Raw genomic sequence first — 260,604 nt, forward strand, 5'->3', positions numbered from 1 at the left:
CTGCTAATGGCCTACAATTAAAAGGAAACAAGATGAAATATCCTACTGCTGTTACTAGAAGATCTTGGAAAGGTGGTACCACAGAAATCATTAACACTAAGGAGACGTTGCTCTGGGCTGTGAGGGAGGAGAGGGCTGATGAAATAGTCACAAGTTGAGAAGAATGTATGTAGTGTTGTGGGTATTCCACAGGCTCTGTGCCCCATAGGTCTCAAAAACGGTGGTGGGGTAACTGAGGGACCCACACAGAATTTGTTAGATGTCCACTTAAACCTGAGAAGGACAGACTCAGAACCTCAGCAAAAAAGCAGCATGACTGAAAAGATACTCACTTCTTACTAAGGAAACACAAATTATACTGTGATACCATTTTCCCTGCCAAGTGGCAGATACCAATGCTGGTGAGTGTGGGGTGAGGGACACCCACATACTATTAGTGGAAGCATTAGTTGCTACAACCTTGAGGTGGCAAAATTAGATATTAATGATCAATTTTTTTTTTTTAATTTTGGCCATGCCACACAGCATGCGGAATCTTAGTTCCCCAATCAGGGCTCAAATCTGTGCCCCCTGCAGTAGAAGCGCAGAGTCCTAACCACGGGGACCATCAGGGACGTCCCAATGATCAATACTTAAAACGTACATGAACTCTTGACCCAGATGTTCCACTGTCGGGAGGAGAGCCTGAGCCACAAGCAGGCAATGAGATGTACAAGGACGTTCCATGCAGCCTACTTGTGAGCAAAGAAATGAAGGCAGGGGAGGTGTCTGTTCGTGATGGGCTGTGTTTTTGGAATTCTTCATCCAGACAGACGGACACCGCTGGTGTTGGATTCTCAGGAACAGAAGGAGTTGTCAGGCAGGGCCAGAAAAGAGAAGGCAGGGGCAGCTGCTGGCCATTTGCCCATTCATTCAACCAATATACTGAGCACCTACCATGTGCCCAGGTACTCCCCTAGGCACTGGGGCTGCAGAGTGGAGAAAACACACTTCCTGTCTTCAAGGTGATTGTGTCCTTGTGGGTGAGTCAGGTAAACATGAAGAATAAATGCTATGATAAGGAGAAAAATAGCTAGGAGAAGGGGGTGTCAGTGGGAGAGAGGCAAAATTTTAAATAGGGTGGTCAGGGAAGCCCACTTACCTGACATGTGAAAAAAACTCAAAGGAGATAAGGGAGTCAGCCCTGTGGAGACCTGCGGGACATGTATTCCAGGCAGAAGGAACAGTGAGTGCAAAGGTCCTGTGGCAGGAGCCTGTCTAGTGTATTTGAGGACCAGCAAGGAGGCCTTTGTAGCTGCCGCTGAGTGATGGGAGGGGCAAGTAAAGGCAATGAGGTCTGAGAGGTACCTGAGGTGGCAGTGGAGGAGGCAGGTGCTGTGGGGCCTTGCAGGGCAGCACAGGGGAACCCGGGGCATCCAGCCCAAGGCTCCCGAAAGCAACACACATGCAAATCTGAGTTTCCTTCACGTTCCCTCTCCAACCTGCTGCCGTGTTGTCCACCTCCATCAGTGGCACTTCTGTTCCACGCCTCCACCCACCACTGCTGCCGCTGGTTACCTAAGCTCAAAGGCTAGAAATCCTGGGCTTCTCTTTGCCCTCAACCACCAAGGCTGATGGTTCTCCTACCGTATTCTTCAAATGCATCCACCTCTCCCTCTGTCCCTCAGTCCCACAGGGAAAGTCCTCTCTTCACTGCTTCTGCTGTGGGGGCCAAAACGAAGCCTCAAATTGAGACATCTGTATACACAGAGCAGGTGGGGCTGTGCTGGAGAGGGGGAGGCGCCAGGTAGACTTGGGCAAGAGCCCCTCACCCAGGCCCCTCTCCAAAAATAATAAGAGCAAGCACACAGCACTGACGCTGTGCCAGCAACAGTTTTTTTAAGTAATTAATTAATTTATTGGCTGCATTGGGTCTTTGATGCTGCACACAGGCTTTCTCTAGTTGCGGCGAGTGAGGGGCGAGGGGGCCTAATCTTTATTGTGGTGCATGGGCTCCTCATTGCGGTGGCTTCTCTTGTTGCAGAGCACAGGCTGTAGGCGCTCGGGCTTCAGTAGTTGCAACACACAGACTCAATAGTTGTGGCTCACGGGGTCTAGAGCACAGGCTCAAAAGTTGTGGCACACAGGCTTAGTTGCTCTATGGCATGTGGGATCTTTCCTGGAGCAGGGATCGAACCCGTGTCCCCTGCACTGGCAGGCGATTCTTAACCACTGCGCCACTTAGGAAGCCCCCAGCAACAGTTTTAAACCTCTTTGATATTAAACTCACAGTAGCGCGGCACTTGCTTGGTGATCCCTGGTAAGGGAACTAAGATCCTGCATGCCACACAGCCACAAATAAACAAAACAAACAAAAAACAACAGCAACAAAACTTACAGTAGTGCTAGGAGGTATTATCCCTATTTAACAGATGAGGGAAACTGAGGCACTGAGCCATCAGGTATCTTGCCCAAGGTCACACACAGCTAGCAAGTGGCTGATCAGGCAGTGGAGCTCCCTGGTCTGTGCTCAGCTAATGAGGGTCCGCTCTGCCCATGCCCCATCTAAAGAGGCACCTACTGCCCTACACCAGCTGATTGCTGCAGCATAGGAAGGCAAGCCTAGAACTGCATGGTTGTTCCAATTAGAACCAGAATCCTAGAATTTGTATGTGAAATATCCCGACCTTCTGAAATGTTGACTCAAATTTGTTGAAACCAGGCAGAGGAAATAAAATACATCTGCGAGCCAGATTTGGCTCACAGTTTGCAACCTCCTGTGTTATAGAATTTCCCTTCTTTGCATAAACCATGGGAAAAGAGAGGGAGGGTATTTTTAACCAGCAGCACTGGCCTGAGACCTGCCATTGTTCCTCTGCTTTCTCACTGCTGTTCTTTTCATTTCTGAATTCATGATCCTAGAAGCCACTGCTATAACCTGAAGGAAAAAAACCCCAAAAAACCAACTTCCAATTCCTCCATTATACCAACTCCGATTTTTTTTCTTAGACTGAGCTCCACCTGCTCCTAGTTCTGAGTTGACTCCTCCCCAGGGAGGGCTGTCAAGACTCAGAAGCAGGCAATTCCCTGGTTGTCCAGTGGTTAGCGCTCTCATTGCTAAGGGCCCGGGTTCCATCCCTGATTGGGGAACTAAGATCCCACGCACACACAAAATAAATAAATTTAAAATAAAATAAAAGAAAAGAAAAAGCCAAAGAGATCCTATTTGCCCCCACCTCCTCGTCTCTGGTTTTGAAGAAAATTTTCCTTCTAAGCATTTTAGGACTAGTAGCTCCTTTCCCAACTGTGTCATTCTTTTGCAAGGGCCATTCACACTTGAGTATGAACCAGCCTTTTTCCCAATGGAGTCCACACAGGGGGCATGGCTGTGTGGGGGGCAGGGGGGGTGGCACTGGTGTCTGCCATGCTGAGGGTAGAGGGCAGAAGCTGAGGTACTCAGATCCCTTCTACCGGCTCTCATACCAGGAACCGTGTCCTGTGGCTGCTGAGCGAGGATGATGCCCCAAAGTCCCTTGGCTAACACCCACCCCTCTCCTATGTCCAGAAGTTTGGGCTCAGGGCAGCAAAGCTGGGGACAGCTCATCCTTAGAGATCATAGCGCCATCCGACAGGATGCTGCCAAGCTTTGTCCCACCTTAGGGCCTTCACCTTTGCTGTACCCTCTTCCTAGGATGTTCTTTCCTCAGATTTCCCCATGGCTGGCTCCCAAATGTCACCTCCCAGAGGGGCCCTCCCTCAATCGAAATTAGTTCCGCTTCCCACCTTCACCTCCGCATAAGCTCATCACCCGTTTATTTTCTTTTTTCTTTTCTTTTCTTTATTTTCTTTCTTTATTTATTCGGCAGCACCAGGTCTTAGTTGCGGCAGGCAGGCTTCTTAGTTGTGGCATGCAAACTCCTAGTTGAGGCATGCATGTGGGATCTAGTTTCCTGACCAGGGATGGAACCCAGGCCCCCTGCATGGGGAGCTGGGACTCTTAACCACTGCGCCACCACGGAAGTCCCTTTATTTTCTTAATAGCATTTACCACTCTACAAAACGCTGTCTTGTCTTCCGTTTTAGAGTGTAAGCCCTCTGAACCCCTTGGTTCCAGAACTACCCCCGACCTGCGCGGTTTTACTCAGCGCAGGGGTTGCACCTAGCGTCTCCTCTGCTCCCGCAGCCTCTGAACCCCTGACGCGGGCGCCTCCTACAGCGCTGCCTCCCTGAGCTCCCCCTGGCGGCCAAAGCACGTCACTGCTCCAGCCTGGCACAAACACCTGGACAACGCATTGGACCGCGGTCCGCTTTATTCCGGGGGGCTGGAGAGGGAGAGGCCCAACCGAGGGGGCGCAGTAGGAGGTGGGCGGAGTCAGGGGCGGGGCGGAGCCGACTGGCGGGCGGGGTCTAAAGGGAGCGGCCAGTAAGGAGGGCTCGCGGTTCAGGGCCTGTGGAGTGGGCGTGATCCAGGGCGGGTGGGCGTAGCCCACCGTGCGCCTGCAGGTGGGCGGAGCCTCGGTGGGTCAGGCGGGAGCCGAGGGGCCTACATGCCGGACACAGGGCCGTTGGTCTCCATGTCGGTGAGGTTGCCCCGCAGGTTCTGTTCCTCCTCGAAGGCCTTGAACAGTGAGTTGAAGTTGCCCGCTCCAAATCCCTGAAGTGGGAGAAAGGAGGTGAGTTGCGAGCCCAGAAAGCCAAGCGCTGGGGACAGGAGGGGGTCCTTAGGGCTACCTGGTGGTTGTGGCGCTGAATCACTTCCAGGAAGAGCGTGGGCCGGTCCTGCATGGGCTTGGTGAAAATCTGAAGGAGGTAGCCTTTCTCGTCGTAGTCCACCAGGATTTTCAGCTCCTAGGCGGGAGTCAGGGGACTGGGTAAGGGGGAGGCTGCCCGGCCCCTTTAGCTTGGAATGGTGGGATCCTTAGAAAGGCCATGGGGGCTCCTGCACCCCCAAAGCCAAGAAGAGACCCCTTTCTGCAGCAGTTCCAGACACTTCCAAATAGATCCCCGATTGTTCTACTACTGTCTGCCTGCCTCAGCCCCGCTGTAAGCCGCCCAAGGCTGGTGTGGACCACCCGAGTTGCACCCTCTTCCTGCTTCTGCTCTCGCCTCCTTACAATCCAAATTCCCCACAGACAGGGATCTTTCAAAAATCAGATCACCTCACTCCCCTGTTTAAAACCCTCCGGTGGAAACCAGAACCTTCATATGCGGCTGGTGGGAATGTAAAATGGTGCAGTCGCTGTGGAAAACAGTCTGGTGCTTCCTCAAAAGGTAAAAGTGGAGTTACCATATGACCGACCCAGCAGTTTTACTCCTAGGTATCTACCCAAGAGAATTAAAACATATGTCCACACAAAATCTTGTTACCCATATGATTACAGTGTTATTCATAATAGCCAAAAAGTGGAAACAAATGTCTATCAACTGATGAATGGATACGCAAAATGTGGTCTATTCACCCCATGAAATAGTATTCAGCTAGAAAAAGGAACAAAGTACTGACATAGGCTACAACGTGGATGAACCTTGAAAACAATATGCTGAGTGAAAGAATCCAGTCACAAAAGATTACATGTTGTATGATTCCATATTGTATGATTCCATTTGTATGACATGTTCAGAAAAAGCAACTCTATAGAGATGGTAGGTCAGTGGTTGCCTAGGGCTGGAGGTGAGGAGGTGGATGGAGAGATTGGGAGGTGGTGGCCAAGAGGTCTGAGGTCTCTTTTTAGAGTGATGAAAATGTTCCAAAATTGATTTTGATGCATAATATAGTGAATAGCTAAAAACCACTGAATTGTGTTTTTTTAAATGGCATGTTATGTGACTTATATATCAATAAAGCAGTTAAAAACAAAACCAGAAAAACCTCCAATGGTTTCTGGCCACAGAAGAACAATATCTGAACTCCTAAATAGCCGAACAGAGGAATTGGCTCCTTCCTACCTCCATGACCTGGGCCACCCCTCAAACACTTCCTTTCATCCACTGTGGCCCTCTTTCTGTTTCTCAGATACTCAGAGCTTGCTCCTGCCTCAGGACCTTTGCACTTGCTATTCCTTCTGCCAGCACTGCTCTTTGTCTAGACCTTCACACAGCCAACTCCCTCTCATCATCTAGATTTCACTGAAATGTCACCTCCTCAGAGAGGGCTTCCCTGATTGCCTCCTCTGTATCGATAGTAGTCCCAGGTCATTCTCTGTCATAGCCTGTTTTAAGTTTCTGCACAGCACCAACTCTCTCTCTCTCTGATGGTGTTTGCGTTACTTATTTGTCATCTGTCTCCTCACTAGAATGCAAGTTCCATGACGGCAGGGACCTGGTCTGCTTTCCCCCCTGCATCCCAGTGCCTGATGCAAGGTTTAGACAACATTTTGATGGAACTCCGGGCTCTTTCTTCTTGGCTGACCGAGGATCCTCTCTAGGCCTCACCTCCAGGACATCAATATTCTCCTTCACCCGGATCTTGGCCGATTTGAGCCTCTCCCGCAGTTGTTTGTAGTATGTGGACGGAACAGCCAAAAACTCCACGCCTCGCTCTCTCAAGTGGCGAATCTGTCTCAGAGCAGGGGTCAAGGTCAGTCCTTCTCTCTCCATACTCAACACCCCTAGCCAAGTGGAAGTACTGGGCCAGAAGGAGGCAGGGTCCCTATCCCAGCTCCCCCAACTGCCAGGATGTGGTGTGACCTCATCCCCTTCCTTCTCTGGACTTTGTGGGTCCCATTGGAAGAATAGCAATCACTAACATTTAGGAACCTCACTACGTGCCCATCTCAAGCACTTTCTATGTACCGTCTCATTATATCGAGGCAGTAATCTTTTGAGACATTCGAATGAGTATTCTCCCCATTTCACAGCTGGGAAAACTGAGGCATTGAGAGATTAAGTATCTATTCTCAAAACCATAGCCAGAGGGATTTTATTAAAATACAAGTCAAATCATGTCACTCCTCTTCTTACCCCATGGTGGTCTCAGAGTCAAATTCAAAGTCTGCACCATCTGCCCCACTCCTACCTTCTGACCTCATCTCTTACCCCTCTCTCCCTTGTTCATTCTGTTCCAGCTATTCCTTTAACCTTCCTCTGCCCTGGCTGTCCCTTCAGCCTGGGGCGCTTTCCCCAGATTACCACTGCTTCCTCTCCATCTTCTGCATTCTCAAGTGTCTCCTTCTTAGCCCGCAGGGCCTTTGGTGACCACTTAATTTAAATATACAAAGTCCTTCACCCTGCCTCACCCAGGGCCCTGCTTTCTTTTCCTCTAGAGCACTCACTGCCATCTAACAGGGATATTTTACTAATTTTGTTTTCTGCCTCCATAGGGATGGAAACTATTGTCTTGTTGGCTAATGTATCCCAAGTACCTGAAACAGTGCCTGGCACATAGTAGGTGCTTAATAAACTTTTTTTTTTTGGCCATGCTGTGCAGCTTGTGGGATTTTAGTTCCCCAACCAGGGATTGAACCTGGGCCCTCAGCAGTGAGAGTACAGAGTCCTAACCACTGGACCACCAGGGAATTCCCTCAATAAACATCTGTTGAGTGAATGAATGAGTGAAGTTGCCACGGTCATGCAATGAATTCTCGGTTGGGCCGGGACTGAATGGGACAGGCCAGGCTCTTGCCCACTTGGTCATACTGCCACATCAAGAACGGCTAGGACCCAGCCTCCCCTCGGGCTGGAGCCTTAGACGCAGGACATTTAATTTGACTGAAAGGACCTAATGGATCTTGTAGCATAATAGCCTCACTTTCAAGTTAAGGCAACTGAAGCCCAGAGAGGGGACTGCATCCCCCAGAGACACACAGCAAGTCACTGGCAGAACCGGGCCTAGAGCCCAGGCTTCCTGTTACTCTGGCACTTGCTACTTCTGTAGCAGAGAGGCCGCACTCTCTGGGGTGGGCATGTGCCTGCACGTGAGTGTCATGAGCCAGTAAGGGAGCCCTGTCAGCCGTCTGGGCTGGTAAAGGGGACCCAGGACTGCCACTCGCCACCCCTGGCCCCTGACTCCGTTTTGCAGAGTTTGGCTCTAGAGCTGAATGGGAGGTGAATTGGGACCAGGAATGGGCTTCTAACTGCTGTGGTGATGTCTTCCGTCTTGAGAGCGATGTGCTGGACCCCAGCGCCCCCATTATAGTCCACATATTCCTGCGGGAGGGAAGCAAGGAAACCACTGTTGGCGGCCCGGTCACCCATACCCCTGCCCCTGCAAGAGCTCTCAGACCTCTTCCCTGCTTCCTTCTTCCCCAGCCAAGCCCCCCGGGGCCCGAGGAAGGCCCCACCTGGATCTGGGACTTCTTCCTGCTGGGTGCTGGCTCGTTAATGGGCATCTTGATGGACTCCTCGTAATTGGCGACCACGATGGACCGCAGAGAGCTGTACTCCGTGTGCACCTGCGTGTCGTCCACGGACCAGAACCGGTGGAACTGCAGGTTCTTCAGGTACCTGTGGGGTGGCCGGAAGGGCACGATGGCTCTGAGTGCTGGCCTAGGACTGCCCCTCTGCTCCTACTCCACCTTCCAGAATTTTTTCCCTGAGCAGGCTCCAAAAGGGGAACCACCTTTCACATCACACATGTCATAGATTTGTACCTTTATTATGACAGTTTTCCTTCAGGTGGAAGTAAAGCATCTGGAAACAAGATCCGTATACATGGCAACCCTCCAGCAGATGGAGATGCTTTTGAGAAGGAGTACTTGTTTCTGATTTGCACAAGCATGCTCTTTGGGTGGTGACAGGCTTCTCCCGAGCCTTCCTGGACTGTGACACCCTTGCGCCGATTCCCCAAGATTCCTCAAAGGGAGGACTGGTAGGTCACTTTGGGCCTTAAGTCCTCTTGTCTCCATGGTGACAGTTTTACAGAGAACAGATGAATCGGTGACCTCAGGCTAACCTCCCTCAACCTCGTGCTCTATTTCCCAACAACACTGGGGAGAGGGCCTGTCACACATGTGGGAAGGGCTTGGACCAGGGACTCACCATTCGGAGGCAGACACCATCTCCTGGTCAGGCTGGTTTCCCACAATGTGATCGATTATCTCGAGACTGCAGTTGGGCCTGGGAGAGGGAAGAGGTTAGGGGGTAGGAGAAGGCGACTCCCTAAATCTCCTCCTTCCCGCTGGCCCCTCAGTAACAATAACTGCTCACTATTCCATAGCACTTACTATAGACGCTTTATTTGCATCAACTCACACACTGTTACTAGCCCCATTTTACAGATGAAGAAACTGAGGCTTAGAAAAATAACTTGCCAAGGTTAAATAGCTAGGAAGTGACAGAGCTGGGATTTGAACCAAAGTGGTTGGGTTCCAGAGCCTATGCTCTTAGCCCCTATGCTGCCTCTTCAGGCCATCCCAGGGGGCACTCAGGGACTCCCCAGCAGGTCCCGAGAGGCTCTGCCCCCTCTGCATGGAAGAGAGGGAATTGCTTTCCACTCCACCCTTGCCGCAGGGGGCACTCACAGCTTGGAAAGTAAGAGGTCAGTGAATGCTGGGGCCTCGAACCCAGGCAGGAACCGGCCGGTGTAGTTCATCTTCTCCACCAGGGTGTGTGTCGTGTCCCCGTACTGTGGGTGGCAGACAGCCTGAGGTCCCGTCCCCGCTGAGGCCAGGCCGCATTTCACGGTGCCAGCACAGCCCTGGGTTCCAACCTGGCCCTGGCCCTGACTCCAAGTGTGATCTGGGGCAAGTCACTTCCCCTTTCCAAAATGAATTGCAATCTGACATTTGAGAATTTGACAGTCCGTCTGCCCCATAGAACCAGAAGCTCTGTGGGGGCAGGGATGCTGTTTTGCTCATGATGCTGTCACACAGTAGGTGCTCAGTTAAAATGTGGTGCCTGGGACGTCCCTGGTGGTGCAGTGGTTGAGAATCTGCCTGCCAATGCAGGGGACACGGGTTTGAGCCCTGGGCTGGGAAGATCCCACATGCTGAGGAGCAACAAAGCCCGTGCGCCACTACCGCTGAGCCTGTGCCCTAGCGCCTATGAACCACAACTGTTGAGCCTACGTGCCACAACTACTGCGGCCCACATGTCTAGAGCTTGTGCTCTGCAACAAGAGAAGCCTCCGCACCGAGAAGCCTGCACACCACAACAAAGAGTAGATCCTGCTCCTCTCAACTAGAGAAAGCCTGTGCTCAGCAACAAAGATCCAATGCAACCAATAAATAAATTAGTTAATTAAAAAAAGAATTTATACTTCTGTAAGAATTTATTTTAAAAAATGTCGTGTCTGGGACTTCCTAGGTGGCGCAGTGGTTGAGAATCCGCCTGCCAATGCAGGGGACACAGGTTCGATCCCTGCTCCAGGAAGATCCCACATGCCACAGAGCAACTAAGCCTGTGCGCCACAACTATTGAGCCTGCGCTTTAGATCCCATGAGCCACAACTATTGAGCCCGTGTGCTGCAACTACTGAAGCCCACGCGCCTAGAGCCTGTGCTCTGCCACAAGAGAAGCCACGGCAATGAGGAGCCTGCACACCACAATGAAGAGTAGTCCCCACTCACTGCAACTAAAAAGAAAGCCCGCAAACAGCAAAAAAGACCCAACACAGTCAATAAAATAAATAAATAATAAATTAATTAATTAAAAGAAATGTGGTGTCTGAATGAAGAATGATGAGGGCATTGGATCTAACTATGTGGAAGGGCCTTTTCAATCACTCTAACAATCTCTAAGTTATATTGGACCTACGATTGTCTCAGGTGCTAAACAGACTGGGTAATCTTTGCTGCGTGTCTAATATATGCCAGGCACTGTTGTTCTAAGTGCTGTACATGAGTCATCTCATTTGATCCTTAAAATGACCATGGGAGAGGTTATAGCTGAAGAAACAGGCACGGAGTGATTAAGTAGTGTGTGGCAGGTCACACAGGTGGCCCATGCAGGTGGTAACTTGCTCATTTAGATGGAGTTGCAGAGAGGTGTAGTGATTTGCCCAAAGTCACACAGCTTGTGTGGGGGGTGGGGCTTCCCTCCCACCGCCTTCCCCAGACCCACCCATCTCCTTCCTTGCATCCCCAGGATGTCACCCACCCCTGCCCCCCACTGGGGAGGAAGGGCCACCCAGAGGGGTGACCGGTAGCCCTGCTCAGCCTCTGCATACTGGCCAAGTGTACAGGAAATCAGGGTCCAGGGGGAATGTCTGTGCTTTCAGGCACAAGGGTAGGATGGTGTAACAGAGTCAGGGGTTAGGGAGGGGTGTCCTGGCATTTCAGTGGGTGCTGACAGCAGGAGGGGTGGGGACACCAAAGTTAACTCACTGTCTGCAGCACAGCAAACTTCACTTTCCCAAACTTGTCTTGTTCTACCCAGGGCTCCCGCACAATCCTGGCGCCTCGTTCCTGGGCTTTCTGCAGAGGAGATGGGGTGGGGACGCGGTCAGTGCTGGACCCTCAGGGAGCCCTGTGGCCGCCCTGCTGGATCCCCGCTGCATGGTCCTGCTGCAGCCTCCTCCAGTTTCTCAGTCCCAGGTGGGAACTTCAGCCGACTTTAGCTGTTGCCCTTGACACTCCTGCATCACGCCCATTTGGCAGATAGGGAAACTGAGGTCCAGGCCCAGAGCTGGGGCTATGGGAGACAAATCAGGTGGGGGTGGGTGTCTGTCCTGCCTGTCCTGTGCTAACTCACTCTGTGGCCCTTCTCCCCGCTAGTCCTCAGTTTCTTCATCTGTAAAAAGGGTGGTTGGATAAGACAAATACAAGCTGGCATTTATTGAGCACCTACTGTGTGTCAGACCCTGTGCCAAGTGCCTTACGAGCATGAGTCATGTATTTATTTAGCAAAACCTCATTACTGCATGTCTATGCTTATCACATGTCAGGCACTGTTCTAAGTACTAACCTCTTTAATCCTCACAGCAGCATTACATGCAGGCACTAGTATTGTCTTTATTTTATAGATGAGGACATTGAGGCACAGAGAAGTTAACTCACTCACCTGAAGTCACACAGCTAATAAGATTCAGACCCAGCAGTCTGCCTCTGGAATCTACACTCTGAACCTCTAAACTGCCTCTTGAATACAGTGTCTGGTGTAGAATCGTGCTCAAGAAATGATGATCTTGTTTCCTTTTTGTAAAAAGTCAGTGAGGTAGGTGTTTATTCCCATTTTACAGATGCAGAAACTGAGGCTCAGAGAGAGGTTGCATGGCTACGAAGGGGCAGAGTGTCACTGGAACTCAGGTGTGTGTCAACCAACACCTAGGCGCATCACTCCAGCGTAGCAATGTCCTCCAGCCCTGACTGATGAGTGTCCCTGGGGCAGACAGCGGGCAGGCCGAGCCTCACCGCTTCGTCTACACTCCAGCCCACCTGCGGGCTCACCTGCACAATGTAGTCACAATCCTCCACCTCAAACGCGATGTCCTTCACTCCGTCGCCATGTTTCACCAGGTGATTGCCCATCTCTGTGGCCAGCAGGGGAGTCAGGGGGTGCTGGCGTCATGGCCCCTCCCCTGTACTCTCAGCCTTCTGGACTCCATCTCCTTCTAGGCTGAGGGTCCCTCCCTGAACCCTGACCCACCCCTGTGTCTCTGACCCCCACCCACAATATCACGTCTCCGCTCCCTGGCACCCCAAACCCTCCAGGGCCTCCTCACCTTTGTTCCAGGGGTTGAGGGCAGAGGAGAAGATAAACACAATCTAAGATGTGGAGGAGAAGGGAGGCATGGCTGGTGGCTCAGGCAAGCTTCTGGAGGTGCACCCCCAGCCCCTCTCCCTGTCCACCAGCGAGCTACACCTGGAGGGACATCAGGACAAGACCCAAGACCCCCCCCCCCCCGCAGCCAGGCAGGACCCCGTGTTCTTGTCCCTTCTCGGCCTTAGCTTCCCCCGGTCCTGAGGGATGGGGGCTTCTCCCGTGCCAGACCCGCCTGGGGTCCTGGGATGAGCTGCTGGTCAGACCTCCCCGTGGGGAGAGCCCCAGGGACCCATGAGCCAGGGCGCTGCTTAGACTTCCAGCTCTGATGTCTGAGGCCTTTGCCAACTTTTCCTGAACATCTGTGAGACCCGCGTTGGGCCAGGCCGAGAAGGAGCCCAAACCAAGGAGGTCTCTGTTGCAGGTTGTACAGAGGTGCCAGTGGAGTGCCCAGAGGGGGTGACCTCAGCGCACGCTCCCCTGACCACACAGGCAGCCTGGAAGAGAACTGGAGGACGAACCTCCTGGTCTCCTGCACCCACAGGTGCCAGAACCGTCAGGGAGCACAGAGTCCAGCAGGGAGAGAGCCGGGCCTCCTGGATGGGTGGGGTCCCGGGGTGGAGACTCACCTTCCCTTGCTTGATCACGTGGCTCACCACCTCCCGGGAACCCGTCTCCAGGCCTTTGTAGGCTAGGGGTTCAAAGCCCATCTTGCTGCAGTAGTAAGACGCAGCCTGAATCACAGAGTGGCAGACGGGCCCATGAGGGTCGAGGAGCCGGCCCCCAGCTCCCCCAGCCTATCTGCCCTGTTGTCCCAGGTGCAGAGATCCTCCTGGGAAAAAAGCCTGCTTCCTGGCCCATGCTGATCTCAGGTAAGTTTCCCACTGGGGTCTGTGGCCCTGATTGTGTAATTAGGATTCAAAAAATGAGTGTCTGTCCTGGGGCGCTCCCAGCACTGGCCCTGATCCTCCCCTCCCAGAGGCCAATCACAGACCTGGCTGGAGGTCTGCCTTGTCCCGGAGGCCCTCTGGCAGCCCTCTGCACACTCCCAACGCTTCGCCCCAGCTGTTACCTGCTTGGCATTGCCAACCCAGAAGGTCACGGAGTGGAAGTGGAGGAATCGGCCTCTCTCAGGCTGCGGAAGGAGAGAAGGGGCAAGACTGAGTCCCTAGAAGTGGCTCTAGAAAAGCTTAAAGAAAGAAGGGTCCCCTAGCCACCTCCCTTGTCTCACCCTCAATCAGAGAACCGAGGAGAAGCCAACCCACCCCTCCACCCCTTGCCCTGAAGGCTTGCCAAGCCTCGAAAGAAGTTTCTCATGTAGAAATTGAGTTCCTGTGAGCTCAGGATTGGTAAGCTCCCTGCCAGGAGGCCTCCCCAGGTTTCACAGGGGAAAACAGCCTTATGCTACAGAAACATGAATTTAAGTTAGACTTTAGAAAGAACTTCCAGACAGGATTAAGAGATTAGCAGGAATTTAAGAAGAGGGCAAGGTTGAGTCCAGCTCAGTCTAGAGGTGGCGGAGATGAACTTGAGTGTGTGTCTAGGACATCACATACCCACTGTAGCTATTATCCCTCTTCTGCTCTTTGCTGGTGTTCCAGTCCCCCAAGGCCCTGACCCCACATTTCCCCTCCTGCTTACCTTCTCTCCTTTGTCGCTGTAAGTCGTCTAAGGAGAAAGAAAAGGGCAGTGAGACATGGTGCTTCTGCAAATCTCACTGCAGATCCCTACCATCTCCCATCGGGAAAGGCTGCCATGGCCCTAGGCAGGCTCTTACCATGACTGATCTTGGTCACACTTCCTGCTGGGAAGACTGGGATGAGAGGCCAGCAGAGTGCTGGACAGAAATATTTAACACCCAGCAAGTCCCGCCCCTGGCCTCCTGGCCTTCCTGGGGGTGGGAGCTGACCCTTGAAGCTGCTAGGCCTGGAAGCCACGCCTCACTGGACAGGGTGATGTTGTCAGGCCTAGAAAGACCACTAGCTAGTATGGGGCAGAGCCAGGGCCACAAGCCAAGGGCACATTCTTTCTGGGACCCTGGGCTGGGACTGTGATCTTTGCCCTCCAGAATCCAAAGCTGAGATGCCAAGGCCAGCTTGGGTGCAGAGGTGGCTCTAGAATTCATAGCCAGGGAGAATTTGAGGGGGATTAGGGACTGGTCTTGAAGCCCTGTTTGCATAGTAAGCGTGTGGTTTATATTTAGGTAAAAAGGTTATATTCGGGGGCTCCTGGTGGCGCAGTGGTTAAGAATCAGTCTGCCAATGCAGGGGACAAGAGTTCGAGCCCTGCTCCGGGAAGATCCCACATGCCACAGAGCAACTAAGCCCGTGCCCCACAACTACTGAGCCTGCACGCTAGAGGCCGAGAGCCACAGCTACTGAGCCTGTGTGCCACAACTACTGAAGCCAACAGGCCTAGAAGCCCGTGCTCCACAAGAGACGCCACCGCAATGAGAAACCCGTGCTCGGCAATGAAGAGTAGCCCCCGCTCGCCACAGCTAGAGAAGGCCAGTGCGCAGCAGCAAAGACCCAATGCAGCTAATAAATAAATAAAGCCAGAAAGAAATTTAAAAAAAAAAAAAAAAGGTTGTATTCGATAGTTGTTAGAGGCATGGGTACGGGGGTTTGAATTCTGGAGCTGCTACGTGCTATGTGACTGGGGAAAGTTACTGAACTCCTCTAAGCCTCAGTCTCCCCATCTGTAAAATGGGAGCAATAGTAGTGTGGCAGGGCATTGAATGAGATAAGCATAAGTTTTTGGAATAGAACCTGGCACACAGTAAGATCTCTGTTAGTGCTGGTTATGACTAGTTATGTTTCTTAGGGGCTTTGAGGGGCTAATGGAGAATGGGGGGGCTTGGCATCGCCACGGCCTGGGTATTGGGAAAGAGGTGGGAAGGGGGAGCTAATGGCCCTGGGAGGAGGAAGGCCTGGGTTCCTCCCCAGCACCCCACACCCGAATCTTCAAGGCTTGCTTTCCTGGGAGACGGGGTGGTGACTGCTGGCCAGCTGTGGCATTTACCTGACGGCTCCAGGACAGCCCCCTGCCTCTAGCTCTGCATCAGTCCCCAGACACTCTGTTGCTGAGAGATCTTCCTGGGGAGCTGACTTTATCAACTATCCTCGCTGCCTGGAAACTGTTTCCAGACCCTGATGCTGGCAGTCTTGGCCCATGCCTGTGCCACCCCCCCACCCTCTTGCATTTTGGCTCCCTGAATATCTTGCATTAGCCTTTTTTGTTGTTGTTGTCTTTTTTTTTTTTGGCTGCATTGAGTCTTTGTTGCAGTGCGTGGGCTTCTCATTGCGATGGCTTCTCTTGCTGCAGAGCATGGGCTCTAGGCGCGAGGGCTTCAGTAGTTGCAGCACATGGGCTCAGTAGCTGTGGCTTGTGGGCTCTAGAGCTCAGGCTCAGTAGCTGTGGCGCATGGGCTTAGATGCTCCTCAGCATATGGGATCTTCCCAGACCAGGGCTTGAACCCATGTCCCCTGCATGGGCAGGTGGATTATTAACCACTGCGCCATCAGGAAGGTCCTGTCATCTTTTTGATGCTAGCCCTTCTAACAGGTGTGAGGTGATAGCTTATTGTGGGTTTGATTTGCATTTTCCTGATGAGTAGTGATGTTCTGCATCTTTTCAGGTACCTGTTTGCCAACTGTGTGTATATCTTCTTTGGAAATATGTCTAGATCTCTGCCCATTTCTCAATCCAATTATTTGTTTTTTTGCTAGTGAGTTGTGAGTTCTTTAGACATTTTAGGTGCTAGCCCCTCAACAGATATATGATTTGCAAATATTTCTTCCCACAGAGTAGATTGCCTTTTCATTTTGTTGACGATTTCCTTTGCTGTGCAGAAACTTTTAGTTTGATGTAGTCACACTTGTTTATTTTTGCTTTTGCTTTTGGTGTCTGAAGCCTTTTTTGTTTGTTTTTTGTTTTGTTTTGTTTAATACAGAAAAACAGATAATCTTGGCAAGTTAAGACCTCAAAGATCATCCAATCCAACATTCCCATTTCTCAGATGAGAAAAACTGACAAACAGCAAGAAGGTGCCTGACATTACTCCCCTCTTTTCTTCTTACTCTCCCTTTCCCTTCCTTCCTCCCTTCCATATCTTTCCCTGCCAGCCAGGGAGCAGAGAGGGGCGTGTACCAGGGAGGAGCCCCCTCCCCACTTTCCTCAGCAAAACCTGCTAGGTCCCCTGGGCTACTGTCAAGTTTCCACCTCCTCCAGGAAGCCCTCTCAGAACTCCCCAGCACCAGGTCAGAGGTTCAGCTGCTTAGCTGCCTTGGGTCAGCTTTAGTCAGCACCCCCTGAGGTAGGGTCCAGGACAATCAGAGAATTTTCCTAAGTCACCCAGTTAGCAAGTGACAGAGCAGAACTAGAATGTGAACCAGGTTATTCTAACTCCAGAGCCCACCCTTTTCATCTCTGTATTGCCTTCTAGACAAATGGGAGATATCAATTTCCCCCCCAGACAGATGGGGAAACCGAGGCTCAGAGAGGGAACATATGTTCTGAGGGTTGCGGAGTTCATAAGAATAGAGATCCAAGCTCTGGCCTATTTGCTTCTGAAGCTGGATCCCCTTCTACCAGTCCAGACACATTGTCCCTTTTCTCTGTTTTCTGGGCAAATCTGGAGGCAGGCGAGGTGGCCCCACCCACCTCCTTATTCTGCCCCTGCTGGGTCAGCCTGCCCTCAGTGTCCACATTGGTCCCCTGGGTCTGGGTTTCCAAGTGAGAAAACAGGAGGGGAGGTAGCCCAGGGTGGCGCTCACAGGCCAAAAGGTTCCATGGGGGGAGATGGCTCAGTGTGGCCCTCCCATCCCGCGTGAGGAGGAGCTCCTGTCCTCTTGCCCTCTGCAGCTGACTCAAACCCCCACTCCCGGAACCTGGCCTGGCCTGTGTCCTCGGCACACAGTCAATGTTTGCTGAATCAAGGAAGCATGTCAACGGTAGCAGCCTTGGATACCAAAGGCAAATGTCTGGACCAACTGGCGCCAGCGCTGGTGTCTTCGTCCCTCCTACCCTCTGGACTTTGCTTCCAGAAACACTGTGGGTCTCAGTCACAGTCTGGATACCCCTCTAGGTGCCTCTCCCATCTGCTGGCAGAGCAGAGGAAGAGGAACCTGCAGGACCCAGTCTTTGGAGCCTCTGGGTCTCCTCCCAGATGATCCCTCCCAGGCTGGGCCCAGTTGGAGAAGAGGTTAGCAGCGAATGTGCACGGCTGTCTCTGCTCTTTCTTCCCAACTGGCGGGTTTATGCCCATCCTGTGCTAGGAGGTGGGTTCCAGAGGCCTTGCTCAAGGAGCCCACTATTCAGATGGGCTCGTATGACTCATCCTCCACTGTGCCCTGGTGTGTAGAAAACAGTGAACACAGCAGGTTTTGAGGCTGCTGTTTGTAGGAATACTTGCTTGCAAAGTTGAGCCTTGGTTGACATCAAGGAACTTGGGTTTCAGGAAGGTTCCTAGCATCCCCAGAAATGATGAGTCACTCACTGGGCCTAAACTGTACAGTGTATCTTATTCCGAATACCTGCCTCTCTCCTGGGAGCCTGGTATTTTGGTACCTGCTGTGCAATGGGTGCCTTCCTGATCAGCTACCAGTAAAAGCCCTCGAGTTTTAGGCTCAGGCATGCTTCCTTGGTGGACACTTCATAAGCTCTCGCTGGAGGAAGTAAATGCATCCTGTGTGACCCCACTGGGAGAAGAACCTTAGCAGCTTGCCCCTGGTTTCCTCTGGACCTCACTCATATTCCTTTTCCCTGGGTTGAGTTTTCTCTGTGTCCTTTTGCTGTAATACATCTTAGCCATGTGTATGACTATATGTTGGGTCCTGTGATCCCTCCTTGTACATCATCAAACTTGGAGGTGGTATTGGGAACCCCTGACACAGTGGTGGCAGCAGTGGGCCTCACCTGATGGACCCTGACTCACTGAAAGATGGGGGCAGCATCGTTTGGGGAAAGGAAGGATGCAGTGGCAGGGGATATCCTTCCTAAGATGTGAAAGTGAGATTCCTAGCTGTGTAAACACTGGCTATCTTCTTCCTCGTGACCATGACCGAGGTGGCCTTGACCCTGAGCTCCTTTCTGAAGACCTTGATGAGCACTCGGTACCTGCCCAGGGGCCTTGGGGTGGCCTGCATGGCCTCCTGGAGTGGTCGACCAGCCTTCGATGCCTGGAGTGACTGGTGGGGTGAGACAGCAGCTTAGCTGGAGCCGAATCTGTTGTGAGAGGTAAAAATTACCTTTGGGACTTGACAACAGTGGACGGAGCCCTGGGAGAGCTGACTAGCTGCATCCCTGTGGTTCCTCTAGGCTGCACCGGCTAAAACGAGGGGGAAAACCCAGTGTGGGTGATTTCTTTAGTTTTTGTTTTTTGTTTCTTGGTTTTTTTGGCTGCATTTGGGTTTTTGTTGCTGTGAGCGGGCTTTCTCTAATTGTGGTAAGCAGGGGTTACTCTTAGTTGCAGAGTGTGGGCCTTTCAGTGTGATGGCTTTGCTTGTGGCGGAGCACAGGCTGTAGGCACGAGGGCTTCAGTAGTCGTGGCACAAGGGCTCAATAGTTATGTCTCGCAGGCTCAGTAGTTGTGACACACAGGCTTAGTTGCTCCATGGCATGTGGGATCTTCCCAGACCAGGGATTGAACCCGTGACCTTTGCATTGGCAGGAGGATTCCTAACCACTGCACCACCAGGGAAATCCCTCCAGCGTTTGTTTGTAGATTTTCTGATGACGGCCGTTCTGACTCATGTGAGGTGATACCACCTGCTACAGGTTTAAATAAATTTGCAATGAAAAAAAGGGGGAGGAATTTTTTAAGGGCTTTGTATTTCACAGCTATTACATATGGATATATGATTAAAGCAGATATAAAATGTTTTATAATTGTAATTTCATAAATACAAGAGGGATCATCACAATTCGGGAGAGCTGCAGGGGGAAAAAAAGCATCACTGGGACATAACTTTCTTGCATTTTGCCATATGGGCAGCTTGGAATTTGAGTTCTCTGAGTATCGAAAACAGAAAAATTCTTACTATGATTTTTGCCTATTGGATCCTTCTGAGAAAAAAAAAAAAAGACAACATGAGAAAGAGAAGCAGTGTCTAAATGGAGATACGCTTTTGAGGTTTGGAAACGCAGTTTCTAGTTGCTAATGAGCTCCTGTGAAATCACATCTGACTTTAGAGATGGTTTGCCATGGCTTGCATGTTTTGAAGGGACTCAACTTGTGTTCTAAGACCGACACAACAAAAAGGGTGTGGGAAAGCCTCGGTTGTCTCTTGAACTTGGGACACAGTTATCTGGTTTGGGGGCAGCAGAAGAGAAGCTGCTGTCCCCCCACCCCACCCCCCAGCTCTGTTGAGGAGTAATTGACAAATTACTTATAAGAGAAGTTCATCAGGTCTAAACTGGACAATGTGGCTTAGGCAGATCACCTGCTTGCCTCCAGGAGTCTGGAATTTTGGTACATCATACTAGGCAGAAGCTTTACCAGCCTTCCAAAGATGTCCATGGCAAAAAAAAAAAAAAAAAAGACATAACATCTTGTGCTATAGATAATACCCACATGGAAAGTTTATTTGTCTTGGTTCATCTACCAGGATAGAAAATACTGTAAACAATTTAAATGTTCATCAACAGGGGATTGGTTAGGGCTTCCTAGGTGGCACAGTGTTTGAGAATTTGCCTGCCAATGCAAGGGACACGAGTTCAATCCCTGCCCCAGAAAAATACCACATGCCCGTGGAGCAACTAAGTCTGTGCGCCATAACTATTGAACCTGAGCTTTAGAGCCCATGAGCCACAACTATTGAGCCCATGTGCTGCAACTACTGAAGCCCACGCGCCTAGAGCCCATGCTCTGCAACAAGAGAAGCCACGGCAGTGAGGAGCCCACGCATCACAATGAAGAGTAGCCCCCACTCACTGCAAGTAAAAAGAAAGCCTGAGGGAGGGAATATGGGGATATGTGTACAAAAACAGTTGATTGAACCTGGTGTACTCCCCAAAAAAAAAAAAATTAAAAAAAAAAAAAAAAGAGATATAGTCCACACAAACAAAAAAAAAAAAAAAAAAAGAAAGCCTGCGCACAGCAAAAAAGACCCAATACAGGCAATAAAATAAATAAATAAATTTATAAAACAAAACAAAACAAAAAAACCAGGGAATTTGTTAAATACAAGGAAACATTAAGTAACTATTAAAATGAATGAAGAGAAACTTTTTATCTAGTGGTGGGGAAAGCACTCCAAGATACATTGTTAAATTAAAAAACAGAAAGGAAGGCATAGAACAGTGCTTATAACTCACCAGTTGTATGAAAAAAATACTGTTTATGGGACTTCCCTGGTGGTGCAGTTTTTAATACCCTTAGCTCCCAATGCAGGGGGAGGGGGGTTCGATCCTTGGCCAGGAAAGTAGATCCCACATGCATGCTGCTACTAGGAGTTCACAGGCCACAACTAAGAAGCCTGCCTGCTGCAACTAAGGCCAGGTGCAACCAAATGAATAAATATTTATTTAAAAAACTGTTTATGATATATACGGAATCTAGAAAAATGGTACTGATGAACCTAGTGGCAGGGTAGGAATAGAGATGTAGACATAGAGAATGGACTTGAGGACACCGTGGGGAGGGGAAGATGGGACGTAGTGAGAGAGTAGCATCGACATATACACACTACCAAATGTAAAAAAGATGGCTAGTGGGAAGCTGCTGCAGAGCACAGGAAGACCAGCTTGATGCTTTGTGAAGACTTAAAGGGGTGGGATAGGGAGGTTGGGAGGGAGGCTCAAGAGGGAGGGGATATGGGAATATATGTATACATGTGACTCTTTCACTTTGTTTTACAGCAGAAACTGACACAATACTGTGAAGCAATTATACTCCAATAAAGATTAAAAAAAAAAAACCTGTTTATGGATCTTTTAAAATCTTATTCTTTCACTTTGTTTGAATTTTCCACAGCGCAAAACATGCTGTTGTCAGCCACTGAATGGAATTTATTTATTTTTAAGTTTTATAACTTTAAGTATGTTGATTTTAAGTATAGTTGATTTACAATGTTGCGTCAGTTTCAGGTGTACAGCAAAGTGACTCAGTTCCAAATGGAATTTTAATAAAGAGAACCAGTTCAGCCGTGACATTTGAAACCTTCTTCTTTTGGGAGCACCCCAGGCTATAGTTTATTTCCTTCTCTTCAAGTCTAATTTCCCTTCTGGTTTGGCAGCAAAAAAATATTTGCATGATTTACACGATTGCAAAAGTTTTAAAGCAGCTTTTTGAGGGTCATAGTTATTGAAGTGTAATTTATATAAAGTGAGATTCACCCTTTTCAGCGTGCAGTTCTATGAGTTTTGAAAACGTGTACAGTCACATAACTATCACCACTATCAAGATATAAAATAATTCCATTACCTGAAAACATACCCACCCGCCCATTTACCTGTGTACCTTTATAGTCAATCCCTCCCCAACCCCAATCCCTGACAATCATTGGTCTATCTTCCATATAGTTTTGCCTTTTCCAACATGTTCTATAAATGAATTGGACAATAAGCAGCCTTGTGAATCTGGCTTCTTTTACTCGACGTAATGCATTTGAGGGCCCTCCATGTTGGTGCCTCCATGAGAACTGTGTTGCTTTTCATTGCTGAGGGGAGATTCATTGCATTGGTGGTTCTACCAGAGTCTGTTAACACTTCTTATTAACTCTTTAAATTCAGCTGATTGACAAATCAAAGAAGACGAGTCTTGGTTATAAGGTGACATAAAAGTAGGGGCTAAGAGACATTCCTTCATTTTACAAAGAGGAGAGTTTATACTATGCTGTCTAAACATGATGCCTCAAGAAACAGAAGTTTCAGAAATTTACTTATTATTTATTTATTTATTTATTTTTGGCCATACTGCGAGGCATGTGGTATCTTAGTTGCCTGACCAGGGCTTGAACCCGTGACCCCTGCAGTGGAAGCGTGGAGTCTTAAGCACTGGACCACCAGGGAAGTCCCTATAATTTTATTTAAAGCAATAAAGAAAAGTAATTGAAACCCAACTAAAATAAGTTGTATGGAAGCAGGGAGTGTAAAGGGGCAAAGTTGGCATGAAAGAGTCCTTTTTCTTAAAAAAGAAAAAAATGTCTTCGTCCTTCATAATGAGATGTCAGTGAGTCAGTAAGTCCAGAAAACAAAACAAGAAACTCTCAAATGAGTGTGGCCTCCAAGAAGAGGAAGGAGGTGTGTGGGAGCAGGGAGGGAAGCCATTTCTATTTTTTAAAGTCCTTTCATTTACTTTACTTTTATTTAAAAAAAATATTTATTTGTTTATTTTGGCTGTGCCAGGTCTTAGTTGTGGCATGTGGGATCTAGTTCCCCAAACAGGGAGTGAACCTAGGACCCCTGATTGGGAGTGCAGAGTCTTATCCACTGGACCACCAGGGAAGTCCCTTAAAGTCCTTTTAGAGGACAGTGACCTCTGAACATTCACTGAGATGTGTGTGCCTAAGATTTATGTACTTTCAGAGTGGCTGTTATCTTTCAATTAAAAAATGATTAATTAATTTTCTTGTTTTTAAAAAATATTTATTTATTGGCTGCTTTGGGTCTTCGTTGCTGCACACAGGTTTCTCTAGTTGTGGCGAGCGGGGGCTACTCTTCCTTGTGGTGCACAGGCTTCTCATTGCAGTGGCTTCTCTTGCTGCAGAGTATGGGCTCTAGGTGTGAGGGCTTCAGTAGTTGTGGCTTGTGGGCTCTCGAGCACAGGCTGAGTAGTTGTGGCGCATGGGCTTATTTGCTCTGCAGCATGTGGGATCTTCCTGGACCAGGGATTGAACCTGTGTCCCCTGCGTTGGCAGGCGGATTCTCAATCACTGTGCCACCAGGGAAGTCCCCCCAAATGATTAATTTATTGTGGTGCGATACACATAATGTAAAATTTACTATTAGTGACATTTAGTAGATTCACAATGTTGTGCAAGCATCGATACTACCTACTTTCAGAACATTCTCGTTATCCCTCAAAACTAATCCTATACCCCTTAGCTGTCACTCTCCAGTTTCCCTGCCCACTAGCCCTAGACAACCACCAGTCTGCTTTCCGTCTGTACGGATTTGTCTGTTTTGGACATTTTATACTAATGGACTCATGCAATATGTAGTCCTATGTGACTGGCTTCTTTCACTCAGCATATTTTCAAGGTGAATCCATGTTGCTGCCTGTGTCAGTTCTTCACTCCTTTTTATGGCTGACTACTCCATCGTGTGCATGTACCACGTTTATAGTTATCCATTATCATCAGGTAGTGAGTTGTTTTCCACTTTGTGGCTATCATGAATAATGCTGCTAGGATTGTTAGCGTACGAGTTTTTGTGTGAACATGTGTTCTCATTTCTCTTGGGGATGTGCCTGGGAGTGGAGTTGTTGGGTCATAGAGTAAGTCTATATCGAACATTTTGAGGAACTGCCAGGCTGTCTTCTACAGTAGCTGCACCATATTACATTCCCTCCAGCAATGCACTAGAGTTCCCGTTTCTCCACATCCTCTGCTAACAGTTGTTCTCATCTATCGTTTTTATTTTAGCTGTTGCATCTCTTATTGAAGTGGTTCCCCCCACCCCCACCCCCAACGAGCTGCAGGTCTTGTGAGATCTTAGTTCCCCGACCAGGGATCGAATCCGTGCCTCCTCCAGTGGAAACTCGGAGTCCTAACCACTGGACCGCCAGGGAAGTCCCCTCATTGTGGTTTTGATTTGCATTTCCCTAGTGGCTAATGGTGTTTATTTTTACGTGCTTATTGTTAATTTGCATAACTTCTTTGGAGAAATATTTACTTATATCCTTTGCCTGCAATTTAATTGTATTATTTGTCTTTTCATTACTGAGTCGTAATGGTTCCTTACGTATTCCCTTACCAGAACTCAAGTCCCTTATCAAATATATGATTTGCAAATATTTTTTCCCATTCTGTGGGTTGTGTTTTCACTTTCTTGCTAGAATCATGGGCAGGACAAATTTTTTAAATTTTGATGAAGTCCGACTTACCTATGTCTTCTTTTGTCGTTTGTGCTTCTGGTGTGGTATCTAAGAAGGGGGGCTGATTTTTTAACTTAAAAGATCTTCAGCTGAAGGAGTGTGATCTGTCTCAAGTTATCACTTCTTTAAAAAAGATAATAATAGCAACAACAAAAACTCAGATTTTCTGGTTGCCTTGTTTTATGTGCCAGGCACTGCTAAGCACACTAAATGCTATGCCCTTTATTTTATTTTTTTATTGGAGTATAATTGCTTTACAGTGTTGTGTTAGTTTCTGCTGTACAACGAAGTGAATCAGGTATATGTGCCCTTTAATTATTCAGTCTTCTAACAACCCTGTGAGATAGGTGCTATCATCCCCATTTTACACATTTGGAAATAGAAGTCTAGAAACGTGTCCAAGGAACACAGCTAAAAAGTGGCAGAACTGAGGATTGAGCCCAGGCCTGACTCTCTCCAAAGTCTATATGCTAGCCATTTGCCACCATGCTGTCATCGTTTTGGAAAATGCTTTGGAAATGAGCCCTGAGCCTATTTTCAAGCAGCAGGAGAAAACCAATTTCCTGGACCTTGGAGAAGCTTCCTCTTCCTCTGGCGTGTGGCTGAGTGGGAAGGGCTGGCTTGGCAGGGGTGCAGGGAGAGGATATGAGGGAGGTAGGAGCACTGCAGGCCTGCAGAGGGGCTCTGTGGACAGGTTAGTGGGGAGCAAAGCCCTTGTGTAGGCAGAGGTGGGGCTCCTGCTGAGCAATCTTGGGCAAGTCACTTCACCTCTCTGAGCCTCAGTTTCATCATCTGTAAAATGGGAATTATAGTAGACCCTCCCTCATAGGGTTGTTATGAGAATCATCTGAGCGAATGTACGTAGAGTGCTTTCCTTGATGCCTGGCACATGATAGACTCAATTAATGGTTACCAGTTATGCTTATTATTATAAGGAATGTGGGAGGATCTTGAATGTCAGGTTAGGGGGTTTGGGCAATGGAGAGCTTTTTAATATATATATAAATTTATTTATTTATCGTCTGTGTTGGGTCTTAGTTCCTGAGGTCAGGCTTTCTCTAGTTGAGGCAAGTTGGGGCTACTCTTCATTGCCGTGCGAGGGCTTCTCATTGCCATGGCTTCTCTTGTTGTGGAACATGGACTCTAGGTGTGCGGGCTTCAGTAGTTGCAGCTCTCGGGCTCTAGAGCACAGGCTCAGTAATTGTGGTGCACGGGCTTAGCTGCTCTGCGGCATGTGGGATCTTCCCGGACCAGGGATCGAATATGTGTCCCCTCCATTGGCAGGCAGATTCTTTTTTTTTAATTAATTAATTAATTAATTAATTTTTTTGGGGGGCTACACCAGGTTCAATCATCTGTTTTTATGGCAGGCAGATTCTTAACCACTGTGCCACCAGGAAAGTCCCAAAGAGGAGCTTTTGAAGGTTTTGTAGCACAATTGCAACATCATCAGGACTTTAAAGGCTTCTCTGCTCAAGGTCAACATGGGGAAAAGCTGTGGATAGCTGCCGTGCTTGGACTGGAGTGGCCCAGTGGCCTATTTGTGATTCTTTATTGTGTTTGGGGAACATAAATAAGCCAAAAGCCTGTAGTTACTTTTAAAATTTGGACCCCCAGACAGTCGAACAGCCCTGTGCCCTGTTTCCTAGATTCTACAACTACAGACCCCCAAACAGGTAGAACTAATGAGGATTCAGTGGCACAAGCCCGTGGATAGACCCTCCCTATCCTCTGCCAGGCTCCCAGACTCCCCAGGAAGGGCTGAAATAGCAGTTGGGGAACAGAGGGTGTGAGGGCTGGCCAGGGTGCCCAGCTCTTATCAGGGCTAGGACGGCTGGGCAGGGCCAGTTGGGTGGGGCTGGTCTTTATCTCTTGGGGCACAGAGCCCACCTGCCTGAGCTTTGGGGTGACAGGCAGCTGTATCACCAGGCATCAGTGATGGCCTGGAGGGTCCAGCGCGTTGATGGCATGGGATACGGGATCCCTGGGCCATGAAGACAATGAGATCTTGGGCTACTTCCAGCTCTTCTCTGAGTGTCTCAAATGTGTAACCAATGGACATGTCCCAGGACCTGATGGGCCCAGGACAGAAGGCTGTCCTCCATGCTTGGCTTTGGGGTGTTGAGCCGTGACTTGGATTGTGTTGGTTTTCCCTTTCTAGCATGCATTCCTCCTCTAACCACAGCATCTCACTTTTCCTTTGGGGAACCAGCCCTTCCCCTTCTCTGTCCATGTGGTCCGAGGGCATGTGAGCCAGGACTGGCCAGTGAGAATCCCTGTGATTGGTTCAGGTTCGGATGCCTGACCAGAGCCAGCCAATGTGGATTTGCCCTGAGACTTTTGTTTGAGAAAGAGCCTCTCACTGAGCTCTGGGTTTGCTGAGGTAATTGAATGGTGCTGCAGTGCCCGTGTCTGACTCCGTGGAGGGCAAAGGTGCCTGTGTGTGGAGCCAGCACAGCACAAGCAGCGATGAGAGAAGGAGACAATTCCTGATATCTGAGTGACCTGTTCCAGGCATGCTTCTGGGTGGGACAAAATTTCCCCTCCTTGGGACTTCCCTGATGGCCCAGTGGTTAAGACTCCATGCTTCCACTGCAGGGGGCACAGGTTCCATCCCTGATCGGAGAACTAAGGTCCCATATGTTGTGTGGTGGGGCAGAAACAAAGGAAAAAGAAAGAAAATTCCCCTCCTTGTTTAAGCTACTTTGAGTTGGGTTTCTGCTGTTTACAACCACTAATCCTGACCAGCACAGAGTAAGATTAAGAATAGTAGCAGCAACAACACTGTCTACAAGCACTTCTTCAATATCAGGCACCAAGGTGGGGGGCAGTGGCAGTTGTTTGTTCAGCAACTGGCATTGATGTTGTTTAGATTTGCTGGCACAAAATGATAACAAAAAGTCAACAGACTTCTAGCAGTTTTTATGATTATTTTAAAATTCTCTACAGACAGTGCACCCCTGGGGTAGGCATGGAGATGTCCTGCTCCACCTCCGTTCAGGGAAGGATTTGCTGCCCAGATATGGGGGTGGGGATGGGGAGTTGGGGTGAGGATGGGGGGATGGGGTCGGGGGAGTGGCTGGCTGTCAGCTCCCATGGGATCTCCCACAGCTGCACAGACTTTGCCCGAGGCTTCCTCTTCCCAGAGCAGCCCCCACCTGGTGGCTGAATAAGGCAGGGGTAAAAGTGGCCATTTCAGCCCGGTGGGGGACAACTCTGACCAGCAAGTCTGTTCCCAGAGCCCCTGGTTGGGGTTGGCCAAGGCCTGGTGGGCCTCCACCACTGACTACTCCTTCTCCCCAGTCTGGCTCCCCCCCTTCATTTCACCAGTGTGGATCCTTAAAAACATCGTGTACCCCAAGCTCTGTCTCAGCCTCTGCTTCTGGAGAACCCATTCCATGACAAGCCTTGCTACCTGCACCTGGGGTGGGCAGCACCCCCTGCCTCTCCCCACTGGGTGTGCCACTCCCATGCACTGTGCCTGTCTTATCTTCTCAACTCACTATTATTTCTCCCATCTTACAGATGAGGAAACTGAGACTCAGGAAGGTGAAGACTCGCCCAAATAATAAGTTGTCCACTGTGATTGGAAAATGCTGAACCAGAGCTGGGATCCAGACCTCATTTATATCACTGTGTTTGTTGCTGTCCAAACATAAAACCAATCCCTTTTTCCCAGGTCTCAAGGAGCTTAGTGTCCACTGGGGGAACATGTAAAGGCCGTGATCCAAACTTTATCATTTTTGAAGTCTAAAGCAGGTCCTGGTCAGTATTTTCTGTAAAGAGCTAGACAATAAACATTTCAGGCTTTGAGGGCTATATGGCCTCTGCTGAAACTACTCAACTCTGCAACTGGAGCGTGAAAGCAGCCAGAGGCAGTATGGAAATAAATTGGTTATGTGCCAATAAAACTTTATGTATAAAAACTTTTTGAAAAACTGGCAGTGAGCACAAAAAAAAAAAAAAAAAAAAAAGGCAAGCATTCATATTTGCTTGGAGCCAACAGTTTACTCGCCCCTGCCCTAGGCAATCAATGAAACAATTAAGCCTCTGTTTGTAGCAGTTGCTGAATTCTGTGGTATAAGTACTCCCTATGGCCAGTTTCAAACTACCAACATAAGGTAGTTTGAACTTGGAGTTGAGAAGGGTGAGTGCCATAACACATAACACAAAAAAACAGACAAAAGCCTAAGTAGTACTAAGCTATAGTGAAATTATTAGGAATTGATGAGATTTGAGCATTTATTACCTTTGTTTTCATGATAGTTTATTGAGTTGTAAGTTTATATTAATTTTTTTCTGCTTCTTAATGTAATTTTTAATATACATAATTTAACTTTAAGTAATCTGGTGTTTAAAAAAGTTTCACCAACTTCCTGAAGAATTCACAACGAGCTCTCCTGAGCCTGTAGGAACTGCTCTGCTCTGGTTGCCTGAGGTTTAGGGGGCAGGAGGCCCCCATGACTGGGGAAAGGGAAGAGGGCATCAGCGGCCCTGGAAGAGGAGCAGCTGCTATGACGTCAAGGCGTAGGGCACATCAAAGGGGTTTTCTCTTTCCTCTCTGGCCAAACAACTATCGCATCAGTTGCTCCATTATTTGCATAAGCCCATAGTGAAGTTACTCAAGATCAGCCACTGACCCCTTCGGGACTGAACCTGCTTCTCCACCTTCCAAAGTCCCTAAACTTTTGAACATCTGCCACCCTTCAGTTTGCAGTGCTGACTTACATTTTTCACAAGGGCAATAGGGGAGTTAGCTTTGGCCTCCCATTTGCTGTGTTGCCTTCACTATATTTCTTAACCTCTCTGAATCTCCTTTTTCCATTTCTGAATATTAGGAAGAGCTGTTATGAGTCTCTTGTACCTACAGGGATAGGAGTGACTATGTGTCCAGTGCTTTGCATTTAATATAAGAGCCCTATGAGGTAGGTGTTATTATTATACCCATTTTACAGTTAAGGAAGCTAAGGCTTAGAGAAGCTAAGTGGTTCATGCTAGTCAGTGGTAGAGCTGGGATTCATTCCTCCTACTTCCAGTCCAAGTTTCTCATTTTTTTCTGATGTATCTCTCTCCCTGCATCTGGAGATCTTCAAGAGCTTTACAGATGACAGAGGTCTGAGAAGTCATTGTCCTGCAACTTGAAACCCAAATGCCCCAGAAACCAAGACAGTGACATAGAAGAGAGAAGAGCTGGGTGGGATGGTGGAGTTGTACGCTCACGCCTGGTCAACAAGGGCGATGAGTACTCAGCTCCAGCCAGTTATCCACTGTGGGGATGTGGGCCTAGTGTGGCCAGATTTTTTTCAAGAGAAGCTGGAGATTTGAATTTTTATGTGAAATCCATTGATTTTATATATATATATATATATATATATATTTTTTTTTTTTTTTTTTGGCTGCCTTGGGTCTTTATTGCTACACACGGGCTTTCTCTAGTTGCGGTGAGTGGAGGCTACCCTTCATTGCGGTGCACGGGCTTCTCATTGCCGTGGCTTCTCTTGTTACGGAGCACAGGCTCTAGGCATGCAGGCTTCAGTAGTTGTGGCTCATGGGCTCTACAGTTCAGGCTCAGTAGTTGTGGTGCACGGGCTTAGTTGCTCCACTGCATGTGGGATCTTCCCAGACCAGGGATCGAACATGTATCCCCTGCATTGGCAGGCAGATTCTTAACCACTGCGCCACCAGGGAAGTCCCAAAGGGGAGCTTTTGAAGGTTTTGTAGCACAATTGCAACATCATCAGGACTTTAAAGGCTTCTCTGCTCAAGGTCAACATGGGGAAAAGCTGTGGATAGCTGCCGTGCTTGGACTGGAGTGGCCCAGTGGCCTATTCGTTTTTAATTCCAGGAATAGGAAATAACCAGAATAGGTAAATCCATAGAGACAGAATGCAGATTGGTGGGTGCCAGGGGCTGGGGGGAGGGGGGAGTGGGGAGTGACTGCTAATGGGTATAGGTTTTCCTTTTGGGGTGATAAAAATGTTTTGGAACTAGATAGAGGTGGTGGTGACACAACACTGTGAATGTACGAATTGAATTGTTTACTTAATAATGGTTAATTTTATGTTATGTGACTCTCATCTCAGTGGAAGTAGACCGGGTAGCTCTCTGGTCTGCTTCCCAATTCCCTTTCTCCTGGGCTTCTTCTTGTTCTGAAATGAAAATGAGAAAGGCATGGATGTTTGGAAGAGGCAAACAATTTAAGTTCTCCTAGATCTTGTAGCTTGTAAAACAAAGTCTATGTTGCCTGCCTGTGGCCACTGTAGGTAAGATGAACCGGAATACACCCACCCCAGTGTTCACTGTAGCACTGTTTACAGTAGCCAGGACATGGAAGCAACCTAAATGTCCATCAACAGAGGAATGGATAAAGAAGATGTGGTGTATATGTACAATGGAATACTACTCAGCCAGAAGAAAGAACAAAATAATGCCATTTGCAGCAACATGGATGGACCTGGAGATTATTATACTAAGTGAAGTAAGTCAGACACTGAAAGACAAATATCATATGATATCGCTTATATGTGGAATCTTAAAACAAAAAGGGTACAAATGAACTTATTTACAAAATAGAAGTAGATTCACAGGAGATAAGCAGGGAAGGGGTAATTTGGGAGATTGGGATTGAAATATACACACTAATATAAAATAGATAACTAATAAGGACCTACTGTATAGCACAGGGAACTTTACTCTGTGGGAAAAGAATCTTAAAAAAAAAGAATGAATATATGTTTATGTATAACCAATTCACTTTGCTGTACAATTGAAACTAACACAATATTGTAAATCAATTACCCTCCAATAAAAATTAAAAAAAAAAAAGAAAGATGAACCAGAACAGTTGGAATGAGGAAGGAGCAGATGATTCTCCCTGTTTGTTCCCTTAGAATCCTTGATAAAACACTCATTCAAACATCTGAAGCTAAGCCTCAGTCCACAGCCTCTGAGTCCTCAGTGTGTGGGACACACAGGTAAACATGCATTCAGGACACCAGATGGAAAGTGCAGTAAACAGTCCAGTTTTGGGGCAGGTCAAAGATTGATTCCCCAGAGAGGTGATGTTTGAACTGGATGGATTTCGAAGGAGGAGCTGAAACCAGCCAGGCCTGAGAAGGGATGAAGAGCAGGTGCTAAGACGCGGTGCTGAGAGAGATTGAACATGTGTGCCAGAAACTGCTAGAAATTTGGTGTGGCTGGAAAAAAGTGGGCATGTGTGTGTGTGCGTGTGATGGTGGTGGGGGTGGGGGTCAAAAGGCAAGCAGGGATCAGAAGTGTCTTGAAGGATAAGAGAAGGTGCCGGAAAGCCATTGAAAGCTTTTAAGGCGCAGAATGACAGTGTTATTCTTTGGGTAGGTTATTCTGGCTGCTGTGTGGAGAACGGATAGAAGGGGCAGCTGGAAGCTGAGACAAATTGAGAGGCCTCAGAAATCTGGGGCGAGGTGGAGGTGATGGAATGGCTTTGAGAGCTATGAAAGCAGAAGGGATAGGATCTAGGTTCGTTATAATAATAACATTGACAATAACAACTGAATATAGTGACTTACACAATAGCTCTGGTTTCCAGCAGTATAGGTGAGAATCTTCTCCCCACTCTTTTTATTTGGAAAAATTTCAGACCTCAGAAGAGTTGCAAGATAGTTTCCATGAACACGCAGAGACCCTCACCAAGATTTACCTATTGTTACATTTTGCCTCTCTTTTTCTTGCGCTGTCTTTTTATACATAGGCATGCAAACCTGTGTGTATAGCTTTTTTTCCTGAATCACTTGCAAATTTGTTTCAGAAATTATGGCACTGCACCTCTAAACACTTCAGCATTCATCTCCTTTGAATAAAGAGATTTTTCTAATATAATCACAATACCATTATCTTACTGAGGAAATTTAATATCCGTACACTATAATATAAAGTCCATATTCAAATTTCACCAGTTGTCCCAATAATGTCTTTTAAAGCTGCTGTTTTTTGTTTAAAAAATTCAGTCAAGGATTATGTGTTGCATTTATTTTTGTTTTTCTTTTTTCTTTTTTTCCCTTTTTTTTTTTGCATCAATGTTAGAAATGTTTATTTAAAAGAGATAATTGAGGTGAGAGTTCCCTGGTGGTCTAGTGGTTAGGATTCTGTGCTTTCACTGTTGTGGCCCAGGGTCAATCCCTGGTTGGGGAACTGAGATCCTGCCACAAGTCACATGGTGCAGCAAAAAAGAAAAAAGATAATTGAACAAAATGTAGGAGGCCTGATGTAATCAGTTCTACTTTTTTCTGTAAAAAGATTATTTTAGCAACTTTTTATTTTGAAATTATTTCAAACTTACGGAAAAGTTGCAACGATAGTACAATGTTCCTATATGTTTCACCCAGAGTCACCAATTATTTACACTCTGTCACATTTACCTTTTCATTCTCTTGTCTATAAATATTTATACAGATTTTTTTTCTGAACCATTTGAAAGTAAGTTGCTTCTCTTGCCTCTAAATACTACAGGATACATTTTCTAAGGACCTTGTCGTAAGTAACCCCATACAAGGATCCAAATCATGAAATGTAACATTGCTATCATATGCTTCATATTCAGATTTCCTCAACTGCCCAAAAGATGTCCTTTCTAGTTTTTTGTTTTTGTTTTTTAAGGGAATCAGGATCCAATCGAAGATCACGTATTGCATTTAATTGTTGTCTTTAATTCTAGGTGATTGCCTAGCTTGTGTGTGGATATTTCACAACAATGACCTTTTTGAAGAGTGTAGGCCAGTTGTTTCGAAGAACGTCCCTCAATTTGGATTTATCTGCTTGTTTTTCATGACTGGATTCAGGGCAAACATGTTTGACTACTACATAGGTGAACATGTTTGACTACTACATAGGTGATGGTGTGTCCTTTTCAGTGCAGTATATTAAGGGGGACATGTTAAGATGTTAAGTGTCACCATTTGGTTAAGCTGGGTTCAAAGTTGGGCTGGTTATTTTGCTAGTTGGGCAAGTGGGTTATTGAGATGGTTTTCTCAGCTGTCGAGGGTAATAATAATCCTGGTTTATGACGTTGTTGAATTTATACACGTAGGGCCCTTAGAACAGTGCGATGAATTGTAAGTATTTGATAAATGATTAGTATTGCTATTATTATCATCAATACTATTTTTACTAAAATGTATAGAGGCCCTAATATGAGACAGGCACTGAGTCCAGTGCTCCATTCTTTCCCCTCCAGCACCTAGGACAGTGTATATCACAAAGGAGGCTTTCAATAAATATTTGTTTGCAAAATGTCAGTACTATGAGATAGATTGCTATCAACATCCAACCACTCACAGGTGAGGAAACTGAGGCCCAGAGACGTGAAGTAATTTACCTAGGTCACTGCTGGCAGTAAAAGGCAAGAGCCTGGATTTCAACCCAAGATTGTAGGCTTTGTAAACCCAGGGATAAGGAACCTGAATATTTTGTAAACCCTCAAGGGCTGTGCAGACGCAGAGCTGAAATGAAGTGCCACATACAGCGCGCTGGCACATACATACAGTAGGCGCTCAATGCACAGCTGAATGAATGAGGAAAGAAAATGAGTCAACTAGGGAGAGTTCACCATGCCTGGTTGGGGCCACCGCTTGGGCGGGACCGGGAACCCATCGGTCCTCATACCTCTCCTCCAGGAGTCACCACAGGACCACGTGTTCCAGCAGGGTGTGGCTTCCTGTGACCACGCCCCCGACACGCCCCCACCCCCCGACTTTTCCCGGCGCCCGCGAAAGGCCGTGGTGTTTTGGCCCGCGGGCGGAGCCGTAGCCACAGTTTCCTCGGGCGTCCGCGGCCGGCAAACCGGTTGTCTGGCATCTCCGGCGGAGGTCCACGATGTCGGAGAAGGAAGCTAGGCAGAGCGGAGGCTCCCCGGAGGCCAGCGGGGTGACTGTCAGCGACATTCAGGAACTGATAAGGCGCAAGGAGGAGATCGAGGCGCAGATCAAAGCCAATTATGACGTGCTGGAGAGCGTGAGTGTGGGCCCGGGGCTCCCGAGCGGGCGCGGGAGGCGCCCCAAGGCCTTCCGGCCCCGGCCCCCGGACCTGGGGCGGGGACTGAGAGACCCGGCGGCCTCCGCTTGCGCTCTCAGCTGTGGATCTCTCCCTCCCTGGGAGGCCCAAGGCGCCGCAAGTGCGGCCTCTGTCGGCAGCAGGCAGTGAGGCAAATAACGTGAATGACTAGGAACAATTCGAATTGATGTTCTAGCAAGCATTTATGGAGTCCTTGCTGGTGCTGGGCGCGGTGTTAAGCGCTTGACGTTGGTTAACGCATTTAATGCTCCCAACAAAGCTTTGAAGTGAATTCTGTTATTTCCCGCATTTTAGGGATGGGGAAACAGAGGCATTACTTAAACCTTCCTCAAGTCACAGGGCTAATAAGTTTGCAGAGACAGGGTGATAATCACCTCCATCATCAGTCCTTGTTGAACGGTTACCAGATGTCCTGTGCTTTACTAACCACTTTACCTTAGAGCTTCTTAAGCTTTAATATGTATACGAATCACCTGGCGATCTTGTTAAAATTCAGATTTTAATGGAGGACGGGTGTGTGGCAGCAGCTACTGCATTTCTAGCAAATTCCCAGCGATGCTGATGGCACTGGTCTAAGAACAGAGCTTTGAGTGACAGGAAAAGCTCATGATCCTTATTGTATAAGGAGGAAACTGAGGCCCAGAGTGGGGCAAACTCTTGCCAAGGGTCATGTAGGTCGGAAGTGGAAGCGATGGGCCTAGTTCTCAGGTCTCTGTGGCTCCAAAATGGATGTAGTTTTTCTTAAGCTACCTAGTGTAAAACCACAAATCAATTTGCAGAGGAAAAGTAAATGAATCACGTCCTATATAGGGCGGTTGGAATGCACTTTAGGTGATGGGAGTAAGATGAAGTATCATATGGAGGCCAGGCTGCCATTTTACTGGGTGCTGACTGTGTGCCTAAAGGGGGCTGGTTTATGTGTGTTATATTGTGAAATTCTCTCAACTATTCTGTGAAGTTGGTACATTACCCCGAGGCTCAGAAAGGGGAAGTCACTTCTTTGGAGTCACAAAGTGGAATTCGGATCTCATGCCTGTTGAATCCAGAATCTGTGCTTTCAAGTGTTGTGCCAGCAATTTCTCACACCTTAGTTATTTTTCTACTGCAGGCAGGATGCTGTATCCGTATACCTCCTATACTGTTACTCCCTTGATATTTTTCTTTAAGTTGACCCACTTTTTTACTTAGTCTTATTTTCAAGGGAAATTTTATAACTCCACAACGTATGAAAAAAATGAGAATCTCTTTCCTTAAATATAAGATAAATGTATGTATCAGGGTGACCCATCCAATTATCTGTCACCTGACGAATATATAAATGAAATGTGGTCTACCCATGCAGTGGAATATTAGTGAATAAAAAGGAATGAAGTGCTGACATGTGCTACAAAGGTGTGTGAGTGCAGAGACTTGGCAGCTGGTCTCTGTGCTGATAATTACAGCCATTATTTATTACTTTCCATGTGTATTAATTTCCTAGGGCTGCTGTAACGAATTACCACAGCTCAGTGGCTTAAAACAACAGAAATTTATTCTCTCACAGTTGTGGAGGCCAGAATTGTGAAATCAAGATGTTGGCAGGTTTGATTTTTTTCTGGAGGCTCTGAGGGAGAATCTTTTCCATGCCTCTCTCCTAGATCCTGGTGGCTACCGGCCTCCTTGGCTTGTGGCTGCATCCCTCCGGTCCCTGCCTCTGTCTTCACATGGCCTTCTCTCTGTGTCTCTGTGTCCCAAATCTCCCTCTCCTTTCTCTTATGAGGATACCTATCATTGCATTTAGGGTCCACCCTAAATCCAGGATGATCTCTTCTTGCCATCCTTCACTTAATTATATCTGCAAAGATCCTTTTTCCAAATAAGATCACGTTCACAGGTTCTGGGGGTTAGGACTTGGACATATCTTTTGGGGGCTGCTATTCACCACTCTGTGAATGTGCCTGGCACTGTGCTAGGCCCCTACATAGGTCAACTCGTTAATTCTCTGAACATGTGGGAAGGGAGGTGAGTGCCATTTTTCCCTTTTTATAATTGAGGAAGCTGAGGCCCAGAGAGGGGAACCTGTTAACCAAGGGCACCTGGATTGTCTGGGGCGACTTGAGCTTGAAATCGAAGTCTGACTGACTACAAAAATCCCTTCTGTGTGTCACACAACATGTTTCATTGCTTTTGTGCACCATGCTCTGACTTATGTAGGAAAGGACTTTAAAACATTAAAACAAATGTATTGTTTTGAATAGGGACTACACTGCTGTGGTCAAAATTCAGAGACTGCAAAAGGATATAAAATGGAAAGTCTCCCTCCTCTGTCCCCCAGCCACCCGTTCATCTCCCCAGATGGCAACTGGTGGTATCAGTGTATCTTTCCAGAGATGAAAAGCCTGTTTGAAGGCCCCTTTAGATCTCTTGTTATTTTCAGAAGAACCAAAGTCCTGCCTCAGCTGGATGCACTTTGGGGTTTTTACACCCCTCCAGCTTCCAAGGCCAGCAGCCAGGTGTCAGCTGCCCGTAGGAATGAGGGTTTGGAGGAGTCGAGGAAGAGGCTGGCCTTGGGGATGATGCTCAAAGGAGTCTTTAGTTTTATCTGCACTGCTCTAACTTCAAAACAGCAGAGCGGGTTCATGCATTACTGCTGTTATTAAAAGTCAATTAAAAAATGGCACCCACCTCAGAGGGCAGTGGTGCGAGGATTTGGGAAAGGACCCAGTCTGTGTGAAGTAATCAATGTCTGGTCGCTATCGTTGCTGTCACCTTTATTATGACCGCAGAGTAGGAGAGTCTGGGGAAAGAGGACTTCATATCTGTGAAATCTTTTTGCCCTCATCTCTTCCCTCCAGCAAAAAGGCGTCGGGATGAATGAGCCTCTGGTGGACTGTGAGGGCTACCCCCGGGCAGACGTGGACCTGTACCAAGTCCGAACTGCAAGGCACAACATCGTCTGTGAGTGACCCTCGCTGGGGACCTTCCCCCACCTTGCAGCAGGGGATGTTTAAGGCACACAGAGAAATCACCAGTATTCCATACAATCTGCTTCCCTTGCTTCTGCCTTGATGTCATCATGGAGGGACTGAGAACTGAGGGAATGGGTTAGACTCTAGGGGATCTGTATTTACGATTTCATTTTTCGTTTTGTTTTTAGGAACTTGGCTTCATCGCGGAAAATTTTATTGCAGTAACGACAGAAACCCAAGTCAGATACTGCTTACAATCCCAATCAAATTAATTACGTCTTAGGAAACATGTTTAGCTGTTAATGATAGTGACCTAGTTATGGACACTCAAACAGAAAATAGCTCAGTACCTCAATAAAGACATTTGGAGGTAGGCAGTGCAGGGCCAGTCATCAGAAACTCAGGCTCTGCCATCCTTAGGAAATTTGTCCATCTTCAGGGTCACCATTCCTTGAGCCAGGCGGGAGGAAAGGGAAGGAAGAAGGTAGGAAGGGCACAAGCTTCTATACCAGCTGGCAGCCCTGCGGTTAAAGATGTGTCCTGCAAGTCCCACCCCCCCGCCCCTGCATCCCTTTCTGCTTTCCTCTCATAGGCTTCTCTGCCTGTGAGAAATGTACCCCGTAATGGGCATGTTTTCCATCCTAAAGTCTCTTATGTGCGCGTATATATATTGTATGTGTGTATGTATGTATGTATTTATTGTCAAGGAACAGAGAGAGTAGAGGTTGGGTAGTTTATCAGTCTTCTCTTTCCGCTGTAACAAATCATCGCAGACTTAGTGTAAAACATTACAAATTTATTATCTTATAGTTCTGGAAATGAAATGTCCAAGTGGGTCTCACTGGACTAAAATCATGGTGTCAGCAGGGCTGTGTTCCTTCTGGAGGCTCCAGGGAGAATTCATTTCCTTGTCTCTTCCAGCTTCTGGAAGCTGCCCCCATCCTCGACTTGCAGCCCCTTGCATCTTCAAAGCCAGCAGCTACGTCTCTCCACCTTCTCAGTCTGGTGTCATGTCTCTTTCGCTCACTCTCCTGCCTCCCTCTTTCACTTATAAAGACCCTTGTGATTACATTGGGTCCACCACCTGAATAATCCAGGCCTCCCCATCTCAGGGCCCTTAACTTAGTCACACCTACAAAGCCCCCTAAATTTGCCATATAAAGTGGCAAATTCACAGGTTCTGGGGATTAGGATGTGAACATCTTTGGGGCCACTTTTCACTCTACCACAGGGAGGCAACCAGCAGTCTCTACCACAAAGTCATATTAGAAGGGAATTTATCATCCACACTTCCCCCTTAATGACTTCTCTTCTACCTGTGTGAATTTTGACTCCATTTGCAGCATGGTTTGGTATAAGACCAGGCTTCTCAATGGGGTTACAGGTAGCCCTGGCGTGGGGCACAGCTGAAGATGCCAGAGTTTCCTCACAGCCACAGTATGATCATAGAACTTCTTAGGGCCTCACTTTTCCTTGGAGATTTTGGGAAAAGAAGCATGCCATTTTGATATTAAAACAAATAGGAAGATACAGAGTAGGGATAAACCGTGTTAAGACAATCAGGCTGGAGGGAAATTTGGGGCTTTTGGCTAAACCCTTGGACTCCCCAGGGAAGTGCTCCCCAGTTAGGAGGCTTCTGGGGGAAGTCTGAGAAGCCGTAGCCCACAGTGTGAGGGCGGCCACTGACTTAGTTTTTTTTCCAAATGGTTGGCCTGGTGTTCCGACACCATTTGTTAAATAGTCTGTTCTTTCTCCATTGATTTGAAGCGCTGACAGTATTGTGTATTAAATCTTCAGACGTGCTTACGTCCCTTTCTGGGCTTTTTGCTCTGTTCATCTATCTTTTTGGGTGCTAATCATGCCATCTTAATGACTTTAATATACGTGAGAGTCTGGTTGAATGGTTCCTTCTTATTGGTTGTCTTTGAAAAACTAAAAAAACTTCTTGCAAGTTAATTTTATTTGAAAAAATAGACTTTTTTTTTAGAATAGCTTTAGATTTATAGAAAAATTGGGAAAATAACCCAGAAAGGTCCCATATGCTCTGTACCCAGTTTCCCCTATTATCTTACATTAGTATCTCACATTTGTTATAATTGCCAGTTTGTTTTTTAAATATTTATTTGGCTGCATCGGGTCTTCGTTGAGGCATGCAGGATCTTTCATTGCAGTGCACAGGCTTCTCTCTAGTTGTGGCTCTCAGGCTTAGTTGCCCTGCAGCATGTGGGATCTTAGTTCCCCAACCAGGGATCATACCTTTATCCCCTGCATCAGAAGGCGGATTCTTAACCATTGGACCAGCAGGGAAGTCCCACAAGTTTGTTTTTTGAACGGCCTTGGAAACTTTCTTTTTCTCTTGGAAACATTCTGTCCAAGGAGAAAAAAATTTTTGAATTCTGATTAGAATTGCATTATATGGTTAAAAAAAAGAAAAGTCATTCATTCCCTTAGCCAGCATCTGTAGCTCAAGACTTACTGTGCTGAAGGCCTGGGGTCCTCGTGGAGCTTAATGCCTGGGGGGGCCTTGTCTAGTCAGAGAGTGACTGTGTATTATACACTGACACCATTTTAAGTCTTCCTGCCCAGGTTTATGTCTCCAATTATTCAAGTCTGGGCCCTTTTCTCGTGTGTGCTCCTGAGGGTTGAGTGCCAGAGGCCTATAAAGCCCGAGGGCCACACCTCCAAAGTGACAGGAGCAGAGGAACCTGGCCAGGTAGCCGTGCGTGCCCACAGTCCCTCAGTCCAAGGCACCTGCAAAGTCTGGAAGTCTGTGGCCCACGGATGCTAGATGTGAGTTGGCAGGCAGTGCTGGTCTGCTCAGGGCTCTGGAGCTCCTCACAGGGAACTGGCTTGAATGAGGTGCGAGATCCAAGAGCATCAGAGGAAGTTATCTTTAGGTTAAAAAAAAAGTTACCCAAATCCCAGCCACTCTGCTGGACTGGCCTGCAGAGTTGACTTACCTGACCCACATGGTCATTCCTAACATTTTGAGTTAAATGTCAGTACTGGAAAAAAATCGGATTTCATCCCCAAACTCCTCATTTCCAGCTTTTCTCCCTGTTGCTTCTCCCAGACTGAACATCACCAGTCACGTGCTGGTAGACTTGGCATCATTTTTTCCTCTAGAGGCATTAAGAGAGAAGCGAAATCCTTCTCGGCCCCAGCCTGCTTCACTCGTGCTTGCCCCTTGTGTGCGTTTGAGTTTGTGGCCGTGGATTCAGCTGGAATCCCTCCTTGCCTCCTTCCGCTCACCTTTCAGGTCTCAGCGGAGACAGTGCTGCCTTTGGGAAGCCTCCCCTGATCTCTGAGACTAGCGAGTTCAGGGCCCCTGGCTGGGTCGGTGCTCATCGCACTCATCAGGTGTCGTTGTAATCGCTTGTTCCGCAGCTGCTTTCCTTGCGGGCCTGTAAGCTTCACGAGGGCAGCCCTTCTGTCGTGTCTGCAGATGGGTCCTCAGCCTCTAGCCCAAAGTCCGGCTTATAATAAGCGCTCGTTAAATAGTCAGTGACTGAATGTGGTGTGTGTGTGTGTGGGGGGGGGGGGGGGGTGTCTTGTGTCCTCAGCTGTCTTCTCGGCCCCTGACACGGTGCTCTCCTCCAGGCTTGCAGAATGATCACAAGGCGGTGATGAAGCAGGTGGAGGAGGCCCTGCACCAGCTGCACGCTCGCGACAAGGAGAAGCAGGCCCGGGACCTGGCTGAGGCCCGCAGGGAGGCCATGAGCCGCGGCCAGAGCCAGGGCCTCAGCCCCCCTCAGGCCTTCGCCAAAGTGAACAACATCAGCCCCGGCTCCCCTGCCAGCATCGCAGTAAGCCTGGCCCCCTAAATCCGCACCCTGAGGGCGCCTTGGGGAGGGCTTGGGGGGCTGTCTCCAGGGCGGCAGACACCGATGAAGGCCCGCTGCAGCCCAGCAGGAGTCAGCCCCTGCTGCCCACTAAACTGGCTGTGGAGAGACCCTGGGACACAGGTAGAAGGTGACAGATGTCCCAGGAGAGGGAAAGAGGTTCTCTCCTCGAGGCTGATTTTAGCTGGACGTTGAGTAATGGGCACAGGAATGACAACAATAGCTGCCTCTTGCTGAGCCCTTGCTTTGCACCAGTGTTCTGCCAAGAGAGCTATAGCTTACCTAGTGTGTTTAGAAAAGTTGTAATAGCTTCATTGGGATATAATTCACATACCATAACTTTTACCCATTTAAGGTTACATATACGATTCAGTGGCTTTTAGTGTATTAACAATCAATTTTAGAATATGTTCATTATCCTGAAAAGAAAGCCGGTACCAATTAGCTATTACACCTCAACCCACCGTCTCCCCCAGCCCCTGGCAACCAGCAGTCTGCTTTCTGTCTCTATGAATTTGCCTGTTTTGGACATTTCATATATGTGTAAATGGAATTGTACAATATGTGGTCTTCTCTGACTAACTTCTTCGTCTTAGTGTCATGTTTTCAGGGTCCAGCCGTGTTGGAGCATGTATCTCTGCTTCATTCCTTTTTAAATTTTTTTTTAATTTTTAAAAAATGTTTATTGGAGTATAGTTGATGTACAATGTTGTATTAGTTTCAGGTGCACAGCAAAGTGAATCAGTTACATATATACATGTATCCTCTTTTTTTTTTTTTTTTTTTTAGGATTCCTTTCCCGTGTAGGCCATTACAGAGTATTGAGTACAGTTCCCTGTGCTATGCAGCAGGTTATTATTACTTATTTTATATATAGTAGTGCGTATACGTCAGTACCCAGTCTCCCAATTTATCCCTCCCTCAACTTCATTCCGTTTTACCGCCGAGTATAATGTGCTGTCTGGATAGCCCACGCTGTTTCCCGCTCATCAGCTTCTTATTATGAATAACGCTACTGTGAACGTGACGTACAGATTTTTGTGTGGCCTGCGTTTAGTATTTAATCCCCCAGCCACCCTCTGGGGTAGGTACTAATCTGCCCCATTTCACCCATGAGGAAAAGCCTCGAAGCCCTGAAGTACCTTGTGCCAGGACACATAGCTTCTAGAGCGTGAAACTGGGTCCCGCCAGTCATGTTTAGTGATCACAAGCCTGCAGGTTACACGCAAGCTCCGCTGTATTCACTGCTGTGCACGGCTTCTGGCACCGAGCTGTCGTCAGCCCATGATGAGTATTTGATGAAGGGGTGGGTGAAATGTGGTCTGTGTTCTTACGACAACAGGGTCACTCTAATCCTGGGTCAGTGTCATGCCTGTGGCTGCTTGGTTGGAGATTTCTAGGGCAAATGGGTCTAAATTCTGGCCCCTGAACAAAATAGGCCAGACTGGCCTGTCTCTTCTTGCCTCTGAAGTTGGGTCAGGACCCCAAGAGAGCTTTTCCCCACGTTCCTCAAGGCCTCCACAACTGCCAGCTTTTATCAGACACTGGGCAGACCTGGTCACCTTTCACTAGATCTGCCCCTGGAGGAACCCCCGGAAGAGGTGGCCCATTTATCCACCACGCCTCCCTGCCTGAGGTGTCTAAATCCCTTGCTTTGTGTCTGCCATTCTTCCCTGTAGAAAACACACTCTTGACCTTGACATTAAATTGGAAACATAATGGAGGGTAAAGAACACCAGAAGCACATTTAACCTCTAGCCTGATTTTCTGTTTTCTCTTTTTAGGGTCTGCAAGTGGATGACGAGATTGTGGAGTTTGGCTCTGTGAACACCCAAAACTTCCAGACTCTGCAGAACATCGGCAGTGTGGTCCAGCACAGTGAGGGGGTGAGTTGGATGTTACGTGGCCTCTGGCCAGCAACCCTGGAATTTCTGGGGTCAGGAAACGTGGCCGGGGTATTTGCTGGCTGCTCTCAGAGCCCTGTACTCAGGCACAGACACCACTCAGGGCCTCTGCATTGGCTGTTCCCTCTGCCTAGAATGCTTGTCCCCCCTTGTTTCCTTCGTCTTCTTCCCTTGCCACCTCATCTTCCTTCCTTCCCTCCCTCCTCTTGTACAAATGCCACCTTCTCAGAGAGGCCTTTCCAGCCACCCTGGCTAAAGTACCCGTTTCCTGCTTCCTATCCCTGTTTTCATTTAACAAGGTTTCTTAGAGATCTTTTCACTCACCTTGCTCTTTTTCACTGCTGCACAGCACTCCGTGGTATGAACGGACAGCAGTTTGTCCATCTGCTGCCTTATCAGTGGACATCTTGGTCATTTCCAGTTTTATGCCAGTGTGAACAGTCGTGCGTACTTGTTCACAACTGTGCACACCTGGAAGTAGAATTACAGGCTCTCAGCGAATGCACACTTAAGAATTTAATGGTAATTTGAAAAAGTTTTATGAATTTGTACCCTGAATTTGTATGAGAGTCCAGTCGTCCCTCAGTGTCCACAGGGGATTGGTTCCAGGACAAGCTCAGATAGTAGCATCTGCGGATGCTCAGGTTCCATGGTTGGCTCTCTGTATCCTCGGTTCTGTGTTCACGGCTTCAGTGAACTGCGGATTGTGCAGTACTGTATATGTTGAAAAAAATTCATGTGTCAGTGAACCCAAGCAGTTCATACCCATGTTGTTCAAGGGTCAGCTGTTTATCATATCAGCAGTACTCTGTATTATTGATCTTTTCATAACTTTGCTAAAATGGCATCTTGTTTTAATGTGTATTTTCCTGATTACCAGCAAGGTTGAGTATCTTTTTTTTATATGTTCATTAATGTTCATATTTTCTTTTCTATGAATTGTCTGTTAATTTTTTTCCCATTTTTTTTCTACTGGGTTATTTTTCCTTTTTAAAAATTAATTTGTAGGAAGTCTATATTCTAGATATTAATATCTTTGCCTGTTTACACATTGCATGTTTCTCTGGATTAGCTCCTTTTTTTTCTTTTTTTTGTTTGCTGTGCCATGCAGCTTGTGGGATCTTAGTTCCCCGACCAGGGGTTGAACCCGTGCCCCGCAGTGAAAGTGCAGTGTCCTAACTACTGAAGGGAATTCTCTAGCTCCTTTTCTTTTAACTTTGCTCATGGTAACTTCGATTACTTTAAAGTTTTTTTTTTTTAACTCAGATATCTATTTTATTAAATTTATTAATATTAGAGGGCTCTTCACTATCAAAACCAAAGCTGAGAATTTAAAGAAATACGGTACAATGCATAGTAGCATAGTACTGTTCAAACCGTCATCTATTAGAACTTGGTTTGTGTGCCTTTTGATAATTTCGTTCCTTAAAGATATAATAAAAGTTGAAATTCAGAATTGGCTGCAGTCTTCTAGTTTCTGGCATAGCTTGCCATTAAAAAACACTTCCGCGTAATCACCTCAGCTTGTTTCTCAGTAATGTAACCTCAACAAAACTTTTTTTGGCAAAGATCTGTACGTTGCAAGAGAAATACAGGGCTCAGAGTCCAGAGAAAACTAAAGTTTTTGGTTCCCAAATGAAATCTTCAGTTCAGCCAACAATTCTTGCTTTGTCTAGGCCACTCAGCCCCCGCGTGGCCACGCTGCTCCTCCACGTGCAGCTCCTCAGAAGGCAGGCACTGGGCCAAGAAGCAGCGGGCCGGTGTTGGCACCCCTGCTGGAGGTCAGGCCCTCATTTCTGCACTGACTGACACCTTCATCAAGTCTGTACTTTTGTGCAAGTTTAAAATTTTGCTTTTGTCAAATTCATCAGTTTTTTGCTTTATGGCTTTGGCATTTTTGTCTGCTTAAAGACATTCTTCTAGTACTTTTATTGTTTTGTTTTCAGCTTTTCTTCAATCCATCTGGAATGTATCTTATTATTATTATTATTATTGTTATTATTTTTGGCTTTGTCGTGTGGCTAGCAGGATCTTAGTTCCCCAACCAGGGATCGAACCTGCAGGGCTGCCGGCAGTGGAAGCTTGGCGTCCTAACCACAGTTTAATTGAGGTACAGCTCACATACCTTACAGGTCACCCATTTAAAGTGCATAATCCAGTTGTTTTCGGTATATTCATAGAGTTGTGCATTCCTCACCTCAAAAAGGAGCCTTGTATCCATTAGCAGTTACTCCCCATTCCCCCTATATATACCAACCCTTGGCAACCACCAAACTACTTTCTGTCTCTGTGGACTTGCTTATTCTGGACATTTCATATAAGTGGGATCATGCAACATGTGATATCTTATGACTACTTTCACTTAGCATAGTGTTTTCAAGGTTCATCCATGTTGTAGCCTGTGTTAGGACTTCATTCCTTTTTACGACCGAATAATATCCCGTTGTATGGACAGGCCATATTTTATTTATCCCTTCATCAGTTGATGAATATTTAGGTTGTTTCCACTTTTTGGCTATTATTATAGGATAATACTTCTGCGAACATTCTATGAAAGCTTGTGTGTGGACATGTGTTTTCGTTTCTCTTGGGTTTATAACTTTTATAGCTCATCTGAAAATAAATTTTGAGAAACAGGGCACCAAACTTAATTTTTTTCCCCACATGCATAGTAGTTGTCCCCATACCATTGATTGAAAAGTTTGTACTTCACCCACTCATTTATATTGCCACCTGTAAGAATTATATAATTCTTATGTGTGGGATTCTTTATTTTGTTTCTTTGTTCTGTTTGTTTGCAGCCTTTCTGGTGTCCCCTGGAACAAATCCATTTGTTCCTGCTCTGTTTCCCTTTAACGCCTTGCCATAAGGGTGTATTATTTGTCTATTGGTGAATGAAAAATCACCCCAAAACCTTAGCAGCTTAAAGCAGCAAGAATTTATCATCTCATACAGTTTAGGGGTCAGGCAGTGTCCAGGAGTCGTGTAGCTGGGTGGTTTTGGCTCAGGGTTTCTCATGAGGTTGTGGTCAAGATGGAAACAGAGGCTGCAGTCATGTGAGGGCTTGACTGAGGTTGGAAAAACTGTTTCCAGGATGCCTCACTCACATGGCTGTTGGCAGGAGGCTTCAGTTCCTCATCACATGGGCCTCTCTGCAGTGCTGCTTGAGTGCCCTCACAGCATGGCAGCTGGCCTCCCCCAGAGCGGGCGGTCCAAGCGAGAGCAGAGAGGAGGCAGCAGCACCTGCTCTGACTCAGTTTCTGAAGATTCACACTGTCACTTACACTTTATTCTACTCGTTACAAGCGAGTAAGTCCAGCCCACACTCAAAGGGAGGGGAATTAGGCGTTAGAAGGAAGGAATTTCAAAGAATTTATTCCTCGTGGCAGTGTGCCTTTGTTACCTCTTTACTGTCCCATCATCATTTTACTGAGATTTCTAGAGATGATGCAGATGTAGGTTCATTCTGTTATGTTTACCCAAAGTCTTTGTTTTTCCCTCCTTCCTCCCACCCCACCCCCAGCTTGCTCGTGTATTATAGTTTACTCACATCTCTTGGGTACTTGGCTGCACATACTTTTAAGCTTTGTACTTGTCTGGGCTCTTTGTTACTGGTTTGTTTGGTAAATATGTCTTTTTTTTTTTTTTTTCCTGGTAGAGGTAATACATACACATGGTAGAAATAGAACCAAAGAACATATAATGAAAAACCTCCCTCTCCTCCAAAGGCAGCCACTTTCCAATCGTGTGTCCTTCCGAGGACCGTCTGTTCGTACATCAGCACACAGAGCTGCTGGTTGCTTTGATTAAGGTCTAGTTTACCCACAGCAGCATTCACCCTTTTCAGTGTCCAGTACTGTGGATTTTGACAGCCGTGTGTAGTTATGTAAATGTCACCAAATGAAGATACAGAGCAGTTCTACAACCCAAAATGACCTCATCCTTTTGTAGTTAATCCCTCCCTGCCCCCCCACCCCCAGGAAGTCACTGATCGGTGCTCCATCCTGGTAGCTTTACCTTTTCTAGAATGTCATATAAGTGGAACCGCAGAGTATAAAGCCCTTTACGTCTGGCCACTTTCACCCAGTGTCTGCATCTGTGGTTCTTGCATGTTGTCACGTGCATCTGTAGTTCATCCCTGTTGACTGCTGAGTAGTTCTCCACCGTGTAATGAGTGCCAGACTCTTCATCCATTTCCCAGTGTGGGGCATTTAGGTTGTTTCCAGTTTTTGGTGATTACTCATAATAGCTACTGGTTTTTAATGTGTCTTTTCTTGTTAAATATATTCTTAGGCTCTTTATAGGCCTATAAATCCTTTTTTAAAAAAATTGAAGTATAATTGACAAATAACATTATATTAGTTTTACGTGTACAACATAATTCAATATTTGTATATATTAGGAAACGATTGGCACAATAAATCTCGTTAACAGCTGTCACCACACATAGTTATACATTTTTTTTCTTGTGATGAGCACTTTTAGGATTTACTCTCTTAGCAACCTTCAAGTATGCAATAGAGTATTATTATAATTATTATTATTGTAATGCACAGCATGGTGACTCTAGTTAATACTGTACAAGTCCTTCTTTACAAAAGTAGTTATTGAACATTTTTTAACAACAGAACCTTTTCTTCAAATGAAATTTCCTGGGGAATTCCAATATATCAAACAGATAAAAGCTGAGCTGCTGGGATGGGCTGGAGGGAGTAGGGGGACCTCACACCCTCAGGGCCTGGGATCCTCCTGGAACCAGAGCACATCTTGAGAATCGGGGATCTGGGTTTCCATGGTCTGCTCTGTGAATTAAAAACATTTTTTGTAAACCCCACAGCATTCTGTTGTTAGACATTTAGGTAGTTTCCAATTTTATGGAAACTGGGAAATTAATACTCTTGTAGACAAATCTCAGTTTCTCTAGATAACTTTCTAAAGGTGAGTTTCTGGATCAAATGCATATATTTTCAAAGTTTTTCTTTATTATAAAAATAATGCTTATTTTATTCAGCCATAAAAAGGAATGGTGTACCAATATGCTGTAACATTAATGAACCTTGAAAGGATTTGTTGTAAGTGAAAGAAGCCGGACCAAAAGGGCCACATATTTTAGAATTCCCTTCACATGAAATGTCCAGAATAAGCAAATCCACAGAGATAGAAGGCAGATTGGTGGTTGCCAGGGGCTGGGGGAGGAGGGAATTGGGGAGTGATTGCTAATGGGTATGGGGTTTCTTTTCAGGTGATGGAAATGCTCTGAAATTAGATAGTGGTGATGGTTGGGCAAGTCTCTGAATATACTAGAACCTACTGAACTGTATACTTTAAAATGGTGAATTTATTGTGTGTGAATTATATTTCAATAATAACAATAATGTGTATTGTGAAAAAAAAATAATACAGTGCAAAAGTATTTAAAGTAAGAATAGAAGTCCTGGCTCTCCCTCCCTTGTAATACCTTCCCTGCTCTATTTGAGTCCTGGCTGAGGGGCAGGTGCTACAACAGGGAACAAAACAGGTAAACCGAGGGTCCTTGGAAACATTTTGGCAGGGGAGACGAGCATTAACCGGATGATCACAGATGTGTAATTGTACACCCCGATGAGTGCTATGAAGCAACAGTGCCAGGGGGCTAGGAGAGCAAATAGTGGGGTTCTGATGTAGTTCGGGGTTGAAGGAGAATGTTCCTGAAAACGTGGCCTGTAAGTGTACTGAGGTTTATCAAGACCAACAGGGAGAGGAGCCCTCCAGCAGGGTCAGGGCCCTGACAAGGGAGGATCAGAGAAGGCTGGCTGGAGCCCAGAGCAAGGCAGAGGGGGAGAGGGGAGGAGGCAGGGCCCTAGTGAAGGTTTTCTTCTTTTTTCCTGAGCAGCACTAGAGAGCCATGCACCCTTCCAAGCTGGAGAATGACAGATGTAAGCAGCTTTGTGTCTTGAAAAGATTTCTCCAGATGCTAGGTAGAGAGCTGATTGGAGGGCTACAGAGTTTTAGCAGCCAGGTGAAGAGATGATGGTGGCTTTGATGAATGGGCTGGAGGTGGTGGCTTTGATGAATGGGCTGGAGGTGGAAGGAAGTGGGCAAGTCAGACGTCTAGGATGTGAAATAGAAACCCTCTGGGTTTCTAGCTCACTTCCAGAACTGGAAGCACATCAGTGTAGCTGTCACACATTTTCTGGGTGTCAGTGTGTATGTCTTCAGTGATTGCTTTTTGAAAAAGAAGTCACAAACAAGACTTACTCTACATACTGCTCTGGATGTTTGCCCCTTTGAAGGGATTTCCACATTGGTACACATGTATCTTTACCATATTCCCTGGCTTGCTTTGTCATCTTTCATTTAACCGGCCCCGCATCCCTGGACATTTAGGCTGTTTCCAGTATTTGGCCAAACAGTGGTGTTGTGAATATTCTTGTGTGAGGGTTTCTGTCAGAGAGATTTCTAGAAGTGGAATTGCTGGGTTACAGGCAACTCACATTTACTGATTTGATAGATGTTGTCAAGATGTGCTCCCAGAAGCCTGCGTTCGTTCACATTCTCTCCAGCAGTGTAGGTGAGTGCTTATTTTTTCACCCCTCCCCAACTGTGTTATCGTCAGTCTTTTATTCCATGACAGTCTAGGTGAAAAATGGCATCTTTTTTGGTTTTTCATCGTGCTTTATTTTTTCAGATTCAGAGATCACATTGCTAGATCTGCCTTAATTTTTTAAAATTATGGTAAAATATACATAACATAAAATTTACCATTTTAACCATTTTTAAGTGCCATTAAGTACACTCACATTGTTCTGCAGCCATCTCCAACCATCCGTCTCCAGGACTTTTTCACTTCCCAAACTGAGACTCTACCCATTAAATACTAACTACTCATTCCCATCTCTCCAAACTCCTGGCAACCACTAAGCTACTTTCTGTCTCTATGAATGTGACGGCTCTATTTATACACCTCTAGCTGGAATCATACAATATTTGTCCTTTTGTGACTCATGTATTTCACGTAGCATAATGTCTTCATGGTCCACCCGGGTTGTTACATGTGTCAGAATTTCCTTTTTAAGGCTGAGTAATACTCTGTTATGTATTTATACTGCATTTTGTTTATCCTTTAATCTGTTGCCACTTGGGTTGCTTCTACCTTTTGGCTATAATGCTATTTACCATTTTGGCGAATAATGCTGCTATGAGCATGGGTGTACAACTGTCTTTTCAAGTCCCTGCTTTCAGTTTTTTGGGTATACACCCGATGTTTAATTGCAGGTCTATGTGGTAATTCTATTTTCAATTTTTTAAGGAATAGTCATGTTTTCCGCAGTGATTGCACCGTTTTACATTCCCACAAACAGTGTACAAGGGTTACAGTTTCTCCATATCCTCGCCAGCTCTTGGTATTTTCTGTGTTTTGTTTTCATTTTGTTTTTTTGATAATAGCCATCCTAATGAGTGTGAGGTGATATCTCATTGTGGTTTTAATTTGCATTTCTCTAATGATGAGTGACGTGGGCCATCTTTTCATGTGCTTGTTTGGCCATTTGTATATCTTTTTTTGGAAAAATGTCTATGTTCTTTGCTCATTTTTAAATCAGGTTTTTTTGTTGTTGAGTTGTAGGAGTTATTTATATATTCTGGATATTAATTCCTTATCAGATCTATGATTGGCAAATATTTTCTCCCATTCTGTGGGTTGCTTTTTCACTCTGTTGACAGTGTTCTTTGATGTACAGATTTTTAAATTTAATGAATCTTGTTTTAATTTGTAATTTTCTTTGGTATGTATTGTACCTACTTTGATTTTTTTTGTTGTTAAAGTAATACACATAGTAAAAAAAATTAATGGTACAGAAGGATATGAAAGTAAATGTCTTCTTCTTACTCTAAATTGCTAGTGCTTTTCCTGGAAGTGACCACTGTTAACAGTTTATCTTCCAGAAAACTTTGTATGCACCAAACAACACATATGTCTATTTACTTAATGAATTTTTAGAGCTTTTATTTATTTTTATTTATTTTACAATTATTATTAATTGAACAGTAGTTGATTTATAACACATATGACCTTTTAGGACATATATTCAAATGGATTCATACTTGGCTGGTTTTGTTTTGTTTTTTTACTAAAACTGTTTATTCACTATACTATATTTGAACAGTACCTTATTGAGGGATATTTTGGGTGTTTTCAGTTTTTGAAATTTATAAACAGTCCTGGGATGAATGCTTTGTTCATATATCATCTTGTACTTTTAAAAAAAATTTTTTTATCATCTTGTACTTCTGCAAAATATCTTGTATGAACCTTTTAAAGATTTTTTGTTGTTGTTTGGGGGGGAGGTGAGTTTCTCCAGGAAGATGGTACCAAATCTCTAACCCCACTGGCTGCCCCGAGAGTGCTGCGTCCCCCACATTCACGCCAATAGTAGGAATTAGGCTTAAAATAAGCATCCTTACCAATCTGGTTGCCAAAAAACAGTATCTCAGCATTCTAGCCTGAATCTCTTCAACTCCTAAGGAGGTTGAACATAAAATGAGCCTATTTTCTTTCAGAAGCCCCTGAATGTGACAGTGATCCGCAGAGGGGAGAAACACCAGCTTAGACTCGTGCCAACACGCTGGGCGGGAAAAGGCCTGCTAGGGTAAAGTATCCGTGTCCATTCATTCACGCTGCAGCGTCCACTGAATGTTTGTTAGACATGAAACTGCGGGCAGGAGGTGGGGTTGTTGGGAAATGAAGGGAATTTCCAGATTGCCTGTAGCAACTCAAGATAAATCCTTGTGGCAGAAATGAGATTGCAGGTATGGAGGTGGAGGGAGCCCTGGGCACTCTGCATGTTTCATTAACTGGGCATTAGCTTTGAAAGAATGAAAGCAGGTAGGTGAAAAGCTCAGAAGGGCTCACTTCTGATCTTCCTGAATGGAGCCACCAAACTTACACTGTTCCTTTTCTCTTTCTCTTCCAGCTGCAACATTATTCCTTTGCAAAGATGATTGTCCCTGGGGAACAGAAACAGGAAAGCATCTTTCCTTGCCCTGGACTTGGATCTAGTGGGCATTTCCTCCCTCTCTTCTCTCCCTGAAGCTCAAGGATCTGGAAGAGGTTGGAAGCCTGAACTTCCTGGTGGTGGAAACTCTGTGGCCTCCCAATGTAATCTGTCAGGATTAAGGCATTGTTAAAAACTTGATTTGTGTTCAGCATCTTTTGCGAATTGGGCCATGGCCCTAGTGGGAATCCTTTGGTTTGTGAGCAATTGGGTGGGAGTTATTCTGGCAGGTGCTGATATGACTTTATTCTTCTAGAAATTTTTTTTTTCCCAAATAAACACAGTTTTACAGTGTTGATATGACCATGTTATCACCCCAAATGAATTTGCTATGAACTTCTCAAACCAAAGCTCAGACAGGAGTTAGATCATCCTCACAGAAAGTTGGGCAAGACAAACCAGCAGTTGTGCTGAAGTCAAGATCTGACTGACAATATCTCTGGAACATCATCCTTTAGCGAATGGGGTTTCCAGACACTCAGGCTGCACCATCTGCGTTTGCATTGCAGCATTGCTGCCCTGGATACAGAAATTGCATCCTAAGCAGCTGGACCTCCAGGGCCACAACTGCTCCCTTTTAAGAACAGGGGAAGCCAGGAGGCACCCCTGGTAGCTCAGTATGGTGTCGGCTTCCTCTTCTGTAACCCACCAGAGGGCAGCAAGCTCCCTCCACTTCTGGAATAAAAGACCCTGCAAATTAGCTTCTAATATGACTTTTTATAATTGAACCTCCTGGCCCTGCCTTCAAATCCGCACTGTTTTGTAGATTGCTAAGGCGTGTTGACATTGCTGATGGGAACCAGCAGTGTGTGCAGACCTGTCTTCTTGAAAATGCTGATTCCTCCTTCTTTTATTTTCTCTCTGTAACATGGCAAAGTGAGTGTCAGTGATTCCTAGTGACTCTGTGTTTTATTTTCTTTCTCTCTTCACCATATCACAGCGTTTATTTCCACAGTTCTTTGCAGACCACTTTCTGTTTCAGAGGGTGTCTGGCACATTCTTCTGAGGCATGCGTGGGTTCCTGAGAATTGGATTTGCTTGGCTCGGATACAGATACCAGCTCCCCCTGAGAGAAGTCAGTCCTGGGTGTGCTTCCAGCCGCGGTGCTCATGCTCGACTGGAAAGCCTTCCTGTTGAGTGTCTGCCCCCAAACCGTGTCCTCTAGCCAACCATCCACACGGACTTCCCCTCATGTAGCCACAGATGTGCTGTGTTTAGTAGTGTTTCCTGTTTAAATTGTTTTTTTCTAATTGCACGTGTTTTCCAATCTCTTTTTAGAAGCCCTAGACAATAATAAACACAGCATGTCCCATTCATAACCCCTTTTATTTTTTGAGATGTACGCATATGCATCAGCCAGCACTGGGGTACAGGGTGGGGTGGGGGCGGAGGGAATCCTTCCCATCCTCCTGAAATGGTAGCAGCAGGGAGTCTTCTGCATCAGTGCCTTTGGCTGCGTTCCTGCAAGTCTCCCTTCAGGAACCTCACGATGGCCATGGCGGCAGGCTGTCTTTTTTGAGAGTCTAGTGGAGAGTCACTTTGAGGTGGAATCATCCTAATAGATTTAACCAAACTGGTTTGGTAGAAACATTTTTGTGATAAGAATCGCAAGATCATGTAGTCTATGTAATATTTAATCCCAGCCAGCTAAAATTTTCTGCACCACATGTAGTGCTCGGGCGAGGAGGTGTGGAGGACAGCTGTGTCAGCATCTACGAGACTGGGGATTTTCGTTTGCTTTTGACAAAGAGAATTTCATCAAACAATTCGTACTTCTTTAGTTAATTTTGTCAAGCCTTCAGAAAGTCTGAATTGCTAGGATTGGCCGCTGCAGCTTCTCAGAGGACGGTACCAAGGGGAAAAGGTGGGGCGAGTCGGAGGGGAGGAGAGGTGAGAGGAAAGCCAATTTCACCGCCCAAGTCGCGGCGGCGCCTCTCCCGGGGCACCGGCAGAGGGCGTGCTCGACCCGCGCCCGCTCCCACCGCTTTCTGGGCACGTGACCGAGGTCCAGCCTTCTCGCTTTACGGCCCGTCGCCTGCGGCGGCGGCAGCGGTTACCATGGAGACGGGGCTTGGGTGGCAACCGTAACTAGGGAGCCTGTGGAGAAGAAAGCGGCGGCAGCTGGAGGCCGGGAGGTGGACGAGGGGTTCACCCGGCGAGACCACCCCGGCCTTTGAGGACCAGGGTGGGCGCGCTCTGTGAGTCAGGGGCGGGGGCCTCTCGGGGGGCGCTTCCCCCACCTGGGCCCAACCTGGGGCAGCTCCAGGGAGACCTGAGCTGGAGGAAGAGGCTACGCCTAGGCTTTGTGCACCGCCCCCCCCCTCCCCAAAGCACACACCTGCTCCCCCCTCACCCACCATGAAGAGTTTGGCAAAGTTTGGCAGTCGGAAGAGGCTCTGTACTAAGAGCCCTAGACTTGAAATCTTAGCAATGATTTTTCAGGTGGCGAAACAGCATTGGTGAGATCTGCTTCTTACTCGCTGTTTGATCTTGAATAAGTCACTTTGCCTCTCAGAGCCTCAGACTCTTAAGTTTGCTGTAAGGAATAAACGAGTGAATAGGTTAGAAGGCTTTTAAACTTTCTAAACAATTGCTACCATTTCTCAAGCACTCTGTGCTGCAACTCGAGCATTCTACATGTCATCTCGTCTAATCGTCACAACACCCCCAGAATTTAGGGTTATCATTTTTATTTTTCCTGTGAGCAAATTTGGACTCTGAGGGATAAAGTGACTTGGCCAAGGTTACAGAGCAACTGAGTGGTGGAACCGGGATTCAGTGCCAGGAGAGGCTGGCTGGAAAGCCAACAGTTTTAACCACTAAGCTACCTGCTTCTTCCTTTATTCATATGATTAGAATTGTTGCTAATGCCTGGGCTGTCATTTTGCTGTCTGTGGGAATGTGATATATTTAAAGTGAGTTAGAGTGTTCTAAAATTATTCCTAGAAAGATGAGGCCCCAGGGGGTCAATATTTTTAAAGATTTGAAACAGGCTTTCCCAGGAGCAGGGCATTCTTTTTATTCCCACGGAAAGGAACAGAGCCAGTATTGCACATTTCATTGATAGGTTTGTGGACCAGGAAATCCAAATGGGAAACAGAGGGCCCTGCTGATGATTTTACTCAAAATTTCTCTAGAGAAAACTCCAGAGAGAAGAATGTCAGATGCAGAGGAAAACCCACTGGAAGAAACGGAAGAATATGGAGAAACAGACACGGAAGAAGGAGAAGAAGAAGAATATCCAGATGATGAAGGGCTAGAAAATATGCAACAGGAATTAAAAGAAGATAACACATTAGCATGGAGAGAGTCTCAGGAGGAGGGGGAGGAGGAAGGGGAAGAGGAGGAGGAGGTTGGGGGGGAGGAGAGGGAGGAAGGAGAGGAGGGAGAGGAAGGGGAGGGGGAGGAGGAAGGGGAAGAAGAGGAAGAAGGAGAAGGGAAGGGAGAGGAGGAGGGCGAAGAATTTGAGAAGGAGGAGGAGGCTGTCAGAGAAGTGGAGGAAAAGGCTGCAGAAGCACTGGAGGAGGCGGCTGCAGGAGCACAGGAAGAAACCACAGGGAAGCCCCAAGAAATCACCAAGTCCACCATGAGTCTGGAGAGAATTACACCGACTGATTCCCAATCAGCCTTGTCAGGAGCACGCCCGGTAAGTAGGAATTGACATTCATTCATTCGTTTGTTCATTCATTCATCCCTAATCATTGATTGAATGTTTGTTACCCACTTCCCTGCCAGGCTCTGGGGATATAAAGCCAAGACACAATCCATTCTCTTAAGGAGCTCTAGGGTATATAAGGAGGCAAACATTATAAAACTAAGTGCAGCGACTGAGACATGCATAGGAGATATGTATCTATATAAAGGCCGACTTAACTCAGCTTGGAGGATGGTCAGGGAAAGCTTCCTGGAGGAAGTGTGTACCAGAGCTGACTTAAAGGGCAGGGGTTAGCTGGAGTGTGCTTGTCTAAACAGAGTCAGCCTGTAGAACTCAGCTCTGGTCCAAGGAGAAGTGACTGTGTGACTCTGGTGGTTTTGGAGGCCACCAGTGCCACTTAGAAGAATAATTTTGCTGTTGTGGGTCTGCTAGTAGGCAGAGAATAAACCTGACACACCTACAATTCATGTTATTTGAGTACAAAATGTCCCAACCTCCTTTTTTTTTAAAAAGCACTTCATAATTCTGATGTGAGGCTAACATTAAGACTGGCTGATTAGGAAAAGAAAGGAAACTAAATGAGGGCATGTAACAGCTTGCACTGTATTTAGAATCACAATCTCCTTTTTATTTCTTTTTTAAGAAAACCTATAGTGGTAGCGAGTCAAAGCATTCATTACAATCAGAGCCTTTGGAAACACTCGAACTTCCAAAAAGTGTGGTCTCACAATTAGAGTTTCTTGATTTGGATAAAACCACTTCTGGGGAACAACAGTTTAGTTCCCCTGAAAGGCAGCCTTCCGGAGAGCTTGGGGAGAGAACCGACCAGAGGCCCCAGGATGACTTGGAACAAGAAAGGAGAGACCTGGAAACAGAAGGGAGAGACTTGGAGCTGGAAAAGAGAGAAAAGAGGAAAGAAAAAAGAGTATCATACATAAATGAGAAAAACGAAAAAGAATTCCAGCCCAAAGCAAGGATCCTGAAGGCCTCACTTGTCTCCACCACCACCGAGGACATTTTGTTCCAAAAGGATGACAGTGCCAACGTGTATCCCTTGGTAAGTATAACATGCTTTTAAATTTCCCCTGGTGCTTTTGAGAGTATTGTGAAATACGGGAATTTCATGCATATGGGAAAAAAATAGCACCAGAAAGATTCTTTTTAAGCTAATCATAGACTTGTATCTGTTTAAAGTTCAGTTCAGAGCTCTGGCTGGACATGTGTGACAGTACGTGGACATGAATGCTGCATCTGGGTTCAATAGTGTTGCTCTGCAGGCAGGAAATTCTGCATGTGGTTTATCTGTTGCATAGGGTGCTGTTTTTCTTGTGGGAGTCTCAACATTGATCTCTCCCCTTTCCCCTCTCTCTTCTCTCTTCATCTCTCTCTCTCTCTCTCCCCCTCCCTTCCCCCTCTCTCTCCCACATCATAACACTCCTCTTCCATTCCACCAATTCCTTCCTTTTTCCTCCTCTCCTCACCTCTTCTTCCCTAACTGGCTTGATCCATTTACCAGCTTCTAAATCCGCAGCAGGTTCCTAAAACTACCCATCCCAAGATAGATCGATAAGCGAAAGATCTGGAGAAAGTGAAAGCCACCGGGAAAAGCATCAGGCAGCCCAAAGGCATCTTTGCTGCCGCTGACAGTGTTCCAGGGACCTGCCAACTGCGAGGAATAAAAATATTATCATTTGCCAAGAGAAGGAAGAGGAGGGTTTTTTTTTACCCTTCTTCCTCCATCTGCTACTCTCTGAGAATTGTTTCCTAGGATTCATCTCCCCCCCACCAACCCCCCGCCCCCCACTGTAGATTCATGCCTTTGGAAGATTTGTAAGTGATAGTGTGTACTTAATGCAGTTCCTAACACAGAGTGAGCACTTGACAAGTGTTAACAACTAGGTGGTGGTGGTGGTGGTGGTGGTAGAAGGACGCCGAGGGGGAAGTGCTGAGAACCGACAGCTTCCTTTCTGTAGATCTGGCCAATTTTGAGCAATGGAGTTAGAGGTTCAAAGCTTGCAATTGCTCAGTCTAAAAGAAAGAATAATTGACTTTACTTATTTATTTATTTGGCTGCACTGCGAGGCATGTGGGATCTTAGTTCCCTGACGAGGGATTGAGCCCAAGCCCCCTGCAGTGGAAGCACGGAGTCCTAACCATTGGACCTCCAGGGAAGTCCCAAGAATAATTGAGTTTTAGAGCCCATGGAGACGTTTGTCTTGTTTAGCCAACTAACCAGAAATTGGGTAACATCACTAATGAGAGCAAGCGATCTTTGTGTCAGGGCCCCAGCTACCTCAGCTTGACAAAAGCAACTGCACAGATTTGGGTCCTCTGTTAGCCTTGGGCTCACTGCAGAACCAAACTTTCCTGGGCCGTCTCTCTTTGCAGGTTTGCCAGCTCTTTGGGTGGGCCTTCTTTCTTTTTCCTTTCCTTTCACCTTTATCATTTTTTCTTTTTGTTAAAATGGATAAGTGCTCTTTATTAAAAATATATATATATGCAAAGGCAAAGATTCCTTTCCTGGAACACACTCGTACCCCAATCCCATTTTCCTGAGGTGACTACTGTTGCAGTTTGGTATAACTGTGTATCTTTCCAGATGTTTCTTGATGCATATACAAACATGTATCTGCAGGCGCGCACACACACACACACACACACACACACACACACACACACACACACACACACACACACACATTTAGTTTGTGTTTTTAGTTTTGGGGTTTTTTTGTTGTTTGTTTTTTACCAGTGAGATATTCTGCGTTTCTGCAAAATGTTTTTGCATTTAATATGCTTTAGAGGATTTTTTATATCCGTGCATGTATATCCACTTCCTCATTTTAAATTCAGCTGTGCCCCATTGATGGGCATTTCTGCTGTTTCTGATTTCTTGCTGTCACCAAAGGTGCTTCAGTGAGTGTGCTTCTTCATCTCCGTGCCCACAGCATCCTCCTTTTCCTTTGGGGTCTCCTGCCTTATCCCAAAGGCCTGTGATAACTCTCAGCACTCATGGTAAATAGGCCTAACCATGGATGTCATCTCCAGCCAACAAACAAGGTATCATGTGTTTATGAGAAGGAATCATGTGATTATCAAATACGGTGAACTCTGGTTTTGACGATAAAGTTTTGTTTCCCAGATGACCGTGTTTTAGAAGGAGATTGATGTAAGAGGTGGCTGTCTCCATGATCATTTGCCATGAATGTTAAAACTAGTGCAAAAATGTGATGAGTGTTAGTACTGTGTGATTTCGGTTAATGTGAGGGCTGCTCGAGTAAGGAGGTTCTGTGACTACTGAGTGAAGTCGGCCTAGTGTTGACCTTGGAGGAGTTGTTTTACCTGGAGACTGGAATCTGGTTAAGACTGTTTTCTTTTCATAACTAATTTGTTAAATCTCAAATTAAATTTCCAGGATGACTATAATGCCTTTTAGAATTAGCAGTTTTTCAAAAGAACCATCTCACTTGAAGAAATTGGCTTTTAAGAACCAGCTAGATATTAAATAGTTCCATTCCTAGAAGTTTGCAGCTTGAGACAATTATGATTCCGTAATTCTACCACTCACACCCACGCAATAAAAGACCTAAATATAAATATAAATTACAGTGAATGAGCAGATGGAATGAGGAGAGAATGGGGAATGAAGTGTGTAGGAGAGAGAAATTGGCCACGTTGGCCACTCTGTCTGTCTCGGGAGAAATATATGGTACATCATTTAACCTTAAGTATTGTTCAAAGATCGGAAACTCACCATATTTCATTTCTTTTTTTTTTTTTTCCGGCCACGCAGCATGCAGGATCTTAGTTCCCCTACTAGGGATCGAACCTGAGCACCCTGCAGTGGCAGTGCAGAGTCATAACCACTGGACCACCAGGGAAGTCCCATCACTAGATTTCATTTCTGTGCTCCAATATAATTCACTGATTGTTGGTAACTAATCACTTAGCCTTCACTTTAAACACTCTACCACGTTGGCCTTGGTTAATCTATTTGTTTATTTATTTATTTATTATGTATTGGTTCTTCGTTGCTGTCTGTGGGCTTTCTCTAGTTGTGGAGACCAGGGGGCTACTCTTCGTTGTGGTGCAGTGGCTTCTCTTGTTGCAGAGCACGGGCTCTAGGCACGCGGGCTTCAGTAGTTGCAGCACACGGGCTCAGTAGTTGTGGCTCGCAGGCTTAGTTGCTCCCCGGCGTGTGGGATCTTCCCAGACCAGGGCTCGAACCCGTGTCCCCTGCATGGGCAAGTGGATTCTTAATCACTGCGCCACCAGGGAAGTCCCAGCCTTGGTTAATCTTTTAAATAGACTTTAATTTGGGGGGCCAGTTTTAGATTTATAGAAAAATTGAGTGAAAAACACAGAGAATTCCCACATACTCCCTTGTGCCTCCTCCACCCCTGGTCTCCTCTATTATTAACATCCTGCACGAGTGCAGCTCATTTGTCACAGTTGATGAACCAAGATGGATGCACTAGAATTACCTAAAGTCCATAACTTACCTTAGGGTTCACTCCATGTTGTACATTCTGTGGGGTTTGACAAATATATAATGACATGTATCTAGCATTCCTGTTTCACACAGAGTGGTTTCACTGCCCTAAACATCTCCTGTGCCATACCTGTTCATCTCTCCCTCCCTCTTACCGCCCCCCACCCCCAGCCCCTGGCAATCATTCATTTTTTATTGTCTCTGTAGTTCTGCCTTTTCCGGAATGTCATGTAGCTGGATTCATGCAGTATGTAGCCTTTTCAGGCTGGCTTCTTTCACTTAGCAACATGTATTTAAGGTTCCTCCATGTTTTTCCATGGCTTGCCAGCTCATTTCTTTTTATTACTGAATAATATTCCATTGCATGAATATACCACAGTCTATCTATAATTTTCGTAAGAGACATTGAATACAAAAATATGCATAAACAAGCTACTATCGAATTGAAAGCAGTAGTCAGATTTATAGTACCTATTATTTTTCATTTCATGAAATTTTTATTTTGGACTTGTTCCTGGCAATGTGGAATTTTTAATCCTCCTAAGGGAATTTCATCTCTTTATCCTTCCAGGGAAAATCTTGTATAAGGAACAAATTCCCAGGCTGAATAATTGCCTTTCTTATGAAGTTACTTAGTGACTTTATTATAACTTGTCCATTCTACATACTCTCAGTAAATTGAATTTCACAACATTAAGTGCTCACTGTGTGGTACTGAGCTGGGTCTAGGCTGCGGGGAGTAGATGAATAGGAAGTTGTTTCTATTTACTGTTGAGGACTTTCTTTTCTCTTCTTTCTTTCTTTCTTTCTTTTTTTTTTTTTAAAGAAAACGTCTTTATTGAAATATAACACACAACCAGAAAGCACACACACCAAGTGTAGAACTCATTGAATTCTTACACAGTAAACACACCTGTGTAAGCACCACCAGCTTTTCTTTTTTTTTTTAATCCTTCCAATTTCTTTTCTTTTTTAATTGAGATATAATTCACATACCATAAAATCCACCCTCCTAACTTTTTCTTAAAAGATTGTGGTAAAAGGCATATAGTGTAAAATTTACCATCTTAACGATTTTTACGTGTGAAAGTTCAGTGGTATTAAGTACCTTCACGTGGTTGTGCAACTGTCATCATCACCTGTCCCCATAACTCTCTTCACCTTGTGAAGCACACGTGGTACTACAAACACCAGCTGCCCTTCCCCCACCCGGTCCTGGCTATTGCCCTTCTACTTTCTGTCTCTGTGAATTTGACTGCTCTGGGCATCTCCTGTAAGTGCAGCCGTTCGGTTCATAGCTGTCTTTTGGTGACTGGTGTGTTTTCTTACATAATGTTCTTGAGGTGCATCCACGTCAGAGCATGTGTCAGAATCTCTGTCCCTTTGGAGGCTGAATCGTATTCACGTTTTGTTTTTCCATTCATCCATCGATGGAGGCTGGGGTTGCCTCCACCTTTTGGCTGCTGTGAAATAGGCTGCTGTGAACACGAGTGTGCATATATCTCTTTGAGACCCTGTTTTCTGTTCTTTTGGGTATATACCCAGAAGCGTAATTGCTGGATTATATGGTAATTGTATTTTCAGTTTTTGGAGGAACCGCCATAGTGTTTTCCGCAGCAGCTGCACCATTTCACACTCCTACCAGCAATGCACAAGAGTCCCAGTTTCTCCATGTCCTTGTAAAAGTCACCCTTTTAAAATTAAAAAAGAAATTTTAAATTTAGTTTTTATTGAAATACAGTTGATTTGCAGTGTTGTGTTAGTTTCAGGTGTACAGCAAAGTGATTCAGAGAGATATATATATATATACTTTTTCAGATTCTTTTCCCTTATAGGTTATTGGAGAATATTGAGTATAGTTCCCTGTGCTATATAGTAGTGCCTTGTTGGTTATCTATTTTATATATAGACTGTGTATACTTTAATCCCAAACTCCTAGTTTATCCCTTCCCCAGCTTATCCCACTTTCCCCTCTCGTAACCATAAGTATATTCTCTATGTCTGTGAGCATTTACCCTTTTAAAGTGTACGACTGATTGGTTTCTTAGCCCATTCACAAGGTTATGCAACCATTGCCAGTATCTTAATTGTAAAACATTCCCATCATCCCAGAAAGGAACCCATAGGCAGTAAGCAGTCACTTACTCCCCACTCCCCCTCCCCTCACCCCCTGGCAACCACTGATCTACTTTCTGTCTCTATGGATTTGCCTATTTTGTTTTGTTTCGTTTTTTTAATTTGATTTTTGGCAGCGTTAGGTCGGGTCTTAGTTGCCCGGGATCTTTTGTTACGGTGCGCGGGCTTAGTTGCCCGGCGGCATGTGGGATCTTAGTTCCCAGACCAGGGATGGAACCTGCGTCCCCTGCGTTGGAAGGCGGGTTCTTAACCACTGGACCACTAGGGAAGTCCAGATTTGCCTGTTCTGGACGTTTCATATAGATGGGGTTATATACTACGCGGTCCTTTGCATCTGGCTCCTTTCATTTAGCATCACGTTTTCAGGGGCCATCCACGCTGTGGCATGCTCTTGAGGACTTCTCAAGGTGATGTCTCCTTATTGGCCGATGACGGGAGTCCTTCTCCTTCAGGACTTGGGCCGTGAGCGCCCGGCATCACCGCTCTGGGCTCGCGCACCAAGAAGTCTTGGTGGTTTCACCTTTGTCTTCCAGACCATGACCTGGTCGTTTGGATGGAACAGTTCCCTTCCTGTTTACTACGTTCGAGATGGAAACCAGAGAGTTCTTCTGTACGCCAGTGCTCACACCGCGGTCATCTACAATGTCCTCAAGAATGACCAGCACCATCTTCAGGTTTGCAGGGTTTTCTTAGTTCAAGTGAGATAGGTTGTCTTTAATGTGAATACAGCACTTTGGTTTTTATTTCAGGGGCCAGCTTCATCCCATCTCAGTCATATTTTCCTTCCTCTCTGCTGAACCGTAGCAAATTCTGTCCTTAGAAACACATTTTATTGTGCATTGTCTCTCTCATTCTAATCAGAAGCAATTTACAAAGAGCAGGTGACTTTAATTGTATAGTAACTAGAGTCTAAAGCATCTGTATTTTTTACATTTCTATAAAAATGTGGTCAGGAGAGAGCATGTTGTTTCCACGGGACTACGGTGAGACTCAAAGGGCAGCTCTTCAGTGGGGATTCAGACCTAATTAACACTCAGACTCCTTTCCAGGGCTCAAAAGGCATTTTTTTTTTTTAGAGTAATGAGTTAAGTTTTATTTGGGGCAAAATGAGGACTGCAGCCTGGGAGACAGCATCCCAGATAGCTCTGAGAAACTGCTACCAAGGGGCAGGGGGGAAGGTCAGTATATATGTGACTTTGGGTGAAGGGGGAGGACATGCAATTGAGAGTGTACTTTTTAGCAGAAGGTTTCTGCTAGTCACGAGGTACAGTCGCCACCATGAAGAATTTTAGTGCTTTTCTAGATATGAGGAAATGCAAGAATTGAGCTCATAAAATCAGCTCCTGAAAATATCTGACTATCTGAAGACCCGTTCTGCCAGTTTTTCCCAGAGCACAGAGGGCCTCATGTCAGCTCTCCACCCTGAACTCCTTTCAGGGGGGTGTTGAAAGTCAGCAGCTGCAGCAGCACAGGATTTAATCCTTGTAGAGGCGGATGTCAGATGCCAGTGGTGAGTGCCAGTTGTCGTTGACAGGGCCCCTCAAAGGGCTTTGATCCTCCCACTCATGCTGAGAAGTGGGTGTTAATATCCCCATTTCACAGGAGAGGAAACTGAGGCTCAGGGGGATTTAGGTGACTTGCCCAAGGCTGTGCTAGCAGATGGTGAAGCCAGGTCTTACATCCAGGTCTCTTGACTTGAAAGTATTAAGTAGGTCAGTTGTCCTCCTGTCTCTCCTCCCTCCAGCACTTGGCTTTATTTACACCCCGCTCTGGGCCTCCCCGAGTGCCCCACATGCCTGCCTTCCCCACGCCACTCTGCTTCCTATGTTCCGGACGTTTTTGACCCCTTTTGTTGTCATCACTTACCTGTCCAAATGTCACGTTTTCCTGGTGTCCGACTTTGCGCTAGTTAACCTGGTAAACAGTTCCACGTTACCTTTTTTCAGTTGACGTGTATTTTAGTAGGGACCTTCCTTAGTCAACGCCTGGATGAGAAACTTCACAAAGTATCTTCCAAGAGCTCAGCCAGTACTCAGCGTCGTGCCAGAGATCCAGGGCATGGGGGTGCAACCTAAGGAATTTGCTTTCTAGAAGCCCTGAAATACACACACAGTCAGCAGGCAGCCCTACTCGGAGCTCAGCTGAGTGTGTAGCACAGAGGTGGCAGCAGGGGGAGAAGGGACAGGGTGGGGGGCGGGGGCGGAGGGGCTGAGACGTGGGGAGCGGCCAGGCCAGCGCGCAGCCTCCCCGGAGTCGGGGGGCTGGGAGCGGCCTTGGCCGTTCCTTCATTCACTCACTTGTTCCGTATGCATTTATCACGACCACTGTGTTTCAGGTGATGGGTCTGTGGTCAGGAGCAAAACAGATCTGGTCCCCCCTCGTGGAGAGACAGACGTTAAACAAGTAAACACACAAACACGTAACTAAAGATTGTAGCCGTTGCTAGAAAGGAAATGTGAAGACGCTCTAAGAGGGAACAGTCAGGGAGAGAGGAGACTTCCTCTGGATCGGACGGGCGGGGAATGGACGAGGGCTGCCGGCCCTGAGACCTCAGGCTGAGCGTGAGCCAGCCCGGGCCTTTCCCGGGGCAGAGCATCCCAGACAGAGAGAGCCCCGGGTTTCTGACCTCGTGTGCGGGGCCCAGAGAGGAGGCCACAGCGAGTGAGGGGTGAGGCGGACGGAGGGAAACAGGGGCTGTTTTCCTGGCTGCCGTCTCATTTGTGTTTCCAGAAGCTTCCTCTGTTTTGTGGGGAAGATTGTAGGCGGATATGAGTGACAGCAGAGGCCAGTGAGGAGGCTTCGGCTCCAGAGCTGCTCTGTGACCGGAGTGGGCAGCTGTGGGGAAATGAGGCCGGCAGGGAGGTTTGAGGGGGCTGGAGGTGGGGGGGACCCGGACATTCATTCTCAACCAGGGTTCGGAGCCGGGTGCACGCCTCAACCCCCAGGAAGCCACTGTTCTCGCAGGGAGTGTAGCTTATCCTGCTAGTGTTTTGAGGGAAAGCTTGAAAACCTCTGGCTGTAGAGAAGCACCAGGGAAGGTGGGCGGGAGTAAGATTATCAGTCAGTGGCATCTGGAAAGGGAGCTCAGGTCTGTCTCTGAGGCCCCCGCCTTTCCTGCAGGTGCCAGGGCTGGGCCGCACCCCCCGCGTCTCAGAGCATCTTCTCTCCACGTCTGTCTGCAGGGCCACCCCAATGTCATCTCCTGCCTCTGCATCAGCGAAGACAGGCGCTGGGTCGCCACGGCGGACAAAGGGCCTGACTGCCTGATAATCATATGGGACTCCTTCACAGGGTAGGCGCACCGCAGCCACTTCCCCCTCGTTTTTGTGCAGAATCTGCCACCGTGACCCGCAAAAGATGAGTCATGCTGGTCTGGGGATGCAGAAGCCGGTGCTGGGATGCAGGGCCAGGGGCGAGGTTCTCAGGGGAGGTTGTCTTCTTTGGTGGATTTCCTGTGGATGATTCCTGGCTCTTTTAGCCCAGAAACTTGGTTTGCTGGTGGCCCTGGGGCAGACTGGGCTGAGGGATGCTAACTCACCCTCACCCAGCTGCAGGCCCAGAGACGTTACCTGACTTTCACCATCTGCAAAAAAAAAAAAAAAAAAAGAGGAGAATCATACTGGCTTAGTTTCCCTGGGCTGCTGTAAGAAATTACCCCCACACTGGCTGGCTTAAAATCACAGAAATTAATATTCTCACAGTTCACAAGGCCAGAGGTCTGAAATTGGGGTGTCTGCGGGGAGCTCCTGGGGGCCTGAGAGAGAATCTGTCCTGTGCTCCCCTTCTGCTTTGGGTAGTTGCTGGCATCCTAGGTGGTCCTTCATCTGTAGATGAGCCACTCCAGCCTTTGCCTCCGTCTTCACGTGGGCTTTCCCCCTCTGTGTCTCTCTGTAAGGTCTCTTCTAAAAGGATACCAGTCATTGGCTTTAGGGTCCACCCTAAGCCAATATGACCTCATCGTAACTAATTACATTTGCAAAGACTCTCTTCCCATATAAGGTCACATTCTGAGGTTCTGGGTGGAATGAATGTCAAGGGGGACACTATTTGACCTACTCTACTTACCTTATGGGATTGTTATGAAGATCCAAAGCACAGCACCTGGCCCAGGATAGATGCTCACAAATGTGTGTCCTTTCATAATTCCGGTCCTGGAGACAGAGAGCAGTGTTCAATTCATTGACAAGATTGTAAGGCCTTGGTTGGGTATGTAGGAGGGGTGGGATGGGGTGAGGTGGGGGGTGGACAAGTCCAGGTGGAGAAGAAGGTTGGGAAGAAGTTATGTTGAATGTTCTAGGACACAGGTACTGCTCTCCCCCAGGTGACAGGTGACCTCCATAGGGCCATGCTACCTAATCTTTGTTTCCCTTGGCTCCTTTGACACCATGTCCCCTTGGTTCTCATCCTGTTTGCTGTCTGTTCCCTCTCAGACTCTTCCCTGCCTCATCCTCCTCTGGCCATTCCTCAGCTGTGGCCTGAGGGGATGAGGATGCTCTTGGTGATGTTCTCCAGCCAGGCAAGAGCGAGAAGCCCCAGGGTTTGAAACCACACCAGCTTACTCTCAATAACCGTCTCAGTGTTTCCTGTCTGCTGATGGGGAAGCTGCTGGAGGACAGTCCACCTGCATGTGCCACAGGCATCTCCTGCTAAAATGTCCAAAAGTCCTGCATCTCCACCTCCAGTAACTTCTGAACCCACACCCACTGCCTCTGCCCGCTTTCTCCTGCTTGGGCCATTGCAACAGCTTCCTGACCGATTCATGCTCCCCTCCCCGCTCCGCAGTTTTGCTCTTCAACCTGGTCTCCATGACACTGAACCACTTTTAAATGTATGTACAATTCGCTGGCATTAATTACATTCACAGTGCTGTGCAGCCATCATCACTATTTCCAGAGCACTTGCAGCACCCAACCAGAAACTCTGAACTAAGGAACTCCTCATTCTCTTTCCTCTCAACCTCTGGTAGCCTCTACTCTCCTTTCTGTCTGTGTAGATTTGCCTGTTCTGGACATCTCATGTCAATGGAATCATACAATATGTGGCTTTTGTGTGTGGCTTCTAATATTTTCCAAATTCTTCCATATTGTAGCATGAATCAGTACTCCATTCCTTTTTATAGCTTTTTTAAGATTCCATTGCATGGATATACCACATTTTATTTATCCATTCATCTGTTGCTTTTTAAAAAATCACTTTAATACATTTTAATTGGAGGCTAATGTCTCCTTTGGCCACCATCTCCAACCCTGGTCCTCTAGGTAGTCAATTTGGTGTGTTTCCTTCTGGAACATTTGTGAGTTGTTTTAAGTGCACATGTGTAAGGGGACTTCCCTGGTGGTCCAGTGGTTAAGACTCCACGCTTCCACTGCAGGGGACACGGGTTCGATCCCTGGTTGGGGAACTAAGATCCTGCATGCCTCGAGGCCAAAAAAAAAATACACATGTGTGGCCAACATCATATATCAATCATATGGCTTTTCTCCATGACATTTTGAGTGCCATCTTTTCCCAAGTGCAAAATCCCTGCTGCCTCTGTTGCCAACTCAGCCCTTGTTACAGGGAATACACAACTCGCATCCTAGCCATGCAGACACTTCCCCCACGAAGTGAAATTCCCTTCTGCGTGCCCAGCGGTCATCTGTAGCGATTACATGCTTTTCAGCGGCAAGGAATGGCACGTCCACCTGACACATGAGAGAAAGTCGTCTCCTGCATCAGAAAGTCCTGAGGCAGGAAGGGTGGGCCCGTCCGGCACCTCTCTTCGCTCAAGCCTTTGCTGACAGCTCTCCTGCCCCAGGCAGAGCTGGCTTCCTTTCAAACAGTGTTTATCCTTTGCTTTTTTCTTGTTTATTGAGCTGTCTCCCTCACTAGATGGGGGGTGACTCAGGCAGTAACTTTTTAAATAAATAAATAAATAAATAAATAAATAAATAAATAAATAAATAATTGGCTGCACTGGGTCTTTGTTGCTGCACGGGCTTTCTCCAGTTGTGGCGAGCGGGGGCTACTCTTTGTTGCAGTGCGTGGGCTTCTCATTGCTGTGGCTTCTCATTGCAGAGCACCGGCTCTAGGCTCATGGGCTTCAGTAGTTGCAGCATGTGGGCTCAGTAGTTGTGGCTCGCGGACCCTAGAGCGCAGGCTCAGTGGTTGTGGTAAATGGGCTTAGTTGCTCCTCGGCGTGTGGGATCTTCCCGGACTAGGAATCGAACCTGTGTCCCCTGCATTGGCAGGCGGATTCTTAACCTCTGAACCACCAGGGAAGTCCCTTAGGCAATAATTTTTTTGAATTACAAAGTAAAGTGTATCTGTGGTTAACAATTCAAATGATTGTCCAGATGAGTTTTATAATATTGCAAATGATGACTTTGGGAACCAAGAAAGGATTCTTTGGTTTTAGAATTAATATTCACTTTATTAAAGTGATAAACCATACTTCATCCTTGAGATATTAATTCAACTTAAATCTTATTCTGTAAATGTAGCATATTTTTGCAATTGCTTATAAGGGGGGCTTTGATTAATGTTTGGTCTCACAAATTTTATTAACTCCTTTTTAGCGTTTTAAACTGTTTAGAAACTGAATATATTCAGTTTCATCTTTAAGTTCTTTAGTAGTCTGATTAACAAATAAGTCCTTCACCAGTACTTAAGTAATTCTTGTAAATCTAATAAATTAGACATAAATATGGCAAGTCCTAAATTCTCTTAAGTGTTCTAATATTGTTTATAAACCTAATACAATTTGAATTTAAAATCACAAGTCTAAATCAACTACAGACTTTAAATTAGAATCACAAATTAATCTGTTAGAGACTCTAGTATGTTACATTCTCTTAAACATGACCCAATCTCAAAAAAAGGAACAAATTCTCTTATCACAAATAATGTTAATAGTACAGGTCCAACTGACTTCATCTTCTCTGCATTTTTAATTCTAAATATCCCCAGGGATGAGATACGTCTTCCCACGAAGGACATCATCATGTCGTTTCCAACTTTAGGACTCCCTTCCCACGGGAATTTTGGGGGCTACTTCTCAGTGGGACAAAATCTCTCAAGCGACAGAGAACCAGACAGGCCCTCAGCTAGGACACAGACTTGGTTCCAGCCAACTGGGACACTGATGTGACCTATTGAGGCCTGTTTATATCCTCTGTAGCAAGGTCTCCGTCATGAAAAACAAACCAGGGGTCCACATAGCCACGTTCCTGGATGAAGTCTTCCTACCGCCCACTCTTCCAGTGGAAGTCAGGGACCCCCCCAACATCACAGCTTACTTCCATCATCACTTCCAATCTTTCTTGCATTTCTTTAGCTCTCTCAGATATTCAGATGTCATCTAATTAATTTCTGCGTGTGTTAAGGCTTTGTGTGCATCTTGCCAGTGACACAATACAGACGTGCAGAAATTAAAAAAAAAAAAAAGGAAGTCCCCCTTCACCCAACCCTGTATCCAGAGTCACCATGTACTTTGGAGTCCATTCCTCCAGACTTTTTTCTGTACATATAAATATACATACACACACACACACTCAGGATGATGCTACATATATTGTTTTGCAACTTGCTTTATTCCGCAAAATTTTGGTCACTTTCCCAAATCCACCTCATTCTACTTGCAGGTGGTATACTTTTTCATTATATGGTTATACCATGATATTTTTAAAACAAATCCCATATTCATGGATATTCGTGTTGCTTCCAGATTTTTGCTGTTGAAGCAGTGCCACAGTGAACATGAATGGGCATTTATCTCTGTTTACTTTTGCTATTATTTCTCTAGAAAAAAAGAAAGTTGTAGAAGTGGAACTGGAGGGCCTTAGTGTCTGTGCATTGAGGATTTTGACAGATGCAGCGAAGGTGCTGTCGAGAAAGCCTGTGCTTGTTTACCCTCCCCCTTCTGAAGGAGGACCTGGCTTTCCCAAGAGCTAGGATGGCGTCCTAGGCCTCTTGTTTCATGTCCTCATCCTTCACACCTGGCACAGAATCGGCACCTGATAACGAAGGAGAGACTAGAGCTCCGGGAGAGAACAAATATCATGTTTACGTGCTGCCCTGAGTTAGTTTTTTTAAAATTGAGGTAAAATTCAGACTTGCCTGGTGGCACAGAGGTTAAGAATCCGCCTGCCAATGCAGGGGATGTGGATTCAAGCCCTGGTTGGGAAGATCCCACTTGCCGTGAAGGAGCTAAGCCTGTGTGCCACAACTACTGAGCCTGCGTTGTAGAGCCTGCGAGCCACAACTCTTGAGCCCATGTACCACAACTACTGAAGCCTGTGTGCCTAGGGCCCGTGCTCTGCAACAAGAGAAGCCACCGCAGTGAGGAACCTGTGCACCGCAACAAAGAGCAGCCCCCACTCACCACAACTGGAGAAAGCCTGCACACGGCCACAAAGACCCAACACAGCCAATAAATAAATAAATAAATAAATAAATTTAAAAAAATTGAAGTAAAATTCACATAATATAGCTTAAAGATAACCATTTTAAAGTGAACAACTCAATGGCATTTAGTATATTCACAGCGTGGTGCAACCACCACCTCTATCTGGTTCCAAAACATTTTCTGCACCCCAAAAGGAAACCCTGAAACCATTAGCAGTCACATCCCTCTCCCCCACCCCCACCCCCCTGGAAAACACGCATCTGCTTTCCGTCTCTGTGGATTTGCCTGTTGTGGAGATTTAATATAAATGGAATCATGCAGGACGTAACCTTTGGTGTCTGGCTTCTTTCACTCAGCACCGTGGTTTCAGTGTTCGTCTGTGTCATAGCCCGTGTCAGTGCTTCCCTCCTTCTTTGTGGCGGAGTGCCGTTTCCTCGTGTGGATGGACCATGTTAGTTTCTCCGCAGCTGTTCCTTTCCTGACGTGTTGTATCCCCTGCCGTGTTTTGCAGCATCCCCGTGCATACAATATTCGACAGCTGCCCAGAAGGCAATGGCATCAGGGCCATGGCCATCACCCGCGACGCCAAGTATCTGGCAACCATCTCGGATGCTGAAATCCAGGTACCAGGCCTGTCGCGGCAGCCTCAGCGGGCTGGCCAGCCCATCAGGCATGTCCCTGTGAGCTGCTCTGCTCAGGCTGTGTGGCATCTGTGGTTCTCTGGGTGGAGAGAGGTGACCAGACTCCGGTCAGGGGCTCCCTGCCTGTGGCTGAACTCACTGGGCTTGGCTTTGCTTAGTGAGCGGAAGTCACTGGGTTACCACAAGAGGTGTAGGTTCCTCCAGCAGCCTTCAGGAACCTTCTCACTCTCCTCTGTCTGCTCTCACTTGCAGAAAGTTTGCATCTGGAGGTGGACTTTAGCGGTGGAAACGCCGGCCTGCACTCTTGACCTCCCCAAAGAGTATGGTTTTCAGGTGAGTTCGAGGTGAGCCTGTAAGGATCCACCTAAAGTTATCACTGAAGCCAGGTCAAAACTACTTTTTGTTCTACTAGAGCCTTGTTACGGTGCATTAGAGCTTTTTCAAAACTCCTCTCCATGATCTCATTTTATTTTTGATGATGACAGTGAACCTTTTTTTCTTAAGAACTTTTACTGAGACGCCATTGACATACAGTAAACTGCATGTATTTAAAGTGTACAGTTTGATGTTTTTTTCCTTACTAGTAATGTAGATACGGCAATCCCAATCTCCCACTTCATCCCACCCCAGCCCTGCCTCCCCCACAGCATTCCCCCCTTGGTGTCCATACATTTGTTCTCTATATCTGTTGCTATTTCTTTTTTCGTTTTCTTTTTTTATATTTATTTATTTGTTTGTTTTATTGGCTATGTTGGGTCTTTTTTTACTGTGCGTGGGCTTTCTTTAGTTGCAGCGAATGGGGGCTACTCTTTGTTGTTGTGCGCGGGCTCCTCATTGCGATGGCTTCTCTTGTTGCGGAGCACGGGCTCTAGGCACGTGGACTTCAGTAGTTGCAGCACATGGGCTCAGTAGTTGTGGCTCACAGGCTCTAAAGCGCAGGCTCAATAGTTGTGACACACAGGCTTAGTTGCTCCACGGCATGTGGGATCTTCTTGGAGCAGGGATCGAACCCATGTCCCCTGCATTGGCAGGTGGATTCTTAACCGCTGCACCACCTAGGAAGCCCCATCTGTCTCTATTTCTGCCTTGCAACCGGTTGATCTGTACCATTTTTCTACATTCCGCATATATGTGTTAATATACGATATTTGTGTTTCTTTCTCACTTCACTCTGTACGACAGCCTCTGGGTCCATCTGTGACTCTACAAATGTCCCAATTTCGTTCCTTTTTAAGGCTGAGTAACATTCCATTGTGTACATGCACCACATCTTCTTCATCCATCCCTCTGTTGATGGGCGTTTAGGTTGCTAGTGAATTTTTTTGATTACTTCTTATGTGCCAGATTTCTGCTAAGTTCTTTGCATACAGCATCTCACATAATCCATGCAAACATGCTGCGAAGATGTCACTGTGGGATTAATGTTTCTACTATTGACTATCAGATAACTGGTCTAAAGTCACCCAGCTAGCAGCCTTTGGTATTTAAGAAGCATGCTCTGAACTGCTCTTCATTTGGGGAGTTGTTATTATTCTCGATTTTCATGAGGCGACTTGCCGAGGGCACCCGGAACCCTGACTCTGCCCCTCTGCATCACCTTATTCATCCTCACAGCCTTCGTTCACCTGCATTTATTGAATACCTATGGGCTGCCAGACACTGTAGTAAGGACACACGTGGCTTGTGTGAACTAAAACCCAAGCAGCGGCTCTGGGTGACCAGACTCAGCAAGGCACACGTCATTATCAGCTTTATGCACCATTTCTCTCCTTCTCTCCCTCCGCCAACATTCCTCCTGCTACCTGAAAAAAATTCCCATACTTCTTTTAAAAAAAAAATGTATTTATTTACTTATTGGCTGCATTGGGTCTTGGTTGCTGCACTCGGGCTTTCTCTAGTTGCCGCTAGCAGGGGCTACTCTGTCTCTTTGTCGTGGTGCTCAGGCTTCTCATTGCCGTGGCTTCTGTTGTTGTGGAGCACGGGCTCTAGGCACTCAGGCTTCAGTAGCTGTGGCACTTAAGCTCAGTAGTTGTGGCTCATGAGCTTAGTTGCTCCACGGCATGTGGGGTTTTCCCGGCCCAGGGATCGAACCCGAGTCCCCCTGCATTGGCAGGTGGATTCTTAACCACTGCACCACCAGGGAAGTTCCAGTTTCCTTACTTCTTAAAGCCACAAGCCATACCTGGGTATTTAGGATGGGTTTATCTATTGCTACCAAAAATGCTTTGGGGATTTTGATAGCGATTGCACTGAATCTAGAGATTGCTTTGGATAGTGTTGTCATCTCAACAGCATCGTCTTCCAATCCACACAAGCACGGGATGTCTTTCTATTTATTATGTCTTTAATTTCTTTCAGCAGTGTTTTGTAGTTTTCAGTGCACAAGTCTTTCACCTCCTTGGCTAAATTTATTCCTAAGTGTTTTTTTGATGCTATTATTAAGTGGAATTGTTTTCTTAATTTTTTTCGCAGAATGTTCATTGCTAGTGTATGGAGATTCAACTGATTTCTATATTGCAGCTTTGCTAAATACACATGGCTGTTGAAATTTCAGAAATTCCCTGGCGGTCCAGTGGTTAGGACTCCGCACTTCCACTGCAGGGGGCTCAGGTTCCATCCCTGGTCGGGGAACTAAGATCCCACAAGCCACATGGCATGGCCAAAACAAACAAACAAAAATTTAAATAGATGAAAATTAAAGTACAAATTCATTTCCTCAGTTTCGCTAGCTACATTTCAACTACTTACTATCCACGTGTGGCTGGTGGCTACCAACACAGATAATAGAACGTCTCCACCCCAAAGGGAAGTGCTGCTGCACAGCACCGCACAAACCCCCCGGCTCTGGGTGAGCCCCACCATCAGCCTCCTCCGGACTGGACCCCAGCAGGCTGCATGTGGCTGGTGAGAACCACCCAACCCAGCGGATTCATCTTACTTGGAATTCAGTCATGAATTTCAAGATGGCTCTCGGCACAGCCAGGCTGCTCTCTGGTCAGCTGTCCTTTTCATTTCTAGAGACAAGTTTCATACCTGCTCCTCCCCTGACGCCCAGGCTCAGCTGATGACCATCCCCTTGGTGTCTCATTGAGAAAATGGAAGCTGTCAGATACAAACACTGGCCTGTTCTCCCTCCCAAGCCTGCAACACACCTTCAACCTCACCATCTTCTCTCTTCCCCTCTGATTGCAGTGAAGGGCCAGCGCACTAGATCCCCCCGCTGGCCTCCTCAAGGTCCTTCTCCTGCAGCCGTCAACTCTCCCTCTACTGCAAATAAACATGCGTTAGGACCACCAATCCAGAGAGAACTCCTCTGACCCCACATCTCCTTCCAGCTACTCCCTCTGCTCCTCTTCACAAGGAAACTTCTTGAAAGTGCTGTCCACACTTGCTTTCTCTACTTCCTCATCTCATTAATTTTTTTTTCTTTTTTGCAAGAAATAGTTGACCTGTTTACATTTTATTGCTAAATAGGGCATACATGCAAAATGTATATGTTTTAAGGAAGAAAATAAAATGTACCTCTGTGCTCCCCACTGGGTCATGAAACAGACTGTCACCTAAACTTGGGAAGCCCCCTGTGTTCCCCTCCCTGCTCTCATCCCCAGCCTTCCTCCCTAAAAAGTTAACCACTATCCCACATTCTGTGTTATCCATGCCCGTGCTCTTCTTCATCCTTGCCCCCGGTGATGTACGTATCCTTCAATACTGTCTTCTTTCATTTTACCTGGTTTTGACCTTTCTATATTTGGAATCATACTAATTGTTCATCCGCTCAGCGTTGTTTCTGGGATTCATCCATGTTGATTCTTTTTTTTTTTTTTTAATTTTAGTTTATTTATTGGCTGTGTTGGGTCTTCATTGCAGCGTGCAGGCTTTCTCTAGTTGTGGCGAGCAGGGGCTACTCTTCGTTGTGGTGTGCAGGCTTATTGTGGCGGCTTCTCTTGTTGCAGAGCACGGGCTGTAGAGCACAGGCTCCATAGTTGTGGCACACAGGCTTAGTTGCTCCACGGCATGTGGGATCGTCCCAGACTATGGATCCAACCCGTGTGCCCTGCACTGGCAGACAGATTCTTAACCACTGCACCCCCAGGGAAGTCCCACCCATGTCGATTCTTGAGCTGTAATTTCTGCTCACTTTCACTGCTGTGTAGTTTTTTGTTCGAGTGTCACACAATTTACTTATCCATCCTCTGTTGACGAACATTTCCGTTCTTTTCATCTGTCCTCCACCCACCCACGGCTCTACCAGAACGATGCTTATCGCAGTCACTGGTGTTCCCAGATCAAACGGACATTGTCGAATCCTTGTCGCACCCTTCCCAGTGGGCTCACAAGACGCTTTTCCTTCTGTCTTCCCAGCCGTTCTTTCTCAGGTTCCTTTTATGCCTTCTTCTTTCATTTCACACCTTCTGAATCTTGGCGTTACTCAGGGTTTGGTTCTGGGAGCTCTTCTGTTTCCTTTTCATCTTCTTGCCACACTTGCTTCTTGGCTGTCTCATCCCAATGGCCATAAGTACCATTTACTTCCAAGGTAGATGCTGGACTCCTTCCTCTCCTCCCCATCTGCACTGGCACCGTCCAGCCCAGATCACAGGCAGCTCTGCCTACACGACCTCTGCATCCTCCCAACTGATCTCTGCTGCACTCTGCTGCACCCCTGCCAGTCTCCCCACAGCAGAGGCATATTTTTTAAATAAGCAACACAGATTATATCACTCCCTCACTCAGAATCCTTCAATGGCTTCCCTTGTCCTTAGAATAAAACCCAGACTCCATACTGTGGCCTTCAGCATACAATCTGTTCCCTCTATCCCTGACCCCAAGATCAGCTGTCCTGTTTATTAGTGTTAGTTTGCATATTTTTATGAATTTTATGAAATAGACTCTTTGTGGAGGGGTCTGGCTTCTTTCACCCAACTTAATTTTTGAGATTCATTTGTGTTGTTGCATGTGTCAAAAGTTTATTCCTTTTTTTTTTTTTATAAATTTATTTATTTATTGGCTGTGTTGGGTCTTCGTTGCTGCACATAGGCTTTCTCTGGTTGCTGTGAGCGGGAGCTACTCTTCATTATGGTGCATGGGCTCTTCATTGTAGTGGCTTCTCTTGTTGTGGAGCACGGGCTCTAGGCGCGTGGGCTTCAATAGTTGCGGCACATGGGCTCAATAGTTGCGGCACATGGGCTCAATAGTTGTGGCTCACGGGCTTAGTTGCTCCATGGCATGTGGAATCTTCCCAGAGCAAGGCTTAAACCTGTGTCCCCTGCATTGGCAGGCGGATTCTTAACCACTGCATCACCTAGGAAGTCCAAAAGTTTATTCCTTTTTGTTGCTGAATAGCAGCGCATTGAATTGCTATGTCATAATTTGTCTCTTCACCGAGTAGATGACTGAAGGATGTTTGGGTTGTTTCCTGTTTGTGGCTATTGAAAATAAAGCTGCATGAACATTCACGTACAAGTCTTTGTAGGGATATATGCTCTCATTTCTCTCTGTCCTTTGTTTTCGAAGGATATCTCACCTAAGTATACATTTCTAGGTTGGTGGTTATCTTCTTTCAGTACCTTGAAGATACAGGTATTATTCTATTGTCTTTAGACTCACATCATTTCTTTTGAGAAGTCAACCGTCAGTCTTACTGCTACCTTTTTGAAAGTTATGTGCCACCCACCCACCCCCACCCCCAACCAGGCTGCTTTAAGATTTTCTCTTGGTTTTCAGCAGTGTTTCAATGGTATGTCTATGTGTATATGGATCCATTGTTGATTTTTTTTAAAAAGAAACCTTATCCTTTGGGGTTTTTTGAACTTGAGATGTTATATTTCCTCTGTTTTGGAAAATTCTAGCCATTGTCTCTGTAAACATTATTTCTGCCACATTCTTTCTTTCCTTGCCTTCTGGGACTCTAATTAGATGTAAGTTAGACCTTTTCAGCTTGTCCCATAGGTCTTTTATTCTCTTTTCTATTCTTTTGTGTCTTTTCTCCTGTAATTTATCTTCCTTTTCTACTAACTGTTTCTTTGGATATATTAAATTTTCTGTTAAACGTATTTTGAATTTTTTAAACCTTTTTTTGGTCAGATCTAGAAGTTCCATTTGATTCTTTTTAAAAATAGAGTTATCTGATTACTAATCATCAGGGAAATGCAATCAAAACTGCAATGAAATATCACCTCACAGCTATTAGAATGGCCATGATCAAAAAGGCAACAAATATTGGTGAGGATATGGAGAAAAGGGAAGTGGGAGAGTAAATTGGTGCAGGCACTATGGAAAACAATATGGAGGTTTCTCAAAAATCTAAAAACAGAACTTCCATATGACCCAGCAATTCCACTCCTGAATATATATCTGAAAAACAAAAGCGCTAATTCAAAAACATACATGCACCCCAATGTTCATAGCAGCATTATTTATAATTACCAAGATATGGAAGCAACCTAAGTGTCCATCAACAGATGAATGGATAAAGAAGATGTGGTACATCTATACAGTGGGATACTACCCAGCCATTAAAACTACCTGGATCTCCTGGAGGTCTCTTTCTATAGACTACTTTGCTTCCCTGTTTTTCAGTCATTTAGATATGTCTCCTTCATATGCCTAGTTATTTTTTATTGAATGCCTGATGTTGTGCTTTAGAAAGAATAGGAATAATTTGAGGCTTAGGTTGACAGTAACTTCCTCCAGGGGAGCCTTACTTTTGCTTCTTACAGGCCTTTGGCAAAGTGGTCACCTGGATCTAATCAGAGATTAAGGTGACAGGAGGCTGATTTTCAGCCTTTGTGAGGCCTCATGCATGCACTTGCTTTCACTGGTGGTGCTTCACCCCACCCAGGCCTTCGCGCTGTCCTGAAATCGATCCTCCGACATTGGCATTGATAGTTTACATTCCTGAAGTGACGCTGTAAGCAAAGGGCAAGGAATGGGAGATGGGGTGGAAGGGGCAGGAGTGGAACTTAAAAAGCGTTTCTCGAACGCATCTCTCAAAGCTGCCTCCTGCAGCCCTACAAGTCAGACTGCAGCCGCCCACCTCCTGTACACATACCATTTCAAGACTTACATATTAAGTCTCCCCAGGGATTTTGCACTTGTTGTTGTTGTTGTTGTTGTTTAGTTTCTGCGTTTCAGGTTTCCTTCACTTCTGTAGTGTTTGCAGGGTTGATTTTTGGAAAGGGAGCCAGGCAACCCCTGCTATTCACCATCTGGGCAGGAATCAGAACCCCCTTCCAATAGTTTGCATTCGTTCCAAGTTACCCTGCGTCCCCGTCAAATTTAGAAATGACTACGCAGCAGTCTTCGTCCAAAGGGACACAGAGTAAAGGTTATCGGTGAATACTAGTTTACTTTTGCGTGTTCCAATTTATAGATGATGGATTATAATAAATAAGATTAAATGAGCAAGGAAACACTTTTGAGACCATTAATTTTAACACTCAGTATCTCAATTATATTCTTATTGCTTACAAAATGCCATGTCTTTTATGTTTTAACATTTTGTTATTATTTATTTTTGGCTGCGTCGGGTCTTAGTTGCGGCATGAGGGATCTTCAGTGAGGCATGTGGAATCTCTCCTCGCAGGCTCTCTAGGTGTGGCACGCGGGCTTCTCTCTAGCTGTGGTGTGTGGGTTCTAGAGTGTGTGAGCTCTGTAGTTTGCGCCACACAGGCTATCTAGATGATGTGCGAGAGCTCAGTAGTTGCAACGTGCAGGCTTAGTTGCCCTACGGCATGTGGGATCTTAGTTCCTTGACCAGGGATCAAACCCTCATCCCCTGTAGTGGAAGGTGGTTTCTTTACCACTGGACCACCAGGAAATCCCTCTTTTCTGTTTTATAGTCCTACTCAGTTATTTATTTTAATTAAAAATATTAATTTCATTTAATTTTATTTTTTGGCCACACCATGCAGTTTGGGGGATCTTAGTTCCCTGACCAGGGATTGAACTGTGCCCCTTGCAGTGGAGGTGTGGAACCCTAACCACTGGACAGCCAGGGAGTTCCCCAAAATATTATTTAATGTTAACATTCAGCTTAACCAGAGAGAAATGGAAAATTTATTATAATGTAATATAGTTTCATACTTTGTATTTCAGAACTACCTTACTTTTAACCCAACAAATAATAAAGAACTGGTGAGCAATAGTGAAACACAAGCAATATATTATATGTGGGTGAGTAGAAACGTTTTCATTTGTTTTAAATGTATGGACAAATGTGTTTATTCTTTGAGTACAGATGTTTTGGTAATGTAACAGAATAGTATCTACTTAGAAAGCAATAAACATATATTAAAATGTTTTGATTTAATTATAGCATTTATTTTAGTCCCACTGGAAATTAGCATATTAAATCAGAAGCAGATAGTTTAGATTTTATTTAATTTTTTAAAGTAATGAGGCAGATTTTTTTTGAATGTATATAAGGTCTAAAATATAATGTTTTTCTTTTCCTTTTAAAAAGGAATCAGCGAACAGATTGGCAATATGTATACTGACACAGGGCAGAATCGTGAGGTTAAAAAAACATCAGAAGTTAAACATAAAATTACCACATGACCCACCAGTTCCTAGGTATATACCCCAAACGAATTGAAAACAGGCGTTCAAACAAATACTTACACACAAACGTTCCTAGCAGCAGCCTTACTCATAATAACCAAAAGGGAGAAACAGATCAAGTGCCCATCAACTAATGGATGGAGAAACCAAATGTGGTCCATCCATATATGGGATATCGTTGAGCCATTGAAAGGAATGAAGCACTGGCCCCTGCTACACTGTGGACGAATCTTGAGAACATGATGCTGAATGAAAGAAGCCAGACACAAAAAGCCACACACTGTAGGATTCCATTGACATGAAATGTCCAGAATAGGAAAAGCCATCGAGACGGAGATCAGAACAGTGGTTATCGGGGGCTAGAGGAGGGGGATGGGGGGTGACTTCTTAATAGACAGGGGGGCTTCCTCTTGGGGTGGTGAAAGTGTCCTGGAACCAGACAGAGTGATGGTTGCACAGCATTGTTGATGTACCAAATGCCACTAAATTGTACACTTAAAAATGGTTAGTGGTTAATTTTATGTTATGTGAATTTTACCCCAATGAAAAAATACAAAACAAAAATCGCTGATTTACAGTGATACTCATTACTTCAGGTATTAAGTATAGCTTTAAAGCCTTATAAATGTAGAATTCAGATTTACATTAACTACCACGAAGTCAAAATCATTTGTGGCATTTTTAATTTATTTTCTTTCAGGATGTTTTTAGATGTTCCTGGAGACAGCAGGTTCTCCTACCTATAGAAATTGCAAAGCTCTGACCCTGTTTAGATGCATTTGTTTTGATTTTGCTGTTATGTAGCTCTTCTTTTGGAAACCAAGTCTTTTTTTTAGTAGTGATTATTTTTTCTGTGCTTATCAGCATGAAGAGGGAGATATACTTGTTCACAGTGCCCCACTTTTAACAGAAAAAGTGAGTACGCCTGTTGTGCTTTTATACATCTGACTTTGTGGAGAATAAATATGTGTGTGTCAGCTTAGTCACTTTGGCCTACTCTTTGTATGTCTTGATATTGGGAAATAATTTGAAATTTTTACTTAGGTCCTTTACCATACTGAATGGTCAGTTAAAAATAATGGGAAGATTGTTAAAAATAATATGGAAGAAAAATAAATGGCAAAGAAAGTTTACTATCATGAAAAAATACCCAAGAAACTGATGGCTTTTATAATGTACATGTGCACGTGACAAAGAATGAAAGTTAATTTGGGGCGACGTAAGTAAAGTAGTTGAACGTGAGTAGATCCCTTTACGCTGCTTAGTTTCCAGAGCCATAAAAAAATGATGTTGGGCACTCAGATGTTTAAGAGCCAGTAGGAATGTGGTGAGCCAGGTGTTGGCAGGAACGTCTTATCGTTCCTGCTTTCCTTGAGCGATTGCGCGGGAGGTGGAGCTCGAGTCCCGAGTCCCGCCGTCCCGTCTGCTGCGGCAGTTTCTGTGTTTGATACTCACGTAACCTGCTCTCAGTGTGCACCAGATGATGAATTTTCTGCTCCCTTTCTTCACTTTTGGTTTGATCTGTGAAACTGTTTTTTTCAAGCAGGCACACCGAAAGGAAAAAAAAAAAAGGACGATGGACACAAGCAAAATTATTCTGTCTCCAAACTCTGCTTTCTGTAAATCAAAGTATCAAAAAAATAAATAGTCACTTCTCATTATTCGCGGCAGTTATGTTCTGTAAGGTCGCTGCAGACCTGAATTAGCAGATGCGGAATCATTGCTCCTCGGAGAGATACAGGAACAGGCTCCTGCCAGCCTAGGGTCACAAGACTTTCATCGCCTGAAACGTGACCTTGTTTTACGCATGTTTCTGTTTAAAGACACCATATTTAATATATAATGTTGGTTCCTTAACCAAGTGCCTGAATGAGGCTTATGTACCTTCAGGTGTGTTCTCTGTAAGGCATGCCACAGCCTTCTTGTGCTCAGGAGCACTAGACAGGGTTTCAGACCCCTGTTCTGGAGCCAATTTAAATACCAAAATCACCAACAAAAAGCACCAAAAAAAAAAAAAAAAAAAAAAAGCGAACATCATGGCACTAAACAGACCAGGGAAGGGACACTTGTTTCCCATCTGAAAGCTCAAGCAAGAAGGGAGAGTTGCCTTGTTTGACCTCAGCTGGGAACGTCAAGTTTTTCACCACTCGGCACACGCACACATCTGCAAATGACTGTAAAAGTGCCACGAGGACTGATTTGGGGATTACAAATAAATTTCGGCGACTAGGTAAATTCACAAAAACCAAATCCACAAAGAATGAGGATCAGCTGCAGTTTGAAATGATAAAAATGCCTCGTGTTGAAACAGGGCTGCTCTTAGAAAGAACGTGATGGCCTTGCTTGTGTTCAAGTCAAAGAGGTCCACCCTAGGGTCTTCTCTGCCTAAGTAGAGTCAGATAGCAGACTTCCTGTGTCATATGACAGATCGCTGAGTTTCCTTCATGTATTCATTCACTGAACATTCACTGAGGGGTCACTCACTGCTCTGGGTTCTTTCCATACTTCATCTCTGAGACTTTGTCTAAGAAAGATGGCCTAGTGCCTTATCCTTTGTAGCACACATTTAATAAGAAGTCTTAGGGGCATTTCTATGTACAGCACTTAATTTCCACTGATGGGAAAATAATTTATGGTCAAAAGGAAACAGAGAGTATTGCTTTAAGATATTTTACAGCTGGAGCATGCTTTTGTTCACAACAGACATTAGTTTCTTTATCAGTCTCTGACACCTCAGTAAGAGAAGCTGAACGGGTATAAACGATGATTAACCACTCCTTCATTTTCTTTAAGCAAACAGGTTAATTAAGCCAGTACATAACCCTTCACTTGCTCTTAGCAAACCTTCAGAGGTTCAGAGCTGCCTGGATCACAGCAATCCATGGAGGAGGGTTTTTTTAAGTGACTTTTTTTTTAATTTATCTTTTTCCTACTATATTTAGGTAAAACATAAAATGTTGCATTGGTAAATGTTTTGTTTTATATTGACTACCAATGGTAACTCATAACCTGTCTCTTGAAATGCAGACATTCAATAAGCTCGTGGGAAAATTTAGCCAGTCCATCTTTCATTTGAATTTCACCCAAATACTGTCGGCGACAATGGAAGGGAAGCTGGTTGTCTGGGACATTTACCGCCCACCGCCATCTGCCTCCACCTCTTTGGGTTTTCCCCACATCAAACCTTGTAAACTGGTTCATTTGCAGAAGGAGGGTATCACTGTGCTTACTACAGTTGACAGGTACTTAATTAATTAAAAAGTATCTATAGATGATTTAAAATTATTTTTAAACCCTTTTGGAAGTATATACATATGTTGTACATGCATAGATTGTTTCTGGGGAGAGCCAGTTAACTGGGAACATTGGCTGCCTCAGAGGAAAATAACTAGCATCAAGGATGGGGGTGGATTTACTTATTATAGTCTCATTTGTACTAATTGGTTTGCTTTTTAAAAAAAAAATCATGGGCATGTATTACTTTTGAAAGTCCTTTTGTGTTGGTGAAACAAAAAGTAACTGATTTTTTTTCTTCTGCCCTAATTAGACTTACTTTTGCACCCTAAATTTTACATATTTTAAATTTAAGAAAATGACATAAATAGTTATATATTTCTTTCTGATTACAGAGTAACATTTACCCATCATGAAAAGATGAAATACAGCAGGACTTCATAAAGTTCCCTAACCCTTTGATTTTGAGAGGCTGTGGGGGCACCTAGATGATCTTAGCCTTATGCCTTAGCCTCAGACATAAAGGCGTTCACATGCCAGCTGCGTCCCTTCCTTGCCGAGTGACCTTGGACAAGGGACTTAAATGTGCTGAGCCTCCATTCCTCCACCTGTAAAGTGGGCATAATAATACTGTCCCTCTGAGAGTGATTTTGTGAGGATGGCTTGCAGGATCTTAGTTCCCCAGCCACGGATTGAACCCTGGCCCCCGCAGTGGAAGCGCCAAGTCCTAACCACTGGACCGCAAGGGAATTCCCAAGGCTTGTAAAAGTCTTAGCACGCCATCTGGTACAGAGGAGCTCTAGGTAAAACAGCCATTATCAGTGTGCTAGAGAAGTTCCGCAAAGTGCTGGAGACAATTGCCTCTCGACAAGGACCCTGCCCTGCCCTCATGGTTGGAGTCACTGTGCCGTCTGCTTTCCAAAAGCCCATTGCTTTCTTTGCCCTTTCTTTTAATGCAGAGGAACAGTGAGGTCCTGGCACGGCTTTGCAAAGAGAAATGCAGATCGTCGTCTCCACTCACTTGATGTGAAAAGACAGTAGTAGAATTGCAATTGATGATGCAATCAGCTTTTCATTGTTGGGGGTTAGGACCCAGGGAAGACCAGACCTAGGTTTCCCTTTCTCCATGTTAAATAAAACACAACAACAACAACAACAACAAAAAACACAGCCAGGACTCCCCGGAGCCCTTACGGGAAAAGGTCTCCGAAAACACTTGGCTTGTTTTGCCGATTCTGTCCAGCAGAGGGCAGTGAATGATGTTGCAGCCAATTACTCTGCCTACCTGCCTTGCTTATTAATCAGAAACCTCATTTAATCACTTTGCATATATAAGAGCAAATTCATCCCCACCCTCCCCCACCCCACCCCCACATCCCCTGTGATTAGAATTATGTCAGAAGCTTTAAAAAAACAAGCCCATTTGGGATGGCTCTGAGGACTGGAAATAAAAGCCGTTTTGTCACGCAGCAGTGCCTTTGGCTATGATGACTGGACAGGGTTTTACGATCACTCTCACAGCGGTGTCTTCCTGTATCCCCTTGCCAGCCTGTGTGATTTCAGAGGAATGGTAGATGGACTCTGTTGTCATCTGCAGTCTTAACGGCAGAGAATGTAAATCACTGCCCACCGCCATTGCTCGGGGCTGATCTTGGGGGGCAGGGAAGAGCAGAGCAGAGAGCATGGACTTTATGTTAGATACACCTGGACCCCTGCATAGTCCAGCCACGGGGCCCTGATAGAGTTGCCAGGTGTAAGTATGTCTCACGTATTGCATGGGGCAATCTCATCTGGGACCATGCAACCTACAGGACATGCCTATTCTAAGAGTTTACTCCTTGTTCATCTGAAATTCAGATGTAACTGGGCATCCTGCATTTTTAGGTGCTGAATCTGGCAGTCCCAGGCCTTGAGACTTAGTTTCCTAGATGTGAACTGGGACGGCAGCAAAATCAGCCACACAGGGCAGGATTAAGTGAAAGTTTTTACAACCCCCAGAGTCCAGGGGCTGACGTATAATTAGGTGTTCAGCAGATGGTACTCATTACCGTTATTTAACAAACCGACGTTACCCTCCATTTCAGCTATATTGTCACAGGTGACATTCGGGGTAACATCAAGTTCTATGATCACACCCTGTCCATTGTGAACTGGTACAGCCACTTCAAGCTGAGCTCCATAAGGAGCCTGTCCTTCTCAAAGACCCCGGCAACTCCTCCGACCGAAAATACAAACTATCCTCCAGACTGCACTATAAAAGGTGACCTTTTCATCGTAAGGTGAGTTGTTAACAGATCTCGTCATTTGAATGGTCAAAAAGTGACGTCTTCTTTTAGTTTGTGTACAGTGGGCTCTTCTTCCTGTTCCCAGGATATGACTGGCTGGCCTTCCTAGTCAGTCTTTTACCTGGCTTGCTGGTGGATCTCCCTGGCTGATTACAGTCCCTGTTTAATCATTGTTTGTTTATTTATTGGCTGCACTGGGTCTTCGTTGCTGCACGTGGGCTTTCTTATGGCAAGCAGGGGCTACTCTTCATAGCGATGTGAGGGCTCCTCACTGTGGTGGCTCCTCTTGTTGCGGAGCACAGGCTCTAGGTGCACAGGCTTCAGTAGTTGTGACGTGCAGGCTCAGTAGTTGTGGTGCACAGGCTCAGTTGCTCCATGGCATGTGGGGTCTTCCCAGCCCAGGGCTCGAACCCGCATCCCCTGCATTGGCAGGCGGATTCCTATCCACGGCACCACCGGCAAAGTCCCTAGCTAATCATTTTTTTAAGTGGAAACATCATTTTCTTGTTAAGAACGTTGAGGGCTGGGAAGCTGGCAAGAGCTGTAAGCTCTGCTGTCTCTGGAGTCCTTAGCTGTAGGTGGGTCTCCTTCCTGGAAGCCAAATTTGTCCTAGCACTCTGGTTAAAGGGATCTGGTAGTTAATAGCCGTAACATTTCGAGCCGGAATTATCTGTGAGTGGCTTAATTACCCTTGCAGTACTTGCAGGCACATCTGTATGTGTGCACCAAACTCCATATTTGCATACACAAATGAATATTTGCATGTGCAGATTAGCTAATTGTACCACTGACTGTCCATCTGCATACTTAATAACTCAATTTACATGTGGAAATGTGGGCTTTTTCACTTGCAAATGGAGGCTGTTGGGTATGGGTGGTATATTTTTGGAGACGTTGGGTTAATAATGTCACTAAATTACAGACGACAGAGGCGTTTCATGTGCAATTAGCAGCAGAATAGCTGGCGTGCCCCACTCCCTGTGAACACTGATGCTGTTGGGTCTCTCCTTGGCAAACAGGAATTTTATCATCGGGACAGCGGATGCGTCAGTGTACCACCTAACAGCAGATGGGACCAAACTTGAGAAGTTATTTGTCGAGCCCAAGGATGCCATTTGTGCCATCTCCTGCCACCCATACCAACCCCTCATCGCCATTGGGAGTTTCTGCGGGGTGATCAAAGTGTGGGATTATGAACAGAAAAAATACCTCTTCAGCAGGGTCTTTGCAAAGGGGCTTGGAGTCCAGAGCCTGACCTATAACCCCGAAGGTATTTTCATCTCATCAGCCCGTCTTAAGGTTCTAAACCGAAAACAGAACCAAATGGCCGTGCCCTTGGCCGTCACAGCTGCAGGAAGGCTGCCTTGACCCACTTCCTGCCCCAGGCCGGATGGGACACCTTCTCCCCCTGGACCCTGCAGAACTCCCTACTGCCTGGTCTCAGCCCGTGGTGCCATGCTTCCCAGTTTATTTCTCCTTCCCGGAACCTAGAATGAGGCCCGGCGCAGAGTCAGTGTTTCTCGAGTGAGTGAAATCCTTTTCGATGGTTGTTCTCTGGCTTGTGATTATTTCAGGTGCTCTCCTTGGAGCTGGCTTCACAGAAGGCACAGTTTACATTCTTGATGCAATGTCCTTAGAAAGTGAAGTCCCAGAGCCTTTCCGATATTCCAGAACCAGCGTAACTCACATCAGCTTCTCCCACAACTCCCAGTATATGGCGACCGCCGTGAGTATCTTCACTGAGCGCCGTCCAGGGGCTTTGCGGCAGAGGGGCTGGGAGATGGGGGGTGGGGAGATGGGGAGCGGCTGCTAGAGGGCACAGGTTTCTTTTGGGGGCTGATGAAAATGCTCTAAAACTGATGATGGAGGTGCAACTCTGTGAATATGCTAAAGCCCATTGAACTGTACACTTCCAGTGGGTGAACTGTGTGGGAGGTGAATTATATCCCAATAAGGCTGTTATAAAAAGAGAAAGGGGTGGGGGAAGGCGGGGGGCTTCTGCCTGAAAACAAGACTAGGGCCTCAGAACTTCCACACTTGGATTCTGCCACTCCGACAGCTCGTTTTGGTTTGTTAGTTTTTTGGAACCCTTTTGCTGCATCCAGGCTTTCATCTTTCCTTTTGATTTTTGACAAGATGACATTCTCATTTATCTCAGAGCAAAGTCTTCCACCGAGCATTTTGGATTATGTTCCTTCCCTCTGTGAATAGGGCTCTTAATCGCCGTAAATATTTTTCTAGGACCCCTAACCTCTCCCTTCCTGCCAGTTCTCTTGGGGGATGGGGTGGGGGCGCAGGGAAGCAGCTGGCTTCACTGGAACCTCTGTCCCTACACGCTTCCCATCAGCACACTGACTCAGGTGCCCCAGGTCCCTTCAGGCTGCTCCTGCCCACTCCCTGACCCTGTCACTCTCAACCATCATCTATATATTTTTTAATCATACCTTTTAAAATTCTGTGTAGCTAGTTAAAGAGAAAGGAGGACAAAGGCAGAAAGAGTCAGAGTTACAGTTTCCAACAGAGAATGAGGTAGGGACCAGCAAGGAGAGTAAGACCATAGTGTCAGACAAATACCGTCTCCCCCCACCCCACCCCCACCCACCACTACCTACTTTGAACCTTGATTTTCTCATCTGTGAAATGGGTGTGATTTTACTACTTGCTCCAATAGACGAAGATTTTCTTTTTAGATAAAATGTTCTACAAGCAAAGTGAGTATGAAAAACATAATGGTGATCCTTAAGTTACAAAATCTGAAAAGGAGTAACTTCTGCTCTTTTGCTCCTACTCAGGATGTAAGTTTCACTGTGGCCGTTTACATGGTGAGAGTCAAAAATGGACGAAGGGTCTGGGAATATTTGGCGAGACTTCGATCCCATCGCAAGAGCATTCGAAGTGTCCTGTTCGGGGTCCATCTGGACAGCAATGAGCCCAGACTGCTGAGCCTTGGGAGAGACCGGCTCTTGGTGAGCCGTTTCGTTTTCCTTTGCTTGGTCACTAGGAACGTGTCTCATTCTTGTCACCTCCCTGATGTCTGGCACAGAACCAGGCCCCCAGTATGTGTATTTGTTGGAGAAGATGAATGTACAGTGAAGTAGTGAAAACCTTTCCAGGTTGGCACGTGGCCTTTACATGGCTCTGACACCACACAGGGACTCGTATCCTGAGTGAGGATGCTTCTGGAAAGTGGCACATTGATGGCTGGGAGGTGGTACTCCCCACAGCACACATAGCTCAGCCACTCTCGCCTCTCAGTGTACATTTGGAAGCCAACACTCACACTTTCTGTGTGTCTAGGGGTCAGGGCCAGGCTGTTACCTCAAAGTGACAACTCAGGATCAGAGGGAAAGATAGTGACAGTGGCCAATGCAATATTACATGACTGAGCCAAAGGGTTCAAAATCAATCCACCTATCAGTGCATCCATCCTAACTTCCTTCCTTCCCTCCCCCTGCTAGCTTTACTCTGTTCTTTTATCCATCCATCATCTATCCATCCTTCCTTCCTTCCATCCATCCTGGTCTGGCCACCGAAATCTACCTACGTGTGAAATTCAGCAGGCTGCTAATTTATGACTGTCGAGTGCTGAGATTTAGATACGAATTAGTTCCTACCTTCAAAAAATTCCCAAGATAATGACAAGTGAAGTGTAGTGCAACATAAGTGTGAGAGTTCAAGTTTTGGAGTTCGTTGGACCTAGATTTGAATTCTCACCCTACCACTTCTTAGTTGTGTGACCTTGGGAAAGAAAACCCACTGAACTTCTCTGAACATCTGTTTTCTCATCTGCAAAATGGGCATGACAGTACTGCTTTGCCGGGGAGTCGTGAGTAGCAAGTGGCACCATCTTGCTCATGATGGCTAGTCCGTGTTGGTAGCTTATTCGCTGTAGAAGTTTAGGCAAGTCTCCTCTTAGAAGGCCTGGTACTGTCTCCCCCCCAGACAAGGACTGTTGACTGACTCCATTCGTCTCAGTCCTCATGTGTATTCATCTGGGCTTCTCTGTAGATCGAGTATAATCTACTCACGAGCTACAAAGATCACCTGGAAGTCCTGGACATTCACCGAACCGACCAGGGCAGCTACCCCACCTGTATGGTCTGGTACCCACCGCTCACCAAGGAGCTCTTCCTTCTCATTTGCAACAGTGGCTACAAAGTGAAGCTTTTTAATTCTACCACAAAAATGTGCAGGTAAGCATGGGAGCTTCCTACTCATGGAGCATAAATGAATTTCTCAGCCCCAGGCTTATTTCAAGTCCCACCTTAAGGGCCTGCAAGCAGCTTGGCTACCATCACAACCCTCCTCACTTTGCAGAGGGGGAGGCTGAGGCACAGATAAAGTAAGTCATTCTCACCCAAGGCCACATGGTTACGAAGTGCCAGAGGCAGGATTCAAACCTGGAGCCCTTGTTTCTGAGCCCAGCACTGCACAGGGGTAAGGTATCCAGAGCTTAGTGCCCCAAGACACAACGAAGGAACCAGGCCCTGGGGCCCCAGAAGAGTTGCTGATGTGCGATAAAATCTCCTATTCTTCGCTCGCTCATGGATGAAAACAGTTTCACCTGAATGCTACCAGTTGTTTGATTTTTCTTATTCTTGGTTCTTAGAGGAGTTTTAAGTTCAACAGATAGCATTCCTTTGTTCACTCAGTAAATATTTACTGAGTCCCGACCTGAGCCAGGTGCTGTTCTAGGTGTGAAGACTGGGATGAAAACAGAACAACGTTTCTGTCACCATGAAATTTGCATTTTACTGGGGAAGTGGAGTTAGAGGCTGGGCTGGAGACCCATGTTTGAGGTCAGCTCACCTGGTGGTTTACAGCCATGAGATGCGAGAAGATGCCAGAGGGGAAGTGTAGATAGAGAAGAGGTCAGAGGACCGAGCCCTGGGTATCCAAAGCTTAGCATCTTAGAGCAGCGGTTCCTCCATCCCGAAATAGGCCTGTATCTGTGGTTGGCCTGGTGCGCTGCCAGGCCTGTGGGTCCAGGGTTCGCTTCTCGTGATCAGCACCGATTGTGGTGCACAGTCCCTGCATTAGGGCCCTGTATTCGTCATCCCATTTCATCTCCAACAACCCTGCAAAGCATTGTGCCCCTGAGGATCAGCGAGGTGACAGAACTTGCCCCAGGTCACGTAGCTGGTCAGGGCAGGACCTGACCCTTGAACCGAGCTCTGACTCTGTCCTCTCCTCCGCATCACTGGGCCCTGATGCAGCCCTGGCTTTGGAATCCTAGCTAGTAGGCCCTGGCGGGCAGCCTCTTTCTACCTGTGGTTTGGCTGCCTCGTGGGTATGGCTGGGAAGAGCAGAGGCTGGAGAAGGTAGACGTGAGAATGCTTTAGTGACTCCACCCAGGAGGAGGAAGTCGGGAAACACTGACAGCAGCTGGCCCCATGCTTGAGGAAGACCTTTTTTTGGAAGTGTATCTCAGGTCAGATAGGTCCTCAAAAGACCAGGATCACCCAGGATCTTTTTTTTTTTTTCCTTCTTTTTTTCAGTAGCCCTTTTTAGAAGGGCACAAGGAAATGTGACTGAGAAATGCCATGTCATGTGGCAGGGACAAGAGAGAAATCCTGCACATTTTTTTTTAAACTATTAAAACATTGGGAAGGAGACGTTTGAGAGAAATATGTAAAAACGAGTTTTAGGAAGATTTCAGAATCTTTGTACGTCATCTTTAATGGACACAAACTTTTTGGACAAACCTCTGAGTTAGGTGAGCAGGTGGCTGAGGGATGGTGCGGCCCAGGCTTGGAGTTCCTGCCAGCAGTTAGTAACAGGGACTCAGGGCCGTGCGGTTAGGAGCTTCTGCCATCGAAGATCAATGGGAAATTAGCATAAAGCATCTTTTTTTTTTTTTTAATGTTGCCCTTATCGTTGCTGTTATTTTTTACTTCCAGTTTTATTGAGATATAACTGACCTACAGCACTGTACAAGCTTAAGGTATACAGCATAATGATCTAACTTACACACATCATGAAGTGATATCACAGTAAGTTTAGTGAACTTCCATCATCTCATGTGGATACAAAATTAAAGAAATAGAAGAAAATTTTTCCCCTTGTGATGAGAACTCTTAGGATTTGTTCTCTTAACAGTTTTCTTATATAACATAGAGCAGTGCTAATTATATTATCATGTTGTACATTACATCCCTAGGACTTATTTATCCTGTAACTGGAAGTTTGTCCCTTTTGCCTGCCTTCCTCCCATTCCCCCTCCCCTCAACCCCTCCCTTCTGGCAACCACAAATCTGATCCCTTTTTCTATGAGTTTCTTTGTTTTTGAAGTGTAATTGACCTATGACACTATATTAGTTCTTGTTACACATACATAGTGATTTCTATACATTTATAGGTTTTCATACATTTCAACATGATTGCTACAATATATCACCATACATATTTACATAGTTATTGACTGTATTCTCCTGTACATTTCATAACTGTGGCTCATTTATTTTATGACTGAAAGATTGTACCACTTAATTTCCCTGGCCTATTTCTTTTTTCCCCCAACCCTCCTCCCCTCTGGCAACCACCTGTTTGTTCTCTGTATCTATAACTCTGTTTATTTTCTTTTTTTGTCTTTTACTAGTAATAATGCAGCTATCATTTATTGAGAGCCTCCTGTGTGCCGGACACTGCACGAATACTTTCCATCTTGTTACATACCATTTTTACTAAAAACTTTACCAGGGGTTTAAATAAATTATCTAATACAAATGTTCAGATCTGCTTGCAGAGCAGGAAAGTGAATTATCATGTTTCCCTTAAGAGATACTGAACTACATCATAGTACTTCTCATAAAAGACATAGAGGACAAATACTCTTTCCTTGAAAGATCACAGGTCTTAAAAAGTGATGCTGATGTATAAATGGTATAACTCTGTTTCTATTTTGTTATATTTGTTCATTTGTTTTGTTTTTTAGATTCCACATTTAAGTGAAATTATGCAGTATTTGTCTTTCTCTGTTGACTTATTTCACTTAGCATAATACCCTCTAGGTCCATCCACGCTGTCACAAATGACAAGATTTATATTCCATTGTATGTATGTGCATATATCATATATATATCACATCTTCTTTATCCATTCATCTATTGATGGACATGTAGGTTGCTTCCATTTCTTAGCTATTGTAATTAATGCTGCAGTGAATATAGGGGTGCATATATCTTTTCAAATTAGTGTTTTCATTTAGAGCCATGAAATTAGGAGTCTCTGTCATTGAAGGGTAATTGGAAATTAATATAAACCATCTTTTTTAAAAAATAGTATATCGGGGTGAAATTCACATAACAAAACCAACTGTTTTAAAGGGAACAATTCACTGGTATTTAGTCCATTCACAATGTTGTGCAACCACCACCTCTATCTAGTTCCAAAACATTCTCATCGTTCCAAAGTAAAAACCCTTGTATAAAACATCTTTTAAGTTGTAGGAATAAGAAAGCACCGTAATCACAACTTAATTGGAAAGGAATTGCCTTTTGATGATAAATCCAAAAGAATTTTAAAATGCATTTAAAAATATTTGAAAGAACGTGAAGAGGCGGTTCACAAAAGAAGGCCAATAAACCAATGAGCAGATGCTCACCAGTACATCAAAGATGCAAATGAAAACAAGGCATCATTTTTCACAAATCAGATTAGCAAAGATAGAAATGATCGATAGCATCCAGCGTTGGCAAGGGCCTGAGGGAACCGGCACTCTCACAGGCTGCTGGCGGGCGGGCGCGGGGGGACGGGCAGGGTATAAATCCAGGTAACCTTTTGGGAGAGCTATTTGTTACCCTCTATTAAATTAGAGCCTATCTTCTGACTTCTAGGAGTGTAGCCCACAGAAGTACTCAGACAGGATGCCAAGACATAAGTAAAAGGATGTCTTGTTTGAAAATATTTTTAATAATGGAAACAGTCCAAATGTCCATTAATAGGGGGTGAGTTAAATGGTGGCTTGTCAGTATACTGAAACGTGATGCTGCTTTTAGAAAAGGCAACAAAGAAAGAAGATAGCTCTCTGCATAGTAACACGGAAATATCTCCAAGACATAATATGAGATAAAGCAAATTGCCAAATAAGCGTGAATATATTTTCATATAAAATTATATTTATGTAAGTTATGTATTTTCATCTAAAATTATAATTATATGGGTTAGAATATATGTAAAGGAAATTCTCGAGTGGTATGCACCAAACTATCACCCATGAGTATCTTGGAATAAAGGGTGTAGCCGTGTAGCGTTATAGGTAGATCTTTCTACTTTATGTCTAAATATTTAAAAATTTTCACAATGAATATGTAAAATGTTTTTAATCAGAAGAAAAAGATATTAATTTTATGAAATTGTTAGAAATGTTGGCAGTACTGGGTAGCAGTTATATAGCTCCTACTATGTGCTGGGAACTCTCCTGAGCGTTTTATACATATTAACTTATCTAATGCTCATCACAGTCTTATGGGGTAAATCTTGTCATTGTCCCCGTTTTACCATTGGGGAACCTGAGGCCCAGAGGGGTTGAATAGCTTGACTTTTTTTTTGCTTTTGCTTATTTATAATTTAAATTAAGATATAATTCATATACTCTAACATTTACCATTTTCAATGGTTTTTTACTGTATTCACAAAGTTGTGTAACCATCACCACTATTTAATTGAATAACATTTTCATTACCCCCCCAAAAGAAACCCCAAACCCGTTAGCAGTCACTCCTCATTGTCTTCCTTTCTTCCCTGACCTCCCCCCACCAAAACTGCCCCACCCCTGGCAACTACCTGTCTGCTTTCTGTCTCTAATGGATTTGTCTGTTCTGGATGTTTCATATAAATGGAATCATATAATATGTGACTTTTGGTGTCTGGCTTCTTAGCACCGTGTTTTCAAGGTTCATCCAAGTTGTAGCCCATGTCAGTGCTTCATTCCTTTTAACAGCTAAGTAATATTCCATTGTGTGGATAGACCCCGTTTTGTCCATCCATCCATCAGTTGTCAATCGGGTCATCTCTACTTTTTGGCTGTTGTGAACATTTGTGTAGAGGTTTCTGTGTACCTGTCTGTTTCATTTCTCTTGGATATAGACCTAGGAGTGGAATCACTGGATCATATGGTAACTATATTTAACCATTTGAGGAACCGCCAGATGGTTTACCAGAGTAGCTGCACCACTTTACATTCCTGCCAGCAATATATGAAGGTTCCAGTTTCTCCACAACTTGCCCCTAATTTTTAAGGGTCAGAGCTGGGATTCAAACCAGAGTCTGTGCTCCTAACCATCCTCTGCCCTGCCTCTACCCACTCAGTGATATTTGAGGAACATCCTTAAACATTTCTACTCAGGTGATTGGATAAGGGTGACTTATAGTTAGCTGATGCATTGTCTACCAACTGGTAATTTTAGTATTTTTAACATTTCACCTAATTCTCTGCCCGTGTAAACCTGATCGTGGATCACGCAGCCTGATACCCTCCTGCGTCCTGCAGGCCAGCGGTCATGGTCAAGTCTTCCTCCAGAGCTCGCCCCTGCTCACCTCCTCAGTTTTTACCTCCCTCCACCCTTCCCCCTCCCCTTTACTGTTTCTGCAGTTTTTAAGCAATAGTCCACATCCCAGGGCTTTCTTGGTAGCACAGTGGTTAAGAATCCGCCTGCCAATGCAGGGGACACGGGTTCGATCCCTGGCCTGGGAAGATCCCGCATGCCATGGAGTAACTAAGCCCACGAGCCACAACTACTGAGCCTGAGTGCCACAACTACTGAAGCCTGCGCACCTAGAGCCTGTGCTCCACAACAAGAGAAACCATTGCACTGAGAAGCCCGTGCACCACAACAAAGAGTAGCCCCAGCTCTCTGCAACTAGAGAAAGCCCACGCACAGCAACGAAGATCCAACGCAGCCAATAAATAAAAATAAATTAATAAAAAAAAATAGTCCACATACCTTTGACCTTCTATGCCACTGCCTGTTTTTCCGTTACCTCCATGTTTTCTCTGCTTGTCCAATTCAGCTTTCCAAACTCAGCTCAGATGTCTCCCGATAGATGTCCCATCACGCCTTCCTCAGCACATCACAGGTTCCACGCTGGGAATTTGCCTGTCACTTCACTTCTCCCCTCATGGTGCTTCCACGTCTGTTGTCCCTGCAAGGCTGTGAGCTCAGTGGCAGCAACCAAACCTCACTCATTCTGACTCCCGATCCCCCATCAGGGTGCCTGGCACAGACAGGTACTGAAGAAAGACATATAAGGAGCGTCTCCTGTCCCCACCAGACGCGGGCTGGGTTCAGGGGACACAGGGAGAAAACACATCCAAACAATGAGAGGCTTAAAATATAATAAGATGAAATAGCTACTGGTCTCACCCAGGGGCAGACGCTGGTTTTGGGGGGTGTGAAGAGTACTTGGCTTTGTAGGCCCTCTTTAAAGAAAAAAAAAAAAGATATGTATGAAAATGGCTAGGGCCCCTCCCAGGCCTCAGCAGATGCGTGTGCAAGGGAGGGGTCCTGATGCTGAGGTTTTGCCAGCTTCGGGGAGAATCCGGCTCCAGGCTTGAGGTCCTGTCCAGCAGCCTCACCTCAGATCAGATTCCTGATTACCGTAAGAGAGTCTGAATTCAGAAGTCTGACCCCTGCAGGGGTGTGATTCATTACAGTTTGACGCACGGGTGGTTTTTTGGGAATCAGCGCGTTGCCCTTAGACCTGCTGTCAGATGTCCACACACTGGGCTGAGGTCTTGGCCCGCTGTGGGGTTGGGGGTGTTACCTGGCATCCCGCCGACCCGCCTCTCGTCCTCGCAGCGTTTCTCCCATCCCTTGTTTGTGTACGTGTTCTCGAGGTATAATGTTCCCCTCACTCAGCTGTCAAGGAGGAAAGTCAGAGCCGCGGCCATGAAAGGCATTCTTCACGAGCAGTTTCCCCAGAGCATTCGCCATTTGGAGCTGCTGTCCCTTGTTCGGCAGAGAGAGGGGATCTCATGAGGGGCTTAGCTGAGCGACAAGACAGGAAGTTGAGAATTTAAAACGTATCGGGCACCATGAAAGGGAGTGAGTCATAAAACCTGCGTTCAGAGGTATGGAATTTAGAAAACGTTTGTTTTTTCTCTTGCAGAAAGACACTCCTCGGGCCAGTTTACGGATCTCCCATCGAGCAGATACAGATCCTCCCCGTGAAAACCCCCCTGGAGCTGCAGAAACGCTATCTGGTGTTTATTAACAGAGACAAGGTACCAGCCCTTTGCTCTCTGCCCCTGTAAGGTGACTGTGTATTTGGAGCCGGAGGCAGTCCCAGGTGTTACAAGACTCAAGAACGCTGGCTTTCACAGCCAAGCCCGCGGCTCCCCTCCTGCTCCACAGTGAAAATGGCCATAAATGAGCAGGAATGACTCTCAGGAGAGTTACCTTATTTCTTCCACTCCCAAAAGTACAAGACACATGATCCACCAAAGTATTTTTCCTTTCTAATTTCTTTACAAGGAAAAAAAAATCTTATAAAGACATACAAGTTAGTTACACTTGGTTGTGCATTTAATGACTAATCTATATGGAAAAGCATAAAATCGTAAGATGCCAGAATTATCCTGGAAAAGCCTGGACATCTCACCATGAAGACAGGAGGAAAGCTTTCTGTGTCCCTGGTGGAAGCTGGCATCTCTCTCCCAAGGGACCACCCTGCAGGGCACAGTGTGCGTGTGGCCCCAGCCACATGAAAGGCGGCTCTCGCACACTGAGATAGCTGTTCCCAACACACAGGTCCTTCCCGTAAACAGATCTGGAGGTGACAGGTGACCGTACCAGGCCCAGCCCAGGGCCCGGTTATCTGAGTCTGAGTATCTAGTTACATCTTCCTTTCTAGGTTGGGCTTCAGATCTTACCAGTTGATGGCAACCCTCATAAGACATCTGCTCTTATATGCCACCCAGGCGGGGTGGCCGGAATGGCCCTCTCCTGTGACGGCCACTACGCCTTCACAGCGGGAGGGCAGGACCGGTCGGTGGTGCAGTGGGAAATCAACCTAAGGTACGTGATGCGGCGAGAAGCTTGGCCCCATAAGGGGGGTGTCGAGTGGAGACCCCTTCTTTGCGCTCAGCCACAGCAGACAGGTATTAGCCCCCTACAACGTGCCGGGCGCTGTGCTAGGCCCGCGGGTACAAAGCCGGCCAAGACTCAGGTGTTGCCTTTGTGGTGCCCCTTGCTGCACCTGCTTATGTTAACGTGCAGACAGAAGGTTACCGTTCTGTCCCAGGGACCCACGGTACTTGCGGGTGAGGCCGTGTGATTCCACCTTGTGCACCCGCACCCCCCAAAATAACTTTCACTCTGTCACCGCCTGCAAATCCACACCAGCTAGAGAGATCTAGCCTGAATCTCCCAAGTGTGTGTTATAGAAGTAGTAAGAGAATACTCTTAGAAGTGTGTATTTTCAGTCTCCTCTTCTCACCCCTCCTGCCCTGAGCTGAGAACCTCTGCCTGGGGCGAGGCTGGAGAGTTCCATGGTTGAGCATCAAAGGGACACAGACTTTGAGGTCAGAGAGACATGGGTTCGAATGTGAAGCCTACTGTCTGCTGGCTGTTGGACCTAGGGCGGGTTTCTTGGCATCTCTGATCGTTAGACTCCTTGTCTGTGAAATGGGGGTACACGGGGATAAAAATAGGGACTTTTACAGGGTCCTTGTAAGGGTCAGGTAGGCTGATATATGTAAAGCACCCAGCACCGTGTGGACTCAGTAAATTAACCATTTCCTTTCGTCTCTTGGAGGGCAACCACTGTGGTGATCCTCTCATCTCCCCCAGCTCGGTGAGTAGCCCCAGGGCAGAGCCAGCTCCTTTTCTGACCACCTTCTCCAAGCCCCTGCCTCTCAGGTTGCCTCCACTGAGGGTAAAAACAGCTCGGAGGCACCTACCTTCCTAAAAGAACAAACCTGATTCATGGCTCCCAGTAGAAGCATGTCTGCCACGTGTACGTCTTTCTTCTGTGCAGACATCGAGGCTTCTCCCCTTAACCTGAGTAGGAGCAGGAAGAGCCAGGTTAATCCGCATTGGAACCGCGGGGGGTTTTCAGATTGCACCTGCAACTCTGACCTTCACTTCTGCCTTCACCTAAGAGGGCACATCTTGGGAATTTAGAAGCTGGAGGTGAGCTCTCCTCTTGAAAAGAACCTCCTGATCACGTCCCCAGAATGAGCCGCTTAATTCTTTGACACCTCGCCAGTTACCTAGACTGATGGGGCAATCGACACCCTGGTGGGAGAATAGAATCTTCTTTTTTTTCATTTTTGTCCGCTTCTGAATCATCTTGGGATCTGGAATGGTAGAGAGTTAAAAAAAAAAAAAAAAAAAAAAGCACCCGCTTTCCAGTAGCTTTCCTGTGCATGGCCAGAGTCCAGGCTTCCGAGAATTTCAATTTAATCTGTTTTGGGGACAAAGGATCATTATAAACTAATTAGCACTTCATCGCTGCTTCTGGTGTTTTAATATGTTCAGTGCTTCACTAATGGGAAGAAATGTAAAAACCCTAAACAAGTAAACAAAATTCCCTACCAGATCTACTGATGGTAAGTTGTAGGGTAAAACAAAGATGGTAAATCCTTTCATGTTCACGTTATGTTAACCAGCGCCCTCCTAGGCCCCCAAACTATCACTGCAGCATCTTGAACTACCCCTGGAGGACCCGTTCCCTCCTCTTTCCCCCAGAGTCCCTCGCCCACACTCTCCCTTCCCCCCATCTTGGCTGGCAGGCCACTTTTTTTCTCTCCTTGTCGGGCATCTCTTTTAAAATCCCCCATTTTTATGCTCAACCTCACACCCACCCTTAATCCTGCTGCCTTGCTCAGACAAGAGTAGAAGGACCTGGATTCAAACCCCGCCTTCCCTACTACTTGCTGTACTACCTGAGGCAAGTCCCTTCCCTCCCCTGGGTCTCAGTTTCTCCATCTGTTAAATGGGAATATTATCACCGTGTTCAGAGCTGTTTTGAGGGTAGTGATTTCTGTCATTGCTATTCCTCCCCCTCTTCCCCTTCCCCCTCCTCCTCCCCTTTCCCTCCTCCTCCTCCCCTCCCCCTCCCTAGGGAGTGTTTACTGAGCGCTTGCTATGTGCAGGTTGCAGTGCTCACTGCTTCTCCGGCTTTAGCTCGTTCCCAAAAGCACTGAACTTATTTCTGGACACACAGTAGGTTTTCAATAAACGTACCTTCTTCTTGTGCCCCAGGGACCTCTTTTTTTTGTGGCAAGTGTTAGAACCCAACTTAAGGCAGAAAGGGGAAGTTATGAGTGGTCGTGTCGTGGGATCTCAGGTCACCACCGCTGCAGGAGGAGCAGGGACGGCCCACCCTCAGCCTTCACTCTCTGCTCCTCTCTGCTGTCGCCTTCACTCTCTGCAGAGCTGGATTTCATCATTCAGCGGGAACTCAGCCATTGACGGTCCCCAGGTTTCACACCAGAGAGAGGGAGTCTCTTCTCCCAGCTCCGGTGGGACAAGCCCTGTCCTGTCCCTCTGGCTCTCAGGTCAGCTGATGGTGGCCAGGAAGCGGGGGACGTGGTATTGTCCTGACCTCCAGAGGGCTGTTCCCAGAGAATCCAGAGCTCTGTGAGCCTGTCCCCTGGGGTGTTCCTGGTGGTGACAGGCTCCTCTGTGTCACTTTGGGCCTTTACCTGGCTCTGCTTCAGAACCACATGGCTAACAGTGGCCTTACCTCCCGCAGAGCCTGTCAGGATTGGGTCTGCACCTGGCCTGGAGGCCACACAGCGGGAGCCCTCTCAGCTGGGCACCTGCCTCGATGGCTGATATCAGAGCCAAGAGCCAGGTGACGACTGGGCCCTGCTGGAGATGGGCCTCAGGCCCACCTGGAGAGTATGTCAGCTCCACAGACCTCACGTAGCCTGCTTAGGTGGGGCTTGTGCGGGGCCCTGACAAGAGGGTCGAGGATTGCTTTGCGGCTGGCTCCTGCAGGAGAGGTGCCGGTGCACCTCAGCACCCAGTTCGACAGTAATCATAGCCCTGGGCCAAGTGTTTTCCATGCATTGTCTGATGTGTCCTCACAGCCATCCTGTGATGTAGGCACTGTTGGTGTCCCCGTTGTACAGATCTGGAAACTAGCTCCAAGGGGTTCAGTGACCTCCCCACGCGGTGGAGTACGGTGGTGGGGCTGGGATTCACATCCAGGTCTTTCTGATTCAACGCCACACCTCCACAGAGATTCATCACAGGAGGAGAATAAAGGGCTTCATGTCGAGTCCTTTATGTGCATTCACTTATTTAATTTTCACAACAGTCCCATGCGGCGGACCCTGTAATTATTCCCATTTTACAGGATAAGAACCTGAGGCCCTGACTGGTTAAGTCACTTGCCCGTGATCACACTGCATGCAAGTGGCAGAGCTGGGGCTCACAGGCATGTCCCTTTGACTCCAGATTCTGTATACATAACCACTTCCCCACCATGGTCTGCACAAAGTGTGTCTTAATAACCCTGCAAAGAGGCTAGTGGTCTGATTAGCAGAAATCCAGTTAGTGGATTATTAAAATGATTTCATGTTATTAGCATTTTCTGTGAGGCAAAGTCAGCCTCATACAAAAAGTAGGTTTTCTTACCACTTAAAGGGCCTATTTTTGGAAAAATCTGACCCTGTGTTAGAGAGCAGAGGGTTATTTTTATCTGACCAGTCTGGGTCCCTCGCGGCCTCCCAAGTTTTTATGGAAGCAATTAGTGCCGGCTGTCCACCTGTGCCACGTCCCATCCTTCTGGCTCTGGTCACATGCAGATCTGAAGTTCCGGGAGGGCTGCTCTGCTGGGGGTAACTGTGGGCCCAGCACCCTCCCTCCCTCCCCCCGGAGAGACGCTTTCCCCAGACTGCAGACAGATTGCCAGCCACCTGCCCTGTCGTCCGTGAGAGAATATCACCATGATTAAGGTGGGTGCCCTGTACCACGGGGTTCCACACTTGAAATTGGATTTTCCATTTGCAGCTTCGTTTTAGAGGGAATTTGCTTAACAATTTACAGAGACCCTAATTGTGTCCGCGTTGTAATAACCTTCAGAGGTCTGCAGGCAGGTGGTACCCACGGCCCATCATGTTCCTGCCTGAGTGCTCTCTAATAGCCACGTTTCTCTTATTGTTCTAGTGCCCTGGAGGCAGCAGTTTCTCTTGGGGGCGAAGACCTGACCCCGTTCTACGGTCTGGTGGCTGGTGGCAGGGAAGGAAAATTCTACAGGGTAATTGTCCTCAGAGTAGACACTTCCTGGTAACATCCAGTTAAGTTTGTAAAACAGATGTGCCCAGGGTTAACCTTCTTGCTTTTTTCCAAAGCTCTTCTCCCCACTGAGCTAAAAATGTACTTTCTAGAAAACGTCCTTGAAGTCTTAATGGCTGCTTCAGACTTAAGCCAAAAATGCGTGTTGTGTTTCCACTTTATTTCCACGTAGGAGCTGGAAGACTATTTTTACTATTCTCAGCTCCGTAGTCAAGGTATTGATACAATGGAGACCAGAAGGGTGTCGGAACACATCTGTCTGTCGGAGCTTCCTTTTGTCATGAGAGCAATTGGCTTTTACCCATCGGAAGAGAAGGTAGGTAGAAGGAAAACAAGAACAGCAGTGGGATGTGTTATTTATAAAAACGACCTCAGGGAGCAGTCATTATAGGTCAAAGTAAAAATTTAACACTATTCTTACATAAATGGATCAGAAAGGAGGTTCCGGGCATAGCAGATGCACTGCTTAGAAACAGACTTACCGACCATAAAGATATTCCTGTAAGACAGATTCCTACCCAGAGTTTGATGTTGGTAAGAGCACGGGTTTTGGAATTAGAAGGCCCCTGGCTGCATGAGGACCGGCCTCATCCGGTTCAGAGGTGATGCCCGCACAGCACTTGGCACAGAGTAGGCTGCGTAGGAAGAGCTCAGTAAATGCTGGCTGCTGTGATCACTTCCCTGTGCAGTTGCCCTTCACCTGGCCTATGTGCATGGGCTGCCCCTGCGAGCTCAGGAGATGCAGCTTCTCGTCAGGACCTCGCAGCACACCCCCGGCTGCAAGGGGCTCCCAACAGGGACCAGAGGAAATGGTCCTCCTGGAAACTGTGGCTTCAAATGAAACTGATTGTGTTCTCTTTCTCAAAATGCTAACACAGCCTCGTAGAAAGTTTGGGAAAATACACAAGTGGAATGAAGAAAATAATTACTTAGAATCCCAGTACACAGAGACAACAGTTATTGGTATCTTCTTGGATTGATTTCTGTATAATACATGTATGTCATGTATATATAATTTAAAAAAACGAATGGGTACCATATTGAATATATATTTTATCCAGTAATTTCACTTGATACCATGTCATACGCATTTCCCATTTCATTAACAATTCTTTGAAAACTTGATTTATAAAGGATATAGCTTAATTTTATAATTTTGTCTGATTTAGAAAATAGACTTGTGAAGAAGAAAGTAGAAATGACTCAGAGGTAATCATTATTAACATTTTGGTGGGCTTCCTTCTATTGTTTTATATTTGGATATAGATATGTTTTAAACAAAGAATTGTTATATGGTGTATATAGGTACGTATCGGTATATGGCTCAGTATTTTATAGTATGTGTGTATGTATATATATATGTGTATCGCAACATTCTCAGTAACTGTTGTTCTGTGAGCATGTGGTGAAAATTCCTTGATAATATGCTCTTCACTGCTGGCTTTATTAAGATATAATTGACACATAACATTGTGTGCCTTTAAGGTATTCAATATGGTGATTGTATATACATACAGACGAGTGGCACAAAACGATGACCACGGTATGCTTAGTTAGCACAGCCATCCCCTTGCAGAGTTACAAGTTTTTGTGTGGTGAGAACTTTAAAAATCTGCTATGTTAGCAACTTTCAAATATACAGTACTGTATTGTTCACTTGAGTCCCCATGCTGTACCTTACCTCCCCAGGACTTGTTTAGCGTATAACTGGGAGTTTGTACCCTTTGACCACTTTTCACCCACTTCTCCCACTCCCCACTCCCTGCCTCTGGCAACCATGACTCTGTTTTCTGTTTCTATGAGTTAATTGTTAAAAAAATTTTTTTAAATGATCTTTTATTTGGTTACACCCCGTCTTAGTTGCAGTTCGAGGGCTCCTTAGTTGCAGTTCACTGACTTCTTTGTTGCAGCATGTAGGCTCCTTAGTTGCAGCTCGCCAGCTCCTTAGTTGTGGCGTGTGAACTCTTGGCTGCAGCATGCATGTGGGATCCAGTTCCCTGACCAGGGATGGAACCTGGGCCCCCTGCATTGGGAGCTCGGAGTCTTATCCACTGCACCACCAGAGAAGTTCAAATATTTTTAGATTCCACATACAAGTGAGATCATACAGTATTTGTCTTTCTCTGTGTGACTTATTTCACTTAGCATAGTGCCCTCAAAGTCCTTCCATGCTGTCATAAATGGCAGAATGTCCTTCTTTTTTATGGCTAATATTCCAATAATATTCCATCATGCACACAGATACAACCCACATTTTTTTTGTCTATTCCCACCAACAATGCACAGGCATTCTCTTTTCTCCACATCCTTGTGAGCACTTGTTTTCTCTTGTTTTTTGTTTGTTTGTTTGTTTTGTTTTTTTTTTGATAAAAGCCATTCTGACAGGTGTGAGGTGATAGCTCGTGGTTTGGATTTGCATTTCCCTGATGGTTAGTGATGTGAGCACCTTTTCGTGTACTTGTCAATCATTTGAATATCTTCTTTAGAAAAACATCTATTCAGGTCTTCTGCCCATTTTTAAGTGGGTTATTTGGCTTTTTGCTATTGCTTGTGGTTCCTTATGTAATTTGGATGTCAACCCCTTATCAGATGTGTGGTTTGCAAATATTTTCTCCCATTCCATAGGTTGCCTTTTCATTTTGTTCCTTCTGCTGTGCAGAAGCTTTTCAGTTTGCTATAGACAGCATGCTTTCTAAAGGCTGTATACTCAGTGGATCCATTCCCCAGCTGACAGTCGTCTGAAGTATTTCAGCTGTCAGAGACACGGCTGTGATGCGCATCTCTGCGTATGGTTTTTGTGTACTTTTCTGATTATTTTCCTGGGTCAGAGTCCTAGAAATAGAATTACTGGATCAGAGAATATGAACTTTAAGGATTTGTTGCCAAATAGTTTTCCAGAAATGTGGCATTTTCAGCTCACCATGAAGCATACGTAACTCCTGAGTCCCAGCTAAGACACAACGTTCACATTAGGCGTCTTGAGCACATTTGAGTGATGTGAGCTGTGGTCCCAGTCATTTCCCTTGGCTTCAGTGGCCTACCCAGAATCACCTTTTTTTTGGGTGCTCCAAGTATGACTCGAAGGTCACTTTTATTCTTCGAATAGCGTCTGAAGAAATGAGCTTTCAGAGCCCATAAACCCAGCCGAGTCTTGAAGGAGTACCTTAAAAATACCAGGGATTCTTTTAAGCTCCTCAAAAGGTCTTTTGATCAGGGTGTATTTTGTAAAAGTACATGGTCAGAAACAGAAGCAACTATCCAGAAAGTTTGCGCAACCCACATAAAAGTGTTCCCTAGAGCTGTGTTTCTAAAGCATGTTCCTTAGAACATTGTTTCCCAAACTGACAAGCTGCAACAGAATCACCTGGAGTATTTACTAAAAAAATCGGATTCCTGGGCCCTATCCCAGATCTAGCCAATCAGAATCTCCAAGCATGGGGCCTAGGGGTCTGCATTTTCCTTTCCACTTGGCCCCGTACCTGGTAGTCCAGCTGGAGAGTGGCCCTCCTCCACAAAGCCACACAGACTCAGTGGCGACCTGCAGTGTCTGAGGTTCATGTTCATGTGAAAGTCACCTAGATACCATCATGGGCCATACGTCTCATATTTCCTGTAAGCGCTCAGGAGCTCTCTGGTGGCCGCAGATCCAAGCCATCTTACTAGGGAGGCAGCACTGGGTAGCAGCTGCGAGCACAGGCTTCCGGGTCGGGTGGCCCTGAGTTTGAATCCTGACTGTAACCACTCGCCAGCTGTGGGACTTGATCAAGTTTCTGAACCTCTCCAAGCCTCAATTTCCTCATCTATAAGATGGGGCTAATTGTAGTACCCACCTCCTGGAATTACTGTGACGATTAAATGAGTATCTGTTTAGCACAGTACAAGGCACACGCTAAATGTTTGAAAAACACCATCCAGTGTTATTGTCTTCACCATCCTGTCCTCGTGTCTGGATGTGTGATTATAAAAGGCCTCTAGGTGAATGCTTCTCTGACCCCGTGGACCTTTGTTTACAGTACCCTTTCTAACGTTAGTTTTTTTATTTTCTTGATTGGTCCGGTAAAGAGGCTTTATGTAGGTGCCCGAAAGTCATCAAACTGATGGTAGCCTTCTCACTCAGGATTCTTTTTTTATTTTATTTTATTTTATTTTATTTTATTTTTATTTAATTTAATTAATTAATTTATTTATTTATTTAATTGGCTATGTTGGGTCTTTATTGCTGTGTGCGGGCTTTCTTTAGTTGTGGTGAGTGGAGGCTACTTTTTGTTGTGGTGCGCAGGCTCCTCATTGCCGTGGCTGCTCTAGGTGCGTGGGCTTCAGTAGTTGCAGCACATGGGCTCAATAGCTGTGGCGCATGGGCTTAGTTGCTCTGCGGCATGCGGTATCTTCCTGGAGCAGGGATCAAACCCGTGTCCCCTGCATTGGCAGGTGGATTCTTAACCACTGTGCCACCTAGGAAGCCCTTTTTTTAAATGTTAAACTCAACAAGTGACAGTTTATTTATTTATTATATATTTCGTGGCTGTGTTGGGTCTTCATTGCTGCACATGGGCTTTCTCTAGTTGTGGTGAGCGGGGGCCTCTCTTCATTGTGATGCACGGGCTCCTCATTGCAGTGGCTTCTCTTGTTGCAGAGCACGGGCTCTAGGCGTGGGCTTCAGTAGTTGCGGCACACAGACTCAGTAGTTGTGGCACACAGGCTTAGTTGCTCTGCGGCATGTGGAATCTTCCTGGAGCAGGGATCGAACCTGTGTCCCCTGCATTGGCAGGCAGATTCTTAACCACTGTGCCACCTAGGAAGTCCCTCACTCAGAATTCTTGATTGTAAACCCTGGGCTCATGTAAATGTGTCCTCTGCAGTCCTGCTTTGTTGATAAGGAGATTCTGGGTGTTTAGCTTTTCTGACCGTCACACACCTGCCACACGAAGCGCTGTAGGAGGAGGGTGGCACAGAGTGACTGTGGTTTTCCTGCTTCCTCTAGAAGTAAGAAGTGTAATCACCGAGGGCTCACTCTGTTGTCCTATCATTGGCCAAAAATAATAAAGCTTAACAACCTATTAGAATCTTGCTGACGAGTAAGAAGTACCCAAAGGGAATTCCCTGGCGGTCCAGTGGTTAGGACTCCGTGCTTTCACTGCCAAGGACCTGGGTTTAATCCCTGATTGGGGAACTAAGATCCCCCAAGCCATGCAGTGTCGCCAGAAAAAAAAAAAGTACCCAGAAAAAAAGGTTAGTCTGCAACAAATGTTATAAAATGACATTGAATATTATTTTACCCACATTAAAATGGTCATTGCAGGGTTTTCATTGACTGTTGCGTGTCTCCCTGCAGCTGCTGAAAAGGGGTTTCAGTGCCCCACTCAGTGTCTTCATAAATCCCCTGGACTCCAGGGTTTTTAATCCACTTAAAAAATATATTTACTCTTTGGAGATGTTTTCTGCAGGCCCCCGATCCAGATATGGCCACATCCGTGTGCAAACATTGTTCATTGATGAGTTAGTTTATATCTGAAGCTCCGTGGGGAGAACTTTTTGATCTCTTATTTCCATCAGATTTATAGCGATTTTAATAAAAATGTTTTCGAGGCTTTGAAACTTTTAAACCCAGGCTTTGTCGTGGTTAATGAAACGTTTCCTATTAAGATGCAGCTGTTCCCCCTCCCCTGAGAAGCTGCATGAAGAAGTATGCTCAGCTAATAGAGTATTTTAACACTTGGTTACTTGAAAGACTTAGAAACAGAGACTCAAGCCAGCCCCCACAAGACTATACATTATTTATATTTTTCTTACGTCATTTTAACTGCCTTGGGAATTTGACTCTAGTCAGTGTGGTAAATTGAAGCCAAATTATACAAGAATATAACCCTCCCCAAATAATTCCTCATGCCTCCCATCTTCTGCAGAACACAGCCAAAGTGGTGGGGTGGGCTGCTCTTACAAATCTGCGTGGTTTTTTTTGTTTTTGTTTTTTTTAAAGAAAGATCTGTAATGCTTAAATGTTGTAGAAGGAAATTAGGTTTGGGTTCCTACGTCAGGGTCCTTCACAGTTTGTATAGCTGATTGCACATATGAGAAAGTTTCATCTTCCATCTTTGTAGATATACTTTTCCCTCCAGGACTTTGGGATATCATGCTGGGGCCCGGCCCATGCATCACACACTCCCTGGTCACGTGGGCTACATCTCTGTTTAGCTTGCAGAGTGTTATAGATTCTTGATAGGTTTTTGCGGTGAATTAACAGCAGTGTGACCACTTAGTTCCATAAATTAAGGCTGATCCTGGCAGCAAGGTGTGTGCCCAGCGAGAGCTCACATCGTGGATGCTCAGCAGATCTTGGTCAGTTGAGTGAATGAACCAGTGAATGGATGATGCTCACCAGTCATGTTTGACCATAAAGACGATGAGGAAGATAGAATCCCTGACATAATTGTTTGATCTCAGAGTAATTAATAAAAGCTCTAAGTATTTGGTGTATTCAGCAGCTTTAGCCTTGTTTAGGAGGGTTTGGAGAGGAAGTAAAGAATCACTTCACTTTTAAAATGTGCTTATCTTTGGACCCAGCAATTCTGCTCTTAGGAGTGTATCCTACAGAAAAATTCAGGCAAGTGTAATAGTGACGTACAATTACTGCAGGATAGTTTATAATAGTGAAAAGTTAAAACCATCTTAATGTCCATTGATGGGAGATGTGATAAATCAAGTAAGGCACACCTGCACTTAGTAGTTACTAAACAGTGACATTGACCTATGATTCTATTTTTTAAATTTTTTAATTTAATTTAATTTATTTGGCTGCGTCAGGTCTTAGTCGCAGCCCATGGGATCTTTCATTGTGGCACTTGGGCTCTTCACTGAGGTGCTCAGGCTCCTCTCTCGCTGTGGCTTGCGGGCTCCAGAGCACACGAGCTCAGTAGTTGCAGCGCATGGGCTGAGTTGTTCCAAGGCACATGGGATCTTAGTTCCCCGACCAGGGATCGAACCTGCGTCCCCTGCATTGGAAGGTGGATTCTTAACCACTGGACTGCCAGGGAAGTCCCTGACCTGTGATTCTTGACTCAGAAAGAATGTGCTGGTTTTGTTGTTAAAGGACAAAAGGCAAGTTGTAAAACAGAATGTGAAGCATGGCCTCACTTCATTAACAGTAATATATAGGCCTTGTATATGCCTAGCAAAACTAAAAGAATGTCTCCCAAACCTTTAACAGCACTGACTTCTGAGGCATGGGATTCGGGAGAGCTTTCACTCTCCACTTTCTGTGCATCACCCCTGTCAGCTGGGGCCTCTGGTACCAGCTGGAACCCAGCCCTGGTCCCCGCCTATCAGAATTTGGGGCTCTCCTGGGGGCTCACGCTCTCTTGGCCTCAGGGCTCCCTCGTGTGCGTGTGCAGACTCCATCCACCTGTCATTCCAGACTCGAGGACATTCAGCTGCTTCTTCCGTTTCTGTAAAAACAGAAAGCCCATTCCTGAAAAACTGCAAATCACCAAAAAGGTTCATGTATAACCACATTTTTCACAGCAATTTACCTAAAACTGCTTATTAGACCTTCTTCCCAGTCCCAATGACCACCCCACGGGGCTTCCTTGCTGGCCTTGACCCCACGCAGCCCTCACTGCTCTGCTCCTCCCTCCCTCCCCCAGGAGCGCCTGCTCCTCTCCCTCTGCTGGCCATGCCAATTCAGCTCTTAGCTTCTATTTCCAAATCAGCAGTATGAGTCCATCCCAAGGGTCTACAAATGAAAAAACTTCCCTTTTAGTCGCAACCACCCTCCTTAGGAGACTATTCAGGTTGTAAACTGCTGGGGGGAGGGGAGGGGCGTACATACAGTTCTATAGAATTTAATTTTTCTTAACTACAAGCAGTAGCTTGCATTGCTTTTGTATTCAGAACAAAACCCAGAAAGATAAACGAACAAATCCTCCCGAAGCCTTGTGTGCTAATCTTTGTGGCTAAACCGTGGTCCCAGCTGGGATGGAGGGAGCGTAGCCAAGTGGTGCAGCCGCCCTCCTAGGAGGAGGAGGAATTTGAGCCAGTGGTCACAGGCACAGTTTCTGCTGTGATGAAGACCCCATGGGAATTTGGAAATTCGCACTTTGAAGAGAGGTCCTCAGTGTGTTGGATTTGCTCTGAAACATAAACGTCAAGAGGTGTTTCCATCCTGAAGGTGAGAGAAACGGCCCACTGCTGTCTGGAGGCCTTCCTGGCCACTGAGAGCCCTAGGCCAGGGAGCGCTGTGCCCCCTGCAGAGATCAGGGCAAGACGAAATGATTTCTGTTTGCCACACTTACAGCATCTAAAGAAAGAAATCCTAAAATGCTGTGCGGCCACTAAAAAAGAAGGCAGCTGATAACAGTATAACAACACCAACAGCAGCAATAGCCGCAATGGCAGACCGGCTCTTCTCACTGCGAGCCAAGTACCGTGCCAGCCTCCCTGGTGTTTAGTCCCCAGGCAGGGAGACGCTTTTATCGGCTCCATTTTACCAACAGGGAAAGTGAGGGGGGAAGAGGAAGCTTGCACGGCCACTCAGCGACTGAGGGCATGGCCGGGGTCTGCATCCCAGCTGGCTGGCCTCAGACCCCACGCCTGTCTTAGTGCCAACAAGGAGGAAACCTACAAGTCAGGACATGGAACGCTGAGGGATGGGGAGTGACAGGGCACTTTACTTCTATTCTTCACATCGCCAGTGTTTGAATTTTTTATAACAAGCATGTATTCATCTTTCCTGGTTTTATGATGCTAAAAGAATAGATCATAGTCCTGGTGAAAAATACACTTTTAAAAATACTGATGTTATTTGCTTCATTACTTGCCTTTGCCATGGCTTCACCTCCATGTTATTTTTCTCCCTTTTGAACAACTTTGTTGAGATATATCACATATTGTACAATTCACCCCTTTAAATTGTGTCAGTAGCTTATAGTATATTCACAGAGTTGTGCAACCATCACCACTCTCTAATCCTAGAACATGTTTATCCCCCTAAAAAGAAACCCTGTACCTATTAGGAGTCACCTCCCATCCCCTGCTCCTCAGCCCCTGGCAACCACTAGTCTACTTCCCGGTCTCTGTGGATTTGTCTCTTCTGGATGTTTCACATAGATGGAATCAGGTAGTGGTGAGATCTTTCACGTCTGGCTCCTTTCACTGTTTTCAAGGTTCAACCACATTGTAGCACAATCAGTACTTCATTCCTTTTTCTAAATAATTTTTTAAAAATAAATTTATTTATTTATTGGCTGCGTTGGGTCTTCATTGCTACGCACAGGCTTTCTCTAGTTGCGGCGAGTGGGGGCTACTCTTTGTTGTCGTGCGTGGGCTTCTCATTGTGGTGGCTTCCCTTGTTGCAGAGCACGGGCTTTAGGCGCTCAGGCTTCAGCAGTTGTGACACTTGGGCTCAGTAGTTGTGGCTTGCAGGCTCTAGAGCGCAGGCTCAATAGTTGTGGCACACGGGCTTAGTTGCTCTGCAGCATGTGGGATCCTCCTGGACCAGTGATCGAACCCGTGTCCCCTGCATTGGAAGGTGGATTCTCAACCACTGCACCACTAGGGAAGTCCTCATTCCTTTTTCTAGGTAATAGTCTATTCACTCATATTGATACCACATTTTATTTTTCCATTCATCAACTGATGGACTTTTGAGTTATTTCCACATTTTGGCTATTGTGAATAATGCTGCCGTCTGTGAATACTTGTGTACAAGATTTTGTGTAGCAGGGTGTGTGTGTGCGTGTGTGTCTTGTGTGTATACCCTGGAGTAGAATTGCTGTGTGAAATGCTAGCTCCATGTTTTACAGTTTGAGGAGCTGCCAGACTGTCTTCCATTCATACTGTGTCTTACCTGAACCAGGACCCGTATGATGCTTCTGGATGCAGCTACAAGGCAGGGTCAGAATTTCGGAGAGCTGCAGGCACTTAAGTTAACAAACCCTCGATTGTGGGTTTGGGACAAGGTGAAGGACTTGTCATGTCATTCAGGTTTTAAAACCTTGAAAAACATTCCTCCAGAGCAGGGAGGAATCCCTGGAGGTGCTTGCGGGCTGGGCCCTGTGAGGGGCTGGGCGGAGGTCACTGTAAAGGGTGCTGGGAATGGCAGTGTTGTTGTCTCCGAGTCTCCTCGCGGCTGGCAGACAGCAGGGAGAGAGCGCTGTGGCCCAGCACCCGAAGGCTGGCCTTCTCCTGTGGGCAGGACCTGACCGCGGAGACAGAGGCAGCTGTTGTCAGATACAGTTACTGGAGGAGGCAGGGGGCAGCTGTGAGTAACAGGGCAATGTGTCAATAGCAGAGGTGTCTGCAGCCCTGGAACCTGCCGCGCAGCCCCCTCCTTCCCTGCCCCAGGTCAGTGAGGAAACGCCGCTGCCGGGATGGGCCACAAGGAGGGCATGTGAGGCGAAGACAATGCTGTGATGAAAGACTGTCTCCTCATTTGCCAAGGACGGTTCAGAGAGCACTAGGTGGGTGTAAGGAGGAGAGAGAGTCCTCCCAGCCTGCGAGTCTATGAAACGATCACAAAAGAAACCGACCCGCGCCAGGAGCCCGTTTATAAAAACAAGGAATGGCCCCAGTTCAAATGTATCATGTTCCTCTCCGTTTGACAGGGAAGTTATAAAACTTAATTATAAAACATAATTCTAAGGCCATCAGTGGCTCCCTGCAGCTGACAGCAGGATCACAAACCCAAAGGCCTATGGGGAGAATGACAGAGGCAGGAGTAAAGCAGTCCTGGGCCAGGAGACTCTGGCCCTCCAAGGACAGGCCACCCTCATGTCTCGGGGCCTGGGCAGCGGTGCCAGCGCAGGCCCAGGGGCCGACTGTCTAAGAGTTTAAAAGTTATAAATCAGAATTTTCCTGGCAGTCCAGTGGTTAAGACTGCATGTTTTCACTGCCAGGGCCCGGGTTCAATCCCTGGTTGGGGAAGTAAGATCCCACAAGCTGTGCAGTGCAGCCAAAAAAACAAACAAACAAAAAAAAACCTCAAACGACAAGCAGTTGAATAGATACTCCACCTTGACAGTTCTTTTTTTTTAAAATATTTTATTTTTTATTATTATTATTTTTGGCTGCATTGGGTCTTTGTTGCTGCATGGGCTTTCTCTCGATGTGGAGAGCAGGGGCTACTCTTCATTTGCAGTGTGCAGGCTTCTCAGTGCGGTGGCTTCTCTTGTTGCAGAGCACAGGCTCTAGGCATGTGGGCTTCAATAGTTGTGGCACGAGGGCTCAGTAGTTGTGGCTCGTGAGCTTAGTTGCTCCGTGGCATGTGGGATCTTCCTGGCCCAGGAATAGAACCCTTGTCCCCTGCATTGTCAGGCGGATTCTTAACCACTGCTCTACCAGGGAAGCCCTTGACTTTGACAGTTCTACCTTTAGCACAAGCTGGTTCAAGCAGGGAATTCTGGGACTCCTCCGGGTTCCGCACCTGAATGGGCAGCATGGGGAGAGCCAGGCAGGCTGGCGGCCACCCACTGGTCTTCTCACCACTTTCTCCATCCTTGTCCGCCCTTCAGGCCTTGGGGGGCGGGGTGGGCAGTGCACTCCAGGACACAGGTCACTCTCAGGAGAGCAGCTTCAGGAAGAGACCCCCCACAGGCCCTAGGAATGGGCTTGGCTTATCTGGGAAGGGGATCCTGGGGTTGAGGACTCCTAGAGTGTGGCCTAGAATGGGGAGGGGGGGGTCGTGTAATCTGGGTTGGCGACTTCCCTTACTTGGCAAAAGGGATTTCACACGTATGATTGTATTAGGGTCTCAAGGTGAGATCATCCTGGATTACCCAGTGGACCCAGTGTGATCATGAGGGTCTTTATAAGAGGAAGGCAGGAGGTCTGGAGTCCAAGGAGGAGCCGTGGTGACAGAAGAAGAGGTCCGACTGAGTGATGAGACTGCTGGCTCTGAAGGTGGGAGGGGCCACGAGCCCAGGAATGCGGGTGGCCTCTAGAAGCTGGAAAAGGAAGGGAGGCCAGTTCTCCACTAGAGCTTCCAGAGGGGATGCAGCCCTACCAACACCTCGATTTGGGCTCTTCAAGCCCACTTCAGACTTGTGACCTTGAGAACTGTGAGATCAGTTTGTGTGCTTTAAGCCGCTAGGTGTGTAGTCGCTTGTCACAGCAGCGATGAGAGGCACGCAGAAACTGCTTTGGAGGAGTTTCGCTGGCACCCCTCACTCATGCCCCCCCTCCTCACACTTGTTTCCTCACCTGGAGGGTCTTCACCTCCCCTCCCACTGCCTGGATCCTCCCAAGCCCATCTCTTCCACGCAGGCTTCCAAGCCCACCTTGCTGAAAGCTCCTCCAGCCCTGGATGTCAGTCTCCCGCATCTTGGTGCTGAATCTTTTAGAGCCACAGTATCCAACCATGTTAAAATTACTTGGAGGTACTTACAAAAATGCTGATACCTGGGCCCACCCCCCAATCAGCGGAACCTAGGGGTGGCGCCTGGGCCTGGATAGGTTAGAAAAGCCCCTAGGTGTGGGCACAGGGCTAAGTACTCGGTGATGGAGACGTCTTGTTACCTCACTTCGTGTGTGTACGTGTACATGTGTGTGGTCTTCTGAGTGTCTCTTCACAGGGCCCAGACCAGCGTCTGGCACTTAGTAGGTGCTTAATATTTGCTGACTGACTGGCTGACTGTACACTCCTAGCATGCAGGGGTGTCCTAGTAATAACTGAGTGACTTGCTTTCCGTTCGCCCAACACCAAACCAAAATGCTCAGTAATTGAACTACATTAAATAGGGCAGTAAGTTGTTATTCTCAATAAGCCTTTTGTGAGTTGGTTTTTTTGTGTTTGTTTTGTTTTGTTTTGGCTGCACTGTGTGGCGTGCAGAACTTCCCCCAACAGCGATCGAGTCCGTGCCCCCTGCAGTGGAAAGGCAGAGTCAACCGCTGGGCCACCAGGGACGTCCCTTTTGTGAGTTTTAAGAGACCTTCTTCCATGGCCTCCATCATGCCGCTGGTGTTCCATCCATCCACCCATTCATTCATTCATTCATTCATTCATTCAGTAAACACTTCTCTGGGCCTCCACAATGTGCGAAGCTGCTGTGGAAATAGAGACGAACGCTATTGCTACAGCTTAATGGAGGAGACAGATGTGGGCCCAGAGAATTAGAACATGCATCACAGCTGCCACCCACCATTACTCTGATGAAAATCACATGCCCGGTGCTGATTCTTTTTGGCACAAGCATCACCTCCGCTAACTGCCTGTGGTGTAAGAGCTGGTTCTCAAAGCTGTGGCCCCCAGACCAACAGTATAGGCCTCACCTGGGGATTACAAGCAAAGCAGATTCTCGGCCCCTGGCCCAGACTCACAGAATCGGAAACTCTGGGGGTGGGGGGTGGACCAGCAGTCTGTGTTTTAACAGGCCCTCCTGATCGTTTTGATGCCTGATAAAGTTTGAGACCTCCTGCCTTAAAGCCATACTTCTCAGCCTTGGCCACACATTCATGTCCCCTGGGGAGCTTTTAAAAACTATGACTTCTCATACTCCACCCCAGACCAATTAAGTCAGGATCTCTGGGAATGGGGCCTGGGCCTCAGAACGTTTAAAGCTCCCCGGGGTGAATCAAATGAACCACTGCCTTAGTGGGTGACGGGCCATTGTGAGAATGCCAATAAAAGGCCTGGCTGAGGCCAGCCAGAGCGCTCTGGGCGGCCGTGTGGCCTCCCGCTCCTTCCGCCGGGCTCCTGGGAAGGCTCTCAGCCTTCCATTCCGACTCTGAGGTTCCTCTCCCAAGCTCGAACCTCGTTTACACATGTAGCAGAACCTGCCTCTTCAAGTAACACTTGCAAAGTAGGCTCGGGAAAGAAATGTCATGATGCCAAAGCTGCCAGCTCCCTGCTTGTTGAACAGTGATTTTTCATCAGTCATTTCGGGAAAGAGAGTAAGAGATGAATCACCTACGGAGTGGTTTGTGCCAAGAATGTTCCCTGAGATCTTTGGAACGCTCCGGGTATGAGTAACTCCAGGCACTTTTGGATTCCTTTGTGTCATCTTTGGCTTAGTCTCCTGTTTCTGAATTGAGTTTAAATCGTATATTGTGTTTATAATGTAACACATATCATTTACATTATAATTTATGTGTTTATAAGTTATAATTTATGTTGTAATTACACACATTGTAATTAGCAAGGGCATAGAAAGTATCGTAATCACAAGAACAGTTATTGCCTGTTGAGTGCTGACTGTGTGTCAGGCATTATGTCAGTGCTTTAGATACTGTCACAGTAAGCTGCAGATCAGCCCACAGCAAATGGTTTACCCTATTACCCCCTTTTTTGAGATTGAGGAAACTGGGGATAAGGGACGTTGTTACTCACCCAAAGTCATATAGGAAAGGGCAGAGGAACTTCCCTGGAGGTCCAGTGGTTAAGAACTAGCCTTCCAATGCAGGGGATTTGGGCTTGATCTCTGGTCAGGGAACTAAGATCCCAAATGCTGCAAGGCAACTAAGCCCTTGCGCTGCAACTAGAGAAAAGCCTGTGCTACGCAGTGAAGACCCAGTGCAGCCAAAAAAAAAAAAAGAAAAAGAGAAAAAGAAAATGGCAGAGCTGGGGCTTGAATCTAGGTCTGTCATCAGAGATCATAGTTTCAGCCCCAGTCTCCTCTAGCTCATAGTAAGTAGTAGCACATGCATATACTAATACTACTAAAATCCTATAGTAGAATCTATAAATAATATGCTACTGTATGGTTTTATTTATACACAAAATTATACATAATTTAACATGTGGTTGTATATAACTGTAAACTCAATAAATGCTGTATATGAAAATGTTACCTATTAGAGCTACTTAGTACCATTTATGGTTCGTTTGTATCCATAACCAATGATGTTACATCTGAAGACCATTCCTAGAATGTTGCATTGAGAATATATGGCCTCTTTGAAAATATTAGGTGATTACTAAGATACAGTGTAAAAAGGGAAAAAGCAGGATACAAAAGCAGGTTGCAAAAAAGGGTATATACTCATACGAGTTTTGCAAAAAAAAAAAAAAGACATATATATTTGATATGCATGGGAAAAAGCAGAAGCAAGGTACCCCAGATCTTTCACAGAAATTATGATCAGATGGTTGGACTGCAAGAGGTTTGTATGTTCTTCTTGATATCTGAGGCAAGACCAAGACACTAGGGTGCCCCAGACAAACTGATATTTGGCGTTGCTTCAAACTGGTGCTCTTTCAATTTTTGGTCTACGTTTATTTAGTGGACAGGGAGAAATTGGTTATCTATTGATAAATATTGTGTACAAATATAGATTCTCTTCCTGATTATTCCTGCAGAGCAAAGTAGAGTTCGTGCTCTGGGGAAAATTTTTATTTCCCTCTTTTCTGTGGCTCTTTTTCTCATTCATTCTCTCTCTCTCTCTCCCCTCCCCCATCCCTCCCCATAAAATTCAAAATCCCACAATTTGGAGGGATACATATTAGTTTACAATGTACACACCAAAATGAATTACTCACTTCTAGCCCTTTGTCAGGCACAGTTCAGATTTCTGAATTTTAGCCGACTGCAATGTACGTGGGACAAAAATACTGCACAGCGAAGGCTGATGGGAGTGAGGGGTGTTTTGTCTGTCTCTGTGTTCTGTTTCTCTCCTCCCTGCATTTCACCAGTTACACAAGGAGCCCTGCATTAACTGGCACCTCATTTCCACTGGAATCCACAGACATGTCAGCTCTCTTCTCATTCTAGAAAATTTGGAAAATACGCAAAGAATAACTTTCCAGATCAGAAAGCAGACCTCATAGAATTAGTTGGGAAGTTGTTCCCTTTTCTTCTGTTTTTGGAAGAGATCGTGGAGAATTGGTATGCTTCAAATATTTGGTAGAATTCACCAATGAAGCCATTTGGTCCTTGGGTTTTCATTGTGGAAGTTGTAAAGTTACCAGTTCAGTCTGTTTACTTGTTATAGGTCTGTTTACATTTTCCATTTCTTCTTGAGTCAGTTTTGGTCATTTGTAACTTTCTAGGAATTTGTCCATTTCACCTAAGTTATCTGATTTGTTGGCATATAGTTGCTCCTACTCCTTTTCATTTCTGTAAGATTGGAATTGGTATTCCCTCTTTCACTCCTGATTTTAATAATTTGAGTCTTTTTTTTTCTTGATTAGTCTCCCTTAAGATTTGTCAACTGTGTTGATATTTTTAATGATGGCTTTTTTAAAAATAAATTTATTTTTTAATTTTTAAATTTTTGGCTGCATTGGGTCTTCGTTGCTGTGAGCGGGCTTTCTCTAGTTGTGGCAAGCGGGGGCTACTCTTCATTGCAGTAGACGGGCTTCTCATTGCAGTGGCTTCTTTTGTTGCAGAGCACGGGCTCTAGGTGTGCGGGCTTCAGTAGTTGTGGCACAGGGACTCAATAGTTGTGGCTCGCAGGCTCTAGACTGCAGGCTCAGTAGTTGTGGCTCATGGACTTAGTTGCTCCACTAGGTATGTGGGATCTTCCCGGACCAGGGATCGAACCCGTGTCCCCTGCACTGGCAGACAGATTCTTAACCACTGCACCACCAGGGAAGTCCCAAATGATTGCTTCTTAGGTCTTCATTTTAAAAATTACATCACATAAGTTGCATGTATGTTACATATAATCTTTTGTGTATATAAAACATTGCAGGATAAAAATGGAAAAGAAAGGAAAAAAGGACCATGGTGCAGTTAGTTGTCTTAAGAACCTCAGCACAGCCATAGGTCCTGTATTTGAGCTTCACACTGAATTATTTGCTTATTCATATAAACTAATTTCTAAGTTCTTGCTGATTCTGTCTTTTTTTTTAATTTTTATTTATTTATTTATTTTTTTGGGGGTACACCAAGTTCAATCATCTGTTTTTATACACATATCCCCATATTCCCTCCATTCCTTGACTCCCCCCACCTCGAGTCCCCCCCACCCTCCCCGCCCCAGTCCTCTAAGGCATCTTCCATCCTCGAGTTGGACTCCCTTTGTTATACAACAACTTCCCACTGGCTATCTATTTTACAGTTGGTAGTATATATATGTCTGTGCTACTCTCTCGCTTCGTCTCAGCTTCCCCTTCACCCCCCGCCCCCTCCCAAACCTCGAGTTCTCCAGTCCATTCTCTGTATATGCGTCCTTGTTCTTGTCACTGAGTTCATCAGTACCATTTTTAGATTCTGTATATGTGAGTTAGCATACAATATTTGTCTTTCTCTTTCTGACTTACTTCACTCTGTATGACAGACTGTAGTTCTATCCACCTCATTACATATAGCTCCATCTCATCCCTTTCTGATCCTGTCTTTTAAATGAAACCAATATCTTCTTCACAGAGCAAGGACATCGTGGATGCACTGTGAGATACTTAGGCAAAAAGCGATAAAATGAAATACTGTCCATGCCAGTGCTAATCGTATTTGCCAGTTGGACGATGGATCGGGGCTGCTGTAAAAGTACCACTAACTGGGTAGCTTCCCACAGCAGGAGCTGATGTCTCTCATGGACATCTGAAATCAAGGTGTCAGCAGGGCCATGCTCCGTGAGATGCGGAGAGGATAATCCGTCCTTGCCTCTTCCAGCTCCTGCCGTTACCAGCGATCCTTGGTGTTCCTTGGCGTTCCTAAGCCATATCGCCCCAGCCTCTGCCTCGGGGCCATCACATCTTGGCCCTGAGTGTCCCTCTTCTCTTTCTATGAGGACACTGGTCATATTGCATGAAAGGCCCACCCTACTCCAGCATGACCTCATCTTAACTAACGACATCTGCCACGACCCTTTTCTAAATAAGGTCACCTTCTGAGAGACTGAGGGTTAGGGCTTCAATTTATCTTTCTTTTTTTAATTTAATTTTATTTATTTACTTATTTATTGGCTGTGTTGGGTCTTCATTGCTGCGCGCGGGCTTTCTCTAGTTGCAGCGAGCGGGGGCTGCTCTTCATGTGGTGTGCGGGCTTCTCATTGCTGTGGCTTCTCGTGTTGCGGAGCACAGGCTTTAGGCACTCAGGCTTCAGTATTTGTGGCACGTGGGCTCAATAGTTGTGGCTCACGGGCTCTAGAACGCAGGCTCAGTAGTTGTGGCTCACAGGCATAGTTTCTCCGCGGCATGTGGGATCTTCCTGGACTAGGGCTTGAACCTGTGTCCCCTGCATTGGCAGGTAGATTCTTAACCACTGCACCACCAGGGAAGCCCCAACTTGTCTTTCTTGCTGGGGATACAGTCAACCCATAACAGACGTGTTCTAAGCTAACGGCGAACATTTGGCTGTTACTCTCCAATTCTTAGAAGTCTATCAAAGTGTCTTTTCTGCTTACCATGGTCTTTTTTTTCTTTTTCTTTTTTTCTAAACCTCTTTCCTAGATTGAAGATATGTTTAACGAAATCAGATTTAGTGAGTATGTGGACACTGGAAAACTAATTGACAAAATCAACCTACCGGATTTCTTCAGAGTTTACCTCAATCACAGGCCACCCTTTGGTAACACTATGACTGGTATCCAGCAGAGCTTTGACATCCTCGGTTTCACCAACTCACAGGGAAAGAAAGCTATTCGAAGAGAGGATTTTCTGAAACTGCTTCAAACTAAAGGTAACTATATAAGTAGGTATATCTCATAACACCCTTGGGCCGTTCCCACTGGAGAGAACTGAGCTGGGGAGACAGACCTCGCACCCGCCTCTCTCTGGCGTCTCTGATTTGACAGGACTTCAGCCGTGAGGATGCCGCTTACCGACCCATGCGGCTGGCAAACATGGGGTAAAGGGAAGGATGTCAGGAACCAGAAGGATGCAGTTTATGTTCCAACTTCCTGGAACTGCGAAATTCAGGGCCCTCCCTCGTGAAGCAGGAATACAAGTGCCAGCCATCAACCTCATGGGGCTGCTACGGGATTGGGTTGCATTTGTGGAAAAAAACCACTCCAAAGTAAAAATTTTCATCTTTTTTCATATTGTTTTGATTACTATAACTTTGTAATATGTATATATATATATATATTTTTTTAAATTTTATTTATTTATTATTTTGGGGGGGTACAGCAAGTTCAATCATCTGTTTTTATACACATATCCCCGTATTCCTGCCCTCCCTCGACTCCCCCCCCACCCTCCCTCTAGTCCCCCCCACCCTCCCCGTCCCAGTCCTCTAAGGCATCTTCCATCCTGGAGCTGAACTCCCTTTGTTATACAACAACTTCCCACTAGCTATCTGTTTTACAGTTGGTAGTATATATATATGTCTGTGCTACTCTCTCGCTTGGTCTCAGCTTCCCCTTCACCCCCCGCGCCCCCAAACCTCAAGTTCTCCAGTCCATTCTCTGCATCTGCGTCCTTGTTCTTGTCACTGAGTTCATCAGTACCATTTTTAGAGTCCGTGTATGTGAGTTAGTATACAATATTTGTCTTTCTCTTTCTGACTTACTTCACTCTGTATGACAGACTCTAGATCTATCCACCTCATTACATATAGCTCTATCTCAATATGTATATATTTTTAAATATTTTATATTTTTTTAAATTGGAGTATAATTGCTTTGCAATGTTGTGTTCGTTTCTGCTGTAGATAGAACAAAGTGAATCAGCTATCTGTATACATATATGCCCTCCCCCTTGGGCCTCCCTCTCACCGCCCCCCATCAAAATTTTCATTTTCACCTACTATTTTCCACCTTCTTTTATGTGAGGAAGTCAAGCAGCCTTTTTCTCTGGCTGATCGTTTCATCTTAGCTGAACTGGTGCTTATAAGGTGAGGGAATTGGCAATGAAGCCAAGCACAGCCTTTATCAGAAAGCTGTCTTCTTTCTCTGCACAAGTCCCGACACAGTCCCCCTGGGTTGGCGTCCCATTTTTACAAACCATACAAGGAAGTCTATGCGACAGTAACACGGGACTCCCTAGATTGTTTTTGCATCTCAAGAAAAGGAAACAGTGGAATCATTCTGCTGAAGACCTCGAAACAATGATGCTAAGCTCTGACTGAGGCTCAGTCCCCCGAGCTGAACAGCCTCCTTTTCCCTTTGCGATTCCCAGGTGAGCACATGACAGAAGAGGAGGTGTCTGACTGCTTCACCACGCTGTTCGGACTGAATCCCGAGGGCTGGAAATCTGAGCCCGCAGCCGCCTCTGTCAAAGGTACCACAGCGGGCTCTGTCCGGGCATGTTGCTGGGGTGCACTTATTTGTTGGTGACCTGAGTGCTTTTATGTCTCCTGACTGGTGCAAGCCACTCTCCTTCATACCACGCACACAGCAGAGCAAGTCTGTTGGGAACCCAACATGAATAAGTTATGAAAAGGCCAGGGAGCGGTGGTCACGTCTGAAATGAAAGCTTTTGTTCCCATGTTCTGTCCGCGCTTTGTGTCTCCTGGCCTCGTTTTTTCCCTTTATTCCCCCACCCCAGTCCTCATCTTTCCAGCTTAGGTAGGCGAATCCTGGCCACTAGTAGAGGATAGAGTTCAGAAGCTGTTTCAGAAGAGGTATTAGCAGGAGAGCCTTTGACGAGGAGAGGGCAGCCCCTCAGTAGTCAGGCACTAGCGTGACTTCAAGCTGCCAGAACTTGAATGTCTTTAAAGATTATCCTGGGACTTCCCTGGTGGTCCAGTGGTTAAGACTCCGTGCTTCTACTGCAGGGGGCGTGGGTTCGATCCCTGGTCAGGGAACATGCCAGGTGGTGCACCCAAAAGAAAAAAAAAAAAGAAAAAAATTCTCCTCTCCTTTCCTTTCTGAGGATTTCCCACTTCCTTCTTTTAGTCCACGGGAGGGAGGAAAATGGACCTGACGTTAGGGTTGCGAATTTAAGCCTGGGAGGAACCAACCCCGTCAGCTCCCCTGGGCCCACGTGTGCTGATCCGTGTCCACAGACGACCCTGAGCGTGGCCCCGCTGCCCCCGCAGAGTCGGGAGCGAAGACTCCTCACCAGGCTTCCTTCTCCCTCTCCTTCCATTGTCTGTTCCCAATTTCAAATTGAACAGGGTTCCTAACTCAGACAATTCTAGACTCCAGTGTCTAATCGATCGTTTCCAACCTGCAAGCTCTCCTACCCCATTCCTTGTGGATTTGGGATCTCAGAATGTAACTTTCCCAGTTGTTTTATATATATGCACATGTATACAGTGTTCCTAAGTGTCTCAAAACAGTAAAATCAATGATGCCGTGTGGTCGAGGCTTTCCAGTGACATGTGCAGAGATTTGGGTAACAGTGCTCCAAACCCAAGCCACAAAGGAAAGATTTTCACCAATTCCCGCCCAGGGGTTTTCAAGGAATCAGAGCCAAGTCCCAGTACAAAGCACCTCTCACTTTTGTTTAGTGTCATTTCCTCATATTTTTGGAAAATGCTGCTAAGTTAGAAACTTAATCATTATGAAGGCATTTGCTTTCTTTTCTTGTTTGCTTAGGTTCAGAAATTTTCTCTGAAGAAGAACTTCCAGACGAAATCACTGCAGAAGTATTCACGACTGAAATTCTTGGCTTAACCATTTCCCAAGATTCTGGACAAGATCCTACGGTCAGTGAAGTCGAGAGGAGTGTCTGAAGCACAAAGGACTTTGTATGTGGTTTTTTTTTCCTAGAGGTACTGCTTTTGCCACATTTTGCTACCCCTACTCTAATCTTCAGAACGTTTAGACATTAAAAGCAAATTTCTGTTAAGCGATGGAATTCACAAAGTTGGACATTCCACTGTTTCTGAAACAGAAAACCGGGTGGAGGCAAGAGAAGCACTGGCAGCTGGATGGAAAGGGTGGCTGGAGACCCCAGCCGCCATTCTCCTGCCTAATCCACGGCAGTGCTGCCTGGAGGGGGTTTGGACAGGACCAGGAGGTGGCGTGGTCCCCCGGGGGCAGGGAGGGCCCCAGCCAGCAGCAGGCCTTCCTCGCCACACGCGTGGCCATATTTCCATCCCCTTGAGTGGCACCTGGACCCTCAGCCTGACGTGGCCTGATGTGGATCATCCCAGCCTCACAGGAGGGTGGGCGGGTGCTCTGGGCTCCCAAGAGCCCGGGCTTGTGGCTTCTTATCAGCAAAACCCCCGAGCAGTTGTGTGCGGCCGTTATGAAGCGCATCACTGGCCATGCTTAACCCCGGTGGCAACTGCCAGAGTCAATGCAAAGCTGTGTGCTGCACCTGAACCAGAAACCACACAGCCAGCCTCCCTGGGGCAGAACTCAGCAGATGTGAGCCACCCCCTCGCACAGCACATGCACCACACAGGCCAACGTGGTTGATTCGCAGCCTTGAACTCCACTGGGCTGCGGAACACGTAGCAGGCAAAAACAGTTCCCCGGCTCAGGGGATGTTTAGGGAACACTGACTAAGTTTTCAGCGGCGTTTTGACCTTGAAAATAGGGTACCCTCAGCATGTAAACAGATGGAAGTTATGGTCTGATTTGAAGAGTTTTGTCCTCAGTTATGAGGTCTCACTCAAGGTTATTCTCCACGTGTGCTCCGTCCGACACACCCTCCAATCTGAGCCAGCTCCTTCCCCGGAGAAACCAGCCTTGGAGATGACGTTTCTGACCCCCGCGAAGGTCGTTCCTTCCCCCCATGTGAGAGAAGCAGAGGGGCCGCAGCGTCCTCCTCTGGGCACAGGGCCCCCTGCGTGGCGGCCGCTTGGACACGTGGCTCTGTGAGTCCATGGACCAGCCCGGAATGCAGAACGGAGCCGTATCCCCCAACCAGGCTGTGTCATCGCGACCTCGGGACTGCCGGCGTGGGCCAGGGTTCCGCAGGCACCTGCTTGTCCGATCGTACGTACACCTCCGGGGCTTTGCAAGCTGGTTTACATTTTGTTCTTTTTGAAAAACACAAAAAAGAAAAACAAGCTTTATGAATCAGCTTTGCAGCTGCTAAGGGCTTAGGAGAGACAGATGACTTACCAAGCCGGTTAAAAAGTTCCTGGGGACGTTTTCGGGAACTGAAAACTCTCGAGTGACTTGTTCTCTTCAAAAAATAGTTGGGTGCACTCTGGACACCCACCAGGGGCTTCTTTCATCAGATCCGGCTCCTTCTGTTTTGGTTCTTATTGACAACACGTATTGGAGTTGTTGTCTGGAGCAGAACGGCCCGTGACCTGCTGGACCCGCTGTGGCTGGGCCGCTGAGCGGGAGCCACCGTCAGGCCCAGGCTGAGCCGCTCCCTCTGCACTGAGTCAGTACAGGGAGGCGGTGGTGCTGCTTACAGTGGCCGTTCATCCAGGAAGGGCTAGGGTTAGGGCAGCCATTGGTCCAGGAAGGCCCCAGTAGCAAGAGACAGCGGGACCCGTGTCATCGGCATTCCTGCCCTGCTTCCAGCCCAGCCTGGCCAGGGGGCCCCCTTCTCACCCTTTCTTCTGGCACTTTTCTTGGGGTGTCTCTCAGCTCCTCTGACCAGGACGAAAAGCAGCTTACGTGCACCTTCCAGCCCTGGGAGGGCCTCTTCACCTGCTGGCCAGGGAGGTAGTGGAGAGACAGGGCCTCAGTGCCCGGGTCCAGGGGAGGAGGTGGAGGGCAGCCTTCCTGCCGAGTGAGCAGAGAACTCAGGCTCGCCCAGCCATGTGGGTGGCAGAGCAGCGAAACCACAAAAAAAGGGGACACCGAAGATGGTATTGTTGGGCTCAAACATCAAGACATAGGGACACGACGCTGGACACCAAAAAGCACCATGTGATGCTCTTTTGAAAAAAATAATACTGTTTCAGATGCAGCCTCTGGCCGCCGAGCTCTGCATCCTGGCCTGGTGCTTCCAGAGTTCAGGAACCTGTGGAAAAAGCCATGGTCATCCAGGAACCACTCAAAGCCTCCCCCACTCTCCACTCTCTCCTCCAGACCCCCGGGCCCCTCTTGCACAGGGCGAGCGTCCAGCTTACACACCTCACTCTGCGCAGGCCGGGCTGGGCCGGGCCGGGCTCGCGTCCTGCCTCTTCGGGTTAGCAGCAACCTGTGTGCCCTTGGGTGTGGCTAATCCCTTAAACCTCAGTTTCCTCCTGGAACAGCTCCTGGGCTGGTGGTGAGGATTAAAAGAGATATTACAAATAAAGTGTTCCTGGCATAAGGTAGTGCTCAAAATAGGACAGCAGCTATTATTACTGCAGGCAGAAACTGTGCCTGAGACTCGGGAAGACGTCTGATGAGAATTAATCTCTCCCAACTGCAGGGTTTTAGCATCAGTTAACACTTGCTCAAATAGAGGTCTCTGCAATCTTTGACAAAGGGCCCTCGATAAACATTTGTGGAACGACTGACTGAATGAACGTGAAGCTTCAGTGCTCTTTTAATAGCTGATGTAGCTTTTGAATCCGAGTGAATCTGGCCCACACAGGCTGGCTGCGTCAGGGCCAGCAGACTCTCTGGAAAGGGCCAGAGGGTAAACAGTGGGGATCTGCAGCCGAGTGGGCCGTCGGACGCCTCAGCTCGGCTGCTGGAGCACAAGCGCAGCCATTCAGACTCTGGCCTGGAGAAGAACGAACGTGGCCCCGTTCCAATCAAACTTCATTTGTGGTCACTGAAGTTAATTTGGATTTCATGAGAATTTGCATGTGTCGTGAAACCTTCTTCTTTTGATATTTTTTTTCAACCACTTAAGAACGTGAAAACCATTCTTAGCTTGTGGACCACACAGGCACGGCGGCATCCTAGGTCTGTCCCGCAGGCTGGAGTTTGCTCCACGTCATAGGCTACGATGACTCTTTCCAACAGATTTTTACAGATTCGACGCAGCTGTACAGAACGCCTGACTAGTACTCTTCGAAAATGCCCAGGTTGTGACAAACAGGAAAACACTGAGAAACTGTCACAGGTTGGAGGAGACTAAGGGGACAGGATGACTAAATGTGAAGCAGGATCCTGGGTTTCTGGAATGAAAAAAGGACGTTAGGAAGAACCTGGTGAAACCCAGAGGAAGTCTGTGGTTCAGTTGATATTGTTGTGCCAAACTTAATAGTTTCGATCTATGTATCTTGGTTGCCTATATGTGCACACAAGGGAAGCTGGGGAAGGGTCTATGGGAACTCTGTACTACCTCTGGAAACCTAAAATATTTCAAAATCAAAACTATTTAGGGACTTCCTTGGTGGCACAGTGGTTAAGACTCCATGCTCCCAATGCAGGGGGCCCAGGTTCCATCCCTGGTCAGGGAACTAGATCCCACATGCCACAACTAAGAGTTCACATGCCGCAACTAAGGAGTCCACGTGCTGCAACCAAAAAACAAAAAAACAAAAAACAAAACCAGCCAAACTATATTTAACAAATGAGGGAATTCCCTGGACGGGGAACTAAGATCCCACAAACCACAAGGTATGGCCAAAGAAACAAAAAAGAAAAAGAAAAAAAGAAAGAAACCTGTACTACCTTTCTGCCTCAGCCACCCCTGAATCGTTCCCAGGAGCTGCCCTGCACCTCTCAGATCTCAAGCCAGTCCGGGCTGTGCTTCTGGGTTACTTCATGTGCCGCCCATCCTCCTAGAACCCAATGTGCTTCATGACAATGCAGACAAAAAGGGGCTTTTTTTTTTTTTTTTTTTTTTTTAAGCTCTGTGTCCTAAAACCATGGCTGCCCCAGACCCCAGGGTTTTTGGCCCGTGTTCTCAAGGTATCTGGATGGCAGAGGTTCCCTGGCAGAGGCTTCCCTGCAGGCAGCGGCTCAAAACTGACTGTGATAAACAGAGACAGGACACTGGGACTCAACAGTAAATTGCCCCCCTACTCATAGGGCATATACCTACCCTCCGCTAGCTTAGCTTAAAGGAATAGTGAACACACACAAACACACACGCATACTACCTGCACTGATGCAACATCCTTCCAGGACCGTGCAGTGCTGGGCGTAGGGACCAACCTTGCTGGACAGTGATTAGCAGGCTTCTTTATCATGCTTCGTGAGCTGCTGATGTCCGAGGCAGGCCTCTTGCCTCTCCCGATGGCAATGGGTATTTAGCAATGCCCAGGTGAGAGGCATCGGGCCCAGAGATCACTCTCCACTGTTGGCACCCTGCCTTTCTCTCCATAGCTTGAAATCACCGACTGTGAGCAGGGAAGTTAAATACCGAGGTCGCCTCCACGGAAGGGAACGAGCCATTGTGTTCGACCCCGCACTCGTCCTGTTTGCTCCTTTTTTGCTGATCGTAAGTCACAAAACACTTCAATGTAAACATGGTGCTTAGTTTTGTATATCTTACTCTTTAAAGCAAGTGGGTTTTTCCTTTGGGAGGGGGCAAGATTAGTTACAACAGTCACCACAAGCACTTCAGACAACACCACGGTGTGTGCTATGAAGGGTGCTACTGGCAGCGTGTCCCTCCTGGAGACGCGGGCAGCGGGTGGTACCCAGGACCCCGGGTCTGATGCAGAGAGGGCACGTCAGGTGTAGGTCCTGTCTAAGGCACTGGCCGGCTTCTCCTTTGTGTGAGTCTGATTGCTTCATAGATGGGCTTCCTTCATCCGTCCATTCACGAATTCAGCAAAGATTGTGGGCCAGCACTGTGGCAGGGCTGGGTGTGCAGTGGTGGACAAGAGGGGCACAGCCCTTGTCTTTGGGGATCTCGTGTTAAACAAACACATAACTATGTTATTGCAAACTCTGCTCAGTCATAGAGGAGGAGCCTGGGCCCTTTGAGATAGACCATTACGAGGGAAATGTGCTTTAGTTACGGTGATCAGGTCCAGTCTCTCCGAAGATGAGGCTTGGACGTTAAGAGACAGTCATGGAAAGAGTGGGAAGGACCTTCCAGACCGAGGGGATAGTATCACCAACGCCGGAAGCATTCAGTGAACCAGAGGTTTGTGGGTCAGACCCTAGAGAGGAATGTAGGCTCAAGGCGAGGTCCACAGGGGTCTAGAACAATGTCTAGTGTTCCTTCAGCACCACCGTTGCATGGTCCTTTCTCACGAGTCTGAATAGGAATGTTTTCACGTGGGCGATGGGTAGGAGGAATGGAGGGAGGCCAGGTCTTCAAGAGGATGATCTGGCCTTTCTCATTCATTCACTTTCAAAGAGTCTTGATATGGGGTAGGCTGCCACTCAGAGGATCCTAGGAAATAGATGTCTTGAGAGGAGGCAGCCCTGAAGCTGGTGTGTTCTTGCATGTGACATTGGACAAAGGTGGAAAAGCTCACAGTGGGTTTCAGCCCCATAAACCTTAAACCCTGAGTCGGCATCAATACATCCTTCTTAGTTTTCCAGGGATTTCAACATTTTAAAAAGATGTAACCGCAGTTTTCTCTGTGATCTTGTTGTCCCTTCGTGCACAACCACGTCTAAGTACACAGTCCCCTGAATCGCTGGTGGTGTCCCCGAAGGCAGCCGGGTGTACAGTGAAGCTTCAACAGATGCTCGACACTTACCCCTTCCTCAGTGTGCTGTCAGTCACCTCTGCCTTTTCACTGTTCTAGGGTAGATGACAGAATAGCAGTAACTTATGCCAGATCCTCTAATAGTGAGCTCAGTTCAACTGTGTGTGCCCTGCTGTTGTGCTAAACCTAAGATACAGTGTGGCAGAAAGCCTGGTTCTTCCCCTTTAGAGGGTTACATTGTAGCAAGGGAAACAGACATGTCAATAATAATTACAGTATTTTGTGATATGACATAGGGGAATCCAGAGCAGATGGGGTGGGAAGGAGGAGGCGATCAGGGCAGGTGGAGGAGAAATTACATAAATGAGGCACTCTAAGCCCATCTAAGAGGTGCCTGGGGGCAGTAGCAGGAAAGCAACCCAGAGAAGACAGTGGTCACATTATGGATGGCCTTGCTAAATCAAGGAGGTTAGACTTGAGGTTAAAGGAAAGAGGTAGGGATTTCCCTGGTGTCGCAGTGGTTAAGAATCCACCTGCCAATGCAGGGGACACAGATTCAATCTGTTGTCTGGGAAGATCCCACTTGCCGTGGAGTAACTAAGCCCGTGAGCCACAACTACTGAAGCCTGCGCGCCTAGAGCCCATGTTCTGCAGCAAGAGAAGCCACCGCAATGAGAAGCCTGCGAAACTCAACAAAGAGTAGTCCCTACTCGCCACAACTAGAGAAAGCCTGCATGCAACAACGAAGACCCAACACAGCCAAAAAAAAAAAAGAAAGAAAGAAAAACAAAAACAAAAAACAAAAACATATTTAAAGGGGAGGGGAAGAAGTGGATCATATTTGCATCTCAGAGGCATAGGGCTGGGTGATGGGCAAGAGGGGTTGGCTGGGAAAGGGACCACAGCGAGGAGACTATTGCAGTAGTTTGGGGAGAAGTGAAGGATTGCAACAAGAGAAAAGGCATTTAGGAAGGATGAATTTAAATAAGTATACAGACTAAGGGACTGCTTAAATAGGGTATCAGTCATGATCTTTGGCTTGTAGCAATAGAAATTGGTTCTGGTTGGCTTCAGTGGAAAGGGACTTTATTTGAAGACTATCAGGTAACTCATAGGCTCAATGGAGAGACTGGAGAAGCAAGCCCTGAACCAGGGACCAATGGCAGCCAGGATACCAGTGGCGCTGCCACCACTGGGAGCTCAGTGCCTCCAATACTCAGGCTCTCCAATGGCCCTACGTGCCCTCAAAAATCAAAGTCAAAATCAAAACCACAATGAGATACCCCTTCACCTGCAGAAGACTAAAATGAAAAAGACAGACAATAGCAAGTGTTGATGAGGATGTGGAGAAACTGGAACCCTCATATGTTTGCTGGTGGGAACGGAAAATGATGCAGCTGCTTTGGAAAACAGTCTGGCAGTTTCTCAGCATGTTAAACATAGAGCTACCATATGACCCAGCAGTTCCTCTCCAGGGTATGTAGCCAAGAGAAATGAGAATATACAGCTGCACAAAAACTTGTATACTTATCATCATAGCTACATTATTCATAATGGCCGAAAAGTGGAAACAACCCAATATCCATCAATGAATGATTGGACGAGCAAACTGCGGTAAATCCATATAACGGAATATTATTCAGCCATAAAAAAGAACGAAGTGTTAATACATGCTACAACGTGGGTGCACCTTAAAAATATGCTAAATAAAAAAAGCCAGGCACGAAAGGACACATATTGTATGATTCCGTTTATGTGAAATGTCCAGAATAGGCAAATCCGTAGAAACAGGAAATAGACTCTTGGTTGCCTAGGGGGAGAAAGAATGACAGCAAATGGGTAGAGGGTTTCTTTTTTGGAGGACGAGAATGTTCTAAATCGATTGTGGTGATGGTTTAACAACTCTGTGACTATACTAAAAAATACCTTAAAAGGGTGAATTTTATGGTATGTTAATTATAGCTCAATAAAGCTATTATTTTAAACAATCAGCTGGCACCCCGATTAAAAAATGGGCAGAAGACCTGACTAGACATTTTTCTAAAGAAGACGTACAGTTGGCCAGCAGGCAGATGAAAAGATGCTCAACGTCACTAATCATCAGGGACATGCAAATCAAAACCACAAAGAGATATCACCTCACATCTGTCAGAATGGCTACCATCAAAAAGACCACAAATAACAAATGTCGGCGAGGATGTGGAGAAAGGGGAACCAGTCACTCCTGAGAGTTATATAATATTGTAAATCAACTATACCTCAATAAAAAAGAAAGTAAACCCACTAGACCAACCACCAACTGGGTAAGGCTGGGACCTATGCCCAGGACCTAACTCCCTGAGAGAAAAGTAAGACAGCCCCCCCCCACCCCCGCAACTCTAGCTCCTGTAGTAGCGGGCAGCCTCCACCCCCAAAGCCTCACCCAGAACTAGGAAGGGCATTCAGATGCTGGGCGGCCAAAATGACTGCCTATGTGGGAGCGCGCGAGAAGACATTCGGGCAGCCTCCTGGATTCCTGACCTAAGAGCTCACCAAGTGCATTGGTAGACGCATTCCAGCTCTGTTCCAGGTTACTGGGTCATGACCGGACGTTCTGTGTTTAATCATTTCATTGTTAGAAGAGCGTCTGCATCACACTGTCTCACCTCTGAACACATTCGTCTTTTGAAGTACTTTATATCTACTATCTCTTTGTTTTCATATGGCCTCAAGTGACCCCCAAGTTTTAGGCAAGCCCATGGCTGCATGGATGGCTATACAACTTGCCAATCTGTTAGTATTTGAGCTGGTGACCATTTTAAGTCTTGTAATTATAGGCAAGAAAAAATAGGCAGAGAAGCAAATCAGAGTATTTGGTTTATCAAAAAAAAATTTTTTAAGGGCTCCCCAGTCTATCTGAAATTCATCATCAGGTCCACATTGTGGGGGAGGCCTTCCCTATGATAATGTGGGACCCCATTGGGCTACACCAGTGGCGTGCTGGTAACTGTTTACCAATCTCGTCTGGGTGGGGAAGGGACAGGTGGGTCCTGAGAGCACCCCCATGGGGCGGTTTTACAACTGTCCACATTCTCATGACTGTGGAGTGGGGAGCACTGGTCCAGAGACACAGGACAGCGGGGCTTTGGCCAGAACTCTGCTAACTGGCTGTGTGACTACTGGATGGTAGCATCATCTTCTGTGAAAGAAAGGAGGCTTCAGACTCTGTAGCTCATCCTTTCTGTTCCTGTCTCCGAGGAAGGGACTGTATCTCCTTCTGTGGTTGGAGTGTTCCCTTCAAAGTTTTCCCCCTTGGCTGGGCCTTGCTAATGACCTGCTCCCCAAACACCAAAGCACCTCTGTTTATGAAAACGATACTCGGCTGCAAGTTGCTAGGCAAAGACGGAGGCTGCCCAGAAGCGCCAGAGCCGGGCCTGCACTTTCCTCACAATCACGTCTCCATCTCTGTTCCAGAGTTATCCTTCCCCTCCACCCCCCACCCCTGGTGAATGAGCCTTCATCCCGGTGGAGGAGGAGTGATGTAAGGTTTAAATTTCCCAGCCCAGGAAGAGTAGCTTGACTTTAATCCCTAGTGTGGGGCATACTGATGCAAAGATCATACAGGTGTGTTATTTAACAGATGCTTTCTGGTATCTAGCACTTACTGTGTGCCGGCACTGCTCTAAATTCTTGACCAATACTGGCTTTTGGGGGTTTTTCTAATCAAAGTATAGTTGATTTACAATGTTGCGTTGTTTCAGGTGTACAGCAAAGTGATTCAGTTTGTGTGTGTGTGTGTATATATATCTTCTTTTTCAGATTCTTTTCCCTTATACGTTATTACAAAGTATTGAGTAAGTAGGTATAGTATATATAGTAGGTACTTGTTGGCTATCTATTTTATATATAGTAGTGTGTATATGTTAATCCCAAACTCGTAATTTATCCCTCCCCACCCCCTTCCCTGACAAATACTGTTTTTAATTCACATAACTCTGTGAGGCAGGTCTTATTTTCATCCCCATTTTACAGATGAGGCACAGAGAGGTCAAGACACGAGCCATAACTAAATAACTCATTTCTGCAACCCCACAATCACTCTTTTAACATGTCTAAAATAATCACAAACTTTCAGAGAGAACTTGACTTTCCAGTCCCTGGTAACTAGTTATTCAGACTAACCATCAAGCCGAAAGCAATTAAAAATGCTACAACAGGGCTTCCTAGGTGGCGCAGTGGTTAAGAATCCGCCTGCCAATGCAGAGGTCATGGGTTCGATCCCAGCTCCAGGAAGATCCCACATGCCACGGAGCAACTAAGCCTGTGTGCCAAAAAATAAAAAAAATAAAATGAAATGAAAAAAAAAAAATGCTACAACATATGCTAGAAAACATTTTAAAACATCCTAACAGCAACCACGTCCTGACAAGATAGTAGGAACAGGTGAAACTGAAGGAAAAAGAGAACCCTGAAAGCTAATCCGGCAAGGAAGCCACTTGAACCCTGTAGATATTTGCCAAGTCTGGAATATTTGAACTTTAGTGTGAATGCTTTTCTGAAGCAAGAGATCAGAAATCAAAGTCCAGGGTCCACACTAGGTGGGAGATGAGACCTTGCCCACAATAATGTGGGACCCCCACTGAGCTTTGCCAGTGCTGTGCTGGTAGATGTTTATCACCAGTTCTTGGTGGGGTTGGGAAAGGCTCCTGGTGTATTATAGCATTTGCCAATTTCCGTAGTGTAAATGCTCCGCGGTGGGTGATTTAGAACTGCTGACATGAGGTCACTGAACACAGAATTGAGAAGCGCGGGCCTGCCAGCCAGCTGCAGCACATCACTGACCCCACCTTGGGTACTATAAGCAAACAGTCTCACTCACTTAGGCAACCTATATGGGCATCACCTGGAAGTCCAGGGACCCACGAGCCCTGAACGTGGCTCATGGGCTTAGTTGCTCCGCGGTATGTGGGATCTTCCTGGAGCAGGGATGCAACCCGTGTCCCCTGCATTGGCAGGCGAATTCTTAACCACTGCACCATCTAGGAAGTCCCCTATAAACAAATTTAAAAATACAATGTCCAGCAAGGTCAAAGAGAACCAGGCAGATCACAAGGAAATTGGACACCATGAGTAAGAACCAGCAGAAACTGACTCTGACACTTCAAATATCAGAATGATCAGACACAGACTATAAAACAACTGTGCTTTGTTGAAAGAAAGAAGTGTAAAAATATCTGCAGGGGACAGGAAACTATAAAAAGTGCCACACTTGATGTATAAAGAACATTTGTAGAGAGCGTTACAGTTTAATCAGAGATCAAAAACACAAACACCTTCAGGGGCCATGTGGTAACACAAATGAGTACAGTGACTGGGTGACACACTTTGGTGACCTGAAGAGCTTTATCTGAGGGGCACAGGGCTACTCAGCTCCAGCTGATTGTTGCCATGTGGCACTTGGGGCCCAGTTTGCAGGTCTTTTATTTCTAGAGAAGCTGGATATGTGGATTTCTTTTTATCATGGTAAAATACACATAACGTAAAATTGATCACTGTAACAATTTTAAAGCGTACAATTCAGCGACATAAAGAACATTCACAATGTGGTACAACCATCACCACTATCTACTTTCAGAACTTTTTTTATCACTCCAAAAGGAAACCCTGTACGCATTTGAAGTCACTCCCCATTTCCCACCTCCCCGCAGTCCCTGGCAGCCACCAACCTGGTTTCTGTCTCTAGGGATTTGTCTATTCTAGATAACGCATATAAGTGAAATCATACAATATTTGTCCTTTTGTGACTGGCTTCTTTCACTTAGGATGTTTTCAAAGTTCATCCATGCTGTAGCATGTATCAGTACTTCATTCCTTTACAATGGCTAAATAATATTCCATTGTATAGATATGCCCATTTGTCCATTATTCAGTATTTGGATGTTTCAATCTCTCTTCCTATTTTTAATTTAAATTTATGCTTTAAAAAGTTCTGTGTACCCTTAAGCATGTATCTGCTGGCCAGGTAAGTCAGAGGGCCAATGATATGAGACCTCTGTTTTATGACCCCCGGTACATGTTTTCCCATGTAATCCTCAGGTTAGGAACTTGAGGTTCGAGAAGGTGAAAGGACATGCCTAGGAAGGTCTGCAGTGCAGCTTCCACTCCATGTAGCCAGAAGCTTTACTCCACCAAACTGAAACCTCAGGGGAAAAGGGCTTGGTTTTAGAATGAACAGGAGTCAAACATCAAGCTTATGGCTGTGACCTTGAACTTCCCGGGACTCAGTTTCCCCCCCCCCATGTAAAATGACTGATGTTGGGTTAGCTGATCTTCAAGGCACTGGGTTCGCTAACGAGGTCATTCTCTTTCTCCAGTCTCCATCTGGGCAAGAACTGGCTCTGGTCAAGACGGTTTAGCTGCAGCTGAACACAAGGATGGGGCACCTGGCTTATCTTGGAATTGTAGATTCGTGCAGAGCTGTCCTGAGGCACCATGGGGAAGAAACCAGCCCAGAAGTCCTTCTTGTTGCCGGCCAGTCCATTTTACCTGCCTGGGTCATTTGTGCCGTAGCAGCACCTGGGCTGAGCCTGGGGCTCACCTTAGACTTTAACTCAAATCGTGGATCTCGGACAGAAACCCCTGGGTGGGCCCCCTCACCTTATTTATGGCGAGGGCAACTTATCACTAGAGGGAGAAGGTCTAAGAGCCGCTGTTGAAATGGTGATAAATAATCATTGAGCTCTTCCTGCGCCAAAAGCTATTTCATAAGCAAGGTCGACTGTCTCTCGTGGTCACCCCAGGTACCTTTCTTCCCACTCCAGTTTTCCAAAAGGACGAAGGATAAGGAAGCGACGTCCTAGCTAGCGTATTTAAACCGGGCAGAGGGCCAGCAGAGGTCCGCGTTTCTCAACTCTTTCCAAGAGCTCCTCGCGTCCCGAATCGGCGCCTTCAACTCTGACAAGTCGGGAGCCCCGCAGGAAACTTGCATCACTGCAGCCGCCGCCACACACCCGGGGCAGCGGATGGGCTGCCGCGCTGGCTCCCCGGGAACGCGCCCCCTCCACGGCCGGCCGCCCCGCCGGCCCGCCCTCCGGGGGAGAGCCCCCCGGCACCTGCGGCCTCCGAGTAAGTGCCCGCGCGCACGTCCGCCCGCCCGCCTCCCCTCCGCGTGCCGGGAGCCGGGGGTCGCCGGGCGCCCCTCGCCGCCTCCGCGGGGAGCCGGCGGTCGCGGGCGCCTGCCCCGGGTGGGCGGAGAGGCTCGCGGCGCTGCCCCGCGGCGGCGGCGCCCGGAGGCCGCACTACCCGCGGCCGCGGCGGCGCTGCTCCCCCTGCTCGGTGCAGCTGCCGCCCGGCGCTTGCGCACTGGGCCCTGGGCGCGCGGCGGCACCAGGCTTTGTGTGTGTGTGTGTGTATGTGTGCGAGTGTGTGTGTGTCTGTGTGTGAGTGAGTGAGCGGGCGGGCGCGAGTGTGGCCGCCGCGGAGCGCGAGCAGGACCCGGCGGGCGCGCTCCCCCAGCCTCTCTCTCCCCGCCAGAACCATGTCGGGCAGGTCGGTTCGAGCCGAGACCAGGAGCCGGGCCAAAGATGATATCAAGAGGGTCATGGCGGCTATCGAGAAAGTGCGCAAATGGTAAGCGGAGGCGCCGGCTCGTTCGCTCGTTCGCTCGCCGGCTCGGCGCCGCGGCCGCCCCGAACCCCGAGACCAGATACAAAAAGCCGGCGGGGCGCAGCGCCCCGGGCCGCCCGCGGGCCCGGGAGTTGGAGAGGGCGGGCGGCGCGCGAGCCGGGTCACCTGCGCGCGGCGGGGGCCGCGGCCGCTGCCCAGGTGCGCTCGCGCCTCTCGCCCACCTGGCGCAGCGGCGGCGGCGGCAGCCTGGAGGCGGCGGGTTCCCGGGGCCGGGCGGTGGAGCGGCGGGCAGTCCCCGGCGCGGCGCGCGGCTCCCGGGAGGGGGGCTCGGGGCCGGCCCCAGAAGCCATTTCGTTTTGTGCAAGTCACATGAAAGCGGCTTCCCGCGCGCCGGGGCCGCGATGCCGGCGGCGGAGGGGAGAGCGCCGAGCTCCATTGTGCAGGCACCGAGCGGGCCGCCGCCGTCTCCGTCTCCTCCCCGCGCGCCCCGGGCGGCGCAGCGCCGGCCCCCGCGCCCTTGCCCGCGCCGGGCCTCCCTCTCTCTCTCCCTCCCTCCCTCCCTCCCTCCCTCCCGCCCCGGCTGGCTGCCTGGTTCGCTCCCCGCCTCCCAGGCCCGGCGCCCTCGAGTCTGCGGAGTTTGCAGAGCGCGAGCCGTTTAAATTTAGCGCTTTGGGCTGCCTGGAGCGAGGGCTCTTGGCGAGGAAGAAAGATGGGGGCGAGCGCGAGGAGGAAACGCCGGCGGCGGCCGCGGGGCGCGGGGCTCCGGGCGACCCCCCTCCCGCCCCGCTGTGCATGGACCCGGGCGTCGGGGCCCGGGCGAGCGGATGTTTGGGGCCAGACCCCGGTCCTGGGCCGCGTCTGCGGGTGCAAACCCGGCAGCTCGTGTTTGTTTTGCGGAGAGAGCCGTTGTTTTTGTTCTCTGCGCGGGGGGCGAGGGGCACTCGCTGTTGGCCGCGCGGGTTTCTCCAGCTCACGGTGGATTCCGTCCGGCGTGGCCTGGTTGTGATTAATGCGACTGAACATTTCCCCGGCCTCGTCCGGGTCTGTCTCGGAATCGGCCCGAGGGCCAGGCCCGAGGCGCGAGCCGGTCGCCAGGTTGGGGCAGACTTGTTGAAAACTCCCCGCTCCCGGATTTCAACTTTATTATTTTTTTCCCACGGCCTCACCAGGGTCAGGGAGGGAGAGGAGCCGCCGCGACGTTCGAGTGTCAGCGCCCGCGGGCTCGTCCTCACCCTTTACTTAAAGCTTGGAAACCCGGCAGGCCCCGTGGCGGGCTCTGTTTATGTTTAGGGGTGTCATTTCTCGAGTAACGCCTCGGTCTCTCAAAACCACTGGGGGCGAGCCTCCAGTCTAGCCGTGTCACAAGTTAGCTGTCCTTTCTGAGTCAAACCCAACAAAAAAGGCAAGAGGAAAATCAATAAAGTCCACGTGCTCCCGGGCCTCCTATGGAAAGGGCTGTCTGCAGATGGCCGGATGCCCGGCGGAGGGCTGGGTTTGGCTCCAATGGGACAAAGAATTTTCAGAACCGTGAGAAGGGGAGGCCTTCCAAAGTTGAGATCCAAGTCTTCCCTGCCGTGGGAGCTCCCCTGGTGCACGGGGCGCCCAGTGCCCGGACTGGAGCCTTTTAAAAACGGCAGAAACAGCTGCAAGCCAAAGCACACACAGGAAAACAAGCCCACCACCCCCTCTCCTGCGGGATTCCCAGAGCGAAGGCTGGAGTTGTCCCCTGCCTGAGCGCCTGTGCAAAGAAAGAGCCGTTGTCTGGGCCTGAGTCCCTTCTGTCACCAGCCTGGAGGTGAGAAAGGGGTGGGGGCAAGCTGCTTTTCTGTGCTTCGGGAGGCGTGGCGGGGCCTTCTGCCCCCAGGTTCCCAGCCTGGCAGAGGCTCCTGCACCCTGACAGCTGCTCCTGCAGGGCCCACCCGCCAGCTGCTCTGCTGGGAGGGCAGATGGAGCTGTGCGGTTTTCCACCCCGCCGGCCCCAGAGCAGCCGGCCTGGAGGCCCTCAGTGCTGCGGAGCTGCTGGCGCCCAGGCCTGTTTTGGGGGGGAGGGGAGGAGAAGGTGTCTCCCTCTCTTTTTGTGTTTTGGGAAACTAGGAGTCAAGCCCCCTAAAGACCTCAGGCTTTGGGATCTCGTGGCTGGGCTTCCAGTTCACTTCCTCGCTGTGACCTTGGGCCAACCACGGAACTTCTCTAACAGTGACAGCAAGGGGTTCCTGTGCTGCCTTCTCCCCTCCTGGAGTAATAGCACTTCTCCAGAAGCACTCATGCTGTACACAGGAGCGGTCGTTAAATGCTGTCCTTATTGTAAGGTAGAAACTTGTATTTTGCTGTTGTTTTTTTTTTTCCTTTTTTTTTTCTCATGCCCATTCCAAGCAAAAAAGACTTTGCCTTATTTCCCGGGTTTCCCCAGCCCTGAGAAGCCAAACCTCATCCTCACTGTGCCTTTAGAATGCGGCTCCCAGTCAGTCCTTGTGGTTTGGGGTTGTTTATTAACTGTGTGGCCACCAACCATGCATTTCACCACTGGCTGGGACACTGGGTTGCCAGATTTAGCAAATAAAATTACAGGACACCCAGTTAAATATGAATTTCAGAAAAACAATGAAATAATATTTTTTAAGTACTTTTTTTTTTTTTTTTTTTAGTCTAAGTATGTCCCATGCACTATTTGGGACATACTTATACTAAAAAAATTATTCATCGTTTTTCTGAAATTCAAATTTAACTCAGCATCCTGTTTTTTTGTTTGTTTGTTTTAAAATCCAGAATGAAGGTGCCTGGCACACCACTTAGCCTGTAAGCCTAGGGTAGAATTTCTCCTCAGCCCTGGGGCCCCTAAAAATCCCCCCTTCTGCCAGCCCTACCCTTCCCCTACCCTGGAAAAAAGCCAGCAGCCAGCCGTGGCCACCCTGCTGGCCGTTTCTCCTCTCCTTTCTGTCTGATATCCCAGCAAGGCAGGCTGGTGGAGTACAAGGCAGTCAGACATGGCTGAAGAAAGAACAAAATGGTGGGCTCCTTTGGGGGAAACTGGGGCAGGGTTAGGAGACCCGGTGTGGGTGGAGAAAAGCAGGGGAGGAGAATCGCTGGGCAGGAGGCAAAGGCTTGAGCCTCGAAGTAGGCTTCGGCCTGGGACCTGTGGGACCATGGTCTGAAGGGTCTCCCAGTGGCTTGTGAAGACAGAGAGAAGCCTGCTCCCTGAGACGTCCCACCTGTCCCTGGGAAAGGGGGAGCTTTGACTATGCCTAGACCCTCACTTTGCTACCTCCAGGGCACCCTCCTGCCAGGCACAGGGCAGGTCAAACACGCTGGGCCTAGTAGGATGAGGCCAGCCATAGCCAGGCCTCCTACGGCCTCAAGGACTAGCCCTGGGACATGGATCAGAAGTGAGAGGTTCAGAGCCCCCTTTGAGGGCTGGTTAGCCCTTGGACCTGACCCTGGGGGAACATTAGAAATTGGCCTCAGCCTAAAGAATCTGGACGTGTCTGCAGAGTGCCAGGTACTCACTCAGTGACTCACCCCTGAGCCCTGGGGCCTGTGTCTCCCTGGGCGGCTGCTGGGCAGACGCCAGGCTGAGGTCGGGTTCTCAAGGCTCTTCCCTCTGTTCCATGGCCCCTCAATGTCCACACCTAGAAATGCAACTGGAGAATGGTTTCTAATCCCTGGGGTGAGTTGGGAACTCAGTCCAGGGGAGGCACTAGAACCTGGCTGTGTCCAGCTCAGAACCCGCAAGCGCAAGGCCCGTAACCTCCCTGGGAAGCACCTGCGACTTGACACAGTAATCTTGGCTCACGTGTGGCCTTCGAAGCCCAGATCTGGTGCACTTTCTGCCCTGAGAGGTGTCCTGTGTGTTGCAAGTCAATTACTTTTTTTTTTTTTTTTTTTTTAACACCATCAACCCTTGCGTTTGCTGACTTACTGGGGCCCGGGCTGAGGAAGCCAGTTCAGGGGCTTCTGAGTAGTGAGTGCCTTTGGCCATTTGCATGGGATTTGGGCAATTTGTGCTTCTTTGTTGAGCTTCTGTCACCGATGTGCTCTGTGGAGTCATGTCTTAGTTTTTCATGGGAGACAGAATAGCAGGGATCGGAGCCCGTGGCCAGTCCTGGTTCTACCACTGATTAGCTGTGTGACCATGAACGAGTGGTATAACTTCTCTGGGCCTGCCGTTTCTCCATCTGTAAAGTGGGGTGACAGTAGTCCCCCTCTCAGAGGCCTGTTGGCAGCTGTCGGGAGACAGGGCCTGGCATGTGAATAGAGTGCTTGGCACGAAGTCAGCCCTCAGCACACAGTGGCTATTATGATGGTGGTTTTGTCACCCAGGCTGTTTCTTGGAATATCTGTGTCCCTTCCAGGCACCTTCTGATTTTGTTTTTTTTAATAAATTTATTTATTTATTTTATTGGCTGTGTTGGGTCTTTTTTGCTGTGCACGGGCTTTCTTTAGTTGCGGTGAGGGGGGGCTACTCTTCGTTGTGATGCGCGGGCTCCTCGTTGCCGTGGCTTCTCTTATTGCGGAGCACGTGCTCTAGGCGCGTGGGCTTCAGTAGTTGCAGCACATGGGCTCAATAGTTGTGGCTCCTGGGCTCTAAAGCACAGGCTCAGTAGTTGTGGTGCATGGGCTTAGTTGCTCCGCGGCATGTGGGATCTTCCTGGAGCAGGGATCGAACCCGTGTCCCCTGCATTGGCAGGCGGATTCTTAACCACTGTGCCACCTAGGAAGCCCCCAGCCACCTTCTGATTATTCAGCATGGAGGTGGGGAAAGACTGGGACTGGTGATAGTCCCTCCTGCCTCCAGGAGGCTGGGGACCGGTGGCTGGTGACTTAGGTACCTGCCTTTATTTAATTCTCTCAGGGCTGAAAGGGGCAGGGATGGGGCAGGGGAGGCTGCTCCAGAAAGCAGTGCGGCATGGAGGTTTGAACACTGGCTCTGGGGAGAATGCCCCCACGCCCCCCGCCTCAGTTTCTTTATCTGTCAAACAGGAAAGGTGACAGTTATTGGCACGAGAGGTTATGGGAAGATGAGAGCAAGTGCGTGCTGTGCCTAGCACACAGAAGGCACTAGAGACACTCATAGTAGAGTAAGTAAAAGCCAGGCCCTAGCTTCCTCCAGCAGGGGACTTTGGGACCCAGGCAGGCACAGTTTGGGGAGCGGAAGGGTCAGTCATTTTGGTTAGCTGGTTTTGAGTGTGCTTGGGCACCCGGAACCCCCAGAACCTGGTGAAGGGGTGCCAGGTGGCGGTAATGCGTTCCACCAGCTCCTGAGGGCTACTTTCCCATGGGGGAGAAGACCCAAGGCTAAGGTCTTGATGGGGAGGCTGGACAAGGCGCCCACAGCCACATGTAATTCTTGGCTCTGGTGGAACCCTGGTTCCTAAGGTTGCTGAGGGCTCCTGGCCGCTATGCTGCCTACACCAGGTGTGCATCTGGCCCTGACATCCCATCAAAGCATGGACTCCGGAGCCCCAGCTACCTCACTGGAACCCCAGCTTTCCTTCTGGGGGAACTCTCCCTGAGCCTCAGTGTCCTCAGGCATGTAGCCTCTGGCTGTCACTCCTAGTGTCAGGGGCAGGAGGCGACAGGACCTGACTTTAGGCTGCTGGAGGTCGAGGACCGAAATTGGGATGCTGAGGTGATAACTAGAGAAGAATGATGCTCAGAGCAGAGAGGTGGGAGGAGAGTGGTAATTACCGTCATTATCTTTATTGGAAACCAGTCACCCCCTTTCCTTCTCGTGGCTTGTAATTTGCTTCTCACCATCAACCTGCCTTTGGCAGCTGGGGGGCCCTGGGCACTGTGTCCCAGGAGTTTAGGATGCGGTAGCCAGGGGTGGTTCAGGGACAGCTGTGCAGACGTTAGGAGCCGAGACCCTGGAACTGAAGCCCATCTCTGAACCGAGGTGAAAGGTCTTGGAGCAACCTCCCAGCTGCTGCTGCCCACTGATGGGGCTGTGCTTCTCGGTCACAGCCCCTTGGTATCAACAGCTGGGGACCGCCTTGGGGTTGAGGCCGCTGGGCATCCAGGTTTGCCCCTGTTCTCCGTTGCCCGTGGCCGATCTAACTGGCATTTGCTTGGAAGAGACTGGGGTGGTTACTCGTGCTGTCTGCTCCTGCTTCCCTTCCATGACCTCGGAGGCATTGCCGGGGGTGGGGTGAGCCCCTGGGTGCCCTTGGCAAAGGCCCTCCCACCCCCACACCCCCAAAGGAGGAAATGCCCTGTTGGTCTGAAGCCCCCTCTGCTGCCCAGAGGGGCCAGGGTGGTCCAGTTTGCAGGCTCTGTGAGGTGGAAGCTGAAGGAACTGGGGGGCAATTCCTTTCATCCAGAGAAATCATCCCTGTGGCAGCTCTGCCCTCCCCTCCAGTCTCACCAGGCACTTCCTTCCAGGCACGAGGAAGCTGTCAACTGGCTTTGTCTCAGTAATCCTCGCAGCAGCCTGGGGAGATTGACAACCCCATGTGGTCGAGCAGATGGGGAAACTGAGGCTCAGGCTGGTGACGTGACCTGCCCAGGGGATCCCAGTCAGTGAGCAGCAGGGCTGGGATTCAAACCCTCATCTGTGTGATCCGGAGATGTTCTCTCAGCTCCACTCGGAGCTGTCGCCGTGTCACAGCTGCTCCAAGGGAGTGCGGCCTGTGCCGCTCACCAGCGTGAGCAGGGGCCTGCCCCCGAAGCCCCCTGGTAATGGGTTCTTCCTCATCCTCTGCAGGGAGAAGAAGTGGGTGACTGTGGGTGACACATCTCTGCGAATCTACAAGTGGGTCCCTGTGACGGAGCCAAAGGTTGACGATGTGAGTATGTGGGGCTGGTCCCCTGGGGTGAGGCTGTCCATCCACGCACCCTCCCCCAGCGGGACTGTCTCTCCCTACCCACCACGTGGGGACCCTGGGGCCGAGGCCACTTGGGAAGCAGGACCCAGCTTAGGGCTGGAGAGGCTGCCAGACCTGTGCCTGCCCCTCCCCCCTCAAAGTCCAGACCCAGAGTTTGGCCCTCAGAGAGGTGAGGAGTTTCCCCTGCAAGTCACGTCTTCAGGGCTGAGAGCCCCACTGTTTGCCAGTGGGGACACACCTTAGTGCAGAGGTATCCCCTCCCTGAGGCCCTGGGCACCGTGATTTTGGGGTGGGCACGGCAGTACCCGCAAGTGGGCAGACCCTTCTCCATCACGGTAGCGCCATCCTTGGCACCTGACCATCTGTCAGGCATTAGCTTATGGAGGTGAGCTCTTTATCCACGCTGTGCATGGGAGAACACAGGCTCAAAGAGGTGAAGTCATTTTCCCAGAGTCACACAGCAGGTATCGGGTCTGTCTGACTCCAAAGCACATACTCTCTCCGCTCTTGGAGAGCCTTCTGGTGGTTGGAGCTGCTGGTGAAGGGTGACCCCAGAGTGAAAGCTTGGTGCAGAGACGCATGGGCCATCGGCGGGGAGAGGGGTCCAGGAGGTGACTGCGACCACTAGGGGGAGCCCTGGTGGCCGTGCTTGATCTTAGGGGGGCATTGGTGACTGGCAGGTGCCCCACATCACAGATAGTTTTTCAGCTTGGTGGCTCCCAGGCCAGTTACCCTCAAAGACCCCCAGGTCAGCCACTATCATGTCTAGTCAAAATCCAGAATGGTCCCACCAGCAAGCCTTTGCGTGGGCTGTTCCTCCTGCCTGGGGTACCTGCCCTGCTCAGCTCACACGGATCCCTGTGCCTCCAGTCGTGACAGTGGGCGTGATTGGTAGGTTTCTAGAGCCCATAAGGCGGGGCGAGGACGTCCCTGGCCGTCCTGAAGTTAGAGCTCCACGCTACCAACACGGGGCCTGGGTTCGGTGCCTGGACGGGGAACTAAGATGCTGCATGCCAGGTGGTGTGCCCAAAAATAAATAAATAAATGAAAAGGCGGGGCAAAGCCTCCCGTCACTGTCTCCAGCAACCTGCCCCACGAGTCTTGGGTCTCCAGGTGGGGCTGAGGCTGCGTTCTTCACCCATTGATCACATGCTGGCCTGTGGGTGGGTCGCGCTGGGCTGAGAACGCGGGGGCTCGTCGTCCCTTCCTGTCCTGGCCTGGGCTGGCTCGTGGAGCCACCAGGGCTGCGTTCCCCAGAGGCACCGACATAGACTGTCATGGCCTTCGGTGCCGGCTGTTGGGAAGGGAGAGCAGAGTGCAGCCAGCCTCCTCGAAGGCAGCTCCTGGCTCTTGCCCGTGTCTGCGCCTTGCACATCATTAGGTGTTGCATAAACGCCGGTTGTATTTGAGAAGACGTGGTCCCCGCTCTCAAGGAATTTATAATCTTGTTGGGAGAAGATAATTATAGAATCGCATGAAACAGACATCAGGCAAGTGCCAAATGGATTGTGATCAAGGAGAAAATGTAATGTATGGGCTGTCGGGTAGGACAGGGCAGCCTGGGGCTGGGCAAAGACCTCTAGATTTGGAGTTGCACAGACTACCCCCGTTTAACCTGTGATGCCAGACAAGGTGACCCCACCTTGCTGGGTCTGAGGTCCCTCTTTTGTGCAGTGGAACAGTGATATCCCACGCCTGGGGTTTCTGCAGCAGAGCAAAGGCAATATCACATGGGAAGAACTTAACACGGCTGTGCAGACGGTGCTCCGATGCTAATTTGCTGTCGTCTCTGAGCCAAGTTGTATGATACTTCTCCCCCCTTTCCCCTGGGGCGGTGAGTCCCAGGCCCGGCAGAGCATTTGATCCCTTGGGAGTCGCGGCAAAATGCAGGTTCCTGGGCCCCACCCCGGATAGCTGAATATGAATCTCTCTCTGATGGTTGTGGCCGATGGTCTGCGTTGGGAAGGGATTACTTTTCATGTATTTTTTTTGGTTGTTCTTTTTTTTTTTGGCCACATGGCATGTGAGATCTTCGTCCCCTGACCAGGGATCAAACCTGTGTCCCCTGCATTGGAAGCATGGAGTCTTAACCACTGGACCGCCCGGGACGTCTGTCAGTTTCATGTTTTCAAACACCCAATAATGATGTGGTGGTTACACCATTTTTTTTCCTCCAGAACTCTTGAAAGTTGTATTCTCTTAAATAGGTAAAACATGTTACAGAATTCAAAGGTTACTTTAAAACTCTTTCTAAAAAATAAGACAATACACATGTCAAAAATTTCCCTCTTCTAAAGTGTGCTGGTCAGTGTTGGTATATTCGCAGCTGTGCAGCCATCACCGCTGTAATTCCAGGACGTTTTCATTACCCCAAAAAGAAAACGCACACCCTCCCCATGATCCCGGAAACCACCGGTCTACCTTCTGTCTCTATAGGTTTGCATATTCTTCAAATGTTACATTTGTTTCCAGTCTTATCTTTTTATACATCTGCTTCCCATCCCCTCACATACCTCCGACCCCACCCAGCTCTTTTCCTTGGAGACAGCCGGTTGTTTGTTTATCCTCCCACAGAGCATGTGCGCGCAAAAACACAAACACATGCTCGTTTAGGCTCTCCCTTTACCACCGACGGCAGCGTCCTGTTCACGTGTTCTGTGCCATTCTTTTAGACATCTCAGAGCTACTGAAATATCTTAATATATGGATATTTCTGCACATCATTCCACATTAGTACAGGAAGAGCTGCCTTGGTCTCTAATTGTTGCATCCCATCACATTGAACGAATGTCCTGTAATTTGTGTAACAACTCTTTTACCAATGGACAGTTAAGTTGTTTCTGACACAATTCCATTCCATCCATAAAAAATAGAACCACATACAAAAAGCATCCCCTTCACCCTTCCTTCCTCCCCTGGGCTTTCCTTCCTCACCTGGTCCCCAGTGTTGGGCCGGAAGTCAGTTGACTGTCTTTGAGGAAGGCAGTCCCAGGAGCCTGAAGATAGTGGAAACGTGTGAGCTGTCTTTTGCATCCGTCACCTGGCATCCCTGTACCTGCTCCAGGCAGGGTGACCATGGCCTTTTCCCCAGAGGAAATTCCCGCCAGCCAGGGTGTTTGCATGCCCGATGGGGCTGGCCCCACGAGCAAGGTGGCCTTACCCCAGCCCCCCAGCCTGGCTCCGGAAGCCTCCCCTCCATAGGGCTCCTTGATTCCAAAGCAGGTGAGGCTTCTCACAGGACATGTTCAAACTCAGGCCAGTGGAGCCTCCAGAGACTTGGGGGTTCCAAGAAAAATCAGCAGAATAAAATATCCCATTCCCCAGGGTCTCACTCATGCATGCACTCGTATACACAATTCGGTGACTCGGTCTCTGCATCATTTTTCTCCTCCAGAAAAACAAGAACAAGAAGAAGGGCAAAGATGAGAAGTGTGGCTCAGAGGTGACCACCCCAGAGAACAGCTCCTCCCCGGGGATGATGGACATGCACGGTGAGCTTCCTGTGGCCGGCCAGCCAGGCCCCTCTCCTGCCCGGAGCACTCGGTTGTGTTTTTGTTTTACCAGCAGGTTTGTTCACATTCCAGGCAAGGGATAGGAGGGCTGGGCAGGACCCGGAGGCCTCTGTGCCAAGGAGGAGGCTCAGCAGAGGAGAAGAAGCTTCTTCTTCTAGAGCAGCAAGCCAAGAATCGTAAAATGAGCTAGAGACATTAAATAAGACCTCCTTCTCACCCAGTGACACAAACATCACAGGATATGTTCTGTTAGTCCTGTGTGTCCGGGAAGTTTTTGGGGGGATATCTTATCTTTTTCCCTCCTGGGCCTGTCGTTATCATATCAGTGACTCTTATTTCCCATTTCCTATTTTGTTTTGGCTACTGGGAAGCTCTAACTGCATTTCTGACTTCGTGTAAATCAGTCTGGGACCTGTCCTTCTCCATCGACTGCCTACCTTCCTTTGCTGTCTTATTTCAAACATTGTAACCAGTGTCCCACTGATCAGTAGGCTGGAGACATGCTTTAGCCAGTCTGCAGTTGTTTTGACTCTGCTGGTGGTTTTTATTTTACCTTTTTATCTGAGAGGAAAGGCACACATGGTAAGTGTGTGACTTCATGAGATGTTCACAAACTGTGCACACCTTTGTAACCTGCCCAAATCCAGACACAGTGTTCCTGGCAGTCCCCGTGGTGTTCCCGCCTGGTGGTCCCCACCCCGCCAGAGAATACCACCACCTGACTTCTAACCTCAGAGATTCAAACAGGAAGTTTCTAAAAAATGGAGTTTCTGATATGTATAAACCAGGGAATCTGCATTTCTCCCACCCTTTGAGGAATCAGATCCGCCAGACCTGGGGAGAGTGTGGCCTTTGCAGGCCCACCAGGCTCACCTCCTGTTCTGTCCCCTGCCTGCCCTACTGGTCTAAGCGCTCCCAGCACTTGCCTTTCCCCGTCTTGATCCCAGTTTCAACGTCTTTGTGCTTCTGACCACCCAAGCCTTTTTTGCACAACAAGGTGGTATTAGATAAACAAGTAAATCAAGAGGGAATGTCGGTTGGATCTAGTTCCTAACCCTCCGGGTCCAGGGCTGTCTTATTCTAGGGGAAGAGAGGCCAGCAAACTTCCCCATTTGCCCAAACTGACTAGCTTGGAAAACAGTCATAAGCTCCGAGAGCAAGAAGTCTTGCTTGTTGCCGAATTGGCTTCAGAAAAGCACAGGGGGTGCTTTTAAAAGCATGTTAACCATTTGCTGATGGTTTGCTGACGGTTAACAGGTCAAGAAAGTGTCACCCCCCTCCCTCAACTGGTCGTACAATCGTAGTTGGAATGTGTTTCATTTTCAGAAACAGGTATTTGAGTTGGGATGTACCCTGTCCTCCCGCCACTGGTCAGCGTCCCCACTCTGGGGACCGAGGAGACCCCTGGCCTGGCTCAGTTTCAGTTAATTCATAGAATTACAGGTGAGAAGCTCTTAGAGCAGAGGGCAGGATCCCACCTGGAGTCTAATGTGACTCTCCTAGTGTCTCCCCGTCACGGCGTGATCCTGGAGTAGGTATTGAACACGTAGCCTCAGGTTTGCCTATTTTTAATCTGTCACACGGGGATGGTAATGCCTACTTCACAAGGTCATTATGAATATTAAATAAGATGATCCCATAAAGGCCTTGGTGTGTCAGTAGCTAACATTTAAGAAGCCGTCACAGTGTGCCAAGCATCTTGCTAAGCCCATGTCGGGCATTACCTCGTTTAATCCCGGTGACGAGCCCCCTTTGTACAGATGATGAAACTAAGCCTCAAGGAGGTGAAGTAACTTGCCCAGAGTTAGGAAGTTCGTAAATGCCAGCGCTGGCACCTGAGGTCCTTTGGAGGAGGCAGAATTGAAGTTCATGGCCACTAGCCCAGACTTAACACCCTAGCAACCCAGGTCACCTACTCAGGAACCACGCTCACCTTCCACCTTAGTCCATGTGCAGCCAAGAAAGACCAAGTCTGACCACAGGGCATGGAAGTGTGAAAGCTCAGGGCAGGCTGTGGGCCTGGAGAGAATTATCCAGAAGGCTACAGGCAGGAGGACAGGCACAGGAGGACGTGAAGGGACAAGTCATCTGCATCCAGCCGTTTAGTCTCCAGGATCCACCTGAGGTCAGCCCAGGCGTCAGGGTCACGCTGTTACCAGGTTACCAGGCTAGGCTCAGGGCAGCCGGCTTGTTAAACATTAGCGCTTATTGTCCTTAATTAGCATGACCTCATGCTGGGACCCACAGGTTGAGCCTCTGCCTTCGGTGCTTCTTTCACACACGCCGTATATCTTAGCATAGATTTTCTTGAGAGGTGAATCGGGGGAGTTTAAACCTTTTTTTTTTTTTTAAGTCCCAGAATTCACAAGAGGATGCTTTTGTGTAACGAGTGCCCCAGAGTACACTTAAAATAAGATGCAGTTTACCAGGTCCGGGCTGCAGGGCTGCCTGACACTTCCTCACCACGTTAGGGTAGAGGAAGGACTAGGGGTTTGGGGCTGGGCAGACCAGCCTGAGCCAGGGGCTCTGCTGCTAGGACTCAGTTTCCCTGTCTGGGAGGTTGTTGAGATTAAATGAGGTGACTGTAAATGCCCTGGCCTGGTGCCCGGCATGTAGTAGGTGCCCTGGACATGTTGATGTGCTTCTCCTTTTCTTTCCTCTTCTTCCTTCTCTGTCTCTGTCTCTGTCTGTCTGTCTGTCTGTCTCTCTCTCTCTCTCTCATTTTTACAAAAATGGCCTTAGTCCCAGGTGCACAGCATGGCCCAGAAAAGCAGGATCAGATTGTAGTGGTATTTTTGAAATCACCACGTGGTTATCTATAGTTTAAAATGACTCTTTGCTCGCTTCTCAGCCTTTTGGCTAAGATCAAGTGTAGTACCTGTTATTATCAGTTTAATATCTGATATGTCCTCTATCCGAGGACAATATAGTAAATGGATTTTTGGAGCAGGGAGTTGGAATAGGAGCTTGCCTGGTCCCTCCACGCATCGACCTGGTATTGCAGTACCTCCAGGAACGGTGCACCCCTTTGGGGAATAACTCAATATCAAAAGACAAACTGGGGGGAATTCCCTGGCGGTCCAGCAGTTGTGACCTGGCGCTCTCACTGCCGGGCGCCTGGGTTCCATCCTTGGTTGGGGAGCTAAGATCCCACAAGCGACACAGTGTGGCCGATAAGAAGAAGAAGAATAAAATAAAATTACTCTTTGCACCCAAGAAAGGGGGTCCAAGGCTGGGGGGGGGGACATGCCCCAGGATCCCCAGTTCGGCCCCCAGCTCAGCCCCTAATGCCCTTGCATAGTTAACGTTCTTCCTTTTTTCCTTTTTATTATGAAAAAATGTCATAATAGAGAACAGTGGAGAGAATAGTATGATGAAACCCCTATGCCTACACACCTAGGTTTTCATAACATTATGCCACATTTGCCTCATCTGTTTTTTTTAATATGTTAAGTTTTTTAATTGAAATGCAATTTACAAGTAAAAACATGCACAGCTCTCGAGTGTAAAATTCAGGAAATTCTGACAATTGTATGCAACCTGTGCTAGAAGATTTTAAAGTACATTTCCCCACATCATGATACTTAAGTCTGTACCTAAACACTTCAGCATGCGTCACTGATAAGTGACATTTCTATCTACCCACTGTACCATTATCGCTCCTAACAGAATTAATTCCTTACTTTTAAACTCCAGACTGTATTCAAATTCCCCAATTGTCCCAAAATGTCTCTCAGAGCTGGCACATTCAAAACAGGATCCAGATAAGTTCCGCACATCATGTGTAGTCGTTAGGTCTCTGAAATTTCTTTAATCTGTAATACAACAATAATCTTCCCTGCCTCTCCTCTTTTTTTTTTTTCTTTTTTTTTCTATGGCACTGACTTGGAGAGCCTGGGCCGGTTGTCATGTTGAATATCCACTTTCTGTGGTGAACTCCTTGCCCTTTCTCCCTTTTATTCTGTATCAAGTAGAATTGGTCCAGAGCTGGATCAGATCTGATGGAACAGTTTGGGAATGCTGCCTCAGGGGACCACGTTCTGGCCTTTGCGTTGCTTCAGAGCCAGGCCCACAAGATGTCTGGTTTCTTCACCCAGAATGAGACCCCATGTGACCCCCAAAGATTTTGTTTTATTTATTTATTTTTGGCCACACAGCATGCGGGATCTTAGTTCCCTGACCAGGGATTGAACCCGTGTCCCCTGCAGTGGAAGCTCAGATTCTTTTTTTCTTTTTTAAATAAATTTATTTATTTATTTATTGGTTGCCTTGGGTCTTTGTTGCTGTGCACGGGCTTTCTCTAGTCGCAGTGGGTGGGGGTGGGTACTCTTCGTTGTGGCACGTGGGCTTCTCATTGCGGTGGCTTCTCTTGATGCGGAGCACTGGCTCTAGGTGCATGGGCTTCAGTAGTTGTGGCATGCAGGGTCAGTAGTTGTGGCACACGGGCTTAGTTGCTCCACAGCATATGGGATCTTCCTGGACCAGGGATCGAACCCGTGTGCCCTGCATTGGCAGGCAGATTCTTAACCACTGCACCACCAGGAAAGTCTGAAGCTCGAATTCTTAACCACTGGACTGCCAGGGAAGTCCTTTTCTCCTTTTTTTGACCCAAAGATTTTACATGTGCTGGGCCACAGTCTGTGGTCGGCTGCCTCTAACACAGGAGTCCCCTAAGGGAGCGGGGGGTGTGGGGGGGTTGGGGGGTGGGCAGACGCGGCCCTCGGTGGGCAGCTCAGAGGCCTCAGGAGGAAAAGGGGTCTCCTCTCCTGGGAGAGCATCCTGCAGGGCTGTGGGCAGCGAGGCCTGGGGGACTGAGCCCCCCACCCGCCTTTCCTCAGCAGCCATGGCATTTCACTCTGTGGTCCTGTCCTCCCTCCCCCCCACCTTGCAGATGAGAACAGCAACCAGAGCTCCATCGCAGACGCCTCCCCCATCAAACAGGAGAACAGCAGCAACTCCAGCCCCGCTCCCGAGCCCAACTCGGCCGCACCCGGCGATGGCACAGACGCCAAGGCAGACGAAGCCCAGGCCGGTGGGAAGGAGCTCCCCGGGGCCGAAGGTACGTGCCCTCGGGGGCTGGGCTCAGCGGGGCCTCTCTCCAGCCAGCCTTCAGCCAGGCAGTTGAAAGGGTCTTTAAGGAGGCCCTGTCAGGTGCTGGCCCCCAGAAGGTGATGGTAGAAGGAAGGTAGTGCCTGGAGCTCATATTCTTAAGGGGCAATTTAAAAATCATGCCATCTAGTATTTGGAAAATTAGTGCTTTGGAGAATTCTAAAGTAAGAGAGGGGAGTGGGGTAAGGTTGCAATTTTAAATAGGATGACCAGGGAAGGCCTCACTGAGAAGGTGACATGAGAACAAATGAGGCTCAGGTTAGGGAAGGGAGCAAGCCAGGGGGTTACCTGGAAGAAGAGTGTTGTGGGCGGTGCAAAGGCCCTGCGGCAGGAGCGTGCTCAATGTGGCTGGAGAAGGGGACGTGAGGAGCTTAGTGAGCGAGATGAGGTCAGAGAGGAGGCAGGACCCCGAGGGTGGGGGCTCGTAGGCCACTTCACAGACCCAGGTCTTTACGCTGAGTGAGAGGGGAGCCTTTGGGAGTTTGAGTGCCCTGATCTGAAGGATCACATTGGTTGCCATGACTGAGATCAGATAACAGGGAGGTCAGGGTGGAGGCAGGGAGCCCAGTGAGGGGGCTACTGCAGTTGTCCAGATGGGAGAGGATGGTGGCAGATGAGGCAGTAAGAAGGGTCTGATTGTGGAGGACGTGTTTGTGTACATGTGTATATGTATCTATAGGTTTGTTTATTTTGAGGTTTCTAGGTTCTCTTTAAATGAAAAATTTCCAACATATCGAAAAATTGAAAGAATAGTATAATACTCTTCTGTATACCTACACCAGCTGCATTCGTCGATTGTTAACGTCCAGAGTTTTGGGGGTTTTGTTTTTTGTTGGAGGGGGTGGTTGTTTGGGGTGTTCTTTTGGTTTTTTTTCACTTTGCCTAAAGATATTTTTTTTCTGGGGCCTTTTGACATTAAATTGTAGACCTTACGATGTTTTGTCTCTAAACACTTCACCGTGCATCTTTTAACGGTAAGCACATTCTCTTACCTAATCACAATAACCATTGTTGCACCTAAGAAAAATGAACAGTAGCTCCTGATTGTCTAACGTCAAAGTGTGTTTCGGAGGCAGAGGTGAGAGTGTGTGGATGGGCGGTACGTGGGTTGTGAGAGAAGGGACTCGAGAGTGATTCTCGGCACCTAGAGGGACAGCCTTGCCGTCATCTGTGATGGGAGAGGTGGAGGGGTAGGACTGGCAGGGTCTGGAACGCCTGCAGATGCCCGGGTGCAGAGTTTGGGGTTCCAGGGAGAGGTCTGGGCTGATGTGCTCCTACCCAGTGGGGCAAGGTGGCTTGGGGAGTGCGTGCACCTCCTTGGGAGAAGGCTGTCCTGTGCTGCGGCGTTCATTCACATCCCATGCTGTTCCCTTCCACACACTTCACCCACGCCAGCCCCGTGCGAGGCTCCCGCCAGTACCAGGCGACCGTCAGCTGAGTCCCACTCCTGACTCCCGAGAACTCATGGGCAAGACAAGCACTGAAGCTGAGAATTACAGTCTACAGAGGTCGCAGACAGACTAGATCGAGCATGTGGTGTGCGGGTGTGACCAAGGAGCCCAGTGTTGTTTTTATTTTTAATTGGCACTTGATGCCGAAATTTAAAAATTGAGCAGTTTTACTTAAAATAAGATCAATTTCCAGCTTCTCTTGAAAAGCGGGAAGGTCTGGCAATACTGGACCTGCGTTTCTATTGAGCAGCAACCAGCTAGAGCAGAGATGTGGCCACCTCTCCAGGAAGGGCCCAGAGAACCTGCATTCACCAGTGACCACACTCCCCACCACTCCCTGTTGTCTTCCTGGCGCTGAAGCCAAAGACAGTTGCCATGTGTTAACCCATGGTCATTGTTGTTTTCCAGTTTGCGGGGTGGGTGTGTGTTTGTTTTTGGCTGGGCTGCGCGGCTTGCAGGATATGAGTTCCCCAGCTAGGGATTGAACCCGGGCCCTTGGCAGTGAAAGCATGGAGTCCTAACCACTGGACCGCCAGGGAATTCGCTGTTGTTTTTCTTATTGTTGATTTAAAAGGAAAGTTAATATGTTTCTTGCACCTTTTTTTCTACTAAAAGTGGGAAAGTAAGAGGCTGAGAGGCCAGGATAGTGCACATTTTTTTAAGGAAGAGGGGAATATTCCTTTAGATTTTCTTTGCAAAGGTTATTTGTGTCTGAATTAAATAGTTGACTCGTTCATGGCACTTCCTGGCCCCTAAGGGGGCTTTTCAGCTCATGGTCAGATGCAGTAAGGAAAGGAAGCCTGGAAGGCTTCCCAGAAGAGGTACTGACTTGGACTTAAAGGATGAGCAGAGATAGGCATGAACTGAGCAACCCAGGCAGAAGGGACCACAGGGCAGAGCCTGGGGAAGGTGCCCATGTGCCAGGAGGACCCCTGGGCTGGGGGTGGTGGTGCAGATGACCCTGCACAAGGGAACAACCATGAATCAGGATGCAGAGGGATGTGCCCCACCCCTCCCCCTCCAGTGTCCTCCCCCTCCTCAGGGAGGACCACGGCGGAGTCTGTCCTGTGGCCTTCCAGAGGTAGTCTGCGCCTAGAAGCATCTATATGAGATGATAACCTCCCTTTTTAGAACACTTTCACTTAACAGTCACCATGGAGACAGTTCCACGTTAGGACATACGGATTTGTCTTATTCTCTTTACCAGCGTATCATTCAGTGACATGAATGTGCCGTGATTTATTTAAATAGTCCCCGCGTTGGTGGTCACTTGGGTTGTTTCTGTCTTTTTCCTACACTGATCGTGCTGGAGGGAGTCTTGTATGCACGTTTCTTTGCATCTTTGCTCAGGTGTGAGTGGGTCTGTAGGACACGGCCCTGAAAGAGGGCTGTGGAGACAAGGGCGCCAGCGTTTAAAGTGCCCATAGTCCCTGCGGGGTCTTCCTCCAGCGAGCCGGTGGGAGGAATGGCTCCTCCCAGAGCAGGGCCTTGCACTGTAAGCATGGGGGTCCAGATGATTCTTTGCTGTGGGGGTGTCCTGTGCACGGTGGGGTATTAAGAAGCATCCCTGTCACTAGGTGCCAGCAGCACGCCCCACCCCCAGTCATGACACCACAAATGTTTTCAGATGGGGCCAAATGTCTTCTAGGGGAGCAGGGGACAAAATCGCCCCCAATTGAGAACTTTGTCCCAGGGACTTTGGCACAGCCTTCTCCCATGTGTTCACGCGGGCATCCTCTTTCGTCCCCACAGGACTCCCCCCACAGGCCTGGGTCGGGGGGCGGTGCTGGGACAGGGCCGTGGATGCAGGAGGAGCTGATCACACCTGGTCAGAGCCTTGCTGGCCCTGTGGCCTCGGGCAGGACTGGAAAGGAGGCGGAGCTAACGGGGGGTGGGGCTCAGAGTGAGGGCGGGGCGATGCTGGGGAGCTGGGGGCGGGGCCTCTGGGGCCGGGGCTTGGCTTCTTGCCGTGGGAGCTTATTTCCTTGACCAAGGATCCCACCCGCGCCTCCAGCATTGGGAGCCCAGGAGATGTAACCAATGGACTGCCAAGGGAAGTCCCAGTGGCTTCTTGCTTTCTGGCCGTGACCTCATTTCTCCCATGTTTGGGCTCTGTGTCTTCTTTGCCCTAAAGGGTCAGTTAAATCTCAGCTGCAGGAATGAGGTCTGGGGAGCGTTCTTCCGCAGCTGCAGTGTTTGGGCCCTACCACCGCCACCCCCTCCCACAGGTCCAGGTGGGAACCGCACCGGGGTCCCCTCCTGGCCAGGCCAGGCCTGTGGGCGGCACAGGTGCCCAGCTTTGCCCAGATGGGACCGCCCCAGGGACCAGGCCCACCTGGCCACGGCCGGGGGCTGCCCACTCGCGTGGGAAAGGCAAGAAGTAGAGCCCCCTGGACGTTTCCAGGTAGGGGCCCACTGCCTGCAGGACAGGGTGGGTTGGTCACCAGCTGTTGACCTTGCTTTGAACTTGTTTACTGCTGAGTGAGTTCAGCGAATGACATAATGTCCAAACTCCCTAGACTAAATTTAGGCCCTCGGAAAATAATTTCCCCTGGGCGAGTTCCAGTGCCTCTGGGCTAAGAGAACCAGGCTGCTGCAGCGAGGCCTGGAAGGCTCCGCCAGCTCCAAGGCCAGTTGCCACGGCGCTCTCGAGCCAGGCAAAGGGTCGGTGTGACTCTCTGGGCAACCCGCCACCTTCGTGATTTCTAAGCGTGCATCCGGGCCCCCACCTTCCTCTCCACTCTGCAGAGCCCATCCTGTAGGGCAGAAAGGGATGTGTAGTCAGACAGGAGGAGGAAAATAACAACTGCAGAGGTTTGTTAAAGCAAACGTATATTAAGAACTAGAATAGAAGATTAACATAGATTTTTTTTCTTTTTTTTAAATTGAGATGAAGTTCATGTAGCATAAAAGGAACCATTTTTAACTGAACAATTCAGTGCCGTTTAGCACATTCATAATGTTGTGTAATCATCACCTCTGTCTGGTTGCAAACTGTTCTCATCCCTCTAAAAGGAAACCCTGTGCCCTTTAGCTGTCACTCCCTGTTCCCCCAGTTCCTGGCAACCACCAATCTGTGGTTTCTGTCTCTATGGATTTGTCTTTTCTGGACATTTCATATCAATGGAGTCATGTAAGGTGACCTTTGGTGACTGACTTCTTCCACTCAGCATCATGTTTTCAAGGTCCACCCACGTTTTAGCCTGTGTCAGTGTCTCATTCCTTTTTATGGCTGAATAATATTCCATTGGGTGTATGGACCACATTTTGTTTAACCATTTATCTGTTCATTTGACATTTGGGCCATTTCCATCTTTTGGCCATCGCAAATAGTGCTGCTGTGAATATTTTGTGTAAGTTTGAGAACCTGTTTTCAATTCTTGTGGGTCTGTACCTAGAATTGGAATTGCTGAGTCGTACAGGAGTTCTGTGTTTAACTTTTTGAGGAACTGCCGTTACATGAATTTTAAAGGTAAAACTAAAAATATCAAAGAAATGTCAGGTTTATGGGGTGCTTGGTTTTCTGCCCTAGATAATCCATCATTTACCCCTACCTGGGATTATTTTGCTGTTTGGGTACTTCTGTCTTTCCATTTAATCCTCACAGTGACTCAAGAGGGTGGCCGTTGTCAACCTTGATTCTACAGAGGGTGAGGCATCTGAAACCCAGGAATGAGTGGTTGAGGCAGTGTTAGGGCCCGGGTCTGTTCCCCGCACCCCCAAACACACACCAGCTTGTAGACGGAGCCCAGGGGTCCCAAGTGAGGTGGACCCCTGATCCTCCCCTCCCCCTGGCAGCAAGAGAACCCAGCTCAGACCCTGGCGGGGTGTCAGGTTTTCTAGCACTGTGCAAGCCATCGGGACTGCTGGTTTAGGGGGAGTAAGAGTGTGTGTTAACTGCAGCTCCTCTGGGATGGATGGGCTGGGGGGGTCAGCCTCCTTGGGAGGAGGGTTGCAGCTCCTTGCTGCCCTGTCCCCAGCCCTCTGTGCCCCGCTGGCCTCAAGCCCTGGAGTGCTACCTACTGTCCCCCTTTCCCCATATTGCTTGCCTGCTTTAAAACTTAAGCCTGGGATTTTTTTTTTTTCCTTTTGTTATGCCTCTGCCTCAGAAACCTCAGAAAGTAAGGCATTCTTGAGTATTTTAGTGCGATTTTTACAAATCAGGGTGACATATGTTGGTGTCTTGAATGCAAGCAGAGCAGGGGCCCTGGGCGGGGTGTGGCTGCTACCTCTGGGCACTCTGAGCCCAAAATAAGCTTCAGGTACAATGGCTCCTCCCTCTTCTTCCAAAGCCACATCCCCTCGCACAGCCTACTAAGGCCTGCGCCTTCCTTCTGCTAAAGGAACATGATGGGGGGAACAGGGAGACCGATGCATGAGAAGGAGCCCAAATGACTGGCAAACAGGACTCATTAAATAAGTGATTGGTTGATAGAATGTGCAGCCATCTTGTAGGCTCTTGTATTTACAGCATTTTTAAGGACATGAGAAATTCTTCCAAAATACTGTGAGATCCCTCGTTGGGGAGAGTGCAGAACTAATATGCATGTAGGGAGAGAACATCTGGAAAGATGGGACTAAATCCTCTGAAATATTAGTGGCGTGGTAGCTGTGGATGGTGAGATAGTTGGTGATTTAATTTTTTTTCTGTATTTTCTGCTTCTTGCAATGACAATCAGAAAAATATCCGTATTATTAAGAGAAACGTTTACATAGGGGCAGTGACTTCTAAGGATTCCCTAGCTGGAGAGGCAGGCTCCCTAATGGAAGAGGGAGGAGTCAGCAGCCATGATGGTTGGAGCATGCTGTGTCCACCAGAGGGCGCCAGGTGCATGCAGCACAAAGCCCATAGCATCCTTTAGATGGCCTCTCAGGGCACTTGGCAGGTGATAGGTGTGCAAAGGAAAGGGTTGGAGGCCCCAGAGCCAGAGTGTGACTTGGCTGCTGAAAAATGACATCCCTAAAAAATAAGGAAGAGGCATGCCAAGCCCCCCAGCTCCTTGCAGTCCTGACAGACCGCCTGGCCACAAAAACTACCCAGTTCCAGGTATTTTTAGTAATTGGCCCATCTGGCTCCGCATCTCCCGTGTCTGAAAACAGCTTCTGTCGTCTTGCTTTTCCCTCAGATGCTTCTGACGAGCAGAATTCACAGTCTTCAATGGAAAACTCGATGAACAGTTCAGAGCAAGTAGAACGGCAGCCATCTGGAGATGCAGGTCTGGCTGCAGAGACATCCACAATCTCTCAGGTACCTCGATCGAGGTCTCAGAGGGGCAGCCAGATCGGCCAGGAGCCCGTTGGGGTGTCGGGGGTACGTTGAAAGGTGTTTTGTTGTCTCGTTTTGTTGTTTGCTCTTTGGGCGATTGGAGCTGCCTGACATTCATTGAGCAGGATGCGTGAGCATCCTTCTGTGTCCGAGCTGGGCCCTGGGGCCCAGGGTGAAAGAAGAGACATGCAGGTCTGGCTCTTGGGGTGGGTCCTGTATCTCAGCCTCAGCTGCATCAGTTTGTTTACTCGGGTCCACAGAAGCATCTCCTGGTCTCAGTGATCCAAAGTCAACTTCCCTTAGAGCTGGGAAGATAAGTCTTCAGAATCCTAAAGGCTGGAGGAATCATCCTTCGGAATTTTGCGACTAACCACACTCCCCCTGCTCGGACCTCTTTCTCGGTCATCGCTGTTTGCCAGACTCTGGTCTAAGTCAGACAGTGCAGGCGCCAGTGGCCTTGTGGACAGGGGCAAACATCCCGGGTTTGAATCCCGGATCCTTCACTTGACAGACATGAGCCTCAGTACCTCCAGCTGCCAAAATGGGATCCCGGAACTGTCTTGGGGCCAGGGTGCGGTCAAGAGGAGAGAATGTGGGTAACACGCTTAACATAGAGCTGGACACAGGAGATGCCCCAGTGTTGCCTCGGCTTCTGTTGTGACTTTTTTTTTTTTACTGTCAACCCTCTGTGCTCATTTAAGAGGTCTGGAGACTCACTCAAAGGTATCAAAACTTCAGCTAATAGAACTGTTTCCGCTTTGCTGAGTATTTTCATACCTGGGGAGAAATGGACAATAAGTAGCAGCAGAAAGAAAGGAAATGGCTTGGTCTGTGCTCTGGGGAGCCTTAACCCAGGCCTTCCCCAAGGGGAAGTGCCCCTTAGATTTTCACATCTCCATACCCTTGGATCTGCAGCCTCCTCTCAGCCTATAGAACACTCCTCCAAAGGCCCAAAGATGCAGTGGCAGCTTTGATGAAAGATGTATTTGCAGCTGCAGAAAATCGGCCATAACCTAAGTGTATCGAAGGGTTAGATAAATCTGGGGTCATGGATAAAACAGCCTGGTATGCAGCTGTTAAAAAGAGTGTGTTGGCCCATGTACAGCTAAAGAGAACAAAGAAATATTCTCACAATGTGAAATGAAAAACACAAGGCAGAGCCTTGAGCGTAGCATGAGCCCATTCTTTTAAAACTACAATACAAATCAAAGCCTCATGCAGAGTTGGTAAAAGCAAGATGGCAGACGGCGTCTCCTGGCCTCTTGAACTCAGTGGAGGAAAAGATCAGCTTGAAACTTCGATCCACACCCTGGGGGCATCTAATGCTCCCACCAACATCTGAACAGTCCAGGGGTCTTTCATTATAACACTCCCCCACCTCCACTCCCATTTCCAGGGACCCAGATCTGAAATGGGACCTCTTCCACTGTTTTCATGCTCACATGGACACGCTACTTGTCTCCAGAGCTGCTAGGTGTGTGAGCAAGACAAAGGGTGTGTTACACTAAAGCAAACAGCTCAACATTGACATTCAGCCATTCCTGTTTAAAGAAGAACAAAGGCTCCCGACCCCTTTCCCACCACCTCGCTCTGCCCCCTCCTCATGCAGGTCAGTTCTCCTCTCTCCAGCGTCCGCTCCCAAGCTCACATACTGACCCCCCCATGCAAGTGCTCTGTGGAGACGTCACCTGAACAGAATCCACCTTCCTCAGAAGGCACAGTGGCCCCACTTTCTCCTGTTACATTTAGACTAAGCTTTTATCACTTTCATGCAGAAAAGGGAGGGGAAAGACGGGCAGCTCCACCTGTCTCCCTGTAGCACCTGCTCTCAGGGTTTGCCTCAAGAAACTCACACGCATCCTACATCAAGGCCCGGGGGTCTCTGTTTACCATTTATCGGGCATCCCCTGTGTACCAGGCAGGAAGCCAGGTATGGAGCTCATGATGGGGTTGGGGTGGCAGAGACACAGCCGGGAGACAGCAGACACAAGCAGGTCACGATTCCTGCCACAGGAGGACAGGAACGGGACGATGCAAAGACGTTTAACAGGAGTGGAGCACCCTCCCAGATGACGTAGGCAGGGAGGGGTGGGATGGGAGCAGGAGTGGGAGGAGTGAGAAATGAGGGCCGGGAGGGCAGGCTTTCTGGGCAGAGGGAGCTGAGCTGCACAGGTCCAGAGACAGGAGCTGGCCTGAGGAGTGGAAGGGGAGGTCGTGGAGGCTGGAGCTAGACGCACAAGGAGGAGGATGGCAGGGCGAGAGGGGGGCCTTCTCGGCCTGGTGAGGAGTTGGGATTCTGTTCTGAGGTCAGTTGGGACGGTGCTCTACGTATGGTCTCTGTTTTGAGAAGATCTCGGGCTCTGCTCAAAGCCAGGTAGGGCGACCATGGAGCAGCTGCAGTGCCAGCCAGATGAGGGATGGAGGCTCAGGTGTGGATGAGGTGGCGGGCAGAGGGCAGAGGTGGGTGGGCCAAGGGCCTCTGGAGATGGAGCTGGGCGTGGAGACGCGGAGAGAAGGGAGGATTCCAGAGTGCCATCCAGCTGTACCCCAGGCACATGGTGGTGCCGTCAACAGCTGTGGGAGCACCGGTTAGGCCAGGCGAGGTCAGGAGCTCGACCTGGGTGGTCGGTTCGGGTGGGGCTGCCTAGGGTGATGACGGAGTGAGAAAGTCAAGGAAGAGGTCGGTGTGTGAGTGTTGAGCTTTTTTTTTTTTTTGAGTCCTGGGACTTCTTGGGAATTTGGTGGCAACCACAGACCCTTCCCCCAAAATAACAGACTTATGTACATTCCACAAATGTGGAGTGTCTGCCTGGGCCAGGCACGTGTGTGAGCCCTGGATGACCAGTTGTTAACGTGGCCAGGTTGGTCTAGCCTTCAAGCTTGGAGAGGTAAACCTGAAACCGTGCATATATAGTTACACTGTAGTTAATGAGAGATTGGAAGACATGGGTGACATGGGCTTGGTGGACATAGGAGCAGCTTGGGTGTGAGGCTTCCCGTGGGTCCATGAACCTTTCCAAGTCTGCGTGAGAGCCACGGGGTCTGAACCGAGGGTGGGCGTCCGCGGGTCCTTCCTGGGCTGACCTGCGACCTCCCAGCTGGCCTGAGTTGCTCTCCTGGGGTGTCAACCTGTGTTTCTTTTTTCTTCCTCTTCCCCCAAGGATCTGGAAGGAGTGCCACCCTCCAAAAAGATGAAACTGGAGGCCTCACAACAAAACTCCGAGGAAATGTAGACGCCGAGTTCAGTCCTCCAATCCATGTCTCACGGGAGATGCATCAGCAGGCTTAATTCTAGAACAACCTCACCCGAGCGGATCCCTGTCGGGTGCGAAGGGAACTACTAACTTTTCAAGTTTACCAAGTGCAAATCCAAGAAAACCTACAACGGCGTAACTTCTCAGACACTGAAGAACTTTCTGCTGTGAAGCAAAACACTCGAATCTTGAAGTGACTGTCCTGGGGAAGGCGGGGTCGACAGCTCAGGAGTGTCTGCACACTGTCTCTGAAGCCAAGATTACATTTGTGTTGCTGCTGTATTGTGTTTTTTTTTTTGTTTTTTTTTTTGTTTGTTTGTTTTTTTCCACTTCTCTATTTAACGATATAAGCTATTTGAGGGTGGTACCGATCAGGAATTCGCTTTTTCATCGGGGCTTTTCACTGTTCAATTGATTCCTTCCGCTTTATTTTTTTGTGCCTTGTGCCCTTGAGGTAACCTCTGGCATGTTTTCCTGGTTGTTTTGCAATTCTCCTTGCAAATGCCCTCTTGGTTCGGTGCAGGCTGCCATTGCCCTGGTCCTCACGTCTCTCTCCTCCCTGCCTCAGGACTTCAAGCTGGAGCGGACCGGGCAGGGAGAAGGAGAGCCTGAGGCCGCAAAAGAGCAGGACCTCCCCGGCTGCCTGATTTCCAGGTCCAGGGGGCAGGGGGACACACCCTGAGCCCTGGATTGGGGCAGTGCCAGCCTCCAGGGTCCGAGGAGTCTCCATGTCTGGGCTCTGTCCCCAAGGGCTTCCTTGGGGCATCTGAGGCTGGTGTTTCCAAGCCCACAGAGCCCTTCGATTGTTCTGGCACGTCACCCTCTGCCGTCACCATGCCGCTTTCTCCCGCATCTCCGAAGACAGATTGGCTTCTGCCGCTGACTGCAGGACTGTCTCCTTAAGACGATAAAGGGGCGGAGGAGGCTGGTAGCAGGCAGCAGGAGTAGCTGGTGCTGAACTTTCTCTCACAGGACATCGCTTGGATTTCAAATCCACAGTCACCTGCTGCCCTCTGTCCCCCCACCCCAGCCCCACCCACAGGGGAGGCCAGGTTGTACTCAGCCACAATCCAACACCTGCTTGCTTCTGCATACCGTTCTGACTCCCAGAGCCAACAGTTGGACCGCGTCTCATTGCCAGGATGCTCTGAGGCTCCCCAGTGGGGAACGGGCCTTGAGGGTTGGACCTCGAAAGCCAGAAACGAGGCACCGAGGAACTGGAGAGCTTTGCGCTCCTCCAGAAAGGGGCGATCGGTCCCTCCCCCGCCTCCATCCCCTTCCTGCACTGGGACAGCTTCCTCTCACGAAAATGGAGATGCCCCCACCCCTGGACGAACTGCCTAATTGTTTGGTTCTGAGGCCTGGTTTGCTCTGAATTGCTATACGGACGACTCAGACCTTAACCCTTTTCCTGAGCTTTCTTTACTGCACTGGAGTTCCAACTCCCTTTGAGTTGTATGGGGGGGTCAGGGTGGGGGGAGGGTTCCAGGTTTCGTTGGTTGTTTTATTTTCTTCCTGTTTGTTTGTTTTTGGTTTTGTTTTGGCTAAACTGGTGCATATTCAGGTACCACCTTCCACGTGTGGAACTCTCGCCCGACCACCATGGGGAGTGTCCGCCAGATTCCATTTTCTAAGAGTTTCTGAGGGTGAGGCTCTTATTTGTTTTTTAAGGGAGCCAATCTATTTCCTGCACTTCAAGAAGAATCAAAATGTTCCTGAATTTCAAATACCTCATGCAAAAATGTCTCCTGAAACAAGGGAAGGAAAAAAAACATGAACTTTGAAAATCTTAGTGTTGAAGTTAGCGATGCCGAAAGGTTTCTGTCTTAAAAAAAAAAAAAAAAAAAATCCTTGTCAATTTTGCCCCTCAGGCAGTCAGTTCTGCAGAGAACTGTGTCCTGCCGTTACCTCTCAGCGTATCTCAAGGCGGCTTTACCTCCAGATCCTATAGAGTTAAAGTTAACTTTTTCCTTTGCAGCAAAACTCCACTTGGATGAAAGATGAATTTGGCTCCTCTTCTTTTTTTGGAAACAAGAGGTTACAAGCAAGACAGCTGAAGGGAATCCCACACACACATCCGTGGAAACAGCAGGGTCCTCTCGACAACAAGGGGAGCGGACACAGTCAAGGATGAATGAAGAGGACACCCAGGATACGAAGCTGTCGTTAGTTTTTCTCTGAAGTGCCTGAAGGTAGGAATGGGCCCCCGCCACGGCCACGCCAGGCAGAGCGCCAGCGGCCCTGCAGTCCATCCACGCTGGCCAGGAAGGCCTTCCACACGGGATGATGGGACTGCAAAAATCCAGACGTGCTTCCTTCCCTGACGAGGCCCGCTCCTCAGAGCCGCCGTTCCCCACCGCATCCTGAGCCCCCTCGCCCCCCCCCCACCACAGAATCTAAGACCTTTCAGCTGGCCGAGCCAGAGGCGGGGGTCCTAAGCGAATGCCTTCCGCGGACACCAGGCCCTGCGGCCTAAAGGGCTCCCAGGGCAAACTTATTCCCCGAGAAACTTGAAGTTGGGGATGCTGCAGCTACACATTCCACAAAGTGCTGGCACTTACACCCATAACCCGAAGGCAGTAGACCGACTCACAGGGTGGTGACCTCCCATTACCAACGGCGTCATGGTTTGGAACGTTCATCATCAGCCAAGGACCTGGTTAGAGGCATAAAGACCTTTTTTCACTGTTACCTAATTTGTTTTTTCCCTTACGATTTTTTTTTTGGTGTGTTGTACAGCAGTATAATTTTTCACTTATTTATTCCATCAGTAGATATGGTTTGTACAATGTACAATGGTTCCATTTCAGAAAATAAAAAAAATTCAAATCATGAACACCATGTGATTTTTTTTTCTTTTAAGATGTATTATTTATTTTATTTTTGGCTGCATTGGGTCTTCGTTGCTGCGCACGGGCTTTCTCTAGTTGGGGCAAGCGGGGGCTACTCTTCGTTGAGGTGTGCAGGCTTCTTATTGCCGTGGCTTCTTTTGTTGCAGAGCACAGGCTCTAGGCATGGGGGCTTCAATAGTTGCAGCGCGTGGGCTCAGTAGTTGTGTCTCACGAGCTCTAGAGTGCAGGCTCAGTAGTTGTGGTGCACGGGCTTAGTTGCTCCGCGGCATGTGGGATTTTCCCAGACCAGGAATCGAACCCGCGTCCCCTGCGTTGACAGGCAGATTCTCAACCACTGCGCCACCAGGGAAGCCCAAACACCATGTGATTTTGTAACATTATGATAAAGAGTAAAACTGGTGGATGGTGGGAAGGTCCCCCACCGGCTGCTCTGGTGTCCCCTGCGTGGCTGCGTGGCCCTGACTTTGTACACAGCTTGTATGCAAAGACTGTGGCCTCCCGTGATCAGGATAGCCATCATTAAGCACCAGCTGGATGCTGTGGGCAGGGGTTGTCAGTCAGCTTATGCAGACAGCCCCTGGCCCCAGTCGGTAGTCAGTCAGAGCCCCAATGTAAATTACAGCCACACCCTGCCCCCCCAGCCTGGGTCTTGGCCGAGGACAAGAGTTTGCCAAGTCCCTGACTTTGGGAGGCTCTGGCTTGTGACAGGGACTCTGAGGTGTCAGTTCACTGGTGACTTGCAACTTTGTCTTGACTTGTCTCAACAGCTAGTGACTTGTGGTCCGGCTAGAGCCAGAACCACCCTAGGGCCCTTCCCCCCACCCAGCAACTCAGACTCTTTCTCTCTCTCAGCTCAGACTCCCTCCCCACCCACCCCACCACCGTGGACTTTTTCCTTTTTCCTCTGTCCGGTCTCTCTTCCAACTCTCGCACCTGAAACCCGGCCCTGGATGAACTGCCGATGGAGGCAGCAGAGCTGGGATGATTGTTCCAGCGAGGCCTGTGCTAAGTCACCCATGTTGACCGTTGACTGACCTGGAGGCAAATGTTCTCTCCTTTTTGTTTTGTCTGACTCTCCTCCCCACCCCGTTCCTTTTTAAAATGTTCCAGTGTTTTTACCAGGATTGGTTGCTCAGCGAAATAAACTCCTGATATGGAAAGTCCAGGCTGACAAAACACAAATCATAGAGGCCTTGTTTGCTTAACCAAAAAAAGGGGCCTTGTCAGGCACGCTTTCACTCTCTTCGGTGCTCGCTGTGGCCTGTTCCCTGGACCTCTGTCTCTGGATGAAGGTCCCTTCCTTCCAGACTCCTCTGCCTGGGTCTCCCCACTTCTCTCTACCACTATGATCTCCACTCCCGGGGTCTCTGTCCCAGGCATTCTGCTTTACCTTCTCTGTCTCAGCTCCCTGTCTGTCTCTGTGGAACTGTCTGACTTCCTCTCATGTCCCTTTATTGAGGAGCAGTCATGCTCAAAGGCTGGAAATTTTGGCTTTGCAGGCATTCGTTGAGCACCATCTGTGTACTGGGTCCTGGGCAGCACTGACTCAAACTTGACCCTTTCTCTCTAGGCAGATAAGCTGGTGCACTGGGGTACCCAGCACAGTTTGGAATTGGGGAGAGGTGCATGTTGATGGTAGGGGTCAGGGAAGCTCCTAGGATGGTGGAGGAAGCCCAGGCATGGGGCCAAGAAGCTCATTTTTCCTTTTGGACGCTAAGCAGTGGCTGGAGGTTTCTGAGCCAGGGCTCTGCCGGACTGGGCGCAGTGTTGCTAGTGAATGGCATGGACTGGAAAAAGCCAGACTGGAGGTGGGGTCAGGGCAGCTATGAAACTGGACAGTAGGTGAAGCAGAAGGGGGAGTTGGCAAGAGGGCCTGTGTGCCCCCAGGTGATGTGAAGGCCACCAGCACTGCAGCCAAGTGAGGTGGGGACAGGTTGGGGGGAAGGCAGGCAGAGAAAGTGCTAGTCCAGGTCCAAGTATGGACCAAGACAAGTGTCGTAGAAGTCCATGGTTGGGCTGAGAAGAGACTGCAGCCCCTAAAGGCCAAGTCTATCCCCCCACCCACCAGGTGAGGAATAGATATTTTCCTCCAGAGGCTCACAGTAGACACTGGCTATCTTTGCCAGTTGCATTCCTCTCTTCTTCCAGTAGGGGTCCCCCTCACCCAAGGTTGGCCATGTGACCCAGGCCCCTCCCCTTGGCAACAGCAATTGGCTCAAGGATAACCACATAACCTAAAGAGGCCCAATGAGAGTCAGCCCTGGGATTTTTATGGGAACTGTTGGGAAAGAGTTTTGCTAGAGTGTTTGGGGTTTTTTTTAATGAATTAATAAATTTTTGGCTGTTTTGGGTCTTAGTTGCTGCATGGGTTTTCTCTAGTTGTGGAGAACAGGGGCTACTCTTTGTGGCAGTGTGCAGGCTTCTCATTGTGGTGGCTTCTCTTGTTGTGGAGCACAGGCTCTAGGTGCACAGGCTTCAGTTTTAGGTCAGTTTTTAGGTCAGTTTTCACTGGGTCTTTCCCCACCTGAGCCCCCTCCCCTCCATTCAAGGGTTTGGAGTGTCTCTTGGACAAATCCAGAAGAAGGGATGGTTGCCGAGATGGTAGCTCTGACTCCTGACTGGGTGTCATTCTCTTGGAGTGTCTCTTTCCTCCAAACTTCACCCTTTCGATGCTCCCATGTGGCAAGGACTTGGAAGTTTCACAGCTGAGGACAAGGAAGTAAACAGAGGCCAACATGGACCCGTTTTGGACTTCTGAAACAGCCTCTTCCAGAATTCTCATAGCTCCAGCACTTCAGAGGTGTGTGACCTCAGGTAAGTATCTTAACCTTTCTGGGCCCCAGCTGCCTCATCTGTAAAATGGAAAGAATAATTGTGCCTACTCAGGTTGTTGTGAGGCTTCATACATGTAAATTAATTAATACATGTAAAGTGCTTGGGACAAGCCCTGGCACATAGTAAGTCTCAATAATATTAGCTGCTATTGTTATTACTAATGTAGTTACCACCCTCAAGCACGTCCAGACTCCAGAAGTTCAGCTGGAGCACAGGGAAAGTCAGAATCACCCATCTCCAGCTACTTTGGGCTTGCCCTCTGACTTACACTTTGCTTCCTGAAGACTCACCTCTCCCCCAAATGACTGACACTGGAGATATCCACCAAGCTTGCCCCACATGATCCAGAGCCTGAGTGGTGCCTTGTGGGATGACTGGAAGGTCACCAGGAAACAGGCAGAAGGGAAGACATTCCTAGCCGAGGGAAGGCCTTGAGCAAAGGGCCGAAGATTTGACGACACGTACCTGCCGCAGGCACAGGCTGGGAGCTTTGGGCCCAGGTTTCAGGAGAACAGCTCACTGGGGACTCTTTTCCAGCCTCCCTCCTTCATCATTGCTCTCTGTCCCCAGGCTCTGGGGGAAAAGGCCTCTGGGAGGCACAGACCAGGATGTGGTACCAGGCCTTTGGGTCCTGTCTCCCTCTGGGGTACATCTGGGACACCGGTACCCATGGATGCTCTGGGCGAGCTGGAGTCAACGCCTTTATCTCTTTAGACTTGGCCAGAGATAACAATCTGCTTGGCATCAAAGAATCTCAAGAGACACTTAAATCTTGCTTTTCTCCCTCAGGGCTCTCTCAGTTATGAGCTCATTTGACCTCCTTGTCAACCTGAATGGTGGTTTAGAGCAGGGATCAGCCTCCCCATTATACAGACAAGGAAACTGAGGCCAGGGAAGTGACCGAACAGGGATTCAGTGAAGGAGGCTTTGGAACCCAGACTGTCTTCCACTAGATCAGGGGTCAGCAGATCAGGCCTGCCAGCTGTTTTTGTAGATAAAGTTTTATTGGCACACAGCCTTGCTCATTCACTTACATATGGTCCCTGACTGCTTTCACGATACAGCAGCAGAGTTGAGTAGGTGCTACAGACACTGGTTTGCAAAGTCGAAACTATTTACCATCTGGCCCTTTACAGAAACAGCCTCTCTACTCCTGCACTTGACCACACTTTTCCTGTAGAAACACTACGGTTGAAAGAATGTGATAATAATAATAATAACCTACTGTGTGTGCCAGACGCCATGCAAGACTTTCCTGAATTTTTTATTGATATGAAAGGGTGTAGCTCAATGAATTTTCACTGAGTACACCTACAAAACAGCACCTGGATCAAGAAACAGAATATTACGGGCCCCCTGGATGTCCCCCTCCTACCCCTTCCAGTTGCCACCCCGCAAAGGATAATCACTACCCCGACATCTCTCTGCACGGATGTTGTCTTTTTTTTTTAATTAGTTAATTAATTGGCTGTGTTGGGTCTTTGTTGCTGCATGCGGTCTCTCTACTTGCAGAGAGTGGGGATTACTCTTCGTTGCGGTGCGCAGGCTTCTCATTGCGGCTTCTCTTGTTACAGAGCACGGGCTCTAGGCACACGGGCTCAGTAGTTGTGGTGCAAGGGCTCAGCTGCTCCGCGGCATGCGGGATCTTCCCGGACCAGGGGTCGAACCCCTATCCCCTGCATTGGCAGAAGATTCTTAACCACTGCGCCACCAGGGAAGTCTCTGCACACATGTTTTCTAAACTTTAACATTTTCTGAACTTTCTATTCATGGAATCATACAGAATGTGCTCTTTTGTGTCTGGCTTCTTTCACTCAATGAGACATTTGTGAGATTCAGCCATACTGTTGCATGTCATTGGCGTCATGACACTGCCCTGCTGATGGGTATTTGGTCTGTTTCCAGTCCCCATGGAGTATTATGAATGTAAAAGACATTGGACCTCATTTCACCCCGGCTTCAACCCTGAGAGGGGGACCAATTAGCCTCAATGTACAGATGTGAATACTGAGGTTAGAGACCATGGTGCCCGCGAGGTGACACAGCAGGTAGGAAAAGCCCTCGGCTCAGGTGTCCCTGCCGCTCTGGCTCTCTGGCTTCCTCATTCGATTCTGGCTTGAAATCCGCTGTGACTACAGACTGTTGTGATCCCATTTATATGAAATTTCTAGACAAAGCAAAACTATGGAGACAGAAGGTAGAGGCTGAGTTGCCTGGGGCTGGGAGCAAAAGACTGACCGCAAAAAAGGCAGGAGGCAATGATTCTGGGCCACTGGATTGTGGGGATAATTACACAACTGTATGAACTTCTTAAAGCTGATTGAACTGTGCACTTAAAATTGGTGAATTTTATTGGATGTAAATTACACCTCAGTAAAGCTCAAAGGGAAAAGAGAACCCCAAACCCACAGGCATCTATTTTTCACAACCTCCCCCCCACCCCCCTTCCCCTGAATTTCCCTTGGTGGTGTGAGGCTAACCATGCAAACTGTCCAGAGCTGTGGAGCCACGGAACTCTTGTCGCTCCCCACCAGCCTGGTCTCTCCCTGCAAAGGCTGGAAGGTGTGCGGGGCAGGGGTGGGGTGCGGGTCTCCCTGGCCAGAGGTCTCCTCTGAAGCAGTCGGGATGCTGTTTGGTTTTGCAGTATCTGACCTGCCACCCGGCGGGGGGCCAGACAGCCACGCGCAGCGGATGCACCGGCCCCAAACTATTTCTCCAAGTAGTCCCCAGAGATGGCAGCTGCCTTTCAGTTTGTGCACTTGTTTATTTTCAAAGGGATGTTGCCAGACCGCTAGGCCACCCCTGCCCTTTCATGGTTTGTTTTATGCAAGAGAGTTCAGGAAGAAAGAGAGGAGGTAAAGCGACCTGAAACCAATTATTCTGCTGGCAAAGAACGGCAAGAGGCCCCAGCGGTTCGGTTTGAGGGATGTGCAGGGCCAGGGTGCTCCCCTCTTGCCCCTCACCCCCAGAACAGGAGTCCTGAGAGTGTTAATGATCACTGCAGGGACTTCCCTGGCGGCCCAGTGGTTAGGGCTCCACTCTGCCACTGCAGGGGGCCTGGGTCCGAGCCCTGGTTGGGGAACTAAGATCCTGCATGCTGCATAGCCATAAAAATATTTAAAAAAATAAATCAAATCACATCATCATCACCATCACTGCAAATATTCAGCAACGGACACTGGAACAGTTGGACAGTCATGTGCAAAAGGAATGACCCTCAGCCCATACCTGACATCTTATTGCAAAATTCACTCCAAAATGGCTCATAGACCAAAATGTCACTCTAAAAATGCTGCAGGAAAATACAGGAAAAGATCTTTGTGACCTTGGGTTAGGCAAAGCTTTTTTAGGTGTGACATCGAAGCACTAACTTTAAAAGAAAAAATTGATAAATTGGATTTCATCAAAATTTGAAACATGCTCCGCTAAAGACACTGTTAAGAGAATGAAAAAAAACACAGACTGGCACATCATCTTTGCAAAACACTTATCTGACAAAGGACTTGTGTCTAGAATATATACAGAACTCTCAAAACTGAACAATAAGAAAGCAAAATCCCCCACCCCCCACCCCCTGCTAAAAAAATCTAGCAAACTATTTGCATAGACGTTTCATCAAAGAAAATACACGGAAGGCAAATGAGCACATGAAAGATGCTGAACATCATTAATTATTGGGGAAATGCAGGACTTCCCTGGTGGCACAGGGCTAAGACTCGGAGCTCCCAGTGCAGGGGGCCTGGGTTCGATCCCTGGTCAGGGAACTAGATCCCACATGTATGCTGCAACTAAGAGTTCACATGCCACAACTAAGGAGGCTGTGTGCCACAACCAAGGAGCCCTCGAGCCACAACAAAGGATCCTGCCTGCTGCAACTAAGACCTGGCACAACCAAATAAATTTTAAAAATTAAAAAAAAATGATTAGGGACCTGTAAATTAAAACCACAATAAGATACCATTATACTCCCACTAGAATGGCTGAAAAGACCAGAATAGCAAGTACTGGTGAAGATGCAGAGCAATGAGGACTCTCCTCCACTGCTGGTGGGACGGTAAAATGGTACAGGCATTTGGAAAACTGTTTGGTAGATCCTTATAAAGTTAAGCCTAAACTTACCCTACAACCTGGCCATCCCTCGCCTAGGTACTTACCTAAGAGAAATTAAAATGTACAAAAGCCCGTTGTGAATGTTTATAGTAGCCTCATTCGTAATCATCAAAACCTGGAAACAGCTAAATTGGCTTCCACGGGTGAGTGGATAAAACGAACTCTGGTACAGTCATAAGATGAACTCAGCAATAAAGAGGAATGAACTACAGACACCTTGGCAATAGGGAAGCATCTCAGATACATTATGCTAAGTGAAAGAAACTAGACTCAAGGCTGCTTACTGAACAATTCCATTTACATGACATCCTGGAAAGGGCAAAACCAAAGGGACAAGAAGCAGATCAGTGGTTGCCAGGGGCTGGGGTGGGGAGAGGGGTTGATTGCAAAGGGGTGAGATGGAATTTGTGTGTGAGACAGTGTTGGGAACTGTTCCACATCTTTTTTTTTTTTTTTGGTCATACCACATGGCATGCAAGAGCTTACTTCCCTGACCAGGGATTGAACCCATGCCAGCGAAGTCCTGTTATTACTATATTACTTTTATTTCACATCTTGATTTTGGTGGTGATTACACGACGGTATATGTTTGTCAAAATTCATGGAACTGTACACTAAACAAATAGAACTTCATGTGAATTACACCCCCAACAAAACAAAACAAAAATAATAATAGCCAACATAGCACCACATACTGTGTGCCAGGCACTCTTGAAGCACTTTACGTATATTAACTCACTCAATCCTCATGACAACCCAGAGAGGTAGGTATTAATTATCCCCAGATTGTGAAAGTTTTGTCCCCAGAGCTCTCTCACCTTCTTAATTTCCTCCCCTTCGGTCTGATCCCTAGTGCCCTCTTCCTTCCTAGTAAACTTCACCTTCTCCTGTGGCTGTTTTCTCTCTCCCACAGCCACAGCAGGAAAGGTTCCCACCTAACTTGTTCCACTGAGGGGCACGCAGCTAATAATAAGGTTTAGCAGAGATTTCAAACTCAAATGCCTACAGGAACCAGGCAGGTAATGTAAATAGCAAAACACACTGGGATGTTAGGGAGTAGTGGGGACTGTGGAAAACTGGAGAGCCATGCTGTGTCTAAAGGGGATTGCTCCTCCTTAGCTCCAGCTTCTACCATGTGAAAATAGTAAGAGCCCAGTGGTGTCAAATCTTCTGATAGTTCAAGAAAATCCTAACACTCTCACATTTATATGAAATGTCATGATATTTTAAATGTTAGCAAATAGGACTTCCTAGGTGGTGCAGTGGTAAAGAATCCGCCTGCCAGTGCAGGGGACGCGGGTTCGAGCCCTGCCCTGGGATGATTCCACATGCCACGGAGCAACTAAGCCCGTGCGCCACAGCTGTTGAGCCTGGACTCTAAAGCCCGTGAGCCCAACTACTGAGCCCATGTGCTGCAACTATTGAAGCCCACACACCTAGGGCCCATGCTCCACAACAAGAGAAGCCACTATAATGAGGAGTCTGCGCACTACAATGAAGAGTAGCCCCCGCTCTCAGCAACTAGAGAAAGCCCGTGTGCAGCAACGAAGACCTCAACGCAGCCAATAAATAAATAAAATAAATAAATTTATAAAAAAAAAAAATGTTAGCAAATAAGTCAAATTAAAAAAAAACCAACTTGTTTAGATATTAGTTTTTACTGTTGCAAAGGCATGTTCATCCCTTTCTTTTTGTTCAAAACCACCCACAAAGTATAAGAAACTAAGAATATGTGTATCAATACAGCTGATTCATTTTGGTGCACCTCAAAAATTGGCACAGCAGTGTAAAACAATTATATTCCAATAAAGAGCTTAAATAAAAAAGAAAAGAAAAGAAACCAAGATACAGAAGCAGAAAATCCATAGTTAGTGAAATAAGGCAACATTTGGAGCCCCAAACCACCATATACAAAAGTGGACAGGAGGGTGAAGAAGGCCAGATTCAAGTGCCGCAGAAGTAGATCTCAATGAGAAGCAGGCCAGTCCTCGCCCAGAGTCCCAGAAGTCTCAGGAATTGGAGGCATCAGATACTGCAGAAAGCCAGGGAATGAAAATGGGGTTTGGTTGAAAGTCTGTTTATGAGACAGTCAGACCTCTCCACCCCCCGCATCCTGCACACCCCCCATCCTGCACAGTCTCTGCTGACTGTCCCTCTCTCCCTTCTGCTGCAGACAGGAGGTTTAGCATCTGGAGAAATTAAATCAGAAATTAAATCAGAGAAGCTCCAGAATCAGAGGCAGTAGGCCTGGAGGCATGCAGGGAGTGAGAGGCCAGCACGGTTTTTTTAAAAATAAGTCTTCTAACACAATTTAATTTTTTAAAGCTTTATATTTTATTTTTAAAAAATCTTTAAAAATCATAATTAAAAAAATTCAATTTTAAGTTCTATTTTATTTTCTTGCTCTAAGCTGTTTTTTTGTGTCCCATATCTTTCTCTTACTTGAATTCAATTTTTGTTTTGCTGGAGAACAACCTCCAGTAATTCTTTCAAACATGGCCTACGCATGAAAAGGCCACTTAACCTGTATCCTCCAAGATTTACTGAGGTATAATTTATATAAAGTAAAATTCACCCTTTTTAGGCATACATTTCTATGAATTTTGAGAAACTTACAGTCATGTAACCACCACCATAATCAAGAGGTATTTGCATCACCCCAAACTGTTCCCTTGTTCCTCTTCGTAGTTAGTTCCCGCCCCTCCAACTTCTGGCAAACACTACTCTGGTTTCCGTTCCTATCATTTTGCCTTTTCCAGATGTGATATAAATCAAGTCAAACAATATATGGCTTTTTAAGTCTGGCTCCTTTTTAAAAATACATAATTAATTAATTAATTTCTGCCTGCGTTGGGTCTTCCTTGCTGTGTGCGGGCTTTCTCTAATTGCGGAGAGTGGGGGCTACTCTTTGCTGCGGTGCACTGGCTTCTCATTGTTGTGGAGCACGGGCTCTTGTTGTGGAGCACGGGCTCAGTAGCTGTGGCACATGGGCTTTGTTGCTCTGTGGCATGTGGAATCTTCCCAGACCAGGGCTTGAACCCATGTCCCCTTCATTGGTAGGCAGATTCTTAACCACTGCACCACCAGAGAAGTCCCAGTCTGGCTCCTTTTAGTTGGCATAATGCTTTTGAGAGTCATCTGAAATCCAAAGGTGTAGTCATCATTGGTCATCAGTGCTGTTTACCAAATATTTCTGGCTGTTTTCTGGTCTCATGATGGGATTGTACTTCCTGGCTCCCTTGTGCTTGGGTGGGGCCACGTGATTAGTTCTGACCCTTGAGTTGGAGTACACATCACTTCTGGGTCAGACTGTTCAACTGACCCTGTTGAGCTCTCTCTTCCCCCTGCCACAGTGATGGGCCACACTTGCCACGATGGCTGCTCTTGTAGCCTGCATCTGGGAGTGACTCTGACCAGCAGAGCACACTGCCCACCTGTGAGAGACACGTAGCCAATAGACGGGTAGCTTAAACCAGAAGCACACCTTTGTGGTTTTAAGCCTTTGAGAGTTGGGCGTGGTTTGTTATCACTGCACAATCAGCCTATGCTGACCCATGTGGAAAGTTTGCTTTTTCAGCACTGGGAAATTTTCTTTTATTGCTGCTTTAATTATTTCCTCTCTCCAATTTTCCCTCTCTCTTTTACTATCTTCTTCCTTTCTGGAACAGTTAGGCAGGTGCTGGAACTTTTGTTGGAAGAATCCTCCATGTCATTTAACTTCCCTTTGTCCTTTTGGCAGTTTTCTGGGAGAAATTCTCAGATTAATCTTTCAGTCTATGACTGTGTTTTCCAGACTTATTCATTTTGCTATTCAACTTGACTCTTTTGAAAAGTCATAATTTTATATTCATATTTCTTTTCCAGGACCTCTATTTGCTTCTCTTTCATAATAGGTCATTGCTTCATGTGTGCAGAATCTTCTGTATTCTTTCTAGGGCTATTAATTATTTTTAAAGTCTTCTGTTTGTTCTGTTAACATTTTCCTTTCACTTGTTAGTTCTCAGGTAGCTTTCTTCCAGAGTGCTAGCTTTCCTTAATTGTTTGCTGACTTTTGCTGGTCTGTAATACTTTGCATTTGGGAATTTTTTTTTTTTTTTAGCCGTGTTGCGTGGCTTGTGGCATCTTAGTTCCCCAGCAAGTGATTGAAACTGCGCCTTTGGCAGGGAAAGCTCTGAGCCTTAATCACTGGCCCACCAGGGAAGTCCTGCTTCTGATTTTTGTAGAGAAGATGGTTATTCTATGAGATTCTCTATTTTTGTGGTTTGTTGGGTGTGGAAGCTCTTTGTCCTTCACGGGAGTTGTTGGCGCCCCTGGGACACTGCCCTGCGTGTCACCGTGTGCACATGCCGTCGCTGCCCACTATTCAGTGGGGGGTCGGGGGGGGTAGTCAGCCTCCGCAAACTTTCCCACATTTTCCAGAAAACTGCCCTTGAGACCTCTTTCTAGCCATCGACTGTGAACCTGGAGCAGCCTCCAGATCTCATTCTTGGTGGTCCTCTGCTTCCAGCATTTTTAACTTCTTTTCCTCAAGTCTTGCTTCTCTTCTGATACAATCTTTAGTAATTTATGATGAGGATTAAACAAAGCATGTTTGTGCACCGAATATGGCCCATAGGTAGCCAGTTTGCAACTTCAGCCTTAAGAGTTTATCTCTTCCCAGGAAACTGATGTTTTCTTTTTTTTTTTTAAAGTATATATCCTTCCATATAGATGCCTTTTGTGTTTAGAAACCAAAGAGAAATAAAGAGTATACTGCAAAGAAAAAAGTATACAAGTAATAACTGTCACTTTTGGAAATTAGAAAATAATTACCCCACCCAGAGATAGCCAGTATTAACATTATGGTGCACTTCTGACATACACACATAAATTATGAATTTTCAAAAATTGATATCAAACTACTGATAATTTTTTTGTTGTTGGCTGTGCCGTGTGGCTTGTGGGATCCTAGTTCCCTGACCAGGGATTGAAACTGTGCCCCCTGCAGTGGAAGCACAGAGTTCTAACCACTGGACTGCCAGGGAATTCCCCCCTTTTTAAAAGTTGTTTTTCCACCCAACAATATATCATGGACATCTTTCCATGTCGATAAATATACATTTACATCATTTAAAGTATAGTGTTTTATTATATTGGGGACTATAATATATTCAATGAATGCCCTCTTGTTAGACATTACATTGTTCCTAATGTCCATTCTTTACAAATGTTGCTACTGTAATCGCTATCCTTGTACACATAGCCTTAGGATAAAATTATAGAAGTGGAATTGCTGTGTCAAAAGTGGCTGGGCATTTAAGCATGTACCAAGGAGAAAAGTCTTCAGATACAGGAAGGCAACTCAAAGGGTGGATTTTCAGACATTTGCAACCAGAGTTGGGAGTGCTGGTTTGGGCAAGGGAGGAGACCTCAAACTCATACCAGCTGCCAGTCTGTCTGTCCTATCCCTCCTTGGAGACACCTAGGGAAGGAGTTAGTGCAGCCACTTTGGTAAAAGCCATTTGTCCTTTTCACTCCCACCATGCTCCCCTTTAGGAGGTCCTTGTCAGGAGGAAGGTGGGGTAGGGAGCTGAGCCCCCACCCAAATCTGGAAGTGAAACACACTGGCTTCAAAGCAGAGCAGGGGAGCAGCCGTGGAGGACTCTGGAGACCCTGCTGAGACTAGGGTGGGAGCTCACTGGCCCCCTTGTTGCCCTGCCATCTCCCACCCTCCCTACATGGCCCCCACCCCAGGCTGGCTTTGAGCTCCTGACACCTTGACGGCTTTCTTAAAGTGTCAACTATCAGCTTGGACCATATGAAATTGCTGTTTTTATAGTCGAATTAGTTGAGTGTTGGCAATTTCTAGGTGCCTCTGGTCTGGCTGGTTCAATTCCTTCAGTCTGTAGTCCACTTATTTGGTAGGCACTGTGCTAAGCACTTTATAGTCATTTTTTAATTGTCACAATTTTCTGAGGCATAAGAATCATCTACTTGACAGAGAAGAAAACTATAGCTCAGAATCCCCCCTTTTGGAAGTGTTTAGGGGCTGGTTCGCCCTCCAAATTTAAGATCTTAACAATAACGACAGTATTTTGAGTTGTCGTTACGGGAGCTGGTGGCTGGTTCTGTGATGCTCTGGGAAAATGCCTTAACTAAACTTGACTAAAGAGCCAGTTTCCACCTCTGTGGAGGTGAGAAGTGTTAGTGATCTTGCTTTCGCGGTAGAAAAACCCCTTTGGTATTCAGCGACTCAGTCTTATCAATAAAATGGGGACGAAACCCACAGTGCCCAGCAACATCTAGGAACAGCCTTTAGAACACAGTTCCAGGCCCGGCAGGGGAATGCGGGGCCTGGGAGGGGGAAGGAGCGCCACCCCACCCACCATGTGGAGTGCCCGCCCGGCCCGCAGCGAGGCCGCAGAGCGATTCCCGGAGCGCGGGGCGCGATCGGCACGGCCCGCTCGGCCGACGCCTCTCCTAGGCCAAGACACTGGCGAGTGGCACCACCTGGCCACCGAGTCCCGCAACGCCCGGGAGGGAAGGAAGGGGGGGCGAGGGGCGGGGCCGGGAGGCGTGGCCTCCGAATACCCCTGCCCACCCCCCCCCTTTTTTGTCCGCCCAGATATGGAAAGGTTCCCCTGCGCCTTTAAGAGTCCGACGCGGGCACCCGATTGGCCGAGACGCGCCGGTGACGTCACGCCGGGGCCGGCGCCGAGGCGGCTCTGTCGGCCCGCGCCCTCCCCCTCCCGCCCCGCCGCGCGCTCGCGGACAGTCGGCGCGCGGGCCGGGCCGGGCAGGCGCCCCGTCAGCTTCGCTCGCCCGCGTCGCCCCGGGCCCCGGGGGATGCCCCCGGCCGGGTCCCCCCATGGCCGCCGACGTCTTCATGTGCTCCCTGCGTCGGCCCCGCAGCCGGGGCCGCGCGGTGCTGCTCAAGCCCCAGGTGCCTGAGGACGACGACGACTCGGACACGGATGAGCCGTCTCCGCCGCCCGCCTGCGGCGCGGCCACCCCGGCCCGGGGCCACGCGAGCGCCGCGCCACCGCCGCCCAAGGCCGGGTCGGGCCGCGAGGAGCCTCCGCGCCGCCAGCAGATCATCCACAGCGGCCACTTCATGGTGTCGTCGCCGCACCGCGAGCACCCGCCCAAGAAGGGCTACGATTTCGACACGGTCAACAAGCAGACGTGCCAGACGTACAGCTTCGGCAAGACCAGCTCCTGCCACCTGTCCATCGACGCCTCGCTCACCAAGCTCTTCGAGTGCATGACCCTGGCCTACAGGTAGGGACCCGGCCGGCCCCACCTCTGGAGCCGCGCTCTCTTTGACAAAACAAGCGTGGAGGAGGGCTGGGCCGCCTGGGAACCTCTTGGCTGAAGGCACTCCCTTTGGGTCTTCCCTCTTCGTGAGGGTTTATGGGTCTGGGGTCCCTAGTGGAAGCGAGAGGGGCGGGGGTCCTGGCCTCTTCCCTGTCTGCAGGGCTTGGGTTCTTCCGGCTTCACGTTCCTCATCCAGGCCCTTCCCTCCAGTGTCCCGAGGCCACCGATTTCGGAACTGGAAAAAGGTGTAAATACAGGCTGTACCTTGTGTTACTCGACTTTATCCACCCTTCCCCCAAAAGCTTTGTGTGTTTCCGGCAATTGCCAGTAGTGGTTAGGACCACCTGCCCAGGGTGGCTTAAAGCCGCGGGTTCCAGTGTTGAATGGTTGTGTAAAATCTCCGAGTCTGTTTTTCTCCTTTTTAAAGCGGGGATGACAGTAGTATCTGTCTCCATTGGCTGCTGTGGGGATGGAACGAGAGAGGTAAAGTGCTTATTCCAGTGCCTGGCACATAATTAGTTGCTCCAGAAGTGCGAGCTACTTTTCTTATTGCCCCAGCAGAGGGAGGCTGGGTTCTCTCACGTTCCCTTTATTGGGAAGCCCTCCCCCAACTTGGGAGGGGCCCTGGGTGCCTCCTAGGGAGACTTGGAGCCGCAGCTCTTGGAGATGCAGGCTCTCCTCCTGGCAAGTTGGAGGGTTCTCCGACTGGCCCTAGAAACATTATATGAAGATGTCAGTGTTTAGGGCAGGCATCCCAGGCACCATGCTGCCCTGTGGCTCCAGCTCTAGGCGGAGATCCCTTTTTCCTAGTCACAGAAACGCCTGGTCCTCACGGGTTAACATGTCCACTCTCCCTTTCAAGGTGTGTTTGTTAAGTATGTTTGTTAAGTATTTGTTTCAGATAACTTCTGCCTCAGCAGCAGGACTTCTGTGGGCTAGCTGCAGTGCAGAGCAGCCCAGCCCTGCACAAAGCTCATGACAGGATCTCCGCAGAGCGGAGGTTGCTGCAGTAGTAACTGGACTAGCTGGGGCCGTCTCAGGTCTACTCTGCAGGCAGCACAGGGAAAGTTTCCTTGGAGACTCCAGAAATAGTTGTAAGGAAGAGTAGGAACGTTTCCTCCCGCCCCTCTTTTTTTTTGGAGAGCAGGGAGCCCCGAATATATCCAAGTTACATGTTTACCTGAAGTTGAAATGCTAGATATACATGGCTCTGGGTGGCATTTTCCCCTCTGGAATAAATGATTAGTCAACTTGTTCCTTTGTTATGTCCCTGAAACGCACCCCCCACTCCTCCCGCCCCCATTTCCTCTCTTGAAGGCTTCCCTGATGGTTTGTTTGCCACATGGCTGCAGTACATGACCCAGAGCTCTCCTTCCACCCCCATGCGTGGCACATTGGTTAGGCTCTGCTCTGATTCTCTGGTCTTGCCAGTTTGAGCTGGCACAGAGGCTGTGAAGATGTTCTGTTTTTGTGTGTGTGTGTGTGTGTGTTTTAAACCAAATGGCATTGAGAGTGCAGCCCTCAGCCCTCTTTTAGCCCTGCTTACTCAGTCTCAAAATTTGAGCACTTCATTGGAATCAAACTCAACTAGATTGTAGCCTGTGCTACAGTGTGAGAGAGTTCTTTCAAACAAAACTGGAGGTGAAAGACAGGAATGTGTTTTATTAAGGGAACTTAATCCTCTTCTTTATTTTAATATAAACTTCACGTACAAAGAGAGAATGGTTGATTGAGTAGCAGGAGGCATGGGCTTGAAAGCGCTCACCTAAGCTTTGCTAAAGGGAAAACAAACCAGTCTCCCCTTTGCTCTCAGTTTGGATAACCTAAAGGCTTCTTATTAAATAACAGCAAACAATTTTAGTAATGGTATTTTTTTTTTTCACTTCTTTCAAAAATATTTTGGCAACTGGCAATTGTTCATTTAACTTTCTTGGCTGCAAAATGCACCCTTAGTTTGGTTTGAAGGTTACCTTGTTCTTTAAGACCTCCAGCCCCACTGGCTGTCCTGCTTAGCCGCTATTCCCCTTGCAGAGTCTGCCACTGCAGGCCCCTGATGTGTATCCACCTAGTAATTTTTCACGAAGTTGCTCTTTATGTCTCTGCGTGAGGCTCGTCTGGATGCCAGTGTGGAACTTGGGTACAGATTGACAGATGACTGACTCAAAACCAGTTGTCTGGGCTGTAGCCTCGGGCCCAGAAAGCAGCATGAGAACAGAAGTGAGTTTCTGACCCTAGCTGGCCTATCACTACCACTGCTAGCTGGCTTTCAGAGAAGGAGGGTTGAAATATGCAGAGCAGGGAGGAGAGAAGAGTTAACCCCAGAGGTGGCCTAACTTCACTTTCAGTGCAGTGTGAGCCTTCACCACTGTTTTCCAGGTTTTCTCCTTCTGGGGCTGAGAGGAAGGCCAGCTTGGGCTCCTCTTCAGCTGACTGTTTCTGGCCTAGGGTCTTTCTAACTTCAACTTCCTGTCTGTCCCTTGGCCTCTTCGTTCTAGCCGCCTACCTCTCCCTGGTACACTCTGTGCTTTTTTTTTGTTTGGTTTCCTGTTAACTGCTGCCTCCCAGCTGTTTCCAGATGAGGCTTAACAGCTCTTTGGGGGAGGAGCTAAGTGCAGGGGAAGTTGTGGTTGTTTTTTCCCCCAGTCGTTTGTGAAGTGGCCTAGGAACTCTGAATATGATCTGTTCCTGACCATGCAAAGTCTTGAACTCCTGAAGAGTCTTTGGCAAGACTGACTTCGCATGCGGGAATAGGGTGTTTGAAGAGTTGGGACTAGGTGTGAGTGTGCCCAGTAGTCCACCTGGACAAGTGACAGTGCGGATGGATTCCAGCTTCATGCAGCGGCCCTTAAAATCTGTGATGCTAAGAAGCCCTATAGTGAAATGTCTCTGTTTGGTCCTACAGTGTGTGCTTAATTACTGGGACGTTTGGAAGGGGAAGAAGTTGCCTCTCCCCAGGGAGAGGTTTACCTTCTCTAAAGCTTCCTGTCTGCCACTGTAAAAGGGGGAGGATAAAGCTTCCCTGCAGGATGGAAGTGAGGATTAACTGAGATAATGTCTGTGAATGTGTCTAGTACCTGGCAAGTAAGAGGCAAGAGGAGGTTTAATGGGCTGAATCCATTCTGCGTCCTCATTCATCTGACATTTATTAGGAGCCCAAGTTTCTCATCTATAAACTGAGAAAAATAATGTATCTAACTGGGGTTTTGAATGTGGCTTTCAAATGCCTGCTTAGCAAATGCGAAATGGACTCATTCTTGGTTTGGCCATACTTTCTAAGGCCCCTCAGTGGAGTTGTGTGCTCTAGAACGCAGTTCATGGTCCTTGCCCTACTAACATTGTGAGGAATGTCACACGTGTAAATCACCCACAGGATTCTGAACGCACATAATCAATAGCTTTTTTGTGGTTGGCTTTGGTTTCACTTCTCTACCTTTTTATGTAACTCTTTTTAGGGAGCCTTGGTGTGAATGTCTGGGGGGTGGGGGGAGAGATGATCCTTTTGTGTATTTAGAGAAAAGCAATAGCTTTCCAGACAGTGGATTTCTGCTCCAGTGTATATTTGAGGAGACCTTTTAATTTGGACCTGTAAGATAGCCTTGGGATACAAGTTTCTAGAATGTAGCCCTGTATTCGTGTGTATAGTAGCCCTCTGTTCTTGATCCCCAGCGATTAAAGGTTTAGAGCACTGTGTCCTCCAAATTTTAAGGTTTCCATAGAGGAACTGCCTAATCCTAGGCATGATAACTCGTAAATGGGAACCATTCACACAAATGACTAAATTCGTTTTATTCTTCTGCAGCCATGCCGAAGAGAAGCAGTTCTTTTCTCTTGTGCTTTCTCTGGTCTTGAGTCATTAAGTGTCCAATAAAGGGCTTTGCTGAGATGGGACTGTGGGCTGCAGAGATGAGAAAGACCATCTCTGTCCTCCAGGAGCTCATAAACTTGGGGCAGGGGACAGATAAACAGACAGTTGTAGAACAGTTAGCAAGGGCTGTGATAAACAACGTGAACCAGGTCTAACGGCAGCGCCGGCAGCACCGAGGAGGGTGCTGAAGCCAGACTGAGTGTGTGTGTGTTCGCATAAGCGAGATCACTGTGGACAGTTTCCCTGACATCGGGTTTCATACTTATCTCCCTTTCCCACTATTAACTGTCAAAAATTATGAATCACCTTCCCCAGCAGGAGGCCCCAGAGTTCCTGTCTTCTCCTCGTTTGTAGTCCAGGACCAAATTTCCTTTTTATGTAGAGGCTGATTGGCTGATTGCCATCCTGATGGAAGGGTAAGAAGGGTGATCAAATTGGGAAGATCCCAGGGAAAAGGGTTGGAGGAGAGGGTGGAGGGAGTTCATTCACTAGGGTGGGAGGAGGGAAGAAATTCACACTAACTGAGCAACTACCGCCTTCCTGGAGTCTCTTTACATTATCCTAAGTCACAATAACCCTCTCAGGCAGGTGATGGTGGAATTCTTATTTTTCAAAAAAAAAAAAAAAAAAAACCACAAAAGAAAGAAAACCTGAGCACAGGGACTTCCTTGGTGGTTCAGCGGCTAGGTGTCCACGCTGCCAATGCAGGGTGCCCGGGGTTCAATCCTTGGTCAAGGAACTAGATCCCACGTGCTGAAACTAAGAGTTCACATGCCACAACTACAGATTCCCGCATGCCGCAACTAAAGGATCCCACATGCCACAACGAAGATCCCGTGTGCCACAACTAAGACCCAGTGCAGCCAAATAAATGAATAAATAAATATTAAAAAAAAAAAAAAAAAAGGAAAGGAAAGAAAGAAAACCCGAGCATAGAAGTTAATTTGCGCTGTTGTGGGGAGGTGAGGCAACTAGTCCAAGGCGGTGTCTCTGGAGCTGAAAAGTCACCTCCCCCATCTGCTCACAGAAGCCTGTAAGAGAGGAGGTGAAAGTGCCACTTCCTCTAGGAATGTAAGGCAGGGGAAACCAAGATGGGGAAAATGAATGCCCTTAGGGTCGTGCCCTGTGCACGCTGCCTTCCCGCACTGGTGAAATCCTGCCCTTCCTTCAAGACCGTGGCCCTGCAGTCCTTCTCAAAGGGAGTGAACGCCACATCCTCTGCCAGTCCACGACCTTAGTGGTTCTGCCTGGCATCCTTACATAGAACTGTTCTTTTCACCTTTGACTTTCCCACAGAGCCTAACAGTGTCTGGCGCATACTGGGTGGCTAAGAAATATAGATGGAATTGAAAAGGGAAGCTCAGGGGCCTAGTGGCCAAGATCATAAACTTGCCTCTGGTGAACCTTATTTATCTTCAACTGCGCAAAGACAAATACATCCTCCATGGAACAGTGCTTTAGGGGGTGTTGGTGTGGAGTGGGATGGTGGGGTGGCATTTTGCTGGGTGGTGTTTATATTGTGGCCCCCGTGGCCTGGGGTTGTTGGCCGATGAATGGCCCCTCAAGCTGTCCACATCCTAATTCCCAGGACCTGTGACTAGGTTAGGTTACATGGCAAAGAGGAATTAGGGTTGCTAATCAGCTGCCTTTAAAATGGGGAGATTATTTTGGATTATGTGGGTGGGCTGAGTGTAATCAATCACAAGGATCCTTAAAAATAGAAGAGGAAAGCAGAAGAAGGAACCAGAGAGGGAGCTGCAGGAGAAGGACTTGGCCTGATGTTGCTGACTTTGAAGGTGGAGGAAAAGGCTGTGAGCTAAGGAATATGGGCAGCCTCTAGAAGCTGGCCAAGGCAAGGAAACAGATTCTCCCCTGGAGTCCTCAGAAGGAACCCAGTGCTGCTGACATCTTGATTTTAGCCCTGGAGACCCATTCAGACTTCTGACCACCAGAATTGTAAGACAGTAAATTTGTGTTTTTCTAAGCCACTAATTTTGTGGTCATTTGTTACGGCAGCAATAAGAAACTCATACAGACTGGTTTTAAAAGTTTCTTGAGGTGATGTTTTTAAGCACATAACCCACATATAAGAGTCTTTCTTAAGACTCCTTCCCCCACAGGAGAGCGTAGCAGCCCACCCTGCAGTTATGTCAAGCTGTGCTGAGTGTATTAGGCAGCACTTCAGGGGCTCTGGTGATAGGAGGCCCTTGTTATGAAAGGAAGTCTGTAAAGTGGTCTTATCCTGGTTCCCCAGCACAGTTGCTAGAATAGAGTATGGTAGAAAGTTAACAGTACTTATCTTTAAGGATTCTTATGTGGCTAATGAAAAATTCACAGTGTGAGCTCCTGTTCCCCAGAATTGAGTTACTTCTTGGGTATAATATGTGCAGTTCAGACAACAGATATCTTAGGTGATATTTTCTACCTTGTTAGAATTCTGTCTGTGGTTGGAATTCCAGGCCGCAGGGCTTGAGTTTTAGGCAGAGCTCTTTTGGCTGCGTGGATCAGGGACCCTCTCTTGCTAGCCCATGTGATGGGGGTTTATTGCAGGGATCAGGAAGGGTGCTGGTACTCCCATGAACCTCCAGGATTCCCAGGACTGCTGGACTTCAGTGGACACTAGAGTTGGATCCCAGGCCACTGTGGGCCCTCGGCAGGGGGAGCTTGCCCTTTCCTAAGGTTCACCCCCATCAAATGACTCAGCTCCTCTCTCAGGCTCTGCTTTCTTTGGGATCTTACTTATTCTGCTTCCAGCTGGCGCTCTCACCTGCTGCCCTGCTTTTCTCTGCTTCAAAGTTCTTGCTTACAGGAGCTTCTGCGTCTGCCTGTCTGGAGCTTATCTGTGGCTTGTTTCACACACAGACCTGCTTAGAGCTTCCTATTACCATTCGTGCTCTTTGCCAGTTGTCTAAATTAGCCCGTCGTCTCCAATTCAAGTATTTGAGGAGACCAGCAGGGCCCTCCCTCTCTGGGCAGAGCCTCAGGAACCCCAGAGCATGAGTCTAGCCATGGCCTTTGGATGGGATGCCCTTTCCTTCCAGAAGTATTAATCAGGCCTCTACTGTGTGTGAGGCACTGTTCTAACCCTTGGGGATACAGTAGTAAACAAGACAGATTAGTCATCTGCCTTCATGGCATTTATATTCTTTTTTCTTTCAGTTTTATTGAGATATAGGTGACACATAGCCCTGTACACAGTTAAGGTATACGGCACCTGATGTACAGGTGTTGTAAAATCACGGAGCTTATAGTCAGTCGGGGGAATCAGTGAGCAAAACAGACTGATTATCATTACTGCAGTGAAGAACATAAAACATGCTGGAAGATGGAAAGTGATAGGGGGTAGGGGAGGGTGGTGGACACTGTATCTTGGCGGGTCGGAGAAGTCTTCTGAGGAGGTGACATTTCAGGTTGAACTGAAACCTGAGTGGTGAGTGGGAACCAGACGTGGGTAGTCATTCCAGACGGTGGAAGAGCCCGAGGCAGAGGCCCAAGGTGGAATGAATTTGGCACATTCCGGGGCTGGAAAGAAGGTCAACGTGGCTAGAGCGTTGAGGGCAGGGTGAGTGGTAGGAGAAGAGGCGGGAAGGGGCCTTGTTGGGTGGTAAGAAGTCAGAATTATTCTGCTCATTGCTTTGGGGAGCCGGCTTGTTGAGGCTGCTCAGTGGGCACTAGGGGATAGGAGGGCAGGGGGAGAGCACATGGGTCCTAGAGTGGCAGCAGTGGAGGTGGCCGTGTGTGGGTTCAGGGCGGGTTTAGACTTGCCGGTGGAGTGGACATGGGGAATGTACGAAAAGAATCTACGGTTGGCCTGAGCCGTGGGGGACACAACTGAAATGAGGAAGCCAAGGGAGCCCGTCAGCCCCGTGGCTGGTGCGCGTTGCGCTGAGGACCCTGCTGTGTTGCGCTGTGCACGAGACTTGGCCAAATGGCTGTGGGTGGGGCAGCTCCCCGGGAAGGGGCTGTGAGGGGCTCTCCGGGGCGGGGGCAGGGGCACTGTGGTGTCCAGGGAGGTCCTCACTCTTGCTAGAGCAATTCTCCACTTAGCCCCTATCGGTCCAGGGTGGGGCCTCTTTCTTCTGTCCTGGCTGCTCCGCCTGGCCCCCCTAACCTCTGTTGTGCCTTGTGAAGGGTGGGTTGGCCATGGGAGGTTTTGGCGTTTTGAGCTTGCATTTGGAATGGCAGTGTTTGTTTTTTTTTTTTTCCTGTGAAATCTGTACTATCATAGTCCGAATGATATTTTTACTCACTTGGGTCTGGCTGTGGTAGAGGAGTACTGCCTGGTGTTGAATGCCCTACAAGGATACTTCTCCAAATCTAGCGTTCCTAATGTGTTTGGGGTTAAACTGCACTATGAGAAAAGCCTTCTAGAAGGAGGCAGTGTAGAAGGGGTTATTTGGTAGCTCCAGAAGGACATCCAAGATCTGGAAAAATAATTCCAGAAACGGAATTCCTTGTCGATAGCTTTTGAGTCTCAGAAGTGAACATAAAGAACCCAATTAAGGAACAGTGAAGAGTGAGGCCAGGGAGTAAAGAGCTCATAAAGGGACAGCAGGGAGAACCAGGCTGCTGGGAGGAGAGCACTGGAGAGGGGACCCCGTGGGGATTTTGTTAGCACAGCTTCACTGGTGAGGAACATTCTGTGCGTAGGAGGGTCTCTTTTGGAAGTTAGTCACCACTCCTTCCCTCTGTGGCTTGTGGGTCTAGGGAAGAAGGTGGCCTCTTTGGCTCTGGCACCATGAGACAAGCAGTCATCAAAACAAAAAACAGCTTCTTATGTAGAAAGTAGGAGAATTAACCTAGTTCCCAGATATTTACCCAATATTCTGGCTTTTTAGAAAACAACCTAAAGAACCCCTTCATATGCTTAGGTGTTAACTGGCCCATTTGCAAATGGCCTACCTCATCTTATGGGACCTGCCCAGATAGTTGGATACTGTGCTTTCTAGAGGAAGTGAATTTGTAAATCTTATTTATTTATTTATTTAAAATATTTATTTTTAGTTATTTGTCTGTGCCGGTTCTTAGTTGTGGTACGCAGGATCTTCCTTGCGGCGTGAGGGATCTTAGTTGTGGCTTGCAGGATCTAGTTTCCTGACCAGGAGTTGAACCTGGGCCCGCTGTGTTGGGAGCATGGAGTCTTAACCACTGGACCACCAGGGAAGTCCCCATGTGGGCTATTTTATTTATTTATTTATAAAAATTTGTTTGTTTATTTGGTTGCGCCAGATCTTAGTTGTGGCAGGTGGGCTCGTTAGTTGTGGTTCGTGGCCTCCTTAGTTGCAGCAGGTGGGCTCCTTAGTTGTGGCATGCGGTCTCTTAGTTGCAGCATGCATGTGGGATCTAGTTGCTGACCAGGGATCAAATCTGGGCCCCCTGCATTGGGAGCGCAGAGTCTTATCCACTGGACCACCAGGGAAGTCTCCCCTCTTATTTATTAAAATGAAACACTTTCAATGAATTCTTAAAACAGTGTATGATTATGTTAGCTTGCTGTTTTAAACAACTATTTTCCAGTATAGTAGTAGGGTCTTTTACACTGCCTTCTTTGTTCTTTAAATTATTAAACGGGTCTTTCTCTGCCTTGGAGCAAGACTCCTTCTTCCACTTGTACGGACAAGTTTGTTGTTGTTGTTGTTAACTTTATCAAGATATAATTCATAAACCATAACATGCCGTCATTTTAAGTGTGCAGTTCATTGATTTCTTTTTTTTGTTGTGCGGTCATTATCGCAATCGAGTTTGAGAGCATTCCATCACCCCACTGAGATCCCTCATGCCCTTTTACATTTAATCCCAGTTCCCACCTTAGCCCCAGACAACAGTTAATCTGCTTTCTGTGTCTATAATCTGCTTGTCTCTGCCTTTTCTGGACATTTCATATAAATGGGATCGTACTGTATGTGGTCTTTTGTGCCTCTCTTTTTTCACTTGGCATAGTATTTACAAGGTTCATCCATGTTTATAGTACATTTCCATATTTTGTTCCTTTTTATTCTTGGACGGTATTCCATTGTGTCAATATACCACATTTTGTTTATCCATTCATTAACAGGCAAGTTTTTGAGGGAAGCCTAGTAACTTCATTATTTGGGTGTTGATTTTCCATAGTAGGATGTAGACTTTCCTGTAGTAAAGTTCTCTTACAGATTCAGCTAGGAACTTCCTTACAAGGTGAGAACAGGAAGTGGCAGTGAATATGGTGGAACGATGATGGATTGGACACCACTGGACAGTGGTGCCCCTGGTTGGCAGCATACCTTAAGTGATATTCTGCCAACCCCGTAAGTCGGGGTGTCTTTAACCGTAAAGAAACAAAAAAAGTGAGAGGGAAAGAGGGGGTTAGACTAGAATCATGGTTACCAATCTTATTTTTCTTCCATGGACCTTATGTTTCTGAGAGATGCGGCCTTAGAAACAAATTGCATTCAGTGATAAAAAGTAACAAACTACTGGTATGTGCAGCAACACAGATGAATCTCAGAAACATTACATTGAATGACACAAGCCTTACCCAAAAGATTATATACTGATTTCATTTGTATGAAGTTCTAGAATAGATGAAGCTCATCTACGGTGAAAAAAAAAGACCACAGATCAGTACTTGCCTGTGAGGGAGGTTGAAAAGGGGACTGACTGGCAGGAGAGAACCTTCTAGGATGACGGTCAGGTTTTATATCATGAGGGGGGTTGTGTATACATTTGTCAGAACTCACTGAACGGTACACTCAAGATTTGTGCATTTTATTATGTGTAAATCTCACCAAAAACAAAAAGAACCGTTGATGAATATTGAACTCAGGGACAAAGTATACTGATGTCAACATCTTACTTTGAAATCCTTTAAAATAGTGGCTCCCAATCTTTCTGGTCTCAGGACCACTTTATGCTCTTAAATATTGAGAACTCCAAAGAGTTTTTTGTGTTTTTTTTTAGAATTTTTTAAAAATTTATTTTTGTCTGTTTTGGGTCTTATTTGCTGTGTGCAGGCTTTCTCTAGTTGCGGTGAGCCGGGGCTACTCTTCGTTTCGCTGTGTGGGCTTAGTGCAATGGATTCTCTTGTGGAGCACGGGCTCTAGGCGCATGGGCTTTAGTAGTTGCAGCATGTGGGCTGAATAGTTATGGCGCACGGGCTTAGTTGCTCTGCAGCATGAGGGATCTTCCTGGACCAGGGCTCGAACCTGTGTCTCCTGTATTGGCAGGCACATTCTTAACCATTGCACCACTAGGGAAGTCCCAAAGAGTTTTTGTTTGTGGATTATATTCATGTTTACTGTATTAGAAATGAAAATGAGAAAAAGTAAAAATATTTGTTAAAGTACTTAAAAAAATAATAAACCCCACTACATTTTTTTAAACTTTTTTATTTTATACTGGAGTATAGTTGATTAAGAATTTTTTTAACTTTTTATTTTATATTGGAGTATCCCATTTACATGTTAACATAAATAACGTATCTTTGTATAGAATAACTATTTTCAAAAAAAATTATGGGAAGAATGACACTGTTTTATGCATTTGCAAATCTTAGCTAATGCTTAGTTCAAAGACAGCTGGACACTCATATCTGCTTTTGCAATCGTCTGCTGCGATATTGAATGTCTGGAAAACCTCACCATATGATCCTAAGAGAATGAGACTGAAAAAGGCAAATAACCTCTTAGTATCATTTTGAAAATAGTTTTGATATCCTGGACCCAGAAAGGGTCTCAGGGGCCCTCACGGGTCTCCAGGTAACACTTTGAGAACCACTGCTTAGGCAAAATAAGATGGGTTGATGGGTGGTGATAAAGTAAATACATCAAAGTGGTAATTGCAGCATTCAGGTGGTGGGTGCATGGGTGTTCACCGTGCAGTTCTTTCAGTTTTTCTGTATGTGTGAAAATGTTCATAATGTTAGAAAAATGAGAAAAAAATCACATTATTTAAAGAGTAGCTGTCTGGCTTATCATGGGCAAATAAATGTTTAAAAATATTGAAAACAGCTTTTGGAATGCAGTACTGACATGTCATACAATATGGATGAACCTTGGAAACAGTTTGCTAAATAAAAGAAGCCAGTCACAAAGGACCACATGCTGTGATTCCATTTGTATGAAGTGTCCTGATTAGGCAAACCCATAAAACAGAAAGTAGAGGAGTGGTTGCTGGGGAGGGAAGGGTGGATAGTCACAGCTGATGGGTATGGGGTGTTTTGAGGGAGTGATGAAAATGTTCTAAATTAGGTAATGGTGGGACTTCCCTGGTGGTCCAGTGGTTAAGACTCCGTGCTTCCAATGCAGAGGTATGGGTTCAATCCCTGGTTGGGGAACTAAGATCCTACATGCTGCGAGGTGTGGCCAGAAATAAATAAATAAATAAAATTTTCTAGATAAATAAGGGAATGGTGATGGTTGCACAGCCTTGTGAGTATACTAGAAACCAGTGAACATTTTTAAAAGATGAATTTCATGGTGTGTAAATTATGTCTCAATAAATCTGTTATTTAAAAAAAATCCAAACAGTTTAGGTTTTCAGCATTATCTTTAGGGAGTCTTACTGGGAAGCACTAAATGATATGATCTTTTTTTTTTTTAAATAAATTTATTCATTCATTTATTTATTGGCTGTGTTGGGTCTTCGTTGCTGTGCGCAGGCTTCTCATTGCGGTGGCTTCTCTTGTTGCGGAGCACAGGCTCTAGGTGCATGGGCTTCAGTAGTTGTGGCATGTGGGCTCAATAGTTGTGGCTCGAGGGCTCTAGAGCGCAGGCTCAGTAGTTGTGGTGCACGGGCTTAGTTGCTCTGCGGCATGTGGGATCTTCCTGGGCCAGGGATCTAACCCGTGTCCCCTGCATTGGCAGGCGGTTTCTTGACCATTGTGCCACCAGGGAAGCCCTGGATGATATGATCTTAAAGATCCTAAATATGTCATTGTCTAGAAATTCCACGATTCTCTATCTTCCATCTCTTCTGTGTACAGTAAATGAGAGACTGGTTGGGAAGGTGACCTGCCCTGAGCATTTCCCCTAGATTAAAATCGACTCAGGAATTCAGCTCTTCAGGTTACCTCATAGCTTGGCAAATCACCCTAAGGTTATCCTGATAAGACCGTTTTTTTCTTTTTCTTTTAACATTGCCTGGGTCAGGGGTCACAAAGTCAAATGCCCACAAGGGCCAGGAAATAATGTGGTCATGGGTAAGGCAAAGAGGACATTTGCTGTCTTTCAGTTTCTGGCTTTTGATGAAGTCATGGTTACAGAGAAACATCTCTGTGTTATGAAAACCATGCAACCATAAACTGCAACTGACTGGGCCTCCGTGATGGAAGGGCAGCAGGAAGTGGAGGGGTCTGTGGTGAGCTGGAGGGCACTGGCCTGGTCTAAAGGGGGCAGCCATCACCCAGCTCCAGCTGACTCTTGCTGTTTGGGAATGTGAGCTCAGTGTTACGAGGTCTGGCATATTTGAAAATTGGAAGAAATCTCAGTTTGTGTGTGAACTCCACATTTCAGTTTCTACCTAATGTCTGAGTTCAGATACTAGGAATTATGGGGAAATGAGTTTAATCTAGGTTGCATCTAGTTTAGAAGTGAGTCTTAGCCTTAAGAGGTGAAGGGGTGTGTGGTGCTATTTGCCACAGGTCAGCCCTGGCACAAGGAAAGTCTTGTTAGGTGTTCTCACTCTTAGGTGTAGCTTCATGCTGTGTTTAGGTTAATATGGTCACAGGACCATCATCTTCCGAATTCAGAAACTAAGACTGTCCTGCTGGTAAACCCCAGAGGTATTCATGCTCCTGGTAGACAGTTACTCTGAGTTATGAGGAACGAGGGCAATTGTTTTAAATACTCTTGACTTAGAGGCGGAGGGTTGACTCTCCATTTTACGAGGTGCTTGGACGATAGGTTACTCATATCTTTACATTCCATTTCTGACTGTTACCCCTTAACTTCACAGCCACACCTGCCTGGGGTGGAGCTGTTTTCATAGGGTGATTCGAGGGTGGAGGGAAGGAGTAATCATTTGACTTAACTCCAGACAGCTGATTTGGTTGTAGTCGAAACAAAATTATAGTTTGAAGTTAGACTGAGGGGGCCTCTCACCTGGATCTTGTTTAAAGTTTCTAACCTGCACGTTTGACATTAGGTTACGTTCAACATTACCTTAAGTTACATGCCTCTGGCTTTGCTTCCCCAGTTAAGTGTGTGTGTGTGTTTGAGGTGGTTAAGAAAGGAATGGACGTGCTTACTTTGAAACCTCCCCCCAACACACACACTCACACATGTTCTCGTGCAGCTACCTTGCACACGTTCTTAGGCTTTCCAGCTCTTGGATTTTTCTGTCTATATTTGGTCTGATCTATAAAGGTGTTGGCAAATAGCTTTATGATTCTTAAAGCCCGTGACTTTGCCCCTAAGCCAGATTGAAATCGAATTTGTACTTCTCAGGGGTGCAGTGAGGCTGCTCACTGAGAAGTTGGGGAATTATTCTTCTAAGCTTAGGACCTTACTTTTTGGAATTTGACTGTATTTCTGGGCCTCCTTCTAGGAAAAAAAAAAATCCCAACACCCACAGATAACCCCTGTCAATTCCCTGGTGTTTATCCTTCCAGACCTTGTGGGGTTTTTGTTTTTTTGGCAGGGTTAGTCTATTTTGTTCTCTATTTAATAGATTATGAACACCTTTCCAAGTCCCCAAGTACTCATCTGCAGTATTTTTTAGTGGCTGAATAGTATTTCATTGTGTGGATGTACTATTATGTATTGAATTCCTCTCAGGTGGACGCTGAGAATATTTCATATTTTTGTGTTCTGAGCCCCTGTTCCATTTATCTTATCCTATCCATACTCTCTCTGAAAATGTCCTTCTGCCTCCTCTTTCTTCCTGACAGAGAGAACCCTTTACCTGAGAACCTTTTAGCAGGACTCTTGAAAAAAGGCCCCGGCCTGGCCTGTCCCACACTCCCGAGTGCTTGGATAAGGTGTGTGTGAAGGGAGATGGTGAGCATCCTGTGTTCTTTGCCTCGGGCCGCAGATAGGAAGGCTGGCTGCATTTTCAGCCTGCAGAGGGGCCTTCGGACACACCCCTCAGCAGCAGGCCTGGGCCCAGGCTGAGCTTGCAAGTCCACACCCCGAGGCCAGGGCTTCGCGCTCATGCTAGCAGGTGGATGCCACCCTTTGGATTTTTGTGGTTCCAGAGGCAGGGAGAGAGCATTGAGCTTCAGGAGAGGTAGTAATTCCAGCTGTGAGTCCGCCCAGCTGTGGCGAGCTCACCTGAGATGGGGAGCCACATGGATGCGTGTTCCTGTGAGTCGCAAAACAGACGCTGGTATGCCTTGGTACATGCAAGGAAAGGCTGACTCAACTCTCTGGAAAACAATTTAAATACTTTCTGTCACATTGAGCCTAGAGATGCTGATCTCTGGCTTTTTGGCAGCCTCACTTGTCAGCTGGATCACTTGCTGGGTTTCTGTGGTTCCATCTAGCTGATCACCCACACTGGTGACAGAGTGCGTGGCGGTGGGGGGAGGTGCTGATCCAAGAGGAGAGGACTTTGGTGACTTTTTTTTTTTTTTATAAATTTGTTTATTTATTTGTTGGCTGTGTTGGGTCTTTGTTGCTGCGCGTGGCGTTTCTTTAGTTGTGGTAAGCAGGGGCTGCTCTTCGTTGTGGTGTGTGGGCTCCTCATTGCCGTGGCTTCTCTTGTTGCAGAGCAGGGGCTCTAGGCGCATGGGCTTCAGTAGTTGCGGCACATGGGCTCAATAGTTGTGGCTCATGAGCTCTAGAGCCCAGGCTCAATAGTTGTGGCGCACGGGCTTCGTTGCTCTGTGGCATGTGGGATCTTCCTGGAGCAGGGATCGAACCCGTGTCCCCTGCGTTGGCAGGCAGATTCTTAACCACTGCACCACCTAGGAAGCCCCTTGGTGACATTTTAAACTCTGAATCAGATCATGATGACTCCCTAGGCCCAGTAGCAAGCTTAGGCTGCCCATGGTGGCTCCTGGTTCCTCCGGCTACATTCGAGCCCAGGACTCTTTATTGTGGCCTCCACCTCCTACCCCAGCAGAGCCTGGCTCAAGCCTCCTAGCTCTCTCCCAGGCTGATCCCCTATTTATTGAACCAGTCTCTATTTCCTTTTAGCTTTGAAATTTGTGATTCTTTTCCCCCACAAGAAACCTTGGCAGAAGACTTTGTTCCATGGGAAAAAAGCCTTTTCAGAAAAGCTAAGAACCCAGTTATCAGCTCAGCCTCTGGCTTGTCCTTGGCGATATCCTCGCACAGTACCTGAGAGCGAGCAGGCAGGTAGTGCTGGGGAAACTTACCTGTGGTGGGCACGGCCTCCTCCAGGTGCTTCTCAGAGCAGCCTACCAGAGACCTGCTGATTACAGTTGACTGGCTCAGCCTGTATGTAGCCAGCTGCTTTTTGCCCGATAATTTTGTTTGCTTATCTCTGTTTTTGTGCCAGTTGCTGGCTCCTTAGAGCGATGGGTGTGTTTGTGGTAGTGTTTGCGGTGATGGCTGCTGATTGGTAACGTGTGGATGAAGTGAGCAGGGCAGGGTGTGGTGTGAGAAATATTGTAGGGACATCCCTGGTGGTGCAGTGGTTAAGAATCCACCTGCCAATGCAGGCGACGTGAGTTCGATTCCCGGTCAGGGAAGATTCCACATGCCGCAGAGCAACTAAGCCCATGTGCCACAACTACTGAAGCCCATGCACCTAGAGCCCATGCTCCACAAGACAAGCCACCACAGTGAGAAGCCCGTGCATGGCAACAAAGAGGTAGCCCCCGTTCACCACAACTAGAGAAAGCCTGTGCACAGCAATGAGGTCCCAACACAGCCAATAAAAATAAAGAAATAAATTTATTAAAAAAAAATATTGTAATCTTCTGGTCCCTCTCATCCCCCAGTGCTTCCCTGCAGAGAGATTTTTTTCTGTTTCCTGTCCTAGAGGGTAGCAGCTTTCAGGCTCCCGTAAAGCTGGGAGCAGGCTCCCGTAAAGCTGGGAGCAGCCTCCTTGGCTCGGTAGCTCTAATTGAGACCTTGGCTGTGCTGCCCTCCTTAACTGACTGGAACAGTGACCCAGCAGCACTGTAGAAAAGCTCAACTTTTCAGCCCTGTGTTCTTTGTTGGCTGGGATCACTGGGAATGCATCAGTATGTGAGACTCAAATACGTCCCGAGAGCTGCCACTCCCGGGTAGGAGCTCAACGGCTGCAAAACAGCCAGCTCCGGTGATGTGTCATCGCTGAATGGCAGCTGGCCTGCCTCTGTTGCGTCACATGCATTGGCTGATGTTGGTTTATGTGTGGAACTTTTCCCCCACTTTTTAGTGTGGTGTCTCAAAGTCACGGGGACTGGGGTAGAAGCAAGGAGAGGAGTGCGGGATTTGATGGGCTGTTGCAGTCTTCTGACAAAGCCATCATTGTTTGGAATAAAGCACCAGTTGGTTTGGTTTGAGTCGCTCCATCGCTCCTGTTTTCCTTCCACCTCAGCAGTGTTCCTGGGGGAGGGGGATGCAGAGGGGAGAAACTGCCCTCCTTTGCCCTCTCTGTTCAGCAGCAGCTTAGGCCATCAGTGAACTATCCAGAGCAGACAATCCTCTCCTGGTCAGCAGGCGTCCCAGACCGTTCCTGGACCCTAGCTGGGTCGCAGCCGTCGTGGCCTCTTGGAGGAATGGAGCTTTTAGGAATCAGACTGCCTGCTCGTGGCCTCAACCTCCCTTGGCACTCACCTGTCCCAGCCAGGTTCCCTGCCCCCTGCGCTGCTGCCCAGCTGACCTCCCTGCAGACCTTTCAGCCTGCCGTCTGTCCCCGTCGTGTATGATGCCTTCAAGCTGCGGAGTTAATCTGAAGAGCGAATCATTCCTCTGGCTGGACTCCCAGACGCACTCCCTGGAGCCTGGGACAGACACTCAGTGTTTTGGTTCTTTCTGATGCTGATTAGGTTGCATTGTCTTACCTCTGCCCCTCCTTCAGTTTCATGTTTGTGTGGTCAGATTAATCAGATCCAGCTGTCTTTGTGGGAATCCCAGCCTCTCGCCTAAGGACTGCAGGAACTCCCCTGGGGCTGAGGAAGCTCACGTAGGAAGGGCTGAGGAAGCTCACGTAGGAAAGACTGAGCCTCCATTTGCTTCCAGAGCTGCATCTGAATTGATAGCTCTCCAAATGCAGTGTGGTCGCAAAATGACATTTGAAGAGCTGCGGAGAAATGCAGAGTATAAGAAACAATTTTTTTATGACCCTGGCCCCAGACAAGCAAGTTAAAATGCTTTTTCTCGAAGACGGAGATGCAAAGGCAAGGAGATTCTACGAGGTGGACAGAGCTGGATGGATGGGAGGGGTGACGTAAAATGACCTTATCCACAGCTTTAGTTCTTCCTCAGAGACAGTCTTGGGAACCACCTACATGGTATGGTTTGGGGAGCACAGAAGAATCTATCAATGGAGCTAAATTACGTCTTTAGTTCACTTCTTTGTGTTTTGTGGTATTAAAGTTGGGTGGGTAGCTATTAAATATGTTTGCAAAAATGACTCATTTATTTGCCTTTCTCTTAAGGATTAGAGCTTCCTTTGATATAAGCCAGTTTTCCAGATCACCGTTGTTTATTTTGTTAATCATCTTTCATAAAATTAGCCATTTTTAATGGGCAATGGAAATCCCTCTCAAATATGTAATAATCTTCACTGCTTTCTTGAACATACTGAGTCTAATATAACACTTGATTATTTAGAAACATATTTCTGAATGTTACTTATTGTAGTATTGGTACCAGTGTTACTTATTGTAATATTGGTACCATAGTGATTATTTAGAAACGTATTTCTGAATGTTACTTATTGTAATATTGGTACCATAGTGACTTGAAGTTGCACTGATCAGGTATGTTTGCTTCTCTACTCAACCATTTCAGCCTCTCTTGTGAGTTGAGTTTTCAGATCTTTAATGATTGTCTCCTCCAGGCCGTCGCCGGCTGCCACTCGTTCTGCAGTGAGTTTGCTGTTGACACTCCTTTTTGTCTGGTGCCTCCCATTTTCTCTTGGTTTGCATAACTTGTTAAATTGAGTGTAAAATGAGAGTAATGAACTTAGTGAGGGTTTAGAGACTCTCCTCGGAGTCAAGAGCATAGACCTTTACTGTCTATCTATTTTTACTTACTTTGGTATAACTAAATTAAGCTCCAGATAGTTGCAAGATAATGCTATACATATAAACTTCTACAGAGTAATTTGAAGCCATTATTATCCACTTACATCACTGAAATTTGTTGACGAGGTTAACTTGTTTGTATGAAGGAAATTGTCTGCAAATCTTAAGAATATTAAGTGCTTAAGAAAATTACAGTGTATTCTCATTTCTGAAATGTGGCAAATAAAAACAAATAACTCCAAATCACAATGGAAAACTGTGTCCCCTGGCTCATTAAGTATTATTTCTATTAATTATCAGAAGGAAGTTCACTTTTTCTCCTTTTCAAAATGGAAATAGTTCTATGGAGGTTCCTCTCCAGCCCTCCTCCTCATTCTATATAACTTGCATACTCATTGTCAAATGGAGAATCAGACATTTCAGAAAGAAAGAAAGAAAGAGCAGAACCCTCTGAAACATTCTTCTTGGATTTATTTACTTTATTTTGTCACTGTGCCCTTTTTACTTTTTTCTGTGCTTATATAGGTAAAAATAGACCTGTACCATCATTTTCAGTTGTCTTTTGAAGAGGCAAAAGTTTTTAATTTTGATGAAGTCCAATGCATGTTTCTTAAAGTAGTTCTTGCTTTTCGTGTCCTGTTTAATAAATCTTGCCAAACCCAGGGCCTCTAGGATTTTTTTCTCTATGTTTTCTTTAAGAAGTTTTATAGTTTTAGCTCTTACATTTAGGACTATGCTGCATTTTGAGTTAATTTTTGTGTATGGTGTGAGGTAAGGGTTGATATTCAATTTAAGAAGTCCTTTGATGAATATTCTTTAGAGCTTTTCTCATTCTACTTCTTTATTTTCTTAAGATAAACACTTAAAAGTAAAACTGTAAGATCAAAGATCATTCACAGTGAAATCTTTGATATATGTTGCCAGACTGGTTTTCCTAAGTTGTACCAATTAGAAAAGACAACCTCCAGAATGGGAAAAAGTACTTGCAAATCATGTATCTAATTAGGGATGTGTATCTGGAGTATATAAAGAATTCTACAACTCAAAATAAAAAGACAAACCGCCCAATTAAAAGCAGGCAAAGGACTTGAATAGATATTTCTTCAAAGATAAACAGAGGACGAATGAACACATGAAAAGATGTTCAACACTATTAATCAAAACCACACTGAGGAGGCTTCCCTGGTAGCGCAGTGGTTAAGAATCTGCCTGCCAATGCAGGGGATATGAGTTCAATCCCTGGTCTGGGAAGTTCCCACACACCGTGGAGCAGCTAAGCCCGTTCACCACAACTACTGAGCCAACATGCCGAAACTACTGCGAAGCCTGCTCACCTAGAGCCCGTGCTCCACAACAAGAGAAGCCACCCAAATGAGAAGCCCTCACACGGCAAGAAAGAGGTAGCCCCCATTTGCCACAACTAGAGAAAGCCTGTGCACAGCAGCGAAGACCCAATGCAGCCAATAAATTAAAAAAAAAAACAACCCCCCAAAAACACACTGATGGACTTGCCTGGCTGTCCCGTGGTCCAGTGGTTAAGACTTTACCTTCCAATGCAGGGGGTGCGGGTTTGATCCCTGGTCAGGGAGCTAGGATCCCATATGCCTCACAGCCAAAAAACCAAAACATAAAACAGAAACAATATTGTAACAAATTCAATAAAGACTTTAAAAAATGGTCCACATCAAAAAAAAAATCTTAAAAAAAACTCCAAAACACACTGAGATACTGCTTTATACCCACTAGGTTGTGATAAATGTTGGCAAGGATGTGGAGAGATTGGAACCTTCCTACACTGCTAGTAGGAATGTAAAACAGTGCAACCTCTGTGGAAAGCAGCCTAGTAGTTCCTAAAAAAATTAAACATAGAGGTGCCCTTTGCCCCAGCAATTGCACTCCTAGGTATATATCTGAGAGGAATGACAGTGTGTCTCCATATGAAAACTTGTGCACAGATGTTCTTAACAGCATTATTCACGGTAACCAAAAGATGGAAACAGTTCAAGTGCCCATCAACTAATGAATAAATAAACAGAATGTGATGGAGTATTAGTCAACCATGAAATGGAGTGAAATACTTGCTCCAACAGGGAAGAACCTTGAAAACATGCTAAGTGGAAGAAGCCAGTCGCAAAAAACCACACATTATATGATTCCAGTTTTTTGAACTGTGCAGATTGGGCACATACAGAAAAACAGAAAGTGGATTAGTAGTTGCTTAGGATTGGAAGGTGATGACTAAGGGGTACAGCATGTTTTTTTGAGGTGGTGAAGATGTTCTAAATTTGATTGTGGTGGATAGTTGCACAACTCTGTGAGTACACTAAAAACCATTGAATTGTACACTTTAAATGAATTATGTCCCAGTAAAGCTGTTACCCAAAAAAGAAAAAGTTGTACCAACTAATATTCCCAGTAGCAGTGTATAAGAGCCCATTCCCCACATCCTCCCCAGGTCTAGCTTGTCATTACTGTAATTTTAAATCAGCTCTATTGAGGTTTAATATGTAAACAATAAAATTCACCCTTTTGAATGTACAGTATATAATTTTGACAAATGTATACATGTGTAATCACAGTCCAGGCACAGGGCATTTCCATCACCCTAAAAGGTTCCCCAGGACCCTTTCCAGGCATTCCTCCCCATCTCTCACTCACTATAGATTAGATTTGTCCTGTGTTTTGTGTAAATGGAATAATACCGCATATACTCTTTTTGCCTGACTTCTTTTGTTCAGCATATTTTTAAGACTCACCTGTGTTGCCACATGTATCAGTATTATTGCATGGAGATAACACAGCCTGTTTTATCCAATCCATTCACCTGTTGGTAGACATTTGGCTTGTCTTCATTTCATTGTTTTTCAGCTTTATTATGAATAAAGCTGCTATGAATGTGTATGTACAAGCCTTGGTGTGGACATATATTTTTATTTCTCTTGGGTAAATGCTGGGTCGTATGTAAGTGTATGCTTAACTTCATGAGAAACTACAAGAGTGTTTTCCAGAATGGCTGTACCTTTACAAAAATTGCATGTACCATTATTACTGTGTGTTCAAAACTGTGTTAATCTGATAGGCCAAAAAATGTCATCTCTGGTGTTTTAATTTGCATCTCTTTGATCTCTAGTGTGTTTTTTTATTCCCTGAATTTGACCATTTATTTTACTTTATTTTTAAAAATAAATTTATTTATTTATTGGCTGCATTGGATCTTCGTTGCTGTGCAGGGTCTTTTCTCTAGTTGTGGTGAACAGGGGCTACTCTTCACTGTGGTGGCTTCTGTTGTTGTGGAGCACAGGCTCTAGGCGCGTGGGTTTCAGTAGTTGCTACACACGGGCTCAATTGTGGCGTGCGGACTTAGTTGCTTCACGGCATGTGGGATCTTCCCTACCCAGGGCTCGAACCCATGTCCCCTGCATTGGCAGGAGGATTCTTAACCACTGCGCCACCGAGGAAGTCCCAACCATTTATTTCATATTTGTGAATTTCCTTTTGGTTTTTCCGATTTGCTCTTTCTTTTTTTAGTTGGAATGTGGGTCTTTCCTTTCCCAGTTTTTTTTCAACTTTTTGTTATAAAAAATTGTAACAGAAAAGTTGAAATAATGGTGTAGCCATCCATCACCTTTACAACCACCACCTACACAGCCCACATTTGGTAGCTTTTGCCATAGTACTTGCTTTATGTATCTGTCTCTCTTACTTTCAAACGGTTCAGGAAAAAAAGTTGGAGACATCATGACATTTTATTCCTAAGAATAAAGGCATTCCCTTTCATAACCATTATGTCATTTTCATGCCAAAGAAAATATTAACTTATATAACATACAGTCTATATGAAAATTTCTCTAGTTTTCTTCAAAATGTCTTTTGTAACTGTTCTTTTGTGAATCAGGACAAAATCAAGGCTTATACTATGCATTTGGTTTTCACTTCTTTAGTCTCTTTTAACCTAGAAAAATCATTCTGCCTTTTCCCTCTTGGCACTGACTTTTGCAAGTGACCAGTCCAGTTCTCTTGAAAAACGTCCTACATTTCGTATTTGTTTTTCGTTGTGTTTAACGTGTTCCTCTGGGTCCTGTATTTCCTGTAAACCACATGGTAGGCCTCACAGGCTTGATTACATTTGGGTTCAGCATTTTTGATGAGTGTGCTTCACAGATAGTCCCAAAGAAGGTACACAGTGTCAGGGTATCCCACTCTTAGCGATCCCAGTCTGATCATTTGGTTACAGGTAACTGCCAGATCTCTTCGTTGTAAAGATATGTTTTTCTCTCCGCAATGACTGAGTACTTTAGGGAGCTTAACTGATTTTGTACAACTCCTTAGGCAGTAAATTTTTTTCACAGTCTCTCCCTCAGTTTTAGCACTTATTTTCTAACTTCTTGAGTTTTTGATTTAGAAGAGATTTTTCACTTCTATATATTTAAACCCCCAATAGTGTAAGAGATTTCTTTCCAAAACGTCCCTTTCCTAAACCCTACTCTCCCCTTTTTTCTTTTCTCCCTCCCTCTCTCTCTCTCTCTCCTCTTACTCTCCTGCTTTATTTAAATAACCGGTATGAGAAGCTAGCTCTTCCTCCTGTTTTATCATCTTTTGGGACTACAGATTCAGAAATATACACTGAGATACAGACGCACTGAATTTCCATAGCTCTCTCTTCTTTTCCCAAGAACATAACTGCTGTAGCTGATCCCAGCCCTCTGGCAAAGGGAAGGCAGCAATGAGATTGAGACTTTGGTCCTTAAGCCTCCAGACAATCAATGCTCTTATCTTAACTCCTCTCATCAAAGCTAAGGATGGAGGAGGGAAGGGACCAGAAGTCAAAACTGCTGATTTTTTGAGAAAGACCTCTGTTCCTCCTGCTTGAAGTACTTTTTTTCTACATTCCCTTTCCCTGGTTAACTCCTGCCCATCCTGAAGACTTGGCTCAGGCATCCTACTTGCAGAAGCCGTCCTGGACCCACCCTTGAGCACCCTGCCCGTGTGTTTCCATACACCGCACACACGCCTTCGCTCCCTCGAAGGAGGACATTTCTGTCTTTCCCATTAGCTTGTAAGGTCCGAGGCCCCGAGGCCGGGAACAGCTTTGTCGCCCAGTCCTCCGTGCAGAGACTGACACATCGCAGGCTCTTGGCAAATGTTGCTGGGAGGCTTCACTTCCTGGCCTGCAGATGATTTGTCCCGTACAGTTACGGGTGCATCTGCTTCCTGGTCGTGAAAGCAAGGTGGAATCGTAGGCTCTTCTTCATCAAAACATGTATTTCTCTGTACCTTATAATGAGCTGAGGGATGAAAACTCTGGCCTTTCCCATTTTAATTGTTCTAGCTGCCTTCTCATCATCCCAGGGTAATCGTTTCTCACTTGATACCTTTCATTATTCTTTAATTCTTCTAGATTCATAGATTTATGGGCTTTGAACTGAAAGAGGCTTAGCCATCAGCGACACGACCTAAAATATGAACCCAAAGACCTGTCCACTTTCTCCTGGAGTACCTGCAGGGTTTAGAACTGCATCCTCAGCATTCCCCCTTGGGTTTTTCCTCTCTCCCTCCCGCCCTCTCCCAGGTTACCCCTTGCTGGCCTGCCTGAGTGGTGCTTGATAAGGGACATTGCTGTGAAGGGTGCCTGAGAGCTGAGGTTAGGGGTGAGTGATCAGTCCCCGGCAGCGGCGTTTTCTTGCTCAGGAGGCTGGGAGTGCAGGGGATGGGAGGCATCAGTTCCTGTTGAAGAGCTGTTAGGCTTTTCTACTATGTAGATACTCATCTGTGGTGGAGAGTGAAATACTGCTAATAAAAAGACAGTTGTATCTGTGCCGCCGATACTGGTGGGATTTGATTGCATTTTCATTGAAGAACCGCGTATCTAATCTCTAAACGGTGGTTCCCTCTGGCTCTCAGGGACCTTTGCTCACCACCCACCCCTAACAGCCATTCTTTCTTTGTCCCCTGAGCCGAGTTGCTGGGAGGCTTGGCTGCTGTGGCGTAGAGGCCTTTAATTGTGCTTTATCACAGCCCAGGGTCAGAATAGTTCCGAACATCGTATCGTGGGGAATGTAAGCTGGGTGCATTAGTCCATTTTATTGAGAACCTCCTGTATTCCAGACTCTGTTAGTCCATTCTGAATACCTTCTTTATTCAGTTCTTACTACAGCTCTGTGAAATAGTTTGTTTTTCTTTTCCCCAAAGAAAGTGAAGTTCAGAAAGGTCAGATGTCTGCCTGAGGCCGCATGGCTGGCAGGTGGGGATACCGGTGGGCAGGTCACAGGGTGGTTAGGAAAGCATCCTTCTGAGTAAAAATCTTCACTGTACTTCAGAGTCAGCCCTAAGCAGGAGGCATGTGATGTTTCTACCCATGAAGGTGGCCTGGCCTAAGATTCTGCTGATAGATGAATTTTTACAACATCAGGACAGCGTAGTGGACAGAATCAGATTTCCTCAATAAAATCTGGAATTTTGACATCAGAGGAATCAGAAGATATTCTTCTTCCTTATGGCAAGAGATTGTAGCTGGCCCTTGGCAATAACATGAAGACTCTGAAACTTTACAGTTAAAAAATCCCTGTAAATGGTTGCCTTCAGGTTTTGTTCACAAGTACCTCTCCCCCTACTTCTCCTCCCCGCCAAATGCACACTGGTGCCCAAAGGATCTGTGGAATAAGAAACCCAAAATCTCCTTGCCATTAGGTTCAATCTGTCGATATCCCACAAGCTCCTGCCCGGCCCATTTGTTGATTTTGTGTGTAAATGTGGAGGAAAAACTCAGCATGTCAAGGACTTCCAATCTTGAGAAAATAAAATGTTCATCACTTTTTGAGTTGACTTTTCCCCCTGCTCTGTAGTTTGTTGAATTATTTTGCTTTAGATATTCTCATTTTATTTTTGTCTGTTTTCCCAGGAGGCCTTGAAGCAGGAAATGAAATAGATAAGTTACCCTGACCTTGATTTTTATAGCACTGTAGTAACTAAAGGTGTGTTTACCCTCTCAAGGACCCATAAAAAATACTTTTCTTTTTAAGCATTTGCAGCAGCAGTTAAGATGGGAAATAACTATGCAGCTGGGTTCATAACATGAAAGTCTGAGGTTCAACTGGGGAAATGATAATAAATCAAAACCTCTTTGCATCTTCCACCACTTTTATTTTTTTGCTGCGTTGGGTCTTAGCAGCAGCATGCAGGATCTTCACTGCAGTACGTGGGCTCTTCATGTGGTGCACGGACTTCTCTCTAGTTGCGGTGGCGGCGGGTTTTCTCTTCCCTAGTTGTGGCAAGCAGGCTCCAGGGGGCGTGGGTTCTGTAGTTTGCAGCACATGGGCTCTCCAGTTGCAGCACGTGGGCTCAGGAGTTGTGGTGCATGAGCTTAGTTGCCCTGTGGCATGTGGGATCTTAGTTCCCCAACCGGGGATGGGACCCGTGTCCCTTGCATTGAAGGACGGATTCTTTACCACTGGACCATCAGGGAAGTCCCTCACCACTTTTTAGGTTTGGTTTTATGAGTAACAAATTGTTGCTTCTGACAGAAAGGGCATAGTAAAAATGAGTATATCAGAAAGGAAAAATGTAGGTATTTTGAATGCAATAAAGATGTAACATGTACATATGTCTCAGGAGACAGTGTCAGCAGAGAGGTGTTTGTCTCGGCTGGGCAGTGTGGGGATGTTCAGTGTTTCTGAAGCAGAGACCGATCTGATGCGATTATCTAGCTTGCCTTTGATTTAGTGGGTTAGTCTCCAGCTCTCCTGCTCATCCCCAAAGCCTCTGCCACTTGGAAGGTTAACGAGTTGATTAGAAAGCTGGCATGGGAGGAGGATGAAAAAGAGGGAGAGATTTAGGGTGACAGCTGATTCTCTGCAGCAGACAGAAGAGAAATTCTCTTTAGCAGGCAAAGGTAGAACAGATTTTATTTTGGAATGTCTATTATGGGACATGCAGGGCTGTGCAGTTTTTTGTTTGTATGCTTTTTAAAATCCCCCTCCTGAGATAAGCCAGAAGTCTGGTTGTGGTGGGCGTGTTACAGACCTTTCTAGTCCCTCTTTTGCTTAATGGTAGGTGGTGTTACCCCAGCATCCGGCTACTGTGGGTGTCTCTCAATTGTATTCTTTAGGGTCAACCTCTCCCTTTCTGGGGAGGGCGTACAGTTCTAGACCCTATGAGTTGGGATAAACTAGTTCAGTTATCTCTCATCTAAAAAAGGGAAACTGAGGCCAGGGCGAAGATATGACTTGTGGAGAAGAGATGGTGTCACACTGCTATTTAGCGTCGGAACTGGGACGGCAGTGCTGAAGCCTGCCTCCTGGTTTCGTCTTGTTCGCTTTCTATTAAGACCCTTTTCATCTAGGTGTCTTCTCTAAAATGAAGCAAGGCTGGAAAAAGTAACAATCAGTTAATTTACAAAGCCTGGTGATCTGATTTTAAATGGGGGGCGGGGTAGAGAAGGGAGGTGGAATAGGGGGAACATAAACCGAGAACAAACGGACCATAACACATCCGTGTGAGAGTCTGGAGTTCAGGCCAAGGGGAACTTCAGTGTGGATGACGTGGGGAGGAGGCTGACGGGGGAGGGGCTGAGAGGGGAGGGGCTGAAGGGGGTGGGGGAGGAGGCTGACGGGGGAGGGGCTGACGGGGGTGGGAAGGAGGCTGACGGGGGAGGGGCTGACGGGGTGGGGGAGGAGGGGCTGAGGGGAGGGGCTGAAGGGGTGGGGGAGGAGGCTGACGAGGGGAGGGGCTGACGGGGGGTGGGGGAGGAGGCTGACGAGGGGAGGGGCTGAAGGGGTGGGGGAGGAGGCTGACGAGGGGAGGGGCTGACGGGGGGGTGGGGGAGGAGGCTGACGAGGGGAGGGCAGCCGGAAGGGTCCTGGAAGCGTTGGGAGGTGTGGGCCGGGCGGGGGCAGGAGTGGGGCTCAGGGGAGGGGCGGGGGGAAGGCGGTTTCGCTGTGGAGTTCACTCTGCACAGACTGTGTGGTGGCGCTTATTCTGGGCTGGGGGGAGGTACTAGTGAGCAAAACAGACGAAGTTATTACCCCTTTCGTGGAAAATGCAGTCGGTTGTGGAGACACACCGTCAGCAGACACACACAGGCAGTCGCAGATTGTGGTAGGTACAGGGTGTTGTGAGAGGTAGCCAACTAACTCATTTACATTGAGAGCCGTCCAGGAGGGAGACGAGGAAGGTGAATAAGGTTCTTGTTTAACCCAGAGTGGGCGGCTGGGGGGACTCCGTGGGTGAATATGTAGGGATTCTCTTCTCTCTAACAAGCAGGGCAACCCCCGAAGAAGTCTCAGCGGGGGAGAGATATGAACAGATAGGTGAGTGTGGTCCAGGTCATTCTGGCCTCCTGGGTGGCAGGGAGGCAGGCGGGGAGGAGCCCAGAGAGGAAGCCCTGTGTAAACCCTGCCTCCCAGCTCCCCCTCCCCTTTGCCGCACACCTCTGAGGACCTCCCAACACCACAGGCGTGTGGTCGTCTGCCTGTCTGTCATTCCCTGAAGAATTAAGCTCCACGAGGCTAGGGGCTTGGTTTTGTTCACTGCTCTGCACCTAGAACAGTCCTCAATAAGAGATTTGGGATGAATCAGGATAGTGTCATGAAGAAAGTGGTATTTCAGCCAGATTAATCTGGCTACAGTATTCACATTTTGTATAGCCACAGTGCAACCTGAAAAGATTCCATTTCTTACCATCAACCCGCTTCTGGTGTTAAGCACCGTTTTTTACACAGGATATTATGATAGGTACTACATAGAATTAACTACTGGCTCCAGCTTCTGACCCCAGGAAGGTTAGAATTTGATAGATGTACCCAGAAAAACTTCCGTTAACTTACTGTAATGTCACTGTGACCCTGGTTATATTGTCAAAGTTATTGTCAAAGGTTTGAAGTTTCCAATTCAATTGAGAACAGATTCCATGGTTTTTTTTAATAGTCAACGTTGACTTTTTAAAAAGGAGCCAATGCTTTTTAAAGCCTATTTATAGGTCTTGGCTACCTGGAGAGTGTTACCTTATCCTTTGAAATGCATCAGACAGCTTCAGATTTCTCTGGCTTTTAAGTAGGTTATGTAGCTGGCAGTGCCTCAAAAATGGCTAATAATGGTAATAATAACAAACTTGTTTCTTGCCAGTCTTCACAGAAACTCAGAAACATTTGCAAGTGTGATCTATTTCTATTACATCTCTGGCAGCCAGTTTCTTGACTCCAGGTGTGTACTCTGGCCAGAGACCTCTGTTAATTTACTTCCTCTTTACAGCAGGTGTCTGAGATGAGGTGGAGTTTTTCCATTCTTTACATAAAAATCTTAACCTTGGTGAATACTTGAACCTGTTAATTACCTTTTGTAGGTGGATGAAAATTCTAGGGAATGGCTGTATTCTTTGAGGGTAGTTATTTATTCCTGGTACTGAATATAATAGAAACTTCTCACTTGTATCTGTGGGTTGGCCACTTTGATCAGGGTGAGGGTGGCAGTTATCATATCAGCTAGGAGGGGCTGTGTCAAATACAATAAAATGTGAATAGTGCTTGTGTGTGGGTGTGTAACTATGTGATTTTGTTTTCTTTTGCTGGCTTCACTTTTTAAACTTTCTTTTGACACTATTTTAAGTATCATGATTAGAAATGTGAAGGGCATTTGTGAAGAAAATTACAGAAGGCAGCTTCAGATTTCTTGTTTTAAAATAGGTTAAGTTGTTCCAATAAGAAGAGAAACATATGCCAGTCTAGGATGGAGATGACCCAGCTGGAATGGTTACTACTGTTCACAGGAGTGGATTTGTTCAGTGCAACTCCAGTCAAAATGCCAACATAGTTTTCTTTTGATATTTGACAACATGATTGTGAAGTTGGGACATGGAGGAATAAATAGGGAAGGATTCTAGTTTGTTTTAAAAAATGATGGGGACTGGAACTTCCCTTGTGGTCCAGTGGGTAAGACTCCGAGCTCCCAATGCAGGGGGCTGGGGTTCGATCCCTGGTCAGGGAACTAGATCCCACATGCATGCCTCAACTAAGAAGTCCACATGCCGCAACTAAGAAGTCCACATGCCGCAACTAAGACCTGGAGCAGCCAAAATAAATAAATAAATATTTTTAAAAAAAATGATGGGGACTAATACTACCTAGATAGTAAAGTGTATCACAAATTTATAATTATTAAATCATTAATAGTAGGACAGGATTTGAGATGAATCAGTGATATGAGGCTCCAGAACAGACCCTAGTGTATATTATAATTTAATATATGTTAATGAAAGTGTCATAAATTAGTGAGGGAAGATGAAATAATCAGATAGCTAGTTGGAATTTATTTTGGTGAGTTGTGTAAAGAACTAAATTGATTTTTTTCTCCAGATAAGTCAGAGTTAAATGTAAAAAGTGAAACCATTTAAAACATATGCACAAAACACCAAAAGAACTGGGGCGTTCAGAAGTGGTCCCAGGTATTATATATGAGAATGTGGTGTATGATGACGATGGTATTTTAATCTAACAGGGGAAAGATGGATTTTTGAGTAAATTGGTAGGAACCATTGACTGAAGCAGGATCCCAGTATCTTCATGACAGCAGAACAACTTCCAGGTGGAGCAAAGAATTGCATGTAAAATGTGAAGCTGTGAAAGAACTAGAAGAAAACATAGATAAGTGTTTTCACAGTCTTGGGGTGGAAAAGCCCTTTTAATTATGACACAAAGATAGAAACATAAAAGAAAGGACTTTAAAATTTTGATTGCATTAATGAACAATTTCAACTAAAATGACAACAAAAACTCACCATACACTAAAAAGTTAGAGTAAAAAAGCAAAACAAAGCACATCAAAAATAGTCAGGGCAAAGATAAATAGTCAGGATGGATGTATTAACTCTGCCATATGTGTTGCAGACATTTTCACCAAATTAAGAGCTCTCAAACAATAGAAAACAAGCAGAAAACATGCAGACAGTTAACATTTAAAAATAAATCCAGTGGCCAATAAACAAAAAATACCGGTGAGTGGGAACTAAAAAATTAGTGATCTAAATTTTTGTTTGTAAGATTAGCAAACACTGGGACTTCCCTGGCTGTCCAGTGGTTGAGACTTCACCTTCTAATGCAGTGGGTGCAAGTTCGATCTCTGGTCTGGGAACTAAGATCCCACATGCTTCGTGGCCAAAAAACAAAACACGAAACAGAACCAATATTGTAACAAATTCAATAAAGACTTTAAAAATGGTCCACATAAAAAAAAAAAACTTAAAAAAAAAAAAAGATTAGCAAACATTAATAATAACTAATTTGAGTAATGGTTTGGGGAAATAGGTGCTGTTCCCTGCTATTAAACCTTGAAAGATTCTTTGACTATAACAAAATTATGAATGTATGCATTCCGTCTAATTCAGCTTCCCAATTTCTAGGAATTTATCTCATAGAAACAGTGGTGTGATTGCACAAAAATTTAAGTAGCAGTATGGTCATCCAGCACTGTTCATAATAGTGAGAAATAGAAACAATGTATGTCCATTAATGTAAACAAATGCCTATTTATAGAAAAGTGGTTAAGTAGATTGTGATAAATGTATATAATGGAATATTCTGTAACCAATAAAAGCTGTATACAACTATAATAAGATGTCCATGACCTGTAAGTGAAAAAATGGATTATAAAACAAAATAATTCCATATATTTAAATATTTTTTCATATGTTTTAATCTGAATATATACACATATATACATAATCAAATCAATATATATTGCAAGGACTTAGGCCCAACTACAAAGTTGGAGAGAATAGTCCCCAATTTTTTATTTTTTTTATTTTTATTTTTTGGCCATGTGTCGTGGCTTGTGGGATCTCAGTTCCCCACCCAGGGATTGAACCTGGGCCCACAGCAGTGAAAGCTTGGAATCCTAACCACTAGACTGCTGGGGAATTTCCAAAGACTTCCCTCACTTCTAACACCAATCGAAAGTTCCCAAAACCATCCTCAGGTTCAGTAATTGCTAGGACACATAGAACTCACTGAATGCTGTTATACTCGTGGTTATAGCTTATCACGGGGACAAGATTCAGATTAAATCAGCTAAGGGAAGCCGTGCATAGGGCAGAGTCCAAGAGGGGTCCAAATGTGGTGCTTCTGGTTGTCCTGTCCCAGTGGACAGCGTTACCTCCCTCGGGCCATGGTGGGTGACACTGCCAACCAGGGAGGTTCACCTGAGTCTTTGGTCTTCAGAGTTTCCGCAGGGCTGGATCACTGCCCGTGTGGCTGACCTCTAGTCTCCAGCCCCTCCCAGAGACAGCTGATACCTTTAGTCTTGGGTTCCTCTGGAGATTGGAGCTGATACCCCCTGCTCCAGGGTCCCCATCATAATTACATAGTGAGGTTGTCCTGTGGCCAAAGCCCCAGGCAAACGCAGATACTCCTGTTGGGCAGGACATTCCAGGGGCATAGAGGTCACCCCCCCAGGAGCTGAGGGCAAGGACTAGACTTCTCTTTGAATAAGGTTATTTCTTCACTACACAATGTTATCACCAAAATTTAAACAATGGTGATTTCTAGGTGGTAGAATTGCAGGTGACTTTGCTTTTGTTCTTTGTGCTGTTCTGTGTGTTGCTTGAATTTTCTTTCAATGTGAGTATATAATTTATTTAAAAATCAGTTAAGACTAAAAAGGCTAAAAAAGGGATTAAAATGAAAAGCAAGTCTCTGGATACGGTGGGTGGGTAGGCAGGCAGGCAGGCAGGAAGCAATAAAAGAAATTCTAAAGACCAGTAGATATGACTACACAAAAATATAAGCTACTTATTCAAAGACATGCTATAAAAAGAAGTAAAAGCCAAAACCTAGGGGAAACGTTGGCAGAAATATCACAAAACGTTAATATCATTAATATTATAGTATTACCAATATAAAATAGCAAGAAAAAAACAACTAACATTTCAGTGGATGGTGAAAACTGAATAGGATCTGTTCTCTAGGTAACAACAATGTCCCAAAGCCAGTTTCCTGGTTTTGAGGTTGCGCTACACCTGGAAAAGGTGCCACCTAGGCAAAGGGTCTATGGGACCCTTTGTACTTTTTTTTTTTAAATTTCCTGTGAGTGTATAATTATTTCAAAATAAAAAGTTTTTTAAAAGACAAAAGGCATGGACAGCTCATAAAGTAAAAAAGACACATATAGTTAATACGGAGATTTTTAAGAGTATTTTATTAACAAGTGATGCAATTGAAGTGAGACACCACTTTTTCCCGTTGTAAGTCTGGTCCTGTCCTCAGTCCAGAGGAGCCAGGAACACCCTGGGTTCTGGATTTAAGTTTACTCTCCCGCCGAATAGACATACTGTTATGGCTGTAACTGGTACCCTGCCCAGCATCCCTGCTCCACTTGTGGCTCAAATCGGACAGGAAACTCCAGGCTTTAACACTCAGGAACACGCGCAAGACTCAACTTCAGCGTTCAGCAACATGCCTCGGGTGTGGGCAGTACTTACTCCACACCAGGCCTGGTCCATTCACGCCTCCTATGGTCCCTGGCTCTCCTGTTGGGGAGGGGACATCAGCACCCTTTTTTACCAAAGGCGGGGCTCCGACAGCTCACGTCACTGGTTCAGAAGTGGAAACCACCCTCTTTCCTCATTTCCTCATTTGCTCGGGAAGGGTGTAAGCATGGTGGCGGTGTCTGTTGCCAGGTGGGAGGCTGGGACATGGGAGGGAGCACTCCCAGCAAGGACACGAGCCGCTGTCCTTCACGGTCAGGGCAGAGGGGGTCACCGCTGCAGCTAGCCTGATTTTGCCCGTTTCAACTTCATCAGGGTGTTCTAATTTTTTATGGTCGTGGAAATGATTACTCCTTGCTTTCTACACAAAACAGACAACTACAGTCCTCACAAACATGCTCACACACGTGAGCAGACACACCTAGACACACTACCACAACCACACAGGCAAGTACATGGTCACACACACATCACCCATATATATCCACATGCCCCCACACAGGCATACGCTACACACACCACACGCACACATGCATACTCCACGCACAGACCCTCCCACACCCACCCACACACACCCCCTGTCAGTAGGACAGACCTGGAATGAGGACCTCAGGAACCCATATTCATGCCTTGCTGCCGTCGCCCTTCAAGCCTGCTTCTCCAATAAGACTTTTCTTTGAATGTTAAAAAAAGAAAAAGAAAAAAAGATGCCAAGTGACCCAGGAGGAGGATGAATTTGGGATGCAGGAGAGAGGACCCACGCCTTGATGTGGGAGCAGGGCCAGAAAGGCTCACAGGCTTTCTCTGGGCGGAGGCTCTGCTTGGGCAGGTGGCCCAGGGTGGAGGGCTTGTGGCTCCAGGGCGATTCCACTGAACACCGTGCCCTCCTCCTGCCATGCCTCTCGCAGGGCCACTCCCCACGCCTTGGCTCCTCAATGAACCTTTGTCTGTCTGGAGCCTGTTAGTTTTGGCTCCTAGCAGCCTGTGGAACCAGGGCCAGATCCCAGGAAAAGCCCAATAGAGACCGCTCTTTTGAAGAAAAAGAATGAGAGTCCTGGAAGAGAGACCAGTCTGAGCGTTATTCATTCAGTCGCTCATTAAAGAAACCACTTATTAGCTATTATCCTCATATTTGGATCTGGTGCACAAAAGTGACTTGTGCACAAGTTTTATATCTGCTCATATGATTAATTGCCTTCCCCAATTAACTAGAAGCCCTGTAAGTTCTTGGACTGTATCTGGTCTTGTTCCCTTGTTTATTTTGAAAACATAATATATTCCTATGTTATATTTAAATAGTAGAAAATGGTAAACAGTGAAAACCAACTCTCTGACTGAGCGCACTTAATTCTGCGATTCAGCTCTCCAAAGGGAGATCACTGTTTCACTGTTACCTGTTTCTTGTGTGTCTTTCCTGAGATTGACTGATTGTCCTCCCTCCTCTTTCTTCCTCCCTTCCTGTGTGTCTGTGTCTGTGTGCATATCTCTCTGTTGAAAATACAAATGGTGGCCATCCCATGTGTCTCTCTCTCTCTTTTTTTTTTTTTTTTTTGGCCGTGCCCTGAGGCATGTTAGTTCCCCGACCAGGGATTGAACCTGCGCCTGCTGCATTGGAAGCGTAGTCTTAAGCACTGGACCGCCAAGGAAGTCCCCATCCTGTATGTCTTGCACCTTGTTTTTTTCCCACTCAGTACATCTTGCAGGTCTTGCCTGTACATCACATATAAACGTGCACTGTTCGCAGCCTTTTGCTCCCATAAGCAGCGTTGCAGTTTAATGTCTTCTGTTTATGTCTTTGTGCCCATGTGCAAATATGTCTATAGACTCAACTCCTAACAGTAGAAATGTGAGTCAGAGGGATGTGCATTTGAAATGTTGATATACAGTTGCCTGTTGCCCTCCAATAAAGGTAACAGTTGTTTTTGCCCATCTTCAGTCCCCAGTGCCAGTGTAATGATCAGACCCCTCTCCCTTACCAGAATTCTGAGCTGATTGGGAAATAAAACTGGAGTCAGTTCACAGCAGCACTATTCACGATGGCCCAAATGTGAAACAACCCAAGTGTCCATCAGCAGATGAAAGAATAAACAAAATGTGGTCTCTCCATCCAATGGAATATGATTCAGCCATATAAAGGAAGTACTGGTACATGCTACAGTGTGGATGAACCTTGAAACTATTGTGCTAAGTTAAAGAAGCCAGACATAAAAGGCCACATATTTTATCATTCTGTTTATGTGAAATGTCCAGAAGAAACAAATCTGTAGAAACAGAAAGTAGATTAGTAGTTGCCAGAGGTCAGGGGGTGGGGGGGTAGTAATGGGGAGTGACTGCTAGTGGGTACAGGGCTTCTTTCTGGGGCGATGAGAACAGCACTGAAACTAGGTAGCAGCAATGGTTGCACAGCATTGTGAACGTACTTAATGCCACTGAATTGTACATTTGTAAGTGGTCAAAATGGTAGCTTTTATGTTACTTGTATTTTACTACAACAAAAAAAGATTCAGCAGATGCTGGCTAAATTATTCCCTGTATTGTTGATCAAGCTGAGGATGTGACTTATAAGGGAAGACCAGCCTGTCTCTCCAAGTAGCCCCAGGCAGCTGGGTGCTAGGAGAGGCCTCCTTGACCCCAGGCTGTCTCTGTAGGAGCAGGAAAGGAGAAGGGCCTGGACCCCTCACGCCAGTCCTACCTTCTACACTCTACTGCACCTAGCTGGGAGAGAGTAACGGGGAGACAGGCCTAGGAATTTTTTTTTTTAATTTTTAAAAACATTTTATTGAAGTATAGTTGACTTACAATGTTGTGTTTAATTTCTGCTGTACAGCAAAGTGACTCAGTTTTATATATATATATTCTTTTGCATTCTTTTCCATTATGGTTTCTCACAGGGTATTGAATATATTTCCCTGTGCTTTACAGTAGGACCTTGTTGTTTGTCCACTCTATATATATTAGTTTGCATCTGCTAATCCAGAGCTCCCAGTCCTTCTCTCCCCCACCTCCTTGGCAACCACAAATCTGTTCTCTATGTCTGTAAGTCTGTGTCTGTTTTGTAGGTATGTTCATTTGTGTCGTATTTTAGATTCCACATGTAAGTGATAGCATATGGTATTTGTTTCTCTTTCTGACTTCACTTAGTATGATAATCTCTAGGTCCATCTGTGTTACTGCAAGTGGCATTATTTCATTTTTAATGGCTGAGTAGTATTCCATTGTATGTATGTACTACATCTTCTTTATCCATCTGTCAATGGACATTTAGGTTGTTTCCATATCTTGGCTATTGTAAATAGTGCTGCTGTGAACACAGGGGTGCATGTATCTTTTCGAATTATAGTTTTGTGTGGGTGTATGCCAAAGAGTTCGGATTGCAGGATCATATGATAGTTCTATTTTTAGTTTTTTTGAGGAACCTCCATACTGTTTTACATAGTGGCTGCACCAATTTACATTCCCACCAACAGTATAGGAGGGTTCCCTTTTCTGCACACCCTCTCCAGCATTTATTGTTTGTAGACTTTTTAATGATGACCATTCTGACTGGTATGAGGTGATACCTCATTGTAGTTTTGATTTGCATTTCTCTAATAATTAGCGAAGACGGGCATCCTTTCACATGCCTGTTAGCCCATCTGTATGTCTCCTTTGGAGAAATGTCTGTTTAGGTCTTCTGTCCATTTTTTAAAAGTTTTATTTTATTTATTTTTAAAATTTATTTATTTATTTTTTGGTTGCGTTGGGTCTTCGTTGCTTCGCATGGGCTTTCTCTAGTTGCGGTGAGGGGGGCTACTCTTTGTTGTGGTCCACGAGCTTCTCATTGTGGTGGCTTCTCTTGTTGAGGAGCACAGGCTCTAGGCGTGTGGGCTTCAGTGGTTGTGGTGCATGGGCTTAGTTGCTCCAAGGGATCTTCCTGGACCAGGGATCGAACCCGTGTCCCCTGCATTGGCAGGTGGATTCTTAACCACTGGGCCACCAGGGAAGTCCCTGTCCATTTTTTGATTGTGTTGTTTGTTTTTTTGTTACTGAATTGTAGGAGCTGTTTGTGTATTTTGGAAATTAAGCCCTTGTCAGTTACATCATTTGCAAATATTTTCTCTCAGTCTGTAAGATATCTTTTCGTTTTGTTTATGGTTTCCTTTGTTGTGCAAAAGCTTATAAGTGTGATTAGGTCCCATTTGTTTATTTTTGTTTTTATTTCTATTGCCTTGGGAGACTGACGTAAGAAAACATTGGTATGATTTATGTCAGAGGTTGTTTTGCCTATATGTTCTCTTCTAGGAGATTCATGGTGTCTTGTCTTATATTTAAGTCTTTAAACCATTTTGAGTTTATTTTTGTGTATGGTGTAAAGGTGTGTTATAGCTTCATTGATTTACATGCAGCTGTTCAGCTTCCCCAACAGCACTTGCTGAAGAGACTGTCTTTTCCCCACTGTGTATTCTTTCCTCTTTTGTCAAAGATTAATTGTCCATAGGTGTGTGGGTTTATTTCTGGGCTCTCTACTCTGTTCCATTGATTAGTGTGTCTGTTTTTGTGCCAGTACCACACCATTTTGATTACTGTTGCTTTGTGGTATTATCTGAAGTCTGGGAAGGTTATGCCTCCTTTGTTCTTTTTCCTCAGGACTGCTTTGGCAATTCTGGGTCTTTTATGCTTCCATATAAATTTTAGGATTGCTTGTTCTGGTTCTGTGAGAAATGTCATGGGTATTTTGATAGGTATTGCATTAAATCTGTAGATTGCTTTGGGTAGTATAGGCCTTGGAACATTTTGCTCGTGGGTTTCCAGGAAGCGTCAGGAATGGTGAAGAAATATTGCCTCACAAGCAAATATAGTTGCATGACCAAATGAATGGACTCCACCACTGTCTGGACCCCACAGTGGTAGACCCCAGAGCCCTTGTCTGCTTTCTTTTGCAGAGAATGGTCTGACCAGGAGTTAGGAGCTAATCCTACCTGGGACCAGCAGAACCCCAAGTCCCTGCCCCAGTCTCGCCCTTCCCCATTCTTCTTAATTCCAGCTCCTGTCTGTGCAAGGCTTGCATTTTAATTTTCATTCCAAAGCAGTGTCTGGCCAGACCTTTGAAGCATTCAGTTTGCTAGTTCCACCCATCGGCAGCTTTGAGAGAGACTTTTGTTGTGCTGTAGACTTCCTGCCTGCGTCATGAACCTGTCTTCTAGGAAGGGCTGCCGTGGCAGGGGGGCGTGAAGAGTTTTCTTTATGGAAAAGTTTAGCACTCAGTAATTCCATATTTAATCACACCTCCCACGTGCTAGGCACTGTGCTAGGATGAGTCAGACTCAGACCCTGGCCTTCCCAGAGTCAGATTGGGAGAGAAGGGGGTGAACTGGGGTCATTGTTCTGACCAGGAAGCCGGGGCAAGGGGTGGGGGGGAGGCGGGGGGGGGGGGAGCCTCCTAGGCTCTTAAGGAGGCGGGGTTGGGAGGTAAGGCCGGAGGAGGTCTTGCGTTTATTGCAGGGAAGCCAGTGGTCTCATAAATTTTGCTAATGTGTTTCTTAAGAAGGAATATGGCAGAACCCTGAGTTAGACGAAGAAGTATCCCAATCAGCCGAGTCTGGAAGCCAAGTGAAGCTGGGACGGGGTTGAGAGGAGCAGAAGTCCGACCATAGGTGCTTTGTGGGGACCCCCGCTCTAGGGAGCTCCGCTAAGGAGCTGCATGTCCCTGTTAGAACTCTTCAGAGCAGCCTTTCCTGTGTGTTCCGTGGAAAACTAGACTTGGGGAACCTCCATAGAAAGGGTCCCAGTCCTTGTCTGTGGATGTCTGCATAGCGAATGTCTCCTTTCCTCGCTGAAGACTGACAGTGACATCAGCACATCAAAGGCTTCAAGAAGCCCATCAGTAAGGAAACATCCAGAAATGTGTCCTGCATTTTCTAACAGTCTGTGTGTGCAGTTCTTTTCTTCTGTGTAATCCCTCGATACCAGAGGGCTACGCGTGTTGCTTCTTCAGACCTTGTCTTAACGTTGCTGTGGCGGAGGGGCATCCATCACCCTAAAGAGTCACCGACTCTCTACTTTCACCCTCTCCACCTCTTTGGGCGGTTAAGGTTTTGGTTTTGGTTTCAGACTTAATTCTTCGTGTTGGTTGAGCGCCGCCTGTTGACTGTTGAGATATTACAGAAGCCTGGGTGCATGGGTGATAGCAGTTGGAAATAAACATCAAAGAAGAGGGATACATCCCAGCGGTTGAGGAGGAAGATAAGACCCCAAACTGTACCCTATCAAATTTGGTTTCTAGCCTTTAGGGTTTGCTTTCTCTCCGAATCTTCCCACCCCGAATCTTCCCACCCCCTTCACGGTAAGTAATTGAAGCTGTTGGCATTATCTGACTTCTCTGAAAAGATGCTCTGTGCTCACGTCAGTCTCTGTCTTAAATAACAAAGCAGGAGTAAGGGTGGGTTTATATTTACGCCCGGTGGTCAGTTCTTAACAAAACTGGACTTCCCTGGTGGTCCTGTGGTCAGGACTCTGTGCTTCCACTGCAGGGGATATGGGTTCGATCCCTGGTCTGGAAACTAAATTCCCACATGCCATGTGGCGCGACCAAACAAACAGACAAAAACAGAATGTTGCAGGACACCAAAGATTCTCCCCCAGGAGTCCTCGTTTTTCATCCCATCTCTTTTCCTGCTTCTGTCCTCTGCAGCCATCTCTGCAGGTGGCAGATGCTGGATCAGGATTTTGGTACCGCTAGACACGCAGAGAAAGTGGTGTTTGAATCCTGGCCTTCAGTATGAGGAAGCTGTCAATTGTAGAAAAGTTTTTTTTTCCCTTAAGAAAATGAAAAAAATAGGGAGGATTTTCTGTTTTGTTTTGTGTTTTGTTTTGTTTTGTTTTTTCCTGGAACTGGCAGGAATGCCCAGCCTGGCTAGACATTGGGTTGCTGGAAGATCTTTTGGAGGAGGGGAAAAAGGGTTGGTTTTGCCCAGAGATGGGACTGATATATTCCAGTGTATACTCTGCTCTCCAGACTGGCCTAGAAGCATCCCCCCACCTCCCCCACCCCTCCAGGCTCCGGCCGTGCTGGGTGTTTTCCACTGCCTTGACCGGGCCTATCTTGCTCACCTAGGGACTGTCAAGCCAGGCAGAAGGACCAGCCTAGGCCTCTCCTGTTCTCCTTGGTTTAGCTGAAGTTTCCTCATCCTCTAGACCTCAGCTTAGACATTACCTCCTCCAGAAAGCTTCTTGTGACTGCTCAGACAGGGTTGGTTATGCCGTCTGTGTTCCCATGGCCCTTTGCTCTTGTTCGAGAGACTCAGTACACAGGCAGGACTTGTGCCTCCGCAGCTCCCATGCTCCACGAGGGCCGGGACCTCATCTGCCTCATCTGTCCTTTTCCTCCCCTCCTAGCACTGTGCACGACACATAGCAGGTCCTCAACGCTTGTCGAATGAGTAGATGGACCTAGGCCCTGCCTTCAAGGCACTGAGGCAGTGAATGGCTGTGCAGCTGAACGGGAGTCAGGGCTGACCTTTGCCCAGGTCTCTATTTGCTGGTGTCGAGGGTGGGCCTGTGGGTGTCACCCTTTTGTCCAGTGGAAGAGGAAGAGCCCCATGACAGTGGTGGCAGACAGAAAAGAGAAAGAGAGGACATCTCAAGTCAGGAGGTGTTAAAAACCAGGCCTTTCGGTAATAAATCCAGATCACTGAGATGGTTATTAATATCTTACATTTTTATTTTACTTTAGGATTTACCTGTCCTGTTTGAGAATATGTGTGCGTGTGTGTACATTTAATCCTTATTAAAGCACTCTGGAGCCAATGGTACTATTGTAATTTTACCTGGGAAACTAGTGTGTCTGAGAAGTTAAGTGACTGTGAAAGTTCACAGCTAGTATGCAGTTGTGCCACAGAGGCCTGGAAACATCACTCGGAAGGATGGGCAGGTGGCTGGGGCTGTTGAACGCAGGTGACAGCTGGGGTAGAAGTGCCTTTGGACCAGGGAGAGGTGGGAGGAGGAAGGTGTGTGACTGGCTTGAAGCCCCTGGCCCTTGGAGCTGAGGTGGCTGCTGTCTGTCTGTCCCTCAAATTCTCAGGGGATTTGCTGTGACTTTTTCTCTGTGAGGGTCGCAGCCTTCTGGCCTATCATCTGAAGCCTAGGCCAGTGCTGGGTTGACTGGTGGGGCGGGAATGAGGTTTGCCAGGGGCACAGCCAGGGTCTTCTGCTTTATAAACCAGGTGTTCTGGTTCAGGGAATGTGTATGGCTGAGGCACTGTCTTCGAAGACCTCAGCTGTTGTGACTGCGGGCACACCGCTGCTTGTCACATGGAATTTCTGAGTGGGTTTGGAGAAGGGGCAGGGCTGTGGCCTGCAGTGATGTAGAACCCACAGAACCCCGTTTGGTATGGACCAGTGATAGTGCCTTGCCCGTCTCGAGCCATCTGAAGAGCAGAAACTCTATGCCAGCTGCTCAGAGGTGGCTCTTGGCACAACCCTTGGAAAACTAAACCATCTGAGAAGGCTGTGCCACCAGGGAGCTTTCCTTGCCTGCCGTTAGCTTTGTTTGCAAGGGCCCTTTGACTCATTCAGTGCAGAATTATTACACGAGCCCCTGCTCTGTGCCAACTTCGGTGCTGGGATGCCGGAAGGGCCCTCCCCTCGAGGCGCTGCAGTCTGGTGGCAGGAGGTGTGAGGACACATCGCTATATGGGGAGTGGATGAGTTCTGTCCTTGAGGTGTGAACAGCGTTCAGAGTTCTGAAGGGATGGGCAGTAACCTGGGAGGGGCCGGTGCCGGCTCGGAGATGGTATTTGAACATCACTCTGAAGGATGGGCAGGTGGCCGGGGCGGAGGGAGTGCTGTGAAGAACGAGGACCGTGAGCGCGGGGGCCTGGAGGCAGGAGAGGCCCTGCGGGGTCTAAGGCCAGTGGGCCTGCTGTGTTCCTGGATTGTAAGTGCCTCGTGGGGACTGGTGGCAAAGGAGGTGGCCAAGACCAGCTTTACAGAGCCTGGCTTTTATTCAGTGGTCCTTCCCCCAACTTTATTGAGATAAAATTGACATATAACATGTTTAAGGTGTACAGCATGATGATTTGATACACGTATGAGGCAAAATCAGCAGATTTTTAACTTTTATTTATGGAAAAAGGTAAAGATATTCAAAAGTAGACAGAATAGGACAGTGAACCCCCGTACCATCACCTCACTCCAGCAGTTACCAGCCCATGGCGCATCCTGATTCCTCCATACGCAGCACCATCCCCACCACTCTGCCTCTCCCCATCCACATCACTTTGAAGAAATCCCAGAGTGCCTTGTGTATCCTGTCAAGCCTGGCCTGTGATTTGCATGGATTAATCCAGAATTTTGAGGCCTGGAGTGATCAGGTGGCACTTTGTGATTTCATTCCATCTTCAGAGAAACCACTGAGTTTCCCCTCTTCATTTTACCTTTCAGCGGGAAGTTGGTGTCTCCGAAGTGGAAGAATTTCAAGGGCCTGAAGCTCCAGTGGAGAGACAAGATCCGGCTCAACAACGCCATCTGGCGGGCGTGGTACATGCAGTGTAAGTGCCGCATGGCTGGGCCAGAACCCCTCCAGGTTCTACTACCCGGAGGCCTTTGCACCTCTGGGCCCCGGAGCCCACCCTTGGGACGTTGTGTGTCAAACAGAAGTTCTCTCTCTCGGGCGGTCTGGGGAGATGGGGGAACCAAGGCAAATCCGAGAGAACTGGACATTTGCCGCCATCAGCACTGGGGCCCAGCCAAGCGTCTGCAGGAGGCAGAAGTGTTAGCCGCTTACTCCCAATCTAGCATGCTCACTATGACAAAAGCCCAGCGTTGTAAAGGCAAAGGAGGAGGGACGGGTGTATACCTGAGAGGGAGCACTTGGAGAGTCGGGAAACAGTTCCCGTTTTCAGCAGGTCTAAGAAGATGCAGGCCCAGGCAGTGCTCTGTGTCCAGCTGGCTTGGGTGCTGGTGGATCGGGTGACTTCTGCAGGATGTCGGTGTGCTCAGGGTCCCCTGGGCTCAGGCTGCTGCTTCTCTTGATCAGCCAAACTCCCTTTCTCGCCCACAGATCACTGCCAGATTCCTTCCCTTTGACCTGGGCCCCCTTATTTCCCCCAAATCTCATTTTCCAAGGGAAGGAGAAGGAAAGAACACTTAAGGCTCCCCCCAGGGGGCGGGGCTCCTGCGAGGGTCCCAGCCACAGTGACGATGTCTCACCCTCTCCCCGCCCAGATTTGGAGAAGCGCAAGAACCCTGTGTGCCACTTTGTCACTCCGCTGGACGGCTCTGTGGAAGTGGATGAGCACCGACGGCCAGAGGTACTTGGCACATGATGGGCCCTCGCTCTGGAGGAGGTGACTCAGGAGGGTGGGACCAAGGGCTGGTTCCCACAGAGGGGCCTGCGGGGCAGGGCACTGGGGCTGCACTGTCCTGGCAGCTGTGGTGACCCTGAGAAGTGACGGGAATAAGCGGGCGCAGGTGGCTTCTGACACCCCGCAGAGGCTCCCCCTTCTTAGACTGGGCCGACCCAGGGACTGAGGGGTCCTCCGTCCGGGACTCACCCTCTGCTTTCCTCTAATTGTTGGTGTTTTTCTGGAAGTCAACGGGGAGAGATCTTGACTCCTTACAGGGCAGACATCTTGAACCTTCAAAGAATGACCTCAAGATCTTTCTATACGGAGAGGGAAAGATGTTGAAGAAATAGTAAATGAAAAAAGCAAGTTGCACAACCGTATTTTAGTACCTTTAGGTCAGTGTTTGAAAGCGTGCCTCTGCGTGATTGTGCACGCAGAGGAGATGCCTGGAAGGATGCATAGAAATCCTTCACTCGTGGGGTTAGCGTGAGGTGGAGGGAAGACTCTTCTTTCACTTTTTACTCTTCTGCATTGTTTTGGTTTTCTCCAAGCACGTCTTCCTGTTAAACGAAAAGGGGAAAACTTGGAAAGTAACCTACTGAAAGACAGCTTGGAGCTGTGGGACGTGATCTGGTGTTGGTTTTGAGGAATATCACTTTTTTAGGTCTGGTAATAATATTGCATTATTCACGGTGAAGATTCTTCACTGTCAGAGACACACAGTGAAGTATTTTTACTTGAAATTACATGGGATTTATGATAGGCTATCTGGGACTTGCTTTAATATTCTCCAGCCATTTAAAAAAAAAGGAATCTGGAAGTGAGATGGGCTCTCTGAGGCCGTCGTGAATTTCTCATCACCAGAATTCTTTAAGGACACTGTGAAAGGGACTCCCGCCTGCACAATGGGGAGGTTGAACTAGATCTTGGAGGTCACTTTCCACCCGAACCTTCTGTGACTGGCCATTGGTTTTCTTTTTTTTTTTTTTTTATTCTCTTTTTTAAATTTATTTTATTTATTTATTGGCTGCGTTGGGTCTTTGCTGCACACGGGCTTTCTCTTCTCTAGTTGCTGCGAGCGGGGGCTGCTCTTCGTTGTGGTGCGCAGGCTCCTCATTGCAGTGGCTTCTCTTGTTGCGGAGCACGGGCTCTAGGCGCCTGGGCTTCAATAGTTGCAACACATGGGCTCTATAGTTGTGGCTCATGGGCTCTAGAGCACAGGCTCAATAGTTGTGGCGCACGGGCTTAGTTGCTCCATGGCATGTGGAATCTTCCCAGAGCAGGGCTCGAACCCGTGTTCCCTGCATTGGCAGGCGGATTCTTTACCACTGCACCACCTAGGAAGTCCTGGCCATTGGTTTTCATCCTTGGGAAACGTGGCCGAGGCTAAGGGCGTTTGAGAGCCAGCCCAGGTCTCTAGAGGTTCCTCCGGCGCCAGAACTCTGTGCTTCTCCCCTGTCCAGCACTCTGTCTGACCCCTGCTTCAGTCCAACCTCCAGGACCCCGGCTCCTGAAGCCCCCTGGGTTATTGTGGGGCCTTGAAATGAATGCTCACCTTCACTCACAGGCCAGGTGTGGCCCAGCAGAGGCGGGACGCACTTTGTGGATGAAGCCGCAGGCAGGCGGCAGGGTTCTGGGAGCTGGGTTGCCCGGCCTGACTTGCGGAGCCAGACGCTTGTTTGTTGGCAGGGTGAGCTCTGCTAATGAACCCCGACGCCGCCGCTTCACTCTGCCCTGCGTCTCCCACAGGCCATCACCACGGAAGGGAAGTACTGGAAAAGCCGCATTGAGATCGTGATCCGGGAGTATCACAAGTGGAGAACCTACTTCAAGAAAAGGGTATCTGGCTTGAGCTCCAAAGAGAGCACGTTCAGGAAGCCTCTTGAGGGAGGGAAGAATCCAGCCTGGATTCAGAACAGTGGCCCCCGAGGCTGTGGCCCGGAGCTGTCCACCCCGCTCCCGGGCCCAGGGTTCTAGTCCAGCCCAAGTGGTGGCCTGCTTTGGTCATGTGACCTTTGCCCTCAGTTTCTCCAGCTAGGAGCCAGGGCTGTTTGTTCCCCAGGTGCCGGTTGGGCGTCTCTCCTGTGCCCAGCACCAGCCTGGGGCTGGCCGGGGCAGCAGCCCTCTCCTCGCCTGCCTCCCAGAGAGAGAAGGCCTAGATGCTTCTGGAGGCCACCCAGTTCCAGGGAGGAGAGGCTCAGGGCCTTGTCCCCTCTCTGGGCCCTAAGTGACTCCCTCGTCCCTCTCTCTCCTTTCTCCACAGCTCCAGCAGCACAAGGATGAGGACCTCTCTAGCCTGGCCCAGGTGAGTGAGCTTGGGGGCCTTGAGGTCCTTCATGGCACCCCCCCCTTTGATAAGAAACAGCAGTGACTTGGGTGGCTCAGCACTGCAGCGGAAGGTGATGGGGACGTGGACTCTCCCTGGGGCTAGAGGAGGGGACGCCCCCCTTCCCACGTGAAGGAAACAAGGCAGTTCTCTGCTTGGGGGGCTGGGGGGCTGGGGGGCAGTTTCCCCCTGAGGTTCCCCACCCCTTCGCTTCATCTCGTATACAGCAGCCCTTGCTGCTCTGTGAAACAGGGCAGTGTATTTCCTTGACGTGACATCATCAGGATCTCCCAAGTTACTGTTTCCTCTTTGGATTTTCCTTCCCCCTGTTGGTGTAGGATGATGACATGCTTTATTGGCACAAACATCGGGATGGCTGGAAGACCCCAGTCCCCATGGAGGAGGACACACTGCTGGACACAGACATGCTCATGTCGGAATTCAGCGACACCCTCTTCTCCACGCTTTCCTCCCACCCGCCGGTGGCCTGGCCCAACCCACGCGAAATAGGTAACCTGCCCCTAGACCCTAGACCCTTGACTCCTCCACCCAGCCTCCAGGGTAGGCTTTGCGTCAGGGCCGTCCCTGAGATACTGTCGCTTGATTTAGAGTGAGCGGTGAGAAGGGTTGGCCAACCTCCTTGCTATGTGAGGGCCCCATCAGACCCATGGTACCACTGCCAGGGAACCATCGGGATTTGGTCTGAACCAGTTTCACATTTCTGATACTGTCCCCTCAGCAGAGGACAGGGACCTGGGGCGAGTGACAGGGCCTGGGACTCACTCAAGAAAATCACTTGCACTTCTGGGCTGGGCTCTCCCCTGGCAGCATGCAGCCATCCAGTTGACCCCCCAGGGAAGAGCCCACAAACTGAAATTAGAACGGAGGGGTATCTGCATGGCTGTCCGCAGCTTCCAGGGAGTGTCTGTTCCCAGATACTCAATTTACCTTTCCTGTGAAAACTCACTTTCCTGCCCTCTGAGGGTGGACAATGTCCGTGAACCCACGAGAAATCTCAGCCAGTGGCCTGCGTTTCTCCTCGGAAGAATCTAGAATTTGAGCAGGGCCAGGAAGATCCATCCCAGGCCCTTTATAGGTTCCTACAACACAGTCTGAGAAGGCAAAATAATTCCTTTGTCTCCTTTCTGATTCTTACAGCACATCTGGGAAATGCAGACATGATTCAGCCGGGGCTGATTCCTTTGCAGCCTAACCTGGACTTCATGGACACTTTTGAGCCTTTCCAGGGTGAGGACTTGGGGTGGAGAGAGAGCATAGCTACCTACGTCTCCCTTTGCCCAGGACAAAGTGGCCATTGCTTCCCTTTCTTAGAGGGAACTGTTCGAATGGGCCAGGGAGAGGACTTAGAATTTTTTCAAACTTTTTTTTTTTTTTGGTAGTAGCTGCAAGGCCTGGAAAGTGTTTCTGGGACACTCTCTCTCACCTTCCACGTCTCAGAGCCTCAGGTTTGGCCTTGACTGAAACAGTTCTCCCTCTAGGCAGCAGAGGGCGCTGACGACACAGCTGCCTCCTCGCAGTTTCCTGCAGTTAGAGCTGGTCCTTGAGCTCCTGCCATTGTAAGAGCGGGTGCCACCCGGGCCTGGGAGTGTTTCAGAGCCCACACTGGTTGCCAGCCTGTGCAGCTCCAATCAGAGGGCCTCATTCTGCAGAGTTACCTCAGGGTGGGGGGATGCCCTCTGGCTATGGCATTCCCCTGGGTAAGGTGGGTTCAGTGCCCGATTTGTTTGGATCTTAGCTCAGTGAAGTGATGGGCACAGAGCTCACAAGCCCCTGATGTTCCCTTTCAGACCTCTTCTCTTCCAGCCGCTCCATTTTTGGCTCCATGCTGCCTGCACCCGCCTCAGGGCCTGCACCAGATCCCAGCAGCCCACCTGCTCAGGTAGAGGGAACTCGGGGGAAGGGGCACCGGGCTGGTCATCACACCTTTGCAGCCATAAGCAAAGTGCTAGGGGTTGCTAGATCCAGCACTGAACTCAGGTATAACGTGTAAAGCAGTTCTCCTAGCCCTCCTTGAAAGCATCCTTAGGTATCCATAAGGTGGGAGACTCTGAGTAAACGTATGCTCCAGCCCAAGGCCCCAGCTAACCGGTGTGTGGCGGGCTCTGTCTTGACCAGTTAAGACAGGGCCAGTGAGACAGCAAAGAAAAACTCCAATCGCTAATAAAAAGAAGTTCCGTGTATTTCTTTTACTTTTTACTCAGCACTCAACACAAGTAGGTTACCAGGTGCTGGGGCGGCTGAGCTGAGTGAGGAACGGCTCAAGAGACTCTCCGGCTGGTGCCCGTATCCAGTTAGGTGCCTGTGACCCGGCCCCCTCCCCTTCTATCTGGCTCTGGGAAGAGTTTCTTCTATAGAGACCAGATCCAAACAGTTGATTCCTTATAGCGTTTCCCTCTTAGGAAGAGGTGACCTCTCTAGAAGTTGATACGTGAAACTATCCTGGGGGAACCTGGTGAGCAGCTGCGATCCAGGCTGCCCCTGCTCTGTAACAGAAGATGGCAGGGACTTTGGGGGGACCCCGCTGAACTCCAGAAACACGATATCCCCAGGCCAAGAGCGAAGTGTGTGCAGACAGTCGCTGTGTCTGAGCACTGTGTTATCATTGCGTTCCTAATGGAAACAAGACCCTGCAGACGCTAGGGAGGCCCAGAACCATCCCCCTAGATCCGCAGTCCCGGGGCTGGGAGACGTCGCCTTGTCCCGTCTGCCCGGGGCTTCGTCCCAGGCGCCTGGGCACCATGTTGGATCTCGTGGTGTGTAGCGCTAGAGAGTGACAGCGAGCACTGTGACTCCGGCATTCCTCACTCTTCTCTTCCTTTCTCAGGAGAGCATCCTGCCAACCACCGCTCTCCCCACCACGGGCCTCCCTGACGGCTTCATCACGCCCCCCACAGCCACCGCCCTGGACCCCACAAGTGGGCAGGGCTGTGAACACACCTCCCAACCTGGGGACCCCTTTCTCCAGCCCACAGACCTGGGTCCCTCGGCACCGCCCCTGAGTGTCCCCCAGCCCTTCCTCCCCGTGTTCACCATGCCCTTGCTCTCGCCCGGCCCCGCTCCGGCACCTGCTTCCCCCATCGTGCCGTTAGGCCCTCCTCCTGCCACTGCCCTGAACCCCTCGATGCCCCCCGCCTTCCTGCAGCCACAGAAGTTTGCCGACGTCAGCAAGTCACCCCCCGTCATCACCCACACGGCCTCTGCCACCCTCACCCATGACGCCTCTGCCACCACCTTCAGCCAGAGCCAAGGCCTCATCATCACGACCCACTATCCTACCCCCTCTGGGTCCCCCTGTGGCCTGGCACTGTCTCCGGTCACCGGGCCGCCGGCTGTCGGGCCTCCCCAACCCCGTTTAGCTTTTGTGCACCCCAAGCCCGTACCCTTGCCTGGGGGGAGGCACAAGCAGCCCCCCAAAATAGTGCCTGCTCCCAAACCAGAGCCCGTGTCCTTGGTATTGAAGAGCGCTTGCCTCGCCCCAGGTGAGTCAAGGGGAGGGAAGCAAGTGTGATCCCCCCACCCCCGCTCGCCTGTCCACGAGGCTTGCAAACTCAGGACACACACACATTGTGATAGGAAACAGAAGGGTTATGAAAGACGATGTGCGTAGGTCTAGTCTATTTTTTCTATTCTGTGTTGTTCTCCTAGTTTAGTCTCAACCCAGTTTGAAAAAAACATGGTCCTGGTCATCTCCTTCCTGGGTCTGTAATCTGTCCGCTCCAGGGAGAAGTTGCAAAAAAGTAGCTTAGTCTCTCCGTGCCCTGCAGTGAGGAGGTGACGTCACAGTAGCAGCAGAGGGGTCGGGTGCTGCTCCTGGCCCCCCTCCCCCTTGCAGCCTGGCTGGCCCTGGCATCAGAACAGGCCCACAGCTGGGCCTCCACCCTCACCTTCCCCTTGTTCTGGCAGCTGCCTTTTCAGGACAGCCGCAAGCAGTGATCATGACGTCAGGCCCTCTGAAGAGAGAAGGGATGTTGGCTTCCACTGTGTCCCAGTCCAACATGGTCATCACGCCTGCTGCCATCGCCAGGGTGAGTGGCCTGGGCAGGCCCTCAGCATCCTTATAACCTTGGGTGGTCCTCACCCAGCATGACCGTGGTTGGGGGTGACCTCTCTCCCCTGTGTCCCCTCAGGCTCCTGGAGTCACAGAGTTCCACAGCGGCATCCTGGTGACAGACCTCGGCCATGGCACGGGCAGCCAGCCTGCTCCCGTCTCCCGGCTCTTCTCTCCCAGCACAGTGCCGGAGCCCCTGGTGAAGGGCGAGCAGGTCCTGCCGCATGGGGGTGTTGCCCAGCTCCCTGCTTCGGGCGCCAGTGAGTCTGCTCTTCGGTTGGAACGGTTGGGACCTTGTGAGTGGAGTGACGGGCCTGTTCCTGGACTGGGGAAGCCACTGAGGGTGCCCAGGATTGAACCTGGGCTTCCAGGCCAGGCGTTGAGGTCTCAGAACCTGCTGGTGGCTCAGGCTGGGAAACGCTTGGTGAAGGGCAGAGTAAACTGGGGAAAACAGCCAGTGCGTTGTGGTGCAGGCAGCTCCTGTGCTTGCTGAGACACGGCTCAGCCTCCTTCAGAAAGGCCTGGCTCTGATGCGGACTTCCTGGCAGTCCAGTGGTTGAGACACTGTGCCGCCAGTGCAGGGGGTGCAGGTTCGATCCCTGGTTACAGAACTAGGATCCCACATTGCCTAGGATGTGGCCAAAAAGAATTTAAAAAATTAAAAAACAAATTAAAAAAAAAAGACAGGCCTGGCTCTGAGCTGCCAGTTCCGATCTATAAGGGGGATTGAGGAGTCCTTATTGACAGTGTCCAGAGAGCCTGAGCCCGGGTTGCTGTAGCCGCGGGAGCCCCCTGGCCTGGCCTGGCATCTCCCGTCATCCCCTGCCGTGTGCTGGCCCCGCACCTCGGGAGCCCCCTTCCTTCGTGCCCGGCGTGGTCTTCCGTTGATGAAGTGGCCAGGGTAGGGCTGATCTCTCCCAGTGACATATGAAGAACTGAGAGCTCAGATAGATGATCTTTCAGAGGCTGTGTGGCTGGGGGTGGGGGTGTAGCCAGATGCCACTTAGGGAAGGGAGACCAGAGTGTCTTCCTGTCTCAGATACAACTGTGGCAGCTGCTCCCAGAACCCTGTGCAGAGGCGTCTTCCCGAGATGGAGGGCCGCACGCGAGGTGGAGAGCTTTCTACTTACAGGGGCCAGGTGGGGATTTGTCCCAGGACAGGTTTTGAAGAGTAAGGACCCTTACCTGGGACGATACAGATGCAGACTAGCTATGAGTCAGGCCCTGGAATACCGTACAGGGCTCAGGAAGACGACATCTTGTCTGAGACGGGTGCCTGAAGGTTAGAGCCGTGCAGGGAGGCCTGAGAACAGGCTGGGGAGAAGAGCTGAGCAGAAGGGACCAAGCCCGAGGTGTCCGTGCTGTGAAGAGGGACCCGGAGGGTCAGAGAGGGCTTCTCGGGGGTGGCCCCTGAGCCTGGGCCACAGGTTTCCTCCACCGTTTTTTTTGTGGGTAAAAGAACACTTTTGTTTTTTCAGTTAAAAAATGTCGAGGGTGGGTAAGATTGAAAAAGGTATAAGAAAACATATAGACAGAGTTTAAAGAACAACAAAAAAAGAACAAATAGCTGTGTACTCACCACCCAGGGTGAGAACTAGAGCCTTGCGGACGCCAAGGGGCCCCTGGTGCGGGCCTCCTCTCAGCCCCCCAGCCCTGTGACCACAGCGCCCAGCTGGCCTCCGTCAGGCCTGACAGAACCCGCTCCCCTGCCCTGGCCTGTTGGCAAGGATTCCTCTAGTTTTTGACCTGCCATGGGAGGTTCAGGGTGGGTTTCCCTGTGAGGCTGGTGCAGCCTGGTCCCTAAGGTGAGTATCTGCTCTTCTCAGGTCGAGACTGCCCGAACTCAGGGCAGGCCTCTCCGTGTGCTTCAGAACAGAGCCCCAGTCCTCAGTCTCCCCAGAACAACTGCTCAGGGAAATCTTCTGCAGACCCCAAAAATGTGGCTGCTTTAAAGGTACCTGTTGGGTCTTGATTCCCTTGGAAGGGTGGGAGGGCAAGGAGAAGTAAATCACGGGGCCTTTGGGACGGCTGCATCCCTACTAGAGACACACTGGAGGGGAACTTGGGCTTGCTGGGTGTCCCACACCAGGCTGGGGCAGCGTTGAAAACAAGAACATTTGCCGCTTTATCCTTGAGCGTGTTGGCTCCTCCCATCCCCTACCTACCCCCCAGCCCTGTGGTGACAGTGGCCCTGAGCCCAGGAGCCAGTGCTGAGCCCTGTGGAGTGAGGGGGCAGAGGGAGGGGTGGGCCTGGGGGTGTGGCAGCCGTCAGAACTGGGTCTGAGGGGTGAGGGTGGCTGGGGAGGGCCAGGTCAGCAGCCTCAGGCCCTTGCTGTGCTCTGTTCTGCAGGGATGGTTTCCTAGTCCCGTCCTGTCCCCCTCCTGGCTCTTGCTGGAGCCTTTTAGCTTCTTGTCACCCTTCCTTCCTCAGGGCTCTCTAGAAGCCGCAGGGTCCTCATCTGCCCCTAACCTGGGCAGCAGGTGGGGGTGGGGTGGGGGGAAGGACGTGGTCCCTGTGTCCCACTGACGGGTCGATTTCCCAACAGAACCGGCAGATGAAGCACATTTCAGCTGAGCAGAAAAGGCGCTTCAACATCAAGATGGGCTTTGACACCTTGAACAGCTTGATCTCTAATAACACCAAGCTGGTGAGTGGCCGGGGGGTTGGAGGGAGCCGACAGGTTGGGCAGACACTTGGGGTCACCGTGCATGCTGCCGCCCTGACCCGGCCGCCCCTTGCAGACCAGCCACGCCATCACGCTGCAGAAGACTGTGGAGTACATCACCAAGCTGCAGCAGGAGCGCAGCCAGATGCAGGAGGAGGCCCGGCGGCTGCGGGAGGAGATCGAGGAGCTCAATGCCACCATCCTGTGAGGCTGGGCCTGGGGGCGCAGGGCCGGGGAGGGGGCCCTGTGCTCCTGGCATGGCACGGGGCGGGGGGGGGGGGGGGGGGCGGTGCTTGTCGCTGGTGGAGGCCTCTCTGCTCAGCGCTGCAGCTTCTGCCCTCTTCCCCCCTCCTTCCCCCCTCCCCGCCTGGGCCTGCCTGCTCAGCCCCCAGCCCTGCAGAGCGTCCCTCGAGACTCTTCCTGTCCTGTCATTTCAGCTCCTGCCAGCAGCTGCTCCCTGCCACGGGCGTCCCCGTCACCCGGCGCCAGTTTGATCACATGCGAGACATGTTTGATGAATATGTGAAAAGCCGGACCCTGCAGAATTGGAAGTTCTGGATTGTATCTTTGGGTTATCTTGGCTCAGCCCCCCTTCCCCCACCAGTGCATTGAAACAGCAGACACTGACCCTTCAGTTCCTTTAGAAAGATGCTCTCTAGGTGGTTGTCATTGAGTTTGTCAAGACAGGTAATGCTAGATCCTGTCTCGAGAGAGAGAGAGGGTCCCAGCCAGGCCCACAGTGTGGGCTGACCTTGGTGACTCTCCAGGCTTGGGGCTGAGAAGTAAAGACGGGGCTGGAGCTGCTGGCAGAAGCAATGAAATGGGAAGGAGGTGAGATCTGGTCTGAGGCGTCCCGGTACCAGCTCTGTCCTGGAAGCAGCAGGGAGTGTGGTGCCCCCCGAACCCGCGGCTAACACAGCAACCGAGTGGTAGAGCCTGGATTTGAAGCCAGTTCCCTCCAGGCTGTTCTCTGAGTTTGTACTGCACGTGTGCCTTTGACTGCACAGATACCTGAGTGCTGGGCTCTGTCTCTGGGGCCAAGGCATCCCTGCACTTGGCCTTCCAGATGGCAGCAGGGCCCTTACGGGGGACGGCTCTGGCCTTGTCACTCCTCACCCGGCCACCGTGGTGCCTCAGAGTGGGCACCGTGCACATGTGCAGGGTCAGCTGCCGCACCCTGGCCTGGAGTCTGACGGGCCGAGGAGGGGGTCACGCGGGAGGAGAGATGCTCCAGCATCAGTTCTGATGGGGAGGGGGGTGGTGTCTGTGTGCGCAACAGGCGGGTTTAAGAGAAGAGATGACAGACACCAGCTCCAGGGCCCCTACTTTGCTCTGGTCCTGGTCCCTGTATGGAGCTGGCAAGGGTCGGAACCTCTGTGGTCAATGGCAGGTTCCTTGGCATCAGGCTGAGTGTGGGGACTGTGGTCACAACCTGAGCTCAGGAACAGTTAGAGACCTTTCTCTCCCCCACCCCACCCCCATCCTCCCCCACCCCGTGTCTCGACTGTGCACAGTTACTTGCCAGTCCCGAGAGGAGTCGGTCACGGGCAAGCCTGTGACTGGGCTTCGTTCTCTCCAAGCTCACTTGCCTTTTCTTTAACCCGCGTGCCGTGCAGTTCAGCGTCATCATCAAGCCGCTGTTTGAGTCCTTCAAGGGCGTGGTGTCCACCACCAGCCTGGAGGAGCTGCACCGGACGGCGCTGTCCTGGCTAGACGAGCACTGCTCCCTGCCCATCCTTAGGCCGAGTGAGTGGGGGTTGCGTGGGGGTCGTGGGCCATGGGGGGCTTGGCCACAGGAGGGGCTGCAGAAAACCCAGGCTCCACCGCAGACGGCCCGCAAACAACTGGGGCAAGAGGGCGAGGCTGAGCCGAAGGTGCCCCTGCAGGGCTGGGGGCATCTCCCAGAGCCTCTCCTCAACTTGCTGCCGTCTCTGTGTGTCCGTTTGATCAGAGCCAGCTCACATTTATTGAGCACCTACTATTTACCAGGCTTTGTATAGGGTGTTTTCAGATATATTTTCATGTTTAATTCTTGTAGTAAACAGATCTGTGCCTGTGTGTTAAGGCCACAGAAGTGTGACACTAAAGGGGACAAGCAGGAACAGCTCAGGGTTCCCTGGCTACCTGCAGGGTAGGAGATAGGCTTGGGGAGTCGTCCTAAAGGCAGAGATGTGAGTGTCCAGACCTCAGTGAGAGGCTCTCCTGGTGTCCGTGCCCCTCTTGCCTTGGGGGCCCCAAGAATCCCCACGTGGGGTGTACACATGTGACCACGTGTTCTGTCCCTTGGGGGCTCAGAGCTGGTGCCTGGGCCATATCTGCAGACGACCCCCCTGTCTTGCAGCCGTGCTGAGCACCCTCCGGCACCTGAGCACCACCACGTCCATCCTGACGGACCCGTCCCAGCTGCCAGAGCAGGCGGCAGAGGCCGTCACCAGGATCGGCCAGAGATCCGGGGAGTCTTAGCAGCGCGTAGTGGGCACGTGGAGACCCTTTCCGCCGGTGGAGAGGAGGCTGCGCCCCTCACCCCTCCAGACGCAGAGCCTCTGGGCCTCCCTCCGACTGCGGGCGCAGCCACAGAAGCCCGCGCTCAGGTCTGAAGCAGGTTCGGGTCCTGCCGACAGCAATAGCCCCAGCTTTGGGAACCCCTTGCTGTGAACTCTGACTCAGCGACCTCAGTCACCGACCGCCCCTCCTCTCATGGTAGCCCGGATGAAGGGGAGCGCCGCCTGTCCCTGTCCTGTCCTGTCCTGCTGGTGGGGTGTTGGGGCCGTGGTGCCAGTTCTGGGAGCAGATGGGGCAGGAGGGGGCATCGCCTCCTCCCAGAGTTAGGAAACCTGAGGGTCCTCCCCGGCTCCTGTCTGGAGATTTACACACGCTTCCTCCTTCCACCTCTCGGGCTCCTGTGGGGCGGTTGGAAGGCATCCTCCCTCTGCCCCTGACTCTGACCTTGTAGATAGAGTGGACGTCTGCTCAGGCCTCGCAGGGCCATTGCTGAGGAAACCCTGCAACATACGTGTGCAAAGCGGAGGGTGTGCGCGCCCGTGGATGGGAACGGAAGCACAAACGACGTGCAGCTGCTGCTGGCTTGGGGGTGGGGGGGCTCTCTGGCAGGGCTGCCATCGGTTCTGATCTGGTTCCGCTTGGGGTTGTGGCATCCACGGTGGGGGCACCGACCTGAGAGTCGCGTGGCGGGGGCTCAGCGGGGCCCTGCTCCCTCGTTCTCCACCTGCTTTCGAGCCCACCGAGCGCGCGGCCTTGCTGGGTGGATGCTGCTAGCCCTTTGGGTGCCGTGTTTGAAAGACCAGGCCCCACGGTGCTGCCATCGGCCTGGTCGCCTCGTCTGGATTGTCCGGCCGGGAGCCCCAAACCGTAACAGTTCCCGGACCAAAGATGCCACCGCACCCAGCGTCTGCCCTGTCTCGTGTTTAGAGGCAGAAGGTTAACGTCAACACGGAGCTCTGAGATGGCCGCATCGGAGCTGTGTCTAGGCGGCTCCCGATCAGACAGTAAAGAGCTGTACTTGGATTCGGTCCAGGTGGAGGAGCATCGGGGCAGCAGGCTGTTTCCGAATGTGGGAATTGCACTTGGAAGGGTTCGGAGGAGGGCGTGGCGGGAGGGGCGGGTCCCGGGCCCGTCCTCCTCTCGCTGTGTCTGCAAGAGTAGCTCCAGGTGGAAGGACGCTCTCTAACACTCAGGAAGCCCAGCCGGGGTACCTCCTTGTTGAAAGAATGTGCTTTTCACGTCCTGCTGTGAAGTTCAGAGGCCAGCAGGCTTCTATTTGACCTCTGTCAAAGACCGGGCAACGCTGGGCAGGCCAGGAGCCCTGCTGGACTCTGCAGAGCCCAGGAGTCCCAGCAGGGGCTGCTGTGGGCCACCCTCTGAAGTTTGGATCCTTTCGGAGACTCCCACTGGTTCCTGGAGCCCCGTGGAAGGGGCTCGGCGTGGGCAGCCAGCCTCACCTCAGCCTCAGGCTGATGGAGGCCGGAGGCGGGGTCTCCCTGCCGCCTGTGCCTCCGCCTCTGCCACAGGTCACGACTGGTCCTCTCTGCTCCCTCGTCCCTGCTCCAGCCCCGTCAAGAGCACCTTGGGGCACCCCTCCACCTCCCCAGGACCCGTGTTTACAGGCTTTCCAATGGCTCTCCTGAGAGGCAGCCCTCCACTTCCACTGGAAGGTGGGATGAGAACTCAGCCTTCCCCCAGGGCAGACACAAGGTCTCCATCACAAGGGAAAGAGGGCCGCGGTAAGAACTCCACGAGGCTCCAAAGGAAAAAAGGAAAACCCGAGAGGTTCTGGCCGTGAGGGTTTGTGGAGGGTCCTGCGCTCAGCCTTGCCCCAGTTCCTGTGCCTTTGTAAACTGCGTGGCGGCCGCGGAGCCCGGCCCAGCCATGACCTCTCCTCTCCGAGATCCATAGCTTTTCTCCCCACCCCTTGCTGGGAGTCTTGGGTTTTTTTTGTTTTTTTTGTTTTTTTAGCTCCTTGGGATATAACATTGGCCTTTTGCTTCTTTGGCCTACCTCTCCCTCCCTTTGGCTGATTTAATGTTCATGATTCTGTTTTTTTTAAATATTTAAGGCTGTTCGGTTGTACGAGGCGTTGAAGGGTGTGCGTGTGTGCGCATGTGCGTGTGTGTGTGCCCGTGTCCCAGCAGATGGTTACCTAGATGCATGTCTTGTTTTGAGATATTTACTTCAATCCATTTCTCTTGGTGCTCACCATTATCACGGCGTCGGGCCGCAAAGCTGTTATCTCTTACTATAGACACGTTTGATTCTTGCCCCAGAAGTTTTCTTGTTTTGGATTCTTGCCCGATGAGTCTGGCCAGATGGGGGCCTAGCTTTGACCTCTGTCCTGGGGTCCCAGGCCGGGGTGTGGGGACCCCGGGGCCACTCCGCCAACCGCCTCCAGTGGATGCTGTGCTTTGTTTACACTCACTTTCACCCCCACTCCTGTCCCTGCTCCCATAAAAGAGACGTAAAAATGCTGACACTTTGAAGGATAAGAAAATCAATCTGAAAAGGGAAAAAAAAAAAAGCCTGTCTGGCACATAATCTCTGAAAGTGTTTCTGTGAAATCTTTCTGTGCCATCAGTTCCCTTACCACTGCTGCTTGCTGTTTGACAACGAGTGGGAGATGCAGGGAGAGCGGGGCTTCCTGCAGTTGACTGGCCCTCCCTCCCTCCCTCCCTCCGTGTCTCAGGCAGGTTATATCCAGCTGTCACCCCTTCCCCCACCAGGCGCTTTCCCTGGGGTTTTCAGGGCACAAGGGAAGCAGTCCTGGCTCCCTCCACTCTCTGTCCTTGTGACCTGACCCCACCTCCCTTTCTAGAGCTCAGCCTTCCAGGGTTTTTTGCTCTGGCTGGTAGAAAAAGAAACTTAGATTCTTAGGGGACGTGGCACCCCAGGGTGGGGGCCAAACCCCTTGTCCCTCCCCAGGTGAAGGGGTGCGGCGTCCTGATCCCAGCAGAGCCGCCACCTGGAAGGTGCAGTCCCAGCCGGCTGCCCCAGCTTCCTCTCCGCCTGGGCCTCCCCTCCCCGTGAGGCTGGCTCTCCCCCTGGATGAGTGAATCCCAAGCTCGTTTTCAAGATCACACATTCTCACTGCCCAGGTGAATGAGGGCTCGTCAGGGTGGACCCAGGGCTGTCCGGGGGGCCCATCTGCCCGTGGCCTGCACACTCGCTCAGTGTGGACGCAGCCGGGCACTGGCTGACCTGCCCGACTTTGGTTCTTTTATCTCATCTGGGCTCCAGGTGGGCAGGCTTGGAACACCGCTTGTCAGAGCAGCTGTGCAAAGTGCTTCCTTGGTGGTGGGCTCACTGAGGAAGGGACCTGGGGGGCCCCCAGCGTGGGCGCACAGGCAGCAGTGGGCTGGGGTTTTTGACTCGATGCCTCTGATGCCGCATATGTTAAAGAGGATTGTCACCACGTCTGAACACAGATGACAGGAGAGGAGAGCGAGGGTGGAGGAGCTCGGACCTTCAACGCGTTGTATATTTCAGTGGTCACGTGGCCTCGACCGGCTTAGCAGGCAGGTTTGGGGATTGGAGGGGCTCCAGGAGCGGAGAGAAGCCTTAGGATCCCCCAGGTGCCTCCACACAGATCACCTGCCTGGATTTTCTTTTCCTTCTGAGGACTCAGCTTTCCCAGCTCACCACACTGGGGGCTGTTTCCTGTCGGGGCTGTTTCCTGTCTCGAGGCTGGTGAAAATCAGCCTTTGAGAAAGAAAAGGGAACTCTTCCTGTTGAACGTTGGCTTTGACTATGTGTGTGTGTGCGCGTGCGTGTGTGTGCTTGCACAAGCCTGCATGTGTGTTTGTGGGTGTTTACTTAATGGAATTTTATTTTTGTGAAATTCTTTTATAATTATGTAGCAAAATTCACCTCCATCTCCCAGTCAAACTTTTGGTTTTGGAGTCAACCCTGGGCGTTGCTACTTTGAAGACTTCTCTCCTGGGTTTCTGAGCAGAGATGTGCCACTGGAGTTGAGGTTGTGGAGAGGGTTGGGAGAAACTGAAGTTGGATGCATTTCTGTAGAGTTTACATCCTGCAGTTAAAAGGTAGGAAGGGCTTGAGCAGGGAGTCATGAAGCTCGTGGCACCCTGCTGCTGTTATATCTGAATCTGTTCACACTGCTTGTTTTGCTTATTTTGTAACTCCACAGCTGAAACAGGAGGTTCTTTTCCTTTTTCGGGTTTCAGTTCATTGTATAAATGGTTCAGTTTTTCTGTTGTGAGCTCCGGTGACTGTGTCAGGGCTCCCATTGGAGACAGTCACCCCTCGTGGGCAGAAAAACAAAACCCAAGAAGAGTCTTGTTAATCAGAGGCTCCCTCAGGCCTGCGCCATCCAGAGCACGGCCCTTCACGCTCCACTGTCAAGAAGCACGTTTCCACCAGCTGTATTCAACACTACAATGCAGTTCAAAAACTATATTTGCATCCAAGACAATAAAAAGCCGTATTTTTTGAAAAGCCTCTGGCCTGTGGTCTTTGCTACCCTGATGAGCAGTGGAAGAGGTGATAAAATGAGATCAGAGCAGAGTGATGCCCACGTCTGGCCCACTCGTGCTGGCCTTGTGGGGAGTGGGTGCAGCCTGGAGCCGAGGGGCTGGGGGTGAGGAGACAGGCCCGAGTCAGGGCTCCAGAGGTGGTCCTGGCTCTGGAGGTGGTCCCGGAAGACAGTGGTCCTGAAGAGAGGCCTCTGCCGAAAGGCCCAACAGAACAGATTCTTCCTGTGAACTCACCAGGGGCTGGTGCTCCAAGCCTTTCCCCGGTGGACAGCGGCCAGGAGCGCTTGTACAAATTGCCCTGTACCTCGTGTGTAACCTGGGCAAACAGCAGGGTGGTCGTGAGGGTCACACGAGGTCAGGAAAGCACAGGTTATCACCCGCACAGCCAGCACTTACTTGCCCCAGCACAGAGTGGGCTCTGCGTCGCGGGGATGCCCCCCGGGGGGGAGGGGCTGTGGGCCCCTTGCTGACTGTTGACCCAATACCATAGACAGAAAACGCTGGGAAATAGACCAGCAGAGACGCCCCTTTGTTGTGCTGGGAGTTTGATGATTTCTGTTTAATCTAAAAGCCTTTCTTTTAGCTCCACCATCTTCTTTTGCCCCCCAGCTCCTTGTGGCTGGGCAAGGTGACTGTGTACAATGAGCCGCGCCATCCCCTCTCAGGCCGCCGGCCCCTCTACAGAGTCGCTGGCTCGTTTCACTGAACAACTGCCCAGATCCGTATCTCTTGAGTAAAATGCAGTGAGTTCCTCCACACGCTCTTGTCTGATCAAACCCCCACGCCTCCCCCGAGGAAAAAAGTCTTCATGACACAAAGCAAGATTTGGCCCCATGAGAACCAGGGGGCCCTGAGCGAGAGGTGAGTGGTTCGTGGACTCTTTCAGACTAGAATGAACTCTGTTCCCATTGAGCTAATCAGTGGTTGTTTGCTTGGTGCTAACTTTTTGAGCCCCGCCCCGTGTTAGGTATGGAATCTTAAAGATACTTGGGGAGCGGAGGAGGGTGTGGGGAGCCTGACAGGACGAGACGGGGGAGGGGTGGCAACCAGCAGGTGCAGAGGTCAAGCCGAAGTGGGTGTCCTACAAAGTTTAAAGGTTGGCTCCCACGATTGCATACTTAATACGAAACATCAACTTCAGTAATTCGGGTTGTAGACATAAGAATAGTCTCCAAACGGCATTTGCGAGCATTTCATCTTGGATGTGGACTTGATCCTATAGAACACAGTCTAGCTTCTTTAGCAGCTCTTTTTTGTATGTCAGTCAGCCTCTGAATTTAGCCTTGTGTAGGCTGGTGTGGTTACACTCAATGTGTGCTTTTACCTTTTTATTTCAGAAAATCTGCAGCACACACAGAAGTAGAGAAGACAGTACCATGAACCCCTACGTACATCCACTTTAACGATGACCAACCCAGGGCCCATTTTGTTTGACTTACACCTCACCCCCACCCCCATTATTTTGAAGCAAATCCCAGACACCATGTGGATTTCATCCATAAATAGCAAATGTGCTTTTGAGTACCATTTCCAGAATTGCATCTATGCCTGCAACGTTGGTTGTTTGAAAACTCCCGAAGGCTTTGTGAAAACCTGCAAAGTCACAGTTAATGAGAAACCTGGGGAATGGGGAGTTCTGATTGATCAGATTTTCTGTTTCACTGAATCATTAGCTGGAAAACCCTTATTGTTTAGAGAGGGAAAAAGCTTTCTAAGATAAGAGCCTACGTTCCTGCCTTCATGGATTTGTACAGCAAACAGTTTAATCTCTTAATCTAGTCTGATTGTCACTCCTGGGGGATGTGACTGAGCAGGGCTGGTTGGTCCCATTGCAGGTATGTGGTGGGGATGGGGCCCTCCCACCTGCCCCCTCACCTACCCCGCAGCCCAGATTCCAACCTGCTGGTGTCTCCTGAGTCCCTAGCATAATTGGAACACCCTCCCCTCCCCCCCCACAGACAAAGGATTCTCCAATTTTGCGCCCCCTCCCCCAACACCTGCCACAAGTTCACCCAACTTTCTCTCTTTCCTCCAGACTTTGATCAAGACACCTGTGCTGAAGGCTGAATTTGTACTCAGCTCAGGGGACGCACAGTGAGTTTATTGGAGACACGACAAAATCTGTCTTGATACCAAGGGATGGGGAGATGTACAGGGTGCCGTAGTAGAGGAGCGGCAGGGACCGCTCCCCAAGGCGGGCAGGGGTGGGGGGGTGAGGGGGAAGGGGAGTTGCTGGGGAGGGGAATGGGGAGCGGCCCCTGGTAGGTGGCCCCCCAAGCCAGGACCCAGCAGGACAAGAGTCAGCCAGGCAGAGGGGCAAGACCCACAGGGAAGAGCACGTTTCACAGGGAGAAACGTTGACCAGACGCCAACACCTCCCTTCATATGGCCCCTTCCCTCCCTCTCTGCTGGGGCTTTTGCTGTCTGCTGCCTCTTTTTGTCTTGTGCAGTTGTCTCTTCTTCCAGTTGACTTCCTTCCTCTCTTCCCACAAGCATCTCAAGTCTCTCTCCTCGTAAGCAGCCTTCCTTTAACTTTCACCCTCCTGGGCCCCAGTTACTCAGTCACTCAGGCTGGCAATTCACCTGTCACCCTTGTTCTTCCTTTTCCCTCACTTCCCACCTCCGACCTACCAGGAAGTCCTGTCCGTGGTTCCTCCAAACCATCACAAATCCAACCACTTCTCCCCACCGCCACCACAATCCAAACCGCCACCACCTGCCGGGACAGTGTGACATACCCAGGTTCTTTCTCTCGCTACTCGCGCATCAGTTCCCCACAGAGCTAGAACTAGAACGGATCCTTTCAAAGACACCTACCACGCGCCATCCTTCCCCTACCTAACCATCCAGTGGCTTCCTGTCGCATTTAGAGAAAAATCCAAACTCCTCACCCTTTGGCTCCTGACTGCTTTGGGTGAGTGACAACCTTTCAGGGCCTGAAAATCTTCATCTGTAAAATGTGGACAATAATTACGCCTGGGGACTTCCCTGGTAGTCCAGTGGTTAAGGCTCCACGCTTCCAGTGCAGGGGTTGTGGGTTCCATCCCTGGCGGGGGAGCTGAGATCCCGTATGCCGTGGGGTGGCCAAAAAAAAAAAATCCCACAATAATTACACCTGCCCCTCTGGATCTCTGTAAGAGTTCAGTGTGCTGGTTTATAGTCAGCACCTCCAATGTCAGCTCCTTCCACTCTTCTTCTTTCTTTTCCAACTTCTCCCCCATCCCCTCTTCCAAGGTTCCCTGTTTTTTAAATTAATTAATTAAGTAATTAATTTGGCTGTGTTGGGTCTTCATTGCTGCACAGGGGCTTTCTCTAGTTGCTGTGAGCAGGGGCTACTCTTCATTGTGGCACGCAGGCTGCTCATTGTGGTGGCTTCTCTTGTTGCAGAGCCTGCGCTCTAGGCGCACAGACCTCAGTAGTTGTGGCACACAGGCTCAGTAGTTGTGGCACACGGGCTTAGTTGTTCCGAGGCATGTGGGATCTTCCAAGCCCAGGGCGCAAACCCGTGTCCCCTGCATTGGCAGGCAGATTCTTAACCACTGCACCACCAGGGAAGTCCCAGATGGTCCCCGTTTTTATTAACGCATCACTAAGACTATTCTCCTTTTTACTACCCTAGAGTCATTCTGGTTTTCCTTCCTCAGAGCATTCTGCGCACCCCCTTTTCATTCGTCATATCTTGTGCTCTAAATTCTTTCTCCAGAACGTCACTGACTGTGGTCCCAGCCCACGCTGCGGGCACAGCTGGTATGGGTCAGAGCTGAGCTACTTCCCAACGAACCTTCCCAGCTCTGGCCCGAGAAGGTCAGGAAATAGCATGGAGCTTCCCACCACCATCCCTTTTTTCAAAAATATCTGCTCCCTCCCAGCCCTTGAGAACTTACTGCTCTTCTAGCACAAAGCCCCGCCCTTAGCCTGGCCTTCAGCTCAGCACTGGCACTGTCTCCCATGACAGGTTCCAGGCAAAACGAAGTCCCTGTGGTTATGCAGCCGTGCCCCGCACGTCCTCCCTCTGCGCCTTTGCCAACATCCCCCCCAGCCCACCGCCCCGGGAAGGCCCCGTGCTTCCTCCTCTCTGTAGCCTGCCCCGGCCTGGTCCACCTCACTTTGGACTCAGAACTGCCACCGGTGCTCCGTTTCCGCCACTTACGTCACACGCCACCTTTTGCTTGGTGCTGTGAATGTCAACACTGCATTCATAACATCACCTCTTCCTAAGGACAGGAACCACATCTCGTTTTATCAGTCATCTACCCGAGCACGAAGCTTCGGTGTCCTGAGCTTACGATCTAAGCCATATCTACCACTACCTGCCAGGAATGATGCAACAACCCGTGAAGCAGGTGCTGTGATTATCCCCACTGTAGAGATAAGGAAGTTGAGGCTGAGAGAGTCACAGAACTTGCCCAAGGGCATCATCACCGAGTGCAAAGCTGAGACTCAGGCGCAAGTGAGTTTGACTATAGAGCCTCCCGCAAACGGTAACAGCTGACGAGTGCCGGCCCCCGGGCTAGACGTCTTTACGTAACCTGTTGTTATCCTTAGAAGACCCCATACGGTGGAGATTATTGTCCTCATTTTACACTGGTGAAAACTAAGGCTTACCCTCCATAATAGGAGCACTCAACAAACTGGCAGTAGGAGGGAAGTTCCTCAATCTGTAAAGGCATCTACCAAAACCCCACAGTGAACATATTGAATGGTGAAAGACTGAATACTTTGCATCTAAGAGAGGAACAAGACAAGGATGTCTGCTCTCACTAGGGCTGGACAACACTGTCCCAGGGGTCTAGTCAGGACAGATGGACAAGACATAGAAATGCAAGGCATTCCTATTGGAAAGGAGGGAGTAAAACTCTGTGCAAATGACAAGATGCTTTATATAGAAAACCCTAAGGGACACACACACACACACACACACACACACACAAACACATAAGAGCTAGAAAATGAGTTTAGCAAGGTCCCAGCACACAAGATCAATGTACAAAAATTAGCTGCATTTCTGGACACTAGGCAATGAACAACCCAAAAATGAAATGAAGAAAAGAAGTCCATGTACAATAGTATCAAAAGAATGAAATACTTAGGAATATATTTAATCAGGGAGGTAAGTGTAAGACTTCGACACTGAAAACGGTAAAGCATCGTTGTGGAATATTATTCAGCCATAAAAAGGAACGAAGCACTGACACAGGCAACTCCGTGGATGAACCCCCAAAACACAATGCTCCGTGAAAGGAGCCAGACACAAAAGGCCATGTGTTGTATGAGTCCATTGATATGAAATGTCCAGAATAGGCAAATCCACAGGGACAGAATACAGATTGGTGTTGGCACGGGGAGGGAGAGTGGGAGTGTGCTTAATGGGTGTGGGGGTCCCCTTTTGGGGTGGTGACAGTGTTCCGGGACTTAATATCCATGGTGGTCACATGACATTGCCAAGGTACTAAGTGCTACTTAATGGTACACTTTAAGATGGTTAATCTCATGTAAATTTCACTCAGTTTTTTTTAACGTTGAAAAAAATTTAAAGGAGACCTAAATAAATGGAAGATGTCCTGTGTTCGTGGACTGGAAGACGATATTGCCGAGATGGTAATACTCCCTGGAGTGGCCGGCAGATTCAGTGCAATCCCTATCAGAATGACAACTTTTTTTTTTTTTTTCCAGAAATGAACAAGTTGATCCTAAAATTCATATGGAAATGCAGGGGACCCAGAATAGACAAAACAATCTTGAAAAAGAAGTGCAGAGTCAGAGGGCTCACACTTCCCAATTCAAGAATTCACTACAAAGCTATAGTAATCAAGACAGTATCAGTGATCTGATAAAAACAGACATAGATAAACGGAATTCTATTGAGAGTCCAGAAATAAACCTATAAATCTATTGTCAAATGATTTTTGAGAGGAATGCCAAGACTCTTGTGGGAAAAGAAGAATCTTTTCAGTGAATGGTGTTGGTCCTTAGAAGAAAACAGGTGTAAATCTTCATGACCTTGGACTGGACAACAGTTTTTTAGACATGACATCAAAAGCACAGGCAACGAAAGGAAAAAGCACACTTCATCAAAAATAGATATTTTTGTGCGTCAAAGGACACTGTCAAGAAAGTGAAAAGACAACCCACAGAATGGGGAAAAATATTTGCAAATCATAAGACAAGGGGCTTGTATTCAGAACATATTAAAAACACTTACAACTCAATAATAAAAAGACAAGCCAATTTAAAAACAGACAAAGGACTTGAATGGATCTTTATCCAAAGAAAATATACAAGTGGCCAATAATCACAAGAAAAGATGCTCGACATCGTGAGTCAGTCATTAGGGAGATGCATATTAAAAACTGCCGTGAGATGCCACTTCACACCTAACCAAGATGGCAATAATAAAAACAAAACAAATGGAAAATAAGAAGTGTTGTCGAGGATGTGGCGATATTGGAATCCTTGCACAAGGCTGGTGGGACTATTAAAATGGTGTGGGCACTGTGGAAGAGTTTGGTAGTTCCTCCAAAAGTTAAAGAGAGAGTTACTATGTGGCTCAGCAATCCCATTCCTAGGCACATGCCCCAAAGAAATAGTTGTGTGCAGATATTCACAGCAGCACTATTCATAATAGCCAAATGTGGAAACAACCTAAACGCCCTTGAACTGATGAATGGACGAACCAAAGGTGGCATACCCTTACAGTGGAATAGTATTCATTCAGAAAAAGGGATACTGTACTGACACCTGCTACAACATGGATGAATCTTGAAAACATTATGCTGAGTAAAAGAAGCCAGACTAAAAGGGCCACGTATTGTATTATTCCATCTCTGTGAAGTGTCCAGAATAACCAAATCCATAGACAGAAAGTAGGTTAGTGGTCGCCAGGGGCTGAAGGAAAGGGAGAATGGGAAGTGACTGCTACAGGGTACAAGGTTTCTTTTGGGAGTGATGAAAATGTTCTGAAATTAGATTGTGGTGATGGTTGCACAACTCTGTAAATACACACACACACACACACACACACACACACACACACAGAGCTAAATTGCATACTTTAGAGAGATGAAGTAGTTCATCTAAGGTTGCATCTGGTTCTGAGTAGAGGACCAGAAACTGGAACCCAAGAGTATCTGCTTTTACACCAATACTGTTTGGGGAAGAATGTTTCCAGGACACTTGAATAAGTAAATTAGTACAGTTGGGATCTCACAGAACCTCAAAATTGTCCTTTTGAATGTTCCTTCTCATTATAAAGTACTACAGTTTTGGATAGTCCATAGAAGGGCTGAGAGAAGTAATATTGGTTACGCTGAGAAATCAGTTATGCTATGCAAGGAATAGTCTGCCGTGATGCTCTGTTTCGGTTGTGCCATTCAGCCGGGAGTCTGAGGGCAGACGAAGAGCTGTGAACAGTGGGCTCCAGTCTAATGTCAAAGATCACTGAGAAGAAATGGAAAACTTTACCAGGCCACTACTATGGTGAACAGCCTTGGGGCAGCCAAAGAATTTTACCTTTACCGATACGTGTAAAACCTTTCGGACCTCTCCATCTTTCATCCTCTTTTCTCTGACTGCTGTTTCTTTCAAAATTTGAAGTGTGTTTATTTTACTGATTTCCAAAATAATACATACCAATTTTAGAAAATTTGGAAAATAAAATAGAAACATGAAGAAAATTACCCTCATCCCCAAAGATACTTTTTTCCAGTCTTGCTTTCTGTCCATATACTATGTGTGTTACTATATGTGTGTATATATATATATATATGCACATTTTTTTTAAGTCGGTGAGAATGATCATGAATACAGTTTTGCATCCTGCTTCTATAAACATCACATTTGGAGCATTTTACCATACCATTAAGCATTCTTTGAAGAAATGATTTTGAATGGCCACATAATATCATCTTATAGAGACAACATAGGTTTTTTTTAGCCATTTCCTTATTTTTAGTCATTTGGGTCACGTGGCAGCCATGAAAATGTGCTTCTCAGATCTCCTGCTTTGAGAGGCTAGGGGACCGGGGGTCCCAGCTGCTGTGCTCTGAAACCCATCAGCCCATCACGCAGAGGCCTCGTCCCCCACAGGCCCCTCCCAGCCAGTGACAGGGTGGCAGGGACACTGAGACTGCCTCAGTCCTGGGAGCCACAAGGTTCCTCTGACAAGTGACTTGGAGGATTTCCTGACAGCCTTGCCGATCTCTCTTAAAAAAGTGTATAACTGAATCACTTTGCTGTACACCTGAAACATTGTAAATCAACTATACTTCAATTAAAAAAAAAAAAAACCATCTCAGTGTGAGATGCTACTCCCTACCCACCTTCCTTCTCTGAGTTTCATATTTACCGGCTGTTTGATTTCTTGTTTTTGTGTTTACATGTTTCTTTCTTTTCTCTTTTCTTCTCTCCCCTCTCCTCCTCCTCTCTTCTTTCTCTCATTGTATGATTGCCTTTTCTATTTCCTTTTGATTTTTCCTCACATGTCTTAAATCTCCACAATAAGAATATGACATTGCTTAAAAGTATTTTTCTTACAACTTTATATTTGTGGCTCTTCCTTTATAAATGGAGCAAGTTTAAGCTCAGTCTCAGAAAACTCCCCCTGAAAAAACTAAGTCCTATTATTATATTAGTGTTTTCCTCTCCGTGACCCTTGATTACTTGTTTTCCTTTCCTCTGTGAATCACTTGATTTTTAAATGTCCTTATTTTGGAGTGTCTTGATCACAAGATAGACCCTGGAAATCGTTTGGTAGAGGAGATATTAAATTTGTCACAAAAATATCAAGATCTGTTTATCTTTTCCCTCTTTCTAGATTTTGGCGGATTATCACCAAAAGAAATTCTAATTCTTTGAGAGTTCTTGTTAGTCGAGGTCCAGGTGACTTAGGGTTCATCGTTCTTATCGTCTGTGGTCACCTCTGTCCTAGGATGCTCCTGTCAGGAAAGACAAAGATGATTGGGTCTTTCCCTCTGGCATGCCACAGTGGTAGGTGATCTTCATTTAGAGGTGAATTTTTGCCCCCAATCTCCTCCGTCATCTCCTCTCCAAATTTTTCTTCTTTCTGCGAAATGGAGAAAGTAGGCATCAAGGCAAATGTCACCATACAGGTGAACCAACTGCCTCGGGCCTTGGTGGCTTGATTAAAACATGCTGATCCCATAGTACTCAACAGTAAAAAGGAATGAAGCACTGACACAGGCTACAATAGGGATGAACCCTGAAAACACGATGCTGAGTGAAGGAAGACAGGCACAAATGGAGGTGATTCTGTGTAAAGGAAATGTACTGAAAAGACAAATCCATAGAGACGAAAAGTGGATTAAGAGTTACTGGAGGCTGAGGGGAGGGGGGATGGGAAGTGACTGCTAATGGGGTATGGGTTTCTTTTGGAGTGAAAATGTTTTGGAATTAGATAGTAGTGATGATTGCACAGCTCTGACTGTAAGAACATTGAATTGTACACATTAAGTGGATGAACTTTAAGGTATGTAAGTTACATATCAGTAAAGCTGTTAAAAAATACTCTAAGGCCCAGCCCAGACCTACTCAGTCAGAATCTTGTGGTAAAATCCAGAAGTCTGCATTTCACCCAAACACCCCAGCAGGACCAGCTACACAATTTGCAGGCTCAGTGCAAAATGAAAGTATAGGGCCCCTTGTTCTAGAATTTTAAGACAGCAGCAACGCAGTAATAAAACAAGCATGGGGCCCTTTTGAGTGCAGGGCCCTGGGCCACTGCCCAGGTTGCAGGCCCATGGAGCCAGCCCCGAAGCCCAGACTCAAGTTAGGATGCTCCACCCAAAGGCAGCAGGGAATTCGGTGAGCAGCTCCTGTGCCTCTTGGTCAGAGAAGCTGTAGGGGGAGAGGTTGGAAGTACAAGAGGAGAAATCACAAAATTCAAGAGCAGGTTTCCTCTCCCGAGAGCCATGAGTTGGTTTTAGCTTAGTTTTAGTCGGAAGACCACAGTGGAGTCCCCCAGCCCGTGGCTGAGTCATCTCCAGAACTGCAGGCTTTCAGTGAAAAAAAAGGAGAAAGGCTGGGACTGCTGCCAGATCAGCAGGAGATCGTGGGTCCTCCATCAACTGAGCAACGTTGACTGACTGTTTCAAACAGAACAGAAAGAGGACGAGCGAGGGACCCATCTGGGGCGGGGAAGAGTGGGGAGAGGTTGGCAGCATTAACATCTCAGCCCCTGCAGCCCCGAGACTGGGTCTCATTGCAATTGCCACCTCTCCCTGCAACCATTAGCTTTCCACCATCCCTGCTGCTTCGTTTCAAAAGCCCCCCACCCCGATCCAAAGTCTGATTGAACGGCCTTGATCACATGCTGTGACAGAATAAGAAATGTATATTCAGTCTCTGCCCCCAATTCCTCTTGTAATTTCCTGAGTTATGGGGATGCTGGGAGCATCCAACACAGAGCTTCTAAATCCCTGGGAATTTCCTGGGTGATAGGAGGTCTTGGTTCTAATGAAGGGACTCCAGGTGGGCTCCTGTACAGCTCCAGGATGTTCATCAGAAAGACCAAGCCATGGGGACTTCCCTGGCGGTCCAGTGGTTAAGACTTCACCTTCCAATGGGAGGGATACAGGTTCGATCCCTGATCGGGGAACTAAGGTCCCACATGCCTCGCAGGCAAAAAACTAAAACATAAAACAGAAGCAATGTTGTAACAAATTCAATAAAGACTTTAAAAATGGTCTACATCAAAAAAAATCTTGAAGGGAAGGAAGGGAGAAAGGAAGAAAGAGAGAAAGAGAGGAAGACAGAAAACAGAAGGAAAAAAAAACAAGACAGGACAAGACCAAGCCATGATCACAAGCATGAAACTCTGGGGAGGGAGAGGGGCTGGAGACTGAGTTAATAATGGATCATGTCTACATGATAAAATCACTGTATAAACCTCTGAGTTGCAGGGGGTTGAAGAGCTTCCAGGTTGGTGAACACAGCCACATGCCAGGAGGGTGGTGCATCCCAGCTCCACAGGGACAGAAGCTCCTGTGTTCAGGAGACTTCCAGACCTCATCCTCTGTACCTCTTCCTCTGGCTGTTCATCTGTATCCTTTATAGCATCCTTTATAGAAACCAGTAAACATAAGCAACATGTTTCCTGAGTTCTGGGAGCCATTCTAGCAAATCATTGAGCCTGAGTAGTGGGTTATAGGAACCCCCAATTTGTAGCTGAGACAGACAGAAGTGTGGGTAACCTGGTTCCCACTACCTGTGATTGGTGTCTGAAGTTGGGGCGGGGGCGGGGAATAGTCTTGTGGGATTGAGCCCTTAACCATGGGATCTGCTCTAACCTCGGCAAGTTAGTGTCAGAATTGAATTGACTGGTAGGACGCCCAGATGGTGCCCATGGAGGACTGGAGAGTTGCCTGGAGGGGAAAACTTACACATTTGGGGTAGAAGTCTTCTATGAGGGGAGAAACAGTTTTCCTTGATACACCCAGCTGCAAGGAAGGCTGGGAGGGCAAATCTCTCACCTTTTCAACTTCAGTAGCCGGCTCCGATTTCCACCAAACATAAGTCTCAGACTATTCAAACTTAACTTTCTTGTAAAATCCGAGTGGCCACGTGCCAAGATTTTACTGGCCTCATCCACGAAGGAATCAATCAGCTCAGCACAGATGCTTCAAAGGACAATACAAGACACTAACATCCCTCTGTTTATCCATCATCCGTGAAGAAAATGCAAGGGTAGACGTTCACCCCATTAGTGTCCTGCAGCCAATAAAACCATCACCCCTGGGGTTATCGTCTCTACTGGGTAAAAATCATCTTAACGACTTCCTACACGTTCACAGACTCTGGGACCTTAATCAGTAATAAATGGTGCCGAACAAAGCCCCATTCCCTCAGAGCAGTGCTGTTGGTAGGGCTTTCTGTGGCGGTGGAGACATTCTGCGCTGCCCCATATAGGAGCCATTAGCCACACGTGGCTGTTGAGTACTTAAAATGTGGCCAGTGTGACCAAGGAACTGGATTTTTAAAAATATTTTGAAATAAATTTAGATACACCAAAGTTATAGATGGTACAGGGTTCCCATACACCCTTCTCCAACTTCTTCTAAACGTGAACATCTTACATAACCATGGCACATCTATCGAAGCAAGGAAATCAACACTAGTACAGGCTTAATTTGGGTTTCCACCAGTTTTTCCACTAATATCTTTTTCAAATCCCCTCCAAGATTGCATCCGATCATCATGTCCCCTTGGTCTCCACTCTGATAATTTCTCAGTCTTCCCTTGATTTTCCTAACCTCGACACTTTTGAAGAGGACTGATCGGGGATTCTGCAGAATGTCCCATAATTTGGGTGTGTCTGATATTTTCTCAGGAGGAGGCTGGGCTTGTGGATTTGGGGGAGGAGTCCCACAAAGGTGAGGGGGTACCCCTCCCATCACGATACATTGGGGGTACCCAGCACCCTGACTGGAGGTGTCTATGTCACTACAGGTGCAGGTGGTACTGACCTTGCTCCCTGGCTCAGGGAGGTGTCAGCTGTGTCTCCACAGTCAATTTGCCCTCTTTCCCGTCCCTACTCTGTGCTTTAGAAGCAAGTCACCATCCAGCCTACTGTCAAGGGGAGGGGAGTCCAGCTGCACCTCCTGGTGGGCGAATATCAAAGGATTTGTGGACACAAGGTAAAACCTCCACTACCAACAATTAGTAAATATTAGGGGGCAGCTGCTGGGAGGCTGTGCACATGTCCTGTCTCTCCTCCATTTCCTCCATTAATTTCAGCCTTCATCTGTGGGTCTTGTCTGCAGCAATTATACTGTGGTGCTTCCTGGTGATTTCCCCCATTCCCTCTGTGTTTATTAACTAGAATTCTGTAAGGAACATTTGTCCCTCTTCCTCTATTTATTTATTTATATTACCACAGAGTGGTAGATGTTAATTGAATTATTTGGAAGGACATACGGTCATCTCTCTGCCTTACTCCCCCATTTTGGATAATTTTTCTGATAATAGTAAAGGTGTTTCAATATAGGACAGTCAAATAGAAGGACAGACGTCCAGCCACAGTGGGTGTTTTTGGAACGGTTGACCAAAACATTGTCACAGAAGGCTGGGATATTCGGGGGCTTTAAAAGCCTAGTGTGGGACTGGAGAGACTTGGTGCCCACAAGAGGGACTCCCCTGGCTGTCCAGTGGTTAGGACTCGGCGCTTTCACTGTGATGGCCTGGGTTCAATCCCTGGTCGGGGAACTAAGATCCTACAAGCTTCTCGGTGCAGCCAAAAAAGAAAAAGGAAAAAGAAATACCAAAAAAAGTAAGAATGAGAAGAAGCCAAGGCTGGACTGTGTGTCTCAGAGTCCTAACCTCGTCCCCCTTATACAAGAACTTGGGCAAATTGTACTGTCTCTCCGGGCTTCAGTCTCCCCCCAGTTAAGGTGAAGATGAAGATGCTGGTCACTCAGGAGCGGTGGTTCTCAGGCTGGACCGTGCCTATGAAGCACCTGGCAGTTTCCTTCAAACGCAGGTTGCCGGCTGCACCCCCAACGTGTCAGATTCAGTTGCATTTCTAACATGTTGCCAGGTGATGGTGATGCTGCTGGTCCAGAGCCCACGCTTGGGGAACTGCTAGTCCAGGTGATCGCTAAGAACCGTTAACAGCTTTGGACTCATCTCTTCAAGTGACTAAATCCTTGGCCCTGGCTATGACGCCACTGGTGAAATGATGGAACAGACCTTAGCAGCAGCAGACGCACCGGAAATCCAGTGAGGAAATCCAGGCAGTAGGTAGGTGAGTGACTGCTGTGTGCCAGGCACGGCCTTAAGTGCCTCAAAGACCCAGCTGCTGCCCAGGGAGGGACGGAGGTTGGCAGGGTGCTGAAGGGTGGGCTTCAACCTGGGTCTTGCCACTTAATAGCGATGTGGCCTTGGGCAAGTGACTAAATGACTTCTTGCCTCAGTTTCCCCAGCTATAAAAAGAGGGCAAGGGTGGAACTTACAGGCCTGGCAAGAAAATGCCCAGTGAATGGTTATTGCTGCCAGAAGTATTATCCTTTGCTACTAAGCCTTTCTGACGAGGAGAAACAGCAGTGACAGATAGTAGCTGTTTCTACAGCACGTCCCAACCCCCCTCAGCCAGAACACCACCCTGCCTGGATTCCCAGTCACCAGTTTTCACTCACACACAAAACCCAAAACAGATTATGAGAAAAATTCAATATAATTTATTAAATAGTTTCCAAGGGCCCCTCCAAGGAGCATTAACAATCTCAATATGATAAATATCGATAAGTTAACATACACCTCCTGCCCTCACAAGGGTGTAATAAGATGTAAGCCTTCAGAGGAAAAACATCCTATAAATAATAAGACAAATAACAATGACATAACTTGAAATCTTTTTCAAGTTAGCTCATACGTTTATATCTTAGGCCTCCCAGGACTGGTGCATCTGAGGCTTCACCGAGGTTATCATTGGAATAATTTACTTAATAAGTCAGATTTCAGGCACTCTGAAAACTTTTTTAAAATAGACACGATGAAGCGTTTACATTCAAAGCTATCTGTAGGCACAGAAATTTTTGTTCCCGTTTCATGCTGAAATTCGAGTTTACTGAGATGGTCCAGGACATTATTAATATGCTCCTTGTTATCAAAAAATGGTTCGATCGCTCTGAAATAAGGCAGGATGGCTGAGCTGTTGATGTTGTGTGGTGGTTGGGGGCTCAGAGTGAAGCACGGCATCTGGTACTGGCTGGATTCCGGCACTCCTCTCTCTTCCTGCTGCTGTGGAACAAGGAGGAGAAATGGGTGAGCGTTCCTTTTGCGAAACAGCCAGAAATCCGGATAGCTAAGGTCTGAATGCCTCCTCTGTGAGGGGCCTGGACAGTGCCTTCCCCTCACCGGCTCATCTAATCGGTGCTACAACCCTGCGAGGCTGTGCCCGTCACTGTCCCCATTCGTGGGAGAAACTGAAGCTCTGTTGGTTTATGAAGCTGGTGCAAGCTCAGGTGGCAGAGGGGGATTCCAACCCACAGTAGGCAGTAGTGCCAAAGCCTAGGCTATAACCGCTGCTCCACCCTGCCTCCTCTGCCCCAGGACTGCACAGCCTTCTGGAACCTACTCTTAGCTGCTCAGGGGTTCAGGAAAGTGGGGAAGAGGAAAGCGTCTGGGTTTCCATGCTGCTCCTTGCTCTTTGTGACTCTGGGTTAAAGTCAATATATCCCCTGCTCACAGAGCGGGGTTTATGCTTGTCTGGAAAGGCCTCCAAGATGCCAGGGAGAGTTTATCCGAACACACTATGGACTCCAGACCACGCCCTCTCCCATCCCTCTTCCTAAGGACTAGAAGCATCTCATCAGTCTGATCTTCCTGATCACCTGGGCTAACAACCTCCGACTTTGTGTCCGTAGAAGCCAAGGCTAAAGTTTAAACACCAGGATGGAAGGGAAGAGCAAGGCCAAGTTCAAGAATCATTTCCACGTGCTGTTATCTGTTTGTTTTTTCAAAGCTGCCTATGAGCTTCTGTCTTGACCACAACCCTGAGAAACTGAAAGAATATTTACATTTATTCAACCTCATACTTTGCCTTCCATGAGTCAGGCTCAGCAGAGCCCCTGCTGGAAGCCAACTGGGTCCTAATTAAATAAAGTAGCACACACACAGACATCTAACTTGTTAACTGCCCTGATGCAGATTTTTTACATCCTGCACTCGCTGGGCTATCATTTACAGCTTAGGCTGGCATTGGCTGCTCCTTCGGGGCTGCTGAATGAATGGGTGGTCAAGATGGCCCATCTCTAGGGATGTGCTGCGGGAGGAGACCTCACTATTACTGCAAACCGAGTGTGTTAGGGATGAAGAAGCCTACTAAGCAGCAGTGCGTGAGAAATTGCTGAGTTTGGGGCTGTCTGGGCTAATCCCTGCCTCTGACCCCCACCATCATAAACGTTCCATCCGAGCCTGTCTAGTTGTTTCCAGTCCTTCCTGGTGTATCCACAGCCCTAGCGTCTGGTCTGAAAAGAGTAGGCTTCTCCTGTGGGCAATGGAAAGCATTTTAAAGAAATGGCTTGGAAAAGAAATCTCGAGGGCACTTACATAGTCATTCAAGAGTTTCTCAAATGAGGACCGTAATTCCTTGATTATAGCTCGTTGTTTATCTGTTCCTGGCGTATAGGGTGCCATGTGGGAGGACAGCAAGGTCCCGGAGCAGCAGACCAGGAACAGGGCAAACCTGGCAGATCCTGCAGAAAGAGAGTGATGCTGTGAGGCGCACGGGCCACACACCCCTGCCCACCCCAGCTTCTACCGCTTGAGCCGTTGTTGAGCAGCCACTGGGCTGAGCCCCTCCAGTCTTCCCCTCTGTCTGGTGAGACCCGACTGTGCCCCAGAATCAGTGGCCGCGGGACCCCGTGGTACCTGCGTGGGAGACGACCATGGTAGGAGACAGCGAGGCTGCTTTGGCAACAGCTCCTGGAACCAGATGTGCTCGCCATGGTCCTCGGGAGCTATATAAAGGGCCGGTGGCGAGGCAGAGGGACACTCACTGTCCCACCCGTGGCAAAATCATGACTCAGCTTTTCTCCAGAAAACACTTTCGAAAGTCTGCTACCCAAGGCTGGGTGAAAGCAGGGCTGGAAGGAAACGCTGAGGTTACCCTCAAGGTGGGCAGACGCCTGATTCCGTACAGATACACACAGGCACACACAGGAAGGCGTACATGTCTGTGCCATTTCTTCTTGGAAAGAGCTTGTTGATTTGACTAGAAGAAATTTTGAAGCCCCAGGGTTGATAGGCACAGCCCCCAAGGAACATGTGAGTAACCAGAGTTAAGGGTCAGTGCCCCACAGGGAATTTCTGGGGAGGATCCTGGTGAGCGCATGTAGGTGCAAAGCTGGCCTGAAGTTTGTAAAATGCTTTATCACTGGAAATTTCTGAAGCATGCCCGCACCAGAGCACGGGGATGGCCCTGATAACCACCGTGAACGGGGTGAGTCAAAGGCTTCATCGCCACTCTGCCCGGCCTTGAACGTCTTTGGATTCCCAATGGTGTCTTTGCAACTACAGGCCTAGGACCAGAACGTGTGCTCCAGAGTTATTCATTAAAATTACTTATTCGTATTTTGAGTGCCGACTTTGACCAGACACTCTTCTCAGGTCTCAGAAACGACGGCAAAAAAGTCAGACAAGGCCTCTGCCTTCAGGGAGCTGGTGTTCTAGTGGGCAAGGGGCAGACAACAAACACTGTTAATAAACAAGAACATATCAGGCAATGAAAGGAGCTGTACAGATGAAACAAGGGATGGGAGAGAGAGTGATGGGTGACATACTCTAAGTCAGGGGATCAGGAAAAGTCTCTGACGAGACGCTGTTGAAGCTGAGACCTGAAAGATGAGAAGGAGTCTTCTGTGGGAAGATCTGGGGCAATAGTACTCCAAGCAGGGGGGACCCGAGTGCAAAAATGAGCTTGATGTGGCCGAGAGTGGGAAGCAGATCAGGATGGAGTGAAGTGAGGGAAGGAGAGGGTGGTGGAGAGTGCTGGGCAGAGGCCAGGTCTCAGGGGGCTTTAAAGAGCTTGGGTTTAATTCCAGGTGTGATGAGGCACTGCTGCATGGCTGTACGTGGGGAAATATAGGCTCTGGTGTACTTTATTTATTTATTTACTTATTTATTTATTTGACTGCCTTGGGTCTTTGTTGCTGGGAGTGGGCTTTCTTTAGTTGCAGTGAGCAGGGGCTACTCTTGGTTGCGGTGCACAGGCTTCTCACTGCGGTGGTTTCTCTTGTTATAGAGCATGGGCTCTAGGCGTGTGGGCTTCAGTAGTTGTGGCTCGTGGGCTTTAGACCTCAGGCTCAGTAGTTGTGGCGCACTGGCTTAGTTGCTCCACGGCATGTGGGATCTTCCCAGCCCAGGGATGGAAGCTGTGTCCCCTGCATTGGCAGATGGATTCTTAACCACTGCGCCACCAGGGAAGTCCTACTGATGTACTTTAAAGGGCGAGAAAGAGATAGGCTGCTGAGTGGAGAATGGATCGTGTGATCCAAGATGGAAGCAGAGGGACCAGCTAGGAGGTTATGCAGCTCTCCAGGTGAGAGATGATGGTGGCTTGGACCAGGGGTGAGTGGATGAAGTTGGAGTCTACAGAACTGTCTGGTGGACTGGCGTGGAGATGAACTGAAGAGAGGAATCAAGGATGACTCCTGGAATTTTGATAAAGCAAGTTGAGTGGTTAATGTGCCATGGGGGAGAAGTCTGCAGAAGAGAAATCAAGAGTCCTGTTTGGAATGAGTTAAGTTCAAGATATCCCCTGGGCATCTCTTTAATGTCAAGTCAGCCATTGGATAAAAGTCAAGAGCTCAGGGATGAGGTTGGACCTGGGTGGTTCGTAGAACTCAATGCACAACAGAAGAGACAGCCAGCAAGCTCCTTCTACCCTTAACCCAAGTCTTCCTCTAGTCATTGCTGTCTCTTTCCTCTTCTTATCTAAGCTTCTTTTTTTAAAAAATAAATTTACTTATTTATTTATTGGCTCTTCACTGCTGTGCATAGGCTTTCTCTAGTTGTGGTGAGCAGGGGCTACTCTTCATTGCGGTGCACAGGCTTCTCGTGGTGGCTTCTTTTGTGGTGCACGAGCTCCAGGTGTGCAGGCTTCAGTAGCTGTGGCATATGGGCTCAATAGTTGTGGCTTGCGGGCTCTAGAGGGCAGGCTCAGTAGTTGTGGCACATGGGCTTAGTTGCTCCGAGGCGTGTGGGATCTTCCCAGAGCAGGGCTTGAACCCATATCCCCTGCATTGACAGGCGAATTCTTAACCACTGCACCACCAGGGAAGTCATATCCAAGCTTCTTGACAGAGAGATCTAGACTCACTTTTACCTCACTTCCCAAACCCTCTAGAAAAGTCCACAGTAGGTAACATTTTGCCCCCATGATTTTCACCCTCTGGTGTTTACTCTCACAATTATGTTACATTACACAGCAGAGGGGACTTTGCAGATGTCATTCAGATTACTCATCAGTTGACCTTAAGATAAGTTGATTACCAGGTGGGTTCAGTGTAGTCACATGAACCTTAAAAACAAAGAGGAAGGAAGAAGAAGAGAGACTCAAAACATGAGAGAGACTCAACTGCTGTTGCTGGCTTGAAGATGGAGGGGGCCCAGGTGGGAAACATGAGAAGAAAATGAACTTGGCCAACAACCAGTGCGTTTGGAAGAGGTCCCTGGACCCCAGGTGAGAACTGTAGCCCCAGCTGATACGTTGACTTTAGCGTGGTAAGACTCCAAGCAGAGAATAGAATCTAGTTACATCATGCTAGACTCCGGACCTGCAGAAACTGTAACACAGTAACTCGGTGGTCTTAAACTGCTAAATTTATGGTATTTGTGGCAACCAATACAGTCTCTAGTGACCTCATATTGTCAATCTTACTTCATAGCATGCAATAATGCCACTACCTCCTCCTTCTTGAAAACTTTTCCCCTCTTCTTTCATGACAACATTATCCTGATTTTTAAAAAATATTTATTTATTTATTTATTTATTTATTTATTTATTTATTATTTATTTATTTATTTATTTGGCTGCACCAGGTCTAGTTGCAGCATGCAGGATCTTCGTTGCCATATATGGGATCTTTAGTTGCAGCATGTGGGATCTTGTTCCCTGACCAGGGATCCAACCCGGGCCCTGCCACACTGGAAGCGTGGAGTGTTAATCGCTGGACCACCAGTCCCCTCCTGATAAGTCCCCTCCTGATATGTTTTGGGTTTCAGCCTCTGACAGAGCCTTCTGAGGCTGAATCATCTTCCTGCTTGGCCCTTTAATGGACATGCCTCGAAGGGCCCCACACTTGGTCTATGTTCCTCACGCTTTAATGTCTCTCCTTCTATCCAAATGTCCAACTGCCCAATGGACATCTCCACCTGAATGTCCCACCTGGACCTCACACTCGACATAGCCAAAATGGATGATGTGGACCAGGGTAATAGAGTGGAGATGAAGATGTGTAGATGGATTGGTGAAAACTGTAGGAGGTAGAATCCAGTCTTTAGGAGGTGACTGATTGGATCTGGGGAAAACAGAAAGGGAGGAATTGAGGATGACTTCCAGGTGTCTTGTTTGGGCAACTGGATAGACGTTGTTGCTGCAACCTGAGAGAGGATTACAGGGCTTGGGTGATGTGAAAAATTCAGTTATTGACATGGTGAGGTGGAAGTGTTATGGAACCCTCAGGTGAAGATGTACAGCAGGCCACTGGTCGTTTGGATTTGGAGCTTGAGGGAAAGAACCAGAGACACACATTTGGGTGCCATCGGTATACTGTGTTGATAAAACTATAAGCCTTCAAGAGAGGACCAATGTGAGTTGTGTGAGTCAAGTGTGGCGCCCCGGAACACACCTCCATTAACGGAATAGGTACAGGAAGAGGATTTAGTCTAAAACACTGAGAAAACACCCTCAAGAGGGAAAAAAATGCACTAGAAAAACATGTGGTCATGGAACAAGATGAAAAGTGGTTCTCAAGAAGGAGGAAATGATTGGCACTATTGAAAGCCATCAGGAGGTCAAATAAGATAAAGGCTGAAGAGATACACTTGATTTGAGAACATGAGGTCACTGGGAACTTTGCTAGGGGAGTTTGAATAAGCCATGGGGGACCGGAAGCCATATTGTGGTGGTTTTGGAATTGAGGAAAAAGTAAAACCACTCAGCTGCGTCACCAAAATCCCAGGAGTCCTCCCTGGTTCATCTCTTTGATGTGTTTACATCACTGTAGACTCTTGGATACTTTTATTCTTTCAAAGGACGTATGGCTCCCTTTTTGTCTTATTTCCCAGTCTCGGAAAATGTTTCTAATAGTAGTAAAGGTGTTCTGGTATAGGACATTCAAAAAGAATGACACATGTCCACAAGAGTGGGTGTTTTTGGAAGGATTGCAATCAATAAATTGGAATTCCTCAAAATTAATTTTTTTTTTCTCTTCTAAAGACCCTGTTAAGAGGATGAAAAGACAAGCACAGACTAGGAGAAAAATGTTTACCAATTGCAAATCTGACGAAGGACTTGTGAGCAGACTATATAAAGAATGCTCAAAACTCAATTTTATGGATTAGGCAATGGTTTCTCAAAATGACACCAAAAGCACAAGCAACCAAAGGAAAAAGAGATAAATTACATCTCATCAAAATTAAAAAATTTTGTTTGTCAAGGGACACTACCAAGAAAGTGGAAGACAGCCCACAGGATGGGAGAAAATCATATATAAGACAGGGGGCTAGTATCCAGAAAATATAAAAACTCTTACAACTCAACAATAAAAAGACAACCCAATTTAAAAATGACTGAAGTATTTGAGCAGACATTGCTCCAAAGAAGATATACAAATGGCCAATAAG

The 260,604-nt window shown here is 47.9% G+C and overlaps 5 protein-coding genes and 2 non-coding genes across 15 annotated transcripts; 5 read left to right on the forward strand and 2 right to left on the reverse strand.

Moving 5' to 3' along the window:
* Positions 1 to 4,304: 4,304 nt before the first annotated feature.
* HPD (4-hydroxyphenylpyruvate dioxygenase) lies at positions 4,305 to 14,451 on the reverse strand. Its single transcript, XM_057747257.1, has 14 exons — positions 14,393 to 14,451; positions 14,257 to 14,283; positions 13,688 to 13,750; positions 13,245 to 13,349; positions 12,578 to 12,620; positions 12,303 to 12,385; positions 11,241 to 11,330; positions 9,438 to 9,541; positions 8,956 to 9,033; positions 8,259 to 8,421; positions 8,053 to 8,124; positions 6,412 to 6,534; positions 4,711 to 4,827; positions 4,305 to 4,633 (listed from the first exon to the last, which is right to left on the reverse strand). The coding sequence occupies exons 1-14, from the start codon at positions 14,393 to 14,395 to the stop codon at positions 4,523 to 4,525; spliced, it is 1,182 nt and encodes a 393-aa protein (XP_057603240.1). The 5' UTR covers positions 14,396 to 14,451; the 3' UTR covers positions 4,305 to 4,522.
* TRNAE-CUC (transfer RNA glutamic acid (anticodon CUC)) lies at positions 7,421 to 7,493 on the reverse strand. Its single transcript has one exon. It is a non-coding gene; the product is annotated as a tRNA-Glu (tRNA).
* Positions 14,452 to 34,384: 19,933 nt separating the features above from the next.
* On the forward strand, positions 34,385 to 52,718 carry PSMD9 (proteasome 26S subunit, non-ATPase 9). Of its 2 annotated transcripts, none has more exons than XM_057746848.1 (6): positions 34,385 to 34,639; positions 37,534 to 37,636; positions 41,248 to 41,453; positions 43,274 to 43,375; positions 51,932 to 52,020; positions 52,345 to 52,718. In XM_057746848.1, exons 1-6 carry the CDS (start codon positions 34,502 to 34,504, stop codon positions 52,370 to 52,372), a joined length of 666 nt encoding a protein of 221 aa, XP_057602831.1. In that variant the 5' UTR covers positions 34,385 to 34,501; the 3' UTR covers positions 52,373 to 52,718. The 2 variants fall into 2 exon arrangements, with proteins under 2 accessions (XP_057602831.1, XP_057602832.1); XM_057746849.1 differs by having other exon boundaries at positions 34,387 to 34,639; positions 51,935 to 52,020.
* Positions 52,719 to 55,361: 2,643 nt separating this feature from the next.
* Positions 55,362 to 123,615, forward strand: CFAP251 (cilia and flagella associated protein 251). Its single transcript, XM_057746271.1, has 22 exons — positions 55,362 to 55,777; positions 55,868 to 56,071; positions 56,724 to 57,137; positions 63,242 to 63,382; positions 65,891 to 66,000; positions 71,606 to 71,717; positions 71,988 to 72,068; positions 79,830 to 79,907; positions 81,159 to 81,209; positions 83,322 to 83,536; positions 85,613 to 85,807; positions 86,833 to 87,083; positions 87,388 to 87,539; positions 88,606 to 88,779; positions 89,822 to 90,006; positions 96,923 to 97,037; positions 97,667 to 97,830; positions 101,935 to 102,025; positions 102,236 to 102,379; positions 120,386 to 120,614; positions 122,054 to 122,155; positions 123,418 to 123,615. Exons 1-22 carry the CDS (start codon positions 55,538 to 55,540, stop codon positions 123,552 to 123,554), a joined length of 3,585 nt encoding a protein of 1,194 aa, XP_057602254.1. The 5' UTR covers positions 55,362 to 55,537; the 3' UTR covers positions 123,555 to 123,615.
* Positions 123,616 to 124,746: 1,131 nt separating this feature from the next.
* On the forward strand, positions 124,747 to 165,101 carry BCL7A (BAF chromatin remodeling complex subunit BCL7A). Of its 4 annotated transcripts, none has more exons than XR_009055153.1 (8): positions 128,004 to 128,119; positions 135,641 to 136,895; positions 143,593 to 143,674; positions 147,108 to 147,204; positions 152,117 to 152,284; positions 158,912 to 159,096; positions 162,213 to 163,951; positions 164,284 to 165,101. XR_009055153.1 is itself a non-coding variant. In XM_057746268.1 (8 exons), exons 3-8 carry the CDS (start codon positions 136,804 to 136,806, stop codon positions 162,282 to 162,284), a joined length of 696 nt encoding a protein of 231 aa, XP_057602251.1. In that variant the 5' UTR covers positions 128,004 to 128,119; positions 135,641 to 136,391; positions 136,800 to 136,803; the 3' UTR covers positions 162,285 to 165,101. The 4 variants fall into 4 exon arrangements, 3 of the variants coding, with proteins under 3 accessions (XP_057602250.1, XP_057602251.1, XP_057602252.1); XM_057746268.1 differs by having other exon boundaries at positions 135,641 to 136,391; positions 136,800 to 136,895; positions 162,213 to 165,101; XM_057746267.1 differs by lacking the exon at positions 128,004 to 128,119 and adding an exon at positions 124,747 to 124,767 and having other exon boundaries at positions 136,088 to 136,895; positions 162,213 to 165,101.
* Positions 150,065 to 150,254, forward strand: LOC130859755 (U2 spliceosomal RNA). Its single transcript, XR_009055306.1, has one exon. It is a non-coding gene; the product is annotated as a U2 spliceosomal RNA (small nuclear RNA).
* A 13,738-nt stretch (positions 165,102 to 178,839) lies between the features above and the next one.
* On the forward strand, positions 178,840 to 239,203 carry MLXIP (MLX interacting protein). Of its 5 annotated transcripts, none has more exons than XM_057745569.1 (17): positions 178,840 to 179,362; positions 222,275 to 222,381; positions 223,058 to 223,143; positions 224,929 to 225,018; positions 225,443 to 225,484; positions 225,844 to 226,015; positions 226,664 to 226,753; positions 227,314 to 227,405; positions 228,351 to 229,005; positions 229,430 to 229,551; positions 229,654 to 229,870; positions 231,401 to 231,528; positions 232,121 to 232,222; positions 232,317 to 232,444; positions 232,678 to 232,801; positions 233,857 to 233,986; positions 234,582 to 239,203. In XM_057745569.1, exons 1-17 carry the CDS (start codon positions 178,950 to 178,952, stop codon positions 234,701 to 234,703), a joined length of 2,820 nt encoding a protein of 939 aa, XP_057601552.1. In that variant the 5' UTR covers positions 178,840 to 178,949; the 3' UTR covers positions 234,704 to 239,203. The 5 variants fall into 5 exon arrangements, 2 of the variants coding, with proteins under 2 accessions (XP_057601552.1, XP_057601553.1); XM_057745570.1 differs by having other exon boundaries at positions 229,654 to 229,834; XR_009055095.1 differs by lacking the exons at positions 232,678 to 232,801; positions 233,857 to 233,986; positions 234,582 to 239,203 and adding an exon at positions 230,614 to 230,713.
* Positions 239,204 to 260,604: the final 21,401 nt, after the last annotated feature.

This window comes from Hippopotamus amphibius, chromosome 8, assembly GCF_030028045.1.
Source record: "Hippopotamus amphibius kiboko isolate mHipAmp2 chromosome 8, mHipAmp2.hap2, whole genome shotgun sequence".
NCBI lineage: Eukaryota > Metazoa > Chordata > Mammalia > Artiodactyla > Hippopotamidae > Hippopotamus > Hippopotamus amphibius.

Excerpts from the sequence above, each read along its gene's own strand:
- PSMD9 (XM_057746848.1), top strand. The coding sequence starts at position 34,502 with ATGTCGGAGAAGGAAGCTAGGCAGAGCGGAGGCTCCCCGGAGGCCAGC. Across the intron at positions 34,640-37,533 it reads ATTATGACGTGCTGGAGAGC|CAAAAAGGCGTCGGGATGAA; the intron begins GTGAGTGTGGGC and ends TCTTCCCTCCAG. Across the intron at positions 41,454-43,273 it reads GCTCCCCTGCCAGCATCGCA|GGTCTGCAAGTGGATGACGA; the intron begins GTAAGCCTGGCC and ends TTCTCTTTTTAG.
- BCL7A (XM_057746267.1), top strand. The coding sequence starts at position 136,804 with ATGTCGGGCAGGTCGGTTCGAGCCGAGACCAGGAGCCGGGCCAAAGAT. Across the intron at positions 152,285-158,911 it reads GGAGCTCCCCGGGGCCGAAG|ATGCTTCTGACGAGCAGAAT; the intron begins GTACGTGCCCTC and ends CTTTTCCCTCAG. Across the intron at positions 159,097-162,212 it reads AGCCCGTTGGGGTGTCGGGG|GATCTGGAAGGAGTGCCACC; the intron begins GTACGTTGAAAG and ends TCTTCCCCCAAG.
- CFAP251 (XM_057746271.1), top strand. The coding sequence starts at position 55,538 with ATGATTTTACTCAAAATTTCTCTAGAGAAAACTCCAGAGAGAAGAATG. Across the intron at positions 57,138-63,241 it reads GTGCCAACGTGTATCCCTTG|ACCATGACCTGGTCGTTTGG; the intron begins GTAAGTATAACA and ends TTTGTCTTCCAG. Across the intron at positions 63,383-65,890 it reads ATGACCAGCACCATCTTCAG|GGCCACCCCAATGTCATCTC; the intron begins GTTTGCAGGGTT and ends GTCTGTCTGCAG.
- HPD (XM_057747257.1), bottom strand. Across the intron at positions 6,535-8,052 it reads CGGAAGACATCACCACAGCA|ATTCGCCACTTGAGAGAGCG; the intron begins GTTAGAAGCCCA and ends GCTCTGAGACAG. Across the intron at positions 4,828-6,411 it reads AGAATATTGATGTCCTGGAG|GAGCTGAAAATCCTGGTGGA; the intron begins GTGAGGCCTAGA and ends ACTCCCGCCTAG.
- MLXIP (XM_057745569.1), top strand. The coding sequence starts at position 178,950 with ATGGCCGCCGACGTCTTCATGTGCTCCCTGCGTCGGCCCCGCAGCCGG. Across the intron at positions 226,754-227,313 it reads CACTTTTGAGCCTTTCCAGG|ACCTCTTCTCTTCCAGCCGC; the intron begins GTGAGGACTTGG and ends GTTCCCTTTCAG. Across the intron at positions 232,802-233,856 it reads AGAATTGGAAGTTCTGGATT|TTCAGCGTCATCATCAAGCC; the intron begins GTATCTTTGGGT and ends CGTGCCGTGCAG.